This window comes from Saimiri boliviensis, chromosome 17 (genome assembly GCF_048565385.1).
Source record: "Saimiri boliviensis isolate mSaiBol1 chromosome 17, mSaiBol1.pri, whole genome shotgun sequence".
Lineage (NCBI taxonomy): Eukaryota > Metazoa > Chordata > Mammalia > Primates > Cebidae > Saimiri > Saimiri boliviensis.
Window position 1 is genome coordinate 34,903,287 of NC_133465.1, and position 286,952 is coordinate 35,190,238.

Here is a 286,952-nt window from a genome sequence, read left to right on the forward strand (position 1 = left end):
CAAGTGACAGCTGAATATTTTGTAACATTAGATAATTCTTATTATTCTTATATTTCTATGTAATCAGGTATAGAGACAACATTCATGAAACAATATAAATTGGCAACTACATGGACAAATACAATGACAACCAAATTGACAATGCTAGAATTATGAATTTTTATAAAAATTAATATTTCCATAGATTTAAATATGAATTCAGCTTTATTTAAATAATTTTAAAATAATTTAATATGTATTTAAATATTTAATAATTATTTTAAGTTATTTAAAATATTTAATAATTATTTTAAAATAAGTATAATTTATACTTAAGTATATATCAAGATCAAAAGTGGACTGGGCATGGTGGCTCACGCCTGTAATCCAAGCACTTTGGGAGGACGAGGTGGGCAGATCACTTGAGGTCAGGAGTTTGAGACGAACCTGGACAACATGGTGAAACCCCATCTCTACTAATAATTCAAAAACAATTAGCTGGGCATGGTGGTGCATGCCTATAGTCCCAGCTACTCGGCAGACTGAGGCAGGAAATTTGCTTGAACTCAGGTGGCAGAGGTTGCAGTGAGCCAAGATTGCACACTGCACTCCATCCTCGGCAACAGAGTGAAACTGTCTCAAAAAAAAAAAAAAAAGAAAAGAAAAAAAGAAAGAAAGAAAGACAAGAAAAAGAAAACACAGATGTGAAGCTCAGAGAACAAAAAGCCTGAAAGAAGAGAAAATAGAAAGCAGTCTGCCTAAATTTCTAAAAACTGGAAACAATGAAAGTGAACTGACGTCTGCTGAGCATGACTCATATAAAGTTTTCGTACAGGACTTTTACAAATTCCTTACCTAATAAGATTTAATTACTAATTATATGAAAATGAACAAAAAATATCTTCAAACCCATAATTCGAAAAGATCAGATGAAATCCCTACAACTTTATATTCTTCATTAAAAGAATACTGAATTATTGATCAAAGCAAGAACAAGAAAAGAATTCTTTGTAACAAATGTATAACGCAAAAAGCCAAATGCAACTCCAGTGTGTCCATTAGCATAAGAAAATTGCATTTATAAAAGTTGCAATTGAATGTGAAAATCAAAAATCTCTGGGGCTTTATTATGCTTTTTGGATGATGATCCTAAAAAATGGTGATCACATTCTTCTAATAGGATAAAGATGTTTCTAGTAAAATGCAATTCAATTCAAATTAATGAGCCAGACATGGTGGCTCACACCTGTAATTCTGGTACTTTGGGAGGCGAAGGCAGGTGGATCACCTGTGGTCAGGAGTTCGAAACCAGCCTGGCCGTCTCTACTAAAAATACAAAAGTTAGTCAGGCGTGGTGGCACATACCTGTAATCCCAGCTACTTGGGAGGCTGAGGCAGGAGAATCACTTGAACCCGGGAGGCAGAGGTTGCAGCGAGCTGAGATCATGCCATTGCACTCCAGCCTAGGCAACAGAGTGAGACTCCATCTCAAAAACAAACAAACAAAACAACAACAACAACAAAAAACCCACAAATTAATGATTACAACTTTCCATTCCATGAACATGGCAGATAATTATTTAATTTTATACCAAAATTATTTTAGCTGGAGAAAGGAATTGCAGAAATCGCTTTTACTTGTTTTTTTTATATATCCTAAGTACAAAGTATTTTGTTACTATTACGATAGAGTTTTACAACCAATTCTGGGCTACAGAGAAATACCCTCTCTCAATAAACAAATAAAGGCAATTTTGCAACAACAAAAAAAAGCATTTAAAAAATCAAGCATAGGCCGGGCAGCACTTTTGGAGGCCGAGGCAGGCAGATCACTTGAGATCAGGAGTTCAAGACCATCCTAGACAACATGGCAAGACCCATCTCTACTAAAAATACAAAAATTCGCTGGGTGTGGTGGTGCATGCCTGTAATCCCAGCAACTTGGGAGGCTGAGGCAGGAGAACTGCCTGAACTCAGGAGGTGGAGGTTGCAGTGAGCCAAGATCATGCCCCTGCATTCCAGCCTGGGCAACAGAGTAAGACTCCATCTCAAAAAAAAAAAAAAACAACAAAACAAGAAAATACTGATAGTTTAGATACCCTCATGTTTTGAACCACTGTTTATTTCATTATTACAGATTCTTAAAAGTAGCTGTAGGTCAGATGTGGTGGTTCATGCTTGTAATCCCAGCACTTTGGGAGGTAGGAGAATTGCTTGGACCCAGGAGTTCTGGGAAACATAGTGAGACCTCGTCTCTACAAAATAAATACATTAAATGAAATGAAAATAAAAATTAGCTGGGCATGATAGCACACGCCCAGTCCCAGCTACTTGGCAGGCTGAGGTGGGAAGATCATTTGAGCTCACAAAGTCGAGGTTGCAGTGTGTTGTAATCATGCCACTGCACTCTAGCCTGGGTGACCAAGTGAGACCTGTCAAGAAAGAAAGAAAAGAGAGGAAAGGAAAGGAGAGGAAAGGAAGGAAGGGAGGGAGGGAGGTGGCAAGTTGTGTCCACATCTAGAGATAGATCCAATGAAGCTTAGACCGTATCAGGATTTTCCTGAGAGCAGCATTTTTCATCCAAGACAGATCAGGAAAGTGAAAAACCTGAAAACCAGACAAAAAGCAAAAACCAATCAAACAAAAAACACAGTACAATGACCGAACACTTCCAAGAGAGGCTGGTACTTTTTCCATCTCAGGGCATCTGGTCAGTGCAGCTTTGCTAAGTCTTCTGTTTCCAGAAGTACTAACTGTTACTCTTTCTTTTATAATGACATGCTCTCTTATTATTATATAAACAGTGGCTATGTATAAACTATAACTGCGGTGAATGAGCAAAGTAAACTATAGTAAGAAAAAAAATCACCTGTAATTCTACCCATACTCATGTTAAACTTTGGTGTATAACCTTCTAGTCCTGTGTGTATGTGTTTTATTACAAATGAGATCATATTGAAATGACTTTTTCAGAAATCAATGAGAAGAGACTTCCCTTTAATAGTTGATGGGAAATAAGTGTGAAGCTGCCGAAGGCCACTTTTGTTACGACTTGGGGAGACATCCACTGAGAACAAAGGCCAAACAAAGGACAGATGGATGATTGATGACATATTTCAGTACCTGGATCCAACGGTGTCTGAAGCCGGCAACTCCTAGACTTAGGTGAGCCAGTAAATAAATTCCCTTTTCTGCTTAGGCCGGTTTTAATTTAATTTTTGCCATCTGCAACTGAAAGAGACCTATAATATTCACCAGACTCATCACAAATATTCTCTTTTTCTGAACATGCAGTTGGCATGTACTTCCGTGCTCTCTTTGAAGTGAGGTATGGCCATGAGACTTGCTTTGACCAATGACATGTGAGCCGATATGTGAGAAGTCAGCACATCCATGACCAGCCACTTACCTCTCTCCAACCGTTTTTAAATTCTCTCTTTTTTTTTTAATTGAGATGGAGTTTCACTCTTGTTGCCCAGGCTGGAGTGCAATGGTGTGATCTTGGCTCACTGCAACCTCCACCTTCCAGGTTCAAGTGATTCTCCTGCCTCAGCCTCCCAAGTAGCTGGGATTACAGGTGCTCGCCACCACGCCCGACTAATTTTGTATTTTTTAGCAGAGATGGAGTTTCTCCATGTTGGTCAGGCTAGTTTCGAACTCCTGACCCCAAGTGATCCACCTGCCTCGGCCTCACAAAGTGCTGGTATTACAGGCATGAGGCACTGAGCCTGGACTCTATCCCTTTTTTTCTCTCTGCCATAGCAACCAGCAATATTCCAGATAGTATCTTTTCCATCGTCTGGGTCCCAGAGTGAGGATAAGGTGGAATAAAGCCTCCAGCTGACCTGTGATGGACATATATCATAAGCAATAAATAAATGCACAAGTAAGAAACAAACTCCCATTTTTCAAGTTACTAAGGCTTCTTTGGACTTTTCTGTTAGTACAGCAAAACAGCCCATCCTGACCAATAATGTTAATAATACTGATGAGTTTAGAGAGGAAAGGGATTCTTGCTTTCTTAATCTGTGTATTTTTTTTTTTTTTTTAAGGCAGGGTCTCATGTTGTTACCCAGGGTGCAGTGCAGTGGCATGAACACAGCTCCCTGCAGCCTCAACCTCCCGGGCTCAAGAGATCCTCTCACCTCAACTTCCCGAGTAGCAGGGACCACAAGCACACTCCACCATGCCTGTCTAATTTTTCATATATTTTGTAGAGATGGGGTTTCACTATGTTGCCAGGCTGATCTCAGACTTCTGAACTCAAGCCATCCACCCGCCTCAGCCTCCCAAAGTCCTGGGATCACAGGCAGGCACCACCATGCTTGTCCTCTGTGTACCATTTTAAAAATCAGCAGCAGCCGGGTGCAGAGACTGAGGCAGTGGGTCACACCTGTAATCCCTTTGGGAGGCTGAGGTAGATCACCTGAGGTTGGGATTTCGAGATCAGCCTGGCCAAGACGGTGAAACCCATCTCTACCAAAAACACAAAAATTAGTTGGGTGTGGTGGCAGGTGTCTGTAATCCCAGCTACTAGAGAGGCTGAGGCCGGAGAATCGCTTGAACCTGTGAGGCAGAGGTGGCGGTCGCACCACTGCACTCCAGCCTGGGCGACAAGAGCGTAACTCTGTCTCAAAAAAAAAAAAAAAAAAAAAATCAGCAGCGTGCATAACTATGTGAATGTACTTAATGCTGCTGAACTGTACACCTAAACATGGTTTTAAAAGTAATTTTTACTTTATTTATAGTTTACCAAAATAAAACAATTATACCAGCAGTCAATCAGATATTTATTAGGGCACTAGGGCTAATCCCACGTAAATGGCTCTGATAGCCAATAACTGTTCTTTCTTGCAATCATTCACCAAACCTTCACTGAGCACCTATTATGTGCCCATCACTATGCTAGGCACTAGGGGTAAAGAGGCTATACTTCTGACCTTAAAAATCTTCCTACAAGCAGCCGGGCATGGTGGCTCACGCCTATAATCCCAGCACTTTGGGAAGCTGAGGTGGGTGGATCACGAGGTCAAGAGATTGTGACCATCCTGGTCAACAAGGTGAAACCCCATCTCTACTAAAAATACAAAAATTAGCTGGGCGTGGTGGTGCGCGCCTGTAGTCCCAGCTACTTGGGAGGCTGAGGCAGGAGAATTGCTTGAATCCAGGAGCCAGGAGGCGGAGGTTGCAGTGAGCCGAGATCATGCCATTGCACTCCAGTCTGGGTAACAAGAGCGAAACTCCTTCTCAAAAAAAAAAAAGCCTCCTGCAAGCAAAAGAACATTCATCATAGCTGTTTGCCATCCTGGGTCCCTGTTAAAGAAAAAACAGTAGATCCTTTTGTAGTTCATGAGCACGATGATTGGGTGTTCATGCTCATGTGTGAGATGTGCCACCCTCGAACCTTGTTACAAGGACAGCACATTACCCATCTGACATGAAAAGAAAAAGGAAAAAACAGCAGGCCCCAAACAAGGCCAAATTCCATGTTTCCAAACCAAAACCAAAGTTGTTTACTTGTAAGATCTGCTCTTCAAGAAATCAAGAGAGAGATGATAACCAAATCCCATTAAGCCAACAAGATTTCACTTAGATCCTTACAAGGAAAGTAATCTTGAAATGATCAGTCTACCATTTGTTCATTGTTCCTGCTTTCCTCTGTCTCTTTCTGCCTATAAAACGTACCCATTCTGTCTAGTTCATTGAACTCCTTTCTATTTTGTAGATTGGATGCTGCGTGGTTCATGAATGGCTAATAAAAGTGAATCCGATTTTTGAAACTGAATTTATTGATTCTTTGTTCTTTGATGACCACCCCACCCCCAATTTTAGGTTCTTTATCTTTCTTCGTCAATAGACCTATCTATAGTTGTCATTAAGCAGTAACGGCTAAAAGCCATCATAGCCATTTGAGAAGCACTTTCTTTCTCTAATCTTTTTCCCTTGCTCCTCACTAGCACAATATCTAAGAGGACAGATTCTGGAGTCCAGCAAGCCAGACTCAGATCCTAGCTCTACCACATACTAGTTCTGTGACCTGAGCCAGTTAGTTAATTTCTGTATGCCTCCATTTTCTTGTCTCTAGAATGGGGACACAAATAGTACCTGCTTTTTATGATTGTTGTGAAGATTGAATGAGATATTTCACATAAACACTTAGCCCAATGCCTGGTACAGAGTAAGTGCTGAATAAATATCAGCTATCATTTATTAATGCCTTATTAGTGCTTTCTTGTTCTAAGCTTCAGCTTACCCTGTGATGCTGGCATTTCTGGCCCACCAGTGTAAGTTATAGTCAAGAAGTCTGTATCATGAAACAGAACTACTATGCAATCCAGCAATCTCACTTCTGGGTGTACAGTCATCCCTGCTATCTGTGGGAATTGGCTCTGGGACCTTCCATTGATACCAAAATCCACAGATGCTCAACTGCCTAATATGAAATGTTGTAGGCGGGGTGTGGTGGCTCATACCTGTAATCCAAGCACTTTGAAGGCCAAGGCAGGTGGATCACCTGAGGTTGGGAGTTCAAGACCAGCCTGACCAACATGGTGAAACCCCATATTTAAAAAGAAAAAAAATAAAAATGAAAATAGATGTTGTAGTATTTTATCCAGGCTTGGTAGCGTGCACCTGTAGTCCCAGCTGAGGCTGAGATATGAGGATTGCTGGAGCCCAGGAGATCAAGGCTGCAGTAAGCCTTGATGGTGCCACTGTACTCGAGCTTGGGTAATGGAGTGAGACACTGTCTCAAAAAAAAAAAAAAAAAGAAGTTGTAGTATTTGCATATGACCTGTGCACATTCTCCTATATACTGCAAATCATCTCTAGATTACTTATAATACCAAATACAATGTAAATCGTTTTTGTCACCCAGGCTGGAATGCAGTGGCATGATGTTGAATCACTGCAACCTTCACCTCCCAGGTTCAAGCGATACTTCCACCTCAGCCTCCCAAGTAGCTGGGACTACAGGCATACGCCACCATGCCTAGCTAATATATATATATATATACATATACACATATATATTGTATTTTTTAGTGGAGATGGGGTTTCAACATGTTGGCCAGGCTGGTCTTAAACTCCTGATCTCAGGTGATCCTCCCACCTCAGCCTCCCAAAGTGCTGAGATTACAGGCTTGAACCACCATGCCTGGCTAATTGTTCTACTTTTTGTAGAAACAGGGCAACCGTATGTTGCCCAGGTTGGTCTTGAACTTCTGGGCTCAAGTGATCCTCCCATCTTGGCCTGCCAAAGTGCTGGGATTATAGGTATAAGCCACTGCCCATGGCCTAAATAGTTGTTATACTCTATTGTTTGTTAGTTCATTTTGAGACAGAGTTTCGCTCTTGCTCCCCAGGCTGGAGCGCAGCGGCTCACCGCAACTGTCTAATTTACTTGAAATTTGATAAGGGAACAGAATTTAAATGACCTCACCCCACCACACACACACAATTGTAACTATAATGATGACAGATTTTTTTTTTTCAGGTGTGACTCCAGACAGGATCCAAAGAGGAGATTTTCAGTCTCTTCTCTGGGTTTTATGGAGACTTACTTTACCCTTCTCTGTTAGGCTCTTAAAGCACTGGGTCAACCTCAAAAGGGCACAGGAAAGGGCAGATGACAGGTATTTTAATTGATTGTAATGATCATTATACAATGTATATGTATATCAAATCATGTTGTACAATTGAATATATACAATTTTTTTTTTTTTTGAGACAGAGTTTCACTCTTGTTACCCAGGCTGGAGTGCAATGGTGCGATCTCGGCTCACCACAACCTCCTGGGTTCAGGCAATTCTCCTGCCTCAGCCTCCTGAGTAGCTGGGATTACAGGCACGCGCCACCATGCCCAGCTAATTTTTTGTATCTTTAGTAGAGATGGGGTTTCACCATGTTGACCAGGATGGTCTTGATCTCTTGACCTCATGATCCACCCGCCTCAGCCTCCCAAAGTGCTGGGATTACAGGCTTGAGCCGCCGCGCCCGACTGTAAATTAAATTTTTTAATTAAAAAAAAATATTGACTGCTGCAAGCTCAAGAGACTAAAAGGAAAAATAAAACGGATTCTGTGTCTCAGACATCTCCTGGTCCTTCATTTACCTGTAGCTTTACTACACTTCTTGCCTCTTCCTGCAAGGGACCCGTAGCTGGTTCACAGCCACTTGGGAGCACCATCGAGTTAGGGCTGATCCGTTCATCCTCCTGACAGGTGCTTCAGATCCCAGCCAGCAAGGATCACTTTCAGAAACTTTCACTTTCATGTCTAGCCAGAAGTGGAAACTGGGCATGCCCTTCCAAACACTTGGCAGGAAGCTGGTTCCCAACCACAAGAAGCAATAAAGCCAAGACCATTCCCACAGAAGAAGGCTTCTAACAGCACAGGATTCAAGCTCTATGGAGGTAACTTCCAGCCACAGTAGCAGTGTTTGCAAGTGTGGCTGGATCAGTATTTATCAGAGCTCCCCTTCACTCTCATCACATTCCCTAAGGACCTCCTTGCACACCTCACCTTTTGTGACTGAGTCACCTGACTGCACAACTAGAAAACAAAGAAGGTGGGCTGGACATGGTGGTTAACACCTGTAATCCCAGGAATTTGGGAGGCCAAGGTGGGCAGATCACTTGAGGTGGAGAGTTAGAGATCAGCCTGACCAACATGGAGAAACCTTGTCTCTACTAAAAATAAAATAATAATAATAAAAAAAAAAATTAGCCTGGTGTGGAGCGGAACTCCATCTCAAAAAATAAAAAAATAAAAAATAAAACAAAGAAGATGAGTTCAGGACAGTTATATGCAAAAACGCTGCTACGCTGTGCCAAGACAAAGATTGGAAGACACATTTGCAGAGAAATATGATTTTTTTTTTTTTGAGACAGAGTCTTCCTTTGTTGCCCAGGCTAGAGTGTAGTGGCACAATCTCAGCTCACTACAGCCTCCATCTCCCTGGTTCAAGCCATTCTCTTACCTCAGCCTCCTGAGTAGCTGGGATTACAGGCATGCACTACCACACCTGGCTAATTTTTGTATTTTTAGTACAGATAGGTTTTTGCCATGTTGGCCAGGCTGGTCTCAAACTCCTGACCTCAAGTGATCCACCTGCCTCAGCCTCCCAAAGTGCTGGAATTACAGGCAAATACTACAGCGCCCAGCCCTGATTGTGTATTTTTTACCGTCTTTTAAATTTTTTCAGGATCTTTCCATTTTTTTCATTAATCTGTAATGAGAACTTGGAGACATTTGGAGAAAATCTGAACATAGAATCTTTCTAGATAAGAACAGTTTTCTTCTAGTCATTCATAGTCATTTCAACCTAATCCTTATTTCAATGATTTTTTTTTTTAGCAATTATCCCTTTTTGAGAAATTCCAAGACATCTAATATGGATCTTTCTTCTTTTCTTCTTATCTTTAAAAAAATCAACAGACTTTATCTTTTAGAGCAGTGTCAGGTTTATAGAAACATTGAGCAGAAAGTACAGAGTTTCGGCCGGGCGCGGTGGCTCAAGCCTGTAATCCCAGCACTTTGGGAGGCCGAGGCGGGTGGATCACGAGGTCGAGAGATCGAGACCATCCTGGTCAACGTGGTGAAACCCCGTCTCTGCTAAGAATACAAAAAATTAGCTGGGCATGGTGGCGCATGCCTGTAGTCCCAGCTACTCAGGAGGCTGAGGCAGGAGAATTGCTTGAACCCAGGAGGCGGAGGTTGCGGTGAGCCGAGATCGCGCCATTGCACTCCAGCCTGGGTAACAAGAGCAACACTCTGTCTCAAAAAAAAAAAAAGAAAGAAAGTACAGAGTTTCTATATACCTCCTCTTCCCAGGCACACCGTTTCCTCTACTTTTAAAGTCTTGCAGTGTTAGTTACTACTAATTAGTGTGCTACATTTGTTACAATTGATGGATCAATATTGATACATTATTACTAACTCAGGTTCATAGTTTATATTAGGGTTCCTTCTTTGTGTTGCACAGTTCTATGAGCTTTGACAAATGCATAATATCATGTACAGTATCAGAATAGTTTCACTGCTCTAAAAGTTCCCTGTGCTCCATCTATTCATCCCTTCTTCCCTTCTAATCCCTGGCAACCACTGATTGTTTTACTGTCTCTATAGTTTTACCTTTTCCAGATTATTGTCACAGCTTGGTGGTTTATGCCTGTAATCCCAGCACTTTGGGAGGCTAAGGCAGGTGGATCACCTCAGGTCAGGAGTTAGGGACCAGCCTGGCCAACACTGGTGAAACACTGTCTCTACTAAAAACTACCAAAATTAGCTGGGCGTGGTGGTGGCACACACCTGTATTCTCAGCTCCTCGGGAGGCCGAGGCATGAGAATCTCTTGAACCCAAGAGGCGGAGGTTGCATTGAGCCAAGATCACGCCACTGTACTCCAGCCTAGGCTACAGAGCCAGACTCTGTCTCAAAAAATAATAATAATACATAGAATATAGAGAGAGAGTCACACAATATGTATCATTTTTCAGATTGGCTTCTTACATTTAGCAATATGAATTTAAGTTTCCTCCATGTCTTTTTTGTTTTGTTTTTTGATTTTTGAGATGGGGTTTCACTGTTTTTCCCAGGCTAGTTACAAACCTCCATGTTTTTTCCTGGCTTGATGGCTCATTCTCTACCCCCTGCCCCATTTTTTTTATTGTGATAAAATACACACAACATAAAATTTACCATTGGGGCCGGGTGCGGTGGCTCAAGCTTGTAATCCCAGCACTTTGGGAGGCTGAGGCGGGTGGATCACAAGGTCAAGAGATCGAGACCATCCTGGTCAACATGGTGAAACCCTGTCTCTACTATAAATACAAAAAATTAGCTGGGCATGGTGGCACGTGCCTGTAATCCCAGCTACTCAGGAGGCTGAGGCAGGAGAATTGCCTGAACCCAGGAGGCGGAGGTTGCGGTGAGCCGAGATCGCGCCATTGCACTCCAGCCTGGGTAACAAGAGCGAAACTCTGTCTCAAAAAAAAAAAAAAAAAAAAAAAAAAAAAAAAAAAAAAAAATTACCATTGGAAACTTTTGGTGGGGGGTGGGATGGAGTCTTGTTCTGTCACCCAGGTTGGAGTGCAATGCCATGATCTTGGCTCACTGCAACCCCTGCCTCCTGGGTTCAAGCAATTCTCATGCCTTAGCCTCCAGAGTAGCTGGGATTACGGGCACACACCATCACACCCAGCTAATTTTTGTATTTTTAGTAGAGACGTTGGCCATGTTGGCCAGGCTGGTCTCAAACTCTTAACCTCAGGTGATCCATTCGCCTTGGCCTCCCAGAATGCTGGGATTACAGGCATGAGCCACTATGCCCAGCCCACTGTAACTGTTTTTAGGTGTACAGTTTAGTGATACTAAATACATTCATGATGTTCTGGTACCATAACCAGTATTCAGCTCTAGAACCCTTTTCATCCTGTAAAACAGAAACTCTATATCCATTAAGTAATAAAATTCTCCTTCCTTCTTGTTTTTTAGAGATGTGGTCTCACTTTGTCTTCCAGGCTACAGTGCAGTGGCACAATCATAGCTCACTGTAGCCTCGAACTCCTGGTCTCAAGGGATCCTTCTGCTTTAGCCTTCCAAGGAGCTGGGATTACAGGTGCAAGCCGCTGCACCTGGCTTGCTTTTCTGACAGGTTCTTGAAGGGACTCCATTAAAGCCTAATGAATCGGAGGCATCCCATGAGTGAGCATTCCTTCACCCTTTTGTATAAAGCTTCTCTTTGCTTTGTGAAGATCTGAGTGGCTATTGTTACAAAGAGAATCAGGTTTCACTCTTAGGCAGTTCAGAAATAGAAAAAAACACCAACTTGCTCAGACACGCGTATCAAATGGCAAGATGATCTCACCAAGCACTGTCTTCCTCAGAATTTATTTTGGGTGCAACACACATTAAGGACATAGTGGTAAACCAGGCTTTCAAGCCATCTGTGTGAGTGATTTGCCAGAGGCATGAAGACATCGTATCCCCAGTGTCTCTGAAAAGGAGAGCTCTTTGCCTCCACCACAGGCATAGGCAAGTAGCCTGCAAATCGCTTCCCACTCAACACAATAGTTCTTGTTGCTATTTTATTTGTGAGCTACGTCATACATGCAGAGGAGTAATGAAAACATATATGTGTAGTTCAATTGTCAGTATAAATTGAACACCCATATAACCACCACCAGGTCTAGAATACTATTCAGCCGCCTCCCAGCAGCCCCTGTGTGTCCTCCTATTCCATCCGCTTCCCTCCCCCAGAGGTGGCCACTATCCTAACTTATGAAACCATTTTCTTGCTTTTCTCTTCAGTGTTACAACTAAGTTTGTAACACTTAGTTGGTTAGAAGCATCCATTGGTGAATGTCGTATAAATGGAATTAGACCAGGTGTGGAGGTTCACACCTGTAATCTCAGCACTTTGGGAGGCCAAAGCAGGTGGATCACCTGAGGTCAGGAGTTTGAGACCAGCCTGGCCATTATGGTGAAACCCCATCTCTACGAAAAATATAAAAAACTAGCTGGGCGTGGTGGCGGGCACCTGTAATCTCGGTTCCTTTGGAGGCTGAGGCAGGAGAATTGCTTAAACTCAGGAGGTGGAGGTTGCAATGAGCCAAGATTGTGCCACTGCACTCCAGGCTGGGCAACAGAGGGAGGCCCTGTCTCAAAAAAAAAAAAAAAAAAAAAAAGGAATGAAATTGTGACTTGTTTCTTCCTCACAATTGTTCTTGGACAAGGCATGAAAAAGGCCTTTTTGGTGCTTCCTGACGTTTGCTGGGATGGTAGATTCAGCAGTATGCTGTCTTCACAAACATTTCTGGCCTCAAAGTCACACTGAGCAGCTTGGACCTCCTAGCTCAGCCACTTACTAACTGTGTGACCTTTCTTGTCCTCCTTTGTAAAATCAGAACAGATTATTCCTGTAGACATGAGCACTTCACAAGCAGGAAGTGTTCCTCATTTGCCATTCTGTTCTCAAGAACTCGCGTGCCTGGTGCCTGATGAATCCTGAGTGAACACAGGAGACATGGTGAGATCATGTATGTAAGGGCCTGATGCCACCCCCGATTTATAGCAACTGCTCAATACGTGAAAGTCAATCTTATGATTGCCATGGTGTTATTTATTTGAATACGTGCCTGCCTGTGGGAGGCAGCCTCTCAGATGGCCGCCAAGGAGTCTCACCTCCTGGTATTCTTGTATTTGTACATCCCTTGACTGTACGCTGGATATATTCACTCACTCCTAAGAAATAGGATGCAGCAGAAGGGATGGAATGTCACTTCCAAAATTATAAAAGATCATGGCTTTTATTTTGGGTCCTGTTTCTCACTGAGGTCTCTTGGATTGCTCACCCTGGAGGAAGCCAGCTGCCATGTCCTGAGGCAGCCCTGTGGGGAGGCTCAAGTGATGAGGGGACTGAGTCCTGTAGACAACCACGAATGTGAGCTTGGGAGTGGATTCTCCATCCAGCTGAGCCTTTGGATGAGGCTGTGGTCTAGGCTCACAGCTTGACTGCAACCTCAGGAAAGACCTTCAGCCAGAGGCACCCCGCTAAGCCATGCCTGGATTCCTGACCCACAGAAACTGTGAGATAACAAATGTTTGTTGTTTTCCACATCTACATTTTGTGGCAACTAGTTACATAGTAATACAGTAAAAAAGTACCAATGCAGTACCTTTTATTTTTTGAGACGGAGTCTCACTCTGTCACCCAGGTTGGAGAGGTTGGAGTACAGCGGTGCTATCTGGGCTCACTGCAACTTCTGCTTCCCGAGTTCAAGCGATTCTCTTGCCTCTGCCTCCTGAGTAGCTGGGACTACATGCGCGTGCCACCACACCCAGCTAATTTTTTGCATTTTTTAGTAGAGATGGGGTTTCACTGTGTTAGCCAAGATGGTCTTTATCTCCTGACCTCGTGATTCGCTTGCCTCAGTCTCCCAAAGCGCTGGGATTACAGGTGTGAGCCACTGCACCCAGCCAACTAATGCAGTGCCTTTTCTTCGGTGAAAAGAGTGCTGGCAATTTTTAGAGCATGTGGCAGACAAGGAGAGGCACTGTTCAGACCCCCATTTAAGGGTGGACTCATTGCCCGGCTCTGAGGAGTTCAGTTCATTGACAGCCTTCAAGTCCAGCTCAGCTTTCCAGCTCAGATCAAGCTCTTCTTGGGACATTCTCCCTAGCCAATGCCTGGACAAGGGGGTAGAACAAGGGCCTAGCCATCTCTGCTCAATGCTGGACCCCTCCAATGGGTAGTTTTTGCTTAGAGCTTCATGTTTGGCTGGCAGAGACTTTGACAGGTCTCCTTTCATGAATGTTGCTCCCCAATATTTTCCATCCCCATCATAGCTTCTGCTTCCAGAGAATCCATTCTGTAATGAAATATCTACTACACAAAAACAAGCTTTCAGCCAGGTGCAGAAGTTCTCACCTGCAATCCCAGCACTTTGGGAGGCCAACGCGGGAGTTTCACTTGAGCTCAGGAGTTCAAGACCTGCCTGGCCAACATAGTGAGACCCTGTCTGTGCCACACACACACACACACACACACACACACACACACACCAGCCAGGCATGGTGGTGCATGTCTATAGTCCTATCAGGAGACTGAGGCAGGAGAATCATCTGAGCCCAGGAGGTCTAGGCTGCAGCGAGCCATGATCGTACCTCTACTCCAGCCTGGGTCACAGAGTGAGAGCCTGCCGCTAACAAACAGATAAAGGCCCAAGCTTTGTAGCCAGCTCCCACCTGAGTCCAAATACAGACTGCCTCTTTCTAGCAGCTCTGTGACCCTGGGCAAATTACTTAACTTTTCTGAGCCTTGATTTTCTCATGTGTGGAATGGATGACAAAAAATGTAAGAGATGAAATGGGATATTTATAGTGTAAAACAGAGTGCCCAGCTTCTAGTAAGTACTAGTTAAAGGAGAACATTTTTTGTTTGTTTTTTGAGACAGTGTCTCACTCTGTCACCCAGGCTGGAGTGCAGTGGCACAATCTTGGCTCACTGCAACCTCTACCTCCTGGGTTCAAGCGATTCTTGTGCCTCAGCCTCCTAAGTAGCTTGAGATTACAGGTGTGGGCCACCACGCCCGGCTAATTTTTGTATTTTCAGTAGAGATGGTGGGGCGTGGGGGTGTCACCAGGTTGCCCAGGCTGGTCTTGAATTCCTGACCTCAAGTGATCCACCCGCCTCGGCCTCCCAAAGTGTTGGGATTACAGGCATGAGCCACCATTCTGGCCCAGGAGAACTATTATCTATCCACAGACACCAACCAGCCCTTTTACATTTTCTGTAAAATGTTACTGGCAATTAGTTCAATACATTGTCTATTAAATCTATAGTAGACCTTTGACATTTGTGAGGATTATACCCTTTACCTTTATGAAAACTCAAACTACCAAATACCACTGGAGTGCATATTGTCACTTATAAAAAAAAGTACAACTCAAAATTACACAATATTTGTGTGTGTGTGTGTGTGTGTGTGTATTGAGACAGGGTATCACTCTCACTCAGCACCCAGGCTAGAGTACAGTGGCATGATCACAGCTCACTGTGGCCTTGAACTCCTGGGCTCAGACAAATCTCCCACCTCAGCCTCCCAAGTAGCTGGAACAACAGCCACACATCACCACAGCTGGCTAATTTTTATTTATTTATTTATTTTCATAGAGACAGGTCCTCGTTATATTACCCAGGCTGGTCTTGAACTCTTGGGCTCAAGTGATCCTCCTGCCTCAGTGCTAAGTGCTGGGATTACAGGTGTGAGCCACCACGCCCAGCATTCATTACTCTTTTAGGTCCTTAGCAGTTCTGTAAGTAAGGAGCTAAAGCCGTATAAAGCTATTAAAAATAAGTATGGTTTCAGTAATGCCAAAGCAATCTGGAGGATTGTTTCTCTTGTTGGCACTGAACCTTATCACATCAGAGAGCTGAGCCACTGCTGAATGCCACCCTTTTAATAAATCCAGACATCTGAAATGTAACAGGTCAAAACCTGTTTCTTCTACAGTCAGTCACCTCGAGAGATAATTCCTAACCAGAAAACAGGAAGCCATCAGTGATACCTCCCTCTTATCCCTACCACCAATCCAACATCATATCTTGTCTATTCGTTTTCCTTCAAAATGGCCTAAATCCACTCACCCCTTTCTACCGTCACTGGTCCCACCCCCACTCCTTCTCTTTCAAGAGCCTCCTCACTTGCCCTCCTCCTGTTTATTCTCCATGCTGCAGCCAGGCAGCTCTTTTTAAAACACAAACGATTATGAATTTCCACAATTCCCCATGCATTTAGAATAAAGACTATACTCTTCATCAAGATTTCTAAGGCTCTGTGCAAGCTACCCCCAGTCCCTCGCCACAATCCGACCTGCATTCACCAAACATGCCCTTTCACGAGTCAATTTCTCTCTTGTCTTAGATCCAACCCATAGGCATTCTCTGTGTCTGGAGCTCTCTTCTACCCACTCTGCACTGCAGGCTCCTTTTTCTCTGTGAGGTCTGAGCCTAAACATCACCTCCACAGGGAAGCCTTTATTAAGCATCCTCTGAAATAGGTTCCATCGCACACAGCTGCTTCCTGTTATTCACAACCACAGCACCATGCCATTTCTTTCTTTGCATACATCCCAGTTGGTCACCACATGCTTACTGGTTTGTTGGAGGTTTCCCTCCATTTGTTGTAGTTTCTTTGAGTGCAGAAGTCTTACTCCTTTTGTTCATCCAGAGCCAATGCCAGTGCTGACCATAATACAGACTACATAAATACAGTAAATTCAGTAACTCCCCCTTACCCACGCGGCACAGGTTCCAAGACGCCCAGTGGGTGCCTAAAATCGCACATAGTACCAAACCTCTTTTTTCCCTCTCTCTTTTAAGTAGTGGATTTTAAATAGCTTTCAAGATACCCATATTTTTTCCTTTAAACAATGCTGTTGGAGAGATTTTGTTCTTGAATTTTGCTGGTCATCCTCATGGTTCCCAGCCCCTGAACTCTGGGTGGTGGAGATAGCCAAGGGGGAGGCTGGGGGCCCACGTGGCCTGTCCTGGCGGTGCTCGCAGTCTGTGGAGCAGCTGCGCCCCGTCTTGCCACAGATCATGCATGGCTGCCATGTGAGCTAAAACATCCATTTATTTCAAAGCAATAATAATTTAAAATTATAAAAATCTTTCCACCACTGAACGTTTAGAGGGTGAGGTTAGACAAAGGTGGGGGGGTTCGGGGACCCCCCCCCCAGAGGGGACCATGTGGCTCATGCTTTCTGGAGCCAGTGGGCCAGTTGGCCCACAGATATTGTTAAAGCTACTAAAACTGTATAAAGCTATTAAAAATAAGTATGGCTTCAGTCATGCCAAAGCAATTTGGAGGATTGTTTCTCTTGTTGGCACTGAACCTTACACGTCAGAAGGTTGAGCCGCTCACATCCTGGCTAGTGAGTGCTGCAGGCCCCCGCCTGTCCACTGGTCCTGCCTGCCACAAGTGCCGGCCCACGCGGGCTCAGGATTACTTGTGGCGTTCTAGTTGCCTAGTTGCTAGGCTAGCTGGAGGAGAAGGAGGACGACGTGGAGGAGAAGCTCATCCCAGCCAGGCCCTGGGGGTTCGTGGCCGAGTTCTGTCCCGTGAGGCTGTTTTGGCAGACGGGGCAGCTGTCGCGCTGCTCCAGCCAGGGCACGACGCAGCAGCCGTGGAACAGGTGGCTGCAGGGCAGCTGGAGCACGCGCTCGCCCAGCGCGTAGTCGTCCTTGCACACGGGGCACTGGAGCCCGGAGCGCACGTGCTCCTCGGTGATGGGGAGGGTGGGGAGGGCCTAGATTTTCTCTTTATCTGCCGGTGGGTGGGCCCGTGCTTTCAAACTGACGGAGGAGCTGCGTGATGGCGTCCAGGCCGTCGGTTCCCCAGGCGTGGTCCTTAGGGTTTGGGTACAGGACTCCCCCAGGACCCAGGCCGGGGATGGTGGCCAACGTGGTGAGGCCGGCGCGGGGCTGCCCGGCGCAGCGCGGGGCCGCGACTGATGCTCTCCGTCCTGCCGGCTCTCAGGGTCCCGGCCGTCGTCAGCCTGCGCCCCAGGAGGGAACGTGAGGATCTCCATGCCGTCGTCAACGATGCCCAAAGCAAACTGCCCGGAGCCCTGCGGCCGCGTGCACAGGTGCTGGTCCAGGTTCTCCAGCGGAGGCCGGCTTTGGTCCCAGGGGGCTGCGAGGGGGCAGAAGCGTTTTCTGTACTCCTGGTCTCTTCTGGAAGCTCCTCGATAAAACCAAACTCGCATCCCGGGCAGATATAATCCGGCAGGCGCGGGACGATCTCCACGGAGCAGCCGTGGCAGAAGTACCGTCCCGGGCCCCGCGACGCCTCCTCCAAGGTCACCGCCGAGTGCTCCGCGCCGCCCGCCCCCCCGCGCCGCACTAGCCGCTGGCGGTTTGCTGCTCCCTCGCCAGCCGAAGCCCAGACCTTTTATATACTGTGTTTTTTCCTACCTACTTATCTATGATCAAGTTTAATTTACAAAATAGGCTCAGTAAGCGATGAACAAAGATAACGAATAATAAATGGGACAATTGAGTCCAATAAGGGTTATTTGAACACAAGCACTGATCCCATGGATTGGTCTGATAACCAACAGCTGCTGAGAGACTGGTGGACAAGCAGCATCTACAGTGCAGATACTGGACACACGGAGGATTCACAAGCGGAGAGGGATGAAGCAAGACGGCGTGAGATTTCCTCCTGCCACTCAGAATGGCAAGCAATTGAAAACATGAATTATTTATGGAATTTTCCATTTAATTTTTTTGTTGTTTGTTTGTTTTTTAAGACGGAGTCTCGCTCTGTCGCCCGGGCTGGAGTGCAGTGGTGCAATCCAGGCTCACTGCAATTTCCGCCTCCCAGGTTCAAGCGATTCTCCTGTCTGAGCCTCCCGAGTAGCTGGGATTACTGGCACCTGCCACCACGTGCAGCTAATTTTTTGCATTTTTAGTAGAGACAGGGTTTCGCCATCTCGGCCAGGCTAGTCTTGAACTCCTGACCTTGGGATCCACCTGCCTTAGCCTCCCAAAGTGCTAGGATTACAGGCATGAGCCACTGTGCCCAGCCCAATTTAATATTTTTGGACTACTGTTGACCAGGTAACTGAAATCGTGGATAAGAGGGACTACTGAATCTGTAGTTTGAATTTTCTAAGAATATCAGGGTTTTTTGTTTTTTTTTTTTAAGTTTTTTGTTGTTTTGAGACAGAGTTTCACTCTTGTTGCCTAGGCTGGAGTGCAATGGCACAATGTTGCTTCACTGCAACCTCAGCCTCCCAGGTTCAAGAGATTCTCCTGCCTCAGCCTCCTGAGTAGCTGGGATTACAGGCATGCACCAACATTCCCAGCTAATTTTGTATTTTTAGTAGGGATGGAGTTTTTCCATGTTGGTCAGGCTGGTCTCAAACTCCAGATTTCAGGTGATCCACCCTCCTTGGCCTCCCAAAGTGCTGGGATTACAGGTGTGAGCCACTGCGCCTGGACTTTAACTTTTGTTTTGTTTTGTTTTTGAGACAGGATTTCTCTTTGTTGCCCAGGTTGGAGTGCAGTGGCGTCATCCCAGCTTACCTATCTGCCTTCTAGGCTCAAGCAATCATCCCACCTCAGTCTCCCTCATAGCTGGGACTACAGGTGCCTGCAACCATGCCTGGCTAATTTTGTGTTTTTTGTAGAGAAGCATTTCACAATTTCACCATGCTGCCCAGGCTTATCTTGAACCCAACACAGAGAAAATACGCATTGCAATGTTTGGAGCTAGAACTCTGCCACAAAACAAAAGCAGCATCTTCATCTTTCATTCAATAGTTCCTTAAGATAGGTTACAATGTATTAGGCATTGATAATGGTTTGGCTGTGTCCCCACCCAAATCTCATCTGGAATTGTAGCTCCCATAATTCCTAAGTGTTGTGGGAGAAACTCAGTGGGAGGTAATTGAATCATGGGGACGGCTCCCCTGACACTGTTCTTGTGGTAGTGAATAAGTCTCACAACATCTGATGTTTTTATAAGGGATTTCCCCTTTCTCTTGGGTCTCAATTCTCTCTTGTCTGCTGCCATGTGGGATGTGCCTTTCTCCTTCTGCCATGATTGTGGGGCCTCCAAGGCACGTGGCACTGTGAGTTCATTGACCCTCTTTTCCTTCGTAAAATGCCCAGTCTTGGGTATGTCTTTGTCAGCAGTGTGAAAACAGACTAATCCAGGCATTGATTGTTACATGTGCTTTCCAAATATTAACTTAATTTTCCTAGTATCCTATGAGCTTAGGAATTGTTATTATCCCTACATTACAGATGTGAAAATTGAGGCATGAGGATGTTGAGTAATTTACTCAAGGTCATGCAGCTATAACTGGCAGAGATGAGATTCCAGCCTAGGCTGTCTGCTTCTCTGTTTCCTATGTGGCCTCGCCTTGGGAGTGAAATTGAAAAGAATGCAAGCATTTCAAGAATTTCAAAACAGTTGCCCTCCTGAAAGTTTTTATCTATTTTAAACTTCTGTGCAAACAGAACTGTATTCCTTCAATAGTTATTTGTGGAGTGCTTACTACGTGCCAGATCCTGGGGCCACATGGATGAACCAGACATAAGGCTACTATCAAGGAGTTTCTAGAAAAGAGGACAAACACCATTCTTGGCTGGCTGTGCTGTGGTATAGACAAAAGCAGGTGCCCCAGAGCAGTCAGAACCATACTTAGCTTAGTTTTAGGGTTAGAAAAGAGTTCCTGGGCCCAAGTGCAGTGGTTCATGCCTGTAATCTCAGCCTTTTGGATGGCCATGGCGGGAGGACTGCTTGAGTCCAGAAGTTCAAGGCCAGCCTGGGTAACACAGTGAGAGCCTGTCCCTACAAACTTTAAAAATTAGCCAAATACGGTGGTGCACACCTGTGGTCCCAGCTATTTGGGAGGCTGAGGTGAGAGGATTGCTTGACCCTGGGAGGTCAAAGCTGCAACGAACCATCACTGCACTCCAGCCTGGGTGACAGAGACCCTGTCTCAAAAAAAAAAAAAAGAAAAGAAAAAAAAGAAAGAAAGAAAGAAAAGAAAAAGAAAAAGAAAAGACTTCCTGCAGGGCAGGATTTATTAACTAAGAGCTGGACTGATAAGGAAGAGTTAGCCAGGAGAGGGGGTGACTGTGGAAATGTAAATGATAGGGCTACGTTACAGCTTTTCAGGGCATTTTACTTTGATGGCCCCTCCCTCCATTAAACAAATATATTTAAAGGCATATTTTATGGCGGTGTTGGTATAAACACGTAAATTACTATTATATATTAAAACACTTGCTGAGCGAGGTGGCTCACACCTGTAATACCAGCACTTTGGGAGGCTGAGGCAGGCAGATCACGAGGTCAGGAGTTTCGAGAACTGCCTGGCCAACATGGTGAAACCCCGTCTCTACTAAAAATACAAAAATTAGCTGAGCATGGTGGTGGGGACCTGTAAGCCCAGCTACTCAGGAGGCTGAGGCAGGAGAATCACTTGAACCCGGGTGGTGGAGGGTGCAGTGAGCTGAGGCCGCACCACTGCACTCCAGCCTGGCGACAGAGCGAGACTCCATCTCAAAACAAAACAAAACAAAACACTTTTTATGATTTAAAAGTCCATTGCTTTTCTTTCTGATTGTAAAGAAATTAAAACATGTTCATATTTTGGTCCCTAAGTGCTGTGCCTTCAGGAGTCAGCAGAAATTGAGCCTGGAGGTGGCAGGTGCAGGTGAGAAAGACCTTTGTCAGCCAAGAAAAGGGTTTAGATGTGATCCTGAAAGTTCTAGGAGCTACATATGGGTCTTAAGGAGGGCAATGTGAACGAGTTCATTTCAGAAAGATCCTGTAGCTTCAGTGTAGAGCAAGGCTGGGAGGGAAGGCTGGAGGTGGAGTCATGGGCTCTGAGTGTGTCAGAGGATCCAGGGGAGATATAAGGCCACCCACAACCAAGGAAGGAGCCCAGGGAAGGGGGCAGACAAACTAGATTAACGAAGTAAAATCAACAGGACTTGGCAATTGGTCAAATGCAGGGGTGAGGGGAGGGGCATCTGAGGAGAGTCCCAGGTTTGTGACTTGGGTGCCTGAGTAGAGTCATTTGTTACACTGGGGATGAAAAGAAAAGGAACAGATTGGAGGGAACAGTAGGAAAAAATAGTAAAGCTTTTATTTTTTAACAATATTGAGTTTGTGATGCCTTTAATACATCCATCAGAAGAGATTTTTCAGAGGTAATGGATCAAATCGTTCTTTAAAAATTGCAGTGATTTAAAAAGCATCTACTGGGCGTGGTGGCTCACACCTATAATCCCAGCACTCAGAGACTGAGGCAGGCAGATAACAAGGTCAGGAGATCGAGACCATCCTGGCCAACATGGAGTTAGAGACAGAATGCTTGTTCCAAGGTACTACAAGGAAAAATTAGCACTCAGACAAAAAGTTTTCTCAGCAAGGCAATTTTACATTCTGCAGAAAGTGTGCTCCCATTAGCCATCTTGCCACGAGAATACAATGAACAAAGGACAGGCAGGCGTATTTATTCATTATGCATTGGGTCTCTACTGCTGTGTTCAATCTCTGTTGGTTGGAGCCAGACCTCACAATCTAAACTGACCCCAAGGGGCTAACAACTTATAACTTTTCTAAATAGGTAAAGGCAACAGAGAACAAAGGAAAAGAGGAAGTCCAAATAAGGAAGGGAGAGGAAGTTGCTTGGGAAAGGATTTAGAATGTACTATGTGCCTGTGAGCACATCCAGCACAAATACCTTGGTTAAAGTACAAGGACATAGAATGCACTCATTCCCTTATATCTAACAGCTGCGTAGGACAGGGCTTAACAAAGACTTACTAGCAAAATGCAAGAAGGCTTTAAGGAAAGTTCGTCTTTAAAAGAAACTATTATTTCTAACATTTATTATTCTTCTTCTTTAACAAGAAGGGAAACTTTGAAGAGGAACTTTTTACTTTCTACATGTGGTAAAACCCTGTCTCTACTAAAATACAAAAACTTAGCCGAGTGTGGTGGGATACACCTGTAGTCCCAGCTACTTGGGAGGCTGAGGCAGGGGAATCTCTTGAACCTGGGAGACGGAGGTTGCAGTGAGCTGAGATTGTGCTACTGCACTCCAACCTGGTGACAAAGCAAGACTTCGTCTAAACAAAAAAAAGTTTATTCCATGTTAGGCAATTTAAGTTTCCCAGAAGTTCTCAGAGCAACTCCCATTACTGACCTGACACTGTGCAGCTCTAGAGAGGGTTCAGCCAACCTGCATAGCAAGACGCTAAGATGAGGCCAACCGGCTTCCCAGATTACATAGAAGGAACAAATCCCAGAGTTTCATTCCAGCCAACCTTAACCAAATGTAAGAAAAATCTGATGTTCCTACGAGGCCTGAGAGCTGTTGAGAATATGTGTATAGTAAAGTAGACTAGGGCAGGCAAGATCATCTTGTGATCAAGCAAGTGGACAGGACTTCGCCAGGCACTTTTTGTGTTAGTTCACCCTCCCAACAATCCCACTAGCAAAGTGTTATTCACCCGTTTAATAGAAAAGTTAAACAATTTTCCTGCAGTGACCCAGCCAGGAAGTGGGATTGGAGCAGGGTCTGTTTTACTCTAGGACCTAAACTCTTTCTGTGGATCAAAAAGATGGATAGGCCAGGTGCAGTGGCTCACGCTTGTATCCCAACACTGGAAGGCAGAGGTGGGAAAATTGCTTGAGCCCAGGAGTTCAGGACCAGCCTGGGCAACATGGTGAGACTCCACTTCAAAATAAAAATAAAAATAAAAAATTAGCCGGCATGGCGGCACGTGCCTGTGTTCTCAGCTACTTGGGAAGTTGAGGACGGAGGACCACTTGAGCCTAGGAAGTTGAGACTGCAGTGAGCTGTGTTTGCAACACTATGCCCCAGCCTGGGCAACAGAGCAAAACCCTATCTTGAAAGAAAAATTAAAAAGATGGATAGCAGTGCTGAGCTTTGGGGCTGTTCATGGCACTGTTCTGGGTTGTTAGCAAATAATAACAACAATGAACATTTATTGCCCTGTGCTAAGACTCTTAGGTATATAATTTCATTTGCTTCCCCTAGTAACCCTATAAAGAAGGTACTGTTATTGCCTTGCTTTTGCAGATGAGATTAAGGTACAGAGAATCTGAATAATGTGTCCAAGGTCACACACCTCATAAATGGCAGGGCTGGGACTCAAGCCCAGGGAGTCTCCAAAACCCATACATTCATGCTGCGTGCTGTGCTCCTACCAGAAACAGGAACCAGCAGCTCTTGGCACCGACCCTAACCCCAACAGTTCTAAAGCCCTGTTCAGGGCAGGAGGAGGGACACACCTGTTCAAATCACTCCTACATGAGCTCTGAAACCAGGCAGCGCTAAATTCACACAGAGCCAGGTAACGCACCATGAGGACTGCTTCTCAGCTTGGCCTCCAGCCTCCTCTTCTCTAGCTGTCGCTGCCTGCTCCTTTCTGCCGTTTTCCAGGATTGTGTTGTGAATACACAGGGAATCCAGCCCCTTTCTCTCTTGCTTTCTGCCCAACATCAATAGACCATAGTACCCCTAAAGTTTCCCCAGAAAGAGGCTGCTCACTACACTCACAACAGCAGTGAATAACATGAAATTGACTGAAAGTTTCAAGGCAGAGCTGGGGAAGAGGATCTACTGAAAACAATTTGACTTTTATTCTTCCATACTTCTTTTCAGCCTGCCACCCATTTCTTGCCACACACACCCCGCACCACCACCTGGCTTTTCCCCCCACACATCCCCTGCCAGGGTCAGGTGATGACCCAGATGGGACTTCTCTCTTCTTCATGTCTTGCTCTTCCCTGTGGTTTTTCTTGGACCCCTGCTCCAGTTAACCACCGCCTTTTCTCATGCAGCACCCTTGCGCGCCTCCCTCCAGCCCAGGTGGTTTGTTAAAGTGTTTCTTCTGAGTAAGTGCCATTCTCTCCCTGCAAGGGGCTTCCTTGGCCAGTGCCCCTTTGCTGGAAGCTCTTTTTTTTTTTTTTTTTTTTTTTTTTTTTCTTTTTTGAGATGGAGTCTCGCTCTTTTGCCAGGCTGGAGTGCAGTAGCACAATCGTGGCTCACTGCAACCTCTGCCTCCCGGGTTTAAGCAATTCTCCTGCCTCAGCCTCCCAGGTAGCTGGGACTATAGGCACCCGCCACCATGCCTGGCTAATTTTTTCTGTATTTTAGTAGAGACGGGGTTTCACCATGTTGGCCATGATGGTCTCGATTTCCTAACCTCATAATCTGACAGCCTCCGCCTCCCGAAGTGCTGAGATTACAGCCGTGAGCCACCATGCCCGGCCGGGATAACTTTAACAGAAGAGGGAGTTAAAGAAATTTCCCAGAAGGCAGAGCAAAAAGACAAAGAAGACCAGTTCAAAAGGTTCAGAATCTATGAATTTTATCAAACATTTAAGAAAGAAATAATGCTAATTTTACACAAACCCTTTCAGAAAATAAAGAAGGAAAGAACACTTCTCAATTCATTTTGATGAAGACAGCATGATCCTGATAGCAAATCCTGACAAAGACATTACAAGAAAATTTTAGACTACCATCCCTCATGACCACAGATGTGAAGCCCCTTAACAAAATACCAACGAATCAAATCCAGCAATTTTTGTATTTTTAGTAGAGACAGAGTTTCACCATGTTGGCCAGGTTAGTCTTGAACTCCTGACCTCAAGTAATCCACCCACCTCAGCCTCCCAAAGTGCTGGGATTACAGGCATGAGCCACCATGTCCAGCCTGCTGAAGCTCTTTAGTAAAAGAACAACAATAAAAATGTCCATCCCAGCCGGAGCTGCTGTGCTTGTCTCGGGAGAGGAAGCACAGTTGCCTTTGCCCGCGCTGGCCTTTCCCCGACTTCCTCCATTTCCGAAGGTCACTGGTTTCAAAGGTCTCGGCAAGTCTGTCTTGAACTCCTTGTTTCCCATCTGTGGGTTTCTAGCTCTTCCTAACAGCAAGAGGGATTTGTCTCTGAAGGTTGTCAAAGGTAATGGCAAGAACCTCACAGAGAGCAATTACCTTGAAGAGCCCTCCCTGGAGAACAGGCTCTTTCTCTTCCAAATTGGAAAATCCTCACATTGTGCCAATTGGTCCAGAGGGCATTGGAACTTTACCAGCCGAAACACTCACAACTCTTAAAGGGAAAGTGAGCAAGGAACAAAAGCAACCTTCAAGGGGCCATGGCAGGAGCCAGGTGGCTTTTAAAGAAAAAGCACACAGTAAGAACAAGCTGTGACCCTCGTGGAACACAATGGAACACAGTGTTAAATCCGTCTCAGAAACAGCCATCACTGAATAAAGCTAAATTCAGGATTTTTTTTTCTCCCGAGAAACTATATATTTCATTGCCAAGTACTACAGCCAACCCCAGTGCCCTGGAGGTGAAATGTCTATTCTGAAAAAGACATAACATCAGAAACATCCTGATGCCCATAGGTAAAAGGATGATATGAACCACTGAAGGTTACTTATTTATTATAGTAACAGAATAGCCCCAGCCTGGACAACATGGAGAGACCCTGTCTTTCGCAAAAATTTAAAAAGTGGCTAGGTGTGGTAGTGTTTGCCTGTGACCCAGCTACTTGGGAGGTTGGGAGGATGAGGCGGGAGGATCACTTGAGCCCAGGAGGTCAAGGCTGCAATGAGCTGTGATCCTACTCCAGCCTGAGTAACAGAGAAACAGAGCAAGACCCTGTCAAAAAAAAAAAAAAAAAAAAAAAAAAAAAAAGAATGGCTATCCTGGCATGGCACTGTGGCTCACATCTGTAATCCTAGCACTTTGGGAGGTCGAGGCCAGTGGATTGTTTGAGCTCAGAAGTTTGAGATTGGCCTAGACAACATGGTGAAACCTCATTTCTACAAAAATACAAAAAATTAGTTGGATGTGGTGACTCACGCCTGTACTCCCAGCTACTTGGAGGCTGAGGTGGGAGGTTCCCTTGAGAGGCAGAGTTTGAAGTGAGCCAAGATTACGCTACCGTGTGCCAGCCTGGGTGACAGAGTGAGACAAGAATGGCAAACGTGGCTACATGTTTCTTTTTAATCATATTGGCTTTGGGATGCAGTTTAAGATTTGTTTTGACATATACTTGCTGCCTTTCTTATACTTTGCCAAAGACAACAACCATCTTTGTCTGCTGTCCCCAGGTGAACAGAGCTGACTGGAGGAGTCTGAAAGTACACAGGCTGGCAGAAGGAAACATCTTGCCATATGTATCCACAAATTGAATGGCCCCTTTTCAGCTGGGTTGAGAACAAGCTCCTAAAGCTTCAATCTGGGGTCAGTTTGGGAAAAAGAAGAAATCTTACAGAAACTGGCCAGGACACATCACACATAGGTTGGAAGAGGACATCGATGGGGGCAATCTAGTCCAGAGTGAGCTCTGTAGGCCAGAGGACACCAGACCAAGGTATGTCACTAATGATGCTCTTTAATTCCAGGAGTCCGTTGGATGCAGCTCTAGCTTTTTAGTCTGACCCTAATGTTCTCTGCTGACAAATTCCTTTATTTCCTTTTGAGGCAGGGTCCCACTGTCACCCAGGCTGAAGTGCAGCAGTATCATCACGGCTCAGGTGGTCCTCCTACCTCAGCCTCTCAAGTAATTAAGACTACAGGCATGTACCACCATACCTGGCTAATTTTTTTTTTTTTTTTTTTTTTTTTTTTTTTTTTTTTTGTAGAGACAGGGTTTCACCATGTTGCCCAGGCTGGTCTATAACTCCTTGGCTCAAGCGATCCTCCCACCTTAGCCTCCCAAAGGCCTGGGATTACAGGCATGAGCTTCCGTGCCCAGCTCAGCTGACAAATTCTAATGGCAGAAAAGATCAAATACCAGGATTGCTTGTAAACATCACAGCAAAATATTGCAGTTACTTCACTGCCCCCTGAAGTGACCACATTTTTGTTCTATTTTTTTTCTTGAGACAGGGTCTCACTCTGTCACCCAGGTAGGAGTGCAGTGGCATGATCATAGCTCACTGCAGCCTCAACTTCCCGGGCTCAAGTGATCCTTCCACCTCACCCTCTTAAGTAACTAGAACTACAGGCACACACCACCATGACTGGCTTTTTTTTTTTTTTTTTTTTTTTATCTGTAAAGATAGGATCTCACTATATTGCCCAAGCTGGTTTAGAACTCCTGGGCTCAAATGATCATCCTGAGGAAGGAGACCCAGGCATCTGAGATTACCTCCCCTCTTCTATCTTCCACAGTGCATTTCAGTAGCAGAAAGAGCAGGCCAGCTGGCGCCTCCTGAATCTCCTTCCTGTGAATAACACACTTGGTATTGGGGAAACTCTCTGGAAGACACTGTTTTTACTTAAAACAAGATCAAACCCCCACCCCACTCCTCCATCTGGAGACCAAACCTTTTCACATGTGATTCCTAAAACTGTAAACCCGAAACCCTTTCATATGTGATTTCTAAGGCAGTAAACCTAAGATTCTTCCACATGTAATATCTAGAGTATAAGCCTATATAAAGGCAGAACCTCCCTTTATTAGATGAGCTGAGTTTAGACAAATTATTGCTCAGCTCCCAGCTGTAATTATAATAAACCCTTTCCTTCTCCATTCAGGGTTCGAGAGCTCTGTTACTCATGGCTGCTCCTGCTACAGTCCCACCTCAGCCTCCCAAAGTGCTGAGATTACACGTCTGAGTCATTGCACCTAGCCAGTGACCACTTTCGAGGAACAAAAAAACAAATTCCCAATCCTAACATATCATAGATCGGAACGCCAAAGTATCTGTAACTTCACCAGATTTGACTTGCTCTAAGTACATTAAAAAAAAAAAAAAAATCAGCCAGGCGCGGTGGCTCAAGCCTCTAATCCCAGCACTTTGGGAGGTCAAGGCAGGTAGATCACGAGGTCAAGAGATTGAGACCATCCTGGTCAACAAGGTGAAACCCCGTCTCTACTAAAAATACAAAAAATTAGCTGGGCATGGTGGCTCGTGCCTGTAATCCCAGCTACTCAGGAGGCTGAGGCAGGAGAATTGCCTGAACCCAGGAGGCGGAGGTTGCGGTGAGCCGAGATCGTGCCATTGCACTCCAGTCTGGGTAACAAGAGTGAAACTCCGTCTCAAAAAAAAAAAAAAAAAAAACAATAGGCCGGTTGTGGTGGCTCACACCTATAATCCCAGCAGTTTGGGAAACCAAGGTGGGCCGATCACCTGAGGTTGGGAGTTTGAGACCAGCCTGACCAACATGGAGAAATCCTGCCTCTACTAAAAATTAGTCAGGCCTCATGGCATGTGCCTACGATCCCAGCTACTGGGGAGGTTGAGGAAGGAGAATCACTTGAACCTGGGAGGCAGAGGTTGCGGTGAGCCGAGATCGGGCCGTCGCACTCCAGCCTGGGTGACAAGAGTGAAACTCTGTCTCAAAAATAAAATAAAATAAATAGAGAGAGGGCCTCCCTATGTTGCCCGGGCTGGTCTTGAACACCTGCGCTCAAGTGATCCTCCATGTTGGCCTCCCAAAGGGCTGGCATTACAGGTTTGAGCCACTGCATCTGGCTTTAACCAAGTACATTCTAATACAACTTCTTTGGATTTAGGGTTTTGGGGTTTTCTTTTTTTTTTTTTTCTGTGCTTTTTTACATTGGTATATTTCTTTTTAAATATTTTCTCATCAGCTGCTTTTTCCTAATCCAGAGAAAAACAGCGCCTGACTTGGCCTTTAGCAAATTAAAACAGGTTATGCTTCTACGAGCAGAGTTAAATGTGTTCCCAGAGAGTTGCCAGTGCCACTGTATTTTTGGTTATAGTTCTCTCAAGAGGACCTTTTAATAGCTCTGGAAGTAGGGGCAGTAATCCTTGGAAACAAGACAAACCAGTTTTCTTCCCTCTACCCCACAACTCCCTTTTCCCTTTACACTTGAGGCAACTCAATTAGAAGTTGGATATCATGAATCTTACATTTTTACTTGAAATTTCCTGCTGCCGACATTCATGTTTTCTTTTTTGTTAGAATCAAAACACTTAAAAAGTCAAACCTCCTCATGATCTGATCTTAAAGTACCTTTGAATGTTTTTTGTTGTTGTTCTTTTTTTTCCGAGACGGAGTTTTGCTCTTGTTGCCCAAGCTTTGAGTGCAATGGTGCGATCTCGGCTCACTGCAACCTCCGCCTCCCAGGTTCAAGTGATTCTCCTGCCTCAGCCTCCCAATTAGCTGGGATTACAGGCACCTGCTGCCACACTCAGCTAATTTTTGTGTTTTTAGTAGAAGTGGGGTTTCGCCATGTTGGCCAGGCTGGTCTCAAACTCCTGACCTCAGGTGACCTGCCCGCCTTGGCCTCCCAAAGTGCTGGGATTACAGGCATGAGCCACCGCTCTTGGCCTGAACTGCTTTTTTTTTTTTTTTTTTTTTTTTTTTTATCCCAGTGGCAGCAATTTTCAACTACTCTGGGCTTAGAAAGAGGAGTATAACAACGCCTTTCTCATTTTCTAAAACCATACTGTATTTAGTTAGAATTAGGCTTGGCTATAAGTGGTAGAAAACCGAAACCAAAAGTAGCTTAAGGCAGATATTTCTTTCTCTCCCATGTGAAAAGAGAAAAAGAGCGCAAAGTTGGAATGGTGGCTCCGGTCCTCAGAATCCTCAGGGACATCGGCTCCTTCTGGTATATCTCCCTACCATGATCCCAAATGGTTGTATTCACATTCCAGCCAGCAAAGTAAAAGAGGAGGGGAAAGGGAACAAAAGACACGCCAAAGGGGACGGTTTCCAGCTGCGGCCAGAAGAACGCTTCTGTTTATATCCCAGTGGCCAGAACGTAGTCACGTTTTTTTTTTTTTTTTTTTTTTTTTTCTCCATTTAAAATGTAAGTGCAAGGGCATCATTTGGTTTCTCATGTACTCTGAAGAATTTTAAGCGTAAAACAACAGAAATATGATTTCCTAAAACTTAAAGCAGATGATTTTTATCTTTGGAAAACTAACATTTCTGTCTCTATTTCTCACCTGGATGAAACTATGCATTTCTGACATCAGTTGTAACTCATCTTTCCGCTTTCTCAGTCGAAAGCAGAAGAGTTGAAGCTTATCTCCTTTTTCACAGGAGATATTGTGACATTCTCCTTTTCCTACTACATTCATACTCCCTGTTTCATCCAGAATTTCATAGATTGTCACCTTCCTCTTTATATTTTTCTGCAACAAAAAATTAATATCATGTTGGTGAGAACTTAGTAACTATCATACATAAAGGAAAGTCTTTTGTAACAGATTAAAAACAAGAAGCAATACAGCAACTCCTAGTACAGTATCAACATTCAATACATATGCCTTAGTTTAGACCATCTCACAGGGCTCTCCCTTGATACTCTTTTTGTTTAACTCCTTAATATTCTAAGTATTTCTATGACCGTTCTAGAGCAATGGGTTATCTTCTCAATTTCAGCTTCTTTCATTTCTAGGACAGCTATGCTTCCCAAAGCACCTTGATACAAAGGAACCTGAACTCTGGTAGGGTTATTTGGCCTCTGCCCCTATGCAAAAAGAATAAGCATCTGTTACAACTCATCATTCACCATGTTAAGAGGAATCTATAATAAAAAGCAAGCTTCTATTAACTATCTAATTACTTTTTTGACTTTCTCTGTGTACTGAATCTCTTTCAATGTCTGCTTCCATCTGAACTCAGGTCTTTAAGCTCAAATGTTCCAATCTCTTGCTCATCAAGGCTATTACCCGTCATTCTAGATATGTATTTCTTTTTTGTTTTTTAATTGTTTTTTTTTAAAGACGGGGTTTCACCATGTTGGTCAGGCTGGTCTTGAACTCCTGACCTCAGGTGATCAGCCCACCTTGGCCTCCAAAGTGCTTGGATTACAGGCATGAGCCACCACACCCGGCCTAGATATGTATTTCTAAGAATAACTTAAGAGTGTGTACAGAAAGCAATGCTGGTGAAATAAGAGATTGTTCTAGAAAATAAATACAAAGGGTTGTGAGCTATCAGTCATCTAAGAAATTATTGGCATCAATAGCCAGGTATAGATGGTTTTCTGAGTTGGAATCTCTCATGCTAACTAGTTTCATGAATTCTGACAGTAACATATTAGAAAAATTATTCTGCTCTTTTTTTTTTCGGTGACATGACGTGTCTAATATTCAAGTACAGATTACCTGATTTTCCAAGTATCACCCGAATTCTATTTCTCAGTTGTTCAATACTTTTTGCTGAATGAGTTTCATTTGGTCTGAACGTTGTCCTACCTGTTTTCTGCATTTGATTTCCAGGTATGAACAGTCAATTCATTTGTTGCCCTGACTGTCAAAACTGGAACTCAAGCCTCAAAGGACAATACTTCATTCAAAATGAAAGTAATATGATTTTTGCTACAACTGCTGGGAAATGTAGTTATTTTATTTTTCTGGATGGCTGTGTGCCCCAGTTAAAAATTCTACATCTATGCTATACACTCAGGGGCCTATGGTCTTAAAATTTCCCAATGTCTATCAACTTTACCTTGAGAATTTGAAACACGTCTTGAGATCACTAAATAACAATATAAGGTGGCATAAAATCAGTATCAGAAATACCCCCACCCTTTATAATATTCATACATTTTACCAGAATTTTGCTTTTGGGAGTTCATCATCATTAAATAAATCTAAAACCAGAAAAAGCTTTAAACAAAACAATGTGTTGAAAAACGCATGCTTTGAATAAAGAGATTCCCCCAAAAAGGCTTTGTGTGAGCAACATGGCTGCTTATTCACCTGGGTGCAGGTGGGCTAAGGCTGAAAAGGGCGTTAGCAAAGGGCAGTGGGATAAGAGTTGGTTTTATAGGTTTGGGGTGGGCAGTGGAAAGTTACAGAGTAAGATCAGTTACAGTGGTGTCGGTAGGGGCAAGGAGTATACATTACCATAAGTTCAGTTACAGTGGCGGGTGGGATAAGAGTATTATCATAATAACAGTTAAGATGGCAGGGTGGGGTGAGGGGCTTGTCTGGGGAATCTCTGCTGGGTGATTAGGGACAATGGTGAATTCGGAGGGTTGGAGGTTGGGAGATGATCAGCCTAGGCGAGCAGGACTTCAGACTTTCAGGCTCCAGGCTTGCATATGGGGACCTGACACAATGTTCATCACAGTTATTTACAATCAGAAGAAGTGAAATTACACTTTGGGAGGCCCAGGGGGCAATTGCTAGAGCCCAAGAGTTTAAGACCAGCCTGGGCAACATGGTGAAACCCTGTCTCTACAAAACATTCTAAAAAATAAGTTAGGCATGGTGGTGCACACTTGTAATCCCAGCTACTCAGGAAGTTGAGGTGGGAAGATCACATGAGCTGGGGATGTTGAGGTGGCAGTGAGCCAAGATCCCACCACTTCAGTCCAGCTTGGTGAAAGAATGAGACCTCCCAAAGTGCTGGGATTACAGGCTTGAGCCACCGCGCCCGGCCTAAACCCAGTAATTCAATTAAGAAACTGGCAAATAAAAAATCTTATAATTACTGGATCTTTTTCTGTCTGTGCATTTATATGTGTTATGTGTGTAATGTTTCCATATGAAAGAGCTTTGATTGCCGGGCGCGGTGGCTCAAGCCTGTAATCCCAGCACCTTGGGAGGCAGAGGTGGGTGGATCACGAGATCAAGAGATCGAGACCATCGTGGTCAACATGGTGAAACTCCGTCTCTACTAAAAATACAAAAAATTAGCTGGGCATGGTGGCGCGTGCCCGTAATCCCAGCTACTCAGGAGGCTGAGGAAGGAGAATTGCCTGAACCCAGGAGGCGGAGGTAGCCGTGAGCCGAGATCGCGCCATTGCACTCCAACCTGGGTAACAGGCTCAAAAAAAAAAAAAAATATTGGATAGATCTGACTATAAGATTTTATTGAGAATTGGGTTTGACATCAATAATGCACTAATGCAGTGGTAAAATGTGGCTCATTTGGTATAAAAACCATGCAGGATACATTGTCAACTATGAAATGGTGTTTGGCTTTCTTTGGGCTGTATATGTATAAATATGTAATTGGTATGTGTTCAAAAAGTATGCAATTGTAATATAATAGTGTATGTTATTAATAGTTACAATTGTTACGTAAGATTGTTGGATGCCACAGAAGTAACCAAAATTTTCTAGTCAACCGCGGCTCTAATAGTGGCTATCCTAACATGTTTTGTTATCCACAAACAATTATGGTCTAGTTTTGATTCTCTTTAAAAGGTAGTTTATAATCAGCTATAGGACTCTAACAGGTGTTCTCGAATGCAAGTTTTTGATAACTTTGGAGATTGTGACATTAGAATAGAGAAAAAACATTCAGTGTTCATGGAGAGCTGAAATGTTCATGAATATCATGTAGAACAGAAGTTAACTGCATGCACTGAACTAATATAAGACTGAAGTAATCTTTTTTTTGACTTTTTGCTTAAAATGTTGCTGATCCTTTGTTTTTCAGAGTTAAGGAAACTTTTCTTGGGAGCTATTTACAGCTTTTAACAATTGAGTAAAGTATATACCTGTGACCAAAATTTGGAGCATGTTTGTTTCTCTCTACCTGATTTATCCAGAATTTAGAAACTATTTGTTGAGTATTGCTAATTTATGGCAATGTAGTTATTTGCATAAGTGCAATAAGAATTCATTTGTTTTTGTTTTTGTTTTTTGTTTTTTTTTTTTTTTTGAGACAGAGTTTCACTCGTTACCCAGGCTGGAGTGCAATGGTACGATCTCAGCTCACTGCAACCTCCGCCTCCTGGGTTCAGGCAATTCTCCTGCCTCAGCCTCCTGAGTAGCTGGGATTACAGGCACGCGCCACCATGCCCAGCTAATGTTTTGTATTTTTGGTAGAGACAGGGTTTCACCATGTTGACCAGGATGGTCTCGATCTCTTGACCTCATGATCCACCTGCCTCTGCTTCCCAAAGTGCTGGGATTACAGGCATAAGCCACCGCGCCTGGCCCATAAAAGCGATTATTGAACTCAGGCATAGAGTTCTTGAGCCGGGTGTAGAGAACTTGAGCTGGGCATAGCTGCAGCAATTCTCCTGCTTCAGCCGCCTGAGTAACTGGGATTACAGGTGCACATCACCACGCCCAGCCAGTTTTTGTATTTTTAGTACAGACAGGGTTTCACCTTGTTGGCCAGGCTAGTCTTGAACTCCTGACCTCAGGTGGTCCACCCCTCTTCACCTCCCAAAGTGCTGGGATTACAGGCATGAGCCATCATGCCCAGCCAGTTATTTCCTGATTATGTACTAAACAAGGGGTGAATTGTTCATGAGTTTTCTGGGGAAAGAGTGGGGAGCTTCTGAAACTGAGGGTTCCTCCCCCTTTCAGACCATATAGGGTAACTTCTGGACATTGCCCTGGCATTTGTAAATGTCATGGTGCTGGTGGGTGTTTCCATTAGTTTGCCAGTGTGGCACATAATTCGCATATAATGAGCAGCAAGGGTAACCAGAGGTTGCTTCCATTGCCATCTCAGCTTTGGCCAGCTTCTCTACTCCATCGTGATTTATCGCTGGGGTTCTGTGGCCTATGTCTTGGGTAATTAGTCCCAGCAAACTCCTACTGATGGCAGCAGCCACTTTAGATGGCTTGCCACTACCGTCACACAAGCTGCACACTCCATGGAACCAGTGGCAGCCCCACCCTTTAGGGTGGGAGCTCCCTGGGTGCCACTGCAGCCCCCGAAACCATGGCTGTGGATCCAAGCCTCCCTGTATTCTTGGGGGCTGGGTGTAGCTGCAGCTGCCCAAACCACAGCTGCAGACCCAGGCCTCCCGCTCCACAGAACAGGTAGGAGCCCCACTGATCCACTGTGGTGACACTGAACCAAAAATTCAGGCAGCTCCTGTCAGCCACTAAGGGATGTTGTCCAGCAGTCCCATCAACTCTCCAGTCTCCCCCACAGCAGGAGAAAAATATCCCAACATCTCCTGATCCCAGATAAGCCCCCAAAGAGTATGTTACCAACCATGGGTTCTTGGGCTCTCAAAGCAATAGAAATTGACCTGAGGCCAAAAAAGTTTTCCCAGACAAGGCCTCCTTGGAGCTTATGTTCTGAGGTTGGGAAGGAAGAGAGCCAGTAGAGATTGTTGTTATTGTTGTTGAGATGGAGTCTCGCTCTGTTGCCCAGGATGGAGTGCAATGGTGCAATCTCCGCTCACTGCAACCTCCACCTCCCGGGTTCAAGTGATTCTCTTGCCTCACCCTCCCGAGTAGCTGGGACTACAGGTGCACGCCACCATGTCCGCTAATTTTTTGCATTTTTAGTAGAGAAAAAAAAAAAAGCCAGGTACAATGGTGGTGTGCACCTGTAGTTACAGCTGCCTGGGAGGTTGAGGTGGGAGGATCACTTGACCCCAGGAGATTGAAGCTGCAGTGAGCCATGATTACACCACTGCACAGGAGCCTGGGTGACAGAGCAAGACCCTGTCTTTAAAAAGAAAAAAGGCCATGTGCAGTGGCTCGCTCTTGTAATCCCAGCACTTCAGGAGGCCGAGGCAGGCAGATCACGAGGTCAGGAGATTGAGACCATCCTGGCCAACCTGGTGAAACCTTGTTTCTACTAAAAATACAAAAAAAAAATTAGCCGGGCGTGGTGGCACACACCTGTAGTCCCAGCTGCTCAGGAGGCTGAGACAGGAGAATCTCTCGAACCTAGGAGGCAGAGGCTGAAGTGAGCTGAGATTGTGCCCACATTCCAGCCAGAACAGCAGAGCTAGACTGTCTCAAAAAAAAAAAGAAAAAGAAAAAAAGGTTGGATACTATTAGCACATCAGAGATGATAAAGGAATGAGAGATAAAAACAAAAATCTTTGGTTCACTAGGTGCAGCGGTGGCTTACACCTGTAATCCAGCATTTTGGGAGGCAGAGGTGAGCAGATCACTTGAGCCCAGGAGTTTCAGACTAGCCTAGGCAACATGGTAAAACTTCCTCTCTACCAGAAATACGGAAATTACCTGGACACGGTGGTGCATGCCTATCGTCACAGCTACTGGGGAGGCTGAGATGGGAGGATCACTTGAACCTGGTGTGGTCAAGGTTGCAGTGAGCTGTGATTGTGCCACTGCACTTCAGCCCGGGTAACAGAGCAAAATCCTGTTTCAAAAAAATGTTTTTTGTTAATATTTGTTAAAATCAATTCACATCAAAAGAAGAAATACTGCTGGGCACGGTGGCTCAAGCCTGTAATCCCAGCACTTTGGGAGGCCGAGGCAGGTGGATCACGAGGTCAAGAGATCGAACCATCCTGGTCAACATGGTGAAACCCCGTCTCTACTAAAATTACAAAACATTAGCTGGGCATGGTGGCACGTGCCTGTAATCCCAGCTACTCAGGAGGCTGAGGCAGGAGAATTGCCTGAACCCAGGAGGCGGAGGTTGCAGTGAGCCGAGATCGCGCCATTGCGCTCCAGCCTGGGTAACAAGAGTGAAACTCCGTCTCAAAAAAAAAAAAAAAAAAAAAAAAAAAAAATAGAAGAAATACTCCTAACTATTACAGTCCTTGTTTCTACAGTGGGTCACAAGGTCATAGTACTTACAACTGCCCACATCTATGATTTATTCCATGTATCTTTTGCCCTCACCAAGCACTTCAGTTGGTCATGGCTTTTGCCTGATGGAATGATGACTTAAATCTTCTTTTGTGAAGCGTCTGGGCCATTAGCGGTCTTAATTGGGTTGTTGTGGCTCTCCACTGACCTTAATCAGAGGATATGGCCGTACTAGCGCCAAAGGATCTCCTGCATTCTCCCTCCTTACGTCCATCGTGTGTCATTTCCTCTTGATAGGATCCATCACCGCAGACAGCACTTTGCCTCTTAATGCAGTGCCCAAAGAGGCCAGATGGTGGCTTCAAGCTCCAGGTCCATGGATTATCTGCTGTGTCTTCTAGGGAAAACGTTTCTCCCTTTGTGACTAAGACCTCTAGACCAGCAAAACCTGAAGTTGGAGGGATGGGAAGCAAACATTTTACCACTGAATCATTAGGGTTAACAGTGAGAGGAGTCACTTTCATTTTTATCCTTTGATGACTAGACTCATGAATCCTGGGTACGGGAGCAACGAGGATGTTGATGTAGAGCATGTAACCCATACTGGAGGGCAATGCCCCAGCCCTGCAATCCCCACCTCGCTGGCACTGTCACTGAATTTTCAGTCATTCAACCATCTGTCAAGGCAGTCGCTTTAAGATTATAGGGAACATGGTGAGACCAGTGAATTCCACATGTATAAATTCACTGATGCCTTTCATTTGCCATGAATACCATGGTCATGGATAAGGCACTCTATGGGTCCACAGATGCTAGTTTTGGCAGAAGCGTTGTGGGAAAGGAAGGCACATCTATGTCCAGAACAAGTGTTAATTCCATTGAAAGCACAGTGCTGCCTGCCTCATAATAAAAGTGGTCCAACGTAATCAGCCTAACACTAGGTAGCCGGCTGATCTCTTCAGCAGTGATGCCATATTAGGGGCTCAGTGTTGTTTCTTGTGCTGGCAGATGGGGCGCTCAGCAGTGGCTGTGACCAGGTTGGCCTTAGTGAGTCAAAGTCCACGTTGACAAGCCCATGCATAGCCTACATCCCCGCCGCCATGGCCGCTTTGTTCATGAGTCTACAGGAGTGGCTGAAAGAGGCTGACTGTTAACCACAGAATGGGTTATCCACACACCTGATTAAATCCTCCCTTGGCCTAGTTGAGTATTCAGATGGAACACAATGATCTTCATACTCTGCTATTCAGAGATCTAGCCTCACGTCTTCCTCAGAGCTTGTCATCAATTTTCTAATCAAGTTTCTTTTTTTTCTTTTTGAGACAAAGTCTCGCCCTGTCACTCAGGGTGGAGTAAAAATATGGCTCTCTGTAGCCTCAACCCCCAACCTCCTCCCTCAGCCTCCCATGTAGCTGAAACCACAGAGGTGCACCACCATGTTTAGTTAATTTTTTTTTTTTTTTTTTTTTTTTTGTAGATACAGGGTCTTAACAACTTGCTTCAGTTGGTCTTGAACTCCTAGACTCAAGGGATTCTCCCACTTCAGCCTCCCAAAGTGCTGGTATTATAGGCATGAACCACTGTGCCCAACCTTCTAATCAAGTTTCTTCCAAGTCCCTGAATACCCAGCTAAACCATGAACTGGTGCAGACTTCTCTTCTGTTCATTTGCCCTTCCAGGGAAAATGAAGAACCAAGTGTACTGTTCCAAGTTCTGTCCACTGGGAGGATTTCCCTTCACCCCGTGTTTCAGAGCTGTCCTGGAGTGGGGCTGTGGTGCTACAGCCATGCACGTTCAGGTAATGCATGCATACTGTGGAGAACTGTCTGTAAATCAAACCTGAGAGTTGTCTTCCTTTTGTCAGCTGATCACAGGGATTCCCTAGGAAGGTAGGGGTGTGGGTTGAGGGAGAATGTTATACAGCAGGAATAAGAGCCATGGGCAAGCCTAGGAATTTACTACAGGATCTTAGAGCAAGACAGGATTAACCTGCTCAGGTAGCAATGGAAGGGCTGCTGCTTTTTTATTTATTATTATTATTAGAGATGGAGTTTTGCCCTTGTTGCCCAGGCTGGAGTGCAGTGGCACAATCTTGGCTCACTACAACCTCCGCCTCCCAGGTTCAAGCGATTCTCCTGCCTCAGCCTCCCGAGTAACTGGATTACAGGCATGCACCACCATGCCCGGCTAATTTTGTATTTCAAGTAGAGACGGGGTTTCACCATGTTGGACAGGCTGGTTTCAAACTCCTGACCTCAAGTGATCCACCCGCCTCAGCCTCCCAAAGTGCTGGGATTACAGGCATGAGCCACTGTGCCCGGCCAGGGCTGCTTCTAATGGCCAAGAAGGTTTGAGGTGCCCTCACTTAACTGAAATCTGCCCAGGTGACTCATCTCAATGCTCAGAATTACATTTCTTCCCAACCAATGCACTAACTTTTAACAGAAGAGACTCTGTGAGGTTGGGAATTCAACTTGTTTCATAATTCACTGCTTTGTTGGGTGGTTCACCATGACTCACAAGGCTCAGCAGCAGGTTTTACTGATAGCTAACTTTTTTTTAACAAAGGATGCACATCGCGCCGGGCGCGGTGGCTCAAGCCTATAATCCCAGCACTTTGGGAGGCCGAGGCGGGTGGATCACGAGGTCGAGAGATCGAGACCATCCTGGTCAACATGGTGAAACCCCGTCTCTACTAAAAGTGCAAAAAATTAGCTGGGCATGGTGGCATGTGCCTGTAATCCCAGCTACTCAGGAGGCTGAGGCAGGAGAATTGCCTGAGCCCAGGAGGCGGAGGTTGCGGTGAGCCGAGATCGCGCCATTGCACTCCAGCCTGGGTAACAAGGGCGAAACTCCGTCTCAAAAAAAAAAAAAAAAAAAAAAAGGATGTACATCAAAAGTGTCAGGTAAAAAAGATACACATTGGTGACGTCCAGGGGTATCCTGTACAGGCGTGTAAGGTTCTTCCTTTCCATGGGCATACTGGAGTTCTTGCTCACAGTGAACCCCAAGGACATGTGTAGTCTCTGCCCCGGGAGCCTGATTTTAGTCTCAGGGTCTGAAGAGGCTGGTCATGTAGACATAACCTGCCGACAACTCTTTCCTCACAGTCTGCAGGAATAAGCATTGGGTTTCGTTTTTAAATCTCAGCCCTCAGCCAGGCTCAGTGACTCACGCCTGTAATCCCAGCACTTTCGGAGCCCAAGGTAGGTGAATTTCTAGAGCCTGGGAGTTGGAGAGCAGCCTGGGCAACATAGTGGGACCCCAACTCTACAACAAAATTTTAAAAACTAGCTGGGCATGGTGGTGCACATTTGTAGTACCAGCTACTCAGGAGGCTGGGGCAGGAGGATCACTTGAGCAATGATTGTGCCAATGCACTCTAGCCTGGGTCATAGAGTGAGACCCTGTCTCAAATAAGTTAACAAACAAATAATTAACCTTGGCCCTGCAACTACAAGAGGTAGTATTTCTTTCATAGTCCTAGAAGCTATAGGACTGATCTGAGACCCTATACAGATCTTTTCTTTCTTTCTTTCTTTTTTTTTTTTTTTTGAGACAGGGTCTGTCTGTCACCCAGGCTGAATGAGTGGCTTGATCATGGCTCAAGTGATTCTCCTGCTTCAGCCTCCCAAGTAGCTGGGACTACAGGTGTGTGCTACAATGCCCAGCTAATGTTTTAATTTTTTTGTAGAAATGAGGTCTCCCTATGTTGTCCAGGCTGTTCTTGAACTCCTGGGTTCAAGTGATCCTCCCAGCTGGAACTCCCAAAGTGCTAGGTTCACAGGTGTGAGCCCCGGCATTGAGCTTCCTTATGCAGATCTTGAGCTATGAATACAAAGTATAAAGTCCTGAGCTAATTATTTTGATTCTAAGGAAATGTGGTAATCCTCTAACTAAAAAATTACTTTAATGAATTTATTATAAGAAAATACGGAGGTACACAAAAATCTAACTATCAGGATGAATCAACAGAGCACTATGTATAATAGCAACAAACTAGAAATTATTATACTTGTTGGAAACAACTGGGAATTTTGTAAATAAACTATAGTACACCATAAAGTAGAATGCTCCACAGCCATTAAAAATGTTAGAAAAGAACATTTATTGACATGGAAAGGTGTTTAGGATATATTGATGGGTAAAACAAATAGTAAAACAACATAAGGTGATGATTCATTTTTGTAAAAAGTATATACGTATATATATTGCAAAGAAAATCTGCAAGGACGTATGTTAAATTGGTAATAGTGCTTACCCCTGGGAAGGGAGAATACAGGTATTTATTTATTCTTTGTGTACCTGTAATTCCCAGTTTTTCTATAAATCACATCATTTGCTTCTATAATAAGAAAATGTAATAATCTATTATCATCCTTCATTTTGATTAAAACAAATCCCTTTTTTAAAAAAATCTTAGGTTTTTTAAGAAGCAGAAATAATTTTCAAATTGCCTCCAGAAACAATGATTTTATCCTCTGCGGAAGCTGGTCAGAACCTTCATGATCACAGCCCCATTAGATACACAGAAGAATGGCGCTTCCTACAGCTTCAGGGGCCTCAGCTCAGCTCTGTGCCCCAAGGCCAAACCAGCTCATCTCCAGCCCCATCCATCCTATTCTTGCTGCGTTACCAGTCTCATCATCTTCAGAGCCATGTCCCCTTGGTCAGAAGGAACCTAGAGGCAAGCGACATCTGAGTTAGTGCTTCTGGTGCTATTCCTGGGGTTGGGGTCAGAGGCAACATCCTGAAACCTTGTTCCCAGAAGGGAGCCAGCTCTGTGACAGCAACCTGTGCAGACACCTGGGCACATCCCTGAGAGAGAGAATCCTTCCTGGAAATGACTCCTGCACTCCTAGAAGAAAGCTCTTCTAGGCACCGGCTGGGCTGGGTAGCAGGGACCTGGAGAGGTTAGCATTTAGGCAAGAACCTTCTACGCCATTTGAGACTGATCTACTGATTTCTTGGTAAGGCGCATGCTCATGATACAGAGACCTAGGCAGTTTAAGGAAGAAGGAGGATTCTCAACATTTTAAAGGAGTCTGTCTAGCAGGGATCCCAGACTGAAAATGGAGAAATGGCTGAGAAGGAAGCTCACAGGAAAGAGCTACAAACAATACAAACAGGGCCCTTTAAATGGCATCCAATTGTCAAATTGTTATTCAACTTTCTTTTGTCTTCCCTTAGATTTTTAGAGCATGCCCTTTAAAATTTCTTTCCCACACACCATCAAAAGGGGAAGGGCAGAGGCCTCAGTTTTTCCCCTATACAGACAGGAGTGGAGTACATGGTCTCCCCATTCTGCAATTCCCTGGCCCCATGATTCTTTATGCACACCTATCCTTGACTCTTCTGCCAAGAGTCCCCCGGAGGCACAGGCACGGTGGGACATCCTAAAATGACATTTAATCAACGAAAGGGGAAGTGGTTTGGGGACGACTTAATAACAGTCTCTGAGGGCTATTTTAAGCCTGTCCCCAGCTGATTTGTTGTTCTGTATGTGACAAACCAAGAGGAAAGGGGCCTGAACTCTAGCACAGGAGCATGTATGTGGTTGGCTTGTCCCACGCCCTCCTACCAGCCTCAGCAGGAACTTCTCTCTAGTGCAGGCTAAGCATCCCTCATTGGAAAAGCCAAAATGCTCCACAATTCTTTTTTTTTTTTTTTTTTTTTTTTTGGTAAAGTTGGTCTTGGAAGATGGAGGCTGGATGGCCCTCGCTCTGCAATTCCAACCTTTCTGAGTACCCCCATGAGGCCGCAAGTGGAACATTTCACACCTGGCCCCATCAGGGGTTGCATTCAAAATGCAGGCGTACAACACACAGTTTATTTCTGCATCGCCAAGGGGGTTACAGTACAGTACAGTAACCTTTTCATCAAAACACAGCATTATAGGCAGAGACCAAAAGCTGCTGGTGTTTGCTGCTGCTGTTGTCTAGCAGCTGACACGGTGTTCTGGTGACGCTACCGTGCTGCTCAGTTACGCTGAACACACATTTTTCCACTGTATTAGTAGTATGTTGTATTTCTTACTGGAAGTACTTTTGTGTGACTACGTGCGAGAAAATGATTGCTTATTGGCAACATTTAAATTTGGAGTCAGAAATACCATGATGATCAATAACCACAGAGTGGTTGAAGTGGCTATTTTAGCCACCTTTTGCCCTCTAATAATTCAGTGCACACAAACTTTGCTTCACGCACAAAATTATTTAAAATATTGGGCCGGGTGCAGTGGCTCAAGCCTGTAATCCCAGCACTTTGGGAGGCCGAGGCGGGCGGATCACGAGGTCAAGAGATTGAGACCATCCTGGTCAACATGGTGAAACCCCGTCTCTACCAAAAATACAAAAAATTAGCTGGGCATGGTGGCACATGCCTGTAATCCCAGCTACTCAGGAGGCTGAGGCAGGAGAATCGCCTGAACCCAGGAGGCGGAGGTTGCGGTGAGCCGAGATCGCGCCATTGCACTCCAGCTTGGGTAACAAGAGCAAGCGAAACTCCGTCTCAAAAAAAAAAAAAAAAAGAAAATGATTGCTTATCAGCAACATATAAATTTGGAGTCAGAATAATATGATATCCAATAACCACAGAGTGGTTGAAGTGGCTATTTTAGCCACGCTTTGCCCTCTAATAATTCAATGCACACAAACTTTGCTTCATGCATACAATTGTTTAAAATACCGTGCAAAATTACCTTCAGTCTATGTGTATAAGGTGTACAGGAAACATAATAAATGAATTCTTGTCTAGACTTGGGTCCCAGCCACAAGATATCTTATTATGCATATGCAGATTTTCCAAAATCTGAAACACAACTGGTCCCAAACATTTCAGATAAGGGGTGCTCAACCTCTAACAGTGCTTTGCTCTAAGACTTCCTGGTTTGTTTTTTTTTAGCCAATGTTGAAGGTACTCAGATGCTGAGAGATGCCCTCTCCCTCTCTGTGCCCTGCTGCCTTGTTTGTTCTCCCTTTAGAACAAATAGATTAAGTCTATTTATTTATTTATTGAGACGGAGTCTCACTCTGTCATCCAAGCCTGAGTGCAGTGGCACGATCTCAGCTCACTGCAACCTTTGCCTCCCAGGTTTAAGCAATTCTCCTGACTCATCCTCCCGAGTAGCTAGGGTTACAGGCACTTGCCACCACGCACGGCTAATTTTGTATTTTTAGTAGAGACAGAATTTCGCCATGTTAGCCAGGCTGGTCTGGAACTCCTGACCTCGGGTGATCTGCCCACCTCGGCCTCCCAAAGTGCTGGGATTACAGGTGTGAGCCACCGCACCTGGCCTAGATTAAGTATCTTTAAAGAGTGGGATGCTTTATCTGGCTTCTTAAAGGAAGTTGCCGTCTCTTCTCATTACTCATTCATTTTCTCCAGCCTTTCCATTCTGGCTTCTGACCTTGCCATCTCACCGACACAGGTGCCAAGGACATCACGCACATTCCAGCCCTTCCCCTGAGTTCTCACTTGGCACTGTGGGCCCCTCCCTACTTTGGGGATGCCACACATCCTGGTCTCCCTTCTCACTTGTCTGGCTGCTCCTTTCTCAGTTTCATCATCTGTAGGCTCTTCTTCTGCCTTCTGTTCTATATAGGCAATTCAAACTCAGCTTGTGCAAACTGCCTCCATCCCAAACCACAATGCTGGAGCAGAAACCTGGAAGCTACCTTTCAGTTCTTTTCTGCCCCAAATGAATACAAGTCCTGCCTATTTTCCCTTCTTTACACTTTACCAAATCAATACACTTTCCTCCTTTTTGGATTTTCCTGACAGCTTCATTAACTGGTCCTTGGCCCCAGGCTTGCCTCATGCCCTCTACTGCTAGAACATTATTTATTGGACAAATCTATTAATTTCACTCCTTTGCTTAAAACCCCTCCTTGGCCAGGCACGGTGGCTCAAGCCTGTAATCCCAGCACTTTGGGAGGCCGAGGTGGGTGGTTCACGAGGTCAACAGATCGAGACCATCCTGGTCAACAAGGTGAAACCCCGACTCTACTAAAAATACAAAAAGTTAGCTGGGCATGGTGGTGCGTGCCTGTAATCCCAGCTACTCAGGAGGCTGAGGCAGGAGAATTGCCTGAACCCAGGAGGCGGAGGTTGCGGTGAGCCGAGATCCCACCATTGCACTCCAGCCTGGGTAACAAGAGCGAAACTCCATCTCAAAAAAAAACAAAAAAAAACAAAAAAAAAAAACCTCTCCTTGGTGCCCTGCTGTATGAACACCTTAGCGTGGTATGCAAATTCCCCTTCCACAGCCACCTCCCACCAGTATCCTTTCCAAGGCCTCACCATCTGAGGCTCCTCTGGATCTTGTATTCACTGCTCTCCATGCTCCCCACCTCCTCCTCTTTCCCTAACTCACTTCTATGCATCACGTGGGCACCTTCCAGATCTGCAAGCCTGGGCAGGGCACCTCTCCGTGGGCCAAGCCCCCTCTTAGCATTGCTCGTCCCATGCTGTTGACAGTCCCTTGCCTGTCTGTCTCTAGACCATGAGCTCCTTGAGAACAGGGGCTGGGCACCACTCACCCTTGTGTTTGTAGTGTCTAGTACTAATCGCAGAATTTTGTTAGGGAACTCAAAACACTCCCAAGCCCTAAGTATTTCTTTTTTCTTCGAGACAGGGTCTCGCTCTGTCACCCAGGCTGGAGTGTAGTGGTGTGATCTTGGCTCACTATAGCTTCTAACTTTCAGGTTCAATCAATCCTCCCACCTCAGCCTCCTGAGTAGCTGAAACCACAGGCATGCGCCACCACGCCTGGCTAATTTTCGTTTTTTTCTGAGACAGAGTCTCACTCTGTTGCCCAGGATAGAGTGTAGTGGTGCTATCTCATCTCACTGCAACCTTCACCTCCCGGGTTCAAGTGATTCTTGAGCTTCAGCCTCCCAAGTAGCTGGGATTATAGGCGTATGGCCACCACATCTGGCATATTTTTGTATTTTTAGTAGAGATGGGGTTTCACCGTGTTGCCAAGGCTGGTCTTGAACTGTTGAGCTCAAGTGATCCACCCATCTCAGCCTCCCAAAGTGCTGGGATTACAGGCATGAGCCTCTGCATCTGGCCTAGTTTTTATATTTTTTGTAGAGACAAGGTTTCACCATGTGGCCCAGGTAGGTCTCAAACTCCTGGGCTCTACCTTGGCCTCCCAAAGTGCTGGGATTACAGGCATTAGCCACCGCGCCCAGCCCTTGTACTTCTTACAAGACCCGCCTGCGTAGTAGACAGAGGCATAGTAACTGCCTGTGGCTTCCCTCTCAGGATGATTTCAAGTCTGGAACAAAAGCTCTCTCTTACCATGTGACCAGCCTTCAGAATCCAGTAGAAAGCCAGGTTCTTGTAGGACTTGACAAAAGCAGACGTTTCTAAAGATTTAGGGTCACTGTACAGGGCCTTCCACTTCAGCTGATTGAATTTAGGCAGTTCTGGCCACCTCAGCTTCCGAACCCAGGCCTCCTGACCTGGTGAGAAAGGCCCGGCATTAACAGCTGGGTAAAGTAGGAAAACAGTCTAGGTCCAAAATGTGGGTGCTTCCCAAACTCTAATAGGCAGGATCTCACTCAGGATCTTTTTAAAATGCACATTCTGATTCAGAAGATCGGGGGGGGCCTAGGCATCTGCATTTCTGACTCCCAGTGACACCTACGCTGCTGGGAGAACCCTAACAGCTGTAAAGCCTGACTTGTTTTTGCCTCTGCCTCTCCCACTGCCACCTGCTCTTTAAGAAGGGAACTGGGGGGACCTCTGGAGGCGGACAGGCCTGTGACGAGGACTGAGAGATGTCAGGAATGAGACAGGGTCACCCGGGCTGTTCATGGAAAAAATGCAGCAGCCTTCCAAATGGTCCTTGAGGTCCCTTGCTTACCAGTCACAAAAATATTCAATTCTTCTTGTTTCACGAGGCACGTCACATCCGCCAGACCTTGTGCCTCAATTAGCCTGGCAGTTCAGAGAACCTGTCTCGGAGCTTCTACCAGCCCCTATTTAATTTGGAAGTGAGCAAATTAAACACGTGGTAGGTGATAGGGCAGCAGCTGGGAATCCACAAAGACCGTTTCCCCTGGCTCTTCAGGGTTACAGTCATTAGGGTTGAGTTTTAATTCACTTTGCAGTGGTTGACATCAACTGTCATGTCATACAAACATGAAGCTCTCCCTTAATTAAATAGTGCATTTGCCCAGTAGCCAGAAAAACGTCTTTCTAAGTTTTGTGGTAGAGACAGATGTTGTTCTTTTCTTTAATTATACCTAAGGGCCCTATAACTTGGGATAGGCCCAGGCTTCTGAGGGTTCACAGCCCTGTATAGCTCCCCACTCTTTGGAGAATCAAGGTCAGGGGTAGATGGATATAATGGGAAATGGCCTTCCTCCTGGCATTTCAACATTACCCACCTCGAGACTGCCATATCCAAGGCCAGTTCCCTTCCAGCCGAACCCATAAAACCGCCTCTGTGTGTCCCTCAGAGTCGATTCCTACCCATGGTATCTACGATGAGATCAAGCTGTCCATTATACACAGTCACGTTGATCCCTGCCTCCAGCAACTCGTCCACAATGCTAATGACTGGCTTCATGAAGTCCCCCTCCATGTTCATGAAGACATTGTTCGCCTGGCCTGCACATGGGGAAGGAGAGAGAGGAAGTAGCTTGGAATCTGCCAGAACAAGAGGTACCTTTCAGCCCAGAGCACCCGGCGCTTCCGCACCGAACAACGACTGAATGCACCCATGCTTCCCAAACAGGGATGAACCAGCTGAGCAATCTGTGCCCGCTGGTCAGATGTAAGGGACACATAAACAGCACATGTGGTCCATTCTCTTGAGAGCTTGTGATGACAGCAGGCGCCATGTTAAATGAGGAATTGACACCTGGAATAGGCTACTGTCCAAGGAAACAGTGAGGCAGAGGCTGGGGAAATACTCGTTAGGCTGGTACACATGGGGAATGAATGGTGCTTTGGGCCAATGTCAGTTTTCCTGTTTTCTTGAGTAACACCAGGGCCAAGTTTCTAGTCCTGAACAAGTGGGCCTGCCTTCTGATAAGTCAGATCAAACCTAAACCGATTCAGAGCTGGCCCTCAGGAAAGCCAAATGAATAACAAGCCCCAGGCAAGCAGCTAGTAAGCGCGGCACTCCTGCTGGCTCCTGCCCATCAGCATTATCGTGACACTGAACAACAGCAGTAACAGTGCCAGCCAGCATTATCTGCTAGTCACTGCCAAGGTGGCATTTCACAAGCAACATCCCATTTCTTCTTCATTACTACCCTGGGAGATAAGAAGTCTTTTTTTTGAGACAGAGTCTTTTTGACACAGAGTCTCACCCTGTCAGCCAGGCTGGAGTGCAGGGGTACAATCTCAGCTCACTGCAGCCTCTACCTTCCAGGTTTAAGCGATCCTCCAACCTCAGCCTCCCAAGTAGCAGCTGAGACTACAGGTGCACACCGCCACGCCCAGCTCTTTTTTTTTTTTTCAGATGGAGTTACGCTTTTGTTGCCCAGACTGGAGTACCACGGTGCAATCTTGGCTCACCACAACCTCTGCCTCCCAGGTTCAAGCAATTCTGTCTCAGCCTCCCGAGTAGCTAGGATTACAAGCACGCACCACCACACCAGGCTAATTTTGTATTTTTGGTAGAGACAGAGGTTGTCCCGACCTCAAGTGATCCTCCTGCCTCGGCCTCTCAAAGTGCTAAGATTACAGGCACGTGCCACCATGCCAGGCCATGCCCAGCTCTAACTAATTTTGTTCATTTCTAAAATTCTCTCAGCAGTCAGGGGCAGTGAAAAAACCAGGGACAGAATGAGCCCTCGGGTGACTGCAGGTTGGGAAAGGAGGTCCATGTCCCCTGAGAAAGCTCCCAGCAGCCGCAAATCACAGGCCCCCAGCAGCCGCAGGACCACTGACCCCATATCCTTGGGTTATCTTGGACACACATGAAACAAAACCCTCTTCAGCTTGTAGTGTTTTCCCTCCAGAAACCTGGGATCTCTGCTTGCTCAAGGCCTCCCTGCAGGACTAAGTAGGAACTTATCCAAGATTTCTACCTGGCCCTGGTCTCTAAGGATTTCATTATTTCCTCAGCACAGCCTTGAGACTGCTCAGCCACATCCAGCATCAGGATGCCTGGAGAGGCCAGTGAGAGAGCTGGTCAAAATCTGCCCAACCACCTGGGCATGTATGACATCCTGCAAGAAGGATCTTTGGCACAGAATCTCATCTGCAACCAACTGTGGCCTTGGATGTCGCTTTATCTTAATTTTTTATTATGGAAAATTTCAAATGGATACAAACAAGAAGTGTGCAAAGCTCCAATGTACCTATACCAGGCTTCAACAATTCTTAGCTCTCAACCAATTATGCATTATTTCTCTCCCCACCCAGCTCCCTACCAACCCTTTATTTTGAACCAATTGTGACAAATCTTTTTTTTTCCCCCTTTTGAAGAGACAGGGTTTCACGCTGTTGCCCAAGCTGGAGTGCAGTAGCACAACCATAACTCACTGTAGCCTCAAACTCCTGGGTTCAAGCAATCCTCCCTCCTCAGCCTCCCTAGTAGTTAGGATGACATGCCACATGCCACCATGACCAGCCATGTTGCTTAATTGTGGTTCCAAGCAATTTTCTCAGCTCAGTCTCCCATAGTGGTGGGATTATAGGCATGAACCATTGCATCCAGCCCTGACGAGTCATTTACTGTCTTCTGTATCTATTTGCTCACCTACAACATGTGGATAGTAACATTGTTTACCTATAACCTATCATCACCACCAGCAAAACCCATCCTACAAATTCAGATCTCTGAATTTGCACCTTTTTTCTCCCCATAACTCTACAAACAGCACTTAATTAGGTCGCATAAGTACCTCCCCAGGTTTGATCCTCCGGAATGATTTTGAGCTTCTTTCTGATGGGGCCATTCATGAGCTGGCTTAAGGCATCTCGTTGTAGGTGTCTCACGTGGCGCTGACAAAGACGAACTAAAACCAAACTGGTACACGGTGAGTCAAAGGACTGGAAGTTAAGCCCAAGAGGACACCTTTACCAAGCTGCTGGGGACGCTGTACAGCAAGAGGGAAGGTTTCAGATTCAGCTGGAAAAGGAAAAGCATCACCTTGATTCACCCCCAGCGAGGAGAAGGAAGTCAGAAACACAATGAAAGTGGAGAGGCTTTCTTATTAGGTTGGTCCAAAAGTAAATGTGGTTTTTTTGCCATTAAAAGTAATGTCGGGCCGGGCGCGGTGGCTCAAGCCTGTAATCCCAGCACTTTGGGAGGCCGAGGCACGTGGATCACGAGGTCAAGAGATCGAGACCATCCTGGTCAACATGGTGAAACCCCGTCTCTACTAAAAATACAAAAATTAGCTGGGCATGGTGGTGTGTGCCTGTAATCCCAGCTACTCAGGAGGCTGAGGCAGGAGAATTGCCTGAACCCAGGAGGCAGAGGTTGCGGTGAGCCAAGATCGTGCCATTGCACTCCAGCCTGGGTAACAAGAGCGAAACTCCGTCTCAAAAAAAAAAAAAAAAAAAGTAATGTCAAAGCAGGGCACGGTGGCTCACACCTGTAATCCCAGCACTTTGGGAGGCTGAGGTGGGCGGATCACAAGGTCAGAAGATCAAGACCATACTGGCCAACATAGTGAAAGCCCATCTTTCCTAAAATACAAAAAATTAACCACATGTGGTGGTGCACACCTGTAGTCCCAGCTACTGAGGAGGCTGAAGCAGGAGAATCACTTGAATTAGGGAGGTGGAAGTTGCAGTGAGCTGAGATCGCGCCATGGCACTCCAGCCAGGGTGACAGAGCAAGACTCCATCTCAAAAAAAAAAAAAAAAAAGTAACGGCAAAACTTTGAAACTTCAATGGCACTTCAGCCTGGGCAACAGAGTGAAACCCTATCTCTTAAAAAAAAAAGGGTGGGGGGGAAGATTTGTCAAAACTGGTTCAAAATAAGGAGTTGTTAGGGAGCTGGGTAGGAAGGGAAATAATGCATAATTGGCTGTGAGTTAATAAATCTTGAAACCTGGCAAAGACCACAGTTACTTTTGCATCAACATAATAGTACTGACTATACATTCTATAGACTTGGGGTCCACTGGGATTCTCCGGAATGGCCAAAGAGAATCATCTGGGACGTGGAACCTAGGGTATCCTGCAGCCTTTATATGCCTCTTAGTTGGCTGAAAAATGACTAAATTCAGACTTTAATTGATGTTGTAATTTGGTGTACAGAAGCTGGTTTCTAAACTTCAAAAACATCATGCTACGTGACAGAAGCCAGTGCAAAAGACACTATTGTGTGATTGTGGTCATATAAAATGTTCAGAAATGGCAAATCTAAAGGGACAGAGGGCCGAGCGAGGTGGCTCACACCTGTAATCCCAGCACTTTGGGAAGCCGAGGAGGGTGGATCATGAGGTCAAGATTGACACCATCTTGGCCAACCTGGTGAAACCCCGTCTCTACTAAAAATACAAAAATTAGCTGGGTGTGGTAGCATGCGCCTGTAGTCCCAGCTACTCAGGAGCCTGAGGCAGGAGAATCACTTGAATCTGGGAGGCAGAGATGGCAGTGAGCTGAGATGGTGCCACCGCACTCCAGTCTGGTCACAGAGTGAGACTCCGTCTCAAAAAAAAAAAAATAAGAGAAAGCAGATGAGTGGTTGCCAGGGAGAACTGACTGCAAGCAGACAAGCGGGATCTCTTTGGGGTGATGAACATGTTCTAAAATTGGATTGTGACGATGACTGCACAACTCTGGGAATATCCTGAAAACCACTTACAGTGAGTTAATTTTATGGTATGCAAATTATATGTTAATAAAGGTTTTTTTAATAAACAGGTTTCTTTTTGCATGGAGGCTAAGGCAGGATCTAAAAACTTCAAGGTTCACTCACCTAGGTGGCTCTGTGTGAATTCTAGACTGGACTCCATTGTAGGTATGGGAGGGCTTTTAGTTAAGATGTTATAGAAGTTCACCCCATCTGTGTTCTGGAATACAAAAGTTTGTTTGGTTGTTTTGTTTTTCTATCATCAAAACTGCCAAACAGAAAAAACATGGCTCTTTATCTAAGGACAGCTTTCACTTTGTAAATCTGCTTGGATCAGAAAGTAACACAGTTGTGGCTGGGCGTGGTGGCTCACACCTATAATCCCAGCACTTCCGGAGACTGAGGCAGGTGGATCACTTGAGCCCAGGAGTTCAAGACCAGCCTGGTCAACTTGGTGAAACCCCTCTGAACTAAAAACACAAAAATCAGCCAGGCATGGTGGTGCTCACCTGTAGTCCCAACTACTCCGGAGGCTGAGACATGAGAATCACTTGCACCCAGGAGGCAGAGGTTTCAGTGAGCCGAGATTGAGCCACTGCACTACAGCCGGGGCGACAGAGCCAGACTTGGTCTCAAAAAGGAAAGAAAGAAATGCAGCTCTGAAGACTCAGAAACCAGCTGTGTCAGCCCAGCCCACTCCCCCAGGAGTGGTGAGCAGTTCATATAAGCAGTGATCAGGCCGTGCAGGGAAAAAACTAAGGGCCTCAGAAAGAACAGAGCTGCAAAGGGTTCTACACTCCCAGTCCTTGGCCAGTGCATCCTTTGCTTCTGGCTCTCTGGAGTCAGAATGTCGCTTGGCAAGGGCTCCAATAAGGGAATGTGTTGTCTCCAAACTAAACACTCACCTCTGCAAGACAATCTTTTTTTTTTTTTTTTTTAACAGAATCCATACATTTAGTGAAGGACAAGCAAGTCTTGCAGGCCTGGGTGGCTTTCAGTCTTGCAGATTCTGACTGTGTAAGGAGCCATGACATCACTGCTCAGACCTGACAGATTTATTGTCTAGCATGCAATCATTTACAGATACGTGGGAAGGCTCAGGATAGACCCCAAGTTTAACAACACCAACCACAGGCCCTGTACCCACCCGAAAAAGCCAACTAGGCTGGCCCCTGAGTGTGTCCCCTTTTTACCTGTTCAATGATCATTTCTGCTTTCCCCCACAGCACTGTGGCCTCTCTGTAGAGCTCCTTATTTATGGCATTCAGGACTTGCTCTGCAACTTTAGACACCTCTGCCAGACCTTTGTCTTCAAGAAGAGACTGGAACGTAAACCAAGAGCAAAAAGACCCACTTTACTGGGGAACGTCAATCTGATATTGCTGCAGTGAGGGAGGGGGTGGGGAAGGAGGGGAAGGAAGGAGAATGGGAGCTTACATAGGAAAGCATATTGTTACAAGCACATGTTCATCAGAGTAAACACAGCAAATTGTTAACTGAATCTAAGCAGGTATTCATAGTGATCTTTCAATGTTCCTGCATATTTGAAAATTTTTGTAATAAAAATTTAGGGAATTGAAAAAACGTGTTTCTTAGCGGGGCGCAGTGGCTTACACCTGTAATTCCAGCACTTTGGGAAGCTGAGGTGGGTGGATCACCTGAGGTCAGGAGTTCGAGACCAGCCTGCCCAACATGGCAAAACCCTTTCTCTACTAAAAATACAAAATATTAGCTGGGCGCTGTGATAGGCGCCTGCAATCCCTGAGGCAGGAGAATTGCTTGAACCGAGGAGGTGGAGGTTGCAGTGAGCCAAGATCACGCCACTGTACTCCAGCCTAGGTGACAAAAGCGAAACTCCATCTCAAAAAAGAAAAAATGTGTTTCTTATATCTGGAAAAAAGTGATGTGTGCTGATTTTCTTTCAGTTTGTCTGTGGCTAGCTCTTGCTTTGAGTGTCCAACTTCATATGGATAAACAGTCCCTAAAAAGCCGTGCCAAGCACGTAGGCAAACTCATCCAGCATCTCTCTCTTCCTGGGGTCAGAGGCAGAAGAGATCGGCTGGGCGTTTACCCAGAGGGCACAGATGTGCATCTACTCACCATGCTGTACAGGTAAGGTCCCCAGGAGAGCACAGAATCTAAAGGAAACCAATAGGTACAAATCAAGTATGTCACACCTCTGTCTTTCCAAAGACAGATCTAACTGGCATCTCTCCAAAGAAGAAAGAGAGAGAAGCAAGAAACCCGGTGGCTTTGGATTGGAAGGGTCATCAACTCACCTGTACCCATGCAGGAGGCGGGCTGACATCTCAATGGCTAGACGGTGGGATGAGGGTGTGGGGGCTTTTCTGCTGACTCTTAAGACTAATGGCACATTAATTTGGCCTGATACTGGCCCAGCAAGTGAGTCATTGCCAGTGACAGCATCCCCACAGGCAGGCTGTAGGTATGCAGGTGGAGGCTCTTATCTGGGGACCTCTAGGCCTTCTGGCAGCTTAAAATATTTCCTCACCCTCCCATTTCTGCTCTGCGTCTTATTTGCTCCTCCAGTTTGGAGATACTAACTTCTGCCAAGGAGCTAAATAAGGGAGATGACTAATGAGTTTGCAACAACACAGTGGCTACGTTGCCAATTGGCTCATTCCCATCCCACAGACATATTGAGAATTTACTAAGGATCTGGAGGCAGCAAAGTGCATGAGAACATGTAAATGTAAGTAACATAACGCCTATCCTCAAAGAGACCAATAGCTGACCTTGGTTTAGACAAGCTCACAACTATTAAATACTGTATCACTAGATAAGACAAGTGCTATTGAAAGACGTGCCAGGGCCGGGCACGGTGGCTCATGCCAGCAATCCCAGCACTTTGGGAGGCCGAGGCGGGTGGATCACGAGGTCAAGAGATCGAGACCATCCTGGTCAACAGGGTGAAACCCCGTCTCTACTAAAAATACAAAAAATTAGCTGGGCATGGTGGCACGTGCCTGTAATCCCAGCTACTCGGGAGGCTGAGGCAGGAGAATTGCCTGAACCCGGGAGGCGGAGGTTGCGGTGAGCTGAGACTGCACCTTTGCACTCCAGCCTGGGTAACAAGAGCGAAACTCTGTCTCAGAAAAAAAAAAGAAAGACGTGCCAACAAAGAATGAAGGACCTCGACTTACAAAGCACATGTGATGATGTCTCTCCTTAGCTTAAAAGCATTCAATGGCTCCGTAAGGCAAAGTATCTCAAAGCAGGTTTCAAATAATCTTAGTTATCCAGGAACCAACTCCATGTTGTCCAGTCTGGTCTTGAACTTTTTGGGTCAAGCAATCTGCCTGCTTTGGTCTCCCAAAGTGCTGCGCTTACAGGTGTGAGCCACCACGCCCAGCTCGCACTGGTATTCTTTAGAGCACACTCTGAGAAACGCAGGCACACCAGGACTTCTGTGGCCTAGCTGTTAATCACCTCTCCAGCTTAACCTTCAAACTTGTGCCTTAGCTGAAGGCACAGTCCTTGGAACACAGGACTGGTTGCAGTTCTCCAATGCATCCCATTTCCTGCTTGATCTGGGCCAGAGATTGGTAAACTTCCTGTAAAGGGACAGATAGGAAATAATTTGGGCCCTGTAGTCCAGCTTATCTTGGTTGCCGGTACTCAACTCTGTTCTTACAGCCTCCAAACAGCCATAGACAGTATGTAAATGAACAGGCATGGCTGCATTCCAATAAAAAACGTATTTACCAGAGCAGGTGGCAGGGCAGACTTGACCCGTGGGCCCTTGTTTACCAACCTTTGAAGCAGGTCTGCATGGTCCAATAGAACTTTCTGCAGTGATAGAAGTATTCTAGATCTATGCAGTCCAAAATGCTAGCCAATAGCCACATGTGTCTATGGAGCACATGAAGTGTGGAGAGTACCATCGAAAAACTGAAATTGTATTTAAAAATTATACTTAAATGTATATAGTCACATGTGGCAAGTGGTTACCATACTGAGCCGGTCCTATGCGCTTAGTGACAGAGCAGATCAAGACCTTTTTGAAGTCCAGGGGCATATCTGTGTATCTTTGCCTACCACCTAGCCTGGTACCTACTACCTACCAAGCAATTAACAATTGTTCATGGAAATTAACAATACTTCTCCCTCAAAAACCAATGTTTCTGGGATAGAGAGGCAATACTTTAAATGGATCGGGAAGGATGGATTACAATCCAGACAAACAGTTTCATAATGTAAAGTGGGTCATGGCAAGGAGAAAAAGGTAGATTCCAAACAGATGAATAACACTTGCAAAGCCAGGAAGCAAAACTTACTGATCCTGGAGACAGTGTAACAGGGTGGTTAGGTTGCTTGGATTCCAGTACCTGCTGCCTGGATTTGAATCCCAGCTCTACCATTTAGCTGGGTGACTCTAAGAAAGTTGCTTAACGTCTCAGAGTCTCAGTTTCATCATTTACAAAATAAGGATAACAACAGCATCCGTCCCCTGCAGTTGCTGTAAGGATTACATGAAATTAGCACATGCAAACTACTTAGTGCTATTGTGAAACTGAGGAGACCCCACGAGGACGTGAGAGGGCCAGCATTCTGAGTCATAAACAAACTCTTATCTGTGCTCCCAATAAGGATGCTCAGTTATGAAACGGCACACCTCAGGGTTGCAAGACCTAATGGAGACTTTGTCTTGCCATCAACATGAACGAAAGAGCAGTATCTGACAAGGTATTATTGTGCTTCTGATCTAGGCTTCTGCAGTTTTATGATGTCCTACAAGATACATCCAGGAAGGAAAAACAAATCAACAAATAGTAGCCCTCCTCTTCATGCTGACTCGGTTTTATTCTACGTCAGTCCTACCCTGCAGATGGCAAACATGACGGCCAGAAATAACCATTCCAAGTTGTATCAGAATATCCTGAATCCACTGGGAACATGGCTCTGTAACAAGCAAATTCCTACTTTTTAGGGGGAAATATTACCTTTTATAAATGATTATTTTTAAAAAACTGAGCCAGCCGGGTGCGGAGGCTCACGCCTGTAATCCCAGCACTTTGGGAGGCCGAGGCAGGTGGATCACCTGAGGTCAGTTCAGGACCAGCCTAACCAACATGGTAAAACCCCATCTCTACTAAAAATACAAAAATTAGCCAGGCATGCTGGTGGGTGCCTGTAATCCCAGCTACTTGGGAGGCTGGGGCAGGAGAATCACCTGAACCTAGGAAGCAGAGGTTGCAGTGAGCCGAGATCGCGCCACTGCCCTCCAGCCTGGGAGACGAGCAAAACTCCGTCTCAAAAAAAAAAAAAAAAAAAAAAAAAACAACACAAAAAACAAAACACTGAGCCGTAATCACAGATGACAAGTGTACCTTTAGAAGAGTTTTGATAAATGCGTATGCCCATGTAACCACCCCCACCAATCAAGATAAGAGTTCCTTCATGTCCCTTTCCAGCCTGTTTCCTTTGCTTGCCCCTAGGCAACCTCTGTTCTGCTGGGAAAAATCACATTTTGTTAGGTTAGAAAAATGGTTCTCAATCAGGGATGGTTTTGTCCCCCAGGGAGACATTTCTGGTTGTCACGCGGGGTGGTGCTACTAGCATCTCTTGAGTACAGGCCAAGAATGCCACTGATAATATCCTACAGTGTATAGGACAGCCTCCCACAAAAAGAACTATATGACCCATGGTGTCAAATGTGCTGAGAAACCCTATGTTAGAGTGCACGCCACCAGGATGATTGTCTCAGATGTCTGAAGTCACACCCTGGGTGTCTGCAACATAAACAACTCTTATTTATGCTGGCAACACAGGTGCTCAATGACGAAACCGCACACCTCTGAGTTGCAAGACCAGATGATAAAACCTTGTCGTGCCATCAATATGCAAAACAGATGGGCCCCAAACACTCATGTCAGCATCAGGGAAGGAGAGGGGCAGGATGACAAAACAGATTTGCCTTTGTACAGAGCCACAAAGACCTGGATTTGAATCCTGACCAGGCCACTCGTCCTGTGTGGCAGAGGGCACATTTCATGACCTCTCTGAGTCTTCAGAATGCCTCCAATTATAACCTTTGATCCTTTTGTTGTGAGAATCAAATCAAGAAAACTCAGTTCAGCCCTGAGTGGTCCACGGTAGGTACTCTGTCCCTGTAGTTCTTGGATGCAGCAAACACTTCCTCTAAGGGCCCAGAACATTCTGCTGCTTAGCTCTTTGATCTGGACAACACAGCCCCAGGCCCCAGGAAAGGATGAGCAAAAGGGGAATGAAGAGAAATGCCTGCAAATGCCACACTTACCAACAGGGGAGATCCAGGAATCACCCAAAGCAACCCCAGCAAAGTTGCACCTGATGGTCCCTTGCTGAATGGCCTGAAAGAGCAAACAAGAAACAGCGTCACGCCAGGTGTGGTGGCTCCTGCTGTAATCCCAACACTTTGGAAAGCTGAGGCAGGAGGATTGCTTAAGCCCAGGAGTTCAAGACCAGCCTGGGCAATGTAGTGAGGCCCCATCTCTACAAAAAAATTTAAAAATTAGCTGGGCATGGTGGCATGTGTCTCACAGTCCCAGCTACTCAGGATGCTGAGGTCAGAGGATCGCTTGACCCCAGCAGGTCAAGGCTAGCCTGGGCAACATGGCAAAACCCCATCTCTACAAAAAATATAAAAATTACCCAAGCATGGTGGTGCACCCCTGTAGTCCCAGTCACTTGGGAAGCTGAGGCAGGAGGATTGCTTGAGCCCAGGAGACAGAGGCTGCAGTGAGCCAAGATCATTTGTACTCCAGCTGGGGCAACAGAGCAACACCGTGTTTCTCAAAAAAAAAAAAAAAAAAAAAAAAAGTCTGAATATTTGAGATGAAAATTCACAGAAATGGAAAGTTGAGAACTTCTGATTGAAGAAAGTGGGCTGAAGACAGTATGTATAATATGATCTCCCTCAGCTGAACAATTATTTATAAACGTGCACAAAAATAGAATGCTGTAAGGCTGGACATGGTGGCTCATGCTTGCAATCCCAGCACTTTGGGAGGCTGATGTGGGCAGTTCATGAGATCAGGAGATTGAGACCATCCTGGTCAACATGGTAAAACCCCATCTCTACTAAAAATACAAAAATTAGCAGAGCGTAGTGGCACATGCCTGTACTCCCAGCTACTCGGGAGGCTAAAGCAGGAGAATCGCTTGAACCCAGGAGGCGGAGGTTGCAGTAAGCTGAGACTGTGCCACTGCACTCCAGCCTGACGACAGAGCAAGACTCTGTCTCAAAAAAAAAAAAAAAAAAATAGATACTCAGGTGCTAACTATAGTGATCTCCATCAGGTGGGAAGTTGAAGCTTTGTGTTTTTTTTTTGTTTTTTTTTTTGTTTTGTTTTGTTTTTTGAGACAGAGTTTCGCTCTTGTTAGCCAGGCTGGAGTGCAATGGCACGATCTTGGCTCACCACAACCTCCGCCTCCTGGGTTCAGGCAATTCTCCTGCCTCAGCCTCCTGAGTAGCTGGGATTACAGGCATGTGCCACCATGCCCAGCTAATTTTTTGTATTTTTAGTAGAGACGGGGTTTCACCGTATTGACCAGGATGGTTTCGATCTCTTGATCTTGTGATCCACCCGCCTCAGCCTCCCAAAGTGCTGGGATTACAGGCGTGAGCCACTGCACCTGGCCGAAGCTTTCATTTTTAATTTACGCTTGCTATAGTTTCTAATATTCTATAGTATGCATATGCTTTCTTTTTAAAATGAATAAAACTTTCTTTAAAAAAACCCTCATTTAAGCTCACTGATATTCAAACATAGGAGACAGAAGAAAATGTGAACGTCTTTTACTTTGTCTCACCTGTGCCCTCACACTCACCAACTGACTGCAGTTAAGTGTGTCATGTATCCGTCTAACGCTTTTGGTTGCCTTCACAGCATGCATGTGTATCTCCACGTATGGAACTGTTTTTGATTCACAAAGTATCTCATAGTGTTCCATAACTTAATACCCAAAGGCCAACTTTCCACACTCAGTAATACAGCTCTCTGTATTCTTTTTTTCTTTCTCGTAGAGACAGGGGTCTCACTCCGCTGTCCAGGCTGATCTCTTAACTCGTGATCTCAAGCAATCCTCCCACCTCAGCCTCCTTAAGTGCTGGGATCATTCTTTTTTTTTTTTTTTTAGAAAGAGTCTCATTCTAAACATCCTCTGATGTGGGTAACACCCACCATGAGCACCAGGGAAGAACTGTCCAGATCCCAGGCACAATTAGTGCCTGAAGAATATCTTAGTTTATAGTGTTATTACTCAGATATTTCCTTTATATAATCCTTCATATATAATCATATATTCGTTTATAGAATTAGTGCCTGAAGTATAACTTACTGCTTACATATATCTAGCTTATATAATCATACTTAATACTTGTATCTATCATACTTATTTCTATATAATCTTTCCATATAATCACACAGGTATTGTAGTCGGAGCTGTACTGACACATTTAGTGCTGATTTATAGAATCCTTCCATACAACCATATAGTTTAGAGTAGGAAGAATGCCTAGAGCAGTGACAAAACAGAAGCAGTACATGGGAAAGCAGCCAGACCAGTACAAGAACCAAAGACCCAGGCGGTGGCGTCCCTGCCTCAAAGGGCATATGCTGTATGGCAGGCTTGGAGCAAGAGCCTCTCCTCTTGATAAAGGAGTTGTAGCACCTTGCATCCAGTTCCTGTGGAAAGCAGGCCTCAGGTCTGAGATCCTGGAAATAACTGAGGGAGAAGAACCCCTCTGGTGTGACCAGTCACTGCAGCTGTACACCCTGTCAGTCTTTTCTCACTTCTGTGCTAGCTCAAATCATCCTCCCATAAATATCTTAAGAGAAGAGCACAAGTCTGTCAGCTCCCACTGCATTGGCTTACAGTATCCTTCTATTAGAAATCCTTTGGCCGGGTGCGGTGGCTCAAGCCTGTAATCCCAGCACTTTGGGAGGCCGAGGCGCGTGGATCACGAGGTCAAGAGATCGAGACCAACCTGGTCAACATGGTGAAACCCTGTCTCTACTAAAAATACAAAAAATTAGCTGGGCATGGTGGCGCGTGCCTGTAATCCCAGCTACTCAGGAGGCTGAGGCAGGAGATTGCCTGAACCCAGGAGGCGGAGGTTGCGGTGAGCCGAGATCGCGCCATTGCACTCCAGCCTGGGTAACAAGAGCGAAACTCCGTCTCAAAAAAAAAAAAAAAAAAAAAAAAAAAGAAATCCTTTGAAGTTTCCAGCCCCCAGATAAGAAGTGTTGCGCGTGACACCTGTTGCACACAACCCGCCTCCTTGCCTCGATGACCTAATGGAGGTGGATCCCTTTTCTGTACACGACCCTTTACTACAGGCATCCCCAAACTTTTTACACAGGGGGCCAGTTCACTGTCCCTCAGACCGTTGGAGGGCCGCCACATACTGTGCTCCTGTCACTGACCACCAATGAAAGAGGTGCCCCTTCCTGAAGTGCAGCGAGGGGCCGAATAAATGGCCTCAAGGGGCTGCATGCGGCCCGTGGGCCGTAGTTTGGGGACGCCTGCTCTACTACTTCACACAGCACGGCCCCCTACTGTGCTCGGCCCACTTCTTTGCCCAAGTGACATAATGGGGTGGCCCCCTCACTTGCGACTTAACGTGATTATGTATGCCCTATTACTAAGCCTATAGATGATGACTTCACTCACGACCCTGCCCCCTGCTTGTACCTAATAAACACAGATGATTCTGGGCATTTAGGGCCCCCGCTGATCTCCACTGACAGGTGGCGTGGCCCCCGAGTCCAGATGCTCTTCACCAGTTCTTTAGTGTCCGGTCTCTTTACTTCTAAGATCCTGCACCCTCAGCACTGCATAAGGGACACCCCACGACCTTGTGGGGCCTAACAGCCCTACACTCTGACACATACATATACATAAGTATTCCCATAGGACATTGGGTCAAACAGCACATACAGTTAAAATATTGACAGACATTGTCAAATTGCTCTTTTATATTTACCGGTTTGTATTCCCATCAAAAGTGTAGGAGAGCACTTATTTCCCTGACTTCTTACCAAAACAGGGTGCTATCCGTCTTTTAGATATTTACACATCTCATGGACTTGGCTTACTAATAAGAGTGGAAGATTTTTCTCACGTCCAAAGGCTGTTTATATTTCTTCTATAAATTGCTTGTCCAGGCCGGGCGTGGTGGCTCAAGCCCCAGCACTTTGGGAGGCCGAGGCGGGTGGATCACGAGGTCGAAAGATCGAGACCATCCTGGTCAACATGGTGAAACCCTGTCTCTACTAAAAATGCTAAAAATTAGCTGGGCATGGTGGCTCGTGCCTGTAATCCCAGCTACTCAGGAGGCTGAGGCAGGAGAATTGCCTGAACCCAGGAGGCGGAGGTTGCGTTGAGCCGAGATCGTGCCATTGCACTCCAGCCTGGGCAACAAGAGCGAAACTCCATCTCAAAAAAAAAAAAAAAAAATTGCTTGTCCACATTTGTCTTTGTCTATTTTTCTACTAGGACATTGTCTTTCCCAGACTGGAGTACAGTGGCATGATCACAGTTCACTGAAGCTTGAACTTCTTGAGATCAAGCAGTCCTCCTGCTTCATCCTCCCAGGTAGCTGGGATTACAGCCAGGAGTCACTGTGCCCAGCTAATTTCTTTCTCTTTTTCTTTCTTTTTTTTTTTTTCTTAGCAGAAACAGGGTCTCTCTATGTTGCCCAGGCTGGTCTGAAACTCCTGGCCACAAGCAGTCCTCCTCCCTCGGCTTCCCAAAGTGCTGGGATTATAGGCGTGAACCACTGCACCCTGCCCTAATTTTGACTTTTATGTTTAGACTTGAATCTATCCAGAATTAATGTTTCATGCAAGGCAAGAATACAACTTTTCTATTTTCCAAAGTGATAGACGTTTGTCACCATAACATGCATTGATATTCTATCCATGCCCCAATTATTTGAAATGTCATCTTATATTTATGTATGATCATACACACATGATACAAATCTATGATACACACATATGTACATGTGTGTGTTTCTGGATTCTGCATCCTGTTGCAGTTCACCTCTTTGTTGCTATGTCAGCACCACATTCTTTTACTCACTCATGCTTTGTATCTTGTTCCAGATCTAGTAGAGCAATCTTCAGTCTTCTTCTAAAAACTCTCCGGGCCACGCCTGTAATCCCAGCACTTTGGGAGGCCAAGGCGGGTGGATCACGAGGTCAAGAGATCGAGACCATCCTGGTCAAAATGGTGAAACCCCGTCTCTACTAAAAATACAAAACATTAGCTGGGCATGGTGGCGCGTGCCTGTAATCCCAGCTACTCAGGAGGCTGAGGCAGGAGAATTGCCTGAACCCAGGAGGCGGAGGTTGCAGTGAGCCAAGATCGCGCCATTGCACTCCAGCCTGGGTAACAAGAGCGAAACTCCGTCTCAAAAAAAAAACAACAACTTTCCACGGTTACTACCACAGATTTAATCTTACTATGCATGTAACTCATCCTATTCAAAGTATATTTAATATCATGTGAGTATATAAAAGTAACAATTGATTTTCTGTCCAAAACCATAACAACAAAGTTATTTTCCATTACCTTATAAAGTTCCAGACCAATGCCAGCTGCCATTTTTCCTCCATAGGACTCTGAGAAAATGTAGAATGGAACTGTCTAGCAAGAAAAGGAATTTACACAGAGTTAACGATCCTGATTGCTTTTTGTGTCACACAAATTAATTTCAAATTTCTACTGCACATAATGGCCAGAAAAAAACTAATCTGCTTGGTCTTCCTTCCCCGCCACTCCGTATCTGATTATTGCATCTGATTAGAATGCTCACTCCAGGGTCATTCTTTCAAGTTAAATATCAACTTCAGAGATGACAGACAACCCAATATTGGGAATAAAAAGGTTTTCTCTGAAATCAGCTAGGCACTAAACTCCAGAGGAAGTTCATGTTTGTGCTGATAGATGCAAAGTTGCTATTGCCAGCCCTTTACTTGGCTGTTCCTGAGTGTTTGCTTACCTGGAATTCTTTGTGGCAACTGAAGAAGGCCTTCAGGAGAACCATCATGTCTGAAGCCACCATAGCCAGGTCCTTAGCATATGCACCACTACTATTCACGTAACTGAAGCCACTGCCCACGGGATTATCCACAAATAGGAGACTGGCGGCCTGGAGCTGTGTGCCACAGAGGAAAGTGAAATGTTACAATCAGTCGTTTGGTCACCAATTATCTTTGGATCATTTTATATTAGCTCAGCAAAACCACATGTGAGGATACCAGTGAGGTGATAACACCCTTGCTGCTAAAAGAGATTTTTTTTAAATAAGGGACAGGAGGCCGGGCGCGGTGGCTCAAGCCTGTAATCCCAGCACTTTGGGAGGCCGAGGCGCGTGGATCCCGAGGTCAAGAGATCGAGACCATCCTGGTCAATATGGTGAAACCCCGCTTCTACTAAAAATACAAAACATTAGCTGGGCATGGTGGCGCGTGCCTGTAATCTCAGCTACTCAGCAGGTTGAGGCAGGAGAATTGCCTGAACCCAGGAGGCGGAGGTTGCGGTGAGCCGAGATTGCGCCATTGCACTCCAGCCTGGGTAACAAGAGTGAAACTCCGTCTCAAAAAAAAAAAAAAAGGGACAGGAACATAAGGAAAAAAAAAAAAGAAAGGCCAAAAAATAAAAATAAAAAATGGAGAGACAAGAAGGAAAAATTAACACACACAAGGATCAAATAATCTGGGCTATTGCTTTTCACACAATACAAACGTACTGAATGTAATACGCAAGTACAGACAGAAGCATGCAGGGACAGTCTATGCACTAGCTCGAAGAAGCCAGCTACACTCAAAGTCTGAACACGCATCAGAGTTCCTGGAAATGAATCCCATTTCCACATTGGCCTGGCTTCCCTGTACACTGCAAGAACAGAATTTATTCCAACACCTTTTCCAAAGAGGTTGAGAATTATAAAATTTACATATGAGAAGATGAGAAGATCCTTAACAATGACACGATCCAAGCATGTTCCTTGCTGATGAGGAAATTAAAGCCCAGAAAGAGCCCATGATGTGTCCAAGGTCAAAATCAGACAGGCAGTGGCAGCATCAGGACTGGGACTGTGGTCTCCTCAGTCATGCGGCCTCTTTAGTTCTATGCGGTGGGGATAAGCGGGGGACGGGGTGAGGGTGGAGGCAGGGCATTGCAATCACTCCTGGAAGTGAGACTTCTGTTTGGACCTAGTACAGGAAAGGCCCAAACCAGGAGGACAGTGTGTACAAAGACCCTGAGGTGAGAGTAGGAAGCATTTAAGAAAGACCAGAGCCAGGCGCAGTGGCTCACACCTATAATCCCAGCACTTTGGAAGGCTGAGGTGGGTGGATCACCTGAGGTCAGGAGTTCGAGACCAGCCCGGCCAATATGGTGAAAGCCCATCTTTATAAAAGAAAAAGAAAGGGCCGGGTGAGGTGGCTCAAGACTGTAATCCCAGCACTTTGGGAGGCCGAGGCGCGTGGATCACGAGGTCAAGAGATCGAGACCATCCTGGTCAACATGGTGAAACCCCGTCTCTACTAAAAATAAAAAAAATTAGCTGGGCATGGTGGCTCGTGCCTGTAATCCCAGCTACTCAGGAGGCTGAGGCAGGAGAATTGCCTGAATCCAGGAGGCGGAGGTTGCGGTGAGCCGAGATCGCGCCATTGCACTCCAGCCTGGGAAACAAGAGCAAAACTCCGTCTCAAAAAAAAAAAAGAAGGAAAGAAAAAGAAAGGGCCAGGCGCGGTGGCTCAAGACTGTAATCCCAGCACTTTGGGAGGCCGAGGCACGTGGATCACGAGGTCAAGAGATCGAGACCATCCTGGTCAACATGGTGAAACCCCGTCTCTGGAAAGAAAAAGAAAGGGCCAGGCACGGTGGCTCAAGACTGTAATCCCAGCACTTTGGGAGGCCGAGGCACGTGGATCACGAGGTCAAGAGATCGAGACCATCCTGGTCAACATGGTGAAACCCCGTCTCTACTAAAAATACAAAAACATTAGTTGGACATGGTGGCGCGTGCCTGTAATCCCACATACTCAGGAGGCTGAGGCAGGAGAATTGCCTGAACCCAGGAGGCGGAGGTTGCGGTGAGCCGAGATCGCGCCATTGCACTCCAGCTTCGGTAACAAGAGCGAAACTCCGTCTCAAAAAAAAAAAAAAAAAAAAAGAAAAATAAGAAGAAAGAAAGACCAGAAAGCTTAGCTCCTGATGTGAGAGGGAGGCTGGAGGAGGAGCACTGAGGAAGTGGAGAACATTCCTAGCAATAGGTGCAGCCAGGAGAGCCACAGCACAGAGAGAGGAATGGCCGAGAGCCCTGAGCGGGGCCCATGCTGTGCAGCAGCACTAGGGCGGGCACATAGTCCTGCCCATTGGCAGCCTGGGCGTTGGGGCTGAGCAGGTGGACGGTGTAACTGACCCAAGGCTGGGTTTGGCAAGGTTGCAAAGGGAGAGGATAAGGGGGCTGACCACAGCGGGGTGAGGGAAGGAAGAGACACTAAGAATGAGGGGGAGGTGTGGGAAGGAGAGCAAGAGAGACATCGAAAGGGGAAGTCAAGACACAAGTAGGAGGAGAGGGTAGACAGAGAAAAGGACTGGAGGCCTGGCGTCTGAGATGCAGAGATGGCCAGCGTGGGTAACGCAGGTGTCTGCTGTAGTCAGTTTTTAAAGGCAGCTAGAGAGAGGGGTTGCCTTGGAGAAGGCGAGACAGCCTAGTAGGATAAGCTGTTCTGAGAAATGGGAGAAGCAGGGCCAGAAAGGAGGCCTGTGGACAGTGCCCGTGGCCTCAGTATTCACAGGAAGAGGAAAAGGGCGGGGAGGGATTGCTATATTTGGGGCCCCTCCCGGAGTTGGGCAGGGCCTCTGAGAGGTCACGGTCCAAGGTTTAGCTCAGGGCCATCCTCACGGTACCCAGGTGGTTTTCCGCGGTTTGAGATCACTGTCAAGGGGTCCAATTTCCTCAAAGTTTCCAAATCCAGTGCTGGAACCGCCTGGACCACCCTGTGGAAGAGAGAAGAAACAAAAATTTTTGTCAAATCTTCGTCTTTACAATGAATGAGCACATTTGCTATAGACAGTTTATGAGTTAGTGATGGCTGGGTCCATTTGCGCAAATGACACAATTTCTCCAGCGAACCAGGGGCTTCCACATTAACAAAGCTCCCCTAGTAACCGCTGAGGTCTTTCTCTTTGAAAGGAGCAGAGCTGAGCTGAGGTCCTCAATGGAATGCCTGCCTCCTGATTTTTTCTTTTCTTTTTTTAAGACAGGGTCTCACTTTGTCACCCAAGCTGGAGTATAGTGGTGCAATCTCGGCTCACTTGGAGCTTCTACTTCTGGGGTTCAAGTGATCCTCCCGCCTCAGCCCCCACCCCAAGTAGCTGGAACTACAGGCGCATGCCACCACACCCAGCCTGGCTAATTTTTGTGTTTTTTGTAGAGATGGGAGTTTCACCATGCTGCCCAGACTGTTCTTGAACTCCTGGGCTCAAGAAATCCTCCTGCCTCAGCCTCCCAAAGTGCTAGGATTACAGGTGTGAGCCACCACACCCAGCTGCCTCTTGATTTTCTGAGCTGGAGCCTTGCTGACCTGAAGGAGCTCCACCAGGACTACACACTGGGCCTTGTGACTCTCCCCGCATTACCCTCTCCCCAGGAGATGGGAGTCTCTTCAGAGTCCCTGTGGATTGATAAGGGACCCAGACTTAGGAGCAGTTTGATCAAACAGATGCTTTGGATATAATGTAGCAAATTCCAAAGTCCCAGGACAGGGAGGGTTTGATACTATGAGCATCCATGGGAGAGGGAAAGATAGGATTCTGAACTGCAGGTCGCTGCTGGGGGCAGTTCTTTGGGCTCTCTGTGCACTAGCAGGATGCGTAGGAAAGGGGATATGAAAAGACAAAAGGGAGGCAGGGCATAGTGGCTCAGGCCTGTAAATCCGGCACTTCACGAGGCTGAAGCAGAAAGCTGAGGTAGGGGAGTTCATGACCAGTCTGGCCAATATGGCGAAACCCCATCTCTACTAATTAAAAATAGAAAATTAGTCAGGTGTGGTGGCATGTGTCTGTAGTCCCAGCGACTTGGGGGGGGCTGAGGCACAAGAATCACTTGAGCCTTGGCAAAAGGTGGAGGTTGCACTGAGCCAAGATCACACCTCTGCCCTCCAGCCTGGGTGACAGTGCAAGCCCTCATCTCGAAAAAGAAAAAAAGAAAACATAACAGGGAATAGCCTGGGCAAAACAAAAGCCAGGACAATTCATGCAGGGAAATGTAAAGAATAAAAAAAAAAAAGACAAGACCAGATAGAGTCAGGGTTAAAGGGTAACTAGCAACAGCGAGAGGGCCCCAAAAGGCAAAGACGTGACAACACGAACGTTCTGAACCTATACCAACCGAACTCTGACCAAATTAGAAGGCTATCAATCCCCGTGATTGTAGACACTTTGCATCTAAGATTTCCTAACACAGCAGTAAAAAGTTCCCAAACCAGATGAAGATGTTCATCGCAGTCCTATTCATCGTAACACAGAAGTAATGTCCCCAGGAGGGGAACAGGCCAGGCAGCCACAGCACATCTACAGCATGGAATGCTGCACTGCCACTTTGGATCATGAACTATGAAAAATGATGGGGCAACACTGAAAAATACTTATATTAAGGCCGGGCGCAGTGGCTCACACCTGTAATCCCAGCACTTTGGGAGGCTGAGGCGGGCGGATCACAAGGTCAAGAGATCAAGACCATCCTGGCCAACATAGTGAAGCCCTGTCTCTACTAAAAAACACAAAAATTAGCTGGGCATGGTGGCACACACCTGTAGTCCCAGCTACTCGGGAGGCTGAGGCAGGAGAATTGCTTGAACCCGGGAGGTGGAGATTGCAGTGAGCTGAGATCAAGCCACTATACTCCAGCCTGGTGCCTGGCAACAGAGCAAGACTCTGTCTCAAAAAAAAAAAAAAAAAAAGAAAAGAAAGAAAAATACTTATATTGCAATATGCAACAAATTAAAGCCAGCGATCTACCCCCTAATAAAAGCTGGGTTCCCTTTTTCTCATGGACTTACTAGGATGAGGTAGGATCAATGCAAAGGGAAAAAAAGCTGAAAATCTTAGGGGCTGGGTCTTTGTGGGAGAAATCTCACTTCTCCTCTGCTTCTGGTAAGCCATGGAGACAGCAGAAGATGACCGCTCCCTCTCCCCTCTCCTCTTCCTCCTCTCCTCAAAAGGCAGTGAGATGCTGGCTGGAGGAAACCTGTTCTACATTACTGTATCCTATTGTAAAATCTTTTTGGCTAGAGGTTTGGGATAGGGTGCTAGCTTGGCCCAGGGCTATCTGAAACTCTGAGACAATATGTCAGTAGGCCAGCTTCAATGACTTGAAAGTGTCCCTAACATTTGCTAACCCACTCAGAAGACATGGCTTTGATTCTCAAAGATTCCCCCCAGAGAAGTCAGTACAGATGTCCTCAGCAGGCGGCTAAAATAGATCCCCTTTTCCTCTAAATTAATCATTTCTTTTATAAGCATTATCTTTTTTCTTCTCTCTTGGGCCCCCGGGTAAGTGCAGAAGAGCAATCTATTCTTTTCAGTTGATAAACTTCAAATAGCATCTCAGCTCAAAGGGTTAACCCAACCAAAGGTCGCAAACCCCATGGCCTCCAGAAGCTCAGCAGAGGCTGTGGAGCAGAGCAAATGGGAGGGTGGCAGAGGGGCCTCTCCTCCAGCAGCTCCCACCCTCTAGGAAAAGGGGCCACCACCACACAGCTTTGGGGACAGTGAGTTCAGGCCCCAAACTGCTGTATCTCATGACTTTTGGAAAGCGGGAGCAAACGTCTTAATCTTAAAATGGTAGCAACCAATTTAACAATCCCACTCTGCCGGTAACCAAAAGGACAGCGTGCAACTTCTGAAATTGAGTGTTTGTTTCAAACTGCTTTCCTAACAGCCCAGAAAGGATCCCTGGGACAAAGAAAAAGCCCCAGCCTCAGCACTTCTGCTTTTGTCTGCTTTGTCTCCCATACATAAGCTTTCATTTGGGGGTAAAAAAAAAAAATGTTCTGCTGATTAACCAAAAGTTTGAAAACCACCAAAATCCCCCAGATTAGACAGCCAAGGCCCAGAGAAGGAAGTATCTTGCCATGGCTCTGCGTGTCAGGTAGGCACTGAAAACCCAGGACCCCTGACAGCTGGCCTGAGCTTGCCCATGGCCCAACTCTCCCTGCCAACTGTGCCCCACCTTTGTCGCCAGCCACCGGAGGTGAACACGGCTCCCCGGGCTGACACACAGGAGTTCTTCCTCTGCAGCATTATCATATCTGCACCTAGGGCTGAGCCTCAGCTCGAGTCCTCAGAGGTGGCACAAGTGATAATTCCAAAAGAGAAAGACCCCTCCCTGCAAACTGCTCATTTTCACTCTATCTCACCAGAAAGTCTGCATCAACCATCCTGGGAGGCAAAGCCCAGGCACTGGGAGGCTGCTTGTAAATACTGGCATTGTTGGAAGACGCCCCAGTAGCATCCTATGGAGGTGAGCACCAGGGTCCCTATTTACTGAAGAGGAACCCAGAGTTCCAGCTGGACCATGCCCACATTTTCCAGAGACAAGACCGCGTTCCTTAATTCCTCCCTGGAGAGTGGTCTTCCAGGTGGGGGCCATCTCTGGACAGATATTTCAGAAACGCCAGGAAAGAGCCTCTGCCTATCTCTAAAAATCTTTCAACCAGCTCCCTGCCTTCCATTCTACAATCAGAGCTCAAGGTTAAAATGTAAACACACTCAGGGAAAGGGGGAGGGCACAACGGTCACACAAAGGTGCAGAAGGCTGGTAGCAGTCCCTTTAAAAGTTCAGCTTTTGGCCGGTGCAGAGGCTCATGCCAGTAATTCCAGCACTTTGGGAGGTTGAGGCTGGCAGATCACCTGAGGTCAGAAGTTCAAGACCAGCCTGGCCAACATGGTGAAACCCCATCTCTACAAATTACAAAAGAACAACAACAACAATGAAAAGTTAGCTGGGCATGATGGAGGGTGCCTGTAATCCCAGCTATTAGGGAGACTGAGGCAGGATAATCGATTGAACCTGGGAGACAGAGGTTGCAGTGAGCTGAGATCATGCCACTGCACTCCAGCCTGGGCGACAGAGCAAGACTTTGTCCCAAAAAAAAAATCAGCTTTTCTAGGAGCAAGAAGTTAAGGTTCAGGAAAGGATGATTGTGGGGAAAGGAAGGGAGGGTCAGGGAACCTCAGGTCTTTGCTTTGGAGTCTTTCGTAACACTTACTCTTTTTTTGGTTTTGTGAGATAGGGTCTTGCTCTGTCACCTAGGCTGGAGTACAGTGGCACAATCTCAGCTCACTGCTACCTCTGCCTCTCAGGGCCAAATAATTCTTGTGTCTCAACCACCTGGGATTATAGGTATGTGCTACCACACCTGGCTAATTTGTGTACTAAATATTTTTAGTAGAGACAGGGTTTCGCCAGGTTGGCCAGGCTGGTCTCGAACTCCTGGCCTCATGTGATCCACCCACCTCAGCCTCCCAAAGTGCTGGGATTACAGGCGTGAGCCACTGTGCCTGGCCTCACAACACTTTCTATCACTATATAATCAAATGTATCACCAAGAGTTTTCAGTGAGCCTTCCTGCAATCATCTGCAAATATAAAGAAGCTCTGGAAAAAGGATAGAACCCCTTCACCCTCTGATTTAGCCTTCTTGGCTATACCATCACCTCAGCCTGCCTCAGAAGCACCCTGAACCCCCAGGCCACACTGCTGGACCAAATCCACCCTTCACTGCCGAGACGTGAGCCCAAAAAGCAAGCAAAGAGCCACATAGGGGAGACTTGGCCTCTACCTCAGGCCAGGCTGGGAAGCTACTTTACCTGAAGCCACATGACCAGGGGCAGTTCTGAGAAGTTCTTGCAGGGGTTGGTGGCATAATAGAGCCACCAGAACATGTAGGCATCCTTGCGGACAGTCACATAATCCCACACTTCCTTGCCCTCTTCTGTGGGCCTGTCAATGACAGCTCCTAAAACAGAAGCTCAATTTCACTTTCCAAAAGAGTGCCTAATGTACAGGTAAATTCCAAGCCTGGTAGGGACAGCCATGCTATGCTAGAGATGATCTGTTTTATAGTTTGGTAATTTATCCACCCCAATACATTGCAAGAATAAGGGAAAAAAACCTTGGCTATGAAAAAAACAGACTAATTTACTTAATTTATTTTTTTTAAGACGGGGTTTCACCATGTTGGTCAGGCTGGTCTTAAACTCCCGACCTCAGGTGATCCGCCCACCTTGGCCTCCAAAGTGCTTGGATTACAGGTGCGAGCCACCACGCCTGGCCCAAAAACAAACTAATTTAACAGTGGGAGAGGAGGTCAGGGGCTTTCATCTACACCTTTCTGTAATGTTTGGATTTTTAACAATAACCATGAAACACTTTCATAATTCTGTAAAAACAAGAGAGATATTCATATTTTGAGGAAAAAAGTAAAAATCCCAAAATGCAATATACTGGTTTTTATACCGTATTTAATACATGAATAAGAGGCCAGGCTTGGTGGCTCACTCCAGTAATCCTAACACTTTGGGAGGCCAAGACAGGCTGATAGCTTCTGCACAGGAGTTCAAAGCCAATCTAAGCAACATAGCAAAACCCCATCTCTATAAAAAAATACAAAAATTAGCTGGGCATGGTGGCACATGCCTGTAATCCCAGCTACTCGGGAGGCTGAGGCAGGAGAATTGCTTGAACCCAGGAGGCGGACGTTGCGGTGAGCCGAGATCGCGCCATTGCACCCCAGCCTGGGTAACAAGAGCGAAACTCCGTCTCCAAAAAACAAAACAAAACAAAAAAATTAGCTGGGTGTCATGGCATATGCCTGTGGTCCCAACTACTCAGGAGACTGAGGTAGGAGAATCACTTGAGCCTGGTAAGTTGAGGCTGCAGCGAGCTGTGATCACACCACTGCACTCCAGTCTAGGTGACAATGTCTCAAACAAACAAACAAAAAATATCAGTAAAGAACATCACAGGCCAAGCGCGGTGGCTCATGCCTGTAATCCCAGCACTTTGGGAGACCGAGGTGGGTGGATCACAAGGTCAAGAGATCGAGACCATCCTGGTCAACATGGTGAAACCCCGTCTCTACTAAAAATACAAAAAATTAGCTGGGCATGGTGGCACATGCCTGTAATCCCAGCTACTCAGGAGGCTGAGGCAGGAGAATTGCCCAAACCCAGGAGGCAGAGGTTGTGGTGAGCCAAGATCGCGCCATTGCACTCCAGCCTGGGTAACAAGAGCCAAGAGCGAAACTCCGTCTCAAAAAAATAAAAAAAAAGAAAAAAAGAAAAAAAAGAACATCACAAATTAGTGGGGCTGAGACTATTCAATGTATCACCTTTTTGAGAGGAAAAAAAGAGAAATTTAGGTCCTATCAACACTATAAACAAAATAAGTTCCACGTGGATCAAGTATTTACATTTTAAAACTGAAACATTAAAAATAATACAAAACTATAGTTAAATATTTTTCTGATGTCTGGATGATGAAAGAATCTAAGCAAACCGCAGAGACTGTAAAAAAGAAATTTCGATGGCGGTGAGAACAGAACCTGTTAAATTACTACACAGCAAAAATTCTGGACATCAAAAATAAAAGGCAAACAGCAAAGAAAGAGCTACAACAGATAGGAAAACGGGCAATATTCCTAACTCATGCAGATAAATTTTTTAAATTGAAGGCTGTATGTGTATTCAAACACAATAAGCATCCTATAATCCCGCAACTCCAATTTTCTTTAATGTTTCTAGCATCTACAAAATATGTATTAGAAAAGAGTAGGCTAAATCCATTTTCCTTGTCACTTTTTGTTAAAGTAACAATTTCCAAGTTATAGTATCTTTTTTTTTTTCCTCTGGAGGCAGGAGAAAAAAATGTAGGAAAAAAATGTAGGGGAGCCGATGTTAAAAGATGATGGGAGGGATCCCCTCAGTGACTGGAGTTTTCTGCCTTCTACTTCCTCCCTTCTCAAATTTCAAGCCCCACTGGTTTTTATATCGTAAAACCAGTGGCTCTGGGAACACTGGTCCTAACAGCCAAGAGACAGGAGTAGAGAAGAAGACAATGAAACAACGTCTTGTAAGGAAGAAAGAGCCAGGGTGGTGGCCTGTGTCTGCAGTCCCAGCTACTTGGGATGCTGAGGTAGGAAGATCACTTGAGTCAGGAAGTTCCAGACCAGCCTGGGCAACATAGTGAGACCCTGACTCCAGGCAAGAATGGAGATTAAGGCCGGGCGCGGTGGCTCAAGCCTGTAATCCCAGCACTTTAGGAGGCCGAGGCGGGTGGATCACGAGGTCGAGAGATCGAGACCATCCTGGTCAACATGGTGAAACCCCGTCTCTATTAAAAATACAAAAAATTAGCTGGGCATGGTGGCACGTGCCTGTAATCCCAGCTACTCAGGAGGCTGAGGCAGGAGAATTGCCCGAACCCAGGAGGCAGAGGTTGCGGTGAGCTGAGATCGCGCCATTGTACTCCAGCCTGGGTAATAAGAGCGAAACTCCGTCTCAAAAAAAAAAAAAGAATGGAGATTAAGAAAACTATGAAGTATCTCCTGTGAAGACAGATGGCTAAAACATTACAGACTTAGCTATAAGGTTCTGTGTACAAGTAACACACTATTACATTCTCCTTGACAATAGCAGATAAGGCTGGGCTCCCTTGAGAATAACAGATAATAATCGGGAGAGAGAGAGAGAAAAAAAAAAGAGAGAATAACAGATAAGGTGCAAGTAGGTCCCTTTTGACCTCAGCCCAGGCACTTCTCCCTTCCCTGGCAGTGACTGCTGGTAAAAGCGGCAGAGCAACTTATTTTACAACATCTCCCAGACACTCGACAAAGGACCAGATGATCCCCATTTTACAAACGGGAAAACAAAACTGTTCAACAACTTGCCTAAGGTCACAAGGCAAATTCCAATTCTCAGTTCTTGCTTCAGACTAGGAGAGGTTTTGCTGAACGAAAGAAAATCAATTTGCAAGTCATCCTATTAAACGCAAATCTGTTTTTCTGCCAAAAAAGAGATCGCGGTGGGGGAAGATGTTATCTTGTTTGTTTTGATCAAGAGGAGAAGAAAGGGCCTTATCTCAGTGAACTGTCCCATTCGTGGTAGGATTTAAGGGTACTTCTAACCGTAGATTTCAGCTCAAAATAAAAAGACCTTTTAACTTCATTTAGCAGCCAATCGCGGCAGGAAAAGGGAGGAGGCCTTTGAATCGGGGAAACCTCACTGACCAGCAGTTTCCTCAAAGCACGTTTCTGCACACTGCTTCTATCTAGGCGTAGGAGAGAACGCAGGCACTCAGACCACCCAGAGCCAGAAAAGGGTAGAAAAAGCACTTTGACTTTTTTAGAGAAACAAAAAAAGAGATTCAAAAGCAATATAATTACACAAAGTAAGAACCGGGAAAACGGATGTTTTTTTAAAAGCACAAACCCACTAACAAACTCTCATGCCTGGAGTAAAAAGAGGCACGGCAGCTGGCGCGCCTCTTGCTCGAACCTACCCGCGCTCGGGCCCAGCAGCAGCGGCAGCAGCAGCAGCGGCAGCCACCGCGGGACGGGAGAGCTCCGCAGCGCCAGCTCCATGTCGAGTACCGCAGCGCAGCAACAGCAGCAGGCTGGACCCGGCGCCCCGTCACGTGACGGCGGCGGGCGGGGCGGGGCCGGGCCGGGGCGGGGTCTGAACGGCCGGGGGCGGGGCCTGGCGGACCCGGCAGCTCCCTGAGACCCGCACGCTCTCTGCATGGCAAGCCCACCAGGACCCCTGCAAATGCGCTGGGGCCTTTCTGTCCGCTTGGCCAGGTTGTCATTTTAGGGAGAGGATTTCGGGAAGGAAACATTTGATGCAGATGTTGGATTTAGGTTATGTGAACGGATCGAAAGACTAGGGAATAACCACCGCCCTTTCTACCCCTCCCATCTCTTCTTTCTTCCCTCAAGAAAAGGACTGACGTTTTCAAAACTGCTACAACTGCGAAAAATCAGATTCAGCCAGAATCAGCTGGCCGTTGGAAGCAGCGGGGCTTCATTTTCAGATATGTATTTTCAAAATTATTTTTCTCTTAAAATTATGTATGTTATAAACGTTTTGGAAATATGAACGAAAAGGTCATACATAATAACTATTGTTGGCATTTGAGCTTTTTTCCCCATAGTCTTTTACGTCATTTTAAAAACACTAATAAGATTTTGCTTTGGTTTTTTAATTTTTTGATAATTTGCCATTAGCATTACTCTGTGTTGTTACATTATCTTCACAATAGTCATTTTAAAGAGAGAATCGAGGGTCTGGGACCAGAAAAAAAGAAACAGTGGATGGCAGAGATGTTTTCCTGTGTGTGTGTGTGTGTGTGTGTGTCTGTCTGTCCGAAGGTCATTTTTATGTTAGAGGGTACCGGATAACTCACCTCACAGAGCTAGGAGACAAGCTACAGCAGGGGCTGTAGGATAGGCTGCTTCTAAACACTTTCAAAAGTACATGTAACGAAAAACAAACAAACAAAAAAACCCAAAATACATGTGGCCACTTCTCTTTTCCTGCTCCTTTCTTCCTCTCCTCGCCCTTGTCCCCCCATAAATAGAAGTGTTTTTACTCTGCAGCCACTGTCTGTACAGAGCCCTGAACCGTGCCCTGCCGGTGAGGGGCCCCTGTGCTGAAAGCTGGGGAAGAGAAAAATATGCCAGCAGGTTCTGTCATGCTTTAAGCATGGGGTGGTCCCTAATGCATAAAATCCATAATGCCTGGGCAACATATTGAGACCCACTCTCTACAAAAAATGAGAAAAATTAACTGGTGTGGTGACAGGTGCCTGCAGTCCCAGCTCCTCAGGAGGCTGAGGTGGGAGGATCACTTGAGCCCAGGAGTTCCAGGCTGCAGTGATCCATGTTCCATGCCATTAGGAAGATACCTAAAAGTTTCATGCTTAGTTAAAAATAAATAACAATGTAGCAAACACTATCCTAAGCTTTTCCTGTCTGAAGCCTCCAAGTTGGTCTGTATTACTAGGGCTTGAAATATTCTTACCCCTCCACTGCAGTTAGAATTTTAGGGTTTCAATTTTTTTTTGCCAGAAAAATAACACTACAGCCCAGGCACAGTGGCTCACACCTGTAATCCCAGCACTTTCGGAGGCCGAGGCGGGCAGATCACTTGAGGTCAGGAGTTTGAGACCACCCTGGCCAATATAGCAAAACCCCACCTCTGCAAAAATACAAAAATTAGCCGGGTGTGCTGGCACTCGCCTATGGTCTCAGCTACTCAGGAGGCTGAGGCATGAGAATCGCTTGAACCCAGGAGGTGGAGGTTGCAGTGAGATGAGATGGTGCCACTGCACTCCAGCCTAGGTGACAGAGTAAGACCCCATCTCAAAAAAAAAAAAAGTGCATTTCATAATATGCTAAAATGACTTCAAAAGCACAGAATATAAATAAAAGGCCACCTCTAGTTAATGATATTCATATTGAAGTGTTTAGGGGGAGGTGTACCAAGGTACACAGTTTTCTTGGAAATGTATCCAGAGGCTGGCACAGTGACTCATGTCTGTAATCCCAGCTTTTTGGGAGACCAAGGTGGGATGATTGATTGAGCCCAGAAGTTTGAGACCAGCGTGGACAATATAGTGAGGCCATGTCTCTAAAAATGAAAAAAAAAAGTATCCAGAATATAGGATGGATACATGGATAAATACATGATAAAGCAAGTATTACAGTAACATTTTTTATTACAGTTTATAATCAAAAGAACAAAACAAACAAAAACCACATGTAGAAACCAGATTAAAGCTTGTTATCCATACAGGCAATGGCTAAATTCCAGTCTTCAGGATTGGAGTGGTCTTTGTTTAAGAAAAATATGTCCTTGGTTCATTGAAGTTAGAAGTTGGGAGCTGATGGTATAGGAGCTGCAGCAAGGCAACAAAAGATAGTTGCCAAACTATGCTGCCCAGAACTGTAATTGCCAAACTGTGCTGCCCAGGAGAAATTTTGTTTTGCTCCTGGGAGAGGAAAGAAGAGAGAAAGATGAAAAGAAATGAAGGCTGTATAGAGAGAAAGACTAGCCAAAGAGAGTTAAGGCTGGAAGAAGAGCCACTGGGAATTTCTCTGATGAGCCGTGGCTATATAATCCCCAGTGAGTTCTTTTTGCCTGCTGCCCAAGTAGAGCCAGCCAATTTATGAAGGCAGGAGAATTGCAATGGGGAAAGAGTTTAATTCATGCAGAGCTGGCTGAAAAGGAGACAGAGTTTTATAATTACTCAAATCAGTCTCTGAGGATTTGGGGGCTAAGATTTTTCAAAGATCGTTTAGGGGTGGGGTGGCTAGGCAATGGGTGCTTGCTGCTGATTGGTTGGGTTGGAGACGAAATCAGAGGGAGTTGAAGCTGTCCTCTTGCACAGAACTGCTTCTGGGTGGGGCTGCAGGAGCAGTTGGCAGGTCCAGGTGGAGCCAGGTGTCAGATATGCAAAAAAACCCGAAAAGGTATTTCAAAAGGCTGATCTTAGGTTCTACAATAGTGATGGTATCCACAGGAGTAACTGGAGAAGTTGGACATTTTGTGACCTCAGGAATAATGGCTGGCAATCCTTAGCAGAATTCAGCCTCCTCTATTCACTTAGCTTGGTGGTCTCTCATTTAGCGTAAAATCTGGGGAAGATTAGGTTATAGGTTAATTATCACTTAACCTATAACCTAAATGCCTCCTAAAGTTAGCTTGGCCCAAAAGTCCAGGAATAATTAATTAAAGGCAGCTTGAAGGCTAAAGGCAAGAGAGGGGTTGGTGAGATCAGACCTCTCCCACTGACATAATTTTCTCACTGATACAATTTATGCAAAGGCTATCAGCCACAGAACATTTTTTAAAAGTTTATGCTTGTGGTGCAGTTTGAACTGAATTGCATTTCTACGATGTAAACTTGTTCTCTTGGGGCAGCTAAAAAAATATAATAGGGCTATAAGAGAGGCAATAGGACTAGAAGAAAGATACTGGGTACTTAACCTCAAAACTGTTTTTAAAATTATGTTTGGCCAGGTGCGGTGGCTCACTCCTGTAATCCCAGCACTTGGGAGGTAGAGACTAGTGGATCATGAGGTCAGGAGTTCGAGACCAGCTGGACAACATGATGAAACCCTGTCTCTACTAAAAATATAAAAATTAGCCAGGTGTGGTGGCAGGTACCTGTAATCCCAGCTACTCAGGAGGCTGAGGCAGGAGAATTGCTTGAAACCAGAAGGTGGAGGTTGCAGTGAGCTGAGATTACGCCACTGCACTCTAGCCTGGGCAACAGAGCAAGACTCCGTCTCAAAAAAGAAAAACAAATTGTATGTTTATTCTGCTAAGGGTTTGGGGAGGATAATGGAGATTGATTGGGAGCTCCTAAAGGCCCATCCAGCGAACTCTTGGTGCAGATGCTTGTGGTAAGCCTTGTGTTACATGACCATCTTCTCAGGTGTCTTCACATCATCTTTTCTTTGAGCATTATCAGTCTCTGTGCACCTGTGTCAGGCATCCTAGCCAGAGTGACTCCATCTTGAATAAAGGCCAGAAAAAGCCAAACCTGCTGGGTTACATTCGCAGGGGTTTGGACACTCTTGGTCACAAGATGTTTATGGTTGAGGGAACTAGTTAATAATGCTAACTAACAGCCCTTTCCCAAAACAAACCCCCTTCTTGCCTGGAGACTAGACGGCCTTTGCAGGACTAACAGATTAGCCACAGATTAGAAATTATGGTTTAGGAGTCACGCAGCTGGAGGCTGCAAGCTTCTGAGCCTTCCCAAACTGCTCCTGGGGATAACATCACTATAGCAAATCCTAAGATCAGTGCCTGAGATATTTTGCAGACCCTGAACTTGACTGATCAGCTGGTACCACCCAGATCAGTAAACTGGCTTATCTGATCTGGTGGCGGTACCAAGGAACTGACTCGGCACAAGAGGACAGCTTAGATTCCCGATGATTTCATCTCCAGCCTGACCAATCAGCACTCTCGACTCACTGGCACTCCACCCACCAAATTATCCTTAAAAACGCTCATCCTTGAATGCTCAGGAAGACTGATTTGAGTAATAATAAAACTCCTGTCTTCTGAGCAGCCAGCTCTGCATGAATTATTCTTTTGGTATTGCAATTCCCCTGTCTTGATAAATCAGTGCTGTCTAGTCAGTGGGTAAGGTGAACCCATTGGGCAGTTACAGCAGGGGCCACCATATTCAGCCCCAAAATTCTTTTCTTTTAATTTCCATCCATAGGACTCTACTTGATATAGATGCAAACATTCTTAATAAAATATTAGTAAATAGAATTCAGCATTGCATAAAAATAATTAATTCACTATATCCATATAGTATTTATTGTAGGGATACACAGGTGGTTCAGTATTTGACAATGAATCAGTAAGATCCACTACATTAAAAGGATAAAGAAGAAAAATCATATAATCATATAAATCAATGCAGAAAAAACACTTGAAAAAATATTAATATCACAAGTATAACACACAGTTTTTAACTTTCATATTTAAAAAATTCAGAAAATGGGAATTGAGGGAACCTTCTACAACCTGGTAAAGGGCATTTACAGGCACACCACAGTGGCTCACACCTGTAATCCTAGCGTTCCCAGACCATAGTTGGGCTGCTATTTCTCGTGGTCCAATAATGAACTGCAGATGAGCTGGGGAGGAAGACAGTTTTTACTTTTGTAAGCAGTTACAGGGGGAAGGTCTGGAAATTATTGCCGACCAACTCCAAATTACAAAGTTTTCCAGAGCTTCTATACCTTCTAAGCTATATGTCTACTTGTAAGTGTGCATTCATCTAAAGACATAAGTGATTAACTTCTTTTAATGTACAACTAAGGTCTGAGTCCTGAAGACCTTCCTCTGGAGCCTCAGTAAATTGACTTAATCTAAATGGGTCTAGGCGCTGGGGTGATTCCCTTTATCTTGTCTCCTGCTAAATCGTGGAGCTTTAGGGAGTTCCTTCAGACCTCCAATAAACTTGTTTGTGGAGGCCTGGGGAGCTTCTTCAGAACCACAATAAAACTTGTTTAATCTTAAATGGGACTGTTAAGAATTCCTTCATTATTGCTGGGCATGGTGGTACATGCCTGCAGTCCCAGCTACTCAGGAGGCTGAGGTGGGAGGATCACTTGAGCCCAGGAGTTTCTGGGCTGTAGTGCGCTATGCTGATAGGGTGTCCACACTTAAGTTCAGCATCAATATGGTGACCTCCCTGGAGTCGGGGACCACGAGGTTGCTTAAGGAGGGGTGAACTGGCCCATGTCAGAAACGGAGCAGGTCAAAACTCCCATGCTGATCTGCTAGTAGTGGGATCACGCCTGTCAATAGCCATTGCAGTCCAGCCTGAGCAACATAGTGAGATCTCATCTCTAAAGAAAAAAAGAATTCCTTCATTATTTTGTCATGCTTTAAGGCCCAGAAAAAGCCTACACGAAACACTTGGTGGGCTTTTATTACATCCCAGCTTTTGTATAAGGGCACTGGCTTTTAATATTTAAGTTAATCACTCCGTCAGTACTGAAACAGTTGTTACAGAGGCATGCATTAGTGAGATCTGCCTGACAGGATCCCCACTGTCAATTTGCGCATGATATCTATCATGCTTGTATATTTATTAATCATGAGAATTGTAGGGAGATGGGGTGTCATCATCTTTCTGGCTACTTCCTGCTGAGAGAGAGTCTTTGTTATGGGGCACGGAAGGCAGCGCTGGAGTGAAAGAAATTGATTTGTTCCCAGTAGCACTGTGTTTCAGGGCTTAGAGGCAGCACCTGTTAAAACATAATAGTATGCAACAGCAATACATATAAATAGTTTACTGCTGTTTTCTTCTGAAATTATGTTGTTTACTGTTCCATTCACAGGGCTTTAAGAAAGCACAGCTTAAGTTTCAGTGATTTCCAATGAGAAAGAATGAGGAAAAAGGAAAAGAAAGAGGAAAAATTTGAAAACATTATTTTGGAGACCTGTAGCCAGAAAAATTAGAATTTAATCCAAACTTTTTATCTTACCAAGGGGAAAAAAAAGAATTTAATCCAAACTGTAGATAGTAATAAAAACTGAAAAACATCAGGCAAGACTAGAATTTAACAACAGGCGAACCATACTTATTTATTTATTTATTTTTTGAGACGGAGTTTCGCTCTTGTTACCCAGGCTGGAGTGCAATGGCGCTATCTCGGCTCACCGCAACCTCCGCCTCCTGGGTTCAAGCAATTCTCCTGCCTCAGCCTCCTGAGTAGCTGGGATTACAGGCACGCGCCACCATGCCCAGCTAATTTTTTGTATTTTTAGAATAGACGGGGTTTCACCATGTTGACCAGGATGGTCTCAGTCTCTTGACCTCGTGATCCACCCGCCTTGGCCTCCCAAAGTGCTGGGATTACAGGCGTGAGCCAACATGCCTGGCCTCCATACTTTTTTAAACATAACTTTTCTCTCTCCAGTTCCCATTTTTACTAAAGACAATTCATGATAGGACCCATTTGCTTTATTATACTTGCCCAGATTGTTTGTTTGAGATGGAGTCACTCTTTCGACAGGCTGGGGTGCACTGGCGCAATCTTGGCTCACTGCAACCTCCACTTCCTGGGTTCAAGCAATTCTCCTGCCTCAGCCTCCCGAATAGCTGGGATTACAGGCACTCGCCACCACACCCAGATAATTTTTGTATTTTTAGTAGAGACAGAGGTTCACCATGTTGGCCAGGATGGTCTCAAATTCCTGACCTTGTAAACTGTTCACCTCGGCCTCCCAAAGTGCTGGGATTACAGGCTTGAGCCACCGCGCCCGGCCAGAAATGCGGATATTTTTATAGATGAAAACAATAGCCAAGTAAGCACTTAGAAGCCACCCACTGCTTAGGTAACTTTCCATGTTCGGGAGTAGCAGTCTTCAGACTGAGGGTAATTATTTCCTGAAGTATGCTTGAACACTTTCTAAGGGAATAAAAGCATGGATGATTTTAAGAAAAGAAAGTTCCGCCGGGCGCGGTGGCTCACGCCTGTAATTCTAGCACTTTGGGAGGCTGAAGTGGGTGAATCATCTGACATCAGGAGTTCAAGACCAGCCTGGCCATCATGGTGAAACCCCATCTTAAAAAACAAAACAAAACAAAACAAAAGAAAAAAAAAAGAAAATTCCACATCTCCCTCTTCTGGCTGGACTCTTTTCTAAAGCCAAGGGCCTGAGAATGTATGTGTGCACTGTTTGCTGATCTCCCAGAAGAAATGCACTACTCACCACCATCTGCAATGATTCCCTGGCACCTACTTCTCTTCTTTAATAATTTCTACCAGGTATCGTTATATTTAGGTTAACTGTAGGGGAATATGTAATGAATTCTCCTGTAAATGCACATAATAGCGATCATTGAAACATGAAATCTAGTAATATCCTAAACTTGAGAAAGTAGCTTCATTTTATTGGGATTAACTCCTCTTTCTTAGATGTTAATATTCTGTCAAATGCATATTTAGAAACTTAACTGATTTCAACTATGAGATTAATCTGTGACTAAATCTATATATAATAGTTCATAGTCTTTATCTCTGCTATGAATATTCAGGTTTTGGATCATAGCCAGTGGGAAAATCCTAAACTCTATAATCCTCTCTTTTTTTTTCTAGACAGAGTCTCTCTTTCTACCCTAGGCTGGTGTGCAGTGGTACAATCTCAGTTCACTGCAGCCTCTGCCTCCTGGGTTCAAATAATTTTCATGCCTCAGGCTCCCAAGCAGCTGGGATCACAGGCGCCCCCCACCATGCCCAGGTAATTTTTGTATTTTTAATAGAGATGGGGTTTAGCCATGTTGGCCAGGCTGGTCTCAAACTCCTGACCTCGGCCTCGGCCTCCCAAAATGCTGGGATTATAGGCATGAGCCACTGCACCCCAGTGGAAATGTCCAGAAGTTACCCTGTGTGGTCTGAAAGGGGAGGAACCCTTAGTTCTGAGGGAAATCACTGCCCCTTTCCTAGGGATACAGAAAACTCATGAATAATCCATCCTTTGTTTAGCATATAATCAAGTATACTCAGTCAAGCAGCCCATGCTGCTGCTCTGTCTATGGAGTAGCTATTCCTTTATTCCTTTAATTCTTTTTTTTTTTTTTGAGACGGAGTTTCGCTCTTGTTACTCAGGCTGGAGTGCAATGGCGCGATCTCAGCTCACCGCAACCTCCGCCTCCTGGGCTCAGGCAATTCTCCTGCCTCAGCCTCCTGAGTAGCTGGGATTACAGGCACGTGCCACCATGCCCAGCTAATTTTTTGTATCTTTAGTAGAGACGGGGTTTCACCATGTTGACCAGGATGGTCTCGATCTCTCGACCTCGTGATCCACCCGCCTCAGCCTCCCAAAGTGCTGGGATTACAGGCTTGAGCCACCGCGCCCGGCTAATTCTTGAATAAACTTGCTTTTGGCCGGAGGTGATGGCTCACACCTGTAATTCCACCACTTGGGGAGATCAAGGCAGGCAGATTGCTTGAATTCAACAGTTCAAGACCAGCGTGGCCACCATGGAAAAACTCCATCTCTACAAAAAATATAAAATTTAGTTGGGTGTGGTGGCCCACTCGTGTGGTCCCAGCTACTAGGGAGGCTGAGGTGGAAGGTCACTTGAACCTGGGAGGCAGAGATCGTACCACTGCACTCCAGCATGGGTGACAGTGAGACTGTTAAAAAAGAAAACAAAAACAAAACACCTTGCTTTCACTTAAAAAAATTTGTTTTCGGCTCAAGCCTGTAATCCCAGCACTTTGGGAGGCAGAGGCGGGTGGGTCACGAGGTCAAGAGATAGAGACCACCCTGGTCAACACGGTGAAACCCCGTCTCTACTAAAAATACAAAAAATTAGCTGGGCATGGCGGCGTGTGCCTGTAATCCCAGCTACTCAGGAGGCTGAGGCAGGAGAATTGCCTGAACCCAGGAGGCGGAGGTTGCGGTGAGCCGAGATCGCGCCATTGCACTCCAGCCTGGGTAACAAGAGCGAAACTGTCTCAAAAAAAAAAAAAAAAAAAAAAATTTGTTTACAATTCATCTATGGACTCCCGGGTACCTACAACTTAAGTGTCTATTGCCTTTGGGGAAGTTACTTCAGTTTTTTTTTTTGACAGAATCTTGCTCTGTTGACCAGGCTGGAGTGTAGTAGTGCGATCTTGGCTCACTGCAACCTCCACCTCCTGGGTTCAAGGGATTCTACCGCCTCAGTCTCCCGAGTAGCTGGAATTATAGGCTCATGCCACACAGCTAATTTTTATATTTTTAGTGAAGTTAGGGGTTTCACCATTTTGGCCAGGCTGGTCTTGAACTCCTGTCTCAAGTGATCTGCCCACCTTGGCTTCCCAAAGTGCTGGGATTACAGGCGTGAGCCCCCACTCCTGGCCTCTAGTGTTATTTCTTAAACTCTCTGAACCTTGGTTTTCAAAAATCCTCTAAATGAGTATGATAGTTCATAATTCCTAAATTTTGTGAAAATTAAGAGTTAATATATATTATGTGGGAGAAATGTAAATTCTAGCTCAAGAAATAAATAATGTAAAACTTCTTTTTTTTTTTTTTTGAGATGGAGTTTCGCTCTTGTTACCCAGGCTGGAGTGCAATGGCGCGATCTCGGCTCACCGCAACCTCCGCCTCCTGGGTTCAGGCAATTCTCCTGCCTCAGCCTCCTGAGTAGCTGGGATTACAGGTGTGCACCACCATGCCCAGCTAATTTTTTGTATTTTTAGTAGAGACGGGGTTTCACCATGTTGACCAGGTTGGTCTCGATCTCTCGACCTTGTGATCCACCCACCTCGACCTCCCAAAGTGCTGGGATTACAGGCTTGAGCCACCGCGCCCGGCCTAATGTAAAACTTCTTATTTACTTATCTGGTGATAAATACAAGGGCATTTTTGTTTGGTGGTGGATATTAAAAGGCTAATGTATTCATATTCCACCGGAAACATTTGAGTGATTAACAGTTTTATTTCAAAATGTCAACACTGAGAACACACTAGGATTTACATCTTTTTCAACTAATTATGATGAAAACTTTTGTCAGTGACGTGTTATGATTTTATACAAATCTTTTACGTCGATGAGCAAGTATCTTAGGAGACCACTGCTGAGGAGGAATCCAGAGACTCGCCTTAATTAGGGGACCCTACAGAGCGCCCGGTAGAAATGTAATAAAAGCATTTCACTTATTCCCTTGCACAGCCCTGTCGTGAAAATAATTGAATGAAACCAACCACGCTCCGAGTTCTCGCCCTGACGCAGCCTGTAGCAGCCAGGTTCCACCACTAGGTGGCACACGCCAAAAGCTCCGGGGGGCGGGCCGCCCGAGCACGCCACTCGGTAGCCCTGTGGTAGCTCTCGGCTTCCGTTGAGCACCGAGCAAGATGGCAGCCTCCGAGACGGTTAGGCTACGGCTTCAATTTGATTACCCGCCGCCAGCTACCCCGCACTGTACAGCCTTCTGGCTTCTGGTCGACTTGAACAGATGCCGAGTCGTCACAGATCTCATTAGTCTCATCCGCCAGCGCTTCGGCTTCAGTTCTGGTGCCCTCCTAGGCCTCTACCTGGACGGGGGGCTCCTGCCCCCTGCGGAGAGCGCGCGCCTAGTGAGAGACAACGACTGCCTCAGGTGGGCGGTGCGGGGAGCGGGACGGCAGGGTGGGCGGCGGGCGGGGGACGCGCCTGCGCACGCCGGGGCCTGAGCCCGCTGGGGCTGGGTAGGGAGGGGATGGGGGACAGGAAAGGGGACGAGGGCTGGAGCGGGGTGGGACTGTAAGAATGCACGTTCGCGAACCCCGGAGATCTTGATTGGTGTAGTCAACTCTGGCGCTCAGGAGTCAGCATTTTATTATTGTTTTTATTTACTTATTTAATTTTTGAGACGCAGTTTCTCTTGTTGTCCAGGCTGGAGTGCAGCGGCGCAGTCTCGGCTCACCGCAATCTCCACCTCTAGCGATTCTTCTGCCTCAGCCTCCCGGGATGGCAGACATGCGCCACCAGGCCCGGCTAATTTTTTTTTTTTTTTTTTGAGACGGAGTTTCGCTCTTGTTACCCAGGCTGGAGTGCAATGGCGCGATCTCGGCTCACCGCAACCTCCGCCTCCTGGCTTCAGGCAATTCTCCTGCCTCAGCCTCCTGAGTAGCTGGGATTACAGGCTCGCGCCACCATGCCCAGCTAATTTTTTGTATTTTTATTAGAGACGAGGTTTCACCATGTTGACCAGGTTGGTCTCGATCTCTCGACCTCGTGATCCACCCGCCTCGGCCTCCCAAAGTGCTGGGGTTACAGGCTTGAGCCACCTCGCCCAGCCCGCCTGGCTAATTTTTGTAATTTTAGTAGAAATGGGGTTTCTCCGTGTTGGTCAGGCTGTTCTCGAACTACGGACCTCGGGTGATCCGCCCGCCTCGGCCTCCCAAAGTGCTGGGATTACAGGCATGAGCCACTGCGGCCAGCCCTTTTATTTTTGAGACTGAGTCTCACTCTGCCACCCAGGCTGGAGTGCAGTGCTGCAGTCTCACTCACTGCAACCTTCACCTCCCCGGTTCAATCGATTTTCCTACCTCAGCCTCCCGAGTAGCTGGCATTAAAGGTGGGCGCCACCATACCCAGCTAATTTATTTATTTATTTATTTATTTTGTATTTTTAGTAGAGATGGATTTCACCATGTTGGCCAGGCTGGTCTTGAACTACTGACCTCAAGTGATCCTCCTGCAGCAGCCTCCTAAAGTGTTGGGATTACAGGGGTGAGCCACCGTGTCTGGCTGGAATCTGCATTTTAAAGAGCATCCTTCCCGGGTTGCTTCTGATGACAGGAGGATCAAACTTGGAAAAACCCTGATGCCTAAGGGCAGGGCCAGGGTTTCTTTCAGCCTTCATTTAGCACATCGGCTCTAAGCAAGGCACTGTTTTCCGTGCCCATACTGACAGAGGGGAATCGTTGCGTTTTCTTCTTAACATGCTCTTGTCCAACCTTAGTTCTCATGTGCCTGGGTTCACTCAAATAGGTGTCTGAGTCCTTTTGGGCTGTGAATGGGAAAACACAAAATAATCTGAAATAATTTTGGAAATTAAAATGATAATAAGTTGAGTATCCAGGAGCCATTGTAGTATGAATTGCCAAAATGTGGTTGAGTTGCCATGGTAAGATGATGAGATCCTATCATTCCAGTTTGGATTCATATCTTGGACCCATTTATTCAGGCTATTTTTTTCTTTTTTAAATAAAGAGACTGGGTTTCCCATGCCCAGGCTAGAGTGCAGTGGTGCAATCATAGCTTGCTGTAGCCTCCACCTCCTGGGCTCAGGCAATCTTCCTGCCTCAGCCTCCTGAGTAGTTGGGACTTCAGGCCAGGCAACCAGGCATGGATAACTTTTGTATTTTTTGTAGAGACAGAGTTTGGCCTTGTTGCCCAGGCTGGTTGAACTTGTGGTCAAGCTGTCCTCTTGCCTCAGCCTCCCAAAGTACTGGGATTACAGGCGTGGGCCACTGTACCAGCCTTCCTTCCACCCACCCCCTTTAAGCTTCAGCTACAGTGAATCAACTCCAGAGTTGTGAACAGGCTATTTTCTCTTGCTGCCCTTTGTTACTGAATATTCCTTACCCTCGAGCATGTCGGATTCCATAAGATTTCTTCATAATGTCGGGGAATTTAATTTGTAACAATAACTGCTTCTTCAAATCAGGATGTTATGATTTAATAATGTTCAACTGTTTCAAATGACAATTTGAAATAATCCGAATTTCAGAGTTGTTGTTTTTTTTTTCCTTTTTACTGACTGTGAAATAGGTCTCTATTCTCTCTGCAGTTCAAGGACTATTTAAATACTACAATTGTAAGGATTGTGTCCTATCCTATTAAGTGTATTTTTTGAACTGTTTCTTGCCTAATGAGTTAATAACTTGTGCTAGCTAACTATAATTATACTTTAATGAATCGTCTGGGCATTACCTTCTTCATAGTGAAGTTAACAATGACAAAAAAATGAAGGGCCGGGCGTGGTGGCTCACGCCTGTAATCCCAGCACTTTGGGAGGCCGAGGCGGGTGGATCACAAGGTCAAGAGATCGAGACCATCCTGGTCAACATGGTGAAACCCCGTCTCTACTAAAAATCCAAAAAATGAGCTGAGCATGGTGGCGCATGCCTGTAACCCCAGCTACTCAGAGGGTGAGGCAGGAGAATTGCCTGAACCCAGGAGGCGGAGGTTGCGGTGAGCTGAGATCACGCCATTGCACTCCAGCCTGGGTAACAAGAGCGAAACTCCATCTCAAAAAAAAAAAAAAAAGAAAACTGTTATAAGTAATAATTACAACATGATGACAGGCAGATTCTTCCTAAATGCTTCAAATGCACAGCTGCCTGTGGTAAAAAAGACCTCTGCAGTGGCTTCAGTGGCAAATGGGCAGTCTGTAGAAAAAGATGAATCTGGAAAATTCATCTTTGTTTTTGTTGTTTCATGCCCGCAATCATTGTCTTTCCCTGACAAGTTCACTTTTCTTCAGAGCTACCAAAGAAAACAGTCTCTGTTCTCAAAGTACCTAATATTGTTTGACTGGGACCCAAATAATGAGTTTCATGCTTCTGTATATTACCTTCTGTGACACAGGCAATTAGACTGACTGGTTAGACCAAGTTATACTGCTAAGTGCGGAAGTCGGTTGAGAAAGCAGACAGCAGCATGGAACAAAATGGTTAGGGAATTGAGCAGTACTTTGAAGAATGGGTGGGAAATGTTGGTTCGTGAAAGCACAGCTGTAGAGACAAAAGCTGGACGGACTTGGTAAAGAGATGAGTCTGACCAGCCAAAGCATTCTGTTGGGATCATTGGCGGTACTGAGAAGTGTAATGAGGAAAAGTGGAAGCAGGTTGTGGGAATCCTGAGAAACAGCCTTTGAGGCTTTAGGTACATCACACACTTATATTCCACTGCTGTTTCCCCATAGCCCATTCTCTTAAGCCCCAGGAATCTGGCTTCGTCAGCCCCCAGGTTTCTGACACTGAGTTCCTAAAGGTGGTCTCTAACTCTCCTGGGAGGAGGAGGAGATGCTCCTGTTGGAATGGAGCCCCCTGTGTTAGTTTGCCAGGGCTGCTGTAACAAAATAGCACAGACTGGGTGGCTTAAAAAAAATGGAAATTTATTTCTTACTCTTTTGGAGACTAGAAGTCCAAGATCCGGTGTTGGCAGATTTGGATTATTATTTTTAATTAATTAATTAGTTAATTTTTCTAGAGATGGAGTCTCACTCTGTTGCCCAAGCAGGAGTGCCATGGCACAATCTTGGCTCACTGCAACCTCAGACTCCCGGGTTCAAGCGATTCTCCTGCCTCAGCCTTCCAGGTAGCTGGGATTACAGGCACCTGCCACCAGGGCCGGCTAATTTTTTTGTGTTTTTAGTAGAGATGGGTTTCACCATGTTGGCCAGGCTGGTCTCGACCTCGTGACCTCAAGTGATCCACCCGCCTTAGCTTCCCAAAGTGCTGGGATTACAGGGGTGAGCTATCGTGTCTGGCAGTTTTTAATTTTTTTTTAACTAAAAAAAAAAAATTTCTATTGTGCAACCCTCAGAATTAAAGCAGATTCAGAGAGACTCCCTGGTTTGTTTTTTGAGACAGGATCTTCTCACTCCATTGCCCAGGCTGGCATGCAGTGGTGCAGCCTTGGCTCACTACAGCCTCGAACTCCTGAGCTCAAGTGCTCCTCCTGCCTCAGCCTTCTGAGTAGCTAGGACTACAGGTGCAGTTTTTTATTTTTCATAGAGAGGTCTCACTAAGTTGCCCAGGCTAGTCTCAACCTTTTGGCTCAAGCAGTCTTCCTGCCTTTGCCTCCCAGAGTGTTGGGATTACAGGCATGAGCCACTGCACCTGGCCTGAGAATTTCCTTTTGTAGAGTCGTTCTGTAAGGAAACAAAGCACATTCTCTCCTCTCTGACTCTTTTAACTCTGGCAATTAATACTTAAGACCGGGTGCTGTGGCTCACGCCTATAATACCAGCACTTTGGGAGACCGAGGCAGGAGTTCAGGACCAGCTTGGGCAACATGGTGAAACCCCATCTCTATAGAAAAATACAACAAAATTAGTCGGGCATAGTGGTGCATGCCTGTAATCCCAACTGCTCGGAGGGCTGAGGTGGGAGGATCGCTTGAGCCAGGGAAGTAGAGGCTTCAGTGAGCTGAGATGGTGTTACTACACTACAGCCTGGGTGACAGAGCAAGACCCTATCTCAAAAAACAAACCACACAAAAAAAACCTTGATTAAATATTAGAGATGGGCCAGGCATGCTGGCTTATGTACTTTGGGAGGCAGAGGTGGGAGGATCACTTGAGTCCAGGAGTTTGAGACCAGCCTGGGCAACTTAGGGAGATCCTCCTTGCTCTAACAAACAAAACAAATTTAGCTGCACTCAGTGATGCATGCCTGTATTCCCAACTCCATCTCTACTGAAAATACAAAAAAATTAGTCAAGCATGGAGGCTCATGCCTGTAGTGCTAACACTTTGGGAGACCGAGGCGGGTGGATCAACAGAGGTCAGAAGTTTGAGATCAGCCTGACCCATGTGACACAACCCTGTCTCTACTAAAAATACAAAAAGGAAGCCAAGCGTGGTGGCTCACGCTTGTAATCCCAGCACTTTGGGAGGCCGAGGTGGGTGGATCACGAGGTCCGGAGCTCGAGACCAGCCTGGCCAACATGGTAAAACACCATCTCTACTAAAAAGACAAAAATTAGCCAGGCATGGTGGTGGGCACCTCTTATCCCAGCTACTCGGGAGGCTGAGGCAGGAGAATCACTTGAACCTGGGAGGCAGAGGTTGCAGTGAGCTGAGATGGTACCACTGCACTCCAGCCTGGGGAACAGAGCAAGACTCCATCTCAAAAAAAAAAAAAAAAAAAAAAAAAAATTTAGCCAGGCATGGTGGTGGGTACGTGTTATCCTAGCTACTTGGGAGGCTGAGGCAGGAGAATCGCTTGAACCCGGGAGGTGGAGGTTGCAGTGAGCTGAGATGGTACCACTGAACTCCAGCCTGGGGAACAGAGCAAGACTCCATCTCAAAAAAAAAAAAAAAAAAAAGTAGCCAGGCATGGTGGTGGGTACCTGTTATCTCAGCTACTTGGGAGGCTGAGGCAGGAGAATCGCTTGAACCTGGGAGGTGGAGGTTACAATGAGCTGAGATCGTACCACTGGACTCCAGCCTGGGTGACAGAGTGAGACTCCATTTTGGGGAAAAAAATAAAAGAAAAGTAGGGATCTGATTTTAAAGTTTCTTGGAATCAACTCTCTTTTGTCACTAGTGACCTAGGTAGTCACTTCTGCTTGTGAAAGTACAACTGCATGCGCTTTTGTTTGTAAAAGGATGGCCCCATTCTTTGTGATCTAGGTAAAGAAACACAGAATAGTGCCAGGGAAGGTGCACCTGAAAGGAATGGTAAGTAAGCAGACCCAGGAGAACCACATGAAGGCTCACTGTGTTGCCCAGGCTAGTTTTGAACTTCTGGGTTCAAATGATCTTCCCTCAGCCTCCTGAGTAGCTGGGATACAGGCATGTGCCACTGCACCTGGTTTACAATCTTAATATTTTTAAAACTGAAATCATTCTCTTGGGGAACAGTAGGTACTAGGGCTGCAGCAATCACAGGTCACACCTTCAAGCCAAATAGCCATAGATGCATGGTTTTAAGAATAGGTGAGGCCAGGCGCGGTGGCTCAAGCCTGTAATCCCAGCACTTTGGGAGGCCGAGGCGGGTGGATCACAAGGTCAAGAGATCGAGACCATACTGGTCAACATGGTGAAACCCTGTCTCTACTAAAAATACAAAAAATTAGCTGGACATGGTGGCGCATGCCTGTAATCCCAGCTACTCAGGAGGCTGAGGCAGGAGAATTGCCTGAACCCAGGAGGCGGAGGTTGCAGTGAGCCGAGATCGTGCCATTGCACTCGAGCCTGGGTAACAAGAGTGAAACTCCATCTCAAAAAAAAAGAATAGGTGAGACGATGCTAAGAGCTGCTTTAGAGGGTGTGAGGGTGTTGCCAGCTCCCAGAAAAGGAAGGGGTTCTCTCATCACCTGGATGTCACATGTCCTGGTTTCCAGGGCCTTAATAAGCCACGGTGATTGAACAGAGTCTTGCAACCATTTTCAACATTTGACAGAAAGTTTGGTCCTGTTTGGTCATCTCAGAATTGAAGCTTGGATCAAGCACTACAAGTTTTGGATCAAGCAAAACAAATTGATCGGAAATGTCAAGAAAAAATATGATATTGTAATGCTTCTGTAGTAGCTCTTAGATTCACAGGATGCCAAACTGGCTTTTGCCGCATTAAAAATTATTTCCTTGCTATTAGATGCCAAGGTCCCCAGCTGGAAACAGAGGGGAATGTGTTTTTGTCATTTAAAATCCCTGGTCACTCAGTGGTTTATTTCTCTTTATCATACTCCTGATAGCAATAGCTCTTATTTTGTTTTTCTTGATTTGTGTGTCTGTATAGTTATATTTTCTGACAAATAAATGAGGATTTTTTTTTTCAACTATCACATTGTGGTAAATCTAGAGGATTACTATGCCTTGAAAAAGTTAAAGAATGCTTATAACATATGCTCCTATCATTCACCAGTTGTTCTTTATTTTCAAATATCATTGTCTACATCTTTTCCTGGTCACTAAAAAAACTTGAAATATATAGCTGGATATAAATGGCTTGCAAGTCTAATGTGTGTTTTCAGCAGTGGCGCAATTACAGCTCACCGCAGCCTCAACCTCCTGGGCTCCAGAGATCCTCCCACCTCAGCCCCCCAGGTAGCTGGGACCACAGGCATGCACCAACCATGCCTGCCTAATGTTTGTATTTTGTAGAGACAGGGTATCTCTATGTTGCAGGGTCTTCCTGGTCTTAAACTCCTGGGCTTAAGTGATCCTCCCACCTCAGCCTCCCAAAGTGTTGGGATTACAGGCATGAGCCATTGTGCCTGGCCAACAGGCATTTTTGAGTACTCAATATTTGCTTAACATCGAGGACACTCTTGTCAAGACTTCCATCATCATCAGACTGCACATCCTAGGATTAGCTGTTGCCAGTTAATGGAGAAACAAAATTGCTTTCCTGTAGTGAAATTTTGGATGAAGTAGGGTTCTTCAGAGAAACAGAACCAGTAAGACACACACACACACACACACACTCTCTCTCTCTCTCACACACACACACACACACACACACTCTGTCTCTCACACACACACTCTTTCTCACACACACACACAGACATGGGATTTATTGTAAGGACTTGGCTTACATGATTGTGGAGGTTGAGAAGTCCGAAGTTCAGTTGGTAAGCGGGAGACCAAGGAGAGCCAATGGAAATATTTCTAGTTCAAGTTTGAGTCTGAAGGCAGGAGAAGACTGATGTCTCAGCTTGAAGAGTCAGGCAGAGCAAGCAAATTGTCCCTTACTCAGTCTTTTTGTTCTCTTCAGGCCTTCAGCAGGTTGGATGAGGCCCCTCAACATTGAAAATAGCCATGTACTTAGTCTAGCAATTTAAAATGTTAATCTTATCCAGAAACAACCTTACACACACTCCTAGCATTTTTTTTTTCCACTGAGGCAATATATTTGTAAATATGTATCACATCCTTATAAAAAGAATCCCAGGACTTTTCCTCCTATGGGTTTTTGTCCTGCTTCTTCACAGTCTGTGATGTCAGTACAATTAAACCAAACTGGTGGGGTGGGAGCAGATTATTCTGCCACTTTTCTAGGTTTTTGAGTTGCACATCAAATCTGGGACTGATTACTCCATACTTTTTTAGCCTGCCTGTGAGGTTCACATCAATTTTTTTAGCTCTATGATTATCAGTGATTTTAGATTTGTCAGTGTAACCAGGCTTCATCATCATAAGAAGAAACCAGATGATGGTGCTGGGCATGATGGCCCATGTCCGTAATCTCCGCACTTTGGGAGGCCAAGGCGGGTGGATCACTTGAGTGCTTGAGGCCAGGAGTTCAAGATCAGCCTGGCCAACATGGCAAAACTCCATCTCTACTTAAAATACAAGAATTAGCCTGGCATGATGGCAGGCACCTGTAATCTCAGCTAGTTGGGAGGCCGAGGCACAAGAATTGTTTGAACCCAGGAGGTAGAGGTTGCAGTGAGCTGAGATTGCACCACTGCACTTCACCCTGGGTGACAAGAGTGGGACTCTGTCTCAAAAAATAAAATAAAATTTAAAAAAGAAAGTGGACAATGACTTTGGAGCTTGGCCTAATAAGAACCTGGCATTTACCGTGCTCTTCAGCATTGTTGATGCTCTTGAGAACATCAGCCAGGATACCATGTGCACCATTGTGGTAGTGTGGAAAGAGCCAGAGTAATTTTAACCAGGTATCTGGGCACCCAATAACCCAGTCAGGTTGATATATAAAATTAAGCTTCACAGAGTGTCATGGAATTGTACAGATGGCTGTCACTGCTCTAAATAACATAAATTGTTTAGTATTTACTTTAATTAAAACAAGACTAAAATCTTTTTTTTTTTTTTTTTTTTGAGATGGAGTTTCACTCTTGTTACCCAGGCTGGAGTGCAATGGCGCGATCTCGGCTCACCGCAACCTCCACCTCCTGGGTTCAGGCAATTCTCCTGCCTCAGCCTCCTGAGTAGCTGGGATTACAGGCACACGCCACCATGCCCAGCTAATTTTTTTTGTATTTTTAGTAGAGACGGGGTTTCACCATGTTGACCAGGATGGTCTCGATCTCTTGACCTCGTGATCCACCCGCCTCAGCCTCCCAAAGTGCTGGGATTACAGGCTTGAGCCACCGCGCCCGGCCGACTAAAATCTTTTTAAAGACAGCAGCCCATATTCTGAAACAAAATGGATAACCATCATCACCTTTTAGGGTAGGTGACATGCGTATGTCACCTTTCTATGACATGCATGGAAAGATTGAGAGTTTGAAGTTAGACAAACCGAAGTTTGAATTGCCTTTCTGCTACTTATCAGCTCTAGATTTGGGACAGGTAACTTGTCTGAGCTGTAATTTTGTGATCTGTAAAATTCAAAATACCTACTCTGTGTTGGTGTTTAGAGAAAAATATATAAGAAATGTTTGGGATGCAGTAGCTATCGAGTAAATAAAACTAGCCATTTGAAAGTGGACTGTAAATGCTGTATAGGCCATTTTGTCAGAAGAGTCTTTTTAAGTGATGTGGCATTTTTTCATTGACCGATGGTAGTTACATTTTGTAGAGTCATCTTGATACATAACTAAGTCCTGGAGACGTGTTTACAAATTGTTCACTCAAGCTTTCTCTCTTGTTCTTTTGACAGAGTTAAATTAGAAGAGAGAGGAGTTGCTGAGAATTCCGTAGTCATCAGTAATGGTGACAGTACTAATTTATCACTTAGAAAAGCAAAGAAGCGGGCATTTAAGTTAGAGGAGGATGAAGAAACTGAACCAGATTACAAATACTCAAAGAAGCGTTGGAAGAGGCAAGAGAACAGTAACAATGAGAAGGTCTTGGATCTGGAACCAAAAGCTGTCACAGATAAGACTGTCAGCCAAAAAAAAGGGAGAAAAAATAAAGCAACCAGTGGCACAGCGGGTGATGATAACGAAGAGACCAAAAGAAAACCACCAAAGAAAAAGGAGAAACGTGAATATAAAAAAAAGGCTAAGAATCCCAAGTCTCCTAAAGTACAGGCAGTAAAAGACTGGGCCAGTCAGAGATGTAGTTCTCCAAAAGGTTCTGCTGGAAACAGCCTTGCTAAAGCCAAAAGGAAAGGTGGCGTAAACGTTTGCTCAAAAGAGAGTCCTTTCTCCTCAGAGTCTGGGTCTTGTCGTGAATCAATTAGTGATGGTCCCAGCAAAGTCACTTTGGAGGCCAGAAATTCCTCAGAGAAATTACCAACTGAGTTATCAAAGGAAGGACCCTCTACCAGAAATACAACTGCAGACAAACTGGCTACAAAACCTGGCTTTAGCCTTACCCCCAGCAAGGGCAAGACCTCTGGAACATCATCATCTAGTTCAGACTCTAGTTCAGAGTCAGATGACCAGGGCTCATTGAGCACCCCGGAGTGCGCTGCAGGTTTCTTGAAGACAGTAGGCCTTTTTGCAGAAAGAGGTTGTCTAGGCCCAGGGCTGTCATTACAGACTGCGGGTGCTGCTGGATGGAAGCGTTCTGGCTCAGATGGTGGCGGACAGGCTCCTGGTCCTTCTCCCAGCATGTCTTTCCCCACTAGTTTAGGAAGAGGATGGGGTAGAGGAGAGAACCTTTTTTCTTGGAAGGGGGCTAGAGGACGGGGCATGCGGGGGAGAGGTCGGGGACGGGGGCATCCTGTGTCCTGTGTTATGAACAGAAGCACTGACAACCAGAGGCAACAGCAGTTAAATGAAGTGGTAACAAATTCATCTACTATTATCCAGGTAAGTATGATTTTTTATAAGTTACCTCCTCCCTTTCCCCTTAGAGTGTGGAGTTCATGTCATGGGTTCATATTTTCTTACCCGTAATGACGTCACATGACTAACACTGTTTTTCAGAATCCAGTGGACACACACAAGGACTATAGTCTGTTACCACTGTTAGCAGCTGCCCCTCGAGTTGGAGAAAAGATTGCATTTAAGGTATATTTTCAAACAGCAGTTGCAGCAAAAAAGGTTCATTCCCCTTCCAAATAAACTTACTTAGCAAATCAGTTTAAATGTGTTTGTGAAAGCCCTTCCCACTGGAACCCCAGTGTAGTCATGGGTTCACGGTAGGGCTGCCAGACTGGTGGGGTTAGACACCCCAACATTGCACGATGGAGGAGTTGTGGGAATGTGAGAGTATAAGATGGCTTATGGCCGTGCACGGTGGCTCACGCCCGTAATCCCAGCACTTTGGGAGGCCGAGGCGGGCGGATCACGAGGTCAAGATATCAAGAGCATCCTGGCCAACATGATGAAACACTGTCTCTACTAAAAATACAAAAATTAACTGGGTGTGGTGGCAGGTGTCTGTAATCCCAACTACTCAGGAGGCTTGAGACAGGAGAATCGCTTGTACCCAGGAGGCGGAAGTTGCAGTGAGCCGAGATTGCTCCACTGCACTCCAGCCTGGTGACAGAGCAAGACTCCGACTCAAAAAAAAAAAAAAAAAAAAAAAGAGGGCTTACATGTTTGTGGGCTTTTTCTTCTTTTTTAGCTTTTGGAACTGACATCCAGTTACTCTCCTGATGTCTCTGACTACAAGGTAAGGATGTTTATTTAAAAGCAAGTTGTCAGTATATTAATAAAACTACAGTCATATTTAGTACTACTTGTATGGATAATACAGATTTAGTTTTCACTAAATAATGCCAGAAAGTAGAAAATGAAATCATTATATCAAAATGTCAACTTTTTAATAGTACCACTGTGAAGTCTCCCAGTGTTACTTTCCTTGTTCTTGGAAAGAATATAGTAGGAGAATGGTGTGCTTAATTTTTACTTTTTTAAAAAATATTAATTTTTTGTTTTAAATAGAGTTGGGATCTCGCTGTGTTGCCCAGGTTGGTCTCAAACTCCTGGGCTCAACTGATCCCTCCCACCTCAGCTTCCCAAAGTGCTGGGATTACGGGCGTGAGCCACCATGCCCAGCCGGTGAATTTTTTTAGTTACTTTTTTCTAATTAGTTTTAGAGACACAAACTTACTTGAATATTCATTCCTTCATGATTCTAAACTTTGAAAGAAGATAAATAGTTCTCAGCAAGAAGCTTTGATTATTTTCATCATGGGAATCTATTTGACATATTTGTGAATTCTGGTTATTATAATCTAGTATGATTTCCTTTGCATTATCAGTTAACCACAGGTAGTTCATAAATATTACCCATGGAATTTACTTACTTAATGTGTGTATGAGTCTCTATGGTGGCATGTGAGGTTTTTCATAGTTCAGTAAAAGCTTAGTCAGTGAGATCACAGAATTACATGTTTCTTTTTTACCCACAAAAATTTTGTTGAAAATCTTCTTAAAGTGCATACCTTCTTTTTTTGTTGTACTATATGGAATGTAAGACCGTTTTTAAGGTAATAATTGGTAGTGTTAATATAGTAACAAAGATAAAACACAAGGGAATTTGATTTAATCTGGATTGATGTGTTGGAAGACTTTTAACATCTTTGCAAAACCTTTCCTCAAAAGCAGGCTAGAAGAATCGGTTAATGAAGGGATCTGGTGGGTTAGTTCTAGGTCATTGGTGTTCTGGTTTTTATCTTCTTAGGCACTCACTATCTCCTGTGAATGAGGTGATCATATAATTTATCACCTAAGTTAGGATACTTGTGAGTGAAAGGGAGTGCTATTAATAATTATGCTGGAAAGATATATACAGACCTGTCTTGAACACAGTAGAGTGTCTTGTCACCCTACCACAGATAACTAATTTAATTGTGTGATATATGAGAAAATGGAAATGAATATTGTATTGATACATCCCACAACCTCTATAAATTGTCTAGATCCTACTGATTTTTAAAAATTGCATATTAACGGCTAGATGCAGTGGCACACATGTGTAATCCCAGCACTTTGGAAGGTCAGGATGGGCAGATCACTTGAGGTCAGGAGTTCAAGACCAGCCTGGCTAACATAACAAAACCCCATCTCTACTAAAAATACAAAAATTAGCCTGGTGTGGTGGCGTGCACCTGTAGCCCTTGCTACTCGGGAAATTAAGGCACAAGAATTGCTTGAACCCAGTAGGTGGAGGTTGCAGTGAGCTGAGATCACGCCACTGCACTCCAACCTGGGTAAAAGAACAAGACTTGTAGTAAAAAATATGTATTGCATATTAAATTGGTATTAGTCATCATAGTTATTAACACTGAAACGTGATTTGCCAACTTTAGTTCCCACAATTTGTTGAAGATTTTTGAAATTGCTGTCAAAATTGAGAATAAAAATTGGTCCTACTTTTTTGCTTTGACCTTAAACACAGTTATCCAGCTTGATCATCTGCTTTGTTCATTAAGCTTGTCTCTAAAAGTTAAATTAGTTAAATTCTGTCCTCAAAAATGTAGTCTCCCAAGCCCCTGACTCCCTGTTGAGTCTGGTTTTAAAAAAACACTGTTGACTGTGCTCCAAAATTCTAGGTAGAAGCAGGAGGAACTAGTTGGTTGACCTTGGTCTGTACCCCCAGGGGCTACCATGTGTCTCCCCATTGCCCATGGGCAGTACCTCCTCTTGATGTGTTAGAAAATCAGCTCCCACACCTGAAGAAAGGGAATTAGGATCTTATCACTGATGAAGTCCTTTCTAGTTTCTCCTGGGGGGTTGTGATCACTGTTTTAGAGGGGTACTAAAGGCTGGGTGTGGCGGCTCACGCCTGTAATCCAAGCACTTTGGAGGCTAAGGCGGGTGGATCACCTGAGGTTGGGAGTTCAAGACCAGCCTGACCAACATGGTGAAACCCCGTCTTTAAAAAAAAAAAAAAGAAGGGTACTAAAAACATCAGGAACCGAGGCAGCATCATAAGGATTTACCTAGTCTCTCCTGATAAATGCTTTGATGGTCAGTTGACTGCGATAGTCACTTGACTATATCATCCTGGCATGATTTTTCCCCCTCCTCCCTTATTCAGTCACTTTTGGTTCCTTGGTGTAATCTTTACTTTCATTGAGTTATTTAAGTTAGTGTCTGCCATTTATTATTTAATATCTATTTTGCCTCTAAGTATATTTCTGTATATTCACGTAGAGTGTTTATCAGTTCACTTGTTTATATTTTCTCTATATGTGGATTTATTTTTAAACTTTAAAATTGAGATAAAATTCACATAACATAAAATTCAACATTTTAACCATTTTAAAGTCGACAATTCAGTGGTTTTTAGTATATTCACAATGTTTTACATGTTGATTTTTGACTTGGACTTTTATTTTTGAAAGGAAGGAAAAATATTAAGCCACAATCCAGAGACCCAGCAAGTAGATATAGAAATTCTTTCATCCTTACCTGGTGAGTCTTTTAGAAAAGAATTTGAAAATGTAGGCTCTTTCTATCTATACAGTAGTTTCTAAATAGCTTTTATATACAAGAGATGTTCTCTTCCTTGGCCTCCATATAACTGGCAATCCCCACTTCCTCTTTCAGCACTTTGTAGCCCTGGGGTCCCATAAGAGATGTTGGATATATTCCAAAGCTTTTGGGCTAGTTCTTATTACTGTAATTATATAATTTCATAAAAGATTATATGAACTGATAAAAATTGATTGAAAAAAAGGATTATTTCTGGGAAGCCTGAGTTGAATGCTGACTCAGAAAATCCTATGAAATTATGGATGAGTGGGTCAGCTATAAAAGATTTGGAGGAATTTTGTAAAAATCGAGGAAGATTCTGCACTTAGATTGCCTTGCAAATTTTTACAGTCTTGCATTACTTAAAAAAAAAAACCCAGGCAAGGCTCTATGGCTCATGCCTGTAATACCTGCACTTTGGGAGGCCAAGGTGGGTAGATCACTCGAGGTCAGGAGTTCCAGACCAGTCTGGCCAACATGGTGAAACCCTGTCTCTACTAAAAATACAAAAATTAGCTGGGCATCATGGTACACACCTGTAATCCCACCTACTGGGGAGGTTGAGGCAGGAGAATCGCTTGAACCCAGGAGGCAGAGGTTGTAGTGAGCCCAGATCGCATCACCGCCCTCCAGCCTGGGTGACAAAGCGAGACTTGGTCTCAAAAAAAAACTCTAAAACTGTAAATTGTAGAAATTGCAGGCAACACACTGGTATGGTTTATGAAAGAAAGAAAGAGCTCTATTTAGTTAACTTGTAAAACCTACTCAGCTGTATTTCAAAAGATTGGCAAATGAATATACTTTTGTAATAAGTCAAAATGAAAAGTCTAAAGTGTGTGTATACACACTTTCACATATCATTTTAAATGGTTACTGGCTTTGGCCGGGCATAGTGGCTCACGCCTATAATCCAAGCACTTTGGAGGCCAAGGTGGGCGGATCACCTAAGGTCGGGAGTTCAAGACCAGCCTGACAAACATGGTGAAACCCTATCTAAAAAAAAAAAAAAAAATTAAATGGTTACTGGCTTTATCTCTGATTAACCCCACCTATTACTGGTTTTATGCCTGGAATAAGAGGGCTTTTGCAACATGTAGCTTAACTTGGGATATATTGTAGCAGTTCCTGGCCAGAGGGCAGGGGAGATCTCTTTTCCTTTAGCAGATCCTAAAGCAATTGTTTTCTGTTTTTTGTTTGTTTGTTTGTTTGTTTGTTTGTTTTGACAGAGTCTTACTCTATCGCTCAGGCTGGAGTGCAGTGGTGCAATCTCAGCTCACTGCAACCTCCGCCTCCTAGGTTGAAGCGATTCTCACACCTCAGCCCGCTGAGTAGTTGGGACTATAGGCGCGCACCACCATGCTCAGCTAATTTTTGTATTTTTAGCAAAGGCGGGTTTTGCCATGTTGGCCAGGCTGGTCCTGAATTCCTGGCCTCAAGCAGTTCACCTGCCTTGATCTCCCAAAGTGCTGGGACTACAGGCGTGAGCCACTGTGCCCAGCTTGTTTTCTGCTTATTTTTAAATAAGGGATTGAATAAAAGATTCAGCTGACAGAAATCAGTCAAAAGAGTTTTTTCAATAAAGTTCCTTTACAATATTAAATAAATGTTTATATATAACTTACACTGGTTTCCTACCTTTCTTCTGATGAGGTTTCATTTATAGAAGTCCCCTTTGTTAGGAATGGTGGACAGAAGTTTGTCCATTGTCAAATTCTGTGCACACAGCCTAATCAGTGCTTGTCAGGTGACTGACAGTGATAACATCCACTTAGAACTTTTCTACTCTAGGGCATCAAGAAATGGCTTTGGAGGCCAAGGTAGGAGGATCACTTGAGCCCAGAAGTTCAAGACCAGCCCAGGCAGCGTAGTTGAGACCCTGTCTCTCAAAAAAAGTCAAATTAGTGGGGTATGGTGCTGTATGCTTATAGTCCTCGCTACTTGAGAAGCTGAGGTGGGAGGACCGCTTGAGCCCAGGAGACCGAGGCTGCAGTGAGTCATGATTGCATCACTGCACTCCAGCCTGAGTAACTGAGCAGGACCCCATCTCAGAAGTAAAAAAGAAAGAAATGGATTTATCTGTTCTCCAACAGCAATGCCACTTATCCTTGATTTGGTGGTTCTGATGTACATACATTTCAGTTGCCATGGTTTAGTTAAGTAATACCAGTCCCCCAGCAACATTTCGTATGTTAACCGTAAGTGCATAAAGTACTGCTAGCTCTTTGAGTCCACTTATCACTACGCAACGTAAATAACAGATATGCCCCATGATCCGTTACCAGTCTGAATCATTGCTTTCAGAGTCTGTCAGTGACTGGCCACTGTGCATCTGTTATTCAGTTCACATACGGAGCAGAGCATGGAGTTGTGTGCCTCCTTGTCTCTCACTGATAAACCTACATGACATTTTACAAAACGGATAACTGAAGTAGGGAATTGGCCTACAAAGATAAAGGCACAGCAGAGAAACAAAAGTGTTGCTGAAAGTGCCATGGCATGGCATGTCAGGAAAGTCTGTAGAAGAAACAGCTCACTGTGGGGATGCTAACACTGGCAAAAATGAGGAAAGTAGTTGTGGCCAAAAGGATGAAAATGTCCCCAAAGTGACACCAGCAAAAAACTTCACAAAGATTTCCCAAAATGAAAAACAAATTATTTGAGCTATTTCATGACATTAGAAGCTCCAAGGATAAAATGTTGAAAGCAGTTTCAAACTTAGAAATTTCTGAGTACGGCAGTTGTACAGAGCACAGAGCAGATGCCTGCTGTGTATTAGTTACAGGGCAAGAACACAGGTGCTGTTCAAACTACCCTGGATAAGTTTCTTACAAAGAAATAAAACGCGTTAAACAAAGGAAAGAAAGAAAACACATAAATTCTCAGTGTTCCTAAGTAATTACAGTGTACTACGTAAATATACTATATATACTTTACTGTTTTTTAAATTTCCCTATATAGTAAAGATTTTTAATGTTTTGGCAAATTTTTTTAAACTTGTAAGACAATAATCTTTCCTATTTATTAAGATTGTTTTGTGTGATTTCAGCTTGCACAGTCATTTTTCCAATCCCATTCTACCATAGAAAGCAAGGACTGAGGCTGAGCGTGGCAGCTCATGCCTGTAATCCCAGCGCTTTGGGAGGCCGAGGTGGGCAGATCACTTGAGGCCAGGAGTTTGATACCAACCTGGCCAACATGGTGAAACTGTGTCTGTACTAAAATACAAAAATTAGCTGGGCATAGTGGTGCACATCTGTAATGCCAGCTACTCAGGAGGCTGAGGCACGAGAATCAGTTGAACCAAGGAGATAGAGGTAGCAGTGAGCTGAGATTGTGCCACTGCACACTACAGCCTGGGTGATAAAGCAAGACTGTGTCTGGAAAAAAAAAAAAAAAAAAAAAGGACTGCTTGTGTTACTAAGTAGTAGGAAGCATATGTGATTTCTAATGCTAGAGGAACATTTCATGTTACCTTCCCTTATTGAAATACATAAATTAATTTTGGGGAATATCTTGTGGTGCCATATTCAATTCTGGTAGTACTAACGACAGTTCATCAAGCTTATGAAGGAAAGATTTTTTTCTGATGAATGGCTGAGAAGTCCCCCTGGTACAGGGTTTTTCTCAGGATCGCCCTGTATCGAGCACCCCATGCTTTCCTGTACCTACCCAGCCTTCACATTGACAATTTGTTTGTGGCTGTTTTCTTAATAATATAAATTCCCCATAGAGGAACATTTTTAACTATTGAGAAATGACTTACTCTCTTTCCTCCCAATCTTCTGGTTTCAGCCTTGAGAGAACCTGGGAAATTTGATTTGGTTTATCACAATGAAAATGGAACCGAGGTAGTGGAGTATGCTGTGACGCAGGAGAGCAAGGTAGGTGTACTTCTCTTCTTGTGTTGCTTGGCCATACGTTCTCTCTTGACTGATTGCCTGTGGTTTGGAAGGTGACATTGCACTACAGGCCCTGGGGGGAATCTGACCTTCCCATGAAGTGGCAATACCAGTGTCAAGTGCCAAATCAGGGCACCATCTTGGCCCTTATAGAGCCTATGTGACAAGACGCACAAATAACAAACTTTTGTTTAAGAGTGTACAGTTGTGGCCGGGCGCGGTGGCTCAAGCCTGTAATCCCAGCACTTTGGGAGGCCGAGGCGGGTGGATCACAAGGTCAAGAGATCGAGACCATCCTGGTCAACATGGTGAAACCCCGTCTCTACTAAAAATACAAAAAATTAGCTGGGCATGGTGGCTCGTGCCTGTAATCCCAGCTACTCAGGAGGCTGAGACAGGAGAATTGCCTGAACCCAGGAGGCGGAGGTTGCGGTGAGCTGAGATTGTGCCATTGCACTCCAGCCTGGGTAAAAAGAGCGAGACTCTGTCTCAAAAAAAAAAAAAAAAAAAAAAAAAAAAAGGGTGTACAGTTGTTTAAAATTATAGCTATGTAAGGATTCCAGTAGGAAAGGGTAGCATATTTAGAAACTTTATTGGCATATACATTCAGAGAAGCACATGTAATTGTGTGGCTTGAACAGTTTTCACAGTGAACATACCCATGTAACCAGACCCAGATCTCAAAGTAGAACATTAACAGCCGCTCTCAGAAGCCTCTGTTAGGTCCCCTTGCAGTCACTACTATCCCCCAAGTGTTACCACAGTTCCAACTTTTGTTTTTTTGAATCTCACCGTGTTGCCCAGGCTGAAGTACAGTGGTACAATCTTGGCTCACTGCAACCTCCTGCATACCAGGTTCAAGTGATTCTTGTGCCTCAGCCTCTGGAGTAGCTGGAATTAACAGGTGCCTGCCACCTTGCCCAGTTAATTTTTGTAATTTTGTTAGAGACGGAGTTTCACCATGTTGGCCAGGCTGGTCTCAAACCACTGACCTCAAGTGATCTGCTCACCTAGGCCTCCTAAATTACTGGGGGATTACAGGCACGAGCCACCACACCTGGCTTGAGAGTTCCAATTTATGAGAGTTTGAAGAGTGACATAAAATGATGATCCCATCCTCTGACTTTTAAATCCTTAAATTACCACTTTAGGAAGTATCTGGTTTATACCTTTTTAAACAGCCAGACTAGCTCATTAGGTTATGGTGGCATGAAATAGAAGTTAGATTGAAGAAAATGCTCTCTTTTAAGGTGTTTATACTTGAAATGTTATAGATATTATTCTGTAAGTTTCAATATTGCAAACATATTTTTTCTGAAGTGGTAACTTTTAGAAACCCTGGCCAGACTGTATGTTTTACCTTGTCTTTAAGGTAGATAATACTTAGGGATTTATTCCAGGAACACACTTTTCGTGTGTGTGGTAGGATCAGCAGATTTGGCTCGGTCTCCTGTATTTTTTTATTTGCAATAGTTTTTTTTTTTTTTTTTTTGGTTGAAATTGCAAACTGCACTAGAAAATTAGGCCGGGCGCGGTGGCTCAAGCCTGTAATCCCAGCACTTTGGGAGGCCGAGGCGGGTGGATCACGAGGTCGAGAGTTCGAGACTATCCTGGTCGACATGATGAAACCCCGTCTCTACTAAAAATACTAAAAATTAGCTGGGCATGGTGGCTCGTGCCTGTAATCCCAGCTACTCAGGAGGCTGAGGCAGGAGAATTGCCTGAACCCAGGAGGCGGAGGTTGCGGTGAGCCGAGGTCGCGCCATTGCACTCCAGCCTGGGTAACAAGAGCGAAACTCCATCTCAAAAAAAAAAAAAAGAAAATTAAACCTCGGAGGCTTTTCTCACTATGCCCTAAACAGAGGCCTGAAGTAGACTAGAAAGCCTGTAATTAGGTTGGGCACAGTTAATCACAACACTTTGGAAGGCCGAGGCAGGCTGATCCTTTGAGTCCAGGAGTTTCAGACCAGCCTAGGCAACGTGGTGAGGCCCCATATCTACAAAAAATACAAAAATTAGCTCGGAGTGGTGATGCACGCCTATAGTCCCAGTCACCTTTGCAGGTGGTGGGGGCAAAGCAGGAGGATCGCTTGAGCTCAGGAGGTCAAAGCTACTGTAAGTCCTGATTGTGCCACTGCATTCCAGCCTGGACTACAGAAGTGAGACCGTGTCTCAAAAACAAAGAGTCTGTAATTACCTTTTTTGTCACTAGATGGCCCTCATTATTCATTCATAGGACGAAGCCTTAGCGTTTGCTTTCTCTTGGTTGGCTGTGAAATAGTTTTAGGTAGCCTAGGATAAGAACTACAGAGCTTCTCAAAAGGGCATCGGCAGCCCAGTGATACCCATCTGGGCCACAGCTAGTTCTCAAAAGGTCTCCAGGCTGCCTGTCCACAGGGCAAATCAAATGCAGGGGTTGGGGGAGCTGCTCCCTCTCACAAACCCTGTATCTCCTGCTTTCAAAGAAAGGTGATATATGTTTAATGTAAAATTTAGCTTCATTCTAAGTAAATGAGTTCTTTCTTTCTTTTTTGCCCAACATGGAGATTTCACTCTCTCTCCCAGGCTGGAGTGCAGTGGCACGATCTCAGCTTACTGTAACCTCTGCCTCCCGGGTTCAAGCAATTCTCCTGCCCCAGCCTCCCGAGTAGCTGGGACTACAGGCATGTGCCACTACTCCCTGCTAATTTTTGTATTTTTGCAGAGACATGTGTTGGGCAGGCTGGTCTTAAACTCCTGACCTCTGATGATCCACCTGCCTTGGCCTCCCAAAGTGCTAGGATTACAGGCATAAGCCAACATGCCTGGCCTCTTATTTTTTATTTTTATTTTTTTAATTAAAAAATTTAAAAAAATAAAAACGAGTCTCACTAGGTTTCCCAGGCTGGTCTTGAACTCCTGGGCTCAGGTGTTTCTCCCCCTTGGCCTTTTAAAGTGCTAGGATTACAGGTGTAAGCCAATGGTGCCCAGCCTACATGAGTTATTATACCCTAATTAAACTTAGTTTATTGGAACCCAAATTATTCCAGCTCTTAAACCATTCTACACAGATGGAAATTTACTTGGCTGAAAATTTTAACTTACTAAAACCTGTATGACCTCAAAATGAAGTGCCTACACTGTGTATTTTGTCTTTTTTTTCAGATCACTGTATTTTGGAGAGAGTTGATTGATCCCAGACTGATTATTGAATCTCCGAGTAACACATCAAATACAGAACCTGTCTGAGTATGACCTCTCCACCTTACAGTTTATGAATGTCTTGTTTGTGAAAGTGACTATAACCTGAACTTTTTTTTCTAAGAGGATTTGAAAGTTGTTTGGATTTTTCTGTTATCTTCACTTTACTGCATAGGAAACAATCTACCTCATCATTTAAAATGACATGGGTGTCAGTTTTGTAGACCTTTGGTTTTTTTGTCAAGTTTAATTTCAGTTAACATAATGTAAAAGACATTCCCTGCAGACATTGTTGTACACCAATATGTGTGGTTTCTTCTCTTTTTTGAATGTTTTTGACCATCAAGTAGCAGTCGTCAGTAGGAGTTTATAATTCCAAGAATGTGCTGCATATCTTGTCTCAGTAAGTTTTACGTAACATTTAAAAATACTAAAGCATGTTACTTGACCTAATTTTTTACCATTTGAGTTGTTCCATTAAATGGAGCATCTCGTAAACTTCAAGTACTTTATACTTGCAATTGTTAAGAGCAAAAAGGTAGTTGGATTTGTCACAGACAATGAGTTAAGGAATCCTTTCACATTTTTCCCAACTTTAAAATTAAGGATTCTCAGGGCCCTGTGTACAGCAGTGACAGTAAGACGTGTGTGTGTGTGTGTGTGTGTGTGTGTGTGTGTGTGTGTGTGTGTATGTATGTATCTGTGTGCGTGTGTGTGTGTGCGTTCCTGGAGGAGAATCTGTGTTCCACTTGGGTGAGGGGATTGGCTGTGAGCTTCAGACCAGGAAATGTGTCATCTTGCCAGGCACCTGGCTGAGTGCTGGAGTGAGGATCTGGAACAGAAACTTCCTTTACTGTTACTACAAAGCTCAAAAGGCCAAATATATACTGTGAAAATTGATTTAACAAAAGATCAGACCCCCTCCTTCAGCTGTACACATTTTTAAATAAAATCATATTGAACTGAACATCTCTTCTGAGTCATCATGTTTAATTGAGTATTGCAGATTGTTGTCTTATTTCACAATAATGTGAGAGATGAGAGTTTTCTGTAACAAGAAGGTTTGCTTTGACTGATGAGTCTGATGTTGCAGGGTTTGGTCCAGTGGAGCTCGTCTGATCTGGGAGCCACTGTGCCAGTGGAGATGCTGGTCAGTTTTACTTTGCATGACATGGATGTGTATCAAAATGTGCATTTATTGATTTGTAATGAGAAGTATTACTCCTGAAAGGGTGAGAGTAATGTGAATGGTGAGATCTTGGCACAGGGGTTCTGTGTGGCACACTTGCCTTCCAGGGTTTGGAAAACAAATTAAGGTAACTGGTAAACATTGACCAAAGGAAAAATGTTGACCTCAGGGTGTGTTTTCATCAGATTATAATCAGTTTATGAGTCACCCTTTTCCTCTGTTATGTTTGTTCAGGCTATGAATAGAGTCCCCTAGAAGGGTTATGAAATCATTATAGGGGTCATGACCAGTGTTTTAAAAAATAAAATACAATAGGATAGAAAAAAAGTGCATCACGTTTAGTGATGCTTTTTTTTTTTCTGAAACCAAGTCTTGCTTTTTTGCCCAGGCTGGAGTGCAATGGCATGATCTCTCTTAGCTCACTGCAACCTCCACCTCCAGGGTTCAAGCAATTCTCCTGCCTCGGCCTCCCCAGTAGCAGGGTTTACAGGGGTGCACCACCACACCCGGCTAATTTTATATTTTTAATGGAGACAGGGTTTCACCATGTTGGCCAGGCTGGTCTTGGACTCCTGACCTCAGGTGATCCACCCACCTTGGCCTCCCAAAGTGCTGGGATTATAGGTGTGAGCCACCACGCCCAGCCTAATTTGTTTTGTGAAACTTTTGTTTCATTATGTATAACCATGTCTGTACTGGATCATCCTGTAAAGTGTAAGTGTATTTTTCATTGCTCGAAGTCAGGGATATAATTGTCATGTTATACTCAAAACTTGGAAACTCTGAACAATGTCATTTACCCAGGAGTGAGAGAGAAGAGGGGAGGTGAAAATGAAGGTGCCGAGCAAGAAGTGCATGCCAAGGACTAAATCTCTGCCTCACTGTTCCTGGACTAGTGGTCTAGAAGCACCCTCCTAGACGAGGAAAATAGGAAGCACTCAAACAGCAGCTCTTTTTATTATAGGATGATTGTTTGCCAAATACCAGCTAACAGAGAGAGAGCCTCATGTAACGTGAGAGCAGTGTTCTCTTTCCCCAGGATGTTTTGCGGCTGTCACTAAAGTGGCTATGTCCTGGCCTCAAGTGTAAGCAGCAGTCAGGCCCCTGCCTCACATTTCCCACTGTGCTGCCATTATCCTTGGGAGCATGAACCTTCTGACTTAGTGCCTTTCTGCCCCCATGACTCCGTTTTGTCCATCTTCAGATGTCTGTGCAATGTTAAGTTCTAGGCTGCTTTAACTCTGCATAAAAAGACTGACCCCGACTTCATCAGCCCAGTGTCCCATGGGGTTATTTTTCCGTTTTCTTTTCTTTTTTTTTTTTTTTTTTTTTTGAGATGGAGTCTTGCTCTGTTGCCCAGGCTGGAGTGAGTACAGTGGCACTATCCCAGCTCACTGCAACCTCTGCCTCCTGTGTTCAAGTGATTCTTCTGCCTCAGCCTCCTGAGTAGCTGGGACTACAGGTGCCCATCACCATGCCTGGCTAAGTTTTGTATTTTTAGTAGAGACAGGGTTTCACCACGTTGACTAGGCTGGTTTCAAACTCTTGACCTCAGGTGATGCACCCACTTTCACCTCCCAAAGTGCTGGGATTACAGGTGTGAGCCGCCTCACCTGGCCACCATTTTCCCCTTTCCTTGAAGTGCATAAGCTCTCCAACTCCTTCTATATCACTGCTACAGTTGGTCTCTTCTTTGCTGTCCTCCTGTAGGGCACCGGGTGGTAACTTAATTACCTGTTAACTTTTCTTTTTAGCTACTTCCAAACCTGGATTGGTTGTATCATTTTCTACTCCTTTAGCTGTTCGGAAGGGATGACATCACAAAAACTCTTTTCACAGGCAAAAGAACTAGCCCATTCAACACGTGGATACTGTTTGGTTCTAATGTTCAACTTCTTTATACTTAAAAGCAGCTGTTGCAAACTTTTTTCTTAAGCCCATACCCTCTTCCTTCAATGTCAGCTTGACAACTTTCTGCAGTTCACAAATCAAGACAGGAACATGCATTTCTCCTTTGTGCCCTTCCCTTCGTTGTAATGAATGCACTGATCTGTTTTTCTCCCCGCTTGACTGTTCACAGCTCTTGCTTGCAAAACCTGCTATATTAGTGTAGGTCTAATCAGGAGGGGGAACCACATAGTAATCCAAACAGGAAATGTCTGATGTAAAGAATTCCTGATTCTCACTGGGATCCGAGTGATGAGGAACTGGCTAGTAAGAAGTAAAGAGAACTCAAAAAATACAGGAATAGCAGATACAAGGAGCAGCTACTACCCTGGGGCTGAGACAGACACCAAAGGAAGAGCCCCCAGACGCCATCCTCAGGCTGTGATCAGAATTCCTCGGGGAGCCACGTCTCTACCTCACTCAAGGACATGAGGAGTCACCGCAATACTGCACCAGCAGAACTTGCTGGAAACCTGTCATCTTCCAAATGTTGACACATTTAATTAAGCGATATTTTAAAATTGCATTTGTTAACATTGCCACCAAATGGTCTGATCTTATCAGGAAAAACTTAAGTATCGGGAAGTTGTCAGCTCACAATGGTAGATACAAGTTTTCCAAAATTCTAATTTGCGCCTGAAAGCTCAGGTTTTTCATTGGCAACAAATACTGTTTGTTCTTTAATTTAATAGGCTCACTTTATTGTCCAGAAATCGTGGGCCGGGCGCAGTGGCTCACACCTGTAATCCCAGCACTTTGGGAGCCTGAGGCAGGACGGATCACCTGAGGGCAGGAATTTGAGACCAGCCTGGCCAACATGGCGAAACCCCATCTCTATTAAAAAATACAAAAATTAGCTGGGCATGGTGGCACGTGCCTGTGATCCCACCTACTCGGGAGGCTGAGGCAGGAGAATTGCTTGAACCCGAGAGGTGGGGGTTGCAGTGAGCCAAGACCATGCCACTGCATTCCAGCCTGGGCAACAGACCGATACACGGTCTCAAAAAACAAGAAAATGAAAATGTATACCAATCCCCAAGTCAGAATGATCACAAGTTTTCTGTCAGTAATTACTTCAAGTAAAAATGGTATTTTCATGAAAACTGGCTAGTTCAGCTTACAATTCAAATAATTGCTTAAGTGCTTTTCCCTGAGACAAGCACTGTATTATGGAATGCAGAAGTGCTTTATGTATACTTAAGAAAGTGTCTCTAAGGGTCAAGACTTACTAGTGTTAACGATTGTTACTCTATCAAGGATATTAAGCAGAGCTGGCTCTGCCCCCTACTATGAGTGCGTGGCCCACTGGTGCCATTGGCTAGCAGATTTGTGCTGAAGTGCAATGGTTCATTCCTTACTGGTTTTGCACCATCAGAGCAAACATCAATACTGTGAAAAGATAAAACCATTTTAGTAGCTTTGACCTTGCGGATCCCTAAAAGGGTCTTAAGGACAGGAGTCCACAGACGACACTTAGAGAACCACTGACATCATGGAAAGAAAACTGACATCATGGAAAGTCAGATTTGGGTCCACATCTCAGCCAGGTGACATAGGGTGAGTGTCTTCATTTGCAGCATGGGCCTAACCCATGCTCAGACTTACAGTGAAAAGTTAAAATCATGCTAGACTAGACCCTGGCACGCAGCAGATGTGCAGAAAGTGCTGTTCTACTCTCAAGCCTCTAATCAGACTCAAAAGAGGGTGACTAATAAACTTCAACTCAATATTCAGGAAAAAAGTCATGACTGAGTTATTAGCATGGGGTGTTCTTATGGTGGATTCATTTCACTTTGCAAAAGTTACATATGTTTTGAGACAGAGTCTCGCTCTGTCACACAGGCTGGAGTTCGCGGCACGGTCTCAGCTCACTGCAACTTCTGCCTCCCAAGCTCGAGTGATTTTGATGCCTCAGCTTCCCACGTAGCTGAGACTATAGGTGTGTGCCACAGTACCTGGCTAATTTTTTGTATTTGTAGTAGAAACCGGGTTTCACTATGTTGGCCAGGCTGGTCGTGAACTCCTGGCCTAATGTGATGTGCCCACCTCGGCCTCCCAAAGTACTAGGATTACAGGTGTGAGCCACCACATGCAGGCTATAAAAGTTACATTGGGCCGGGCGCGGTGGCTCAAGCCTGTAATCCCAGCACTTTGGGAGGCCGAGGCGGGTGGATCATGAGGTCGAGAGATCGAGACCATCCTGGTCAACATGGTGAAACCCCGTCTCTACTAAAAATACAAAAAATTAGCTGGGCATGGTGGCGCATGCCTGTAATCCCAGCTACTCAGGAGGCTGAGGCAGGAGAATTGCCTGAACCCAGGAGGCAGAGGTTGCGGTGAGCCGAGATCGCGCCATTGCACTCCAGCCTGGGTAACAAGAGCGAAACTCCATCTCAAAAAAAAAAAAAAAAAGTTACATTGATTTAATCAAAAGGGTATTTGCATCCTGCCTCAAATGGTTGTTCACTCTAAAGGTTCACTGCCTAAATATAATAAGAATGCAATCAGCACCCAGCTCGTGAAACAACCAGGTTTACCCATAAGAATGTGACAGCCATGAGAATATCTCTCCTGTGTTCTTTTTTTTAAATTAAATAACTTAATCTACTGCTGGGATCTCCTGTGTTCTGATGGACTCAATAAGGAAATAATGCAGTGCTCTAAACCAGGCGTCCCCAAACTTTTTACACAGGGGGCCAGTTCACTGTCCCTTAGACCGTTGGAGGGCTGCCACATACTGTGCTCCTCTCACTGACCACCAATGAAAGAGATGCCCCTTCCTGAAGTGTGGCGGGGGGCCGGATAAATGGCCTCAGGGGGCCGCATGCGACCCTCGGGCCATAGTTTGGAGACACCTACTCTAAACTGTGAGTCTCAACTGGAATTTAGGCACCGAATCTGTGGCCATTGGAAGGTCTTACAATGTTAAAACCAGAAGCCACCTTCCAAATGATGAAGCCCACCCTCCACTTTACTTCTGAGACAACAGACTCAGAGGAGGTAAGATCACAGAAATGATGAGTGGTTAGAGTGTGGCTGCTATAGTGATGACCCAGGTGCAAATTCCGCTTTGGTCTTTTTAGTCACTTCACCTGAGACAAGTTCCAACCCTTCTAAGCCTCAACTTGCTCATCATAGTACCCACCAATGGTAGTGTGGTGAGGACGGAATGAGATTATGCATGCAAAGCAGTTAACACAGGACCTTGCACATTGTAAGTGCTCATGAGATGTTATTATTTATGTTTCTATTTTGTGAGTTGCCTTAGGTCCTGCTCCAAATTTTCAGCAGAACTTGAATCCCATCCTTTTAAATTTATTTTAATCTGTTACAAACAACGTGCACCACATTTCGTATTAGAGCTGCCATATTTAAACTCTAATTACATCTTTGGGTAGGAGGAAATCAGTTACCTAATTCTCATAAAAGATAAGTTTATGTTGCGGGGCTTGGGAGATTTCTGCTGACTACATTCATCCATTATCTCCTAGCTGTTGTGTCTTCTGATGATGGCATGGTATAGCTTTCTTCCCATGGAAGTGGTATAGATCACTTCCAACAAATGATCCCATTTTCTAAGAGGTTGCATAAGGCTGGGCGCGGTGGCTCAAGCCTGTAATCCCAGCACCTTGGGAGGCCGAGGCAGGTGGATCATGAGGTCAAGAGATCGAGACCATCCTGGTCAACGTGGTGAAACCCCGTCTCTACTAAAAATACAAAAATTATCTGGGCATGGTGGCGCGTGCCTGTAATCCCAGCTACTCAGGAGGCTGAGGCAGGAGAATTGCCTGAACCCAGGAGGCGGAGGTTGCGGTGAGCCAAGATCGCGCCATTGCACTCCAGCCTGGGTAACAAGGGCGAAACTCCATCTCAAAAAAAAAAAAAAAAAAAAAGAGGTTGTATAAAAAAAAAAAAAAACTGCTGGGTTCTATGGCTCAACGCCTGTAATCTTAGCAATTTTGGAGGTCAACGTGGGCAGATCACTTGAGGTCAGGAGTTTGAGGACAACCTGGCCAACATGGTAAAGTCCTATCTCTACTAAAAATGAAAATATTAGGGCCGGGTGTGGTGGCTCATGCCTGTAATCCCAGCACTTTGGGAGGCCGAGGCAGGTGGATCATGAGGGTCAAGAGATCAACATCATCCTGGCCAACACGGTGAAGCCTGTCTCTAGTAAATACAAACGTTAGCAGGGCGTGGTGACACGAGCCTGTAGTCCTTTCCGAAAACAAATCTCACCGCCTGTGGACTAGACTGCCTAAAGCCACAAGATAGAAGTTATGGTAATCTTATTAAATTCAAGATGGAGCTATTTTTATTAAATCATTGTCAATCTCTTATTAAAGATGACATTCACAAAGGTCATTCTGTTTTGGGATGGGTTTATAGTTTTGTAACCCCTACGTCAAATTTTGACACCTTACAGTATTTGGTAGGGATAAGTATGAAACTGATTGGTCAATAAATGCAAACGAAAAAAGTATGCTGGCAATTCTTAAGACATTACTTTACCAATAATTTTAAAGCTAGCTTATTTATTGAAGATTTTACTTATGTAAACTTGAAAAAGCATTTGACTAGTCTTTTTTCCTGATAAAGTATTTGATCTAAGCACTTTCATTTTCTTAAGACTATTAATTAGAGCTCTTTTATATATTTTCGGCAGTGAAACATTGTGTACACAACACACAAATACATAGACGTAGTGGGCATGCAAATAGAAGCACATTTTATAAATCACAAAAACATTTTTTTTCCTATCTTAGACTTTCAGGTTCTTTTTTTTTTTTTTTTTGAGACGGAGTTTCGCTCTTGTTACCCAGGCTGGAGTGCAATGGCGCGATCTCGGCTCACCGCAACCTCCGCCTCCTGGGTTCAGGCAATTCTCCTGCCTCAGCCTCCTGAGTAGCTGGGATTACAAGCACGTGCCACCATGCCCAGCTAATTTTTTTGTATTTTTAGTAGAGACGGGGTTTCACCATGTTGACCAGGATGGTCTCGATCTCTCAACCTCGTGATCCACCCGCCTCAGCCTCCCAAAGTGCTGGGATTACAGGCTTGAGCCACCGCGCCCGGCTACTTTCAGGTTCTTGATAACCTGTTTCATACCCTGGGCAGCTGTCAGCTAAATATCCTTAAATTTGCATATTAAAGGAAACGGTTCAGGTAAAAATCAAATAGCAAAATTTACATCATAAGGTATGGAGAGAAAAAGTCTGGTGCGCTAGAGGGTGATTAAAGATGGATGCCAAATCAGGATTGTGCAAGGAGACCAGTTTTACTTAGATAGGTACTACCTATCTTTTAACTGGATCTCTGGGCAGAGCCCACACTGAATCCTGGGTCTCCAAAAAGGGAGAATTATTATGAGGCTAGACCAGGTGATGTTTTTACAGTGCACTTAAAAAAATGTTTTTTAACAAAGACATTTTAAAGTGTCTAAACTCCATGCTTCTTTAAAAACCCAAGAGTACCCTCTGTTGCAATAACTACTATGTGTCTTCTGATGTTAATAAATCAGGTAACACAATACACAAGCAGGCAGTTTAAGGGTTGAGATGAACTTGTTTGTTTACACTCTTGGGATTCCAAAAGAAAAAACAGGTTTCTCCCCTAACGGAAGTCTGGTGCCTTCTTATTTTCTTTAACGAACCCCAGGCTACCATAAACTATTTTAGGTCCCCCATGTAGCAGAGGATGCAAGAGAAAGGAGAGACAGCAGAAGTAAATGAAGAAGTCAGTCAACTGAGAAGAAAAAACTTTTGTTCACAAAATAGACAAAGTCCTAGGATAAAAACAAAAACAGAAACATGAAGGCCTTTGAAATACAAACACACATATGCACACGTACATACACAAACATTTGGATGTTAGCTTTTTTTTTTTTTTGAGATGGAGTCTTGCTCTGTCGCCCAGGCTGGAATTCAGTGGTGTGATCTTGCCTCACTGCAACCTCCGCCTCTGGGTTCAAGCAATTCTCCTGCCTCAGCCTCCCGAGTAGTTGGGACTACAGGAGCCTGCCACCACACCCAACTAATTTTTGTATTTTTGGTAGAGACAAAAATACAATGTTGGCCAGGATGGTCTTGATCTCTTGACCTCGTGATCCACCCGCCTCGGCCTTCCAAAGTGTTGGGATTACAGGTGTGAGCCACCACATCCAGCTGGGACAACTTTAATAGAAGAGAAAGTTAAGGAAATTTCCTAGAAGGCAGAGCAAAAAGACAAAGAAGACGAGTTCAAGAGGTTCAGAATCCATGAATTCTATCAAACATTTAAGAAGAAATAATACCAATTTTCCACAAGTTTTTTTAGAAAATAAAGAAAAAAAGAACACTTCTCAATTCATTTTGAAGACAGCATGAACCTAATAGCAAATCCTGACAGATACTACAAGACAACTTTAGACTACGATCCCTCATGCACACAGATGCCAACACCCCTAACAAAATACTAACAAATCAAATCCAGCAATTTATAAAACAACAATACATCATGACTGAGGGGTTTTATTTCAGGAATACGTGGTTGGTTTGATGTTTCATTAATTCACCATATTGGCCAAATCAAGAAAAAAAAAAAACTATGATCAGTGTTGTTTAGAAAAGTATTGATGGCCGGGCGTGGTGGCTCAAGCCTGTAATCCCTGCACTTTGGGAGGCCGAGGCGGGCGGATCACGAGGTCAAGAGATTGAGACCATCCTGGTCAACACGGTGAAACCACGTCTCTAGTAAAAAAAAATACAAAAAATTAGCTGGGCATGGCAGCGCGTGCCTGTAATCCCAGCTACACAGGAGGCTGAGGCAGGAGAATTGCCTGAGCCCAGGAGACGGAGGTTGCGGTGAGCCGAGATCGCACCATTGCACTCCAGCCTGGGTAATAACAGCGAAACTCCGTCTCAAAAAAAAAAAAAAAGAAAAGAAAAGAGAAGTATTGATAAGGCCGGGCACTGTGGCTCACGCCTGTAATTCCGGTACTTTGGGAGGCCAAGGCGGGTGGATCACGAGGTCAAGAGATCGAGACCATCCTGGTCAACATGGTGAAACCTCGTCTCTACTAAAAATATAAAAAATCAGCTGGGCATGGTGGTGCATGCATGTAATCCCAGCTACTCAGGAGGCTGAGGCAGGAGAATTGCCTGAACTCAGGAGGCGGAGGTTGCAGTGAGCTGAGATCGTGCCATTGCACTCCAGCCTGGGTGACGAGTGAAACTCCGTCTCAGAAAAAAAAAAAAAAAAAAAAAAAAGAAAAGTATTGATAAAATAAATAGTACCTGAACAACCAAATGATCATAGTTATGATGGAAAAAATAGAAACTTAGACCTCTTTACACTTATTTTATGGCTAAGAATAGATTTTTGTTTGTTTGCTTGCTTGTTTTAAAATTTTATGGTATGGGAGGCATGGGCACCATAGTCTCTTGCATACCTCAGGAATCATGATCCTGGGACTCTAGCCGTTCATATGATTGTAGGTCATTTAGACTTCCCTGGTCATCTTTCAAATGAGAAAAAGAACAGATGTCCTTCATAAGGGGTTGAGGGCTGGAACACTGGGTTAGAACCACACCCACAATTTGACCTTATATTCTATTTTTTTTTTTTTTTTTTTAAGATGGAGTTTCACTCTTGTTGCCCAGGCTGGAGTGCAATGGTGCAATAGAGTTTAGAGATAGAGATAGAGTTTTCACCATGTGGCTCACAGCAACCTCCCACTCCCAGGTTCAAGCAATTCTCCAGCCTCAGCCACCCAAAAGTAGCTGTGATTTTCAGGTGCCTCCCACCATGCCCAGCTAATTTGGATTTTACCATGTTGGCCAGACTGATCTCAAAATCCTGATCTCAGGTGATCCACCTGCCCCGGCCTCCCAAAGTGCTGAGATTACAGGTGTGAGCAACCACGCCGGTCTGTGATCTTAAATTCTATGAAATGTCATTCGTAGATATAATTGGCAGATTATATCTGCAGACAAAGGTTATTACTCCACCGAATTTTCCCAGCCTACAGATAGAGTGAGAATCTAATTAAGATAGCCAGCCATCTGCTGGATTAGGCCATATAGCTCCCTTTTGACTAGCTGGGTCATATGTGACTTGACAATATTGTTTTTCCACTGTGGTTTTTCTACCCACCCTCCAGCCCTGGAGACAGTCCCTGGACCTCCAAAAGCCCATTTAAGGATTAACATTCATGATGTCCCAATCCTGCCTACATTACTGTCATGTATGTGTGTTTAAAAACAAAATAAAACACAAAAGAAATAAGATCAGGCACGGTGGCTCATGCCTGTAATTCCAGCACTTTGAGAGGTAGAGGTGGGGAGATTCTGAGGTCAGGAGTTCAAGCCCATCCTGGCCAACATGATGAAACCCCATCTTTCCTAAAAATACACAAAATTAGCTGGGCATGGTGGTGTATACCAGTAATCCCAGCTAGATGAGATGTTGAGGCAGGAGAATCACTTGAACCCAGGAGGTGGAGGTTGCAGTGAGCCAGGATTGTGCCACAGTACTCCAGCCTGGGCAATACAGCAATACTCCATCTCAAATAAAATAAAAATAAAATAAAATCTTTGTGATTCACGTTTGTTTCTTTTTTCTTTTCTCTTTTCTTTTCTTTTTTTTGGTGGAGTCTTGCTCTGTTCCTCAGTCTGGAGTGCAGTGCCGCGATCTCTACTCACTAGAACCTCTACCTCCTGGGTTCAAGTGATTCTCCTGCTTTCCTGCCTCAGCCTCCCGAGTAGCTGGGATTACAGGTACCTGCCACCATGCCTGGCTAATTTTTGTATTTTTAGTAGAGATAGAGTTTTCACCATGTTGACCAGGCTGGTCTTGAACTCTTGACCTCAAGTGATCCACCTACCTCATTCTCCCAAAGTGCTGGGATTACAGATGTGAGCCACTGTGGCCAGCTCACTTGTTTCATTTTTATTCCACAACATCCCATGAAGAAAGTATTACTGGGATCCTTACCATCCAGATGAGGAATCCATGCCCCTAGCAGGACCTGATCTCTCCCTATTCCTCTTTACTGCTTTATGCTCTTGTCTTCTTCCTGTTTTAGAAGGCAGGCCCATGTTTGACTCACATCTTACTCCTTTAGCACTCCATCTGTTGCATGCCTGTTGCATAGTAGGTCTTAGTAAACATCTATTGCATGGAATTTGATAAACATAAAGTACGGCCCTCCTGTTCATCCTCAGTTGTCCAATAAGCTCTTCTAAACCAAACAGCCTGGAAAGTGAATTGCACATTCTGGCATGAATCACCAGGCCACCTCACCCATGATAAATAGGTCAGAGGGGATTTCATTGTTTCTTTCCTGGAAACTGCTCCACTCCTCCCTTAGGAGGCAGCATTTTTTTTTTTTTTTTTTTTTTTTTTTTTTTTTTTTTTTTTTGAGACGGAGTTTCACTCTTGTTACCCAGGCTGGAGTGCAATGGTGCGATCTTGGCTCACCGCAACCTCCGCCTCCTGGGTTCAAGCAATTCTCCTGCCTCAGCCTCCTGAGTAGCTGGGATTACAGGCATGCGCCACCATGCCCAGCTAATTTTTTGTATTTTTAGTAGAGACGGGGTTTCACCATATTGACCAGGATGGTCTCGATCTCTTCACCTCATGATCCACCCGCCTCGGCCTCCCAAAGTGCTGGGATTACAGGCTTGAGCCACCGAGCCCGGCCAGGAGGCAGCATTTTATGGTAGGAAACTCTTGACTTCTGAAAGCAGATAGGCTGTGTGCCAACGTCCATTCTTAGATAAGTTATTTAGTTTCTCTAAGCCTCAGTTTCCTCATCTGCAACATATATTGTTTTGTGTGAAATGAGATACTATGTATAAGCCTTCATTTCCTATCCCCTCATCCTTCTGTCTTCCCCTCTCTGTAGAACAAGATATGGGCCAGGCGCATGGTGGCTCACGCCTATAATTTCGGCACTTTGGGAGGCTGAGGTGGGAGGATTGGTTGAGGCCAGAAGTTCAAAATCAGCCCAGGCAACATAGAGGGACCTTGTCTCTACAAAAAATTTTTTATGGCTCGGCGCAGTGGCTCAAGCCTGTAATCCCAGCACTTTGGGAGGCCGAGGCGGGTGGATCACGAGATCAAGAGATCAAGACCATCCTGGTCAACATGGTGAAACCCCATCTCTACTAAAAATACAAAAAAAAAAAAAAAAAAAAAAAATTAGCTGGGCATGGTGGCGCGTGCCTGTAATCCCAGCTACTCAGGAGGCTGAGGCAGGAGAATTGCCTGAAGCCAGGAGATGGAGATTTCGATGAGCCGAGATCACGCCATTGCACTCCAGCCTGGGTAACAAGAGCGAAACTCTGTCTCAAAAAAAAAAAAAATTTTTTTTTTAAAACTACCTGGGTGTGGTGGTATGTGCGTGGGAGAATCACTTGAGCCCAGGAGGTCAAGGCTGTAATGAACTATGATAGTGCCACACCCTAGGCAACAGAGCAAAACCTTGTCTCAAAAAGAGAAAGAAAGAGAGAAAGAGGGAGGGAAGGAGGGAGGGAGGGAGAGGAAGGAAGGAAGGAAGGAAGGAGGAAGAAAGGAAGGAAGGAAGGAAGGAAAAATGGTAAAAGTTCTAGGGGAAAAGAAGGCTGCAGGACAAGAATTAGGGGAACTAGGAGTGAGTGACAATGTGGAGGTTAGGGGTCCTGAGCCAGAATCCCAATCCTGCTTGGTATAAATTGAGACTCTCATTCTTTTTTTTTTTTTTTTTTTTTTTTTGAGACGGAATTTCGCTCGTTACCCAGGCTAGAGTTCAATGGCGCGATCTCGGCTCACCGCAACCTCCGCCTCCTGGGTTCAGGCAATTCTCCTGCCTCAGCCTCCTGAGTAGCTGGGATTACAGGCATGCGCCACCATGCCCAGCTAGTTTTTTTTTTTTTTGTATTTTTAGTAGAGATGGGGTTTCACCATGTTGACCAGGATGGTCTCGATCTTTCTTCCTTGTGATCCACCCGCCTCAGCCTCCCAAAGTGCTGGGATTACAGGCTTGAGCCACCGTGCCCAGCCGAGACTCTCATTCTTAAAATGGACTGGCTGTCTTGCAGAGTTTATAAGGATTATAAGAGATAACGATGTGACTCATCTAGCACACAGTAGGTACCCCATAAATAGTAGCTATTTCAAGGTAATCGAACACATTTACCTTCTCCTCATTTTGCTTCCCACTCTGTCCCCAAAGCAAACTCCAACTAACTCCTTCCAAAACACCAACTCCTTCCAAACCGCCCTCCCTTCACCCCACTCTTTTGAACACTTCTACTCTCTCGTCCACCCATAGGTACTGCAGCCAAGCCAGAGGGAAAACAGAGCAAAAGAAAATATTAAAGGAAATCAGTTTAAATCAACAACTTTGAGAAAAATATTTAAGTTCTAATGAGAGAGAGAGAGATTGAGAGAGAGAGATTGAGAGAGAGAAGAGGCCCTTTGTTAAACTGGGTAACTCCAAATCCCAGGAAAGTAGAAATGGGAATTTTTTTTATAACAGTCATAACAATAGCAATATTTTCTGATCTCTCTGGGGGGAATTTTTTTTTTAAAGTATGATATATCAATGAGAACACATGGACACAGGGTGGGGAGCATCACACACTGGGGTCTGTCAGGGGGGAAATAGGGGAGGGACAGCAGGGCGTGGGGAGTTGGGGAGAGATAGCATAGGGAGAAATGCCAGATATAGGTGATGGGGAGGAAGGCAGCAAATCACGCTGCCATGTGTGTACCTATGCAACAATCTTGCATGTTCTTCACATGTGTGCTATAGTTGGCCTAGAGTTAAAACCCGAGCAACGCCATTTTATACAAGACAAAACTGTTTTCCGAAATTAAGTTGTAACGTCTGCCCCATTCTCCCCACAACAACTGCTGGCCTTGGCTTCTGTAAATAAGAACAAAAAGCTGCTTACCTTTGCTTATCAGTAGCTGCTTTCTGTGACCCTAATGTGACAGGCATGCAGTCCTAACCCACGCCATCTTGGCTTCTGCGACTTGTAATAAGTAACTAAGGTCTGTGATTTCCACCCTACCCAGATTTTGTGTAAACTAATGTTTATCTCGACTTCTGTAAACCACTTAAGTAACAATCGGAATGACAAAAGTCCCCTGGCCCTTGGAATGTCCGGAGCCCCCCCCACTCACCCTCGTCTCCGCGAAGGAGGTGATTTACAGAATCCACCAGCCCTCGGAATGTCTGAAGCCCTTCATCCCTGCTCCTCACCCCCACTCCCAAGGTGGCTTTTCGGGTGTAAAATGTCTTGGCACCCTCTTTTCGACGCCACGGGTTGGAGAGACGCGAGTCCTCCGTGGCCGCCGGCAATACAGACCCTGCAATTTGGCATACTTTTGTCTTGGTGTTATTTAATCTCGGACTCAATATTACACATGTATCCCCAAACCTAAAATGTAATTTAAAAAAAGCATGATTTATGTCTGAGTGTGTGACTATGGGCTCCAGTCTTCCCGGACTGTATGTCCCTATGTCCGAGTCAGGGACGAGGGAAGAGGAAGGATTAGGAAAAGAAAAAAGAAAAAGCGGTGTGGTTTAACAGTTCCTACAGGTTTTGTTGTTGTTTTTAAAGTTTGCCCCACAGCATGACCAGCGCTGCTCGCGGGGACGGCGGGGACACCTCTGTTCTCAGATGAGTGCTGGGAAGGAGGGGACTGGCTCCGGGCGCAAGTTCGTGCGGGAGCCCGGCCGGCCCTGGGCTCTGAATCCGCGGGTCCGGGGTTCCGCACCCGGGCGTGGGCTTCCTCACCCGCAGAGCGGCTCCCAGAAGCCTCGGGTGGTCGCGAGGGTGCTCTAAACCCGGGGAATAAGGCCGCGCCCGGCTCCCCTCGCCCAACCCGCGGGAGCCCCGGGGCTCGGAGCGCCGCAGGCCTTCGGCAGCTCCCGGCGGCCACAACCGCGGCGCCCGCAGCCTCCCGGGGGTACCTCGCGCGGCCCGCCCCGTCCTCGCGCCCGCCCCCCGCGCCCCACGTGACTTCCTGGCGGCCGCAGGGACTACCCCTCCCGGGTTCGGTTTCGTTTCCTCGGCGGCCTCCCTCGGAGCGCGGGTGCGGCAGTCGCGTCCCGACCCCTCGGAGCGCCATGGCGGAGCTATACCCCCTGGCCGAGGAGCTGTCGTGCTCCATCTGCCTGGAGCCCTTCAAGGAGCCGGTCACCACTCCGTGCGGCCACAACTTCTGCGGCTCGTGCCTGAACGAGACGTGGGCCGTCCAGGGCTCGCCGTACCTGTGTCCGCAGTGCCGCGCCGCCTACCACGCGCGACCGCAGCTGCACAAGAACACGGTGCTGTGCAACGTGGTGGAGCAGTTCCTGCAGGCCGACCTGGCCCGGGAGACCCCCGCCGCCGACGGCTGGACGCCGCCCGCCCGCGCCTCCGCACCCAGCGCGGGCACCCAGGTGGCCTGCGACCACTGCCTGAAGGAGGCCGCCGTGAAGACGTGCCTGGTGTGCATGGCCTCCTTCTGCCAGAAGCACCTGCAGCCGCACTTCGAGAGCCCCACCTTCCAGGACCACCCGCTGCAGTCGCCCATTCGCGACCTGCTGCGCCGCAAATGTCCCCAGCACAACCGGCTGAGGGAATTCTTCTGCCCTGAGCACAGCGAGTGCATCTGCCACATCTGCCTGGTGGAGCATAAGGCCTGCTCTACCGCGTCCCTCAGCCAGGCCAGCGCCGACCTGGAGGTAGGAAACGGCTGGGAGGGCGCAGAGGGCAGCCTGGGCCTGCCAGGTCGTGCAGAGCGGCCCCATCACGGACATCTCTGCCACACTCTGGATATGCCCTGGGGAGATGGGCCTGAATTCGAGGAATAGCAAAGGGCTGGGAGATCATATAGTCCCCTCCCATCATCCATGAAGACAGGTTAGGTTACTGGCCATAAGCCTGTCATTGTCTGATGGTGTTTATTTATTTTTATTTTTTTTGAGACAGGGTCTTGCTCCTCTCACTCAGACTGGAGTGCAGTGGCAGAATCGCAGCTTACTGCAGCCTTGGCTTCCCGGGTTTAAGGGATCATCCTACCTCAGCCTCAAGAGTAGCTGGGACCGTAGGCTCCCTAATTTTTGTACTTTTTTGTAGAGATGGGGTTTCACCATGTGGCCCAGGCTGATCTCAAATTCCCAAGCTCAAGCGATCTGCCCACCTCAGCCTTCTAAAGTGCTAGGATTAAAGGCGTGTGCCACTGCGCCCCACTATCTGGTGGTCTGATGGTGTTTATTAGAGGGTTTTGAATGTCAATTATGAACCTTGGAGGTTACCTCTGTTCCCTCACTAAATCCTGGTGGCACCAGGAGGTGGATACGATTAGTTTCATTTTACAGTTGAGGATACTGAGATCCAGAGAAATGAACTTAGCCTGACCTAATGCAGTAAATGGCCACGCAGGCATTGCCCCCAGGTTGGTTTGATTTCATAGGCTGCAGGTTGTCCCCATGAACCAGCCTCGTATACAGGTCCATAGAGTTCAGAGCACCAAACAGTCCTGGAAGCTTGAGGTCACGTAAGCAAAAGCCTTTGGTGGGCCGGAGAGTTCCTGTGATCAGGGAGGGTTGTTATTAGAGGACTGAGGAGGGGGGTGGGCAGTGTCCCCGTAGGCAACTGGATCAGAGCCACAGGGAGAGCCAACACTCTTGCACCATAGTGTCCTCTGTCCTGACCATGTGACTTTGAGCACAGGGTTTGTCCGCTGGACCTGGGTCCTCACCAGTATGGTAAGCCAGTGGGACTAGGTGGATTCCTAAGGGCCTTTCAGATCTGCAATGTTTTTAGGTGGTTTGGGGATCATACCTTCTCCTTGTGGACTCAAAGCAGAGGCTGAAATCAAACCACCTTTTGTTACATCAGTCTAAGATCCAAAGCATGGCCTGATTTCATTCCATTCTCACAGCACCTTCTGGGAGAACAAGACCAGTCTTCGTGTTGTCAAAGGAGACAGTAGCCTGAGCAAGGTCAGAGTTGGGGGTCTGTGTCCAGCTTTGTGTAGCATATAAGCTTGGCTTTTTTTTTTCTTTTAGAGACAGGGTCTTGCTGTGTTGCCTAGGCTGTTCTTGAACTTCTGCCCTCAAAGGATCCTCCCATCTCAGCCTCCCGAGTAGCTGGGACTACAGTTGGGCCACCAGGCCTGGCTATAAACTCGGCTTTTTTTTCTTCTTTTAGAGACAGGATCTTACTCTGTCACCCAGGCTGGAGTACAGTGGAGTGATCATAGCTTGCTGTAACCTCAAACTTCTGGGCTCAGGTGATCCTCCCGCCTTAGCCTCCTGAGTGGATAGTACTACAAATATAAGCCACCATACCTGGCTAAGTTTTAAAAAAATTCTTTCGTAAAGATGGGATCTCAGTATATTGCCCAGGCTAGTCTTGAACTCCTGGCCTCGATGCTCCTCCCATCTCAGTCTCTCCAAGTAGCTGGGACTACAGGTGTGCCACCATGCCTGGCTATAAACTCAGATTTATTTTTTTAATCTTTTCTTTTAGAGACAAGTTTTCACTCTGTCACCCAGACTGAAGTACAGCGACATGATCATAGCTCACTATAACCTTAAACCCTATTCGCAGGGGATCCTTCTGCCTCAGCCTCCTGAGCAGCTAGGACTACAAGCCTGCACCACCACACCCAGCTAATATTTTAAAACATTTTTTGTAGAGATGGGATCTCACTATCTTGTCCAGGCTGGTCTTCAACTCCTGGCCTCAAGGGATCCTCCCACCTCAGTCTCCCAAAGTGCTGGGATTACTGGCGTGAGCCAGGAGCCTGGCCTAAATTCTGCTGTTTAATCCCTGCAATAGGCCTTCCTTTCTCAGTGCCTGCCCCTTGCTGTCCTGAATTGTTGAGTCCTATAACAGGTCTGCTTTTCGAGCCCTGCTACTGCTGCTCATCACTGTTGGCAGAGCCAGTCTCAGCTGGGCAGTGCCCTTGGCCTTGGGGGCTGGGTTGTCTTGGCCACTGGTGTGGCCAAGACTTGAGACTCTGGTGCCTCCTGTGTGGAAGACCCAAGTCTCCAGTCTGTGAAGGGATCCTCAGAATTTCAAAAAGTCCTTTACCTTTGATTAGGGGATTATTGCTGCTACCAAAGTTTTTGGGCCACTTTTCTTTGATCTGGAGTCGTGTGGGCACCATTTGTGACGAGGGTACTGCCGCATGTGTTTGATTAATGAGGCATAAAATCTTTCAAAATATAGGGCTTAGGGAGCAGTGCTATGAGCAGCTCTTGGAAGTGAAGCAGTTGGCAGCCTTGTGGTGTTCTGAGGTCTCTTCTGCTCCGAGGCCCACAAGGCCAGATGTACGTAAGCCTGGTCTTTGGCCCACACTTTATCTTGGCCACCGTTAGAGGCCAGGTCGAAGGGCAATATCACAGAGGTCAAGTTTGAAACATCATGAGCAACTTGGGCTTTTCGGGTTGAGTTAGTGTGGCCTTGGTCCCTGCCTCCAACCCCTACATGTGACTGTCACTGGGTTGTTCATACCCAGATTCAAAATCAGGTTCTGCCCAGAATATCTTGGGTGGAGTTGAAGAGTCTGGAAAGTGGAAGAGAGGGCCAGAGTGTGTTGTGCCTGCTAGTTAGGAAAAGGAAATGTTTTGTTTTGTTTTGTTTTTTTTTTTTTCCTAGAAATCTCCAGCATGCTCAGCGTGGGCATGTGTCTATGATTTTAATACCAGGATCTAAGCTGTGCCAGTTACTGGTAGTGTACCTGGGGCAAGTCCCTTAATTGCTGCGTCCCTTAGTGTCCTTGTCTGTAAAGGTTGGATAATTCCTACCTCATAGTGTTGTTCTTAGCTTTGGGTAAGTCAATATATGTAAAGCACTAGAACAGTGCCTGGCATACAGTAAGTGCATAATAAATACTAGCTGCTGTTATTATGGTGGTTGTGGTGATTTTCCTTCCCATTTCTGTGTCCCAGTATTTCATCTAGCAGGGAGGTAGGAAACTCAGATATTGATGATGAAAATTTATAGAAATCAGATGAGGTTGATATTAGCTTCCTTCATATACAGTATGTCTTTGTTTCTGGAGGTGGCTAGGGCGTAGCAACTCTGAATTAGCTTAATTTAGTTTCAGGGACTGGGCATATTTGCAGCTGGGCTTCAGCTCCTGTGAGCCGTTTCTTTTTTTTTTTTTTTTTTTTTTTTTTTGAGACAGGGTTTCACTTTGTCACCCAGGCTGGAATGCAGTGATGCCATCTCAGCTCAATGCAGCCTCAACCTCCCAGGTTCAAGTGATCCTCCTGCCTCAGGCCCCTAAGTAGCTGTTACTACAGGTCTGCACCACCACGCCTGGCAAATTTTTGTATTTTTAGTAGAGACAGTGTTTTGCCATGTTGCCCAAGCTGGTCTTGAACTTCTAAGCCAAAATAATCCACCCGCCTGGGCCTCCTAAAGTGCTAGGATTACAGGCGTGAGCCACTGCACCTGGCTGGCTGCTTCATCTTATTCCCAGTCCTTGCTGGTCCTAGCCTGCAGTGAGCCTTGGACTCTGATTTCTGTCTTCCTGCCCTGTGAGGCTGATAAAGGCTCCCAAGTTTTTTCTTGGATTGACAGATGCCTCTGGAGAGAACATTCTAGATATCAGGCTTATTTCTCTGGGCTCTCTTCCCTCTTCTCCTGGACCTTGGCTTCTTAATCCTCTGCTTGATTGACTCCAGCGTCTTTTAGCGGATCCCCTCCCTGCACCATTATTTGGACTGCTTTCCTGGCTGTTTGCAGTGGGAGGGTTGGTCTGAGTGGCCCCACCTGCCATTACCGAAGCAGCTGTCCCTGCTCATTCTGTTCCTCTGTGAGCTTGGCCACCTTGCTGTTCTCCTTGCCTGAGTTTCATTGGCTGTAAAATGGGTAGAGAAGAAACTCATAAAAATATAAGCTGAAGCTGACATTTAGCATTTTTTTCCTAAGATCCAGGCATTGGGCTGAGTACTTACATTGTTTCCATTAATCCTCCCAATAACCCTATGAGCTGGGGACCGTTGTTTCTATTTTGTATCCAAGAAAATTGAGGTGAAGGACACAGTGGCACAGCTGGGAATTGGGACTGGAACCCTGGTCTGTACTGTCCTCTGAAAAGGATAAATGGAGGTAGTATTAGAATGCCTCAAAAAGCTCCACGCAGGCAGGACTCGCATGACAGAACTTGGGGTGGCAAGATTTGGTGGAGTGGAAGAGGAAGGGATGTATCCCATGGGATAGATCCAGGGATGGCTTCTGGTGGTGGGGCTGGGCTGAGGAGGTGCCTTCTCACCCTCATTTGTTTTTCCTGCAGGCCACCCTGAGGCACAAAGTAACCATTATGTACAGTCAGATCAACGGGGCGTCGAGAGCGCTGGATGATGTGAGGGCCAGGCAGCAGGATATTCGGGTGAGTGGCGGGGCTCCTCGATGCCAGCCCTACCCTGTGGCTCCCTCGGCCTCCAGGCAGGACAGGCGTGGCTCTGACCATGACAAGGCTGGTGTTGGGTGCACTCACAATGTCAGGATGAAACACCAACCTTGCAAAGCATGCAGACAGCTGTGTGTCCAAGAGAGATCCTTTGCAAGCCCAAGCCGAAAATTACCTATAAACCACACTGTGGGGAAATCATTATAAATTTGGGTTAAAAAGTAGTAATTCAGAAAAATGGATATGATATAAAGTGGGAGAAAAAGAGGAAGCAAAACCTCCTAGGGTTGCACCCATTTATAAAAAGGAAGTATATTAGTTTCACAGGGCTCCTGTAACAAATTGCCACAAACTTGGTGGCCTACAACAACAGAAGTGTATTCTGGCAGAGTTCTGGAGGCCAGAAGTCCAAAATCAAGATGTTGGCATGGCCACACTCCCGAAGTCTCTAGGGGAGAAGGCTTCCTTGCCTCTTACAGCTCCTGGTGGCTCAGGCATTCGACTGTATCACTCCAGTCTCTGCCTCTGTCTTCACATTTCTGTCTCTCCCTCCCTTAGTGTCTTTTTATCTCCAATAAGGACCCTTGTCAATGGATTCAGGGACCACCTAATATAATAATCATCAGGTAATCAAAGATGATTGAATCTCAAGATCTTTTTTTTTTTTTTTTTTTTTTTTGAGACGGAGTTTCGCTCTTGTTGCCCAGGCTGGAGTGCAATGGCGCGATCTCGGCTCACCGCAACCTCCGCCTCCTGGGTTCAGGCAATTCTCCTGCCTCAGCCTCCTGAGTAGCTGGGATTACAGGCACGTGCCACCATGCCCAGCGAATTTTTTGTATTTTTAGTAGAGACGGGGTTTCACCATGTTGACCAGGATGGTCTCGATCTCTTGACCTCGTGATCCACCCGCCTCAGCCTCCCAAAGTGCTGGGATTACAGGCTTGAGCCACCGCGCCCGGCTGAATCTCAAGATCTTTAATTGCACCTGCAAAGACCTCTTTCCTATGTAAGATTACATTCACAGGCTCTGGTATACAGACATGACTTTTGGGGCCCAGCATTTAACCCATTACAGAGAGTATAGGAAAAAAAAACCAAAAATTGAAAAGGAATATTATAGAAGGATCTAGTGGAAGTGTTGGAGTGGTAAATTAGGAATGGTTTTGTTCCCTCTGGTTTTCAGATTTCTAGTACATTTAAATTGCCTTTAAATGGAAAGATCAGATTTTTACCCTGTTTCAGAGCTGCAGCATCCAGTTTTACTGCAGCAGTTTTGGTTTAATTACTGCAACAGTTTTGGTTTAATGATGTCTGGGTTAGAATACCAGGTCTGTCACATACTAGCCTATGTCACTTTGGTCTTGTTGCTAGATCTCTGAGCCTTCATTGTCCCATTTGCACAATGGAAACACGACTTCTTTCTGAAGGTGATTGTCAGACAAATGAAAGGACGCACCGAAAGTACCTGTATTGGCTAGAAGGCAGGTTAAACTGCTGTAACAAAGATACACCAAAATTCAGAGGCTTAAGTATGATCAGTTTATTTTGCCAACTGACAGTCCAAACCCACACATGAGTAACCCAGACTAGGGGTTCATGTGATCATTCGGCAATTAAGGGTCCTCTCTTCTTATTGCCCTACTATTCCACAAAGTATTGTCCCAACCTCTTTGGTTGAAGCTGGGTTACCATTACACCTTTGTTCTAGCCTGTGAGAAAAGGGACAAAGAGGAAGTGGAGGACAACAGGCAATTTCCTTTTACACAAGTGACACACTGTTGCACATATCACTCCTGGTCATGTGTCAGTGGAAGGAGCTAATTACGTCGCCTAGCCTAGCTGCAGGGGACACTGGGAAACGTAATCTGGGTAGCCACATGCCCAGAAGAAACTCCAGGAATGTTCTCTTACCAAAAGGAAAAAGGGGAAAATGAACACTGGGGACAGTTGTAGTCACATTAGATGTTGCACAGTAAAAGATTGGAAAAGAAGGCTGGGTGTGGCGGCTCATGCCTGTAATCCCAGCACTTTGGGAGGCCAAGGCGGATGAATCACCTGAGGTCAGGAGTTCAAGACCAGCCTGGCTAACATGATGAAACCTCATCTTTACTAAAAATACAAAAAATTAGCCAGGTGTGGTGGCACACACCTGTTGTTCCAGCTACTTGGGAGGCCGAGGCAGGAGAATCTCTTGAACCCAGGAGGCAGAAGTTGCAGTGAGCCGAGATCATGCCATTGCACTCTAGCTTGGGTAATGAGAGCAAAACTCTGTCTCAAAAAAAAAAAAAAAAAAAAAAAGATTGGTTAAGAAATACTTGAATTCCTTTCTTCCAGTCTGCTGTCCTTCTTGTGTGTTTTTTAATTTGTTATGTTTGATTCTGACCTATCGTCTTAGTCCATTTTCTGCAGCTATAACAGAATTCCACAGACTGGGTATTTGCAAAGAAAAGTTTATTTGGTCATAGTTCTAGAGGCTGAGAGGTCCAAGAGCATGCTTCCAGCATCTGGTGAGGATCATCCATGGTGGAAGGATGGAAGGCAGGAGAGTGAGACAGGAAAGAAGAGCTCAAACCCCTGTGAAAAGAGCATGAGTCCATTCATGAGGGCAGAACCCTCACGACCTAATCACCTCAATGGCATTGAAATCTCAATATGAGCTTTGGAGGAGACATTCAAACCATAGCAGCTATTGAGGCTATCCAAGATGGGAAACAAAATTGCAGCTGCTAAAGCAGTGCTGTCCAGCAGAAATACAGTGGGAGTGGAGATGTAACTTTAAATTAATTTGAATAGTACATTAGGTTTATTTTATTTATTTATCTTTTGGAGATAGGTTGTCTTACTCTGTCATCCAGGCTGGAGTGCAGTGGAACAATCATAGCTCACTGCAGCTTCGAACTCCTGGGCTTAAGTAATCCTCCTGACTCAGCCTACTCTCCCTTTCCACCCCACACCTCCCACTAGCTAGGAATACTAATTTTTTATCGGAATAATAATTTTTATTATTATATTTTTATAATATTATAGGAATAATTTTTTATTTTTATTTGTGTAGAGAAGGGATCTCACTATGTTGCCCAGGCTGGTCTTGAACTCCTGGCCTCAATTGATCCTCCTGCCTTGATCTCCTAAGATGCTGGGATTATGAGCATCAACCACTGCATCTGGAGCTGCATCCTGACTTTTATTTTTAAAAATTGCCCATGAACTGCCTTTATCTTAAGAAATAAAATATCATTGCTGCAGCCCCTCCCGTCTGTTTCTCCCTTATTCTTTTTTTTCGTTTTTGAGACAGAGTCTTGCTTTGTTGCCCAGGCTGCAGTGCAATGGTGTGATCTCAGCTCCCTGCAACCTCTGCCTCCTGAGTTCAAGCAATGCTCCTGCCTCAGCCTCCCAGGTAGCTGGGACAACGGGTGTGCACCACCATGCCCAGCTAATTTTTGTATTTTTAGTAGAGATGGGGTTTCACCATGTTGGCCAGGATGGTCTCAGTCTCTGGACCTTGTGATCTGCCCACCTCAGCCTTCCGACATGCTGGGATTACAGGCATGAGCCACTGTGCCTGGCCCTGTTTCTCCCTTATTCTCTCCCCTTCCTCTCTTCCAGAAGTAACCATTCTCCTGAATTCATTCATTCATTCCTACGCGTTTCTTTGTGCATGTTACCATTCTGCTTGTTTCTAAGCTGTATTGAAAGAGCATCATATGGTCGGTCTCTTTCTGCAAGTTGTTTTTCTCTCATGGAGATTCATCCATGCATAGCTCCAGTTTGTTAATTTTCATAATTCTTTAGTATTCCATCCTCTGAATAGTTCCCAGTCTTTGCATCAAGTCTTCACCAATAGACGTTCAGGTTGATTCCAGGTTTTTGCTACTTCAGACAGTGCTGCCTGTGAACATTCTTGTGCATGTCTCTGGGGCAGGTGGCTGTGAGTTTTTGTAGCATATATTACTAAAACCGGAGTAGCTGAGTCATAGCATATGAGCACGTCCAAATGTACTAGATTTTACCAAGTTGCTCTCCAAAGTGGTTTGTTTTCCCGGAAAGCGCAGGTGAGAGTTCCAGAACTCCACATCTTACCAACGCTTGGGGCTGCAGCCTCAGCATTTTTACCCATTTGACGAGCGCCCTCTTACCTTTGCCCTCTCAGATGACTGCAAACAAAAAGGTGGAGCATCTACGACAAGAATACATGGAAATGAAGGCTCTCCTGGATGCCTCAGAGACCACCTTGACATGGAAGATAAAGGAGGAGGAGAAGAGGGTCAATACCAAGTTGGACAGCATTTATCAGATTCTCGTCAAGAAGAAGAATGAGATCCAGACACTGAAGGAGGAGATTGAACGGGGCCTGACCAAGGAGGATGAGTTCGAGTTTCTGGAGGTGGGTTGCCAGGAGGCATTGTTGAACGTTTTTTTTGCCTGATGTCATGCTCTTGATGATAGGGCCCTCAAGGAGCTGGGCACTGGAAGAGGTCACTGGAAGCATCCCTGAGACAACATGCTGTATTAGTTTTCTGAGCTGGGCAACAACTTACCACAAATGTAGGGGCTTCAAAAAACACATATTTATTCTCTCAGAGTTTCTCTGGCTCAGAAATCTGGACATGGCTTTATGGGTGGCCTGTATAGGGTCTCACCAGGCTAGAGTCTGCAAGGGATGGCCAGGCTGTTTCTTTTGGAGCTCAGGGTTGTCTTCCAGGCTCATCTGGTTGCTGGAAGAATTTAGTTCCTTATGGTTGTAGGACTGAGGCCCCCTCTTTCTTACTGGCTGTCTCGGCTTGATAGCTGACTTCTTCAAGGCCAGCATGAGAATGTCTCCTCTAGAAAGAGGCAATCTCTCTTTTTTTTTCTTTTTTTTGGGGCGGGGGTGTCTTGCATTGGAGCAATCCCCTCTTTAAGGGCTTTTAACCTGATTAAGTCAGGACCACCCCAGATAATTCCCCTTTTGGTGAACTAAAAATCACTTGATTTGAGATGCTAGTTACACCTGCAATATTCCATCCCCTTTGCCATATAACATAACTTAATCACAGGAGTGATTAAGATGACATCCTATTTCATTCAACACGGCCCATGCTCAAGGAGAGGGCATTTACAGGGTGTGTACATCAGTCGGGGTGGGGACTTGAGGGCCATCTTAGAATGTTTCCTGCCACACACAATCTACCTCTTCCTCCCATCCTTTCTTCAGCAGCCCCTGGAAGTGTGTGTTAGTCCCTTTTGCATTGCTATAAAGGAGCAGCTAAGACTGAGTTATTTATTTATTTATATAGAGATGCAATTTTGCTCTTGTCACTCAGGCTGGAGTGCAGTGGCATGATCTTGGCTCATTTCAACCTCCGCCTCCCAGATTCAAGTGATTCTCCTGCCTCAGCCTCCGGAGTAGCTGAGATTTATAGGCGTGAGCCACCACACCCAGCTAATTTTTGTTAGTAGAGACAAGCTTTCACCATGTTGGCCAGGGTAGTCCTGAACTTCTGACCTCAGGTGATCCACCTGCCTTGGCCTCCCAAAGTGCTGAGATTATAGGCGTGAGCCACTGCGCCTGGCCAGACTGAGTAATTTATAAAGAAAAGAGGTTTATTCGGCTCACAGTTCTACAGGTTTTACAAGCATGGCGCCAGCATCTGTTAGACTTTTGGTGAGGCCTTTGGTGAGAAAACTTTAACTCACAGCAGAAGGTGAAGCTGGGAGCAGCCATGCCACGGCATTAGAGAGGGAGCAAGAGACAGAGGAGGAAGGCCAGTCTCCTTTAAACAACCAACTCATGTAAGAACTCACCTGTTACCACGGGCAGGCACCAAGCCATGCATGGGGCATCCGCCCGCATGACCTGAACACCTCCCACCAGGCCCCACCTCCAACACTGGGGATCACATTCCAACATGAGATTTGGAGGGGACGAACATCCAGACTGTATCAAGGTGTCTTTCTAAAGCATGGGCCCCCCGGCTGTTTCTAGCCTCGTGTCCCTTGGCACCGCTCGCAAGGTCTTGGGCCGAGGGACACGAGGGGCCCTGCCTCTGTCAGCAGCCTCATCTCTTAGCATCCATCCCTGGCTCATGCCCTGTGCACTCACTGCTCCCCAGACACAGTAGGTATGGGTGAGGTGCCATGCTGGACATTCTTGCCTCCTGAGTCGTGTCCTTCCAGGGCCTTGGATCCCATTGCCATGCCGTGTCTTTGTTCCCAAGCATGCCACACTGCTGCTACAGTAGCACTGGGTGATGTTTCAGACGTGCTTTTTTTATGGCTGTTTGGCTGTAAGCCCATCTCTTACCACCCCCCTTGATCCTTCTGCCAATCTGACCGGCACATAGCAGAGTGCTTGGCATATAGTGATGTGCCCCATTGATTGAGTGACCTGCAACTATACCTGAAAGGTCCAGATTCCTTCTTCGGATCGGGGGGTGGGGAGACAGTGCAGGAATGAATGGGAACCTTCTCTCTGTGCACTGAGGCCTGATATGTGCCTAGTCTGGATGGCGTTAAGCTTCATCCCGAGTGTTCATTCCTGTCTTTTGGAGCAGCTTCCCCAAGGTCTTGAAGGATCTGGGTGCACATCTGGGCCTCTTGATACTGTAAAACCCTATTTTGCCTCAAAGTTTGGGACTTCTAGGAAGACCCTCCCTTCTCACAAGAGGTTCCTTGGCTGGATTCCACATCCCTCCAGATATCCCTGTCTGTTATCAGAATGTGTGATTAGAGCTGTTTTCCTAGGGTCGGGGTGGTCTTGAGTTTCCTGTGCTTTTCTATCCTCATCTGGACAAGTGGAAAAAGCATCATCCTGGGGACTCAGAAGACCTCGATCCCAGCTGTGTTGTCTGTGACACCAGCCAACAGAGTTCCTGGCAGGCTTCTTGCCATGACTAGACCTCAGTTTCCCTATCAGTAAGATGAGTGACCTCTGGGTTCCCTTCCAGCTTCAGATTACTGTGTCTTCAAGTGGCATTTTAACTTCTGGTGACCTCTGGCCTGTAATTTGAACAGGTCAGTTGGACTTAGCACTCACTGGCATAAGGGAGAGCTTCCTGGGGTTCATGAGGACTGGGCCAAGGCCTTGGTATCACCAGAGCTGCCTGCACTAACTCCCTGGCATGTTCCAGAAAGCATCAAAACTGCGAGGAATCTCAACAAAGCCAGTCTACATCCCCAAGGTGGAACTGAACCACGAGCTGATAAAAGGCATCCACCAGAGCACCTTAGACCTCAAAACCGAGTTGAAGCGGTGCATCAGGCAGCTCCAGGAGCCCACCACCAGCTCAGGTGACCTTAGCAGCCCCCTATGCTGCCCTCTGCAGAGCCCTGCAACCTGGTGGGTCCCCTCAATGTTTTGGGATGGGAGATCGGGGCCTGATCCCGAGCACTGGGGCCTGAGTTTCAGGGCTCCTGAAATACCCGCCCTCTGTCTGGAAGCTGGTGGGGATTCTGCTTCAGTCTGACCTTTAGAATCTTTCCTAAAGCATTTTTGAGGACTTGATGTTAATGCCTGGACATTCTGGACAGATAGACTCTTTTTGCCCGTGATCTTGAGGCCAACTTGGCTGGGTTTTAAATGGTCTTGGGCTTGTTACTGTGTTTGATGGGGGAATGGCTCGTTTGGAGGAAAAATCTGGAATTCCTCTTTGACACCCCCTTTTCATCACCCTATATGCAATCCATTGCCAAATTTCACTTCTTTCAGTCTCCCGACTCAGGCCGCTGATCCAAGCACCACTGCTTGCTGTTACTGCATCTGTTGCCATCAACTGTCACCCCATGACTGTGGCAGCTTCCTAAACCCTCTGCATCTGCCACTGCAGCCAGAGAGAGATTTTCACGATGCAGAGTTCATCTCCTGGGACCTATTTGGCTTTGCCCTCTCACTAGGCTTCCCATTACTCCCAGATGCAGACCAAACCCTTGACCCTGGTCTAGAAGCCAGGTCAGGCCCTGTTGGTCTCTCTCCAGCCCCAAGGTGCCCGGCAACGCCTCCGATGCATCTCTCTGCATTCAATTCCTCAAATATGCAAAACTTCCTGCCACAGGGCCTTTGTGTATGCTCCTCCCCACTCTCCAGAAGGCTTGAACTCCACCATCTTCACTAAGTAACTCCTCTCACCCTTCAGAGATCACCAAAACATTACATTTATAACCAGCCTCCCCTGCCACTGCTCCCACTCCTCAGACTGGGCCTGGGGTCCTGATTATCCTCTTGGAGCTCTTGCATGGGCAGCATCGTACTCTTCCTGAGGATCCCCATAAATCTCCCTCACTAGGTTGTGGTCTCTATCAAGGCAGGGGCTATTTAGAGACAGGATCTTGCTCTGTCAGCCAGGCTGACGTGCAATGATGTGATTATAGTTCACTGTAACCTCAAACTCCTGGGCTTAAGCAGTCCTCCTGCCTCAGCCTGCCGATTAGCTAGGACTATAGATATACACCATCATACCTGGCTAATTACATTTTTTTTTTTTTTTTTTTTTTTTTTTTGAGACAGAGTCTGGCTCTGTTGCCTTGACTGGAGTGCAGTGGTGTGATCGGCAAAGCGATAGGTGGTTGGTGCGTGGGAGGAGGGGAGAGAAAAAGCAGTGGGAAAGGAACAAGTGTTGATCCAGCAACTGCCACACGCCAGGCACCTTGATCTCATTCAGGAGTCACATCAACCATGAGAAAGGTGAAGCCATCTGCATTGTATGCTTGAAGAAGCCAAAGTTTAGAGAAGTTTAAGAGGCCCCAGAACTGGGTGCTGGTGGAAAACAGATGTGACACTCGCTACATTTGAAGTCAGAAAAAAGAGGGAACGCACCAAATTGGTTCTTAGATCAGCTTGTTTGTAGCTCTTGTAGATGATGAGATGGGGAAGGTTGGAGGAAAGCGCTGTCTGTGTAAACCCTCTGCCCGCCCAGCCACCCATGGCAAAGCTGGCTTCTCAGGTTAGTGAGAGGAGCTGCACACACTGAGCCCTTCTTCTCTGACACAGGTGACCCTGGAGAGCATGACTCAGCGTCCACATACAAATCTGCACGCCCTGGGAAGAAGACCCCAAGTAAGTAGCCCCACCTCTGTCACCATGGCAACGGCATGGCTGTGGCCGGCCTGGGCTCTGGCCAAGTCATTTACGGCCCATCCCAAGTTACTGGGGCGCTGGACCTCAGCAAGAGAAAAGTTGGTGGCAGCCCCCACCGTTGGGGGTTGCAGGGCTGTTGCAGGAGCTCCTCTTTCCATCAGCATTGCATGTTTGGGCTGCCTGGAACAGCAAGATTCCTGAAGCTGGCTTGTTTTGAAAAATATGTACTATACCCAAGTCCTTGGATAGAGCCTTGAGCAAGGAGACTGACAGCTGTCCAGGAAGGGCGGAGGCTAAACCTCCTTGGCAGCTCAGCAGTGTTCAGCCTCTGGGTTGTAATGGGCTTCTGCTGTTACCATGTTTCTCAACCTTTTTTTTTTTCTCGCTATTACACTCTTCTGCTTTATCCTCTGAACTGTTTTTTTTTTCCTAATTGTAACCCATGAAATTTTAATACCACATATCAACTGCATTACTGTTTATGTTCTGTGCTTTTACACATAAAAAGAGTAATCGTTTTTTACTTCCCTCCCCCCCAATAATCCATTTTTTCCCTCCTAGTGATGCTATCTCCTTTGTGGGCAGGCATGCACCATCGACATGGGGCCTGGGGGGAAGAGTGGTCCTGTTTCCTTGTCTGCAAATGTGGACAATAGCGATGTCGAGGCCACAGGATGATTGTGAGTGATGAGGGGACACTGATTGTTAGAGCTCTTTATGAGCTGTACACCCCTGAGATGTCCATGTACCACTGAGATGTCGATATACCACTGAGATGTCCATGTGCCACCGAGATGTCCGTGTGCCACTGAGATGTCCATGTGCCACCGAGATGTCCGTGTGCCACCGAGATGTCCGTGTGCCACTGAGATGTCCATTGCCACTGAGAGGTCCATGTGCCACCGAGATGTCCGTGTGCCACTGAGATGTCCGTGTGCCACTGAGATGTCCGTGTGCCACCAAAATGTCTGTGTACCACTGAAATCTTCATATACCACTGAAATGTCAGCTGTCATTGCTTCCCTGAAAAGTTGGCGTGAACCCAGGAGGGCTGGCCGCGCACTGCTGGTGTTGTAGGGAATGAGAGAGCTGGGTTTGCTCTTTGTTGTTGCTTGTGCTTAGTGTTTAGGTCAGCTGTAGCAGGCAGAGTGTGGTATTGGTCCCTGAATGGAACCGATTCAGGGCTGGGATACCTTGTGCAGATAGAGGAAGAAGCCCTTAGCTAGGCAGGAAAACTTCGAAGGGTACTTTGTGTGAAAAGGGAAGTGAAAAAAGTACTGTTGGCCTGTGTCCTTCCCCAGTCACCTTCCTCTGAAACCTCTTCCCTTGGTATGAATGAGCTGGGGATGGCAGCCAGCAGGCAGGTGTGTTCCCCAGTGAGGCAAGGGCCTCCTGCCACAGCAGAATGATACCCTGGAGAATAGAGAGTTAAGTTTGGGAATGAATCAAGGCTCCTCTAGGCTAAAATGGGGAAATAGGGGAGCAGGGGTGGACTAGTCCCAGTGCAGAGAGACAGCTAAGGGTAGGTGATGAGGGAGGGGCCTGTGCCCTAGATTGATGTTACAGCCTGGGCCTCCCAGGATGCTGGTCCACAGGGAGTGGGTGAGAAAGTGGCAGATGGTGAGGAAATGGGGCAGAGAATGAGCAATTGTGAGCAATGTGACTTTGAAATAGAAGTGGTAAGCCAGGGGGCTTCGTGGTGTGGAGGAGGTCTGGTGGGGAGGTAGAGGGTAATAGGAGAGAGCAGGGTTTATCTGTGATGTCAGGTGTCCTGCCAGTGGGCAGGGATATGATTTTTCATTCCAGTGTTGTGGAAGGTGGCAAAGAAGGAACCTGGAATCTTCTAGCCCACTTGAGTGGACTTTGGACTCACCTGGAGGGCTTGTATACCGCAGATTGCTGAGTCTCACCCCTAGACTTTCTGATTCAGCAGCTGTGGCTTGGGGCCCAAGAATTTGCATTTATTTATTATTTTTTAAGAAACAGGGTCTCACTCTTTTGCCCAGGCTGGAGTGTAATGGGGCAAACAGAACTCATTGCAGCCTCGAACTCCTGGGCTCAAGTGATTTTCCCGCCTTCGCCTCTTGAGTGGTTGGGACTATAGGCATGTGCCACCAAGCCAGGCTAATTTAAAAAAAATTTTTTTTTGTAGAGATGGAATATTGATATGTTGTCCAGGCTGATCTTAAACTCCTGGCCTCCAGCAGTCCTCCCCCTCAGCCTCCCAAAGTGCTGGGATTACAGGAGTCAGCTACAGGGCCTGACAAATAATTTGCATTTCTTAGGGATTCTCCAGTGATGTCACTGCAGCTAGCTTGGGCACCAGGCTTTGAGAATCACTATTTTAGCCAAATTCAGTTCTTGTAGGTACACACTCCAGATATTTGCAAAGGACTTGGCAAGCATTTTTTTTTTTTTCTTTTTTGAGACAGGGTCTCATTTTGTCGCCCAGGTCGGAGTGCAGTAGTGAGAACACAGCTCACTGCAGACTCATCCTCCTGGGCTCAAGCAATTCTCCTGCCTCTGCTCCCAAGTAGCTGTGACTACAGGTGTGTGCCACCACACCCGGCTAGTTTTTTGTTGTTGTTGCAGTACTTCTGGTAGACATGGGCTTTCCACATGTTTCCCTTGCTGGTTTTTAACCCGGAGCTCAAGTGATCCCTGCTCCTTGGCCTCCCAAAGTGCTGGGATTCCAGATGTGAGCCACCGTGCGCCCAGCCCTTGCAAGTTTTTTCTTTTTTGTTTTTGTTTTTTGCTGATTCCCTATTTGGTTTTTATTTGTGTTTCTTCCCTTATGGAAATATAGTTTACCTGCAGTAAGTCTTAAATAGTTAGATCTATTTTGACAAATGCATACATGTGTTACCATTATCCAAATCAAGATAATTTCCCTTACTCCAGATTTCCTTCCTGCTCCTTATTCATCAGTCCCTGCCTGCCACATCCACTGATTCTGGTTTCTATCACTATAGATTCATTTTGCCTGCTGACTTCTTCTATTTTTCAAAGTGAAAACATCCTTTTATTTGACTGTGTCAAATTCAAGCACATGAATGTTATTATTTTGAAATGTCATTATGTTGTGCCTTAAAAGATCTTAATTCTGAAAACTTTCTTTTGCAGAGGAGGAAAAGAAATCCAAGAAACCCTGTAAGTTTTGCATTTCTGCAGCTGTTTGTTTCTCGAGACTGCCCGAGCATAGAACTAAATGCTGGTAGCGAGAGTCGATCTTTCACCAGGGTTCTGTGATGGGATCTGTATGATTCCATTCTGTATGGCAGCAGGCCTGAGGCTGGAGGGGAGGACAAGCATAAATGAGTGAGATGAATAAGGTGACTTGAGCTCTGTGTGGTGTCCCCTGTGTTGCCCTGCCGTTCAGGTGTGAGTTTGTAGAAGCCGCTCTTGGCGTGGAAGGGAGTAGAGGCCGACCTGCTGCTCTGTATCATGTTTCTCTTTCCTTACAGCCTCGGGACTGGTAGTGGAATTAGAACGAGACAGCTCAGAGGGTGAGTTATCATGGGTAAGGAGCTTTGGGGTGTCCACTCTGAGTTTGCAAATAATTTGCATTTCTTAGGGATTCTCCAGTGATGTCACTGCAGCTGGCTTGGGCACCAGACTTTGAGAATCACTATTTTAGCCAAATTCAGTTCTTTTTTTTTTTTATTTTTATTTTTTGAGACGGAGTTTCACTTTTGTTACCCAGGCTGGAGTGCAATGGCGCGATCTCGGCTCACCGCAACCTCCGCCTCCTGGGTTCAGGCAATTCTCCTACTTCAGCCTCCTGAGTAGCTGGGATTACAGGCACGCACCACCATGCCCAGCTGATTTTTTCGTATTTTTAGTAGAGACAGGGTTTCATCATGTTGACCGGGATGGTCTCGATCTGTTGACCTCGTGATCCACCTGCCTCGGCCTCCCAAAGTGCTGGGATTACAGGCTTGAGCCACCGCACCCGGCCCAAATTCAGTTCTTGTAGGTACACACTCCAGATATTTGCAAAGGACTTGGCAAGCATTTTTTCTTTTTTTTGAGACAGGGTCTCATTTTGTCGCCCAGGCTGGAGTGCAGTAGTGAGAACACAGCTCACTGCAGCCTCATCCTCCTGGGCTCAAGCAATTCTCCTGCCTCTGCTCCCAAGTAGCTGGGACCACAGGTGTGTGCCACCACGCCCGGCTAGTTTTTTGTTGTTGTTGCTGTACTTTTGGTAGACATGGGCTTTCCCCATGTTTCCCGTGCTGGTTTCTAACCTGGAGCTCAAGTGCTCCCTGCTCCTTGGCCTCCCAAAGTGCTGGGATTCCAGATGTGAGCCACCGTGCGCCCAGCCCTTGGCAAGTCTTTTCTTTATTTTTCTTTCTTTCTTTCTTTCTTTCTTTCTTTCTTTCTTTCTTTCTTTTTTTTTTTTTGCTGATTCCCTATTTGGTTTTTATTTGTGTTTCCTCCCTTATGGAAATATAGTTTACCTGCAGTAAATCTCTTTTTTTCCTGCAGTAAATCTTAAATGTGCAGTGAGGTCTATTTTGACAAATGCATACAAGTGTTACCATTATCCAAATCAAGATAATTTCCCTTACTCCAGATTTCCTTCCTGCTCCTTATTCATCAGTCCCTGCCTGCCACATCCACTGATTCTGGTTTCTATCACTATAGATTCATTTTGCCTGCTGACTCCTTCTATTTTTCAAGTGAAAACATCCTTTTATTTGACTGTGTCAAATTCAAGCACATGAATGTTATTATTTTGAAATGTCATTATGTTGTGCCTTAAAAGATCTTAATTCTGAAAACTTTCTTTTGCAGAGGAGAAAAAGAAATCCAAGAAACCCTGTAAGTTTTGCATTTCTGCAGCTGTTTGTTTCTTGAGACTGCCCGAGCACAGAACTAAATGCTGGTAGCGAGAGTCGATCTCTCACCAGGGTTCTGTGATGGGATCTGTATGATTCCATTCTGTATGGCAGCAGGCCTGAGGCTGGAGGGGAGGACAAGCATAAATGAGTGAGATGAATAAGGTGACTTGAGCTCTGTGTGGTGTCCCCTGTGTTGCCCTGCCGTTCAGGTGTGGGTTTGTAGAAGCTGCTCTTGGCGTGGAAGGGAGTAGAGGCCGACCCGTTGCTCTGTATCATGTTTCTCTTTCCTTACAGCCTCGGGACTGGTAGTGGAATTAGAACAAGACAGCTCAGAGGGTGAGTTATCATGGGTAAGGAGCTTTGGGGTGTCCACTCTGAGTTTGTTCTGCAAATTGCTCTCTGTTTCTGCTCTCAGCTGTAGCCGCTGGAGCCAAAGGAGCCAGCTCACAGCCGAACGCAGCGTCTCTCAAGGCCAAGGTGCTGGAGACCTTCCTGGCCAAGTCCAGACCTGAGCTCCTGGAGTGTGAGTAGCTTCTGTGCTGGTGCGCGGTTCCGCTGGTTCTGTCTCTCCTCAGCCAGTCTGTATGGTTCTGTGTGAGGCCAGCTGGCCGGCTACCTCAGCCATTTCCCTTCACTTGTCCTCTCCTTTGTTGCTCCCGTATTTTCTCCCAGGCATCAGTGCCTTTCTTGACTGCTTTCCTAACCAGCTCAGATTGCACAATGGGTCCTTTGACTCTCCCTCTTGCTGTGCATTCTGGCCTTACTGAGCTCACCTTTGGCGTCTGCATGTCCCCTGCAGAGAAGGCGGGGTGATTGTGGTCACCAGCCTTCACCTGGCTGGTGTCCCCTGTCCCCTCACCACCACTCTCCAGAGCCACTATTCCCAAGACTTCCCACAGCTTTCTCCCTGCCCTGCCCACCTTCTGCTTCACGGAGAAGAGAGACGGTGAAAAAGGGGCTCCCCCTGCTCTGTTAATTGTCATCACACCTGCATCTACTGTGCCCCCTTCCTCGCCTCCTGGCCCTTTCCCAAGGCTGGTCCCTGGCCCTGGGCTCTGGAGTCTGCTCCCCATGTGCTCTCTGGACTCTTCTGCTTTCTCTTAGGCCTTTCCACTCCCATCTCTTCACCCTCAGCCTCTCTACCGAGGCTTGCCTATCTGTAGTGTGTTTATATCTCTCCAAATCACAAAAAGAAACCCAGCAAAACTGTTTTGGCTCCAGGTCTGTTTCCTGCCTCCCTTTCACCCGAATGCTTGTTAAAAATACAAATTCCTAGCTGGGTGTGGTGGCTCATGCCTGTAATCCCAGCACTTTGGGAAGCCAAAGCAGGTGGATTACCTTAGGTCAGGAGTTCGAGACCAGCCTGGCCAACATGGTGAAACCCCATCTCTACTAAAGATACAAAAAAATTAGCCAGGCATGGTGCCACATGCTTGTCATCCCAGCTACCTGGGAGGCTGAGGCACAAAAATCACTTGAACCCAGGAGGTAGACGTTGCAGTGAGCTGAGATTGTGCCACGGCACTCCAGTCTGGCAACAGAGAGTGAGACTCTGTCTCTACAGACAAACAAACAAAACCAAAAAAACCCAAAAAACAAATTCCTGGACCCTGTTCCAGTTCTACAGGATCAGACTCAGGCAAGCACCGAAAGCGTTTATGTTTAGCTCATTTCTTCCATGGTCCTTTTGAGGACGGTCGGGGAAAAGCAGCTCAGCAGATTGTCTGCACCGGTGGCTCTCAACTGTTGGCCACGTGTTAGAATCCTCTGGGGAGCTTTTTAGAATCCCCAATGCCCAGGCTGCCCCCCAGACTGGTTCACTCAGAATCTCGGTGTTTAGCTGTCCAGGGTTGCAGTGTGGGGCCGAGGTGAGAGCCTGAAGTCTAATCCTTTTGCCACTGCAGTCTGAGCTCTCTCCTGCCCTTGACTCAGGCAGCTCTGAGGTCGTCAGTGGCCTCTGTGTCACAAAATCCAAGGGATGCCCTTCAGCTTTTATTTAGCTTCACCTCTCAGTGGTAGTCCTCCTCCTTCTGACACTCTCTCCCCTTGACCCTTGAGCTACACCCCCCTGGCTTTCCACCCACCCTTCTAGTCAGGCTCCTTTGCAAGTTTGTCCAACCTGGAAATGGGTGGAGTTCCTTCATCAAGGCCAGGCCTAGGACCTGGCCACTTTCCCTCTTCTTGTTTCTTCTGCACCCACGTGCAACACTCCACGCGGCACCTGCCAGCGGTAACCACTTCCATGTGGTGGCCAAAACCAATCACTGAAAAATACACCTCAGGCCCTTCATCTGCAGCCGCAGCAGACTTGTGGAGATCCGTGGGTTCCTTAGTTCCTCAGGGCTGGCCTCCTTGTACCTCCCCACTGTCTTTGCCCCTCATGAGAGGCCCAGACCAGCCCCGGGCTGGAGCTAACTCTTGCCCAAGCTGCTGGTGGTGGTGGTGAGCCACGTGTGTCAGGAGCTGCTGTGCACTCGGCGGCAGCTGCATAAGCAGGGAAAGTAAAGTTCTAGCCACTTAGGGCCTTCTTTTTCCACAGCTTATTCGTTTTGCCTAGGGGGAAACTCGGGCTCCAGTGGAAAGTGCCATGCCCCTGAGCCACCTAGCAAGTGAGTAGGGACAAAAGAGACTAGGACGAAAGCCCAGGTCTCTTGGTTTCCAAGTTCCCAAGCTATGATTTGTCCCTGTCTGCCTTGCTGCCCCATGAGCTGTTTCCCGTGGGTCCCCAGGATCTCCTGTGACGGTGGGGGCAGAGGAGATTGAGTATGGGGCTGACACTGAGCGGAGCTTCACCCTCAGATCTGGAACTGCTTGTAAGTGGCAGGAAGGGTAGGGAGGACATGCTAGTGTCACACCAAGGATATAGTCAGGCCACGTCTATGCTTACAGACCTTGCTTGGCTCCCTGCTGCCCTCCAGTTAAAGTCTAGACTTCTGAGTTCTTCCCTTTCTAGCCCCAACATGTTTCCCTTCTCCTGCTGCATCTGTGTTCCAGCCACCCAGCTTCCTCGATCCTGGCACATACCCACCCTTCTCGCACTCCATGGCTTCACCCTCACCGTTCCCTCCGTCTGGAATGGCCTTTCTCTCCTCTGCCCAGCTCTCATCTTCTGTTACTTAGTTCCAGCTCCAGCCTGTCAGTGAAATGTTCCCCAGCTGTAGCATCAGTTGCCTTATCTCTGTGTCCCTACAGTGTGTGCCTATGCTTTTGGCAGAGTGTGAGTCTCCTAGTGTTGTTACTGATGGACTAGCCTTGCTTGTTGGAGTGTGAACTCCATGAGGCAACCGGAATCTGTGTCAGTCGTGTGCCTGGTAAATTATTTTGGACGCATGAATGGGCGGACACATGGATGACTGATAGATGATAGCTGGCTGGCTGGGCAGAATGGATGGATGGATGGATGGATGAGTTGATGGATAATGGATGGGTGCGTAGATGGACAGATGGATAAATGGATAGATGACTAGATGAGTGGATAGATTGAATGAATGAATGAATGGATAAATGGAAAGACAGAAGGATGGATAGATAAGTGAATGGATGAGTGGATAGATGGGTATATGGACACATGGGTAGTTGGCTAGATGGATGGATGAATACATGGATAGACAGACAGATGGATGAATAGACAGACAGATGTATGGATGGACAGACAAATGGGTAGATGGGTGCATGGATGGATAAAACTGGTGAATAAATAGTACCATATTGGGAAAGGTCTGAAAGTGAGAGCACTTTGGGCCCCTTGTAATTAATCCTTGGGGTGATGTTTTCTCAGATTACGTTAAAGTCATCCTGGACTACAACACTGCTCACAAAAAGGTGGCTCTGTCACAGAACTATACGGTGGCTTCTGTGGCTGAGATGCCTCAGAACTACCGGCCGCATCCCCAGAGGTTCACATACTGCTCTCAGGTGCTGGGCCTGCACTGCTACAAGAAGGGGATCCACTACTGGGAGGTGGAGCTGCAGAAGAACAACTTCTGTGGGGTAGGCATCTGCTATGGCAGCATGGACCGGCAGGGCCCCGAGAGCAGGCTCGGCCGCAACAGCGCCTCATGGTGCGTGGAGTGGTTCAACACCAAGATCTCTGCCTGGCACAACAATGTGGAGAAAACCCTGCCCTCTACCAAGGCCACACGGGTGGGCGTGCTGCTCAACTGTGACCATGGCTTTGTCATCTTCTTCGCTGTTGCTGACAAGGTCCACCTGATGTATAAGTTCAAGGTGGACTTTACTGAGGCTTTGTACCCGGCTTTCTGGGTGTTCTCTGCTGGTGCCACGCTTTCCATTTGCTCCCCCAAGTAGGCAGGCCATGGACACTTGGACTGACTGCCTGCAGAGGTCCCAAGACCCTAGTGAAAATCCAGCAGGCAGAACTGTCCTTGGAGAATTCCCCAAGAGGTCCCAAGGATTGGGAGCATGGGAGGGGAGCAGGCAGAAGGGTGGGAGATGGGATTTAGCCAGGGAAAAGGGGTGGGGGTGATTGTGCTGTGGGCAAGGAGGCATTTCCACCCCCTGGTGCCTATCAGGGCAGGGTGACCTGCTTCCCATTGTTCTGGGAAATCTCCAGGCTGCTGGGCAGCTGGGCAGAGCTCTGGGAAGTGAAGTCATGAGCACCCAGTTCCTCTTGGGAAAAATCCATAGCTACTGTAGGTTCTGTCTTGGGCCACTTGGATCTGAAGGCTGCCCCTATGCTCTCTGGGGTAGCCTTCAGATCTTGGTGTTTTGATTACTTACCATAGATATTTTTAAAATTCCAAAGTCACTGAATTTGGTTGAATTACACAGCCTCCGTTACCCGCGTGTTGGAGCTCAGTCTCCTGGTTATTAGCTGTGCTTGAGGAAACACCCACAGCAGTCTCTACCCAGAATAGTTTCCTAAAGAAGCATGCCCTCTTCCTCCACTGGAAAATAGTGCTGTTCCCTTCCTACCCTGCTCACCCATCACTCCCCATTGATGGTTTTCAAACAGGAAACTTTTCAGCTAAAGCTTCAAACCAGGACTGGAATGAGCCTGTGTTGGATTTGTGATTCAAGGTCAGGTGACCCCGGTCCAGTTTGGAGGGGAATCCTTCCCAAGTGTCGTGAGAAGCATCTTGGCAGAGATGCTTTGGTGGCAGCCATGAGCTTTGCTGGAGGCCTTGCTTCCCATAGCCTTGGCTGCAGGGCAAGGAACTCTGCCAGGCAAGGGGGACACTGCCCTGGGTCAACAGAAGCCTGGTGGGTTTGCTCGTGTTGGGAGTGGCCTGCTTTCTTAATGACAACTCTTCTTGGCGATAGCTCCTCTCCCCTGGATTGTAAGATACGGAATAGTGCAGGTACCGCTGAAGCTAGCACAAATAGCCAGCTAAGCTGGATCTCTGAAGCCTGCTATCATGGAGATAGGCTGCTTCAGGGACCACACTAGGCCACTTGCTGTGGTGGCAACCTAGCACCAAAAGGGTCTTTTAGCAAACCTCATGGGGAACAGGAACATTCCTGTTCATCCCCAGCCACAGTCTGCAGACCCAGCACTGGCCCTCGCGTGAGTCAGAGCCCCGGGGCTGGCCCTACCCCCTTCTGTTGCCTTCCTCCTTTGAGCCAGTTCTATAAACTCACATTGATCAGGGAGGGAATGAGTTAAAGAGGGTAACACAAATGGCTATTTTCCCTGCAGTGTTTCCGTGCAGTGAAAATAACCCAGTCCACTAAGGGGCGGAAGTGAATGGATTGCAGGATTTTCCCAAGCTCCTTATAGCCCGATGTCAGGATGTTAAGTGTGAGGAACTTAACCTCTTATAATGAAATGAGTTCAGCTCTGGGCCTTGCTTAGAGGAGAGCTCCCGTCAGGCTTCTTATAATATGAAAAGAGGTCACCAGGGGAAGTATAGACCCCAGACCTTTTCATATGGATATTTGAGAATGTAATGCATCTCAGGCCTCGTGCTGGAATTCTAGGACACTCTAGGCAGGGCAGAGCACTTGATATTCCTGACAGGTACATACCTGACATGCAGGTACATACCTGATCGGTGTCATCTCCCAGCAAGGATTTTCACTTCATTGGGAGAGCAGTAGTCTTTGTAGGGAAGACATCCCTGCAATAGGTAATATGTGGTCCTTAGAAGTTTTCTTCCTTACTACTTGGATGAAAAGTTCTTTGGTGATTCTTCTCTGCTTTTGAAGATGATCAAAAGCATCTTCATTGATTTTCTGAAATGAAAGCCTTGTCTGAAACCAGCCAGGCTTAGAGGAGTAGAATGCCACAGATTAATCCATGGCTCCTACTCTGGCTCTCTTCCGCAGAAATGAGGGCAGTAGGGAGGCTCCTTCCCTGGCAAATGTGCAGCTCAGGATAGGGGAGCATGAGTCCCTCTGTTTTTAAGAGGGTCAAGGAGGTAACCAAAGCCGAGCTCTGTGCAAGGTGCTTTGGAGTTGTAAATTGAGGAGTGCATCTTTGCTGTCTTTAACCATTCTGTTTGCAATGGTAAGACCTTACATAACCTAGCCTTGCAGGGCCGCCACACCACACTGGAGTCCTAGAGTTGGAAGAATCTTTGTGTCCATCTGACTTCTCATTTTGTAGAATATGATGAGAAAGTAGAGGATCACTCTGTTCACCACTCTTTCCGTTCCATTAGGGAGGAGGCTGCTAGCATGTGTGAGGGGAATAGTCTTCTGGTACGCTGGGAAGTATCAGAAATTCCCAGAAACACAAACATAAAATACTATCCTAGACCCAGGTACTGGGGCCTGTCCCAGTCAGTGTGGCATGATAAACAAAAGGTTAGGATCAAGTCTGTATTTTTCAAGATGCGGTCGCTGATTATTCCTGTTTTAAGTACTCTGAAATCGATCTGCGATCAATAATACTAATATGTTATCTTTGACTATATTCTGCCTCTCACTATTGATTTTGATTAATTAGAAGTATTCGAACTCTTATTTCTTGAGCTTAATTTTTTTAGAGTTAACTCTTTAAGGAGATAATCATGGCTGTAGACAAGACCAGGGCTGGCTGACGTGCCTTAGAAGCTTTGAACGCTGTAAAGTGTTTGGCATTCTCTGCCGCATTGCAGCGTGGGTAGAAAGTGCGGTTTGTTGGTCATGCTGTTGTCAACAAATGAGCTGCCCACTACAGATGGCTACTGCCCAGGGACCTGTCGATGCCCCACCCAAGGGTTGAGATTTCAGCAGACCTATAGCCAGCACACTTAGTCTTACCCTGGGTAGAGCTCCTCTTCAGGGAGCTTTTGATAAGGAATTCTCAGACTGATAGGATGTCCGTCTGGGTTTTGCTGCGGGACAATCCGACCGTGGGGGCTAAGGGAAAGGGGGTGGGTATCAATGAAAGAGTAATCCACAAATGGATAATCAGTTACTAGGGATTGAGGTGTGAGGGTTCATTATATTATTCATTCCACTGTTGTATATGTTTGAAAATGTCTATAATAAAAAGTTTCGAAAAAAGAAACAAAAATAGTTCAAGCCAGCAATGGGCCCTGTTTAGATTTTATCCTTGTTTGAATTGGGGTCGGAGGTGCAGGAGGTGTGGATTGGAGGTTGTCTAAAGAATTGGACTGGCCTTTGTCCCTGGTTCCTGGGAGGGAGTCTTTCAGTCCTTGACCTTTCCAGGTGTTGGGTAGAGGGTCCTGGGGTGCCTCAGGACACGGTCAGGCCCCCTGAACCCCCACGCTCCTGGGCCATCTGCCTGCTGGCTGTCCTCTGTAACCCCGTTCTCCCAGGGTAATAGGAGTGTCTTTCCAGGGTAATAGGAGTGTCTTTGTTATTTGTGAGGCCATGGGATCACACCTGAGCTTATGCTAAGAGGTGAGATGACTCAGAGCTGGGGCTGGACACCAGAAAGACTGACCATGTGATTACAGGGTTGAGGCTCTGAGTCAGCCTGACCTATGGGGGTGGAGGACTGGAGGCTGAGTTTAGTCATCTGGCCAGTGCTTTAATCAATACATCATGAAACCCCAAGAAAAACTCTGGACACTAAAGCTCGGCGTAGCTTCCTGGTTGGTGGAGCCGTGGCTGTGCTGGCAGGGAAGTGTGCCCTAATTCCATGAAGGAAGGCCATGAGAGCGCTGTGCTCGAGACCCTCCCAGACCTTTCCCTGTGTCTTATTTGGCTGGTGGGGCTGATTTGTATCCTTCATAATAAAATAATCATAAACACAGTCCTGAGTTCTGTGATTTTTAGAGAATGATTGAACCTGAGGAAGGTCATGGTACCCTCCTGGGTTTTTAGCCAGTTGGTCACAAGTGCCGGTGGCCTGGGATTCTCACGTGGGGCTTGTGTCTGAAGTAAGGGCAGCCCTGTTGGCAACTGTGTCCCCCAGCGGCAGCATCTGATCTAATTCTGGTGGTCGTTGTCAGAATTGTGGTGCAGTACACCAGGTGGTATCAGAACAGAGGCGATGGGATCTGCACACCTTGAGTAAGCCCTTCTCGACCAAGCCTGTTGGAACAAAACATACTACTTTTCATGGGAGGCTCCCTGGTTTCTTCTCACCTGTGTCAAGTCCCCTTGGTTTACTGTCCTGGGTTTTGTTCTCCTTCATCCCTAGCCCCCTTTGCAGGTTTTCCTTCCTGTCACTGTAACCATAAAAATATTCAGTATGTCAGTGACAGACCTGTCCTTCTATTCAAAGATGACTCTTCAACTGTCTGGGGACACTTTTTTTTCCAATAAAAAGTTCAGGATGGTAAGTTGTAACTCCTTACTAAAGGCAAGCTGGGACTGTGTGTGTGTGAGTCTGTGTGTGTGGGCACATGTGTATGGTTTTTAAGTCACTTGTGGTCTGCTGGAGTGACCCATGGGCTAAACTTGGACTTGCTCATCGGTTTTACCTCCGTTTTCTCATCAGTTCCCAGGCAGTCTTAAAATGCCATAGCATCATGAATAACCGATGGATCCCCAACTGTTATTGACCTTGGAGTCACAGTCTACCTGTATTGTAGATCAATTCCAATACGTAAAATACAGGAAGGCTCTAAAAAAGCGAAATAAAGAGTAAAGGGGAAAGGATACATTGAAACAGCCTCGTTTAAAGGGGGCAATTTGGAATGAATACACACACAAAATAGGGTTCTTTTTTTTTTTTTTTTTTTGAGACGGAGTTTCGCTCTTGTTACCCAGGCTGGAGTGCAATGGCGCAATCTCGGCTCACCGCAACCTCCGCCTCCTGGGTTCAGGCAATTCTCCTGCCTCAGCCTCCTGAGTAGCTGGGATTACAGGCATGCGCCACCATGCCCAGCTAATTTTTTGTATTTTTAGTAGAGACGGGGTTTCACCATGTTGACCAGGATGGTCTCGATCTCTTGACCTTGTGATCCACCCGCCTCGGCCTCCCAAAGTGCTGGGATTACAGGCTTGAGCCCCCGCGCCCGACCCAAAATAGGGTTCTTTTGCTGATGCCTCTGCTGCCTTATTGAGCTGTGTGTCCTTAGTCCAGGCACATCTCCTTTCTGAGTTTTTTTTTTTTTTTCCATATAAAATTTTAATTGATAGAGTCACAACCAGAAAATTAAGAAAGAAAAGGAAGAAGACCATTTATAATTTTCTTCCCTAAACCACCTATTCTGGCATTTGGAATTTTTTTTCTGTCAGTGTTTTTTAACTCGGTAGCTTAAAAAAAAATTTATTACATATTACAAATTCTTTCAGCATTTCCTGCTACTTAATATTCAGTGTTTTTCTTAATATACATTTTATTGCGTTTTAGGTTTTGGGGTACATGTGAAGAATATGCAAGATTGTTGCTCCTTTCTGAGTCTTAACTTTGCCTGCATTAAAGGTTCCATGAGGACCAGATGAAAGTTTTGAGGTAAAAATAGGTTAACATTTAAAATATGGTACATGTGATTATCCTAGCTTCTCTGCATACTCACACACACCCCAACATTTTGAGGGGAATCCGGTTGGGGGCTGCCTTGGTAACTAGGACACAGTATTACAGCCAAAGGGCCTTATCTCTCAACTGAGGCTGTTGGCATTGCCACCACTCCTTTCTTGGTCTCCATTCCCCGGAGAGTTCCTGCACCCAAGGGCTGCTGACATTGGGTGAGCCCCACCTACTCCCTCCCCTTGTGTATTTGGACTTTGTTCTTCTCCTTTCTGCCTCATGGTATCTCTTTCTCCCCGCCAGCTTCCTGAGCTTGTTCCGTGAACCACAGATAAGCCATTTGCAGGCGCAGGCTGTGCTGAGCCCTGTTCGCTGTTTTTGGCATCCTGTCCCTGATCTGGGATGGCAAAGCAGGCCGGTGTCCTCAGATGGCTTCTAGGGATCCAGCCACAGGTGCCTCTCCCTGTCTCTCATCCCAAGACTCACTTCTGTTCTATCTACCCCCTGGAGCTTCATCGATTTGTTTGTTTGTTTGTTTGTTTGTTTATTTTCTGAGAACCTCTAGCTCTATTGCCCAGACTGGAGTGTGGTCGTCCAATCTTGGCTCACGGCAACCTCTGCCTCCTGGGTTCAAGCGATTCTCCTGCCTCAGCCTCCCAAGTAGCTACCCAGTATCAAGGGTAGCACCTTGATTACAGGCATGCACCACCATGCCAAGCTATTTTTTGTATTTTTAGAGTACAGATGGAGTTTCACTATGTTGGCCAGGCTGGTCTCAAACTTCTGGCCTCAAGCAATTTGCCCTTTGGCCTCCCAAAGTGTTGGGGTGACAGGCGTGAGCCACTGTGCTCAGTCTTCTTCATTGAATTATTCATTGCCTAGCCATGAATTTGGCATGTGGAAGAAATGTTTTTTCGTTTTTGTTTTTGTTTTTGTTTTTTTTTTGAGACAGAGTTTTCGCTCTTGTTACCCAGGTTGGAGTGCAGTGGCGTGATTTCGGCTCACCTCAACCTCCGCCTCCTGGGTTCAGGCAATTCTCCTGCCTCAGCCTCCTGAGTAGCTGGGATTACAGGCACGCGCCACCATGCCCAGCTAATTTTTTGTATTTTTAGTAGAGACGGGGTTTCACCATGTTGACCAGGATGGTCTCGATCTCTCGACCTCGTGATCTGCCCGCCTCAGCCTCCCAAAGTGCTGGGATTACAGGCTTGAGCCACCACGCCCGGTGGAAGAAATGTTAATACTTTGAGGTAAACAAAGACAGACTAGGCCAGCTAGAGAGCTGGTTGAGTTTCCTGTCAATGGAGGCATAAAGATAGGTTGGACAGATCAGTTGTCCTTTTCTCTTAAATCAATTCATTATTTTTCTAAAAATGATACGCAGTTGATATGAGTAGGTTTGTGTCCCCACCCAAATCTCATCCTGAATTGTAATCCCCATAATCCCTGCTTGTCGAGGGAGAGAGCAGGTGGAGGTAACTGAATCATGGGAGAGGTGTTCCCCATGCTGTTCTCGTGATAGTGAGTTTTCATGAGGTCTGATGGTTTTATAATGGGCTCTTCCCCCTTGGCTCAGCACTTCTTCTTCCTGCTGCCTTGTGAAGACGTTGCCTTGCTTCCCCTTTGACTTCTGGCGTAATTGTAAGTTTCCTGAGGCCTCCCCAGCCATGCTGAACTGTGAGTCAATTAAACCTCTTTCCTTTATAAATTACCCAGTCTCAGGTAGTTCTTTATAGCAGTGTGAAGACGGACTAATACAGTGGTTATTATGAAGGACGAAAGCAGGACAGAAAATTACAAATAAATCATCTCAAATGCTGCTATCTGGAAAGAAATCTGTCTCTTAGTGGATAAATAGATATATGCAAGCATCAATGATGTAGTAAACATGATGGAGAGAGATGGCAGATAAGTAGAATGGTAGATAGTCAGTGGTTTTCAATCTTTCTGGAATCACAGACCTCTTTGGGAATTGTAGCTTGACCTTAGACCTCCCTCCCCAGAACAACACACGCACACACATACACAGAAGGCAACTTTGCACACAGTTTTAGGGGATTCATGAAAAGCTGCTGCCTTAGAATGACTGATGATTTTTCTGTGGCCCCATGAAAAGGTATATTTAATTTCATAATGGAAACAAGAAAACAGTGTTACAGGCATACAATATACTCACAACTAGGAGCAGCTGCCACACTGTCTGCACCAAAGCACGCACACCACACCCTCCCACCCACACTCGAACACATGAACCAAACAAAACCAGCTGCTCTGACCTTTTCCATGAATGTATATTTGCTACTTGTTAATTCTTTCTGTCATCTGCTGGCACTTACTCTCTAGAAATGTGAAAAGTCATGAGCTTATGCTAGGACCTGCCATCCTCCCTGCATTCAGACAGCTCCTACCCACCTGATGCTGACCTGTCTGATGATGATGAATCTCCCAATGCCAGCCTGCTCCCTGACCTGCCACCCCTCACTCTGTCCTAGAGGCACAGTGCCTGTGACCAGTAGCTGCAGGATGCCTTCCACATCAGCCTCCAAAGAGCTGGGGGGGCGGGTGGGCATGCACCCATGCAAAAGGCTGAGCTACTCCCTCTTCCGCAAGCCCGGAGACCGCAGTGCTGGTGCCTTCCCCCATACCGACTCACCTCACAGGAGGGCCAGGTGCCACCTGTATCTCCAGAGGCAAAACTGCCAACCCCTTTCTCCTGTCTTGGGTTGGCTGGCACTGGGGCGGGCACCTAGGATATAGCCTCTGCCCATGGCACAGGGCCTCTACTCTTTTCCACATGTGTGCACCCCCAGCTTGGCAACCCTCAGCCTGGCAGTTGGGCCCAAAGCATCTTCCTCTCTCCTTGGCGCCTCTGGGATTGGGATGAATATCTGGCTTCCCTCTCCTTTTCCCCTTTTGTTGCTATTGGGAGCTGCTAGCTCAGGGCACCCCACCTCCAGTGTCTGGGTTCCACTTCCATGGAAGGGCTCCAGGACCCATCCTGACACCCACCCCACAGCCAGGAGGGCCAAGGCCCCATGCTGGATATTGAAATTTAGAGGCTCGCCTCCAGGGCGCATAGACAAATAAATACTCTTTCAGCATTAAAAAAAAAGAGAGAGAGAAATACAAAAGGTCAAAAAACTTGGTAGAAGAACATTTCCAATTTGAGAGCATTCTGTTGGCTATTTTAAATTATATTCCTGTGAACTGGAGACAGATCAGCACTGTAATATTGGGACAAAGCAGCGTGTTGTGTGAGGAAGACCCAACTTCCCCATTCCTGTGACCTTGGCAAGTTACTGTACTTCATTTCCTCACCAACAGAATGAGTGTAATGACATCTTAGTGTTATGGCACAATGAAATGAGACCCAGCAAGCAGCTGACGCACAGCAAATGCTCCATGCTAGTGGGGCTGTTACAATCATCATAGTCTAGGCAGCTTAAAGACAGTGGTAAATAGAAGTGCCACAGTAATGCTAATTCCCTTAAAAAGCAGTGTCAGCTCAGTGTTCTGTGGGCACACAGTGTAAGAACTGTTGGGCTTTTTGGTAAGTTAATGTAGGATGGGAAGTAGGGCTGTGGCCAGCTTTGAAAAAAATAAAATCTGCCCAACTTCCTCAGTCTTTTCATTCACCTTGAACACTTGTTTTTTCCATTACCATGCCTGGCTAATTTTTGTTGTTGTTGTTGTTACCGAGCCTGGCTAATTTTTTTTTTTTTTTTTTTAGTAGAGATGGGGTGTCATCATGTTGTCCAGGCTGGTTTCAAACTCCTGACTTCAGGTGATCCACCTGCCTCGGCCTCCCAAAGTGCTGGGATTACAGGTGGGAGCCACCATGCCCAGCCTCATTCTCCTTGAACATTTAATGTACTAGTTTCAGATTGGCCAGCATCTATGTTAATTTATGATTGTTCTGTGAATTTAGTATTGCCCTACTCTTGAGGATAGGGGAATGTTCATATATTTTTAAAAAAGTTTGTAATTTTACATCACCCTTCTCTACATAAAAGATTCACAAAGATAGTATTTGACCTCCAGTACCAATATCCATGTATTCATTAATAATATTGGATTATTAATCACTCTTTGATGCTACTGGTACCACCAGATACACAACCCTTGAAATGGCACAAAGAGTTAGTGTCACCTGTATAAGGCACAGAAACTAAGTTCCTTTTTTTTTTTTTTTTTTTGAGATGGAGTTTCGCTCTTGTTACCCAGGCTGGAGTGCAATGGCGCGATCTCGGCTCACCGCAACCTCCGCCTCCTGGGTTCAGGCAATTCTCCTGCCTCAGCCTCCTGAGTAGCTGGGATTACAGGCACGAGCCACCATGCACAGCTAATTTTTTGTATTTTTAGTAGAGACAGGGTTTCACCATGTTGACCAGGATGGTCTCGATCTCTCGACCTCGTGATCCACCCGTCTTGGCCTCCCAAAGTGCTGGGATTACAGGCTTGAGCCACCGCGCCCGGCCAGAAACTAAGTTCTTAAAGTGCCAACCTAAATCAATGGTTCTTTAGTAGAAATGACTTCCTTTAAAAAAAAAAAAAAAAAAAAAGCTCAGAAGCTTATCATTCCCACTTTATAAACTACTCACTAATTATCTCCTTATACAAAGCTAAAAGCAATTTGCGCTGTTTCCTTTTTGAACGGTTATTTTAAAAATCGAAATGAAAATTTACTAATGATTTAGGAAGCACCAACTGTCATTACTTCCCAAATCTAGGCCTGGTTCCAACTACTCGGAGGCCGAGGTGGGACGACTGCTTTGAGACCACAGGTCTGAGTCCAGACCAGAGCAACATAGTGAGACCCAGTCTCTAAAAAGAAAAGAAATGTATGCCAGCAGTGTAATCTTTGTTTGTTTGTTTGAGACAGTCTCACTGTGTTGCCCAGGCTTGAGTGCAGTGGCATGATCTCAGCTCACTGCAACCTCCACCTCCCGGGTTCAAGCAATTCTTTTGCCTCAGCCTCCTAAGTAGCTGGGATTACAGGCATGTGCCACCACACCCAGCTAAGTTTTGTATTTTTTGGTAGAGACATGTTTTCACCATATTGGCCAGGCTGGTCTTGAACTCTTGGCCTCAAGTGATCCACCCACCTCAGCCTCCCAAAGTGCTGGGATTACAGGCGTGAGCCACGGCACCCAGCCCGGCAATGTAATTGTAACAAATTACACGAGGTGTGAATAAAAAAGCTTCCGCATTTATGTATTGGATACAGTTGCTGCACGACTTTCTACTATTTTGTGAGCAGCACTTTGTTCTAGAAGAGGAGCCCTACCTGTTAGGGGGGCAGTTTCTGTTTTGCTTTCTCTTACCTATTCCTAATGACTTATAATGAGACACTACCCTTTATGTCCAACTGTTTAATATGCCTCAAATCAGATTTCTTTAAAACATAATTCTAACAATGGCACACATTGAATTTCATTTGGCCCCTGTCTGGATGGTAGCCAGTAACCAGGAACTGGGTTCAGCAGGACTAGGCACTGCTGTCCACTTTTAGGAATCAGTAGTGTCTGAGACAGGGAAAAGGAGGGGATACTAGAAGCCGTCACGCCTGGCCTTATGGCAAGGTGGAGACTAAAAGAAGGTTAAAACAAGGCCGGGCGCAGTGGCTCATGCCTATAATCCCAGCACTTTGGGAGGTCGGCAGATCATCTGAGGTCAGGAGTTTGAGACCAACCTGGCCAACATGGCAAAACCCCATCTCTACTAAAAATACAATAATTAGCCAGGCGTGGTGGCAGGCGCCTGTAATCCCAGCTACTCGGGAGGCTGGGGCAGGAGAATCACTTGAACCAAGGGCGGCGGTTGCAGTGAGCTGTGACCCCACCACTCTACTCAGCCTGGGCAAAAGAATGAAATACCATCTCAAAAAATAAATAAATAAATAAAAGGAGGTTAAAATGTAAGTGCTGGAATTCTATTCCATAGTTGTCTCTTTTTATATCTTTAATCTCTCGCTTTCCATCAGATAGTTCCTTCTCCCATGCTGCAAATGCTAACCCTGCATTCCTTAACAAGGCAATGATATTCAATGACAACCCTGCCAACTTGCACAATCTGATGTGGTTGAGAGTGACCTCCCTGGCTGCGGGTCATCTGCGGCTGCTCTATTTAGGATGACTGCTCCGCCAGGAAATTTTTCCTTTCCCCTTCTCCTTAAATATGCCTCTGTGGTTCCCCACCCAGAACTCCAGCCATGATCCCCTCTGTCAATACTACTGTTGCCAAACTGACATCAATGAAGGGGTGACTTATTCATTCAGTAAATACTTCTTGAGTGCCTACTGGGTGCTAGGCGTTGTCCCTAGGCTGAGGAGACAGCAGGAAAAAAAGAAACCCAAATTCCTGCCTCTGTGGCGCCTACATTGTAGTAGAGGAAACAGACAACAGACAGATAAACATCAGTCTAGGGAAATGGGCAGTAAAGAAAACAAACCCAGTTCGGGGCATGGCATGATGTATATGTGTGGGGTGTGTGTGTGTGTGTGTGTGTGTGTGTGTGTGTGTGTGTGTGCTGGTCTAGCTAAGGTATTCAGGAAAGACCCTTCTGATGGGATGACATTTGCTCAGTGTCCAGAATGAAGTGGGGAGAGGGTTAGGCTAAGCAAAGCTCTGGGAGAGAGAGAAGGCCCTGAGGCAGCATGTGCCTGGTATTTGAAGAACCCCACGTGTGGTTTTGGGTTCCATTTTAAGCATGGGTGATGTAAGGAAAGGCACAGTTCCTTCATCTTACTCTTTCACTTCTCACTAGAAAGTGAGCTCCATGAGGGCAGGTGTTTCATCTCTTTTGTTCATTGCTGTTTCCTAAATACTCTGAACAATGCCTGGGACACAGGAGACACACGAGATGCTGGTCTGGTGTCAGTGCACATCGAGAACACAAGCCCAGCATGCATTAACAGATGTGCTGTATGTCTAGAGTCAGCCAGAGGAATTTATAACAGAGGAGAAAAAGTAAAATTTAAAACCTGATACTAGGCCCGGTGTGGTGGCTCATGCCTTTAATATCCCAGCACTTTGGGAGGCTGAAGTGGGTGGATCACATGAGACCAGGAGTTCAAGACCAGCCTGGCCAACATGGTGAAATCCTGTCTCTACTAAAAATACAAAAATTAGCTGGGCGTGATGTGCACTTGTAATCCTAGCTACTCAGGAGGCCGAGACACGAGAATTGCTTGAACCTGGGAGGTGGAAGGTTGCAGTAAGCTGAGATCATACCACTGCACTCCAGCCTGGGTGACAGAGCAAGACTCTGTCTCCAAACACACACACACACACACACACACACACACACACAGACACACACAGACACACACACACACACACACACACACACACAAACAACAAAAAACAACTGATGCTAAATAAGACCATTCCCAGAGTCCTAAAGAAAAAATAGGCTAGGCATGGTGGCTCACACCTGTAATCCCAGCAATTTGGGAGGCTGAGGTGGGCGGATCACTTGAGTTCAGCAGTAGCCAGCCTGAGCAACATAGAGAGACCTTGTATAATTGTGTCTGCTGGTCTGGGAACTGCACTTTGAGAATCACTGGTCTAGACAGGCACCTTAAAAGACATCAACTGGTACATAAAGGGAGCCTTTGTGAGCCAAATTTGGTTCCCGTCCAGGTCTCCCCTCAACAGAGGAGGGGAAAGAGTCCCTTCTGTGGCATTTCACATGGTGGAACTATGTGTTACTCTCCCTTGCGTGTTACTCTCATTCCCTTTGCTTGCATTAAACTGCTTCCCTTTTCCTTTACTGATTATTTGTCATTTCATCCTCTCTCCAGTCTCCTCTAAAAGTGAGTGTTCTCCAGGATCTCGGCTATTTTCACCTTAGCGTTCTGCCCTTCAAGAATCCACCCACTTTCATTATTATTGTGGGAAGTAGAAAAGTTCCTCTTTAAAGTTTCCTTTCTTTCTTTTTTTTTGAGACAGAGCCTTACTGTCACCCAGCCTGGAGTGCAGTGGTGCAATCTAGGCTCACTGCAACCTCCACCTCCCCAGTTCAGGGAATTCTCCTGCCTCAGCCTCCCAAGCAGCTGGGACTACAGGCATATGCCACCATGCCCAGCTAATTTTTTGTATTTTTAGTAGAGACAGGATTTCATCAATTTGGCCAGGCTGGTCTTGAACTCCTGACCTCATGATCCACCCGCCTCAGCCTCCCAAAGTGCTGGGATTACAAGCATGAGCCACCAAGCCTGGCCCAAAAGTTTCCTTCCTTGTTAAATAATAAATTATAAATGTGCTAATAACTCTTTGTTAAGCCCTATCCTATGTAGCTGTTAGACATGCCATGCTTTTAGGCACATAGTACATTCTATGTCCTTGTACTTTAACCAAGATATCTGTGCTGGACATGCTCACAGGCATGTCCCAACTCTCCATTGCTTTTACCTGTTTAGAAAAGCTTTAAGTTGTTAGCAAATCAGGTTTTATTTAGATTGTGAGCTCTGGCTCCAGCCAACAGAGATCAGACAGCAGTAGGGATGACAGCAAGTGCATAAGAGATTAATATGTCTATTTTCCTTTGTTCATTGCATTCTCTGGCAAGATGGCTATCAGGAGTACCCTTCCTGCAAGTGCAGGAAGTAAAAATTGTGTTGCTGAAAGATCCTTTGTCTCAGTGCTCAATTTTCTTTGTAACACTGAGCATCTAGTTCCAACAATCATCCTCATTATCATCATCATCATGATGATATAATAGCTGACATTTATTTCAATTTCCTATGCTTCTGGTAATGTACCAGGACTTTACATAAATGTATCAGTTAGGATGCTGATTTTGGTGAAAATGAGCAGAAAACCCAACTGAAAAAAATAAGGGTTGGTTGTGGTGGTGCATTCCTGTAGCCCCAGTTACTTGGGAGGCCGAGGTGGGAGGATCGCTTGAGCCCAAGACTTCAAGGCTGAAGTGAGCTGTGATCATTGCACTCCAACCTGGGTGACAGAGTAAAACCCTGTCTCAAAAAAAAAAAAAAAATTTATGTCACATACTCAGTAGTCCCAAGCTAGGACAGCTGCAGGGTTGGTTGACTCAACATTGTCTCAACTTGTCATCAAGGCCTCTTTCCTTCTTTCTCGGCCTGTTGGCTTTGTCGTCAGTGTTGAGTCCCTCTTGGTCAGGAGATGGCTGCCATGCTGCAGTCGTCTGCCAGGACATTGCCTCTGTCTTTTTAAGAGCCAGGAAGCCTTTCCTGGAGGCACCATGCAGATCTCCCCCTCACATCTCATTGGCTAGAGTTAACTTGGATGTCCACTTCCAATTGCAAAGAGAATGGGATTCACATGTTGGTTACCCCAGAGTTGGGGTGGGTCACCTTCTCTGAGTACTTGGCTGTCATTTGGACAGAGCTGGCAGTCTGCTGCAGGGAAGGAGAAGGGAAGCTGGTATTGAGTGATCAATCAACAGCCGTGCTCTGGTTATCCACTGCTGTGTAACTACCATGACAAACTTGATGAAAACAACATCCCTTATCAGTTCCATGTGAATGTCTGAATGTAACTTTACAGCCTGTGTATTTTAAACCATGTTTATCTCTTGTTTCTCAAAACCAGCTCTCCCCTGTGTGGGGGAACAGCGCTACCACCACATCATAGAGACCTTGCACGTACCCACTTAGGCAGACTCTTGGCAAAATGCCTCATGATCTTCCTGGATATGGGAGGCTGGGAGGCCTGTGTACAGAGCCACTGTAAGGCGATCTTCTGTTTGCCTCCTTCTCTCTCCTGGGAAGCTGCCATGAGACAGTTTCTCATCTCTTAGGGCTTCTGGTGATGCGGAGGCTTTCTGTCCTGGCTTCCTCAAAATAGAGCTTCTAGGATTAGCTCCTCAGCAACGGGGTATTCCACAACTCACACTGCAGTCATGGGGGTCTTTGTTTTGGTGTCATATACTTCTTGGTATGTGGACAAAGATCACAGGAAGCTGGCACCTTTTGGCTTATTCTTTTTGCTGTCTACGTAAGTTAACAAACTGTCTAAATCTCAAAGTGGCTCCTTGTAACTTGACTGGTTGACTCAGAACATGGTTTTGGCCTTGACACCCGGAACCTCCACACTTCTATCATCAGCAGAGTGTACACAATAAATATTCATTGAACACATTCGTTCTTCCAAGGCTGAAAATCTTGAGAGATCTCTTACCCCTTTCCCCTAGGTATCCTACATCTTGTCCCATCAATTCTTCCTGTGTGAATGTTCTCATTTCTGCCTCTACTTCTATCAAATAGCTTTCCCGTTTCTAATCCTTCTGCCTTACAACTCATCTTCCACATGGTTCCTAGAGTAATCTTAAAATGCCATTTTTGTACATGGCACCCTAAAGTTCACAGTTCACAGACTTACGGCATGCTTTAGCTTCTTTCATGAGATGGAGTTTCGCCCGTCACCCAGGCTGGAGTGCAATGGCATGGTCTCAGCTCACTGCAACCTCTGATTCCCAGGTTCAAGTGATTCTCCCGCTTCAGCCTCCCAATTAGCTGGGACTACAGGCGCATGCCACCACACCTGGCTAATTTTTGTATTTTTAGTAGAGATGGGGTTTCACCATGTTGGCCAGGCTGGTTTTGAACTCCTGACCTCGTGATCTGCCCTGCCTCACTAGTGATCAGCCTGCCTGTGCTGGGATTACAGGCGTAAGTCACTGCGCCCAGCCTCCAACTCCAAATTTAAACCATAACCATTCGACCTGGCAATGTGCAAATGCAGATGTGACAAAAAATCACTATGGCATTCTTGTCACCCCCAACTGGTGGAAAATGAGATTCGCTTTGCACCTTTCTCTCAGTAATACTGGATTGTTACTTTGAGATGGAGTTTCACTCTTGTCGCCCAGGCGTGATCTTGGCTCACTGAAACCTCCATCTCCCGAGTTCAAGCGATTCTCCTGCCTCAGCCTCCCAAGTGGCTGGGATTACAGGTGCCTGCCACCACACCTAGCTAATTTTTTTGTATTTTTAGTGGAGATGGGGTTTCACCATGTTGGCCAGGCTGGTCTCAAACTCCTGACCTCAGGTGATCCGCCTGCCTCGGCCTCCCATTGTGCTGGGATTACAGGTGTTAGCCACTGCACCCGGCCGGATTGTTCATCTTGAATGGCAAATATATAAAGGTTTTTTTCCACCTAAATGACTGGAACATTTGGACTATGTCCTACCTAAAATGACCAGATGACTCTTTAAATGTTAATCAAATTCTGAACCTCAGGTCACTTGTACATAAAGTGAGCCCTCAGAAACAAGCCTCCTGAGTGATCTCCCAAACTCAATCATACAAAGGGCTTGCAGATTACATTCTTTCGTAACAGCTTTCTCCTCAGCATGGAGTCTCTGAATTGAAAAAATTACTTATTAATATTTCAGCAACTCTTGAAAAAAATTTTAGTGATATTTATGAATTTTCTTCAAGCAGTACAGTACGAGATAATTTCACCTCAGCAATACCCCAAAATAGAGGAGTTATTGACACTTTAGCTGCTCAGCAGTGAGCCTGTGCTTGAATTGGTGAGAAGTGGTGTTTTTATGTTAATAAAACCTAATAGTGTTTTGTAATATTTGATATTGTTGGCCAAAATTTAAAAGATCCTCAAGAATACAAGGTTTTTATCTCATTAGCACTGCCTCCCTTTGATATTTCAGTTGGTTACATCTTGGCTCCTGGGAATCTTTTCTCGGGGTATTTTTCAATCCTTTGCTATTATTCTCCTTGTAGTTACTGTGTTCACCCATACACAGTGGGTGGCCATACACAATGGCTTACCCAACACAGTGCATTGTATTCTCTCAATGCTTTTTAATTTTTTTTAGCGACAGTGTCTTCCTCTGTCACCAAGGCAGGAATGCAGTGGTGCAATCATAGCTCACTGGACTTGGAACTCCTGAGCTAAAGTGATCCTCCCACCGTGGTCTCCTGAGTAGCTGGGATTACAGGTGTGTGCCACCATTCTCAGCTAATTTTTTTTCCTCCCAACTTAGAAAGTTTATTTTACCAAGATTAAGGACGTGCCATGACATGGCTTCAGGTCTTGATGACATGTACCCAAGGTGACCAGGGTACAACTTGCTTTTATAAGTAAAATATGGACAATTTCACGAATTTGCATGCCATCCCTCTTCAGGGGACATGCTAATCTTCTCTGTATTGTTCTAACTTTAGTGTTATGTGCTGCTGTGGTAAGCACTGCCTAGCTAACTTATATTTTTTTGGGATGGGGTCTCTGTCACCAACGTTGGAGTGCTGTGGCACAATCATGGCTCATTGCAACTTCTGCCTCTCAGGCCCAAGTGATCCTACCTCAGCCTCCTGAGTAGCTGCGACCAGAGGTGTGTGCCACCATGCCTGGCTAATTTTTTGTTGTTTTTGGTAGAGACAGGGTTTCATTATGTTGCTTAGGCTGGTCTGGAACTCCTGAGCTCTAACAACCCATCTGCCTTGGCCTCCCACAGTGCTGGGATTATAGGTGTGAACCTCCATGCCCAGTCCTGCCCAGGTCACTAAACATATGCCTCTTTTTTTGTAGACATGGGGTCTTGTTACATTGTCCACCTGGTCTTGAACTCCTGCTCAAGCAATTCTACTTTGCCCTCCAAAGTTCTGGGATTACAGGTGTTATCCACAGAGCCTGGTCGTTTCAAGGATATTAAATGCTTTCCAGCAGTCACTTGCATGTCAGAAGACTGCCGTAAGGATCAGACAGTTGGAGGAAACCAGCATGGACTGTCACTGATGAGGGTTACTCTGAGCCCTAGTGCAGCTACTGGTAACATCTGACTCTTCCTCCCAGACCGTGTGGATAGTGGTAACTGAGAGTGATGCTACGCCATTTGGTCACATTCTCAGCTTGCTGACAGGGTTGACTAAAAGCAGGGAATTGCCAAAGCAAAATTAAAATGAAAACTAGGCTTCAAACGTTCCCGAGCCAATAAACCAACTAGGCCTTAAAAATAGCCCTAACCTACTGACACTGTAAACGTAAATGAAACTTAACTTGGGACCTTTTTGGTAAATGCTTATGTTAGAAACAAAACTTAACCTCAGCCAATCAGAAGCAGCCAACTAATATGATCATGAGACTGGGGACTTTCCAACAAAGTAAGCCAAAAAAGGGAACCAATGAAATCGCTTCTTCATTTTGCTTCTGTATCCACTCTACGAATACTTGCCTCTGATGTTGTCATCGAAACACCAAATCCTGAGTTTGGTGTTTCCCAATTCAATAATTGCTTCTTACTCAAATACATTCTAAACTTTTATTGTGCCTGCTTTTTTTTTTCTTTTACAATAGTCCATGTGTAATACTTTCAGCTCACCAAGATCTCCAAATTCCTTCCATGAGTAATTTTTTGGTATGTGATGTTTTCTTGCACAGGGAATCCCTCAGAGGGCCGCACTAGCATTCCTAGTGCTCAGAACAATGACACATCTGCCAGTATTTAACACTTTTAAAAATACTGTTGTTGGTGGCTGAGTTCATGATGAAAGGCAGTAGGGAGGATGACCTGGGTTCAATCTGTAGCTCTCAGTTCTCAATGTATAAAATGGGGCCCATAATGTCTCCCTCACACAAATACAGATTATAGCACAGAAAGTAAAAGCATGTAACATTTCAGTGTACAAATAAATGTGCGAAGCTGTTTAAGAAGTCCAAACATGGAATCATTACGGGTAAGACAGCCGCCTTGTGAACTTCAGCAGTTAACATAGCCATATTCTCATGCATGTAAATTAAGGGGCATGACACTTGGCACTGTCTGTTTAAAAGAATGCAGGCTAGTGATCAAATGACTTTTTATTACAAAAAATTTATAAAAATGGACTTCCAGGTAAAGATGACAGAATAAAGCAGGACTACAGAATCATCTTCCTCTAATGCCTAATAAAACGAATAAAAGATGTTACATGCCACAAAAAAATTTTTTTCATATCATTACTGATACATCACAAATCTTTATGCAAACCCAGATGGAAGGAAACACATAGTTCTGCCATGTATATTAAGATGCATTCACTCTCCCACCCTAATAACAATCATGTTACCTTATGGTAGGCAGTAATTAGTTGCCAACCAATACTTAAAAATCAGATTTCATATATTCTAAATTTCTATCTTTTCTAGAAAAATAAATTCTGTTCACACTAGGCCTGCTTCCCAGCAATCATGTGCTCTGGTTCACCAAAGTCTCCACAGCTCTTCCCTTCATCACTTGCCTAGCTCCTGTAAACATATGCAACCCCTAGGTGACCATTAATTCCCACTCTTAAAGAAAATTTGAGGTTCAGGAAGAACAAGTAATTGCCCAGTGTTAAATTACGGTGGTGGAGGCTGGGTCCAATTCAGATGTTTCAAATAAATTCTGCATTTTTCCATATTCTACCAACTGAAAATAAGGTGAATTCAACAACTTAATCCCATTTACTGCTCTGCTCTGCCAGGAGCCAGTTTATATGCGTGAGAATGAATGTTTCTCCTAACATTCATTTGTATTATTCTGTGCTCTTAGGCTACAAAGGCCATGCAATATGAATTTTTTATTCTTTCTGTCCAAAAGTATGTGACTCCACACTGGCTACATAGTATGTTTGCCCGACTGTATACCAAGAACCATTTTCTGGGACATTAAGTCAAAGCCGTTTATTTTATCTCGTGGTGTGTCAAAAAACAACACAGTATCATACTTAAGTGCTGTACTGCTGTACTTTTAATTTTATTAAAAAACACGCAAGTATCTTCAACATATCAAATGCTTTAATTCACATTTGTGCCTTCAGGCACTGACCACAAAAATACAGACCCAACACAACAAAAACAATTGACACAGGGTAATTAAGTGGTAGGTACACAGGACTGTGGTGGGCAGGGGAAAGTACAAGGGGCCAGCTGGCTGCGCAAGTGGAGTTATCGCATGTGCCCTCAGCGCTGTGGGTTTAGGAATCCACTGCAGTCAGTTCACTTCTAAGAGGACTGGGGTTGAGGACTCGAGCTAGGCTGATCTAAACTTATACAGAATTATAAAGGAGAGTGCCAATTTATCTGTAGGGTTCATTAAAGCAGTTCAAATCTGAAAGACTGCTGGCAGAGCCCTGAACTGGATTGAGAGCAAGTGTTTTTAAAAGCCATCATCATCCAACTCCACCAAATGCCTGCCTTACTCTAGGGTTTTTCTCAGCCAAACCTACTCATCTGATCAGGACGTCCTCTTGCCTGGACAATGTCAGAGGAACAAGGAAAACAACTTAGCTTTCCAGCTCTTCCTTTTCAACATTCCGTGTCAGTCACTAAAAAAGTAACACGTAAGGGAAATTCTCTAGATTACAGCTTATTTCCTGTTTAGTGAATTCTGTGTTGATGTTATCCTTTAACGGTGAGGTAGGTAGCTCAGGGCATCCTTAGAGAGACGGAAGTGTGCTTGGTCTGATGTCTGATACAGCAACACATTTTTTTAAAAATTGAGACGGAGTTTTGCTCTGTCGCCCAGGCTGGTGTACAGTGGTGTGATCTCGGCTCACTGCAACCTCTGCCACCAGGGTTAAAGCGATTCTTGTGCCTCAGCCTCCTGAATAGCTGGGACTACAGGCATGGGCCACTGTGCCCAGCTAATCTTTTTTAAAAAAAATTTTTAGTAGAGATGGGGTTTCACCATGTTGGCCAGCCTGGTCTCCAACTCCTAACCTCAGGTGATCCGCCTGCCTCGGCCTCCCCAGGTGCTAGGATTACAGGTGGGAGCCACTGTGCCTGGCCTCAGCAATACATTTCTATTTACAGTTTCTAGGTGATTTATTTTCTGCAGACATTCTCGCAGATGGGTAAGTTCAATCATTTTCATTTAAGTTTTGTAAAAGTCTGTATTAGAGGATGACATTTTAAAATTATTTCCACAGAACCCTGGAATGTACCTTTTTGGTATCTGCAAGCCTCATGCACTGACTACAGAGTCAGGGCAAGGTGGGTAAATAGATATGTATGTATGTGTATGTATATTTACATGTCTAAAATTAACTAAATACACAGATAATATACTTAAATTAGAAACACAAGGAATGAAGGCTAAGTTCAGTGCTTTACTATTCAATAAAATAGCTTTAAAAACTGTGAAATAGGGCCGGGTGCGGTGGCTCAAGCCTGTAATCCCAGCACTTTGGGAGGCAGAGGCGGGTGGATCACGAGGCCGAGAGATCGAGGCCATCCTGGTCAACACGGTGAAACCCCGTCTCTACTAAAAATACAAAAAATTAGCTGGGCATGGTGGCACGTGCCTGTAATCCCAGCTACTCAGGAGGCTGAGGCAGGAGAATTGCCTGAACCCAGGAGGCGGAGGTTGCGGTGAGCCGAGATCGCGCCATTGCACTCCAGCCTGGGTAACAAGAGCAAAACTCCGTCTCAAAACAAAACAAAACAAAACAAAACACAAAACTGTGAAATAGCCAAGTGGCCACATTCTAAGCAGCAACGGAGACCTCCAAAATATTCTGTTCATCAAAAAAAACATGAAGTTTCTGAATATGTAAAAATTAGTAGAAAATCAATTAGGTGACAGTCAGTCACTATAGTAGTGGCTTTCAAACCCTTTTTAAAAAATAGAAGCATTTTAAATGTGGAAACATTTTATCTACTGAGATCTGAAGCAGCAACTCAGTATACACAAGTGTGGCTGCACTGACTGAAGTGAGAAGGCAGGAGCCTCCATGGCTCGCTGCCCCTTGGAGGCGCATTGCACTAGCTCCTGAAGCAACTCCTTGTCCTTCAACACTGCACAGAAAACAAAGAAACAAACAAACACACAAACAAATAACAAATACTGCATGGGTCGCAGTCCAAAAACTGATCCCATGTACAAATCATACCAATTTTTATGTAATAGAGTTCAGACAAATATATCAATTTGGGTATGATACAAACAAGTTTTTCACAGAGTTCTTTTAGAAAAGTGATTTTGGGGACAGTGGAGTAGAAGAAAAACAATTTTAATTCAATTTTTTGGCATGGTATCCCACCTGGCGAAAGCCCTAGGTGAATATATGAGGTTCAGACCAGAAGCTTTCAAATTTCAGTATGCTTAAGAATCGCCTGAGGTGCTTGTGAATGAAAAGAGGTTTCTATGTTGCATCTCCAGAGACAGAGAATCTTTAAGTCAAAGGCTGGGCTCAGGAATCCATGCTTTCAACAGCCTGCCCATGCATTCTGATGCTGCAGAGCATACTCGTGCAGCTCGTATTCCTGCAGAGCATACTTCTGCAAAGCGTACTCCAAGAAACAGGTAGAGAAAGGCTTCAAGGGAAAAATTGAAAAAGGCAAGGGCACACTTTTTAAAAGAAAAATCCAAACCACCTTTTCTGTCTTGTTGCTGAGAATGAATTCAGATAGGGATAAACAACATCAAAAAAATTTTAAATATCTACATATTTTAAATAAATCTATATTCCACTGTCCTCAATCGGGTAGAAATATTTAAAAAATTCTCAATATAAAACGCTGGTTCTTGCTTCAATATTACCATTTTGAAGGAAAACCACACAAACTATTACCCATTCTAATGACCTTTTTGGCCAAACAAATTACATATTTGGGTCCACATTAATCTGTAAATTAGTATAACCTTTAAAGTTTTCAAGTTAGTGCAAATTTAAAATTCAATAAATACATTAAATACAATTTTAGTTTATATTACAAATGCAAATTATTTTTCTTTTGACATGCTGGTAGTACTCATTTTTACAATGCAAATGGACTTTACAATTTCTGAGTCATAGTATACTTTATGACTCTAAGCAAATATATTTAACAAAGCAAACACTATATTTTTGAAACACTCTAAAAAAATAAAAATAAATAATTTTGACTATAAAATTTGTATAAACATTAGCTACATTAGGGGTTTACAGCTGATTTGTTGCAGAAAACCTAAAACACATTTAAATCATGTAATCTTACTAGTAGACAACTTGTATTTTAAAACAAGTCAGTTTGATTTCTATTCAACATGACAAAGCACTGAAAATTATCATCATCTGCCTATGGGATCTGTAAGAGCTGCCAGGTATTCAGTATTTAAGCCACTAAGTTTATAGGAGTTAGGAATGTATTGGGATAGTAAAAAGATGAGAGAAATCTGGAAACAGACATGGAGATATGATTTAGTTCATGTATTTCTTCCTGAGAATGTAGAATTTTTTTTTTTTAAATATCAAGACAATTTAAAATGGAACAGGAAAATCTTATGGCAATTTTTTTGGTAAAGTATAGAATCCCTGGTAATATAAACAATCACTACTCTAATAAGTAACTTGCAAACATGAAGTCTTACAAATTGTACTTATTTAAACAAGGCACATGCCTCTACATTTATTTGAAATGCTGGGTCAATGTGCCCAAAAAAGTAATTTTGCAAAAACAAGATAGTGATATGTTTTATGATATGCTATTCTGAAATAGCTTCCCTAAAAGAAGTCTAAATGAGTGAATAAGCCAGCAGAAAAACTCCATGACAATCAATAGTGATGTAAAAACATCACTAGATTATGATAACCAAAAAATCAATTTGTTTAAATAAATGAGAACATTGTATATAAGCCTGTTCTAAATACGGTGTAATATTATGGCTAATATTAAAATTTTAATTGTAGTTTTAGCAATTAAAAGAAACTATATTATTGTGATTATTTTAATTTCAACATCCTAAATTGATTATTTACTTTGCTTCTACAATTAGCACTATGAATTATATAACAGGTAAACTATAACCTACAGCAAAGTGAATTTCATAGTGTATTTATAAAATGTGGTATCTTTAACAATTGTGAACATAAATGAAAGAATAAAGTTCATAACACTCACAACATGATTGGCTCATTAAAAAAACCCAAAAACTCTGCCATCCCCACTGCCATGGTTACCTACCATGAAAGGTAGGTATAAGTAAGTTCAAAAGAGATCTGCTCACAAAGTTTCTCAAGACTAGAATTTAAGATCACTCACTGAGATCTGGAAGAGGCTAATTTAGCAAAATAAAGTATTTCATAAAACGTACTGACTACTGTATACATTACTGAGTTGCTCTCTGAAAACATGGTCTGGGTCTAAAGTGAGGCCAACTTAGGTATATGGCAATTCACAGATGACAGATTCATAGCAGACCCTCAAAGACAGCTAATGGTGCTTTGGGGGATACATTCCGATCTTTCAGAGATTACTGTCATTAAAGACCACAGCACCTACAAATGGGCCATCTGTCAGAAAAACACAGGCTGGATACCCACTGGGTCTGCCTACCTGTGGGACATGAAGGGATGGACTGGTCAACAGCAGTGAAAGAGCACCCTCTAATGGGAACCATGAAACTAGCCGTTCAGTAAGTTTGTGGCAGTTGAGGGGCCAATGAAACAATGAAACAAAGTTTTCAGTTATCTAAAAGTAGCTCCCTAGTGCTTTTTATGTCCTCCTCCTTTTTGCAAAACAATGAGGAATGAGAATATCTAGGTATCTGTCAGGAGAATTAAATTAGGATTTTTATTACTTAATTGGCTAAATTGCTATCTAATTGTGACTAGCAGAATTTATGTATCAATTTAACTTATTAAATAAAGCTACAGAATGTAAACACTAAACACAGGTATCATACCACAAGGTAAATAATAAATACTTTAAACATATATCTCTCATTTTAAAATAAATACGATATAAACATTTTAGCAGAGATTTCTGTCCACTTACCATCCGAAAGGGAAATTCTGTTAAAAGACTACCGTATTTGAAAATACTACAAGACCAATGAATTTTTAAAACTTATCAGTCAGCCTTGAGCTTTTCCTAAGCAATTAATCTCACTGATAAGTTTCCTTTAAGCACATTTTTTAAAGTGTCGACACTGTTTTTTAATAAAAAGAGAAGTTGATGAACTATTCAGCTCAGAACCTGGAACTTACAATCCAAAGTGTTCTGAATCTTATTTCTTACCAGTTAATTTATCTGTTTCTCTTTTGGCTACACTAAAATAGATCCTGAATTTCAGCTCAAATAGTTACCTACAGAGTTAAACAACATTTAGGTGTCTGAATATCTTCCTAAAATAAAAATTATAATGAAAATTTTAAGTGTTATTTTTGTTTACTGTTTTCCTTTTGGGGGTTCCTAGAAACCAATACACACACTTGGTTTGGGTTGTAGAGAATCGTAAGAGGCATGCTGCAGGAGGATGCCCACAATTAACCATGCTGGTTTGACAGTAATTACTTCTTCTCAAAAAATCAAGTTAATTTTTAAAATGTGATGGTGTCACCATCTTAAAAATGAAGATGGAAATGATCTTTCCATCCACACCTTGTTGGAGACATATGTCCATCCAATGTGTGTCCATCAAATGCATGGTTCAAAACTAAGACAGCACATACTTCAGAGTCAGTCCCACTCTCAAAACAGTCATAAAAAAATTTCACTTTCATGTAACTTTTTATGACTTTTCAAAAGTTAATAATATTCATTTGAAGTATTTTGCTGAAAAAGAATAAACACTTGTAAATAACTGGACTCTGGCTGGTTTGGGGATGCTATTTACAAAAATGTATACCCATTATACTACTAGCGAAATTAAGACTGAATGCTGATAGAGATTCTGGTAATACTTTTGGATGAACATCTATCTACTTTGCTTTGAGGATTCTATGCAGTTTTCACTCCCTCATCCATCTATTCAGTCTCCTTTATGTCTTCTTGATCCGAAGTACTAGAGATGTCATCATCTGTTTGTTCTCCAGAGAAATATAACATCATTGCATGTGTCTTGTGAGTTATGGTGACAGTGCAGGGCCCTTGGGCCCAAGGCTCTCCATCCACCTGCATTGGCATCATGGAGCACTTCAAAATCAGCTGATATTAGGGAACAAATAATGTTTACAAGTCAGTCCTCCAACATTTAGAAAGGTCTTCCTTAATAATACCATCTACAATCCCTTAACCCTTATGCATTTCATTTTTAGAAAATATTAATCTGAATATGTTTTTATTCATTGATTGTTTAAGGAATTGTTTTTCAAGTGAATGTTTTATCTAATGGTTCTTGAGCCATATTTCTGTTTCTTCCTCATCCCACTCAAGTCTCTGGTGTAGACTGACCAGCTGCAACAGCCATAAACCATTGTTTAAAGAGTTATAGCATGTATACTTTACACATCAACAGCTTAGAAACGGACTGGGACAAATTAGCCTGTTACAGCTATATTTTTCACCTACCCTCACTGTATGTGCCTGTCCTATTCGAAAAGGATTCGCCAGTTTCACTTGAATCTGAGCACAGTGGAAAGACCCATATACTCCAACAACTTCCAGCAGACCATCATCATGCCTAAAATTGGAAAAAGAAAATATGGATTATATGATACAATAAAATAAAATCAGTTAAGCTAGAGCAATTGCCTTTTAATGCAGTTGGACCATCAACTTTAAAATATTTATAACTAATGAGATATACAAAAAAGAAAATTTGAGGAAAAACGTTAAAGTATATAAACAAAGAGATTGCTTTAAATAAAATAGTGACATGAAAAAACAGACTACAAATGTACATACCTGGCTAGAGGGTAAGTCTCGTCCCCCATCCCTTCCCATAGTCTGCAGCCACCGCCCCAGTATCCAATGTTCAGAACTATAATACCTTCCAAGTTGGGCAGTGCTACTCGCTCACCATCCAGTTCTAGCTTTAAAGAAATACAAATAGATAGTGACTACAGGGAACACTATTTCCATACATATCTATTTAGAATTCACATCCATTTTCATAAATGTGCTTATGTGAGAGGGATGCACATGTAGAAGACACTCCCTACCTCTCACTCAGGGCCTCTCATTTGGCCTTTTCTATCTCCCCAGTGGAACTGCTTCTATCAACATCAATAACGTCCTTTCTGTTGAGCCCCATGATTTTTTAGGCCTTATCTAACCTGCTGTTTCAGTAGCACCTCACACTTGTTGACTCCCTTCCTCTTTTTCCTAAAATCTTCTTCCCTTTGCTTCATGGAAACCACAGACTCTTGCTTCCCTGGATGTTCATTCTCAGGAAAGTAAACTGGGCCAGATCCATCTCTCCACTGCCTACAAAATGTGTCCACTGACAGGCACCAAAAACTCCTATGTAAAAAACTGATCAAGCAACTTGTTCTGCAATTCGCTCTCTGTTCTCCAACGTACTTTCCAGGAAAGAGTAACAGTCTTCCCCTCCTCCTCTTAGCTAACTCCTACTTACTCTTTCCTGGTAAGTAGGTTACTCACCCCCCCAACCCAACTGTTTAAGCCAGAAACCTGGGAGTTATCTTTGATTTCTTTGAATTTACCCTCCACATTCACTTAACCACTAAAAAACAGCTGATGCTATTTCAGTCTTCTCTCCACAATTTCTTCCCTAAAATGTTCCTATCTGGTCTATCTGCCTCTAGCTTTACTTTCCTATGCATCCCTCACAGAGCAGTCAGATTGACACTTAAAAAATGCAAATATGTCATCCTCTAATTACAATCCTTCAATGGCTTCACTTCAACCCTTCAATGCCCATGATGAAATCCAAGCTCTAATACCAGGCAAATATGACACTGTGATTTGACATCTGTCCATCTCTCTAGCCTCAGCTCTTACCACTTTCCTTCCTGAAAGCTATGCTCCAGCTTGAACTCACTCAAATATACCACGTGTGCCTCTGGGCCTTTTGCACATGCTGTTTTTAGTCTACAGCAATCTTCCCCTCCTCCTCCTCTTAGCTAACTCTTACTTATTTTCAGATTCCAGCTTGTCACTTCTTCCAGAAAGACTTGCTTATACTGCCACTTTCCCTAGTCTCTGTAGCTCCTAGGTTACGTATTGCATTTGTTTATTCCTCTAAGACCATGTGCTTTTATTATCACTTCTCATACTTCACTGCAATGTGGTTTAAATATCTTTTCTGCTTTTTTATTGGAGACAGGGTCTCAATCTGTCACCCAGGCTGGAGTGCAGTGGTATAATCATGTTTTACTGTAGTGTCCACCTGCTGGTTTTAAGTGATACTCCTGCCTCAGCCTCCTGAGCAACTAGGACCACAAGTGCATGCCACTATGCTCAGCTATTTTAATTTTTTTGTAGACATGAGGTCTTGCTATGTTGCCCAGGCTAATCTCTTTGCCTCAAGCAATCCTCTCACCTTGGCCTCCCAAAGTGCTGGGATTAAAGGTGTGAGCCACTCTGCCCAGACTGGTTTAAATATCTCTCTTCACCCTAGACTGTAAATGTAGAGCAAGGAATTTATCACTGTACCTCCAGTATCGAGGAAAGTGACTATTTTTAGGTATATATATAAAATTTTGTTTCTGTATAAGTAAAAATAATTTGTATTTTTGTATAAATAAAATGTCAGACAATAAAATGAAGTTATTTCATATGCTCGTATGCTTTACCAATACTATCAAAGCCCAGGAAAAAGGAAATATGATAAAGTAATGTAACACTCTTTTTTTTTGGAGATGGAGTCTTGCTCTGTCACCCAGGCTGGATGTGCAGTGGCATGATTTTGGCTCACTGTACCCTCCGCCTTCCAGGTTCAAGCAATTCTCTTGCCTCAGCCTCCCAAGTAGCTGGGATTACAAGCATACACCACCATCGTAGGTTAATTTTTTTGTATTTTGGTAGAGACGGGGTTTTACCATGTTGCCTAGGCTGGTCTTGAACTCCTGAGCTCAGGGCGTCTGTCCTGCCTCAGCTTCCCAAAGTGCTAGGATTACAGGTGTGAGTCACCGCACCCGGCTATGATCCTCTTTTTAACAAAAAATCTTGTTCTTTTACGCCATGGCTGCCCAGAGGCTTTGAGCTAAATATTATGCCTAACAGCAACATTTTCCCTTGGCTAATGTATAATCAGGCTCCTTATTCCCTGCTCATTGTCTCTTTTCCCAAGCTGTTTATGTTCTCTTTTTATTTATTTTATTATTTCTAGGTTTCTCTGAATTAATGTTTTTGTTGTTGCTATTACAGATTCTTTTTGGAATCAAGCAAGGAATACATATAAGACTGCCATATCGGCGGGGTGCGGTGGCTCAAGCCTGTAATCCCAGCACTTTGGGAGGCCGAGGCGGGTGGATCACGAGGTCAAGAGATCGAGACCATCCTGGTCAACGTGGCGAAACCCCGTCTCTACTAAAATACAAAAAAATTAGCTGGGCATGGTGGCGCATGCCTGTAATCCCAGCTACTCAGGAGGCTGAGGCAGGAGCATTGCCTGAACCCAGGAGGCGGAGGTTGCGGTGAGCCGAGATCGCGCCATTGCACTCCAGCCTGGGTAACAAGAGCGAAACTCCGTCTCAAAAAAAAAAAAAAGACTGCCATATCATGTCAGAGATGCTGTCACAATAAGCAATCATTAATATTCTTTTTTTTTTTTTTTTTTTTTTTTGAGACGGAGTTTCGCTCTTGTTACCCAGGCTGGAGTGCAATGGCGCGATCTCGGCTCACCGCAACCTCCGCCTCCTGGGTTCAGGCAATTCTCCTGCCTCAGCCTCCTGAGTAGCTGGGATTACAGGCACGCGCCACCATGCCCAGCTAATTTTTTTGTATTTTAGTAGAGACGGGGTTTCGCCACGTTGACCAGGATGGTCTCGATCTCTTGACCTCGTGATCCACCCGCCTCGGCCTCCCAGCTAAGTTTTTGTATTTTTAGTAGAGACGGGGTTTCACCATGTTGACCAGGATGGTCTCGATCTGTTGACATTGTGATCCACCCGCCTCGGCCTCCCAAAGTGCTGGGATTACAGGCGTGAGCCACCGTGCCAGGCCTAATATTCTATTTTTACTACTTACATATTTTTATTTTGGTATGTAAGAGAGATACCCCACAAAAGTAATCTGAATTAAACTTTTCATTTAAACTTCCTCTGCGACTTTATGTTGAATCAGACTCTGTATTAGATAACTGTAAATTATTTATCATGAATGAATGGAGGCAATTCACCCTAATATTTAAACAGACTCTGGATTTACATAAATCTGAGTTCACGTCCTGATTACATGTGCATTTAGGCATTAAATGAGAGAATTTGGGAAAATTCATTTAAAATAGTTTTCTTTTCTGTATAATGTGAATACAATACATGCCTTAATAGAATTATGGTGAGAATTTAGAGGGACAATGTGTATAAAGCATGTAGCAAAGTGCTTGGCACACAAATAATACTCTATATATGCTGACAAAATGTATTAACAGAAAGTTTAGAATTTGTTATAAAAATTTTCATAATTCAGAGACCACCTAAAACTTAAAAAAAGTGTTAATAGCTTACCTCAACTTTTTTATTCAAATCTTTACATTCTTGCACTAAACAATCTTTGGTTCCATAGAATAAGTAAACTGCCTATGAAAAACAGACAGAAAATATGTTATTAAAACAATTTAACCCTTTAAACATTAAGAAAAAAACACTATCAAAGCTCCCTGATAAGAATGCTGAACGAAGCACATTTTCCTTATAGTGGACTAGATGCTGATGAAAAGAAGGGCAACCAAAAGGGATACTTTTGGTGTGCAACCTCTGGTCCTATCCAACACCTCCATTCTAGTAATTTTAAAGGGTAAAATTGGAACCCATGAGGAACAGCAATGGAAATACATAATTGAAAAACAATGTAAAAATGCCTGTAACATATTACAGATACTTTTGGCATCATTTGTCATTTTACATTTTATTCTCTTATGCTATTAATAGTTTAAAAGTTCTAGGTGAACTCTGGTACAGTAGATGAGATGTTACTCATCCTTCTTTTTGGAAGATGACAATATAGGCCATTCCATTTGGGTTTAATTAGCCTCTTTCTCAGGGGAAATGTGGGATAGAAGTGATTTTTTTCTAAATGGTGTTTTCTCCCAATTTATCAAAAATGTTGTATTTCATAAAGAAATATATTTGAATTAGAAAATTCCATTTTTTCTTAGTACTTCAGATTACTTAAGGACAGTAGAAATGCAGATTAATCCAGTAAACATTTTCTAATCACTTTTGAATACAGAAAGGTTGATATGAGCACTGAGATAAGTTAATTATCAACTGACTAAATAGCAATACTTATTACATTAGTAACTGTATTAATAAAAGGGAGTTATTTTAAAATTTGAAATACTTGTAAAACAGAACCAGGAATACAACTGCTTTGTATTTATTTTTGATATCCTGTTGGTCAATCATCAAATGTCATTAAAAAAATTCCTAAGCAAAACTCCATCAAAGGAATCAGCTGTACTGGAAACCAGAGATGACCTTAGTTCAAAGCTGTGGCAAACAAACTGCTCCTTTCTTTACCTCATCTGCCTTTTGCAGGTTTTTCAAACCAATGAAATCTTTTCCATTAATGACTTTATCAAAAATTTATTCTGCCTAAAATTTTCTTCCGATTTTAGCTGCCATTTAAGATAAGCTATCACATATTCCATTTAGTTCCTATCTAAGCAAAATATGCTATAAAACATCCCAAATTTGAATTAAAAAATTTATGTTAGAGTTATAAAATACATTGATAAAGTTTTTTTGTTTTTTGAGATGGAGTTTCATTCTGTTGCCCAGGCTGGAATGCAGTGGTGTGATCTCAGCTCTATGCAACCTTTGCCTCCCAGTTTCAAGGGATTCTCCTGCCTCAGCCTCCCGAGTGGCTGGGATTACAGGTACCTGCCACCACACCTGGCTAATTTTGTATTTTTAGTAAAGACAGGGTTTCACCATGATGGCCAGGCTGGTCTCGAACTCCTGATCTCAAGTGATCCACCTGCCTCTGCCTCCCAAAGTGCTAAAATTACAGGCATGAGCCACTGTGCCCAGCCTGATAAAATACATTTAAAGATCTGATTAATAAAAAAAGATCTGATTTGACAGTCCTACACAAAACAGAGCAGGTAAATATTTCTGTAAGTTAGTTCAATCTGAATCTAAGAGTGCTAAATATAATTGAACTATTGATTTTTACTGTACCTTCGATGATAAGCAGGAAATGTTATTTTATCCAACACACCTTATTAAGAATTCTGCTAGAAAACAGAGATGGTGCCTTCTCACGATGGGCATGAAAATTGAGAGCCATGAGAGCATCAGGTCCAACAGAAAAATAGTTGTTCATTGTGAATTCCTGTGAGAAAGGGTAAGAATAAGCAAGGTTAGGCTTAGGTTCTACCTAAGCCTGAGTCATAATTCAATGTCAATCTTAGTCTTGTGTGGTTATGTTGTACTGTCTGGTGAAGTTACCAGAAATAAAGCTTCCGTTCAAGGCTGATAAATACGGATGTAAATTTCATCTTTCACTTCTGTTTTATATGCTACATCTCACACCTTACCATCTACAATGGCTCTACTTGATGCTTCCAGGCTTTTCACGCCTATGTTCCCATTACATTTGCTTTTCACATTTATCACAACTTCCAAGCTCTCAGCTTCTATTAGTCCTAACCCAGGCTACTGGTCTCCCCTTAATTTATCTTACTTCCCAAAGTGGCCTGGATTCCAAGGTCAATCATTTCAATGACTGTACTCAACACCATCCTTTGCTCCAACACCCTTTTACCTCTTCTCATCTTAGCCTTACTTGTTAATCTTCTCTAAGTCAAACTGTTTTCTCTGTTCTGCTTCCAGGTTGCTGGACACTGTAGGTAAGAATCTTATAATTATGATCCTGTTACAAAGTTATTTCCAGGGATGGCTGGCCACAATCCCTAATAGGGCACAGTAAAGCTATAGATGACTCATTTCCTCTGTTTCCTAGTGGTTTATTTAAAAACTTGCAACTCGCTTCAAATCCCTGATAACCAGCCCCTGCTTGCCTTTGTTATGTTCAGATGATCTTTATGCTTGCCTCAGTGAAAAAAGTGAGATCAGGTAGGAATTCTTATGCTTTCTGCCACCTAAAAATTCTGACTTTCGCTCTTCATCCTTTTAATGTTAAGTCTAAATTTGGTCACCTGCTCTTTTCATCCTTTCCCATTCATCTCTTATGGAACTGTGAGTCACTAAATGTCTGTCTCTTCACTGCCAAAATATAATTTTCAATCCTAGTTGTTTACAAAAAACCCCGTAAACATCTTATTTTAAGTAAAATATGTCAATGTACATTAATTTGTCTTCATTTTTTAACTGAATTTCACCCCCCGCCCCCGTTTCCTAGGGGTCCTTTATTCAGAAACTGAGAGTAGGACAACATAAGCTTCATGAAGGCAAGGCCTTTGTCACTGAAACTCCAGCACCTAGGACAGTGCCTGGAACCAGGTGGGCACAAAATACTTGGAATATATAGAGAAATGAAGTTCCCTCTTGTATTTGATTGTTTGGATGTTCTTCTATAGAGTTAAGGAGACCCTACTTGATTGTAGTATATTTATTTTTAATGACATATCTTATTTAATGATAGCAAATGGCTGAGAATATGTCTTCTTATTTGAATCATCTTGGTGGTGTCAAACTTTGTCCATCTTTCTTCGGAGGAATGATCTCTGATTAACAAATATTTTTAAATACTCAGCTCTGCTTTATTATGGAGTAGTAATACATCCTGGTATGAGTGAGAAATATATCATTTATTTTTTTGCATATCCATCACCTCAAATATTATCATTTATTTGTGGTGAGAACATTTAAAATCCTCTCTTTTAGGCTGAGCATGGTGGTTCATGCTTGTAATCCCAGCACTTTGGGAGGCTGAGGTAGGATGATTGCTTGACCCAAGGAGTATGACATCAGCCTGGGCAACATAGGAAAATCCTGTCTCTACTGAAAATAATAAAAAGAAAATGAGCGGGGTGTGGTGGCATATGCCTTTAGTCCCAGTTACTAGTGAGGCTAAGATTGGAGGATCACTTGAGCCCAAGAGGTATAGGCTGCAGTGAGCTGTGATCATGCCACTGAACTCTAGCTTGGTCAACGGAATGAGAACCTGTCTCAAAAAAAAAAAACGAAAAAAACTTCTCTTTTAGCAATTTGAATATATACATTATTACTGACTATAGTCACCAAGCTGTACAATAGTAGAACTTATTCTTCCTATCTAACTAAAACTCTGTACCTATTAACCAGTGTCTCCCCTTTATCCAACTACTCTCCTACCCTCTACAGCTTCTGGTAACCACAATTCTCCTGAATTTGATTTTTTAGATTCCACATATAAGGGACATCATACAGTATTTGTCTCTCTGTGCCTGGCTTATTTATTTAACATAATGTCCTCTAGGTTCAGCTACATTGCTGAGAATGACAGATTTTCTTTTTTCTTAAAGTCTGACTAGTTTTCCATTGTGTATATATGGCATATTTAAAAAATCATTCATTCACTGATGGGCACTTAGGTTATTTCTGCATCTTGGCTATTGTACATAATGCTGCAATGAACATGGGAACACGGACATCTGTTTGATATAATTATTTCAATTCCTTTGGATATGTATCTATAAATAGGATTGCTGGAACATACGGTAATTCTAGTTTTAGGTTTTTGAGGAACCTCCATATTGTTTCCCAAAACTGTTGTACTAATTAACAATACCAACAGTGTACAAGGATTCTCTCTTCTCCACATCTTTGCCAACACTTGTTATTACTGACCAATGAAATAGGATAGGAAACCCCAAAATACATACACATATCTATGGCCAACTGATTTCTGACAAAGGTGCTGAGAACACACAAGAGGGAAAGGACAGTCTCATCAATAAATGGTACTGAGAAAGCTGGATAGCCACATGTAGAACAATGAAAATCAACCATTATCTCACCCCTTATAAAGAATCAACTCAAAATGGATTAAAGACTTAAATGTACAACCTGAAACTACAAAAGTACTAAAACATAAGGAGAAAGCTTCATGACATTGGCCTGGGCAGTTATTTTTTTGATATGACCCCCAAAACACAGGCAATAAAAGTAAAAATAGACAAAATGGATTGTATCACACTAAAAAGATTCTACACATCAAAGGAAAACAATAGAGCAAAGTGAAGAGGCAACCCACAGCTTAGAAGAAAATATCTGCAAATCATATACTCAATCAGGAATTCAAAAGGTAGAAGGAACTCAAGCTACTCAATAACAACCAATAACCCTATTAAAAAATGGGCAAAGGACTTGAAGAGACATTTCTCAAAACACATAAAAATGGCCAACATATAGAGGTTCAGCATTCCTAAAATGAAAATCTGAAATCTGAAATGTTCCCAAATCTGAAACCTTTTGAGCACTGACATGACACTCAAAGGAAATGCTCATGGGAGCATTTTGGATTTCAGCTTTTCAGATTAGAAATGCTCAATGGGTACATATTCTGCAAATACTCCAAAATAAAAAATCAGAAATCTGAAATACTTCTGGTCCCAACCATTTTTTTTGGATAAGGGATATTCAACCTGTATATGAAAAAATGCTGAACATTTCTAATCATCAGAGAATTGCTAATGAAAACCACAATGAGCTATCACTTCATACCTGTAAGATTGGCTACTATCAAAAAGACTGGCTACTATCAACATCTTTAATGTTGGCATTTCAGGCACTATGATAACTGGCAAATACTTTTGAGCACAGGAACAATTTTAAATGATCTCTTAATACTTTCTCTAATCTATTTTTTTATGTTCAATTTTTTTTTTTTTTTTTTTGAGACAATATCTGTCACCCAGGCTGGAGCACAGTGGTGTGAGGCTCACAGCAACCTCTGCCTCCCAGGTCCAAGCAATTTTCCTGCCTCAGCCTCTTGAGTAGCTGGGATTACATGTGCCCACCACCACGCCAGGCTAATTTGTCTCAAACTCCTGACCTCAGGTGATCCACCCACCTCGGCCTCCCAAAGTTCTGTGATTACAGGCATGACCCATGATGCCTGGCCATTTCTTGATTTTTAAATTTTAAACATTACTTGCTGTATTCTTCTTCTTTTTAGAGATGGAGTTTCATCTGCACTTTCTCACCCAGGCTGGAGTGCAGTGGCATGATGATAGCTCACTACAGCCTTGAACTCTTGGGCTCAAGCAATCTCCTTGCCTCAGCCTCCCAAGTTACTGGGACTACAGGTGTGTGCCTCCACGTCCAGTTCCTTTGGTGTCTTCAACTGTACTTTCCAATCGGATACTGAATTTTAGCTTATAAGAGCCTTTTTTGGGGTGTGTGTTTCTGAATGTTTCTTTTATAGAACACTATTCTATTAATATTTTCATTTTTCTCTGAGAACATTAGTCCTGTTCCCTGAATTGCTGGACTGTGTTTCCTACAGTTCTTTCTTTTGGTTTCTTTGGGGCTCTCTCACAGTAGACGCTTTCCTTAAATGCTTGTTTGTGCCTCCAATCCTTAACTGTGTATGTTCTTGTTTTAAGAATAAGGTATAAAAGGCCAACTGTGAACTTTGCATCCAAAAGCAGGTCTTGCTAGGGGATAAGCTTCATTATAGAACTACAGTGCAAAAATCTGGTCCTTTTGCTAAGGGACACCCAAATATCTTGGGCAAGTTAGCTTCCCCAGAGAGAAATCCTGTCACTATTCTTGAAGTTGAGTGGATGAAAAGGGCCAGTAATCTCACTTTTCATTAAATCTATTTTTGGTATGTCTTTAGCTGGCTAGAGTCTTATAGCTTAAACTTTCAAGAGTAAACCTCCAATCTACTACCTGAGTTGAGGAGGGTAGTAAATGACTACATGAAGCTGGGGAAAGGGGAAGTGATCTAAGGGACAAACAGCTTCTTCAGCTCACTCTTTCTATTTTCAGACACACTTTATACTACTGCTCTCTGAGTGATGTGGTGACCTGAATTCCTAAGCCTTTGCTTGCTTGGTTCTGCTCAATAAACTGGTTTCTTTCTTAGTTTTCTACAGTGTAGGTACTTTTCAGCTTTTTTAAATATGCTAACCTTCTTAGTTTTGGCTTCTTAAAGACTGCTGTGATCTCTTTGTCCTTAGGGTTTTGTGCCTTCTCAAAGATCTATACAAGATCTGTATCACCATTTTAGAGGGATTTTAGTGGTAAGGACACAAAGAAGCAGAGAAACATGCATCAGTGTTCCCCAAATGCTCTTATTTAAAGTCTGCATTATTTTGTTGTTTATCACCCACCTATTGCAGTTCTCTTTCTGTTTTCTCCTTATTTACTTACTACATTCTTTTTTTTTTTTTTTTTTTTTTTTTTGAGATGGAGTTTCGCTCTTGTTACCCAGGCTGGAGTGCAATGGCACGATCTCGGCTCACCGCAACCTCCGCCTCCTGGGTTCAGGCAATTCTCCTGCCTCAGCCTCCTGAGTAGCTGGGATTACAGGCACGTGCCACCATGCCCAGCTAATTTTTTGTATTTTTTTAATAGAGACGGGGTTTCACCATGTTGACCAGGATGGTCTCGATCTCTCGACCTTGTGATCCACCTCCCTCGGCCTCCCAAAGTGCTGGGATTACAGGCTTGAGCCACCGCGCTCGGCCCTTACTACATTCTTTAGTCTCCTTTCATGGCCTCTCAATTTGTATCATCTAAATATATCTATTTTCGAAATGTAGTTCCTATCTGGGCACAGTGGCTCATGCTTGTAATCCCAACATTTTGGAAGGCTGAGGTGGGAGGATTGCCTGGGCCTAGGAGTTCAAGTTCAGTCCGGGCAATATAGGGAGACAAAACAAAAACAAAACTATCTGGACACGGTGGTACATGCTGGTGGTCCCGGCTACTTGGGAGGCTGAGGTAGGAGAACCGCTTGGGCCCAGAGGTCAAGGCTGCAGTGAGCTGTGATCACAACACTGCACTCCACCCTGAGTGACAGAGCGAGACCCTATCTCCAAAAAAAAAATGTAGTTTTTGGCCCTCTTTTCCCCTTTTCCCCTCTCACTCCCTACATTCTCTCATGCATTCTCAGCATTTAAACAATTACCAGAAATAAAGCTTCAGTTCAAAGGCTGATAACTAGGGACTTGACTCTCACAACTTGGGTTACTCCCTTTGTCCCTACCCTGGTTTATTTTACTTCCTAACCCAGTCTGGATTCCTCAATTTGCATCTCTAGCTCTGTCTTTATTCCTGAGCAATAAGCCTGAACTTCCAACTTCTTGTTCAATACTTCAAAGACTTTTAGATTGATACGCCCAATATCTATCTTATTTTCTTCCCAGGCAAACCTGAAACTTGGTACTTTTCTTACAGTCATTTCCATATATCCAGTTATAAAAACTAGAAATTTAGTAGTAATATGTATGTTCTCTCTTCCCTTTATACTAATCAGTTGTCAAGTACTGATGAATTCTATCTCTAAAATGTCCTCATCCTGATTCTCCCTAGTGCAGGCTTTCATGCTATTTTCACATCATCTCCAGAGTATCTTTTAAAAGCATAGATCTGCTAGCTCTGTATTATTTGCTACTTGCTAACCATGCTTTGCACTCTCGCCTCTATTCCCTCTGCCTGGTTAAGTCCTTTGCTTTTTTAAGGACCAACTCCCATATCACTTTCTGTGAATCTTCTCAGCCTGATCAGCTATGACAGAACTAACCACACCTGCACCCTGTTCTCTACCATAACACATTTACAGTCCAGCTTGTGAGGTAAGCTTAGAAGTTTCTGTTCTGCTCTACAGCCAGCTCCACTGAGATAAGCACCAGGTCTCTGTATCTCACCACAGAGTGCCGAATCTTGTGCAGTGAAGCTGAAACTACTTCCAACAGAAGCACTAACAACATACCTTGGGTTTTCTTAAGTTGTAGTATCCTTTATTTGTTACTTGAACTTTCCATCTAAAAAACAGAAAACAAAACAAAACAAAACACCCAGCACTTTTTACAATAAACCTTGTACTCTGGATATTTGGATAAATGAGGGTTTTCTATTAAAATACCATCTAAAAGAGTAACCAAATGTATATAAGCATGCAAATTTAGGGATATGTACTCAGTATAACTTATTACTTTGACTCTTACATAATAAAACAAAACACCAGCATCTATGTGTAAGAACAACTAATAGAGTCTTTCATGTTTAAATTACATGCCACTTTTCATCTGGACAAGTCTTCATTTTAAATCAAACAATTATAACTAAATCTCAAGAAATCTACTTTTTGGAGAAATGTAACTTACCGATCTAGTTTAATTCCATCTGCTTCCATGACATTCCGTAAGACCTGTGCAACTGGAATTTCTCCAGCATAACCTGCACCCCAACCCAATGTATTGGATAGATCGTTGCCTGTTCCCAGAGGCAAGACTGCAACTTGTGGAATGTACTTTTCTTGTCCCTAGAATACGGAAGATATGTTTTAGATTTTTCTCTGCAGACTGTTTACTGGTTAATAACATTTTGTAAAATTAAATAAGATCAAAGCAGTAAAGATACACATATAACAACTGTTGGTTGTTTTGCTAAAGTTTGTGCTAAATGCTTAATCAAAACATCTCATTCTTAACTATTTGAAACTGGCAATGTGTAGTATTCATCTGCATAATAAAAAATATAAAGCAAAAATATTCTATATTAGGTTGGGCATGGTGGTTCATGCCTGTAAACCCAGCACTTTGGGATGCCTAGGTGGGAGGACTGCTTGAGCCCAAGAATTTGAGAGCTACCCAGGCAACATGGTGAAACCCTGTCCCTACAAAAAATACAAAAATTATCCAGGTGTGGTAGCGCACACCTATAGTCCCAGCAACTTTATAGGCTGAGGTGGAAGGATTGCTTGAACCTGAGAGACGGAGGTTGCAGTTAGCTGTGTTTGTGCCACTGCATTCCAGCTTGGGTGACAGTGCAAGACTGTATCTCAAAAATAAATAAATAAATAAAAATAAATAAATAAAATTAAAAAAATATGTGTATGTGTATATGTATATGTATAGTATATTTATCTCAGAAGTCATTCTGTAGTAGTTTTTAAAGACTAATACCTTAATCTTCATGTCATCAACTGCATCCAGGACCCAGCCCACAGTCCCATCCCCTCCACAAACAAGTACTCGAGCTGAATAATATGGAAGAAGAGTACAGAGTTGCAGGGCTTTGATAGGAGGAGTTTTAGTTACATCAAAAATCTAGAAACAAAAGAAAAGTTATTTTTATCCAACATTTTCCTTCATCTCTCAAGATGATTTTCCTCTAGATGAGTAGAGATATAGTTAAATAACACTACTGGCTACTACATATTTATCTTTAACAATAAGCCAGGCACAGTGCCAGACTCTTTCTATTTATTTTCTATTCATTGTAGCTCATCCCCACACTGACTCTATAGAGCAAGAGTTAGCCTCAGTCTGTTGAGCTGGAAACTGAGCTGCACGAAGGTTAAATCACTTGCCTGTGACTCTCCAGGTAATTAAGTGCTGAAATATAAATTCAGGCTGGGCGTGGTAGCTCACGCCTATAATCCTAGCACTTTGGGAGGCAAAGGTGGGTGGATCACTTGAGGTCAGGAGTTTGAGACTAGCCTGGCCAACATGGTGAAATCCTGTCTTTACTAAAAGTACAAAAATAAGCTGGGTATGGTAGTGTGCCCCTGTAATCCCAGCTACTGAGGAGGCTGAGATAGAAGAATCACTTGAACCTGGGAGGCGGAAGTTGCAGTGATCCAAGAGCATGCCACTGCACTCCAGTTTGACAGAGCAAGACTTTGTCTCAAAAAATAAAAAAATAGGCCGGGCGCAGTGGCTCAAGCCTGTAATCCCAGCACTTTGGGAGGCTGAGGCGGGTGGATCACGAGGTCAAGAGATCGAGACCATCCTGGTCAACATGGTGAAACCCCGTCTCTACTAAAAATACAAAAAATTAGCTGGGCATGGTGGCACGTGCCTGTAATCCCAGCTACTCAGGAGGCTGAGGCAGGAGAATTGCCTGAACCCAGGAGGCGGAGGTTGCGGTGAGCCAAGATCGCACCATTGCACTCCAGCCTGGGTAACAAGAGTGAAACTCCGTCTCAAAAAAAAAAAAAAAAAATAATAATAATAAATAAAAAAAAAATAAAATTTATAGTTTATCTATTATACCACATTACCTCCTTCCTGTTCACATAAATCACAATGTGCTAAGTTCACCTTTAACTAGTGTTTCATATCTTATACTGGCTTAAAAAAAATCACCAGTGCAAGTTAGTACAAATTTCTGGAAAGCAATTTTGCAATACACAGAAAATGATGTAAAAATGCGAGTAACTTTGATAATCCATAATTCTGCCAATGATCCTAGAAAAAATATTTTGGAAGACAAAAATGCCCAAAAATATGTATAAAAATATTCACTGTGGCCGCGCGTGGTGACTCAAGCCTGTAATCCCAGCACTTTGGGAGGCCGAGGCGGGTGGATCACGAGGTCAACAGATCGAGACCATCCTGGTCAACATGGTGAAACCCCGTCTCTACTAAAAATACAAAAAAGTAGCTGGGCATGGTGGCGCGTGCCTGTAATCCCAGCTCTACTCAGGAGGCTGAGGCAGGAGAATTGCTTGAACCCGGGAGGCAGAGGTTGCGGTGAGCCGAGATTGCGCCATTGCACTCCAGCCTGGGTAACAAGAGCGAAACTCCATCTCAAAAAAAAAAAAAAAAAAAAAAAATTCACTGTGGCATTACTTATAATACAATCATAGAGACAGTGTTACCCTACAACAATAGGAGACTGGATAAATAATCCATTCGATTATTCTAGTTGTTAAATATGTGATTATGAGGACTATGAAGAAACAAGGAAAAATATTTATGCCATTAAAGTTAAAAAAAATCAGAATGCAAATTTGTATTTAGATTATTGTTACAGTATTGTTAATATGCAAAGTAAATGCACAGATAATTAATGGAAAGAACAAGAAAAGAGAAAACCAATGTATTTGTATGGGGAAATTGCAAATGATTTTTTCCTTTATTTTTTATAATTTTCTTAAACTGTACAATATTGAAAGAGTAAAAAATACAAATTGGAAGGACAAAGTTACTGCATTTCCAATTGTTACACAATGGGTTGTTTAACTTTTCTTTTTTTAAATTAGTGGGGTTTCTTGTATTTTTTTTGTTTTGGGGTTAATTTTTCAAAGTTGCTAGTTGTACATTCAATCTTAACTATCCCTTTTATTTTTAAAACTGAGGTGTAATTTACATATAAGATTCACCCATTTGAAGTGAACAAGTCAATAATTTCTTTTTTTTTTGAGATGGAGTTTCGCTCTTGTTACCCAGGCTGGAGTGCAATGGCGCGATCTCGGCTCACCGCAACCTCCGTCTCCTGGGCTCAGGCAATTCTCCTGCCTCAGCCTCCTGAGTAGCTGGGATTACAGGCACGTGCCACCATGCCCAGCTAATTTTTTTGGATTTTTTAGTAGAGACAGGATTTCACCATGTTGACCAGGATGGTCTCGATCTCTTGACCTCATGATCCACCCGCCTTGGCCTCCCAAAGTGCTGGGATTACAGGCTTGAGCCACCGCGCCCGGCCACAAGTCAATAATTTTTAGTAAGTTCACTGAGTTGCACAACCACCACCATCATCCAGTTTAGAACATTTCTGTTGCTTCAATAAGATCCCTCAATGTCCATTTGCAGTCACTCCCCATTTCCAGCCCTAGCCTCAGGCAACCAATAATCTACGCTCTACCTCTACAGATTTGCCTTTTCTAGACAGGTCACATAAACGGAATCATACAATATAAAGTCTCTTGTATCTGTCTTCTTTCACTTAATATGTTTTTGAGGTTCTTTTATTGTAATATGTATCAATAGCTTGTTCCTTTTTGTCATTTAATAGTATTCCACTGTATCGATACATCACATTTTGTTTATCAACTCACCAACTGATGGACAGCTGGGCTGTTTATGCTTTCTGGCTATCATGAATAATTGCTGCTATGAACATTTTCATGCAAGTTTGTGAGAAATATGTTTCACTTCCCTTGGGTAGATTCCTAGTAGAGGAATTGCTAGGAGATGTAATAAATTTACGTTTAACTTTTTAAGAAACTGCCAAGATGTCTCCCAAAGAGGTTGTACCATTTTATATTCCCACCACAGGAGTTCCTGTTTCTCCACATATTTAATAGCTGATCTTTTTGTAATCATTATTCTTTCCTGTCATCAGGTGATTAGTGACTTAAAGCATTAATAACCACTGCATTTTACGGAAAATGGAAACATTAATTAAAAAAGGAAGTTTTTTTCTTTAGTTACCTGGACTGGATTCAACAAGATCCTAAATTCTCCCAACAGTCCTTCTCCCATGTTAGTTCCACTACGAGAGTTGGCCAGGATTATTAACGGGGTCCACTGCTTTCCAAGCTTAGAGGCTAGCTAAAAAAAAAATGCCATGAGGGAAAAGGGTTTAGTATCTCAGAGATGACGAGCACATTTTCCATGCCTTGATTACAATGGTGCTATAATTTGCTGAAATGAAAACAACTATACCAGTTCTTTCAATTCAATATAAAAATCAAAGAATTCTACGAATGGAAGGGAACCTTAGCAATTAACTAATTTACCTCTCATTCAATGTTTAATTCTCTTCTATATTATTCTAGATAAGTCACTCAGCATATGCTCAGAAACTCACACAAGGAACTTACTAATAATGCAGCCCATTACACTGCTACATCAAATTATTAGAAAGTTTGAACTTAAGCTGAGTTGAAAATACGTCCTTCCATAACTTTCAGCCATTCATAGAATAGACACTGGTTTTCTCTGATCTTTTACCTTGATTTTCCTTTAGTGGATATATTCTAGCATATTTTGCAAGCTTTTCCTTTTTTGAGATGGAGTTTCGTTCTTGTTGTCCAGGCTGGAATGTGATAGCACGATCTTGGGTCACTGCAATCTCTGCCTCCTGGGTTCAAGGGATTCTCCTGCCTCAGCCCCTCGAGTAGCTGGGATTACAGGCATGTGCCACTGTGCCGGCCTTTTTATTTCTTTTTTTAAAATGGAGTACTCAGATTAAAAAAAATCTGGATTTCTAATAGCTTAAAGTCAAATGAAATTACTAATGTTTTTCACAATGTAACCATTTCTTCTTCCCTTCTCCTTGCAGATGTAGCCATTAATGAAGTTATGTTGTGGTTTTACTTAGTGATTCTCCTCTCTTGTGATCTCAGATTAAACTCAGATAAATAAGAGACTTGTACATTTTAAAAAAGTGTCGGCTGGATGTGGTGGCTCATGCCTGTAATCCCAACACTTTGGGAGGCCAAGCTGGGTGGATCACTTGAGGTCTGAAGTTCGAGACCAGCCTGGCCAACATGGTGAAACCCCGTCTTTACTAAAAATACAAACGATAGCAGCGCGTGGTGGTGCATGCCTGTAACCCCAGCTACTCTGGAGGCTAAGGCAGGAGACTTGCTTGCACCCAAGAGGCACAGGTTGCAGTGACCCGTGACAGCACCACTGCACTCCAGCATGTGCAACAAGAGCAAAACTCTGTCTCAAAAAAAAAGTGTCAAAACAATATTAATGTTTGAAAATTTTAAAATGTTCCTTTTCTTGCAGGAATACTGACAAAGGTGACATTTAAGATATAAAATCTTAATTTGAAAATAAAATAGTTCAATTATTTTGGTATATCCAATTAGAAAATAAATCTATAAATTTAAGACTGAGAGATACGGCCGGGCACGGTGGCTCAAGCCTGTAATCCCAGCACTTTGGGAGGCCGAGGCGGGTGGATCATGAGGTCAACAGATCGAGACCATCCTGGTCAACATGGTGAAACCCTGTCTCTACTAAAAATACAAAAAATTAGCTGGGCATGGTGGCACGTGCCTGTAATCCCAGCTACTCAGGAGGCTGAGGCAGGAGAATTGCCTGAAGCCAGGAGGCGGAGGTTGCGGTGAGCCGAGATCGCGCCATTGCACTCCAGCCTGGGTAATAAGAGCGAAACTCTGTCTCAAAAAAAAAAAGACTGAGAGATACAGTAATAGTTACATCAACTATAAACGGTTGTCAACAAGTTCAATGTTCACCATTATTTGTGGGAACATTTATGTGCAAAGTAAACTTTAGGAACCCTGTATAAAGTTCCAAATAGAAAAGTATTTTTAGAATAAGGTGTGAAGACAATCTATTTTCTTTTCACTGACAATAATCATGAATCCCAAACCTGGCTGTTCATCAGAATCACTTGAGGACCTTAAAAAAAAAAAAAAAAAGATGAATTCCTGGACCTACCCTAGACCTACTAAATCAAACATGGCAATGAAAGTACTACTCAGAAATCTGTATTTTTAAAAAGCTCCCTAAATTATTCAGATACAGGCAATGATATAGAAACCACTAATACAACATTTCCAATTTCCTTTTAGACATGAAAGAACTCAAAAGCCCAAATTTTTGACCGATCTTTAGGAACTAGGTAGGGTTTTATGGCTTACCATAATGGCATTTTATTTCCCTCCTTGGTCTTGATATGCTGTTTATTTTACTCCTGGCACCGATTCTTCTTACATAGTCTTAACCATCTCAAACAATGACTTAAGCAGCTTTTTAAAAATCAATCTTATAAGAGAAATAAATTATACTTACCACTTCATAATCTGTTTTTTTGTCTTTACGCATCTGATTAATGGAGGTCAAATAACTTGGTGGAATGATTAGGTTTCTGAATTCTCCAAAATCACACTTTTCATTCCTTAAACTATGTTTCATGCACTCATCATGTACGGTCTTCTGGCACCAAATGCACCTGAGGGAAAGAAGAAATAAACATTAATTAATTTTAAACCATAATCTCATTGATAATCCACAAAACAATCATTTTTGCTAAAAACTAAAACATTAATTTTATCACTACTTACCATAAAATTTGGCAAATAAAGGATATATAACTCTATGTGCACAGTGAAATGGAGCGATAAGGTTTTTTTCTTTTTCTTTTTCTTTATATGCCCCAGGGTATACTAGTCAAGCTTTAGGAGCAATAAGGTTTGAACATATTTGGCAGTTTAATCTAACAGTATTTCCTTTTTTGTTTTTTTGAGACAGGGTCTCACTGTCACCCAGACTGGAGTGCAATGGTGTGATCTCAGCTCACTGCAACCTCCACTTCCCAGGCTCAAGCGATTCTCCTGCCTCAACTCCCGAGTAGCTGGGATTACAGGTATGCACCACTACTGCCCGGCTAATTTTTGTATTCTTGGTAGAGATGGGGTTTCACTATGTTGGCCAGGCTGGTCTTGAATGCCAGACCTCAAATGAGCCACCCACCTCGGCCTCCCAAAGTGCTGGGATTGCAGGTGTGAGCCACTGTGACCAGCCTGACAGCATTTCTTAAAGTGTAGCTTGGGGCCCCAAGATCCATTCAGGACCCCAAGATCTGTGAGGTTAAAATTTTAATACTAGTACTAAAGAGTTACCTCACCCTCATCCTCTCAAAAATGTACAGTGGAGTTTTCCAGAAGCTTTATGACATGTGCTATGACAAAAGAAGCAAATATGATAATCTAGTTGGATTATAAGTGAAAGAAATGTGCAAAAAATTAAAACAATGTAACTCTCCTCACTAAATTTTCATAAAAATAATTTATTTTTAAAAAATATTTAAAAAATTTTTTGGTTTTAATTTATGACATGGTAAATATCAATAGATATAACCTACAGAAACAAAAGCTGATCTAAAACAATAGCTTTATATATATTTGTGCTCTGGCTGAAATGTAGGTTCATAAGGCCTAAAGTCCTTGCTTTTTAAATGTCCCACTGACACGGGCCCTTGAAGAGTTCCTCAGGGTCCAGCTTGAAAATCTCTTAACTTGTAAATATAAGTACAACAGTGTGTTTTGTCAGTTAATACGAAAATAATTCACGTTTGCTTTTGAAATAGACATTAAGAACATTTTCATTTGGATTTGCCTCTATGTTTGGATCCAATTCTTAAAACAAGCTGAGAACAGACCTAGTTAAGGTCCTGGGTTTCTATTATTAATCTGCTAAGTATTTAATCTACTCTCGGATAAGACAGATATGACTGGACAGATAAAGCAGGCCACTAGAAAAGAGTGGTTATAATTAAATAAATAATAATAAAAAAAAGAGGATAAACATTTTTTTCATCCCGAGGTCCTCTCTTGGCCTTCTATTTTAAGCTGTCTCTTCCTTTTGGATGTTCAGATTTGTCAAATACTTAGTACTGTTTACTTGAGTACTATTTCCTGCTAAAAGAAAGAGTTCTCTGCATAAACTGTTACAGAGAAAACAAAAATAATTTGTATAATCACAGTTGTTGATTGTAAACTAAACTTGAGTAAGTGTAATACACTGGTTATGTGGCTAAGGTATCATATCTCTACTTACTGGTCTACCATTAACTTTAAAATAGTATATTACCATCAAAAGCAATCAGAAAGGATACCCACTGAATTATTTCATAATGGTTTCCTCCAAGAAGAAAAATAGGACTGAGGAATGGGAAGGATATTAACTTTTCAGCCTACATATTTTTTTGTATGTATTCCTTGACAGCCTAAAAACCAGAATATATTCATGAACTACTTGTATAAATTTTAAAAATTGTTTTAAATGATACTAGCTTATGCTTGAGATACCTGAGCGAAGAGTGAGACTGTCTCAAACAAACAAAACAAACAAACAAATCCCTGCATTAATCTACCCAGAATTAATCTGATATATTATGAAGAATTAACCTTCCCTCCTTCCCCAAAGAGTACATGTCCTAGCAAAATTCACAAATTAATATTTTCTATCCCCAATAAATTTGTGACAGAACATTTACCATTTACTAAATTCTTATAAATTTCAAAAAAGATTTTTTTTTTTTGAGACAAGAGTTTTGCTCTTGTTGCCCAGGCTGGAGTGCAATGACATGATCTCCGCTCACCACAACCCCTGCCTCCCAGGTTCAAGTGATTCTCCTGCCTCAGCCTCCTGAGTAGCTGGGATTACAGGTATGGGCCACCACACCTGGCTAATTTTGTATTTTTAGCAGAGATAGGGTTTTTCCATGTTGGTCAGGCTAGTCTCGAACTCCTGACCTCAGGTTATCTGCCCGTCTCTGCCTCCCAAAGTGCTGGGATTACAGATGTAAGCCACCACACTCGGCCCAGAAGATTATTTTAACCAAGATAATATCTATTATGAGCCTTTGCTCTATAAAGGTAAAGCTAAAATGCTTACTAGGGCCACCAGGTATGGTGGCTTATGCCTGTAATCCCAGAACTTCGGGAGGCCAAGACAGGATGATCCCTTGAGCCCAGGAGTTTTGAGACCAGCCTGGGCAACATGATGATACTCCCATCTCTACAAAAAAGAAAAAAACTGCCAGGCATGGTGGCACATGTCTGTAGTCCCAGCTACTTGGAAGGCTGAGGTGAAAGGATTGCTTGAACCTGGGAGGCTGACACTGCAGCGAGCCATAATCATGCCACTGCCTTCCAGCCTGGGCAGTATAGAGTAAGACCTTGTCTGAAATAAAATAAAATAAAATAAAATGTTTATTAATTACTCACCATCACATTCTTCTTTAGAAATACCATATTCAAACCTGAAGCCTAGTCTCTTTACATATTTTTTTTTCCCCCAAGATGGAGTCTCGCTCTGCTGCCCAGGCTGGAGTGCAATGGTATGATCTCGGCTCACTGCAATCTCCGCCTCCTGGGGTCAAATCATTCTCCTGCCTCAGCCTCCCGAGTAGCTGGGATTACAGGTGTCTGCCACCATGCCCTGCTAAGTTTTGTATTTTTAGTAGAGATGGGGTTTCACCAGGTTGGCCAGGCTGGTCTTGAACTCCTGGCCTCATGATCTGCCTACCTTGGCCTCCCAGTGCTGGGATTACAGGCGTGAGCCATCATGCCCAGCCACATACATTGTCAGCATTTAATAACCTAGATTTCTTTTTTTTTTTTTTTTTGAGACAGAGTTTCGCTCTTGTTACCCAGGCTGGAGTGCAATGGCACGATCAATAACCTAGATTTCAAACTCACTGGGAAGATAAGACATTACTAAAATATCTAGGTATTTCAGCTTTAGCATCATGTCACTGGGAAATTGCTTATGATCTTTCTATTCTGAAAAATTTCAAACTTTCAGAGAAGTCAAAAGGATAGCAAAACGAATACTCTAAGCCCACCTTCACACTGATTCTTAATTAACATCTTCTCCCACTGTCTTTCAATATAAACTCATGTATTACTGAATCATTTGAAAGTAAACTGCCGACAGCATGAGATCCCACCCTTCAATATTTCAGCAAATATATTCTAAAAGCAATAATAGTTTCCTTGCTTTTTAAAATACTTTACTCAAAAAATATTTTTTACAGGTATGCCTACCATGCACATTCTTCTGTTAACATCTTACTGTAATTGCTTTGTCACGTTTCTATCCATCCATTAACCCATCTTATTTTTAATATGTTTCCAAGTAAACTGAAGATATTAGAATACTTCCTAAACACATCAGCAAATAGGCTTATCACTATCTATAATTTGTAATTTATGTTTTTTCCTTCTGAGTAAAATTTACATACAATGAAATATATAAATATATGTACTTCCTGAATTTTGATAAATGAACGTATGTAACTAAAACCCTTATCAAGACATAGAATATTACTCTAGAAAGTTTCTTCATATGAAAATATGGAATGATTCACAAATTTATATGCCAATCTTATGCAGGAGTATGACTGCTTTATTTAAAAAAAAAAAAAAAAAAGGTTTAACAAGGCTAATTTTCTCTAAAAAATTACCTGTTCACAATAGCTCTCTTCTTTAGTGTGCTGGAGGCAGCTAATTATACATAAAGTTGAGATGGTCATTTATGAGAGTCACACTAGAACAGTGTTCCGCAAACTGCAAACATGCCTGCCATCTGACTTTGTGAATGAAGTTTTACTGGAATACAGGTAAACCCACTCATTTATGTATTGTCCATGGCTGGTTTTGTACTGCAACTAGGGCAGAGTTAAGTAATTATGACAGACAAAATGGTTGGGAAAGCCTAAAATTCTTTTGGCTCTTTATAGTAAGTTTGCCCGCCTTTGCTGTAGAAGATGATTTGGTATCTTTCACTGTTTCAGATAATTAATGAAATGAATAAACACATACCAACAGAATATAGAAACAAAATTCATGATCAAAGCTGAGACTAATTACACTGAGGCCCATCTAACTGCCTTCTGAGAGTCAGCAGCTTTGTTTTACTAAGCACAGTATTTATGTGTGGGGCGTGGGGTGGATGTAATGAATGGAAGGTCCTATAAATTAAAAAACACTTTAAGTTCTTTCTCTCTTAATGAGATAAAACACTACAAGAAACAGAGGTTCATTTGATAAATATAATGATGTAAAAATATAACCTAATTCCTATTTTAGTCAGAAGAGAGGTAAGAAGCAGAAAAGGAAGAACAGGGAAATGAGACAGTAGATGCAGAAATACATTGTAGTGGTTGGGGGTAGAAACAGGAACACACAAAAAGAAAAAATCTACAGGCAAAGTAGACTCTAACATAGTGTCTAGTACAAAAATAGATGCTCAGTAAGTATAATGCCTGAATGAGTAAAAATTAAAGGGCCTTTCTCACTTATTCTGCAGGCTTTAAACTCAGTTATCATCTCTCATTAGTGTCCTTTGAAATGCTAACTTGTCTGCAGAGTTCACTCACTTCCCTAAGAATGTGATGCAGACATGGAAGAAGCCCTCCTCAAAGACAGATAAAATCCAGAGGAGGACTGTCTGGTCTATAGTTAAAGATTTTAAGTAGCTATTTATTTTGTTTTTCCTTCCAAAATATCTCATTCCTATGGAAGGTCACGGGAGACTGTAACCCTGTATAAAATTATTTGCCAACATAAATCAGTTCAGAACATTGTATGTACAACTTCAGGACACTGTGCTCTCTTCTCTTGGGAATAATAAACATCTAAATTACACAGAGACAATTTCTATTACGGGGTAAAGGGTACTTAGGAAAAGAAGACCTATTATCATAAACATTCAGTGTGCTCAATGGGAGGACACAAAATTAAGGACAAAGGTGCATGTTTTTAAAGACACATAAATATAGCAGGGGTTTTCCATCTTTAGGAGGACCTGTAGGGCCTGTTAAAACCAAGACTGCTGATGTCTAGCCCAAGCTTCTGGTTTAGTAAGTTTGGGGTGTGGCTAGGGTTGCCAGGAAAAAAAGAAAAAAAAAGACAATGCCTAGCTAAATCTGAATTTCAGAGAAACAAGAAATATTGCAATATTTTATTTTTATTTGCTAAATCTGGCAACCCTAGAGTTAGCATTTTTAACAGATTTTGGAGATGCTGATGCTGCTGGTCTAGGGACCTTACTTTGAGAACCATTGAGAGACAGGATATTATGTTATCACCAAGAAGGAAAAACTGGGGGATGAGGGAAGGTGAGTAGATCAGGCAAGAGTTCCTGGGGGAAAGGACAAGGACAAGGGGTGAGTCTTTAAGGATGTCTAGAAGCTAGCAAGGATATTAAGAGAGGAAAGCTTTGAGCAAAAGGGCAGAAATGTCAGAAAATGCCTGACATTTAAAGGAAATCACAAGAAGCTTGGTGGTGTTGGTGCATAAAGCTTCATGCAGGTGGTGTTAGGTAAGACTAGAAGGGCAGAGTCCAGAGAGTACTAGGACCTTAGGTACCCTGTTAAGCACTGAGGGGATTTATACTGTAAAACAATCAGCTTACATGATGGGGAGCAATTTAAAGAGTTTTAAGCAGAGCAGGGACTTGATCAGATTTGTATTTTTAGAAAGATCATTTGGGTGGAGGATCAGAAGCACTATGATTATGTGTTCAGGAGTATTTGAAATACAGTTATTTATGGAAACCATTTTTAATCTAATTCTGCACAGACACAGAGACCGCTGGAGGCTGGCTACACCAGAGAAGGGAAGGAAATAGAACAATACTCAATTCATTACGAAATTTATTTAAAGTCCCTGTTAACTTGGTTCTCACTGATGCCAGAAGGACAGCATTTAATTTTTAAAGATGCCAAATAAAAATGCATGGTTACAAAACTCTGTAGTTGTCTAGAATATATTATTTTGAACATTTATTCTTAAGCCTCTTTGATAATGTGTACAATAATTTAAAAGAAGACTTAAAAACAGGTATTGACATAATATAGCACTCATGCTAACGAGTTTCTGCCAAAAAACTAAAAAAAAAAAATTAAAAGCAGCTTCCTATTTACTGCCTATTTCAGCTCGTAAGCATGTATATGGGCCCTTCTACTTGTCAGAAAACTCATTGCAATGATATCTGCACTTACCGCTCAAAGGAAGCTAGGTGTGCTCAAGGGAAGCTAGGTGTTAGTCCGGAGCTGGAAATCCTGGAGACCCGTCCTAGCTTACCAGAGTAGACCTAACGAGCTTTAATTTTCTCAACTGTGAACTGAGTTGAATGGATCATTTGCAAAGCAGCATTCTCCTTTACCAATCTCCAAAATCAGCAAAGGACATCGTCACCTATTTTCAGACAATATTTTTAAGGACGAAAATGTGTTGTCCAATGTGTATATAAAAGACATTAAAATATTGTTGGCTTAAGCCGGGCGCGGTGGCTCACGCCTGTAATCCCAGCACTTTGGGAGGCCGAGGCGGGTGGATCACGAGGTCAAGAGATGGAGACCATCCTGGTCAACATGGTGAAACCCCGTCTCTACTAAAAATACAAAAAAATTAGCTGGGCATGGAGGCGCGTGCCTGTAATCCCAGCTACTCAGGAGGCTGAGGCAGGAGAATTGCCTGAACCCAGGAGGCGGAGGTTGCGGTGAGCCGAGATCGCGCCATTGCACTCCAGCCTGGGTAATAAGAGCGAAACTCCGTCTCAAACAAAAACAAACAAACAAACAAAAAATATTGTTGGCTTAATCAAGGTCACTTATCTAAGATTCTACATGTCCTGAAAGACCAAGCATCAAAAGGAATATTCCTTTCAGTGTTCTTTTTGAGTCTATTTCACTATGGTAGCAACACCTATATTAGCAAAAGATATAAAAGTGCTGCCTTGGAATGACACTTGTTTTCACTGTACATTCATAGTACAAAACCTGTGACACATCAGTTTTGTGGCTGAAGGGAAAAGTTAATTTGTCCATATGTCCTTTTTCCTTATTTAAAATAAGATAATCGATAGGAACAAAAGCTAAAATATACGTGGCCACGAAGCAGGTGCCACTTAGGAACCTCTGCACTGACGTTAGGAGCCAAGTTTTATTACCCAAAAGGGCAGGCTGGCTGAGGAGTGGAGGCCGGACGCATCATCTCAGCAAATGACCACTGCAAAGCTGCCTTGGTTGCAAAAACCCAGGGACGTTTATTTACTAGCTTGTTTCCTTGAAATGCGTTTAGGCCATCTGCAGAGATTAAAGCAGGCCTCGACACCACTCTATGAAATCCTGACTCCCATGGCGCATTCTGGGAGGCCCTACCTGTAATCGCAGAGCTTGGGTTGGCTGCCACACTGCTGCTTGCAAACCATACAGTAACTGCACAGGGGCACGTTGCCCCGGATCCAGTGGTGGGGCATGGCGTCCAGGACCTTGCTGTCATTCTTGAGCATAATCTCCTTGCACTGGAAGCGCTTGTCGGCCTTCTTGAGGCAGTCCTCATCCACACGGAGCCCGCAGCAGTCGCAGAAGGCGCCCTGCAGAATGTGCTGCGCGCACACGCAGCAGTAGGTGGGCTGGCTGAACAGATCCGTGTCGCGCCACCCGTGCTTGCTCTTGCGGAAGATGTCCCTGCGGTGCAGCTGCCGGCGCGACCGCTGGAGGCTACACCAGAAGGTGATGAACACCGGCAGCAGGACCGAGCACAGCGTCCATAGGATCAGGTGCCCGTCCGCAAACAGGCCCTCGGAGGGCGGGCCCGGCGCCGGCCGCCTCTCCGCTTCCATCTTCTCCAAGGACGGTGCCTAACCAGGAAAGAAACAGGCGCCTGCACCCCGTGCTCCCCATCCCTTCCCCGCCCCCTTCCTGCCTTTCCGGGGCCAACGCGGGCGCCCTCAGTCCAGGTGGCTCCGCTCTCCCCAGGACGGGCCAGCGCGTCGTCCCCCGGTCGCCCGGGACCTGCCGCGCCGAGAAGGCGACGTCCCCACTCCCCAACCCGCCCCACGTCGGGAGCGCGTCCGGGAGCCCAAGACTGCGACTGCTGCCGCTGCCGCCGCCGCCTCACCTCGCCGCCCGTCAGACCCACGGAAGGGCGCAACACCCAGGGGCAAGCTGCTCTCCACCGAAAAGCCTGGCGTTCAGGCCACGCGACGCCGGCCGGCGCCCGTAACCGTCGGCCCGGGCCTAGCACTCCCCGCCCGGGCGCCCAGCCGCTCCGGGCCCGGGGCGCGGTCTTTTCCCCGGCCCTGCCCGCCCCCACGCGCGGCCCGGCGCCCTTGCCCCTCTCGGGAGGTCTCCGCAGACCTGCACCGCGCCGGTCCTCGAGCCCCTACCTCGCGCGGGCGGAGGCGCGGCTCCCGGCCAGGCCTCAGCAGCCCTCGCGCAGGAGGAGCGCGACGCTGGGCCGCGGGCGGCGACGAAGCCGGGCGGGGTGAACGCTTGAGGCTTGAGCCGCAAGCACGCCGATGCGGCGCGCGGGCCTATGAGCTGGAGGCGGGGCCTGCGGCGGCGAGCCCAGTGGTTGGGCGGAGCCAGGGCTGACGGGCGGGGCAGAGGTGTGAGGTGGGAGGGGAGACAGACAGCCTTGAGGGGGCGGGGCCGGAGACAGATGGAAGGGGCGGGGCACTGCGGATGAGGGCGGGGCTTGGAGGAAGGGGGCGGAGCAACAGTGGGGCGTTAGAGAGGATGGAGGGTTGAACGCCAAAAATTCGTTATCATAGAAAATTCTGGGGCGGCGACGGTGGGGAGGGCCGCGAGCATCCTCCCGGCCGCACCCGAGCCTCGCGGGGTCCAGGGGTCGCGCCCACGCCCTTCGCACGGCGCGGACACCAGTGCTCCGGGCTTAAGCCGAACCTCTTGCCTAGGCCGCGGCCACCTGAGAAGCCGACGCCGACTGGAAAGCACAGGAAGCGGCGGCCTGCGCGGCGCCGCCCGCCATAGCCGCGGCAGGCTGAAGTAGATGCGGCGGCCGCAGTAGCTCAGACCCTAGCGCTTCTCCGCCGCGGGCAGGCGGGCTGGCGCGGAGGCCGAGGCGGAGCGGGGCCGCAGCCCGCGGGTCTCCGCTGACCCGGAGTCCTGCCGCAGTTTCCGCCCCCTGCCGTGGCGGGCGGTCCTCCCCTCCACGCCTCCGCCGCCCGCGCCCGCCAGCGCCCGGAGCGAGAAAGGGGAGCAGCGGGAGCCAGGGGCCGCCGGAGATGGGAGCATGCCTCGTGCTGCTGTTGTCCCGCCCCCGGCTCCGGAGGCAAGCCCGCTCCCGGACTTAGCCGCGACCACGCGGGCTGCGGGCTACAGCCTGCAACAGGTTAACGACCCGGAGAACGCGGACGGGTAAGCACCGCCGTTCAGCACCCCGAAGAATCACGGAGTCCAGAGGGCACAGGCACCACACCCCAGCACGCACAGCTCCACCCAGCTCCACTCCGCGGCTTCCTTTCTACCACATACACAGGAAGAGGAGCCGGGGACCACTTGATCCTTGAAGACTTCCTCCAGCAGCAAGGATGGAAAGAAAACCCACACCAAAGCAAGGGGCCAAAGAAACAGAAAAGAAATGCATAGATTATAGGAAAACTGCAAAGAAATACCTGATAATGTCTTCCAAAGGATTAGGAAAGACATAGCATTCATTAAGAACACCCATATAGCCGGGCGCGGTGGCTCAAGCCTGTAATCCCAGCACTTTGGGAGGCTGAGGCGGGTGGATCACGAGGTCGAGAGATCGAGACCATCCTGGTCAACATGGTGAAACCCCGTCTCTACTAAAAATACAAAAAACTAGCTGGGCATGGTGGCTCGTGCCTGTAATCCCAGCTACTTAGGAGGCTGAGGCAGGAGAATTGCCTGAGCCCAGGAGGCGGAGGTTGTGGTGAGCCAAGATCACGCCATTGCACTCCAGCCTGGGTAACAAGAGCGAAACTCCGTCTCAAAAAAAAAAAAAAAAAAAAAAAAAAAAGAACACCCATATAGATAGATGTAGATATGTGTGTGTATGTACGTGTTGTTACCTGTGCGTGTATATGCATATGTATGTCGGCATATGGGTATTAACTGTAGAAGGTAAAGCTAGACACTAGTAAAAGTGGTAAGAGCAGATTTTAATAATATACTGTTGGAATAGGGAAGAAGGTACTTCGTGAACGGAATTGAACTTTGTGCAAAAGTGATTGGGTGTTTTCAGAGGGAGAGAGTAGCAGTATGGAGGGGATGAGCAGGCACTCAGTAGCCAGGAAAGTGAAAACTTGCGAAAGTTGGGTCAGTGTAAGTAAGGTTAGGCTACCGCGCCTGTTAGGTGGCTGTTACGGGAGTTAGGGTCCTATCCTCCCACAGGAACTGAGAGATAGACCCTGTGCTTCCTGGTGATTGCATGTTGGAGGAATGACTTTCAGGTTCTTGAGAAGGACACGCCTGGTGTGTAGGAGACATTGCATCCCAAAGAGACAGAGGAAAGATTCACAATTGTTTAGTTTGTTGTTAACTGTGAGAAAGGGACATCAGGGGCTGGTTGTCACGTATTGCCAATAGCTAGCAGCAGCTTTCCCAGGCAGACACTTTAGGAGGTGTGCGGTTATGCAGCTTTGAGTTGTTAGAAACGACGTGTTTAAGTCTTTTAATATAGGGGGAAGGACGGACCCGATCCTTTTTGCTGTAATCAGCAGATTTCGTAGGCCAAGGTGGAGGCCTAGTTGAGAAGGGGGCTCAGGGAAGCCTGTCTAGAGCTTGGTCAAGGAGGGGATCTTCATCAGTCTGTATGTATATACATGGCACGTGGACATGCATACACACGTGAATGGTGGAGGCTGTGTTATGAGGATTCTGCACAACTCAAGTGTCCTAATGGGAACAGACTTGGGGAGCTCACTCTTGAGACATTTTGTGGTATTATGGATACTGGGAGACCCGAGGAGGGTTCTGGCCACTAGCAGACTCATTGCATTCACCCTTTGGAATCTGCCCAGGCCTTGGACTTACTCTGTGTAATAGTAACTTCACTTCCCACTGATCCTCCATGTTCCTTGCTGATGCTGTGATTGCCCCTCCAAGTCCTCCAGCATCCCTGCTGATGCTGTGGTTGTCCATCTGAGCACTTGGTATTTCTTTTCTGGTGTCAGAAGGTCCTGGTCCCAAGTCTCCTCCCATTCATTCCAGTTTATCCAGATGCCCCTCCTTTCCCGTCCCTCTCTGTTCCAGCGAAGTGTACCACCCCTCAGGGAGATGCTCACAGTGGACTCCTCGTCCTCATACTGACTTCCCTTTTCTCTGGCACCCCCGCAGGACCCAGTGAGTCTCTTGGTCTCTGGCTGCAGCACTCCATCCCGCCTCCACTACTTTTTAGGTTCAGCTGTCACCGTTTCTCACTCTTGAATCATTGTCATAGCCTCCCACCTGGTCTCCCTGTTTTACCCTGTTCCCTGCAGGCTGCCTCTGGACTTCTTTACTGAAACTCTTACTGTGGTGAGAACCCTTCCATCCTCAGACCCCTGGTACCCTTTACTCACTTCCCACTGTGGCCATCGTTCACTGAATTCAGGCCACTCTGGCCTCTGTATGGTCCTCACACCTCCAGACTCATGCACCATTCAGGCCTATTACCAGTTCCACTTCCTCTTCCTGTAGAGTTCTTCCCCATGTCCTCACTGCTCAGGTGCTCCCTCCTGACAGAGGCCCTGCTGACCAACCCTGCCAAGACTGTCCCCACTCTCACATGCATTACTCCCACTCCTTCTCGCTTTTTCTCCATAAAACTAGCACCTCCTCACATGCTGTGTCTTCTACTTACATTGTTTAGTATCTGCCTTTCCTCCCCAAAATGAGAGCAATATGAAGACAAGGACATTTGCTGTCTCCAACCAAAGCACTTTTTTTTTTTTTTTTGAGACAGAGTCTTACTCTGTCACCCAGGCTGGAGTGCAATGGCACCATATTGGCTCACTGCAAACTTCACCACCCAGGTTCAAGCAATTCTCCTGTCTCAGCCTCCAGAATAGCTAGGATTACAGGTGCCCGCCACCACACCCAGCTAATTTTTGTATTTTTAGTAGAGATAGGGTTTCACCATTTGCCAGGCTGGTCTTGAACTGCTGATCTCAGGTGATTCACCTGCTTCAGCCTCCCAAAGTGCTGGGATTACAGGTATGAGCCACTGTGCCTGGCCAAACCAAAGCATGTCTGCTACTGCTGTCCCTGTCATTGATCTGTGTGACTTCCCCTCTACTGCAGTTACTCAAAATGTCACTTGCTGCTTCCCTTCCATCAGGATAACACCCATCTGTGCCCACTGACTAATGAGGGGACATGACTGGTGTTTACGTACACTAACTGTGGGAACCTTGGTTTAATTTTGTGAGAGAGAAGTCCCTTACAGCCTCCTCAGCTTTCCACTGAGAAATGTTTTCAGTGATTTTGAGAGGACATGGGGAAAAGTGATGTGGGGCTCCCAAGGGGATTTCTTCCTAGAAATCTCTTCCTATAGTACTCTTGTAGTGAAAGAAAACCATCTTCATGTAACTTGTCAATTTTGTTTTTTGAAAAATGTTTATCCACTATTTGAATCTAAAAAATAATAGAAATTTATGTTTAAACATTCTCTTTTACTTTATCCCAAAATAAATCTCTCTTTGCATAAAATTTTTCAACAAATACATACTCAGGCCAAAAAATGATGCTTTAAATTATGACTTACAACTGTTGGGAATATAACTCTAGAAAAAATATTGCTATTGAGTACTGAAAGTCTTTATTGGTAAACGAAATCTATTTTCAAAGTATAATACAATAATTGTATAGAGGATAAAATAGAAATTGTTCACCTAGGAGATTAATATATAAATATTTACAGAGCATTGTCTTGAGAAATGCAGTTTGATGATGTTTCAGTTTGAGCAAAAGATGAGGCTTTCAAGTATGGCATTTCTTTGACTGGTAATGAGAGAGAATCCACACTTTCTTGGTGTGCTTCAGGTTCTCCTGTATTCTTTAGATTTGGAGGAGTTGACCATGAAGGAGCTGCCCGTAGTGTCAGCAGGCGAAGGTGGAAACTTCAATCCAGGAAGGGGCTCCCCTGGATCCACTGGCGTCAACGTGGGAGAACATAGCCTGGCAGCTCTGGAGGCCTGAGTGGAGGGGAAAGAACAGCGCTGTCCTATGACCCAGGCCCCTCCTGGGGAAGGGAGCAGCAGGGCTGGCTCTTGGCTGCCTGGCAGGTGTGGAAAAGCTCCTTGACATGGGTGACTCCCATGGCCTCTTCCACGGACTCCGGCATTGATAATATTTCTGCCAGCTCTTCTTGTTGCTTGGAGAGTCTGGATCTTTCTTCTGCCTTTTTTCTTTTCTTCTTCTAATTTTTTATTTTTTAAAATCTCTCTCAGTTCTTGAACCAGGGATGTGATTTTCTTTTTTTTCTTTTCCCTTCCCTCCCTTACCTCCCTTCTTCTCCCCTCCCCGCCTCATCTTCCCTCCCTTCCCCGCCCTCGTCTCCCCTCCTCTCGCTTCCTCTCCCTCCCCTTGTCTCCCCTCATGTCCCCTAGTCTCCATTCTTCTTTTCTTTGTTTTTGAGATGGAGTCTTGCTCTTGTCCAGGCTGGAGTGCAATGGCATGATCTCGGCTCACTGCCACCTCCACCTCCCGGGTTCAAGCAATTCTCCTGCCTCAGCCTCTTGAGTAGCTGGAATTACAGGCACCCACCACCATGCCTAGCTAGTTTTTGTATTTTTGGTAGAGACGGGTTTCACCATATTGGCCAGGCTGATCTCGAATTCCTGACCTCAGGTGATCTGCTCACCTCGGCCTCCCAAAGTGCTGAGATTACAGGCGTGAGCCACCGTGCCCTTCTGGATGTGAATTTCTGCATCAGCATTATGCTGGTGCTGTTCACCTTGTAAGCATCTACAAAACTGGGGATGTTTAAAGAGTTTTTTGTATCCTGACCTGACATCCTCTAAAGATGTCTCAATCTCTGCATCTGTTTTTTTTTTTTTTGCATCACTAAGCTTGCCAGTGAGTTGGCGTTTCTCCTCCATGTGTGAATCCAGTGTTTCTGCAAGCTGCTTTTCATATGTTACACAGAGTCGATTCCTAACAGGTTGACTAAGGAAATGAAAGCCACAAAAGTTAGGATAGTAGTTCCCTCTGATGGGGGAGAAAATGTACCAAAGAAGTGGCCACACCAGAGCTCCCAATCCTCAATATGTTAACCTGGGTAGTGGGTACACAGGTGTTTGTTTTGTTATTTTATAAAACTGTATATATATGTTTTATAAACTCTTCTGTATGTGTGATGCGTTTCAAAATATAAACAACATCAAAAAAGTCTGATTAAAGAATTATTTAGGGAACTTGTTAAGAAGGCAGATTCCAAGCTCCGTGTTATATTCTGATGCCAGACACCTGGTCAGGACCACAGAATACACATTTTTAAATGATGCTGATGCAGGTGGTTCAAAAACCACACTCTGAGATGTGTTACATACTCCATGCTTACGTGTCACACAGAGTCCATTCCTAACATATTTACTGAGTCAGAATAAAACTAAGACCCGTCAGTAAGCGCTTGAGGTGTGGACGCACCAGCGTCTTCCCATGGAGGCTGTGGAAAGTGACTTGAGGACTCGGGTCATGGGGCAGTAGCCCCACCATCTCCTCATCCAGCTTTCCTGGCTTCAGTCCAGGGTCCAGCTCCGCAGAATATCGTAACCCCTCCATGACACTGCAGCCAGCACAGGGCTCTGCCTAGTAACCATGGATTCCACAGCTGCAACAGACACTAGAGAACACCCCAACATTCTCCCTGCAGTGGGCATCCTGGATTGGTTAATTTTATGGTCAGTTAGAGGGAGAAATTTGTAAATAAAATCTGCATGTCTCAAAAAAAGAAAAAAAAATTCTAGTATGAATGATTTACAGTACAAGTTAAGCTTATCTATGACCTTTTAGCCTCCCTGCTTTCTAACCATCTGGTGAGAGCTGGCTCAGTTTTGAATGTTGGGATGCAGAAAACTGGCAGTTTTGAGAATGTTATATACTAAAGAAAATTGATCAAGTCAAAAATTGATAAATGATAACCTGCGTTCCTGCTGATTATTTATTAAACACATACTGGCTGAGCACTTAACTATGTGCCGAGCATTGCACAAGGAATCCCAGCTCGTGCAGAGTGCCAAGCCTGTTGAAACATACCCAACAAGAAGTGTTATTTACAGGCATTGTTTACATACTGCACCTGGCCTCCATCTCTGCACTTGCTATGTGCCATATAGGTTTATCCCCGTTTTACAGATGAAAAAAACCTAGGCACAGAGAGGTTGAGAAACATGCTTCATGTCACACAGCCAGTGGTGGGACTGAGATCACTGTTTTAACTTCATCAAGTCAGCTTCAACTAAAACCATCAAAGAGAGACTTTCTGCTATTTCTCTGAGAATCTTGCCCTGGGGATCTTGTTAAAATGCAGATTCTGATTTCCCTTCTTAGGAAAGAGGCCTGATAATCTGGATTTCTAAGAGGTTCCCAGGTGCTGTTGCTAGTTCCAGGACCATGCTTTTAAGTTCAGAGGTAAAAGAATTTGTATTGTGAAGACAGAGGGACAGTGTGATGAAATGGGAGGAGTGTTAGATGGGATTGTGAGGCCTGGAAACAGATCCTGGACCTCACACATCTGTGTCCCCTTGAGCTTGTCAGTTTGCCTCCTTGGGCCTCAAGTTGGATGCGATCTCTAAAGCATAACTTCTGCTTCGATAGCCTGCACAGTATGTGAAAGTGTCATTGTCTTTTATGAATCCTAGCTGATGCAGAACCCTTAAATTAGTTCAGATTTGAAGACATAAATTCTTTTAAAAAGTGACAGGCTGGGCATGGTGGCTCACACCTGTAATCTCAGCACTTTGGGAGACTGAGGCAGGTGGATCCCTTGAGGCCAGGAGTTAGAGACCAGCCTGGCCAACATGGCAAAAACCCATCTCTACTGAAAATAAAAAATTAGCCAGGCATGGTGGCATGTGCCTGCAATCCCAGCTACTCAGGAGGCTGAGGCAGGAGAATTGCTTGAGCCCAGGAGGCAGAGGTTGCAGTGAGCCTAGACTGTGCCACTGCACTCCAGTCTGGGTGACAGAGTGAGACTCCAAAACACACACACACGTTCCCCTGCCCCCATTCCCATTATAGAGTATTTGAAAAAGTGAAAAGAAGAAAAGAATCACCTGTCTCTCACTCCAAAGACAACCTGTGTTGAACATTTTGGTCATTCCATTACTTTCTGTGGAGACTGATGTACTTTTTGTATGCATACTTTTGATGATGTGCTAGATGTAGTCTCTATATGGCTCTTAAATTTTAACAATATGAAATAACTTTTACATGTTATTAAAAAGTCCTATTTAATGGCTACATTATATTTCATTCTATCAGTAAGCTTATAGTGTGTATAACCTTTTGTTGTGGTGATTTGTTTCTAATATTTTGCTATTATAAATAACACCTCTGTTTAGGGTTATTTCCTTAGATTCTCACATTTAGCTAAGGAATTTGAAAAGTTTAATGAGGACATGGGAGAGCAGGGAGCTCATCACCTCCTGGTTCTTGTCTTAATCTGTTTTCTGTTGCTATAGCAGAATACCTGAGACTGGGAAATTTAGAAGTTCATTTGGCTCATAGCTCTGGAGGCTGGGAAGTCTAAGGGCATGGCGGCAGCGTCTGGTGAGGGCTGTTGCTCTGTGTCATAACATGAACAAAAAGCAGAAGGGCAAGCCGGTGTGCGCGAAAGAGACCACAAGAGTGAGTCAAGGTCAATTTTATAACAACCTGTTCTCAGGAGAACTAACTCACTCCTGCAGGAACCAATTCACTCCCAAGAGAACAAACTCACTCCCCAAATAACAGCTTTATCCATTCATGAAGGTGGTGCTCCCCTGACCTAATCACCTCTTAAAGGCCCCAGCTCCCAATATCATCAGTGTCAATAAAATTTCAGTGTGAGTTTTGGCAGGGGCACTCAAATCATAGCAGTCATTAAGATAAAGTACAAATAAGCTTCTGTGTCAGGCTCAACAGGCAGCCTGTCCTTAGGCTGGCTTCTTTCACTGAGTCATATGCATTTAAGTTTCCTCCATGTCTTTTTATGGCCTGATAGGTCATTTTTTTTTAGTGCTGAATAATATTCCACTGTCTGGATGTGCCACGGTTTATTTATGCATTCACCTCCAGAAGGACATCTTGGTTGCTTCCAAGTTTTGGCAACTGTGAATAAAACTATTATAAATGTCTGCGTGCAGGTTCTTGTGCAGACATGAATTTTCAACTCATTTGGGTAAATGTCCTCTCTTTTAAAAATATGTTTTTCTCTCTTGTTTTTTTAAAAACTTGTCTCCTCATTTTTGCTCTGTTTTTCTAAAAGATTTTCTTAGCTTTATTCTTGACTCCACTGAGTTTTAAATTTCTGCTGTTAACAGTTTTTCATTTCTGAGAAGTTTTTTGGTTAATTTGTTTCCTGAATATTCCTTTTTTACAGCATCTTGTTCACCTTCCATGCAAGCAAAACTTTGATCTCTTAGAGGATATTATGTTATTTATTTATTTTCTCCAATTGCATGGTGTCGGATTGCCTTAAGGTGCTCTTTTCTTTATCTTTTTTTGTCTTTACCTGTCATGTCAGAGGCTTTCTAGTCTGTTGAACCTCAGCTGATTCTAATGCACCGTATGGCTTGAGACACACTGCTAGAGAGTCTCCTAACTTCTCTGAAGCTTAATCATCCCAACAGAGATCCCACCAAGAAAAATGACATGGTTCATATTTTTCCTCAGAACTAGAGCTGTTCTCTTCCAATTAAAGGCCTAGCACTTTTTCTGAATGAAATTCCATATGACAGTAGCCTTAGAAGTGGTTTCATAAATTATTTTATGCATGGCACACTCCCCTAGTATGTTTATTCGTACCCATCTTACGTTCTTCTGCCTGTGCCAGTGCTTCTTTGTCCCTGTTTAGGTTGGAGAGAAGCCTGACACTGGCCATCGGGAACACGATGCTGACCTTGGCTGTCCTCACCTGCTGGGCAGACACAGTTGAGGCCAACATCCTGGACCTAGAGCAGAAATTATAGTCCACTTGTGGAGGCATGCAGCAGGCCGGAAAGGCCCCTGCCCAAGGCCAAAACGTCTTACCATTGTACTGCTGCTGCAAACAGGAAGGGGTGGGTGCGTGTAGAAGTGCTGAGGCTATGTAGAGGGAAGCCAGGGTCTGCGGTGTGGACACAGGGGGCAAGTCAACTCACATTAGAAATGAACCGTATTTTCTTTTTAAATAAATATATATATTTTATCTCAGCAATATATGAAATTGTGTATTTTAATATGTGTGATTAATCTATCTTTAGTCATCCAAAACATTTTTTATAAAATAGGGTGGGTATGCAAAGAGATTTAGCATAGAGAAAGAGGAGGAATAATAATAATAATGATTTCCAAGTAGTTGACTTTTACTATCTGTCTTGCACTTCACACATATCTCTTTTAAATCTTAACCTTATGACGTGAGTTTTATTTTAATTCTTAAAGTGAGAAAACAGTGATTTGGAAAGTTAAGAAATTTCTCCAATGTCACCTAGTTCCAATATAACACAGGTGATAAGCTTGAGAATCAGTATTCAGGGCCAGATATGTTGATGACTCTGCTGCTCACAGTCATAACCGTTATACCACACTACCAACACGGGACATTCAGCCACTTTTCAATGAATGTTCTGGCAGGACCTTATTGTTAGTTGCAATAGCACCTGGATTTGGACACACCAACCATCCCATTAGAATCCCCCATGTCAGTTAGCTGTTGTCAGAGTAATGCTATGTAACAAACCACTCCTAGTCTTAGGCTTAAAACAATCTTCATTTATTCTCCGGGATCTGCAGGTGATGTGGCTCTGCTTCAGGCTGTGGTAGCTGGAAGTCAGCTGAACGAAGTTGGGCTGGGTTGAGTGGGTCTCCTTTAAGCTGCAGATGTGCATAGACTTGGCTCCTTTCTTGGCTACTTTGCATGCAGCTAATTCAGACTCAGCTTGAAGGGGCTGTAGCCAAGTGGGGGAAAGTCTTTTTGTAGCAATGACACAAATGCCAGAGGGCACACTTAACTGCACAAAGCATTTCACATCCTTGTTAGTGTCTTGTCTACCACCATCCCACTGCCCAAAACAAGTCATTTGGTTGAGTCCAAAGTCAAGGCACGGGGCTGCAAAGTCATGTGGCAGAGAGCATAAATTTGGGGTGTGGTGAATTGATGGCAATAATTTCATCTATCACTCCTGCCCAAACCTAACATCTGCCTGCACAGTGTGCCTGTAAATACATGTTTACAGGTAAGCAAAATTACAAAGTCTAACATATTTTCTACATCTATTTCATGAGGGTCATCTTTGCTATTCGTGGAGAATGGACTAAAGGAACAGGGAAAGAAGCTGAGACTCCAGTTGGAGCCTGGTGCTGAGTGAGAGTTAACAGTGGCCTAGATGTGGGTAGTGAAAGTAGAGATGGAAGGATCTAGACCCATAAGCATCACACACAGCTTATGGAGTTACTATCATTGCTTTAAAAAATACTGTGAAAATTAGCTTAGGGTAAAACAGGTTCATTCTGGACCATTTGGCTTAAAGTTGCAGTTTCCAAGAATTTATCAGCAATGATGTTGTGAGGACTTACAGTACCGCTTTCCTAGGCCACAACATCTGATGAAGGCCTTCAAGTAGTTTATCAGTTAAAATAAAAATAGGGAAATAGTTTTAGGTGCAGCAGCACCCTTTTGCTGCACCTCTCTCCATCTCCAGGAGATTCACTGGAACTGCTGGCAGCTTCTTAAATAATTAACCTTGGTGGCCTTGAGCTCTTTCCCCTGATCTTAGTTGTCCCTGGTTCCGCTCTCTACTCTGCCACCTTGTGGATTTATTGGGAATTGGGTCTTCTACTGGGAGCTTTGCCGACTCATTTGGTTATCCCGCTGGGGCTTTTCCTGAGAATGGGGATGGGTTTAGGAGAGAATTCTCATCAACCCAGTGACACTCACAATAAGGAACTTTGTTCTTTTAGTCTTTCTCTATTCCTCCCCACTGCTTCTTTTGGAACAGTATCTCCAGAGACCAAACTGAAGGGCATTTGATGGCCTTGCCAGTATCACACCTGAATGGCCCTCCCCACCTGAGACCTTGCAGCAGCCTCCCAGGTTGTGATACAGGCCCTGACTCTCTCCAGTCTCACCACCCCAGTCCACCAGAGGTTTCCTTGTGCTTTAAAAAATTACAGAAATAACACAAGCTTGCTTAGAGCTTACCAGTGAAGGAGACAGATTTTTAAAAAAGTAAACAGATTAATATGCATAAATTATGGTGAGTGCCGTGAGATGGAGAGTAATGGTGGTGCTGTGGGCAGGGAACATCTTATTAAGAAGGCTGGTATGGGCAGGCTTTCCTGAGTAGGAGAAATTTCAAATTGAAACTTGAAGGATGGGATGGATCCAGTCATTAAAAGAGGGAGAAAAAGCTCATGCAAAGGTCCTGAGGCGGGAGTGGGCTTGTTAAGCTGCGAGTGAGTGTGGCCAGATGGCAGTGGGCAGGAGGGGAGTGGCTGGAGTAAGGTTGGAAAGGACAGTAGGCATGTATAACACAGGGGCCGTCGTGCTTGGTAGGGAATCTAATTTTATTCTGATTCTCGTGGGAAGATGATGAAAGATTCTTAAGCAGGGAAGTGATGAGGTCTAACTGATATTTTCTGTCTCATCCTTGCTGCTGCCTGGAGAATGGATTGAAGCAAACAGGGAGGGAAACTAGAATCTCATTTGGGAGCCTGGTGCCAGAAGCTGGGTGAGGGGAGCAGTGGCCTAGACTTGGGTGGTGTCAATAGAGACAGAAGGATCTAGACCCATGTTGTCTAACATGGTAGTACTAGCTACATGTGGCTCCTGAGCACTTGAAATGTGTAAGCGGAAAATCTACACCAGGTCTTGGGAGGCTTAATACAAAAAAAGGATATAACATCTCTTGTTGATAACTAGTTTATATTATGTGTTAAAATAATAACCTTGGTTATTTTAATTATTAATATTTTGGATATTTCATGTTAAAATATATTAAAATATTTAACCTTTTTACTTAAAAAAACTGGCTACTGAAAAAACTTAAATTACATATGTTGTTTGCAGCTGTGGCTCCCATTATGTTTTTACTGGACAATGCTGATATAGCCAAAAGTTGCCAAATTAAAAAAAATACTCTTTTTTGGAGACAGGGTCTTGTTCTGCTGTCCAGACTTGTGGCTAGTGGCATGATCATAGCTCACTGCAAGCTTGAACTCTTGGGCTCAAGTGATCCTCTGGCCTTGGAATTCCAAAGTGTTAAGATTACAAGTGTGAGCCACTATGCCTGGCCACAAAATTTATAGTAAATTTACACTGGACACATTAGAAATTTATAGCTAAGTATAGATTTTTTTTTCTGGTCCACAGCAGATATTTATTTGATGTAATAAAAACAAAATAGTCTTCTATCCAACCACAAAGACTAAAAGGAGTGGAAAATTTGAATATACACATACAAAACTCAAGATGTTTAACGTGACAACTTTTTTTTTTTTTTTTAAATAATGCTACTAGCTGCATGTGTTGGCTCATGCCTGTAATCCAAACACTTTGGGAGGCTGAGGTAGGAGAATCGCTTGAGCTCAAGAGACCAGCCTGGGCAACATGGCAAACTCATTTCTACAAAAAAAATACAAAAATTAGCTGGGCATGGTGGCACATGCCTGTAGTCCCAGCTACTAGGGAGGCTGAGGTCAGAAGATCACTTGAGCCTGGGAGGTAGAGGCTGTAGTGAGCCAAGACTGTGTCACTGTACTCTAGCCTAGGTGACAGAGGGAGACCCTGTCTCAAAAACAAAACAAAATGCTTCTAAAGTTTCTTAGTTATTGAAGATTATGTGAAAACATAAGGATGTTAATAGCAACAGAGTGCATGAAACAAAATACCAATTTTAAGCAAATGGGCCAGGTGCAGTGGCTCCTTCTTGCCTGTAATCCCAGCACTTGAAGCACTCGAAGCAGGAGGATCACTTAAACCTGGGAGTTTGAGAACAGCCTGGCCAAGATAGTGAGCCCCTATCCCTACAAAAAAGAAAAAAACCAGCCGGGCATGGAAGTGCATACCTGTAGTCCCAGCTACGCAGGCGTCTGAGATGGAAGATCTTGAGCTCAGGAGGTTGAGGCTATGGTGAGCTGTGATTGCACCTTTGTACTTCTGCCTGGGCAACAGAATGACACCCTATCTCAAAAAAAAAAAAACAAAAAAAAACAAAAAAAAACAAAAAACATGTGAGGCAACTTTGCTAACATTGCATGATTTTTTTCCTTGTTTAAAATCTGCTCAAAATAGCTTTATGCCAACTGTGTGGGCAGCACATTCAGTTTTAATATCAGTTACACATTAGCATAAATTTGGAGAAATACACATAGGGTATTGTTTTCTTTTGAGCTGGCAAAGTGCCCACAGAAACATCAGATCATCTCTCTCAATAGAGAATTTTATCCAAATAAATGTCACATGCCTTCAAGACTTATTTTAATCACATATTTAATAATTTCTTAGGCTAAGTGTAGTGTCTCATGCCTATAATCCCAGCTCATTGGGAGGCTGAGGCAGCAGGATCACTAGAGCCCAGGAGTTTGAAACCAATCTGGTCAATGTAGTGAGATCCTGTCTCTACAGAATAAAAAAATAAAAAAGTTACATGAGTGTCATGACTACATGCCTGTACTCCCAGCTATGCGGGAGGCTGAGGTGGGAGGATTGCTTGAGGTTGGGAGTTAGAGGCTGCAGTGAGCCTCTGCACTCCAGCCTGGGTGACAGAGTGAGACCCCTATCTCAAAACCAAACCAAACCCAAATGAAAAACTTTCTTCATGTGATATTTATAGATGATTTGAATTTAAAATGACTTTGACTTCTTAGGCTTTTATTGTCTTTATAAAAATACTCTCGAGTTAGGAACATGGCTGGTTCCAGTCTTACGACAGTATGTTGCGTGAGGTCCTGTAAAAGATGAGGAGTTGACCCTGAGGTTATGGGGCTTACTGGGAAGAGCACATGTTCTAGGTTTGAAGACAGAAGACTTAGGCTTTATCTTGGCAGACGTAATGTGTGAACTTGATCTTGATTTCACATCTCCGAATCTCACTTTCCTTATTTGTAAAATGGAAATAGATTATGAGTAGTACTAGCTGTCATGAAGGTCATCGCTTTCTCCTCATCCTTTATCATACCCCACAGGGTAGTTGCTCTTACCTCCTTTTGACAGAGGAGGAAACTGAATTTCAGAAAGGGTATGCCACTTACCTAAGGTTACATTGCTAGAAACAGTTGAAGTGAGGATTTGAACTCAGTTTTTCTGTCTCCAAAGTCAGCTGAAAATTATTTTTTCCCACTCATCATGCCCCTTGTTAATTTCCCTGCCTACCTCTGAGATTATTGGGAAGTTCAAATTAGACTGGTGAATGGGCTTTGGAAAAATGTCATAAAAGACACAAACGCGTAATAGGTCATGAATTCTCAATGAAACAGGAGCATAAACAGAAGCTCCAGAGAAATACAAACTTCTGTCTGGTGCATATTATCTGTCTGTTTAAATGAAGTGAGTATCCCATGTTGTATTTGCAGATCCAAGCTCTCAAAGTCATATTACAGAGGAATGATTTCCTTCCTCCGGATAAAAATTTACAGGAATTTGGAGGAAAATATTTCAGTGGTTATTATTAAAACGCTCAGAGTCAGATACATTCAGCATCATACTGTAAGTCCTGTTAGTCAAAGCATAAACAAGCCTAGGGCCTGGGGTGGCTTCCTTCAAGTAGGCTGACTCAGTCTGGGAGGATTCACTTAGCCAGAAGCAGAGGAACAAAGCAGGATGAAGACATTGCCTGTGCTCGTGCTGGCTCTTACCTTACTGACTGTCTTCTCAGGTGGGCATTGACTCCAAAAACAGCCTATTTCTATGCTGACATGATAAATAATAGTCTATTTGATATTTAATTTTTTAAATTTTAAATAATATATAGTGTATAATATATAGCTATTTCAATGCTTTTTCTTTTTTTTCCCATAAGAGCAGGCTTCCAGAATTGTTATCATTAAAGATATGCTATATTTTCTTAAAAAAAAATCTTTAAATGTATTTGAGCACTAATTCTCAAAAATGCTGATAAATCTTCAGCTTCTGTTAGCTTATTTTAGAGTTTATATGAAATCACCAAAATTTGATATGTTTTTATTATGACAATATCTTTCAAAATTTGCAAGTAATTATCAAAGCAATGTAATTTTATGCCATCTCCTTTGAGGGATTGTGATGATCAGGTTTAACATAATCTTCTTATCACTGGGCATCTTCCAGTAACAACTTTAAACGTGATTTAGCATATTGAGGATTGGGGAAAAAAAAAAGACTTCCATGAAAGCAAACCTAGGAGACACAGACCAGAGAACTGAAAAAAATATGTTTGAAAAAAAACATATCCATTAAATCAATACCCATTTTTAAAGAGATGGACCATTGCAATCAGTAAATATGTTTAGGTTGTGCAGCGTTTGCTCTGAGTTCATCATTGTAGAAACAATTCAAAATTCCTTTCTGAGCCCTCTGGAATGCTGCATCCTTTGGGACAAGTCCCTGGGAAAGAACTTTCATGTTTTAACCAAAACTGAACTTGCAAATCCTTTGCTTTGGACTGTGGAAATAGCTCATGAACTCCTGAGCCTAAGTGTCCTTAAGGCACCTTCCTGAATTTTCCAGAGACCTCCCCGATTTTGACGGAGAAGCAGGCCAAACAGCTCCTAAGATCTCGGCGACAGGATAGACCAAGCAAACCCGGATTCCCTGACGAGCCAATGCGGGTGAGTGCTTGGCTCCGGCAGTTTTAAAGAAAATGTGATCATGTGAATGCCATTCATTATGAAGCTAGGTGTTGGTTCCAGCGTGGGCTGCTAGTTGGGGGTTCAGTTAGTTTCAGGTGTAAGATACATGCAGTCTCAATCTTTTACCTATGCATTTTCTCCTCTGGAGGTGCCAGCCCGACTCACCTGTTGTGAACAGGATAATTTAAAATAGAAATAATGGGGTTGACGGTGGGAGTTCCAGAATCTGGAGAGGGCTGCTGAGTGTCACCCTTGTCCTGCCTGCTGGGAGCTTGTTCTCTTTAGCCAATGCTAACCCCATCTCCTACCTCTTGCCTTGGGCCCCGGGGTGGGCTGGACCAGCGTCCTTGGTCAATGATGGTCTGTCCAGGCAGGGAGAATGTCTGCCCCAGCTGCCTGCCTGAGAGGTTCTGCTCCAATATCATCCCTCTGATTGTGGTCTCTGGCCTTCCTTCTGCCACGTGGGGTCATGGTATCCGCCTGCCTAGTCTTTCTGAACCAGGCTCCGTCTCTGAGTGGATGTTACTAGACACCGCCATGCTGGCCCCAGACCCAGTTTAGGCCTGGCTTGCTTCCTCCTGTTGCTAAAATGATATTGACTTTGGTGGCATTTTAGCCCCACCCAGTGAAGGGAAGTAGCGGTGACCTGGCAAAGTTAGAACGTCTGTCAGGCTGGTCTCCCATCCTGGCCCCTTCATATGGGTGCGATGCTTATCCCCTCTTCTCTGCATCTCCATGTTGAGGCCCAAAAGGAGCTTCAGTAGCATGTACCTTCATTCACTGCAAAATCACATGGATAATTTGATTATTTCATTTGAAAGGCTCTTACTAAGATACGGTGTTGCACAGTGACGAAGAGTGCTGACTCTGGGGTCAGAGTGGGTTTGAATCTCCCTGTTTCCTAACTGGGTAACCTTAGGGACGTTCCCTCACATTTCTGCAGTTCAGTACTCTCATCTATAAAATGCAAATAATAAATACTATTGCTGATATTACTATAATATTATTATAAATAATAATGTAAAATAACCATTTTATGATGATAAAACAAAGTACTTCTTAGGAAAGCACTTAGACAGTGCTCAGCAAATGGTAAGTCCTCCTCTGAGTGTTAAGTACCAGGTACCTGCTAGGTGCTGGGGCTGTAGGTTTCTGCTTAGAATCTGTGGTGGAGAGAGAAGTAAGCAAATGGCTGCTATGCAGTATGATTTAAGAACAAATGACTTCAGGCTGTTACGGATAAACGTGGCTTTTAATTTTTTTTTTCTGTAGAATAAGAGGTAGCTCAGAATATTTAAGTGCAAGGTTGGAGGGGACTGGGAGGTGGGCAGGGCAAGATTGAGACAGGTTTGAATACCTTGGATTTTTATCTTGTGTCTAGTAGAGAACAAATGAAGGATTTTTCAGGTGGGGGAGTACAGATTTGGGTGTTAGAGAGTTTGGGACAATTAGAAGAGAAGAGGCCCGTGATTAAAATCTGGGGTCACCAACACTGGAGGTGGGCAGGGGAAGAGAAACCCTGAAAGGGCTAACAAGGAATGCAGAGAGATAAAGAAGCCAAGAGAGTGGAGGTGGCAGAGCAAGAGGGGAGGCTTAGGAGAGGGTGGCAGGTGAAGGAGGGGCAGCGTATGTGCAGCTGTGACGGGGTAGAGGATGCCTGCAGGGAGGGATCTTGGGGGGTGCTCTGGCTGCCCCCCCGTACTTTTGGCATGATGTCTGGAGCAGCCATTCTGCAGCTCGTCCTCAGGGATGCTGCAGGGACTGGGGGAACTGGTCAAAGGGTCCCCCAAACAGCGGCTCCTTCTCGAGGTGCTCGAGAGGCAGCTCTCATGAATCCTACATCGGCCCCTGACATTTTCTGTGCCAGCATCTGCGCGTGCCTCTTTGAACTCTGACTGTGGAATAACAGGCTTTGTCCTGACTGACGCACCGTAGGTGTGGGTGAACAGGTGGGTTTGAACTGTTGCAGCCCAGCTCTCTGCCCCCCACCCTTCCTGCACCATGTCCATATGCCAGCCTACATGCCAGGCTAGACTCTGGCCCTAAAACCCTGCTTTGTGTGGTCCTTCCCCTGCTCAGAAGCTTCTGAAAGCTCCTCTGTTTGCCTTTTCCCACTTGTGGTCATCACCTCCCTTAATCCTTGACAGCCCTCTGCTTGCTTCCAACTTTGCAATTTTACTGAATATCTGGCTTTTTCTGGTTTGTTTTGCTCATCTTTTATAGGCTTGACCACCACCTGCTCCTCTTAACTGGCTCGAACCTACGCGATTAGTTTCCCTGTAACTCCTTCTTGCCTCAGAACCTATTGCTGAGCCACCATCCCGTCTTCCGTATCCCTCCCTGAGACACTTGATCCATCATCCAGAATCCCCAGGCACTCAGTCCAGTTTGGAAAAGTGGTTGTATGTTTTACAGTTGAAATGTGAAACAAACATGCAGTTGATTACTGGGTGACTAGCCTACACCAGTAGTTCTCATCCAGGGGTGAGTATGCCTCCTCATCCCCAGGGACACTGGACAATATCTGAAGGCATTTTTGGTTGCTACACCTATGTGGGGTGTTGCTTTTGGCCCCCAGTAGAGGTAGAGGCCAGGGATGCTGCTAAACATCCTACCCAGGGCTCAGGTCAGCCTCCACAGCCCGCAATTATCTGGCCCAAAATTTTAGTAGTGCCAAAGGAGAGGAACCCGGTTTCCACACTGCCAAGTCAGCTTTTTCTTGTTTACTCCCTGTCATGCTGCGTGTGTCTCTCTCTGTCTCTCTCCATGTGCGCAATCACTTGAACACATGCAGAATTGGCTGAATCAACAAATGGCGTCTGCTATCATATTTTTCGAGGAATGTGTTTCTTAACTTTGGTTACATTCTGGAACCACCTGGGGAATTTAAATTCTAATGCCTGGGTCCCACTCCCAGAGGGGTGGCCTGGGGTGGGACCTAGATATGGGGGATGGAGCCAAAGCCCCAGTGTTACCAACCTGCAGCTGAGGCTGAGGACCACTGGGCGAGGCCATCTGAGAAATCAGCCACATGCGTACCAGCTCCTTTGGGCTAGTTGGGAACACAAAAGCATTTAGAAAGCTGTTAAATGTTGAACTGAGTGGCATGGAGAGTAAGTATCTTAGTTGTTTAGACAGAGAGAGTGAGAGGGTCAAGTGGTGGGTGCTGATCAAGATGTGCACTTAATTAAATTTTACACTGACTGTGCCCTACTAAGCACCAGGCACTGAGGATGAAAGATAAGCCAGACATTCCTCCTTCATTCGAGGTGCCCATTGTGTGGAGGTGGAGCCAGAGTGCTCCAGCCCGGTGTGGGCCCACTCTCGAGGTTGTCTGGTACAACAGACTGTGGCTCTGCAAGGAGAGAGCCTTGAGCTCTAACTGGAAGGAAGGAGGAGGCTCGGAAGGCTTTCCAGAGGAGGTGCCTGTCCAGCTATGTCTTGAAGGATGATTAGGAGTTGTCATGCAGTGCAGGAGGCAGGGATGAGGTGGGAGGAATATTCCAGCCTGTGCAATTCCAGTCCATAGTCTGCCGCTAACTAGTTGTGGACTTTAGGTAAGTCACTTCCTCTTTTGGAAGCCTAGTTTCTTCATCCGTAAAATGCACAGTTTGGCTGGAATCTGGCCTAGACATTCCAGTTCTCATATTGTAGGTCTCTGGATAGAACCTTGGGGCTGACACAGGTTTCCTGGTGCCAGTCGGCAATGTGGCAGAAGATCCAGAGGCAGAGGCAGCAGGATACCAACCTGGGTGGAGTCAGGCAATTTATTTTGAAGCCCCTGGAGGGGTGTCCCTAGAAACCACAGGCTTCCTCATGATGCCGACCCCACTGCCGGGAGTACTCCACATCTTCGACTGACTATTTGACCCATTCACGCCTCTTGGGTCTCCTTGTTGACTTTTTCTTTTATGATTTACTGAAAGCAAAATTATTAATGCCAGTCACTGGCATGTAAGAAGAGGTAATTTACTGCATTTAACTGTGACTGTCAAAATGATCCTGGCCCTGTACTCCCAGTTGGAGCATGAGAGACAGTGGCCTCAGGTTTGTCCTTGGGTGGTGACAAGCCGATGAGGCTGGATCCCTGGCCAGGGGAGCTCAGAGGCTAGCATTAGAGCTGCCTACGGGCCACATCTTCACAGCCTGGGAATGAGGGAGTTCAGAGGCCAAGGCCTTTGCCTTCTGGGAGCCAGCCCTTCTGGCTCTTTGCCTTTTGTCAAGACCTCCTTACTCTCCCTGTTTCTGAGTGTAGGCCAAGAACAGCTGCGCGCAGATGTCCCTTTGTGCAGAAATAGGGCGGGATGGATGCACCGTACTGTGAATTTGGCTGCAAATATTGTGTGTGTGTGTGTGTGTGTGTGTGTGTGAGGGGTGTGTGTGTGTGAGGGTGTATGTATTCAAATGTGAGAATTGTATGAGGGGTATGTGTGTGAGGAGTATGAGAAGGTGTGTTTGAGGGTGTATGGGGGGTGTGGGTGAGGGATGCATGTGTGTGAGGATGTATGTGAGGGGTGTGTGCAAGAAGTGTGAGGTGAGGGAGTGTGTGTGAGGGTATGAGTGAGGAGTGTGAGGGGTGTGTGAGGGTATGTGAGGGGTTTGCGTGTGAGGGTGTATGTGTAAGGGACTTGTGAGCGTGTGTGGGTGTGTGAGGGGGGTCTGTGTGTGGGGTGTGTGTGTGAGGGGTGTGTGTGAGAGTGTGTGTAAAGGGGTATGTGAGGGTGTATGTGTGAGGGCTGTGTGTGAGGGTGTGTGTGAATGTGTGTGAGGAGTCTGTGTGCGAGGGGTGTGTGTGAGGGTGTGAGGGTCTGTGTGTGAGGTGTGTGTGTGTATGAGGGTATAGTGTATGAGGATGTGTGTGTGAGGGGTCTCTGTGTGAGGGGTGTGTATGTGTGAGGGTCTGTGTGAGGGGTCTGTGTATGAGGGGGTGTGTGTGAGTGTGTGAAGGGTCTGTGTGAGGGGTGTGTTTGTGAGGGGTCTGTGTGTGAGGGTGTTTGTGAGGGTGTTTATGAGGGTGTGTGTGAGGGGTCTGGGTGAGGATGTATATGTGGGTATGTGGGGTGTGTGAGGGTGTGAGGGGTGTATTGGGGTGTGTGAGGGTGTGAGGGGCGTATGTGGGGTGTGTGTGAGGGTGTGTCTGGGTGTGTGTGTGAGGGTGTGTCTGGGTGTGTGTGTGAGGGTGTGTATGCAGGGTGTGTGTGAGGGTGTGTGTGAGGGTCTGTGTGTGAGGGTGTGAGTGGTCTGTGTGTGAGGGGTGTGTGTATGAGGTTGTGTGTTTGTGTGGGGGTCTGTATGTGAGGGTGTGTGTTTGTGAGGGTATGTTTGAGGGGTGTGTGTGAGGGGTCTGTGGGTAAGGATGTATAGGCAGGTATGTGGGGTGTGTGAGGGTATGTATGTGGGGTGTGCGTGTGTGAGGGTGTATGTGTGAGAGTGTGTGTGTGTTTTGAAAAGGCCTTACTGAGTGTTTTTTTCAGAAGGTCTGGGTTCCAGCCCCCTCTTCTGCTTTGACCCTGACTTGAGGACCTGGGCTATGTGGAGTGATGGCAGATGGCATCGGCAGGCTGTTGTAGGCTGGTTGGAAGGTCCTTGGATGCCACAGCAGAGCTGGGTTTCTGTACACAGTAGGGAGCTGTGCAGGGGTTTCAAGCAGGGGAATAATGTGATTAGATCTGGTTTCCAGGGGCCCTTTAGAGGTTCAGGGCACAGCCTCTTAAATGCTTGCCTTTAGATGCTGTCATAGGTGGGAAATAGGAAGTGACTTTTTGGGCCTGCTATTGCACCTTCTTGCCATGGTACCCAGAAGACAAACAGGTGGACTTGAGCAGATGAGTAGAGTTAGTGATTGTTGGAGAATGCATGTGCCCTTGAGAACCGAACCACACGCCTGCACACACACCCCTCCACACTCTAAATTACCGAGAGATGACTGCTTGGGTTATTTTATTTTGCTTCTCCCTGCTAAGAGACTGCGCAAAAGAAAACACTTTCAGACAGGGAAGAGGCCATTGATGCGTGTATACAAATGGGGCTTTAGGGGAGGTATTAAGAATTCAGAATGAAAACAAGTATGAAGATTTGTAGAGGTCTCTCCCCATGAAGATCTATTGAGCCATGTTTATAAACTTAGCACTTGGCTTAAATATTGGCAGAGGTCGGCTTCTGTGGAATTGTAGGCTTTTTGGAGACAGGTTGAGACAGGCTGTGTCCGTGCACACAAGGGTCTAGACTGTTTCACATAGATCCTGCTGATTCACTGCAACAAGCTGTTCTTTTCTGACTTGGTGGTGGGCAGGACAAAGTGCTTTTCAGAAGATTTCTGGGTGACTCTGTTCTGTAGGGAGGCCAGTATTCAACCCAGAGGAGCACGGATGCCTTGCGGGGCCCCTTGATGGAGGAAGGCAAGGCCCAGAGGGATTGGAGAGAGAGATCAGAGGGAGACAGATGGCTCTGGGTAAGAGAGAAGGAGGGATTTTGAGTGTACGGAGGCAGTGTAAGGAGGTAGCATTTGGAGAGGAAGGTGGGAAGGTAGAACCCAAGGAGGGCAAACCACTGACATTCCTAGCAGCAAGAATAGCTGATACATTTGTTTTATGGTAACTGTCGACATTGAGTTTAAAGTTGCATTCTGCTCTGTGCTGTTATTACCCTCTGCTACCCCTAAACCTTAGGACGAGTCCACCACACTCAGAAACTTGGTGTTAGTAGTTCCTTGAGGGAATGGTGGCTGGCAGGGGTGTGTTGTATGGGGTGATGGGGGCTGACAAGAGAGCAAGGGAATTGCTACAATGTGGAAGTTGCAGGGGTAGAGAAATTGGTTATGAGATTAATTCAGAATAAACTTGACACCGTATTTCCAAAGATTTTGGAGAGTAGGGTTTTAGACTTCATAGGACTGGGGTGAACACCCTCTGAGGGCTGGAACTAATTTGCTTGGAGACATCCCTTTTGGAGGCATGTAGGTTTCAGATGAATTGATTTTCTACTTTTTATTTATTTGTTTTTGAGACAGGGTCTCACTGTGTTGCCCAGGCTGGAGTGCAGTGGAGCTATCATGGCTCAATGCAGTCTCCACCTCTTGGGCTCAAGCGATCCTCTTGACTTCTACTTTAGACGAAGTGTCCTAGTCATGGTGGAGAGCTCATGGGTATAATGAAGGCTCAAGATCCTGATGGAGAAAAAAAATCTGCTTGTAGAGAAATTAATGATGATCAGGCTGTGCTAAATGAAGGGCTAGGTTTGTGTTTAGAGGCAAGAGGGTGGAAAAATATTCTGCGGTTCCCTTGAAGGTTTCCTCAGTGATGAATGTTGATTTTCAGGACTGTGGTCTAAACCCTTGCTATTCAAAATATGATCCCCAGGTGGGCTGCATGGGCCTCACCTGGGATCCTATCAGACATGCAGACCCAGGCACCTCTCCACACTTCCTGTAGGCAAATCTGTGCTTCCTCAACCACCAGGTGATCCCTTTTCACATTCGAGTCAAGAAGTGCTGTCCTGGAGAACTGCAAAGGTGGTCATCTCTGCTCCTGGTGTCCTGGGACTGGGAACCAGTGCATGTTAGTTTTTCTGTTTGTTTGTTTTTGTTGAGACAAGGTCTCGCTCTGTTGCCCAGGCTGGAGTGCAGTGGCGCAATCTCAGCTCACTGCAACCTCCGCCTGCCGGGTTCAAGCAATTCTCCTGCCTCAGCCTCCTAAGTAGCTGGGATTACAGGCGACCACCACCGTGCTTGGCTAATTTTTGTATTTTTAGTAGAGACAAGGTTTCACCATGTTGGCCAGGATGGTCTCAATCTCTTGACCTCGTGATCCACTGGCCTTGGCCTCCCAAAGTGCTGGGATTACAGGCGTGAGCCACCACACCCAGCCATTAGTTTTGACACAGTTGATCTCTCTTCCTTCCTCCTGGGCACTCTGCTCACTTGGTTTCCACTTTCCCAGCACACCTCGCTTAGGCTTCTCATTCCACTGGTGGCTCCTGCTGCCGGGTTTCCTTTACTGGATTCTTGGCCTCTGACAGTTGTTTAACTGTTAGAGGGTCCCAGGGCTCTGCCCTCCATGTGGCTTCAAATCTCACCTCTCTGCTGATGCTGCACACTTCTGTCTCCAGCCTGACCTCTCCCCTGTCATTTACATGACTGTCCACTCCACTCCACTGTTTGTATTGGAATACTTAACAGGCATCTCAGATCTAACGGCCCCAAACAAAATTCCCTGTTTTACCTTCCTAACAGCTCCTGCCTTAGCCTACCACATGGGGCTAAGGGGATCACCTCCAGGTTCAGAACCTGACTACGTCTCACCCTCCATCACCACCTCCACCACAATCATCTGTAGAGTGGACTCAGCAATAATCTCGTAATGGTCTCCCTGTTTCCTCTCTTGCTCTCGATGGAGCAGTCAGAGTCATTTCTTAAAGTGTAAACAAGATCCTGACCCTCCCCTGCTCAAAACCTGCCAATGACTTCTTGTCTTACTCTGAATAAAATTCACAGTCTTGGTCAGGTGTGGCGGCATGCACCTGCAGTTCCAGCTATGCAGGAGAGGCTGAGGTGGGAGGATCGATTGAGCTCAGGAGTTCAAGGCTGAAGTGACCTATGATTGCTGTGTTCCAACCTGGGTGACAGAGTAAAACTCTGCCTTCTTAGTATTCATGCCCATAACACAATATACAGTATTACTTAGGTACATTGATATGCATGTAAATTTCTAGAAGAAGATCTGGAGAGGTAATCAGTTGACTTTTAACCATATCATCTCATTTGGGAGACTAGGATTAAAGGTAGTGTTTGATGTTTGAATTGTATACAAGAGTAATTACTTGTATAATTTAAAAAAAAATATATATATTTTTTGAGACAGAGTTTCACTCTTGTTGCCCAGGCCAGAGTACAATGGTGTAATCTTGGCTCACCACAACCTCTGCCTCCTGGGTTCAAGCGACTCTCCTGCCTCAGCCTCCTGAGTAGGTGGAATTACAGGCATGCGCCGCCATGCCTAGCTAATTTTGTATTTTTAGTAGAGATGGGCTTTATCCATGTTGGTCAGGCTGGTCTTGAACTCCCAACTTCAGGTTATCCACCCGTCTCTGCCTCCCAATGTGCTGGGATTACAGGTGTGAGCCGCCGCCCCTGACTTAAAAATATTTAAAACTTTCACATGTACTATCGCAAAATTGGAAACCAAGAAAGAGTCAGAAGAAGAAAAGAAAATCAGCTGTAGTCCTACTCCTCCCCAAAGACGGGCATTTAAAAATGTATTTCTTTTTAGTCTTCATGTATATTAAAAAATGTATCTACAATTTTTTATCCCGTTTTTTCTGAATATTAACATACACATTTTCTCATATTATTATAAGCTATTTGTAACCATAATGTTACTGAATTATCCTCTTTTGTTAGTTGGATCATTTCTAATATTTTTCTGTTGTAAACAACACTTTGAACATTTTTGTGCATAAAGTACATTTAATATTTTAAGTTATTTTCTCTGGGTATATTCCCAGAAAATGGATTACTAGATCTAAGAATCAGAATATTTTTAAAGCTTTTAGTATGTATTATTGAATTGCTTTCCAAAAGACTTAACAATTCATGTCATGTTTAATATTCAACGCCACTGAGAGAGTATTCTAGTAGAGGTTTTAAGGTAAAGATATGATGGGAACATGATTATGGTACCTTGAATTGGAGACCAGTGGGCTGTTGCTGGGGCAGGAGAAGTTGGTGCAGGGAGGGAGGGGTGGGGATGAAAAATGACATGTAGCGTTCTGTAGAGGCAATTTAGTGCCCATCATTGGCATTGGAACTCCATGAGTAGAAGCAATGAATGTGGGACGATGGTATGTTGCAAGTTCTCCTCCCATGGCACCTACTTTTGTAGTTGTGTCTTCTGCTCTTGTTTGCCTGGTTAACTCTTATTCATCCACAGAAACTCACCTTAAATGATGTCCTTCCTGACGCCTCCGCCCAGTGAATCAGAATATCTCCCTAGCGTAGTGCTTGCCACACAAGGTTGCTATTTTTGATTCTTTTATGTCCCTCTACTAGACTGTTCTAAATTACTTGAGGAGATGGACTATTTGTTTGACTTCTGGGTCCCCGCCACCAAGCACAGTATAGTATTGGCATTTACTAAATGATTGTTACTTTTTCCATTCCCTCCTTTGCTTCTCCCCAGAGTAGAAATTTTATGGTATATAGCTCGGCTGTAGAACATGGAGGTTATTCCAAAGAAATCTTTTCTATCTTCTCACTTAAACTCATTAAATTTCTCTTAATCTACTCAAATTTTAGAGAAGAGATTGTTTGCCAATTGCTCGGGTGAACCGTGGAAATTCTTTAAAAAAGATGATATTCAAGCTTAAATTATTTCTTTCGTGATTCTATTTGTAAGCGCTTGTGAAACCTGGGAATACGCTTTCCTAGGAAGCGTTCCATTTTGGCCTGTGATCCTTTAAGGAATGTTCTTATTGGGCAAGTGTAAATAATATTAGCTTTATTGTGAGTAGTCTTTGTAAAATATACTTTCATGTTTAGCTGCTTGACAAATGTATGTGGTAACTCCATTACCCTTTTGTTCCCCATTACCTCAAAGGCCAGTTTAGAGTGACGGAGGTGTAAATTGCTCGCAGCACTGATCTGCCTTCCTTTAGGACTGAGCCTTCAGTGTTCCCTTGCAGTTAAGCTCTGAGCCACCGTTCTACCTGCGGGATTACCTCGCTCATACTGATGAGCAAAATAATTTTTCTAAAAGCTGATGGATCTTTAATTCTGCAAAAATGTCGTGGGAAGGATTTTGCCTTCTTGGAAAAGGATCCTGCCTTGATAGAGTAACAGTCCGCTTTATGATTCTGAGCATGGGTCAAGTTCTGGTGGGTATTTAAGCTCATTATCACACCACTCCAGTGCCATAGTAAAGGACTACTTTCAATTTCTGCTCTAATTGCTGAGAAATAATGTACTTCAATCATTACAGTTGGCATTTGAAATGGAACATAGATACTGGTTTTTGTTGTGCTTTAATTCCCTACCCGCCACCTTGGAGAAAGGAATCTGAAGAAATTAAAACTTATTTTCCATATACCCCTTCTTCCTTGGTCCAGGAACATTTGAGTTTATCATTAATGTTGGGTCATTTCTAACTCAGCCAGTGCAATTGTTGAATTTGTGGTTTTCAGCAGATTTGCTATTTGCCTTTTCATCTTTGACTAATGATTGCTTTTTAGGCCTTTGTGGCATATTCATTTTCCTAACATTTTAAATAAATAGTGAAATGTCATGGAAACCAGTGCTGGTTTCTTTCTCGTTCTCAGTGTGTGTCTGTTTTGGTTGTTTTTCTCCAATGATGATTTCAGTTGGTATTTAGGAGTGTGAAATATACATTACTTTTTGATGCTTTTAATATACATTTGGCCTAGGCTGTTATAATGAGCAGATCATCACAGATGTCAAGAAAATTTCCAAGGAGGATTTAGTAAGGTTATGGGGAAAGAACAGTTCCATTGTTTATTCATTCGCTCCTTTATACATTTTTCCAGTGAGCTTTACTGTGGTCCTACTGTGTGCCAAGCACTAAGTCATAGACCAGATATACTTTGGTCACTACCATAAAAAAAACTGATTGGATATTTGGCCGAGAGGGACAGGGATTAAATGAGTAAGGACGCAAATGAGCATATAATTATAAAAGGCGCTGTGTATCAGTAGTGACATTCATTAATATCACCAATGATCTCATCATAAAAGTCTTTAAGTATTGGGAAGCTGCCAGCCTCCCGTAGCAGATGCAGGTTTTCCAAAATCCAGTTTCCTCTGGGAAGCTTGATTTAATACATACTGTCAATTGTTTTCCTTGAGGTGACAGGCTTACTTTGTTCATTTTCAAGATGTCTGCCCAACATGCACATAAAACACAGCTAGTTCAGCGCCAGCAATTGCACCCATGCTTTTCATTGTGAAAACCCTTGCACTTGGTTGTGCAGCAAAGGTGCTGCCTGCATACGCCCTTTTGGGTCACTCTTTACTGTTTCACCAGGGCATTCTTCCGGGAAACTGGCATTTTAAGAATGTTGTATTTTTATTTTTGTAGCCCTGAGCGTGTGGTGGAGAAGGATATGATGACCGCTAATAGAATTCGGTACTGCTGCCTGGTTTCCTGCTAAGGCGCCAGTCATTTTACCTACTGCTGCCTTGGCACATCAGTGAAAATGCCAATACAACAAGAAGACAAATAATGTCTGAGTGTTATTCTAAAAACAGTTTTCACCTCATGGGCCCCTGAGGGGAATACAGACCACCCTTTGAGGAATGATGCTCTAGTCTTTTCTTTGACAAGTGTTTATGGAAAGTTTCTTGTGTACCAGTTCCTGGGAAAGATGCTCTCCTCCACAACCTTGATGTGTACTCTGGTCTTTCTTATCTAACAGTAAAAATTAACAACTAGCATTTATTGCATTGCTACTATGTGACAGAAATGGCGTGCCAAGCCCCTGTAGCAGTGGGGTCCCAGCAGGAGACTGGGTACTTGAAAAGAGTTTAATTAAGGGACTTTTTTTAAACAAAGGTATGGACAGGATTAAGGTAAACCAACAAGAAATGGTAAAGGATCAGGGTTAACAACCTCTAGACATGAAGGGGTAAGAGAGGCAGATCCCAAGGCTGGAGAGGACAGCTTCCTAGGAGCTGTGGCTTTCAGGAGAGGGATACAGCCAATTGCTGGGGTGAACTGTGGAAATTCTTTAAAAAATGACATCCAAGCTTACATGATTTCTTTTGTGATTATATTTATGCCTGGTGTGGCTGTGACTCCTAGGGGGGGAACTAGGATTGAGTACCGTGGCCTCTCCCTCCTCCTCCCCTCTAATCCCTTCCGGTACTTCCCACTGGTGAAACTCAACCAGAAGCCACAGGCCAAGGGAGTCTATGGTGACAATTCATCTGGGTCCCACGGCCAGGTGAAAAGGGAGAGAGAATGGATTTGGAGGGACAAATGCAGGCTACTTATTTGGTACAAAACTTTATTTGCGTCATTTCATTTAATATCTAACCCAAGGAAGCAAGGTGACTAACGTAAGGAAGCAGGTGCTAGTGCAATCCCCATCCTGCAGATGAACAAATTGGCTGGAGAAGTAAAGCAATAATGACAGGGTCCAGGTGTGGAGGAGACTCAGACCTCTTGGCCTCCCCGCTGTCTGGCAAACAGGCCGGCAAGAAGCAGGCAGCAGGGGTTCCTTCAGTGCGCTGCTTCCGCAGAATAGTTGAACAAGTAAAGTTATGTGCTGGGGACTTGTTGTTCTTTATTTACAAGACTGCACACAGCCTTCCTGTTCCTTCCAATTACTATTCTTCTGGCCAAAGACTCCCTGGATAGGGAAGGAACTCAGCCCCAAATCCACAAACATGTTCAGAAAGCAGCCAGGGAATCATTGTTGGGTCCCACAAGGAGCCCTCTCACCATCTGCCCTCCACCCCAGCTGACCCAGAGACTCCCTGCCAGAACACTGAGTGTATTTTGATGAGTTAAATGAAAACAACAACCATAACCAAAACAAATCTGAACTGCATGGGTCCTGGGGGAAAGAAAAAAATCAGAAAAGTTGGACACTTCATAATTCCTTCCTTTGCACATTCTTTTCTTTTTAAATGACTACATTTGATATAGGTTGCAGAGTTCCTAGATGATGTTCTAGAAACTTAAAAACTTACAGTTCTAAAGTGGACCATTTGTTAAAGCCTTCTTGATGCCATAGGAAGATTTCCATGAGTTAGAGTTTTTATGATATTGATATATACCCAAAACAATATAATTACGTCACAAATATTGACTGAGTATATCTACTCTTTCCTAAGGTGAAATGCTGCTTCTGCTATTTTGGATCACCTAAATTTGTTTGTATGGTATGGACAGGTTCTATGCATACTTTGCAGTGGTTCACATCCTATTAATTACAGCACCAAAATTTCCTTCAGGGCAATATCAACACACACCATCCAAGTTAAACATCATTCCCATCTCTATCCATTCTCTTTTGGAGGGAACATAAAAGAACACCAAGTTTTTTGTTTTTGAGTTTTGTTTAAGCCTCTGTCTATTTCCTGGGCTGGAGTGCAGTGGCACGATCACAGCTCACTAAAGCCTCAAACTCCTGGGCTCAATAATCCTCTTGCCTTAGCCTCTTGAGTAGCAAGGACTACAGGTGTGTACCATCACACCCAGCTGGAACATCAAATTTTGATACCAATATGTGAGCCAACCCACTTGTCACCTCCACTAAACAGTCAAGTGGCAGGCCAATAAAGTTCCCACTCTCAGGGAGAGCTCACTGCCACACGGAATGACCAGGGAGGGCTGTGTTGGGAGAAGTCTATGGAGCTTTGGGGATTTAGAGAAGTGGGGTCACAGGGAATCTGAGACAGCTTCCTAGAGAAAGTAACATCTAAGCTGAGGCCTGAAAAGTCAGATAAGAGTGAGACAGGAAAATGAGAAAGTACAGAGGTGTTCTAGGCAGAGCGAACCACAGGTGTTTTGGAAGCCTTAGAAACAGCAAGCATGGCCCGTTCAGGGAAAGTTAGAGAACAAAGCTCATGTGTGTTGATGGTGAGAGAAGAGGCTCAGGAGATGGGTGTCGCTGGGTCATAGAAAGCCGGTAGCCACGTTAAGGAATCAGAACTTCCTCCTGAGCCCAGTGGGAACCATGCAGGCATTTTAAGTGAGGAAGCAACATGTAAATTTAAATTTAAAAAAATATTTAAATTTAAATATTTAAAAAAATTTAATGAGGTAAATTTAAAAAAATATCACTTTGGAACAGGATACAGAAAAACCAAGAGGGATTTTTCAGTCTCTTCTTTATAACTTTGTTTTTTCACATGACTTTAAGAGAGCAATGTGCATCACTGTTGTGATAAAAATAAAAACCAGTAAAGCTATTTTTGTTTTGTGTATTTTAAAAACCTGTTCTGACAAAAGACTTGAATAGACATCTACTGAAGAAGATATACAGATAACAAGTAAGCATGTGAAACGTCATATATCATTAGAGAAATGCAACTTAGAATGGCCATGAGATGCCACTACACACCTATTAGAATGGCCAGAATCCAGAGCAGGGATAACACCAAATGCTGGTCAGGATGTGAAGTGACAGAACTCTCATTCATGCTGGTGGAAATGCAAAATAGTGCAGCTACTTTGGAAGACAGTCGGGCAGTTTCTTACAAAACCAGACCTACTCTTAACATACGATTCAATAATCACACTCCCTGGTATTTACCCAAAGGAGCTGAAAACTTAACGTCCACACAGGACCTGCACACATATGTTTATAGCAGTTTTAATCATGATTGCTCCAACTTGGAAGCAACCAAGATGTCCTGGTGAATGAATAAATGAACGATGGTACATCCCAGGCAGTGGAATATTATTCAACTCTAAAACAAAATGAGCTATCAAGCCACGGAAAGACATGATGTTAAACTTATGCCTATTACTGAAGAAAAGAAGCCAATCTGACAATTCGATTACATATTCTATGATTCCAGCTACATGACATTCTGGGAAAGGCAAAACTATAGAGACATAAAGATCAGTGGTTGCCAGGGGTTTGATAGATGAACAGGCAGAGCAAAGAGGAATTTTAGGGCAGCGTAATTGTTCCATGTGACATGGCAATGGTAGTGCTGGGATTTGCATGTCGTTTGTTTGGCCCCACCAAGTCTCTGTTGAAGTTTAATCCCCAGTGTTGGAGGTGGAGCCTTGTGGGAGGTATTTGAGTTATGGAGGTGGATCCCTCATGAATGGTGGTAATGAGGGAGTTTTCGCTCTTAGTTCAAATAAGAACAGATTGTTGCAAAGAGGCTGACAACCTCCTCTCTTTCTTGCCTCCTGTCTCGTCATGTGATCTGCATATATTGGCTCCCCTTCACCTTCTGCCATGAGTGGAAGCTTCCTGAGGCCCTCATCAGAAGCAGATGTTGGTGCCATGCTTTAATTTTTAGTTTTTTTTGAGGCAGAGTCTTGCACTGTCGCCCAGCCTGGAGTGCCATGGTGCAATCTCAGCTCACTACAATCTCTACCTCTTGGGCTCAAGAGATCCTCCCACCTCAGCCTCCTGAGTAGCTGGGACTACAGGCATGCACTACCATACCTGGCTAATTTGTGTGTGTGTGTGTGTATTTTTGGTAGAGACAGGGTTTCACCATGTTGCCCAGACTGGTTTCAAACTCCAGAGCTTGAGTGGTCTGCCCACCTCAGCCTCCCAAAGTGCTGGGATTACAGATGTGAGCCACCGTGCCCAACTGTCACGCTTTTGTGTAATACCAAGAGTGAACCCTAATGTCAACTATGGACTGGTGATGATGATGTGTCAATGCAGGTTCATCACCTGTAACAACTATCCCATGCTGGTGGTGGGGGATGTTGGCAGTGGGGGAGGCTGTGCCTGTGTGAAGACAGGGGATACATGGAAACTTTATATTTCTTTTTAATTTTGCTGTGAACCTAAAACCACTCTAAAAAATAAAGCCTATTAAGAAAACAAAACAAAACAATAAAAAACTCCATGAGAGGAAGAAGGTAAGACAAGGGGTAGTAAGAGCCTGCAGAAGTTGTGGCAGGGGTCTAACCCCCGGGCTAGGGCCTGGGCTAGGTCCTGGGCTGGGGCCTGAGTTGGGCAGAGGCAGTAGGCTGGGTAGAAGGGATTCAGAAGCATCCACAGGAGTTAGGCTGCTTGGATGGTGGGAGGGCAAGGAAGAGGAGCACACTGAAGCTTCTTGCTTAACTAGCGATGTGGTGCCACGAACAGAGATATCATGAACCACCTTCAGTGTGACAGGCAGTGCCTGTAGGTCAGAGATTGCACCAGAAGATGGGGAGGGAAGGAAGAGTCCTTATAATGGACTGAGATACGAGAAACCACGTTTCATTCTTTTATTTAAGAAATGCCTGGTTGATTTGTCATTTTTCTGCTTTGTGCATCACTTATAGGACGTAGTGCCATGAGTAACCCATGTACAGAAAATTCGCAGCCTGAACTGGCTTTGTGGAAGACCCAGGCACATTGGGAGGAGAAGTCCAGTCCTCGAGGCTGGAAGTGACATTCCTGTTGATAAAGGGCAGAGCATGAGCACACTGAGAGAGAGGAGATGAAAAGACAAAAACTTCATGCAAAGGATGAGTGTGTTCAGAGGCTGATGAGCTGCAGGTTGTAGAGAGGCCCTATCATGGCCCTCTGCTATTTCTGCTGTCTGCTCCCTTCTCTGGTGGTAGCACTCCTGCCACTCCTCGTCATCCTGGTATGGATGTGAGTTTTCTCTGCCCTGAGCCCAGTCCATCCTTCATCCTGCTGTGCCCCACTCTGTGCTCAAGTAGACTGACTGTAGACCTCATCCCCTGGTTCTCTGGCCAGCTGGCTTCTGATTGGGCCCTGCAGGAGACTGAGGGGAAGAGGAGGGAGAGGATGGGCTGTTTGTTCCCTGTTCCCTCTTTGCCTTGCAAAGGCTGTGCTGTGCCCCCAAGACCGCAGCAGCCCCACCCTGCTGGCCCCAGGCCTAATGGCTCCTCTGAGGACTCTCCAGCCTTGGCCCTGCAAACTTAGGCATGGTCATGGCTTCCCTCTATTGCTAGTCCCTGGGTCTAGAATATTCTTGGATAGTTCCCTTAACCCAACTCACGTGGCTGTCAATGATCCCTTCATTAAAGTTTCTTCAGGCAGGCCGGGCGCGGTGGCTCATGCCTATAATCCCAGCACTTTGGGAGGCTGAGACGGGTGGATCACGAGGTCAAGAGATCGAGACCATCCTGGTCAACATGGTGAAACCCCATCTCTACTAAAAATACAAAAATTAGCTGGGCATGGTGGCACACACCTGTAGTCCCAGCTACTCGGGAGGCTGAGGCAGGAGAATTGCTTGAACCCGGGAGACGCAGGTTGTGGTGAGCCGAGATCGCGCCATTGCACTCCAGCCTGGGTAACAAGAGCGAAACTCCGTCTCAAAAAAAAAAAAAAAAAAAAAAAAGTCTCTTTAGGCAACCATTTCAGGGAGAAATTGCGTTCTTGAGAAGCATAGAGATTAACAAAGGCTGTCATTGACCATTGCGGACCAAGGCGTGAGGGCAGGGCCACACCTGCTGTTGTGCGGAGTGGGGGAAGGTGGGGAATCCTACCCAAAGTCGCACTCATTTGCTGGCTTGCAAGTACATTATCCAGAGCCACAGACAAAACCTATGGGTACAGGCAGCTGCTGCCTCCTGCCTCCTTGCAAGCAGACAGCACTGGTGAAGGCTCCAAAGAGGAAGGTGGCCCTGGTGGGCCCTTTGACGCTTCTAGGTCACTCTGTCAGGGTGGAGCATGGATAGGGGAGGGAGGAGGTATGGGTGGGAGGAATGCAACACAGAAGTGTGGGACAGACAGAGGGGTGAGGAGTCTGCAGCAGCCTTGGTGGACAGGGGTGAAGACGTGACATAGGAAAGTGGCAGAGACAAGGGAGGGCATCTGAGAACTATTGAGGAGATAGACTCAATGTCTCGACGTTCAGTCTTACGTTGAATTTGAGGGTGAGAGAGGCAATGAGAGTTCATGTTCTGGGGTGGGTTCCTGAGTAGGTAGAGATGCTGGCCACAGTGAGGGGCAGGGCTGGTCAGGGCCAGGAGCTGCTTTCTGTTGTGGACACATCAATGTGTAGGGCCGGCCACCTTTCATATGAACAGAATCATACACTGTGTGGTCTTTTGTGACTGGCTTCTGTCACTTAGCACAATGTTCTCAAGGTTCATCCATGCTGTAGCATGAATCAGTGCTTCATTTTAGTTGCCAAATAATAACATTGTATTCTATAGAAGTAGCACATTTCATTTATCCATTCATTTATTGGTGGATGTTTGGGTTGCTTCTGGTTTTTGGCTATGATAAATGATGCTGCTGTGAACACTTGCGTACAAGTTTTTGTGTGGACATCCATCTTTATTTCTCTTGTGTATATACCTACAAGTACAGTTGCTAGCCAGGACTACAAATGGTAACTCTGTGTTTGATATTGTAAGGAACTGCCAGACTGTTTTTACAAAATGCTTCTCTATTTCTAGTAACATCTTTATGTTTTAAAGTCTTTTTGTTTGGTATTAGCATAGCAATCCTAGCTTTCTTCTGCTTATCCCTTGTCTTTTAAAAAAGATGACTTTTTAAAATCATAAATGCATATAGTCTTAAGTAATATATTAGAGGATTTAGTTGTGCATATTTGAACTTCATTGAAATAGTGTCATACTGTAAATGTAGTTTCTTGAACTTTTCACTCAACATGCTATTTCTTTCTTTTCTTTTCTTTTCTTTTTTGTTGAGATGGAGTTTCACTCTTCTTGCCCAGACTGGAGTGCAATGGCGCAATCTTGGCTCACCGCTCCCTCTACCTCTCAGGTTCAAGCAATTCTCCTGCCTCAGCCTCCAAAGTACCCGGGATTACAGGCATATGCCACCATGCCCAGCTAATTTTTGTATTTTTAGTAGAGATGGGATTTCTCCATGTTGGTCAGGCTGGTCTGAACTCCTGACCTCAGGCGATCCGCCTGCCTTGGCCTCCCAAAGTGCTGGGATTACAGGCATGAGCCACTGTGCCTGGCCTCAATATCCTGTTTCTAAGACCCACCTATGTTATTGTATGCAGCTACAGTGTAATTAATTCATGTTCTCTGCTGTATAATATTCCATGGCATGACCCTTCCGTAATTTATTGATCCGTTCTCCTGTCAGTGGCTATTTGGCATGCTTCTAGTGTTTTGCTGTGACAGATTTATTGCTGCTATAAACATTTTTAGACACCTCTCCTGATATAAGAGTTTCTCTTGTTCTCAGAGCAACTAGCAATATAACTATTAGCTAGGAACTTGTTAAAAGTGCAACTTCTCAAGTCCCACCCAAGACCCACTGAGTCAGAAACTGTGGGGTAGGCCCAGCAATCTTTGTTGTAATAAGCCCTCCAGGTGACTCTGACACCTGATAAAGTTTGAGGTCCACTGCTCCAGGGCATAAAGTAGGAGTGAAATTTCTAGATTGCAGGCAATTAGTTGTTTTCTGAAGTGGTCCTTCCATGTTTCCATGGAGACCCACCTGCTCAGCACTGAGTATTGTCAGACTTCTTTATCTTGCCCACTGGGTGAATCAGTCTGACTGGTCTTCCCTACATAGAGGCATGAGTGTGGCTGCCGATTTCTCCTCCCTGCCTGTCCTCCCATCTTGCCCTGTCTAGGGAGCCAGAGCCACACCATGCATGCTGGCCCTTGGCTGTCACTGTGGATGAAGCCTTCTTCAGTGTGGTTTGTTTTGACAGGAGTACATGCATCACCTGCTCGCCCTGGAGCACCGCGCTGAGGAGCAGTTCTTGGAGCACTGGCTGAACCCTCACTGCAAACCCCACTGTGACAGGAACAGGGTTCATCCTGTGTAAGGGGCTTGGGACCAGCTTCGGTATGTCCCCTTCTCCCAGGCCTTCTGTCTGAGGGGTAGTGGGGGATAGCATGTCATGGGCTGGGAGACTTTCTGGACCATGCCTCAGGGGGACCAGCTGGTTAGCTGGTTATGGGTCTGGAGTGGGGGTGGCAAGAGTGAGGCAGGAGACATAGAGGGGAGCCAAGAGACAGAGAGGAGCCGGGGGACGCACAGAGGATCCCAACCTCTATTGAGTCACCAAGTGATCCCAAATGGGGAGGGATGTGACCCTATGTGCCACCTAGAAAAGCCCTCTCTGAACCCAAATCTGGAGAGGTGTGTTTTGTTGAGGCTTGGGTCTCTTCAGGTGGGCTGAGCAGGCGTGGGGTCAACTTGTGACATTTACCGCAATCATCATCACTGTCATCGGGATCAACAACTTCTTTCCCAGGTCTCGCTCCTGTTCCCCACTGCCTTCCTGCAGCCTTCAAGGCTGGCAATCTGCCCAACCCACACTGTGTCTTTCCCCTCCCCCTGACTTTCGTTTTCAGCCCATCAGCAAGGGACTGCCCAGCATTCCCCCCAACACCCTGCATGCCACTGGCTCCGCACCTCTGTGCCTAGGTGAGGCTGTTTGCTTTTCCCTGTCTGTCCTTATCATCTTCCTGCCTTTCCAAATCCTGTTAGATAAGGTAGCAAAATTCCTTCAGAAGGTAAGCCCAGTGAATTTCGTTTCTCCGCTGTAAGTTTTGTGGACCAAACAGGACAAGATATAATCAGTTTAATTTTGTGGTTAGGAGAAATCTTATACCTTTGTTGTTGTTTATTTTGTGCTATGGTGAATGGACACAGGGACACTCTTATTAATCACCCTTTATAATATAACATAAATGGCCTCATATGATCCTCTTAACACCCTGGCGTCATTGCAGGGCATGCACTTTAACCCCATTTTAAAGAGGAGCTAACTGAGCATGATTAAGCCATTAACTCATACTAAGCAGTGGTTGGTATGTCAGGCTTCTGACCACTGTAAATATGCATGCTTTATATGGACTATGTTGCTCAGTCCTGTGTGTAAGTGGGCATGGACTTACTCTGAGGGCGCTTTCACAGATAGAGAATCATCTGCTGGCAGTGGAATGGAAGTTCTGTTTTTGAGGGATAGGAGTGGGCTGACATCCCTCTTCTAATTCTTCCGGCTTCTGGAGCTCATTCTAGGTCAGGGTTCTGGTGTGCCTGAGCCTGGCTTCCAACTCCCAGGCTGCTGGCCTCCCCTGCACCAAGGGCCTTTGTCAAGCAAGCCAAGCTGCTTGGCTTCTTCCAGAAAACAGGACTGTGGAGCAATTAGATGCTCAGGCTCTGGAACTGGCCAGAGCTGAGTTTGACTTTCTGAGTTCCAGCTCTGTGGCCTTGGGCAAGTTGTCTAACTTCTCTGAATCTTTGTTTCTGTCTCTGCAAGTTGGTATAATAATGATGTCTAGAGAGGCTGGTGCATAGCAAGTGACTCCAAAAATAAAAGCACTTATTACTGTTGTGCAGTTGAGGCTAAAGGAGAGACTTCTGGGTTCAGCCCCACAGTAGTGTCCTCCAAGGTGTGACTGAGGCCTCTGATTCTTGGTAGGACATGTGCTGCTGGTGAGCCTGGGTGCCTAGCGCCTGCAAACACAGGGTTCTGCAGAGGCCTCACTCCAGGCAGCTCCCACTTACATAAAGACTAGGAAGCAGTGGCTGGAGAAATGTGTCAACTTGGAACTGGGAGTCAGACAGCAGCTTTCAGATAATGAGTCTTCTAGTCACTGGCTGAATAACCTTAGAAAAAAATGCCTAATCGAACCTTAGAAAAAGATGTCACAATCATCTGTAAAACGAGGATAGTAATGGTCCCTTCCTTATGGTTCTAGGATTAAAAAAGTCTATGCCTGGAAAATAGTTAGTGTTGCCCTGGCACACATAGGAAGTGCTCAGAAAATGATAGCTGGATAGTGTTTGTTCTTCCTTGGTCTACTCATCCTCTTCCTAGTCTCCTCCTTCCCCCCACTTCTTGTTCTTCATCACCATCATAACAATCACCACCACCATCATCACCATCACTACCACCATCACTACCACCACGACCACCACCATCACAACCATCATCACCATCACTACCACCTCACCATTACTGCCATCACCACCACCATCACCATCATTGCCACCATCACCATCACCATCACCACCAACACCACCATCATCACCATCACTACCACCACAATCACCACCATCACCACCACCATCACCATCACGATCACCATCATCACCCTCATGATCACCATCATCACCATCACCACCACCACCATCACCATCACTACCACCATCACCACCACCAACACCACCACCATCATCACCATCCCTACCACCATCACCATCATCACCATCACCACCACCACAATCACCACCATCACCACCACCACCACTGTCACCATCACCACCACCACCATCACCATCATGATCATCATCACCATTACGATCACCATCATCACCATCACCACCACCACCATCATCACCATCACTACCACCATCACCACCACCACCATCACCACCATCATCACCATCACTACCACCATCACCACCACCACCATCACCACCATCATCACCATCACTACCACCATCACCATCATCACCATCACCATCACCACAATCACCACCATCACCACCACCACCACTGTCACCATCACCACCACCACCACCATCACCATCACCATTACCACCATCACCATCACTACCACCACCATCACCATCACCACCACCACCACCATCACCTCACCATTACTACCATTACCACCACCATCTCCACCATCATCACCATCACTACCACCATCCCCATCACCATTATCACCACCATCACCATCACCACCATCGCCATTACCACCACCACTGTCACTACCACCATCATCATCACCACCACCATCATAATCATCACCATCACCATTACCACCATCACTATCATCATTGTCATCACCACCACCAGCATCATAACCGTCATCAGTATCACCACCACCACCATCGTCACTATCATCACTGTTACCACCACCATCACCATCATTACCATCACTGCCACCACCATCATCACCACCATCATTATCATCATTCTAATGTTATTTTCTTGTTCTTTTTCAGCAAGCATTTTCATAGGCAACAAGCTGGATAATGTTGAAACAAGACAAGGCTGCTTCTTTCATTTGTTTTTAAATTGTGGAAATGGATGTCTTCAGACCTTGTGAACTATGGGCATGTCAAAGGTTGTCTTGGAAATGGCAAATATATATATACTGCTTCATTTTGCTAACCTGCATAAATCACTAAAACCAATAGCTGAAAGCATAGACACTTCCCAAAGGTCTTCCCATGAGTTTGTAAGAGTGGGAAGAACCAGAATCTTACCTGGGGCTAATGGAGCTGGAACCCCCAGACCAGAAGTTGGGGCAGGCTGCCTGCCCTAAAGAATTTGGGGAAGCCTTGTTCAGAGTAGTGAAGCATACCACTTGGAGTTGCTGACTTGTTTTATCATCTATTTTTTTCTTCTTCTTTTCTACCCTAATAAACATTGATATTAAATTTAATTTTAGTGGTCTCTTCCTTTCATTCTTTGTTTTTTTTTTTGAGGTGGAGTCTTATTCTGTCACCCAGGCTGGAGTGTAGTGGCATGATCTTGGCTGCCTCAGCCTCCCAAAGTGTTGGGATTATAGGCATGAGCCACTGTGCCCGGCCTCCCCATCTTTACATGGGATAGTCATATTGGTCTCTATGTTGCTGGGAGTATTAAATGAGATAACTGCTAACATTCTGTTGAGTACTTGAAATGTACCAGGCACCATGCAAACTCCTTCGCTGTGTTCATTTAATCTTTGCCATAACTCTGTGAGGTAGGTACAATTATTATCCTCATTTTTACAGATGTGCGCCTTGAGGTTTAGTGATGGACCCAAAGTCATCAAGTCACAAAATTAGGAAGTGATTTGACCCAGAAGCCACAGTGTTAGCTCTGTGCTGCACTTCTTCCTCAGGGCCCACAGAAAGTGTCCATCTCAGAGGCTGGCACGGGTGAGCTGGCCAAAAAACATCACAGTAGCTCCCCCACCTGCGGTTTCAGTTTCTGAAGTTTCAGTTACCCAAGGCCAACCACAGTCTGAAAACATTCATTGGAAAATTCCAGAAATAAACAATTCATCAGTTGTAAATTACGCACCGTCCTGAGTAGTGTGATGAAATCTCATGCCATCCTGCTGCTTCCTGCCTGGGACATGAATCACCTCTCTGTGTGTGCTACCTGCCCTGTTAGTCACTTAGTAACTGGCTCGATTATCAGATCGACTGTCAGGTGGCATTATGGCAGTGCTTGCGTTCAAGGAGCCCTTCTTTTACTTAATGATGCCCCCACACTGCACGAGTAAAGATGCTGGCAATTCAGATATACCAAAGAGAAACTATGACGAGCTGCCTTTAAGTGAAAAGGTGAAGGTTCTTAACTTAGTTAAGAAAGAAAAAAAAAATGTATGCTGACATTGTTAAGATCTATGGCAAGAACAAATCTATCTGAGAAATTGTGAAGAAGGAAAAAGAAATTTCTGCTGGTTTTGCTGCTGCACCTCAAACTACAAAAGTTACGGCTACAGTGAGAAATGCTTAGTTAAGATGGAAAAGGCCTAAAATGTGTGAGTGGAAGATGTGAACAGAAACATGGTTGGCAGTTGGGTTCGGTACCACCCTTGGTTTCAGACGTCACTGGGGGTTTGCTGTTTGCTGGTCAGTAGCTGAGAGGCACAGAAAATTTCTGTGTGCCGTATCTCCATGCCTAGCTCATTGCTCTGTCCATAGGTAGCACTCACTAATATTTATTTGTTGAGTGGTGAATTCTTTCCCTGTCCTGCCCTGCCCCACCCCAGCACTGAATTTCAAACATGGTACTATGATAACTCTTTCTCAGAGGCAGGGGGTTAGGTATGGCCCAAGGCAAGGCATCACTGGAAGCTTACTTAGCAGGAGGGGTAAGACGCAGTCTTCCAGGTGGAAAAGGGGAGGAAAGGCATTTCAGTCCAAAAGAAAAGCTCTGTGCAAAGGTGCACTTTTCTACACCACTTGGACTTTGTTCCAAATCCTTGCTCCTCTCTTCTCTGGTAGCTTTCTGTCATGGACAGCGCTCTGATGCCAGGCACAGGCTGGCCGGCCTTGATTGCTTTTGGCTACTGGATCAGGTTCCTTGGTTTGTTTGTTCTTTGCTTATTTACTCCCTATGTATTAGGCACTGCACGAGGCACTGGAGACTCCTCCTGCAACTCCCACTTAAACAGAGGCCAGTATGGGAGAACACATCGTGTGCTGAGTGTTAGGAAGGAGCGGTCAAGATGACCAGGTGTGCGGGCATTAGCAGGTACCCCATCTGGAGCTGCTTGTCAGGAAAGGCTCTGGGAAGAGGGGTGCCTTCAGTGATTTGTCAAGGAATTAGCTTGACAAAGGAGGTGGAGGTGGGGGTACAAGGTAGGGAAGGGTGGGAGTAGAGTGAGTGGCACAGGATGGAGGTGGAGAGAGTTGTTGCAGGCAGAGGCAGCAGCAAGTGCAAAGGCCCTGAGGTGGGGAAGGAGCAGGTTTGTCCTAGGAACTTCCAGAAGGCCACTGTGGCCTCCCCTAAAGAGTGAGGGGAGAGTGTTTGCAATGAGGCTGGGAGGCAGGCAGAGGCCAGGTTTATGGGCCTCACAGACATCTGCAAGGAATTTGGATGTTATCCCAATGACATAGGGAAACAGATGGGCATGGAGGTAGGAAGCCACAGTGAATTCTGTCATTTCATATCAGAATATGAGTCTACCCCCACGATCCAGCAAGTGTCATACAGCCAAGTTGCTCTCCCCAAAACCTGTAAACTCACCTGACAGCAAACAAGTTCTTGCTCTGGAGGTTCTTCAATTAATTAAAATTGACGGCCGGGCGCGGTGGCTCACGCCTGTAATCCCAGCACTTTGGGAGGCCGAGGCGGGTGGATCACGAGGTCAAGAGATCGAGACCATCCTGGTCAACATGGTGAAACCCCGTCTCTACTAAAAATACAAAAAATTAGCTGGGCATGGTGGCGTGTGCCTGTAATCCCAGCTACTCAGGAGGCTGAGGCAGGAGAATTGCCTGAACCCAGGAGGCGGAGGTTGCGGTGAGCCGAGATCGCGCCATTGCACTCCAGCCTGGGTAACAAGAGTGAAACTCTGTCAAAAAAGAAAAAAAAAATTGACAACTTATTTTTTGTGAGGTTTAGTTTTCAGGTGGTTGAAATCTCTTTCTCTCTCATTACATCCGGGCCCTGCCTTTTCTCCATCTGGTCATGTCAATGTGTCTTGTCTTCTCTTGTCGTTTAATGGGCAGCTACGGACTATGATCTCAAAGTGTGGCCCCCTGGCAAAGTGTTAGACATGTAAACTCTCAGGCCCCACTCAGATCTTGTTACCAGAAAGGGGTCTCCACCCAGACCCCAAGAGTGGGTTCTTGGATCTTGTGCAAGAAAGAATTTACAGCAAGTTGCAAAGTGCAGTGTAGTTAAGATAGTTTATTAGAGGCTACTCTGTTACAGAGTAGAGTGTCCTCCAAATGCAAGAGAAGGAACGCCCCTACCTCAAATACAGTGCTTGCTTGTATAGGATAGTAGAGCTAAAAATAATGGCCTTATGTGCTTTACTACAAAGGCTCATGACAAGCTTGTGACAGGCTGTTAGTATTGTTATTCTCTTGTGTAACTATTGATTTTTGCAGAATTTTGAACATACTATTATCTCTAAAGTGAAACCTATTCTTTTTTTTTTTTTTTTTTTTTTTGAGATGGAGTCTTGCTGTGGCACCAGGCTGGAGTGTAGTGGTGCAATCTCGACTCACTGCAACCTCTGCCTCCTGGGTTCAAGCGATTCTTCTGCCTCAGCCTCCCGAGTAGCTGGGACCACAGGCGCGTGCTACCACACCTGGCTAATTTTTGTATTTTTAGTAGAGATGAGGTTTCACCATGTTGACCAGGATGGTCTCGATCTCTTGACCTCGTGATCCGCCTGCCTCAGCCTCCCAAAGTGCTGGGATTACAGGTGTGAGCCACCGCCCCCGGCACGAAACCGATTCTTAAACTAAGAATGTGTTTTGTTCTTAAGATATTAGGACATCAGGACATTTCCTTAAGTGCTGAGTCCTGGTTGGTTAGTAAGCATCATTAACCTGTTCCCTCAGCCATAGACATCTTGTGACCAGGAGTGCTTAGCCTCCTGGGATTGTAACCTAGCAGGTCTCATTTCCTTCCGTTCTTATTCAAGATGGAGTCACCCTGGTTCAGATGTCTGTGACGCTTTTGAATCAGAAATTCTGGGACTGAGGCTTAGCGATCTGGGTTTTCACAAGCCCTCCTGGTGATTCTGATGCATGCTGGAGTTAGGGAACCACCAGCATAGAGCTTCCTGAAGCTTCATGGGTAGAAAGAACCCGGGGCTGACAAGAAACAACAGATGCTGATGAGGTTGTGGAGAAAGAGGAACACTTTTACACTGAATTAGTTCAACCATGGTGAAAGACAGAGTGGCAGTTTCTCAAAGATTTAGAACCAGAAATACCATTTGACCCAGCAATCCCATTACTGGGTACATACCCCCCAAAATATAAATCATTCTGTTATAAAGATACACCCATGTGTATGTTCATTGCAACACTATTCACAATAGCAAAGACATGGAATCGACCCAAATGCCCATCATTAATAGACTGGATAAAGAAAATGTGGCACATATACACCATGGAATACTATGCAGCCGTAAAAAGGAATGAGATTATGTCCTTTGCAGGAACATGGATCGAGCTGGAAGCCATTATCCTCAGCAAACTAATTCAGGAGCAGGAAACCAAACACCGCATATTCTCACTTATAAGTGGGAGCTAAACAATGAGAACACATGGACACAGGGAGGGGAGCAACACACACTGGGGCCTGTTGGGGGTGGGATGGGGGAGGAAGAGCATTAAGAGAAATAGCTAATGCATGCTGGGCTTAATACCTAGGTGATGGGTTGATAGGTCACCATGGCACATGTTTACCTACGTAACAAACCTGCCCACCCTTTACATGTATCCCGGAACTTAAAAATAAAAATTCAAAAAAAAGGGACCTGAGACTGAGACCTGGGAGACCTGGGTTCTTGTGTCCTTTACTCATTTCTCTAAAAAATATATTCTGAGACCTACTGTGTGCCTTGTACTTCTCCAGGCTCTAGAAGTGCCGTGATGAACAGGACAGACAAGGCTGATTTTTAAAAAAGCTTGTAAAATTCATATAACATAAAATTAACCATTTTAAAGTATACAATTCAGTGATGTCTAGTACATTTGTAATGTTGCACAGCCATTACCACCATTTATCCTAGAACTCTTTTATTTTTTTTTGAGACAGAGTCTAACTCTGTCTCCCAAGCTAGAGTGCAGAGGTGCGATCTCAGCTCACTGCAACATTCGCCTCCTGGGTTTACATGATTCTCCTGCCTCAGCCTCCCAAGTAGAGTAGCTGGGACTACTATGGGCGTGTGCCAGCAGGCCTGGCTAATTTTTGTGTTTTTAGTAGAGATGGGGTTTCACTGTGTTGGTCAGGCTGGTCTTGAACTCCTTAGCTTGGGTGATCCACCCGCCTCAGCCTCCCAAAGTGCTGGAATTACAGGCGTGAGCCACTGGGCCTGGCCTATCCTGGAACATTTTGTTACCCCCAGATGAAATCCCATACTCATTAAGCAGTCACTCCCCGCTCTCTCCCTCCTCCTAGCCCCTGGCAACCACCAATCTACTTTCTATCCTTATGGATTTGCCTATTTGGGATATTTCACATAAGTTGAATTATACAATATGTGGCCTTTTGTATCTGATTTCTTTTACTTAGCATATGTTCTTAAAGGCAGCAATGTTGTAGCCTATATCAGTACTTCATCCCTTTGTAAGACTGAATAATATTCCGTTATGGTCATACCACATTTGGGTTGCTTCCATCTTTTAGTTATTGTGAGCAATGCTGCTATGAACATTCATGTACAGGTTTTTGTCTGAGAACTTGTTTGCAGTTCCTTATGCCTTGGAGTAGAATTGCTGGATCAAATGGTAATTCTCTGTTTAACTTTTGGGGAACCAGCAAACTGTTTTCCACAAACTGCCTGATTTTACATTCCCAACAGCAAGGTACAAGGGTTCCAATTTCTCTGCGTCCTTGTCAACAACTTATTGCCCCCTGCCACCCCTGTTTTTATAAATTAAAAATTAAGCCATTCTAGTGGGTGTGAAGTGGTAGCTTACTGTGGTTTTGATTTGCGTTTCCCTAGCAACTCATAATGTCAGCATCTTTTCATGTGCTTGTTGGCCATTTGCATATTTTCTTTGGAGAAATATCTATTTAAGCCCTTTGTCCATTTACAAATTCTGCTGATGTTTTTGAATTGACTAGAGTACAACTTACTCAAAGTGAAATCTTGGACAAGTTAGTGACCCTTTCCTGCCTCAGTTCCCCCTTCTGTAAAATGAGGGTTAAGGACAGCACCCGCAGTAAAGGGTAGTTGTGGTTTCATGGCTCCCTGTGAGTAAAGCTTTTGGAATTTTGCCTGGGACATTATCACTTTGCACTCTGTAATTGATACTCCTTATTATACATGAGATGAGACTAACAATAGTAACTGAATAAGAAATTACCAGAGATTAATAACCTGCTGGGAAGTAAGTAAGACCATGATGCAACAGAGTGACAGGAAGGCTATTTTAGGTTGGGTGGACAAGGAAGGCTTTTCGGAGGAGGTGACATTTGAGCTGACACCGGAACGACAGGAAGGAGCTGACTATGCGAAGACCCATGTACAGGAAGGGCATTTTAGGCTGAGGGAATGGCTCGGGGAAAGGTCTTAGGCAGGAAGAAGCCAGGCCAGTTCAAGGGGCTGCTTGAGAGAAGGCCAGGGCTGCTTGGGTGGGGGATGGGGAGGCTGGGCTTTCTTCGAGTGGGGTCCTGGCTGACAGCAACAGTGTGAGACGTGCTGAGCCTTCTGGGATTGTAACCCAGCACGTCTCACTTTCTCCAGTTCTTATTCAATAACTTTTTTTTTTTTTTTTTAAATATCCAAGTAAGCGTCGGAGGCAGGAAGCCAGGGTGTGCAGGTGTTTGCTTATTAGTTAGGAAAACCTGAGACACATTACCTAGCCCATTTGGAGGAGGCCTCCATCTTCTCATGTTAAAGTGGAGGCTGGTTAAACCTATGTCATGGGGCTACTATGAAATGCAAATAAGATGAACTAAAGTGAGAACACACATTTTACATGGTATTAATCACACCACTGGAGTAGGGACGTGGGGTAGGGCCTGCTCAGTTGCAGTTAGCTCATCCCCTTGTCCCAGCCAAAAAAGAGAACACGCAGTGTGGGGCTGTCTGAAAATGAGTTTTCATGGGGTGCTAGGGGACCAGTGTTTCTCTACTGCAGTGTCGTGGTTCTTGCAACCCGCTCAGCCTCCCTCTTGCCGCCACACCTTCCTTGGATCTTCCCTGGAGGTCCAGTTCAGCTGTTCTTAAGCACCCACTGTTCCAGGTGTGAACGAGGCTCTGAAGGTGATGACAGTCTGTGTCTTCAGGGAGTTTATCAGACACCTGTTCCACAAGGTTTCTTCCTTTTGTGGCAACCGGAATTATTGCTGCCTCTCCGGCACTGCTGTGGCACTTCATCCTTAGGGAACTAGAATCCTGGTCTCCTTTTAACTAGTATCCATGTATCCATGGCGTACAGACACACACACACACAACACACACACACACACACAGCACCCTGTGCAGTAGCTGACAGCATTCTGAAGCCAGACGGCCAAGATTAAACACTAGACTCATGCTCACTAGTTATTTAACCTCTCTGTGCCTCGGTTTCCTCATCTGGGAAATGGAGGTAATAGTAGTACTTTAGGGTGGTAATGAGGATTCCACACAGGTAATTTTAATATTTAAAAATTTAAAATGTTAATAATTTAATATAGGTAAAGCAGGCTGGGTGCAGTGGCTCATGCCTGTAATCCCAGCACTCTGGGAGGCCAAGGCGGGCAGATCACCTCAGGTTGGGAGTTTGAGACCAGCCTGACCAACATGGAGAAACCCCATGTCTACTAAAAGTACAAAAATTAGCCGGGCGTGGTGGTGTGCGTCTGTAATCCTAGCTATTTGGGAGGCTGAGGCAGCAGAATCGCTTGAACCCGGGAGGCAGAGGTTGTGGTGAGCTAAGATCGTGCCATTGCAGTCCAGCCTGGGCAACAAGAGCGAAACTCTGTCTCTCTCTCTCTCTCTCTCTCTCTCTCTCTCTCTCTCTCTCTCTCCATATATATATATACACACACACACACACACAGTCACACATGTATATATGGTATATGTATATATATATACATATATATATTGAGACATACATATATATATGTAAAGCACTAGAAGAAAGCCTGGCAGACAAGCTCTATATACATATTTGTTTATTAAAATAAACACAAATCAATAAAAAAACATCAGCTTTGTGATCTGGACAAGCCGTGGGACAGCTGGAGCCTCAGTTTCCAAATCTGGGGCTATCATTAGGCTCCAAGGGATAACTGTGTGCAGTGTCTGGTCCTGGGAGCCTCCACAAACGCCACCCCCTTCCTTCGTCTTAGCCGAGTGTCACGCTAGGACCCCGTTTCTTTCCCATCACTCCTCCAGAGCAGAGGCACGTGCCTGAGCCACAGCACAGAGGCACACTGCTTGCTTGAGGTTCTCAGGCAGCTGTGCTCTCCGGAATTGGACAAGGACAGCAGAAATTGCTTCTCTGGTTTGGAAGAGCAGATGGACAAGGGGTGCGCGCGCGCGTGTGCTTGCGTTGGGGCGGGCGGTGGAGACACAGCACCGGCCACACCCACGCCAGCCCACGCAGAGCTGCTCTGTGCAAGGAGCCGCTTGACTGTGACTGGCCGTTCGGAGCGAGGGCGGGCGCGCGGGCGCGAGGTCCCGGCCGGCCACTAGGGGTCAGTGTGTCTCCGCCGCAGGCGCCCTCGCGCCGCTTACCTGATTGGGGCAGGCGCCCACTGTCAGTTCTTGACAGTTTGCAACATTTCCTGCCTGACATTAAAAAAAAAAAAAAAAAATTAATTAATTAATGTATCTTTCTCCGTAGTAAAGAAGGGAGCCCAGACAACCGAAATAACAAGCCGGCTCTCTTTGCAGGAAAATGCAGAAGGCGGTTAAACCGTCCCGTCCTTCGCATTCCTGGGCTGGAGGAATAAGGATCCAATTGTGGTTTCTGCCCTGGTTATCTTGGTGCCACCGAGGGAGCCACCGGGGGAAAATCTGCTGAATTCTTCCTTTTCTATTTTCTGCCTCGGCGAGGAGGAGGGCGTTAATGCCGGTTGGCAGTTACATGAAACTGAGATGGATGGTAATGGGGTGTGTTAGCAAACAAGGGCAGGAAATAAAGTGTCATATTTTCTGGAGGGTGAACCGCTCCCCGGAGACAGAGTTGCACCAGGCGTCTGCAGAGGAGACACTCTGAAGGAAAAAAAAAAAAACCCTGTATAATCTCTCTCTCTCTCTTCACTTTCCTGTGCCTCCTTGGTGAGACATAAATTCAGTTTTATCCGCAGTCTAGCTAACAGGCAAATAACAGGGCACAAAAAGAGAAAAGAAAAACCCACTTGGATTTCCACTTCAATGTTGAGAAGCTGTTCTCTTGTCTCAAGCTGAGTCTGGAGGTGAAGAGAACTTCAGGACTTGGAGGCAGACTTCACAACATCAGAGCTACCTGCCTGTAATCTTGAACTGAGTGTCCCTGGAATCAGCCGTGTGTGGTCACTAAGGCCCATCCCACTCCCACCCAGTTGGCAGATAGGATGCCCTCAGTCTGCCTGCTTGCCAGTGCTTTGTACACGTGGGAAACACCCTCACCCCATTCCTGCATTCTCATCACCCTCCTCCAAAGGCAACCTCTCCGATTCTTTTCTGTAAGGACCCAAGATGCCTACCCTCCTGGCACCTGCCTCCCCGACTGTCTCTTTCTCTGGAGGATGAGCTCTTTGAAAGCTTGGCTGCTGTCTCATTCTTCTTTGTAGCCCTAGCACCTGGTACAGTTCCTGGTGCATTGTTACGAGGTGCTTAATGTATGTTTGTGAGTGAATACATGATATCCCGAACTCCCCTGCTAGAAATGATAAGGGCCAATGCATGCTGAACATATCCCCTGTCTTAAATGCTTTGCATGCTTTCTCTCATTTAATCCTTACACCAGCCTTGTGAGACAGGAGCTAGGGATGATGAACTTTTCTCTCATCATCATCCCATTTTACAGATTGGCAAGTTTGGCCTCAGCAGGGGCAACCGACTTTCCCACAGTCGCAGAAACTGGCAACTGCAGAGCAGGAAGGCAGACCCAGCAGTCAGTGCTTCAGACCTCTTGCTCCTTGGGCAGCATCTACATCCCTTGCATGGCATTTCACACTTACTATTTTATGTTGCCATAAATCACATGTGCTCTTCTTTGATCTCCTTGCAAAAATATAAACTCCTTGAGGCCAGCACTGTGACGTGGTTTCTCTGTGGCCCTGCAGAGAGAAAAGACCAAATCAGGGGCAGGGGTGTGAATCCTCCGGAAGGGGGCCTTTGGGTTTGTCTTTGGTTTGGACTGAATGGATCTCCAACGGGGCCCAGCTACTTCTGAATCGCGGAGTTTGAGTTCCTGGGTGAAAATTCCAACTCTGCCACTTGCTAAACTGGGCTGTCACTTAAATCTCTCTGGGCCTTGGTTTCCTCACTTGCAAAATGTGGGTAGTAGTAGCCCCTACCTCTCAGAGCTGTCGTGAGGATGAAATGAATTAATGTATTTGTTTTGAATGGTGCTTGGCACAAATCTCCACTAAGTGTTAGTGGTTCTCATTTTGAGACAATGGACACAGAATCTACCTTCTTTGCTGCCACTTGTGATCTGGATGTTTGTCTTTATACAGTTCATCAAATGACTGTGAACCTCATAACTCCCTCTTTCTCTTTAAAAAAGTCATCATTCCATGAAAAACAAACAATACACTAAACCAACAACATTACACCTTTGAGAAGACAAACGTTTGACATCCCACCTTAGACATCCACTTCATGTTGCTTGTCAACAGCCTAGAAATCAACAAGGACATCCATATTAGACTTGATACTCGATATATTTGGTATATGGCTGCTTTGAGTGGACACACGCTCACAATGAAGCCAGCCGGCTTCTCCGGATGGATATAAATACTCTAGGAAGAGAAACCCAAGACCAAAGGCTTGGGACACCCCGCGCGGTTGGCACCAGCTCATGCTCTTCCTGTGGGTGACGCAGCGTGACCTGACACTTATTCCTTCCTGAGAGCTGAGTGAACCCATTACGGCCACATTATTGTCAGTGTTCCCAGTGGTGTCGTGAGACACCCTGTTCTCCAAGACCAAAATGCATGCTATTGAGTTTTCTTCAGAAAGTGGATGGAGAGGAACACACAGATCTCTTTGCGTGGGTGGGGACTCAGGATGCTTGGGAGTGATTCTCTGACAGTTATCACTCAGTCTCCAAATATTTAAGGAGCACTTGCTATATCCGTGGACATAGTACTAGGTGTGGGGGCATTGCTGGATCCATCTCCATGGAGCGTGCAGCCCACGGGGAGCAATAATTACTGTTCCACTGAGTGTTGGGTAGGAGAAGGCGAAGGCCAGTGTGCTTAGAGTGCCATGGAGTTTATTTAGGGGTGAGGGGACCCTATTTTGGCCCAGAGATCGGGGAGGGCCTCCATAGGATTGCTGTCTGGAATGAACAGGAGGTAGCAAGGCAAAGAGAGGAGGTGGAGTGTTCCAAGCTCATGCTAGACCCTGAAGTTAGAAACGTGGAAGGTTTGAGAAAACAAAGAAAAGCCCTACAGGACTGGAGTGGAGAGAACAATAGGGCAGGGACAGTTAGTTGAGATGAGCTTGCAGAGGTGGGGCAGGGGTGGGGTGGGCTATTCACAGCCTTGATTGATAGCCACGGTGAGGCTTTGAGGATTCATTACAAGGGTAATAGAATACAGCGGAAGTGTTTTAAGCAAGGAAAAGAAGGTAATGAGATGTACATTAAAAGATGCCTCTTCAGGAGAATTGCCTGAACCCGGAAGGCGGAGGTTGCGGTGAGCCGAGGTTGCGCCATTGCACTCCAGCCTGGGTAACGAGCGAAACTCCACCTCAAAAAAAAAAAAAAAAAAAAAAGATGCCTCTTGCAGCTATCTGCAATATGGGTTGGAGAGGGTTAGAGGGAAGCCAAGGTGGCATGGGAGATTAACTAGGAACCTCTGTAGTAGGCGGTGGGGGCAGATGAGTGTGGCCTGGAGTAGGGTGGGAGGGGTCAGGGTGGAGAAGGAGGATAGATTCTACAAACATTTAGGTGATAGAATTGATAGGACGGGGGAACAAGGGAGAAAGAGGACTCACAGAAGACTTCCAAGTTTTGAGTTTGAACAGAAGAGTGGATGGTGGGAGGGAGTGGGTTTGGGGCAGAGCAGGTCATGTATTCAACTTTGGACATACTGAGATTGAGGACCTAGTGAGATGCCCAAAGGCAGGTGTCCAGTAGGGTCTGGCATGCCGCTGACAGGCTGGGCTGGTGTTGTGGATTGTGAGTCATTGGCTCATAGATGGCACTGAATGCCATGGAGTGGGTGAGGTGGGCCACCCGAGTGAGCAGGGCAGTCCTGGAATGGAGAGAGTGAATGGCGGTCATGGAAATGGAGGGGTTGTATAAGGAAAGACCACACATGGCGGGGGTAGGCCCTCCTACGGGATGATTTGGCATTTGTCTGGGAAACCAATCTTAGGTGGCAAACCATTTGTTATACTTTTATGTTTTGGAAGAAATAGTGGTGACTTTGAAATTTCAGCTACACAGTCCTTCTTAGCGTGCTTTGGGAAGGTGGCAGAACCTTGCTGGGGTCGAAAAACCATAGGTCCCTTTGCCGCTGCTTTGTTTTGCTGAAATTCTTCCCTTGTGATCTTGTTGAACAAGGACCTTTCTTGGGTGCTTCTCTCTGTCCCGTGGCCCATTATAGTACTTCCTAGGTAGCCTTTGGGCAAGGTGAAAATTCCTGAAAAAAGCAAGTTTGTAAGGGCGTCTTCTCTCAATTGCTGGCCTGTCTAACTTGGTCTGTGTGTATACATATATAAAATATATATGTTAGCATATATTATATATACTAATACAAAAAATCTAATATTTATTATATACGACATGTCATATAATATTATATATGTATTAATAGAGACAGGTCTCTTTTGCTCAGATTGAAGTGCAGTGGTAGGATCATAGCTTACTGCAGCCTTGAACTCCAGGGCTCAAGTGACCCTCCTGCCTTAGCCTCCTGAGTAGCCAAGATTACAGGCTCATGCCACCATGGCTGGCTAATTTTTAATTTTTTTTGGTAGCGATGGGGGCTCACTATTTTGCCCCGATTGGTCTTGAACCCTTGGGCTCAAGGGGTCCTCCTGCCTCAGACTCCTGAGTGGCTGAGATCACAGGTGTGAGCCATCTTGCCCTGTCTGGGTTAGGTATTAACTAGTGGGAGGGGCTGCTTTGGAAGGAGGAGTGCCCCTGAATTTAAATGATGACTCAGGCTTCATCCTCTCTCCTTTACACTGTCTCTGATTCCAACTTCCAAAATGTGTGTGAGGTGCTCTGCTGATGGCAGGGAGATAATGGTAAGTGGCAAACAGACATGGTACTAAATCACATTAAATCGATCACCCTGGCCAACAGGGTGAAACCCTGTCTCTACTAAAAATGAAAAATTAGCCAGGTATGGTGGCACGCGCCTGTAGTCTCATCTACTCTGGAGGTTGAGGCAGGAGAATCCCTTGAACCCGGGAGGCAGAGGTTGCAGTGAGCTGAAATCGTGCCACTGCACTCCAGCCTGGGTGACAGAGACTACCCTATCTCTACAAGTGGCAGGATTACAGGTGTGAGCCACTGTGCCTGGCTTAAACTTACTTTATTTTTAATCCTGCCTTGAAAAGGGAAAAATTCCAGGATATTTTTAATGCTTACTTATCTCTCCTTTTAACAAAGAGTGAGAAGCCCCTGGGGCCAGACAGAATCTCGGCCAGCCCTGCTATCTAGTGACAGTTGTTTTATTTTCAGTGATTTTTTTCTTTTTCCTTCTCTTTATGGCAAGTGTTGTGTGTTTGCTTTTACAGTTGTAATGCTGTTCACTGCATATTCCAGCTCTCTACTTGGTGGTGCTAAGTGTTGCCTCAGCTAACCTGGCCTATCCTGACTGTGGCAGTAGTGATGTAATATATTCTTCTGAAGTAAATGTATTTGAGTAATTTTACAGTTCCCTACACAGCTATCGCAAAATATATGATGATGGTAACCTGAGCAGCAAAGTTTGGGAAAGTGATGGACTAAATGATAGAATTTTTTACTTAATTAGGATGATCGACCATCCTGGTTTTTCTGAAATTATGTTCCTGGGATATGAAACTTTCGTTTTAGAGCTAGGAAAGTCCCAGGCAAACCAGGAGGAGTTGGTTAACCTGATCCTGAGTGAGTATCTTCACTAATCAGTCTTTTTTTTTTTTTTTTTTTGAGATGGAGTCTTACTCTGTTGCCCAGGCTGGAGTACAGTGGTGCGATCTCGCCTCACTGCAGCCTCTGCCTCCTGGGTTCAAGCGATTCTCCTGCCTCAGCCTTCCGAGTAGCTGGGACTATAGGCGCATAGCACCACGCCTAACTAATTTTTGTATTTTTAGTAGAGACTGCTTTTACCATGTTGGCCAGGCTGGTCTCAAACTCCTGACATCGTGATCCACCCACCTCAGCCTCCCAAAGTGCTGGGATCACAGGTGTGAGCCACTGTGGCCGGCCCACTAGTCAGTCTTAATTAAAGTGGGGTAGCTGGGTGTACCCCTCGGACTCTCCAGGGGCACTGGGTGATATGAGGGAGTCGGTGGGTCTTTGCGAAGCCTTACCTACCCAATCTGGTTGAATTCTCTCACCTGACAGATGAGGAAACCAAAGCGGAGTAAAGTGGCTGATTTGTTCAAGATTACACAGATGGTAAGTGGCAGAATGAGGAGTAGAACCACATCTCCTTACTGTTAGTTTCAGCTGATTTTCTTCCCCCTGGTGCGGGGAGGTAGTCCTCTTTGCTCAACTCTGTCCTGCCTTCAGAGCCCCTGTTTGCTTTCAGGTGCATCTGTAATAATGTTGAGACAATTAATTATTTGATGACATTAATTAAATTGAGACACTGTCCTATGAGCTTCATGCATATTAACCATTGATCGCCACAGTCATCCTCTGAGGTATTATTATTATTGTTATTTGGGGATGGAGTCTTGCTCTGTTGCCCAGGCTAGAGTGCAGTGGCGTGATCTCGGCTCATTGCAATCTCCGCATCCCAGGTTCAAGCAATTCTCCTGGCTCAGCCTCCCGAGTAGCTGAGGTTACAGGTGCCTGCCACCGTGCCTGGCTAATTTTTGTATTTTTAGTAGAGAGGGGGTTTCACCATCTTAGCTAGGCTAGTCTCCAACTCCTGACCTCGTGATCCACCTGCCTCAGCCTCCCAAAGTACTGGGATAAACTTCTTTTTAGCCAAAAGTAAACTGAGGTATCAAGAGGTTAAGTCACTTGCCCAAGATCATCCAGCTGATGAGTGTCTGAGGCAAGTTTTAGAGCCCAGACCATCTGATTTAAGAGTCCATGTGCTTAATCACCAAGCTTCCCCGCCCTCTGTGCTTGTGGTGTGTTCTATGAATGCTGCTGTTATGTGGCAGCTCCCAGGAGGCCATGTCCACATTTATTTTGTGGGTGGTAGTGGAAAGGCTTCCGGTTTAGGTATCGCAAGACTGGGTTGAATTCTGGCTCCAGCATTCGCTTAATATACCTGGGTCTTACTTTACTTGTGGGTAAACTAGGAAAATAATAATAAACAATACTATATCTATTTTTCTTTTCTTTGCTATGTTTTCATAAGGATGACACGAGTAAGTATATGTGAAGGGACTTTGTGAACAGCCGAGTAACAACAGGTATCAGTTTTTGTAAAACAGACAGTAGTATGACGAGATGCTTGTTAAAGGCCTGATAACGCTGTGTAAAGCCCACTGTGAAGAGGTGATGGATTGGCTAATTGTAGAGGTTCTGATTAAAAGTCTGAATGGCAGAGACATAAATTGAAAGTGCTCAATAACACCGTGGAACGGACAAAGGAATGATAAGAGTTGAAAATAAGAACCATGACCTGATCAAAGAAGACGAAAGTGAAAAAGCAAAAAACAAAAACAAAAAGCCCGTGAAGCCTTGGTGTTATATTGTTATTAGGTCCATTCACTTTGCAGATGAGGAAACTCAGGCATAGAACACCCAAGAGACTTGCACAGACTGTACCTCTGTTCCCAGCTCTGTCCTCACCAGCTGCTGACACTGGGTGTGGCCGTGAGCTCTTTGATCCTCATTTTCCTCCTCTGGCATCCAGGCTAGTAAGGAATGGATGATACATTTCACCTAACACATCAAGTGCTCAGCACAGTGCCTGGGAATAGTCAATAGTAGCTATTATGATTACTGATGGAAGGACCTGGTGAACCAATAGTCGCTACACAGAAGATACTGATTTGCATTTCTCCATCTCTGAGGAGATGCTGAAAAGGGTTGCCACGAGAGGCTGTGAAATCTTCCTCTGTGTTCAAACCCTCTCTGATCCTTCCTGGAGGCAGAAGGATGCCCTGTCAAGACGCCTTGCAGCCTCTCTTTGACTCCAGCCTATCCTCTGGGTCTGAACCTGTCTTTTAGCCAATCCCTTTCCATCATCAAGCTTTAGTAAAGAGGCTACCCAATAAAAAAATTAGCTGCTGCTCCCTTCAGCAATGAAATGCTCGGTGCTAACAAAGTGTCTTTCAGATGACCAGAGGCACAGACCGCCCACAGACTGAGTTTCTGGGGGCCATAGCAGGCTCTCTTGCTCCTCCCCACCTCCAGTCACCCCCAGCATGTTATCTATGGGGACTGGAAAACGTTATCAAAACAGGCCCCATCTGTTCCTGAAGTTGTGGAAGAATACTCGTGTGATACATTTACAGGGTCACTGGAAGACCCTCTAATTTTCTGGGAAATGACAAGGCGTCTGTGGCCACGTTGTGTAAAATTTCCTCTTTTATACCCAAGTTACATGCCATGGACTATTTACTCGGAGTCTGAGGATATATTTACCATTCAGGCAACATCACAAGCTGTCAAAGAAATCTTCTCAGAGTAGGATGTGTTGGGTGTCTCGCCTTTCTAAAAATGACACTCAACCTCCCCCCCCTTTTTTTTTTTAATAAATCTTTTTAGGCGCTATGTTCACAGTGCAAATAGCTCAGAAAGGACACTGGAGTCAAAGATTAAGTCAGGGCAGAAGGGTTGCATGGAAACAGGACTCAATCCAGCGGCTTTGCCAGGACAGGAAGCAGGCTGTATGTTGGATTTCCTCTACGATGTTCGACAAATGTACACAGATGATTGGGGGTGATGATATATCGATCTGCTGAGTAAGCACCTCCCATGTTTGAAGACTCTGTGTGTCATTCAGAGCAAACAATGGACAGCTACATGGTATAGAGAAGTTGCCTCCAAAGTCGATAGCTGAAGGAGTGCTTTGGGGAGAGATTGGAGAACATGTTTTTCCAAATTTAGAACCTGCTCACATTTCGTGGGTTTTGACATTAATATTGAGCTTGAACATCAAGTTCTGGCAAAATAAAATTTCCTGTTTCAAAACAAGGTGCTGTCTAAGGGAGCCTGCGAGGGTGTCTTGAAAGTGCAGGGTCTCTTACAAAACAGCCTGTTTGAGGATTCAGAGGCGAATGAACCAGGACCAGACTGATTCCATTTTCCCTGTCATGCATGTGGCTTTTACAGTTAGCAGCAGTGGGGTGATAGTGGGGGCGTGAAGAGGAGGAAAGGACTCTGCAAAAGGTGGATGTGAGGTTTTGCTGACCAAGGACGTTTGAAAATGAGTATGAATTCTCTGACCAGGTCTCGACAGCCAGTGAGTCTTGCGGACTTAGTTTTGGTCTGACGCATACCCAAGAAAAGTTGTTAGAAAACAGAGTGGGCATTATGCCACCTCCCCAGGAACACAAGGACAGCTACTCTAGGCTCTGACTTCCTGTCTTTATCACAAGACCTTAATCTCCAGGACTGGTCTGGTCCCATACCTACTCCTTGGGAGGGGACAGGACAGTTGCCTTGCAATGATTTTGGCCTTGAGCTTGAGGCTCCCACAGCCTTGAGATTAGGCTTGAGTGACCCCTTATTCTAGTCCCTACAGTCTTTCTAAAATTATCCAATCAAGTCACTTCTAGGCTTAGGAGCCCTCAGTAGCAGTTCTGCTTCTGTAGCTTCGAGTCCAGAGTCCCGAGCTCGGCCTGCCCCACCTTTTACTGGTTAGCCCCTTCCTGCTTCCCTCTCCAGTATTGTCTCCTGCTGCTCCCTAGACTGGATTCTCTAGTCCTATTGAGCCACTTTTGTCCCCCCCAAATTCATATAGTTTATGAAATTGGGGATTCAAAGCACAGTGACCTTTCTGGTGTCTGGGAAGTAGACAATTGTTGGTGGCAAAGCAGCAAGACGATAGAAGGCTGTAGCATGTAGAACATAATCCTTTACAGTAGCTCCTGAGAGCTACAGCCAAATTGCTAAACCCACAACATCACTACTTGATTTGTATTTCTTGTGGAAAAATGGTAAAGGAGCTTAGAACTGTGTCTCAACTGGCTCAAGACCATCCTGGGATGACACTGATTGACATAGGAATGAATACAGGACCAAGAGGAAGAAAGTGGAATTTGCATAAGTTGTGAGGAGGGAGTCTGGATTCATATAGGTTATGAAACTGGGGATTCAAGCTATGGGTGTACTTGTTTGTCTTTCCATTGGACTGTGAGGTCTGTTGGGGGGGAAGAAGTATAGCTTATCCATTGTTGCATCCCCAGTGCTTCACATAGTGTCTGGCATATAGCATATGAGACTAAGTGGATAATCGTTGAACGAATGGAAAGATGGATGGGTGGATAAGTGGAAATATGGATGTATGTATGAAGGGATAGATGGATGGAAGGGTAGATGGATAGGTGAATGAATAGAGGGATGGATGGATAGATAAATGAATGCAGGGAAGAATGGACGAATAGATGGATGAAAGGGTGGATGGATGGGTGGATGAATAGGTGGATGATGGATGAATGGAAGGACAGATGAATGAATAGATGGATGGAAAGGGGATGGATTGATAGATGAAAAGGTAGATGGAAAAATGAATAGGTGAATGGGTGGACGGGCAAATGGATGGATGGAAAGGTAGATGGATGGCAGGATGGATAGCTATTCCAAAGATGCAGAAAAATTAGTCTTGATTTCCCTGTGCCTCAGCTGCCTTTCCTCATCCTGGTGCCTTCCTCAGCTGACTTACTTGAAGTCACCCTTCATAACACAGCATCTGAGGCAGAGAGAGGGTCAGGAGCAAAGGCTTGGAAACCAGAAGGAGCAAGGTCCAGCTGGGAAATGGCAAGAAGGTGTGTGTTGTAAAGCACGTTTTGAAGGGGAGCGGGCAGAGGTGGGCAGCGCAGCTGGAAAATTTTAATCAGGGGTCAGACCATGAAAGGACTCTGAGCATTAGTCTAAGCCTTTAGGCTTTGTCCTAAGAGCAGTGGGAACTCTTGAAAGGTTTCACACAGGGCCGCATCCTGAACATTTACATTCCATTTCTTTGTCTGTATCACCTTTTAAACAGATGCTTCAAACTGCCCTTCCAGGAACACTGCAATTCAGGCAGAAACCAAGGCAGTCCTGTTTCAGCAGGAAGTCAGAAGTCCTGGGTTTATTTTGAGGCCCCACTCATTCAGTGAGCTGAGTGACACTGGCAGAGTCACTCTACCTCGTGCCTTGGTTTTCTTGTCTGTAAAGTGAATGAAATAGAACATACTTAGGGCTGGCTTTATGTATGCGCAACTTGTGCCGCAACATCAGACCCCATGCCCACAGCAATCCTGTGTGTAGTTTAATGCTCTGCTGTCATTATCTTGACATTCTTATTAATTGAACAAAGAGCTCCACATTTCATTTTGAACTTGGCTCCACAAACTATGTAGCCAGTCCTGAATTCACCTCATTTCCACGACATTAACAGGGATATTGCAAGGATAAAATAAGATCCAGTATGTGAAATGTCTTTAAAGATGATAAAACATGAAACAAAAATAAGGCCTTACTGATATTTCCCAAGGTGACATGATCATTCTAAGTTCGCTGATTTCTCCCGCATGTCAGGTGATGAGTCCCAGATGTAATTAAACTCAGTTGTTGTCCTCATAGAATTCTGCTTGTTCAATAAGGGGTATAATTGATGCTTAAACCTGTGTCTTTAATACTCAAGTCCAGTGCTCTTTCTTCTATAGTCAACAGTTGCTAATATATTTGTCTGCTCCACTATTCTGTAAGAGAGACTCTGTGGCTGGGGAATCTTGTCTATCCTCATGTGTCTGGAACAGTGTTTTATACATACAAAGCACCCAGTAAATATTTGTTGAATGAATTAATACATTTGAGAGACTGGCAAAATTATATTCCATGCATCCTGCTTAAGTCTCCTTTAATGCTTCTTACTATGATCAGAATAAAATCCAAACTTCCTATCTTGAGACAAGGATCTTGGTTCAGCTTCTGCCCCGTAATTCACACCCGTCATGTTCCTGTCACCCCAGGGTCTTAAGACATGCTGTTCCTTCTGCCTGGAACACTGTCCTTTGCTCTCATCCATTGCCAGGTTACCCCCAGCTCATCATCTAACATCCCAAGATTTACTTTTTTAGGGAGGCCTGTGCTGATCTCCTGGACCAAGTCACTCAAATCCTGATGGTCTCTCAAAGCGCTGCAAACTTCCCTCTCCTAGTACTTCTTGCAGTGGCGACTTTGCACTTTTTTATGTGGCTGTGTGGATAGTCGCCTGCCTCCTGCATTAGTAGGGCTACATTTGTGTTTATTCTCTGAGGTACTTCCAGTGATCAGCCCAGGTGCCTTTCACAGAATATGCTCAATGGATATTTGGTGAGCGCATGAAGAAGAGTAAAGTGTTTGCAGTGTTTGTGCGTGGATGTTTTCTCCAGCATGATGGCGGAAGTTCCTTTAGGCCTGGGACTGTATAATAATCATATAATAATGATCCTGTAATGGGGCTTTTCATGTACTAAGTCCTCTCAATGTACCATCTCACACCAGCCCTACAGTACATCTATGGGGTGGGACTGTGATTGTCTCACTTTACAGATGGCGAGATTGAAGCTCACAGAGGTTAAATGATGTCTCCAGGGTCATAGATCTAGTAAGGCGCAGTGTGGACTTGAGGTCAGCTCTGGCTAACACTAAAGTCTGGGTTCTTCAATTTTCTCTTTTACCACCTCCTGCTGCTGTTGCTTTTTTTCCAAACCTGACTCCCCTATGAGGGGCCGTGCTGGTCTCCAGGGGGCACTAAATGTGCAGGAGTCTGCTGGAGGGCCTGTGCTGTACACACGTGAGCCTTGACACACGTGACAGGAACAGTGGTACAACACTACACAGGAGCACCCGCAGGCACAGGGACCTGTCCTGGTTCTGCTCCCAATTGCTGGGTCACCCTGAGTGAGGCACACTTTCTCTGTGAGCTTCAGATTTTCCAAGTGTAAATCTGGGGATCGATTCCTGTGATTTCTAAATTCCTAGATGGCATTAATTCTGGGCTAAGTTCCAGTTGGATCTATATGATTCTTTCCAACTCTGCCTCTTCCGTTTGCCCCAGACCCCCTGCCCTTCTTCTGCTCCTTGAACATGCCAGGCTCCTCTCTGCCCCATGGCCTTGGCACCTGGCAGATCCTCTGTTTGGAGCTTCCTCCCCTGGCTTCAGGAGCCAGGCTGGCTCCTGAACATGTAGGTGTCAGCATACGTGTCACAGAGAGGCCTTTCCCACTCACCTGATCTAATAATTGGATCCCACTCCAGTCACTCTCTATTACCTGAGCCTGGTTTGTTCTTTTCATAGCACTCAACACCATTGAAAATTATTTGATACATACATAAATGTAATCATTTTTCTACTGATAATTATAAGCTATCTATCTATCTATCTATCATCCATCTATCTGTCTATATTATATATCATTGTTAATTGTTTATGGGTGTCCTGTCACTGGGATGTGAGGCCCATAGGAGCAGGGCAGTGGGCTGGGCTGTCTTATTCCTTGTTGTATTTTTAGCTCTTGGGAAAAGGCATTGAATAATTGAATGAATGAATGAATGAGTGAATGAATAGTTCTGTGCTCGCCAAAGCACCAAGGATAGGGACATAGCAGGGAGGGAAGGTCAGGTAAGATCAGGGCCACTGGTACCATCATGGGAAGCCCAGCCCCAACCCTGTATCTCACTTCCTGAAGCAATGCAAGGGCCCAATAAATATTCGGTAAATACATGAAGTCCTCTAACCAAGTAGGCTGTGGCATCTGCTCTGTGTGGCAATTGTGCTTACCAGCCCATTTAGAATTATATCCTGGAGGAGGATCACAAACCCCAACAGCCCAGATGAAAGGGCTCTGTCCTACCCAACCCTCCCACCCTTTCTCGCTTCTTCAAACCAGGGAATGTCAGTGTCCAGCTGCTGGAGGCATGGCCTGCTTGCGTCTGATTTGATCCCAAGGGAGTTTGTGTTCAAATTTTGGGAGCATTTCCAAAACCTTCAGACAGTCTTCTGATACAAAATCTATAGCTCTCCAGAACTCGATGGGTTTGGGTCTGATTATTTTTTAGAAATATTCCACAACATAAAGAAAATGCACTGTCTATTCTGCCCTCGCTTGACAACCTCCCAACCTCTCGCCTCCTACCTCCCACCTCCCATCATCCTGACTGACCATTTGATACTTTAGAGCTGCCCAGGGGCTGGAGAGAAAGGGATTTTATTTTACATCCCACAGCTGTTGCAATGCTGGAGAAACCTCACATATTTAAAATATTAAAATGGTTTCCAGGCTGACAATATTTCTTCTTTAGTGTTTGAAGCTTTGGAGCCTGCTACCCAGGTGACCCATCTCTGGAAAGTAAAAGAAAAAAGTAAAACATGAAGGCTTAATCCCACTCCTGTTGCCCCTGAAGATATTAGAGCAATTTAGGCAGAGTTTAATATTTGCTGCCCCTGCTGGTTTTCTGGACCCAATGATCTATGCAGAAAGGGGGAAACCTCAGTTCTTAGGCTGGAAAGTGCCTCCTGGGGTGAGATGGAGTGGCCTGAGAATTCATCAAACCTCTCTGCTGGCCTCTGGGCTGGCCCTCCATCCACTGTCTCCCCTCGCCGCTACCAGAAAGAGAAAAAGAATCTAAAAACTTTGAGAGAGGGCAATTTCACAGTCTCTCTAGGAGTCCGCTTTCATGGTCCAATAAGCCCTTACAGTCAGGAAGTCATTTCTTGGTCTGACCTAAGGCTCTTATGCTGCATTAAACCGTGTTGATCTTAAAGAGTCTGGGTTTCCTGGATGGCACCTATCTTAGGCTTTCCCGGGGCCCGTGAAGGCAAATAAGCTGCCTTTAAAGGCACATTTTAGAGGAAATCTGTCTTCCACTGTCTGATTGCTGGAGCGTTCCTGCTGCTGGAGCCTTTGATGATTTCCTTGCCTGCCGAGGATGCCTGCCCCACAGCAGGGAGGCCGCCCCCGAGTTCCGCAGTGCCCTGGGGTTGGTCTCTTAGACGAGGTGCAGATGAGGCTCGCTGTGCTGTATCCAATCCGTAACCTTCCTTGGGGGCCAGTGCTCAGAGTGCTCTTCATTTTGTTCTTTAATTGTTTTACTAACCCACTGGCTCCATCTCATTCTTCATGCCACTGTTTAGGATACTCCAGCTGGAGAGGGGTCTCTAATGGAGATCTTGCCTCCAGGATACGCCCAACCGCGTCATCTAGACCTAAGGCACTTTGCCTTATCCCAGCCACTCCGACCACCACTGGTTACCCTTTACAGTTCTGAATGAAACTTCCCAACCTGAAAGCCCTCACACTGAAGTGGACAGAAAACAGATATTTGTGAATGGAGAGATTAATGAAAGAATGGAGTAGTGCATGGCCGTGTGCTCGACTAGACACGTTGGCATTTTGGATTTTCAGTCACTTCCCTGTTTAGCAGTGGGTTTTCTGCGTCCTGCTAGCTGAGATCACGAAGCACATTTAGTAGTAGAGACAATGCCAGTAATCGAGGACAGAGGAGAGACCGAGCTGGGAATCTGGGAAAGAGTTTGACCAAATTCTGGCTTTAGCACCAGGCAGAACACAGGCTGAGGGAACAAACTACCTTTTGTATTGGTGACATCAGCTCCAACGGGCTTTTACAACTCAACCTCTTGGATCCAGTAAACTCTTCTGTCTTCCTTTCTCTGATCCCCCACCTCCACCTCAAGCCCAACAGAGCCAAGTTAAGGAGGGTAGTGTCATATTCAAGGTAGCTCTGAACTGAGAGGACAGTTCACTTCCCTGAAATTCCTAACGGGGGATATGCCATAAATATGATGTCTGTATCACCCCATCCTCCTCTGACAAAGCAGGCCCCAGAAATTGAAGCCTGGCTTCTAGAACAAAATGTAATGATATAAACTACTGGACTGGAGGGGTTGACACTGTTTTACAAAGGTCCCGAATAGGCAGTGAGTTTGGAAATGGATTGTCCCAAGAACCAAATCCCATTCCATATGGTGAAAGAAAATGTCAACACAAGAAGCTTCTCTTTTTTTTTTTTTTTTTAAAACATTTTTCTTTCTTTCTTTTTTGTTTTATGGATACTGGATCTCACTCTGTCACCTAGGCTGGAATACAGTGGCACGATCCTGGCTCACTGCAGCTTCAACCTCCTGGGCTCAAGCTATCTTCCTGCCTCAGCCTCCCTAGCAGCTGGGATTAAAGGCATGTACCATAATACTCAGCTAATTTTTAATTTTTTGTACAGATGGCATCTCCCTATGTTACTCAGGCTGGTCTTGAACTCCTGGGCTCAAGAGGTCCTGCCACCTCTGCCTCCCAAAGTGTTGGGATCGCAGATGTGAGCCATGGCCAACTTCTTTCTAACATTTTCTATTACTAGTGTGATAACTCTCCTTTTATGGTGTCCTGCCTCTTCAGGTGGGAGGATGTATTACAGCTTCTTGCTTATGGGCCGGAGTGGTTGACTATTCCCTAAGCCTGATGTGGGAGGACCCAGGATCTTGGCTCCCTAATATACTCAAAAAAACAAATCTCCGCATTAGCCCTCAGCCATCAGACCAAGTAACATCCCCAAGTCATTAGAGTACAAATGATGAAACCCGTACATTAACAAGTCAAGAAACTGAAATAATACATTTTCCTTGCTCTCTAGTTAACTAAGCTAATTTTATGATTCTCCTCAGCTTCCTGTAGACTGAAAAATAAGCTGGGCGTGGTGGCTCAAGCCTGTAATCCCAGCACTTTGGGAGGCCGAGGCGGGTGGATCACGAGGTCAAGAGATCGAGACCATCCTGGTCAACATGGTGAAACCCCCGTCTCTATTAAAAATACAAAAAATTAGCTGGGCATGGTGGCGCGTGCCTGTAATCCCAGCTACTCAGGAGGCTGAGGCAGGAGAATTGCCTGAACCCAGGAGGCAGAGGTTGCGGTGAGCCGAGATCGCACCATTGCACTCCAGCCTGGGTAACAAGAGCGAAACTCCGTCTCAAAAAAAAAAAAAAAAAAAAAAAAACAACCAAAACAAAAACAAAAACAAAAACAAAATACATGTGTGTAAATCTTGAGTTTTTCTCTCCTAGAAGATGCTTTAAATGCCTTCTCTTTTCCCCTCATCCCAAGTTCCAATCCCCCCCAGGAAATAGAATTCTGCCTTTAGGATATAAAACCTTAGCTTGAGGTTCTCATGAACTCTGAAGGGCCCTTCTTTCTAATTTCAAGGTTGTTATTGAGTTCTCAGGGCTGTGGGATGTTGTCTTTACTGTAGGAAGTTTTCTGCATCTGAATTTTATCGCTTACTATACTTGATGGTCCCTGGGAGACAAAGGTGCCTCACTTAACAAACTAGCATATATATTTTAATTGTGGGTCTCATCACGTTTTTCTTTGGCCACCAGGAAACTCAGCAAAACTTTTTGCTCAATTGTACTAGTTTTCCTTAAAGCTTTTTGATTCTGACATCAGTGGAATCATGCGGCTCCTCTGAAGGCACGAGTGTCCAGTGTACCCTTGCAGCTGGACAAAAGAACTCATAGAAAAATTAAGGGTGTGAGTCTAGAGAGAAGGAGAAGCCGGTCTCCAAGACATTATAGATTTTGTGCTTTTGGTGCCTGGAGTGGAATGGAATCAAATGCACAGAAAACCCACACCATTTTTGAGAGCGTTTACTGTCAAAACTACTACCAGACTGGTCTAAAAGAAAACAAAACTGTTGGAGATAAAAACACATTTCTGGGGCCTCACCTTCCTACAGGCAGGAAGCAGACTGACAGTGTTGTCACTGTCATTCTCTGATGTGCTCTTTGGAAGTGATCAAGGCTGAAGGGAAGAGAAAACCTCTCACAGGGCGGAGCCAAGAGCCCAGAGGAGAAAGGACTGGGGAGCTACTCTGAGTGTGGAACAGGGGCCCAAACAAGGAAAATGCTCTATTCCTGCATTAGGAGAACCTGGCCAAAAATTCCCAGCAGAATATCAGAATTGCTGCAGCCCCCCGGGTGCTGAGTTACTCTCTTTCCTTCTCTTTCTAAGTAGGAGTGTTTTCATGATTCTATGCCTGTTCCACTGCACCTGGGTACGTATGGAAAACAACTTTTCCTTTTGATTACTTAGGTCCTTATCAAATCAAGAGAAGCCTCAGTGAGATCTGGCATAGAACATGGATTTCCAGCTCAGTACCAGCGTTGGATAAGATTTTTGGAGCGCCGTAGGGATGGAGTGAGTGTATTTTGTGTGTGGGAAAGGAGTGAATATTTGTGAGCAAAAGGGCAGAGAGTGGGCATTGTCTGTAAATATTCCCTCCCTCCCCTTTTACCTGTCTCCAGGGGATATGCACACTTCCTGCCCTTGACTTTGGGCCTTGCCGTTTTGCTTGTTTTTGCAAACGAGATGTTAACGGAGGTGACATGAGCAGGAGTTGAAATATGCTTGTGCTGTTGAGCTTGCTGCCTTGCACTTCTGTCATTGACATGAGAAAAACATGATACGAGCCCACTAGGATGAGAGGTATTTGGAGCAGAGCCACCCCAGGTGACCTGTAGACCTGTGGCCTGAAGCCAGGCCACCCCATGTGACCCTCAGGCCCATGAGCGAGAAATACCTCCTGTTGAATGCCACTGTGATGCTTGTGGTTGTTTGTGACACAGTACTGGCTAAGACAACCCACAATAGCAATCAGGAGCCCCATGGCTTCCTTAGAGATAGGGCATGCACAAGCAAATGCCAATCAGTTTGGCAGTGGGCCAATGCCAACAGAAAGGAGAAATGATCATAGACTTTGGGATGAACTGAGAAAGTTCTCATGACTGCCTGGAAAACTCAGCCTGCCTAATGGGTCCTGGAAAGGGTCAGAGGCTATAAGTACAGAAGCAAGTGTACCTCAAAGTCTCCCGTGCCAGTCAAAGAAAAGGAATAAAGGGTCGGTTGAGGTTGTGGGTGAGGTGAATGGGTTTATAGACTGAGGTTGCCCAAGAATTCTCAGTGTACGTATACAGTGTACATACTTACTGTTTGATATATTTATTATACAGTAATTTTCTGATAATTAAACTTCTTAATATAACTTTGTGGTAAGAGTGCTTTTCCCACATTCCAGAGATTACCAGGAGTCTGCCTTTAAAAAAAATCTTGTTGTATTGTACGTATTTTTAGAAGGAGGTAGAGTAAAAATAAATAGATTAACTAGGACTGCTGGAAAAGGGGGTTGGGTGGGAAAGAAAAATGCCATTCAGAAATAGACCATAAAACTAATTACCTGGATAAGCCAATTTAAAAATTTGATTGTTTCAGGCAGGGGTCATAAACTCAAATACCTTAGGGGCCCGGCAACTGACACAAACAAGTGAGGTAGGCACAGTGCGGAGTGTGGCGATGTGGGAGTGTGCGCCCTGTCCCAGAAGGGCAGCTATGACTGGGCTCCCTCCAATTGTTGCCAGGTGGGAGTGGTGCCTAGTGTTGCCAGCCCTTCTGAGGAAACAGGGCTGCCATCTTCACTTCTGCAGGTTGTACACTGCACAAGAGTGCTCAGCTGAGAGGGTAGCTGGAGCCTAAATTCAGTACAAGCTCCATGTACCAAGCCCTGGGCCAGGACACAGGACTTGAAGAGCAGAGGTAGGCTGGGTTTCAGCCCCCACACACCCTTTTCAGCTTACCTTTGTGTAATACACAGTCACACAGCATAGCCCAGGATGGAGGATCTTGCTTCCCGTTGTGGAAGGTGAATAAGAAATACCTCCTTATCTTTGCTCCTGACAGCTCAGGCACAGATGCCCTTCCTAGGCTCAGCCAATAGATGCTCCTTTCCAAGGCCTGGAACCTGGTGTGAGTGACAAAAGCACAGAGGTGGGGAGATTCCATGGGGTGGCATTGACTGTGTTTAGGTATGTCTGAATGGTGACACATACAGTACTTCTGAGAACACTGAGATACTGAACAAAACTCTCTGGCCTGCTGATTGACCCAGTGGGTTTCCAGCTAGCCACCTCTGGATTAAGACATTCCAAGTTCAGGAAGGGGGCTATGAGTATACTCAACTGTTCCCAGTAAGCTTTGCTCCCTCCCCTCCCCTTCCTGCCTCTTTCTTTCTCTCTCTTTCTTTTTCTTTCTCTCTCTTTCTTTTTCTTTCTCTCTCTCTTTTTCTTTCTCCTATCTCTCTCTCTCTCTCTCTCTCTCTCTCTCTGTCTGTCTCTCTGTCTCTCTGTCTCACCCCTCCCTTCCTCCCTTCTTTTTTCTTTTTTTGAGACAGGGTCTCTCTTTGTCACCCAGGCTGGAGTGCAGTGGCACTACTGTAGTTCATTGCGGTCTCAACCTCCTGGACCCGAATGACTCTCTCACCTCAGCATCCCAAGTAGCTGGGACCACAGGTGTATACCACCACACCTGGCTTATTTTTTATATTTTTTGTAGAGATGGAGTCTCCCTATTTGCCCAGGCAGCTCTCACATTCCTGGGCTCAAGTGATCCTCCTGCCTTGGCCTCCCTGGTATTACAGGCATGAGCCACCATGCCTGGCACTGAGATATCCTTTCTTGACATCATAGTGCAGGGCAGTGACAAGCTTCCTGTCTCAGAAGGTTTGCATTTAGTTCCAGTTCTGCTAGAGCTTGTTCCCAGAGGTTCCTAGCTCTGTGATTTTGCATCATGCTGACTCTTAATTTCCTTGTCTATAAAATGGAAATTTGAATACTGGTACTCCTTGCCTTCCAGAGATATTGGAAGCTTCAAATCCAATAAGAAAATGCATGAGAAAGCATGTTGCAAGCCTGACACACCATGTCATTGTAAGTTATTATACTGCTGCAGAGTTGTGAGAATTCATGTTGCTGATGCTTGAACCAGAAATGGTGGGAATCTGGCATGGAGCAGGCCCATCTAATTATTTTCAACATGCTGAAAAAGGACTTTCCAATTCATTGCCTCCCCTGGTTACCCACTTGGTCCGTTGCTGTAAACTTTCACTTTCCCATAACAGTAAAAATTTATATTCTGCCTTACCATTATTTTATGTGACTCTCACAACATTCCTATTGGGTAAGGGTTGTTCCCATTTGCTGATGGGGAAACTGAGACTCAGAGAATTCTGGGAGATACAATTCAAGTTGAGATTTGGGTGGGGACACAGCCAAACCATATTATTCTGCCTGCGGATCCTCAAATCTCATGACCTTACATTTCAAAACCAATCAGGGCTTCCCAACAGTCCCCCAAAGTCTTAACTCACTTCAGCATTAATGCAAAAGTCCACAGTCCAAAGTCTCATCTGAGACAAGGCAAGTCCCTTCTGCCTATGAGCTTGTAAAATCAAAATCCAGCTAGTTACTTCCAAGATACAATGCAGGTACAGGGGTTGGGTAAATACGACTGTTCCAAGTGGGAGAAATTGGCCAAAACAAAGGGGTTACAGGGCCCACGCAAGTCTGAAATCCAGTGGGGCAGTAGAATTTTAAAGCTCCAAAATGATCTTCTTTGACTCCAGGTCTCACATCCAGATTATGCTGATGCAAGAGGTAGGTTCCCATGGTCTTGGGCAACTCCACCCCTGTGGCTTTGCAGGGTATGATCTCCATCCTGGCTGCTTTTACAGGCTGATATTGAGTGTCTGTGGCTTTTCTAGGCACATGGTGCAGGTTATCAGTGGATTTGCCATTCTGGGGTCTGGAGGACAGTGGCCATCTTCTCACAACTCCACTAGGCAGTGCCCTAGCAGAAACTTTCTGTAGGAACTCTGACCCCAAATTTCCCTTCCTCACTGCCCTAGCAGAGGTTCTCCATGAGGACCCCATCCCTGAGTCAAACTTCTGCCTGGGTATCCAGGCATTTCCATGTATCTTCTGAAATCTAGGCAGAGGTTTCCAAACCTCAATTCTTGACTTCTGTACACCCACAGGCTCAGCACCACATGGAAGCTGTCAAGGCTTGGGGCTTCCACCCTCTGAAGCCACAGCCTGAGTTGTATGTTAGCCTCTTTCAGCCACAGCTGGACAACTGGGACACGGGGCACCAAGTCCCTAGGCTGAACATAGCATGGGGACCTTGGGCCTGGTCCAAAAAACTACTTTTTCCTCCTGGGCCTCTGGGCCTGTGATGGGAGGGGCTGCTGTGAAGGTCTCTGACATGGCCTGGGGACATTTTCCCCATGGTCTTGGGGATTTACTTAGGCTCCTTGCTACTTGTGCAAATTTCTGCAGCTGGCTTGAATTTCTCCCCAGAAAATGGGCTTTCCTTTTCTACAGCATAGTCAGGCTGCAAAATTTTCAAACTTTTACACTCTGCTTTCCTTATAAAACTGAATGCCTTTAACAGTACCCAAGTCACCTCTTGAATGCTTTGCTGCTTAGAAATTTCTTCTGCCAGATACCCTAAATCATCTCTCTCAAGTTCAAAGTTCCACAAATCTCCAGGGCAGGGGCAAAATGCCACCAGTCCCTTTGCTAAAACATAACAAGAGTCACCTTTGCTCTAGTTCCTGACAAGTTCCTCATTTCCATCTGAGACACCCATAGCCTGGATCTTACTGTCCATATCGCTATCAGGCTTTTAGTCAAAGACAAACAAGTCTCTAGGAAGTTCCAAACTTTCTCACATTTTCCTGTCTTCTTCTGAGCCCTCCAAACTATTCTAACCTTTGCCTGTTAAAAAGTTGCTTCCACACTTTTGGTATCTTTTCAGCAATGCCTTACTCTGTGGGTACCATTTTAACTGTATTAGTCCATTTTGAAGCTGCTGATAAAGACATGCCCGAGACTGGGAAGAAAAAGAGGCTTAATTGAACTTGCAGTTCCACATGGCTGGGGAGGCCTCAGAATCATGGTGTGAGGTGAAAGGCACTTCTTATATGGTAGGAGCAAGAGAAAATGAGGAAGAAGCAAAATGGGAAGCCCCTGATAAACCCATGAGGTCTCATGAGACTTATTCACTATCACAAGACTAACATGGGAAAAATACTGGCCCCCATGATTAAATTACCTCCTCCTGGGTCCCGCCCACAATACATGGGAATTCTGGGAGATACAATTCAAGTTGGGATTTGGGTGGGGACACAGCCAAACCATATCAACTTATATTTACAAATATAATAGTGATATAATTATTTGGGGAGAATAAAGGAGGTGAGAGTGATGTAAAACAACGAAGTTTACTTCCTGATGTCATAAGAAGGAGTCAATAACCATTATATGAAATTAATAAATCAAGAAACAGGTAAATAAAAATATTGAGATTTGAAATCAGCTACCAGAGGAAATGGATAAAAGAGATAAAAAGTCGTTATCTTTGGAGTATGGAACTAAGCGTGGCAAGGGATGAAGCACTTCTATACTACCTTAACTGTGTGCATTCTTAATTTTACTTAAAACCAAAAGGCAAAAGTTGTGGGTTTTAGTCAAGCAATTCATATGTTATTCTAGAGGATTTGAAATCCCTCTTTGACACTTGCTGGTCATGCAGGTGCCTCGCCCAGATGTGGGGGCTAGGGAATGTTAATTTCCTTTCTCACCTTCTGAGAGTTCATTGCTGTTATCACCAGGAATGTACACTTCCTGGGCTGTTTCATTCAGCCCCCAACCTTGTCCCCTGAACAAGACAACTGAGTTGCTGTACTTGTTGAGCTTCCTTATACATATGACTCCAGCTTCAGAAACTTAATAGCATTCAGTGAATATTTGGTAAAACTGAATGAAAATGCCTGTAAGAAACCAAATGCCTCATGATGAGACCAAATGCCTATAGAGACCCAATGCACTCTATCTGTGAACTTCTCTTTTGATGCTGCATAGAAACAGCATCATGCTTATTCCTTCACCGTGTATCTGTGCAGCTCCTACTATGTTCCTGGTAAGCAAGTGAGTCATGGCCTCTGCCTTCACAGAGACAGACATTCAATAAGTCAGTGTGTAATTACACACTGCAATAGATGCTATGAAAGAAAAGAAATGGACTCTTAAGAAAAAAAAAATAACTGTATTGGGAGGTCAGAGGAAGCAACATATGAGCTCAGGACATATGAATCTCAGAGTTCAAGATTTTAAAAAAGGAGTGTTCTAGATGGAGAGAGCTCCGTGTGCAAAGGTCCCGAGGTGGAAAAGCTGAATGTTCAGGAGTGGTGCTTCTCACATTTCACTGAGCACCTGGGGGTCTTATTAAAAGGCAGACTCTGTCTCAGTAGTTCTGGAGTGGGGCAGAACTGAATTTCCAACCAGCTCCCAGGTGATGCCAGTAGCATCATGTTTGAGGAACTGAGAGATTTATGGAGAGCATAGTGAGCAAGGGTGACAGCAAGCAGATGGCACTGGAGGAGGCAGAGACCAGATCATGCAGGGGTCTGGAGTCCACTTCCTAAATGTCAGCAGGAGAGTCACACAGTCTGATGTGGCAGTTGAAAAAATGGCTCTTACATTTTTAAAATGCTCTGTAACGTTGCTGAGAATGGTGGTGGTTGAATTAGACACACTCTGGGGAGTTTACAGTCTTGGGCTTGTTCCTTGATGCTGGATGCTGAGAACCCTAAAGAGCCAAAAGGTTTCTAGAGGTGTTTATACTAGAGGCTGACAGATCGCACAGCCAGAAGTCTACCCTGTCTCTCTCCTTTCGCCTTTCGGGTCCCCGTGGATCTGCTGTTGTGTTCACAAAAGAGACAGTGGGCATGTTGGAAAGACTCATGGTGAAACCTCAGCACACTACTTGCTTCCTATGTATCTTCCTAACCTTGGGCATGCTTTTAATCTGCCTGAGCCTCAGTTTCCATATCTGTAAAATGGGGATGCATAAACCTCTTGGAGATAATGTCGGAAAAGTATGGCCACTCAGTACATATTACGATGGCTTATTCCTGATTTCTATTCCCAAGTGCTTAATTTGGGAAAACCTCACAACACCTTCTGTACAAAGTTTAAGGACTTGAGACTATCAGGACTTTCTTTTTTTTTTTTTTACATTGAGGTGCCATCCCCCAGCAAAGTTCAGGTGAAAAAAATTCCCTGGTCTTAAGTAAACCAGTAGTATCTTGGGTTAGACTGGCAAAATACAGGCCAAAACTAAAAAAAAAAAAAAAAAAAAAAAAGTGATTTTTTTTTCTTTTTGAAAAAGCAAATTCTTCATAGAAAAAATAAAAACCAGCTGAGCTCCACTGCCTGGGTCTCTGCTGACCTCTCCCTCTGCTATCTGTCTGTCTGTCCACTGGCCTGTCATTTCTGCTCAACAACAGGACGCCTTCCTTCTCCCTCCCACTCCTCTCTGCTGCAAACAACCCCGGAGCCACTCTGTCTGCCCTGCACTCTGTTTAAAGGAACAGACACCCATTTCTCACAGAGGAACTGTTAGGTAAACAATAATATATTTTTTTAAACCCAGAAAGTGGCTCAACACACTCAGCATGGACTGACTGTCTCTAGCATTCCCTGGCTAGCTTCAGGACAAAGGTCTCCAGAGGAAGGATGCTTCTTTTCTTTTATTTAAAAGAGTAAAAGGGGACAACAGGAAACCCAGGCGAGAAGGGCCCTCAGGCTTGAGGCCGGCAGACAGGAGCCTGGCTTCAGCCTAAAGAGACTGGGAAGCGGCTCTTGGCAGCCCTGGCCCTAGTGGCAGGAGAGGATGGCTTTCGCTCCCTGAGGGCTTGCCCCCAAATGCATGTCCCAGCACCGTGTGCAGTCTTCCCCAAACTCTCACTTCACTGCATCCTCCTAATGATACCGGGAGTTATACCTTATTACCTCTACTTCACAGATGGGGAAACTGAGGCCCAGAAGGATGAAGAAACTCATCCAAGGTCACATGGAAAAATGTTCATATCAGGACTCACAGTCCAAAGTTCATTTTGGGACTGCCCACAACATGGGCTTCCCAGACTGGATCCCAGACTTTTGGATGACTTGAATTCACCCCATAGGCTTCCAAGAGAGGAAAGGGCCTACTTTCTAGATCTGGAGGATGGGACCTGGGGAAATGGGCAGCTTTGGGTTCCTGGTGGGGCAGGAATAGGGCTGGAGTTCCCAGGGTCCTGACTCAAAACCCAAGGCTGGCCGTTTCAATAAAAGAAAAAAACCAGGCCAGGTACAGTGGCTCACACCTGTAATCCCAGTACTTTGGGAGGCTGAGGCAAGTGGATCACTTGAGGTCAGGAGTTCGAGACCAGTCAGGGCAACATGTTGAAACCCCATCTCTACTAAAAATACAGAAATTCACCAGGCATGGTGGCAGGCGCCTATAATCCCAGCTACTTGGGAGGCTGAGCAGGAGAATCACTTGAACCCAGGAGGTAGAGGTTGCAGTGAGCCGAGATTGTGCCACTGCACTCCAGCCTGGGCGACAGAACCACACTCCATCTCAAAACACACACACACACACACACACACACTCAAAACATCAATTAAAAGAAATCTGAAGAACAGGCTGCCATCAGCCCCTCTGTTTCCTTGCTTGGATGTGCCTCTCTGAAGAAGCAAGTCTTCCCTCCTGCCACCCTATGCTTTTCTGAGCTTCGTCCACAGCTACCATTGCAGAGGCCAATGGCTACACACTCATGTTCCTATCTGTCTGTAACAGCAAAAAAATAATTCCCAGAAAAAGAAAAACACAGAATATGTTCTCAAACCAAGTAGGAAGAAAATGTTTTTGGTTTCTTTGAAACACTGCACCTGTCTTCTGATGGGGATAAGAGACAGTGTGGGGTGCAGAGCGGAATGCCACTGGCTTTGGGCCAAGGCAAACCTGGGTTCAAGAGCAGCTTGCTAGTGTGGGTCTGGGGGAAATCTCTTGTATATTCTGATCTTTGTCTCTTCATCTGTCACCCCTGTGCCAAGAGGTTACAGACGGTCTTCTCTGTGCCAGGCCTTCTCCAACTATCCTCGCAGCAGTTTGCAGGAGGGAAGCAGGCTTATTTTTGCAGGGAGGAAATTGAGGCTAGAGAAGTTTACTAGGTGGCCAAAGGTTGGCCTAGCTCCAAAGTGAATGTCCTTAACTACAAAGCTGAATTGGGTACGAGCATAGAACGTTCAGGGCACGGCATAGAGGCCCAGTCAGTGTTGATTGGTTTCCTTGATTTCTTGACAAATCAGATGGAATCAAGGAATCGATTAGCTTTCCAATTGAATTGACTCCCCAATTGGAGCTAATCTGGGGGATTAGCTCCAGTAGGAGCCAGTGACATCGGCTCCAAGAGCCACCAATCTATTCCTTGATTCCATTAAAGATGGAAGCCCTGATGGTCACATTTTGGTGGGCTGAACAAGAGTTCTAAGTAAGGCTTTGGTGAGGATAAAGGATTTGGTGTTTCAGCTCCCTTTCTCCCTAGCACCCTAAGAAACTGTGAAGTGAGACCAGAGTTGAGATTTGATCATTAGAATGGAGCTGAATGTTGTCATCTTTATTTTTCTTCCCTAAGAAGACAAGGCATTACTGGTGGAGGGTCTTGACTGTGAGTCATCCAGGTTCTTGGGGCATTGAACAAAGAACTGGACAAAATGCACAAACAAAGTAACAGAAGAACGAAGCAACAAAGCACAGATTTATTGATGTGAAAATATATTCCACAGAGTTGGAGTGGGCTCAAGCGAGTAGCTCAGGAGTGCCGGTTGCAAAATCTTCCGGAGTTTAAGTACCTTTTAATTTCCTATTGGTTTCATCCTACTGGAGGCTGAAGTGAAGTTACACCCTATGCAAATGAAGACTTGGCCCATGACCAATTAGCCCTGTGCAAATGAAGAATGGCCTGTGACCAATCAGAGGCTGAAGTGAAGGCTCCCTGTCTCCAGACCCGATTCTCCTGCCATAAAGGGATACCCAAGTTCACTCCCTGGAATGGAGGAAGAGGGGACAGAAGAACAGAGCTGTGGGGAGGGGCAGTTTTCGTGCCAGACAAACAATGCAATTGACAACGATGACAACAGGAACCAGAATGCACTGAGTGCTTACTATGGGCAGGCACTGTGCCAAGCGTTTCACTTAACGGATGTGCTTTGAGAGAGCGTGATGGCTGTTCCCTTCCAGATACATGCTTTACCCTTCCTTCTTTGCAGGAAGACTAGATCCTTATCAACTGGGCTAGCTTGCCCTCTGGCTTCCTGTTGGGGTTGTCCAAGGGGAGATACTAGCAGGACATCAGAGGGCAAGAAGAGAGGTTGGGGTGTTTCCTTTCTGCTTGCTCTGTGCCACAGCTCTGTGTCTCTCACAATGACAGCTCTTCGTGGTGGGTCCCTCCCTGTCACCAGCTGTTACCTAGCCTCTCAGCCTGGGGGAGATAACAGCTTTACCTTGTCTAGTCTCCACATTGCACACTAGGTCCCTTAGCCCTGCTCCCACCTTCATAAATAGTTCCTTCTTGAAGTTCTCTTCAAACCCACCCTACCCTGCATCTTCTGTTTTCCACAACCCACCAAGTGCCTCTTTCTCTGTTTCGCAAAGGAGGAGGCTGAGGCTCAGGGTAACAGATCTTGCCAGGGCTGCAGTGCTTGTGGAGACATAGTGGTCTTTCCAATTTCACCATCCCATACAAGCTGGCAGGCAGGATGGGCTTCCCCAGACCTGCAGGGGAGTGTACACTGGGTGGATGGGATGTACATGGCTTCTGGGTGCCTGACATCAGGGCTGCAGGGAGGCCAGAGGCAGGTGAGGGTAGGTATGTGGGGTGCAGGGTGGGGGTGTTGGGGAGCATGTGGGGCGGGGCTCTGACCGACTGGCCATGTCTCCTCACCGTGACTTGTTCTGAGAACAGATCACATCACTCTGCCTGGCTGATGGAGTCTGCATGAATGTGTCCAGCATCTATTTATTTCCTTCCTGTATGAAGCAGCAGGACGTCTGGGAGCAGGGAAAGTAAACAAACACCAAATTCTGCTGCCCAAAGCTATTACTGGTATTGCTCATGCTATTAAATATTTTAAATGCTGTTTCACACTTACAAAGAGTTTCCCTCTTGCTCCTCTGTCCGCACCCTCTTCATCCTGTGGCCAAGCTGGGAGACAGCTGGGCATTATCCCCTCAACCCACTTGCCAGTTTGGGGCACTGAGGTGCTGATTGAGGCAGAGCTGGTCTGGAGGGCAGGAGGTGACACGATGGGGAGGGGTGTTGCTCCTCTGGGGGATTAGCTCCACTAGGAGCCAGTGACATCTGCTCCAAGAGCCACCAGCAGAGACGAGCAGTGAGCCTGGCAAAGGGAAACCTAAAGCTTTGGCAGGAACAAAAAGGCAGGAAAGAGGGAAGAGTGGAAGAAGCAGCATTTTGGGGAACAAATGTAATAATGCTGTATACAGTCACCTTGCTGTCTCTGCTTGCCCACTTTATATTATTATACCCATTGTTCAGATGAGAAAACAGAGGCTTGAAGGGAAACCAACATATAACAGGTACTCAGTAAATACATGTTGGCAGGCCAGATAAGTAACTTTACCCAAATCGTCAGTAGCGAAGCTGAAGCTGGAACCCCAAAGCCCTGTGCCTGCCGCAATAATGCTGTCTGTGCATGAAAGAAAGAGAGAGAGGGAGAGAGGAGAGGAGAGGAGAAGAGAGGAGAGGAGAGGAGAAGACAGCAGAGGAGAGGAGAGAAGAGGAGGATGAAAGACTGAGACAAGTGAGAGAAAGCCGAGAGCTGTGAGAGCTGTAGGGGACGTGCTCCAGCATTGCAGCTAAGACCATGGGCTCAAGGGACAGGCTGCGTGGGTTCTCATTCCTACTCCAGGAGCAGCTGTTTGATCTCGGGCGGGCTGCTTAGCTTTTCTGTGCTTCTTCAGCTGTAAATGTAGATGAGAAATGTACCTGTGCGGGTCCTGGGCCTATTTGCTTTGATATCCGTTCCATGCCTTTCACCTGCTCTGCATCAAAGTGGCGGTTGGGAGTGGGGGAGGCTGAGCTTTGCAGGCTGTGTTTGCAGGCTCCTGTGACATCTGGTCTCCAGGAGACTTCTGCCAGTAGAAGGCATTGGTAGGGGGTTGGGGGGTAGAGTAAGAGAGAAGACAGAGAGTTTCTTCTCTCTCTCTCTCTCTCTCTCTGCCTTGGGCCTACTTTCTAGAAGCGGTTGCTTCTCCTTCAGGACTCTGGCCTCTGCTGGACAGGGATGCTGTGATTCCAACTTCCTGGTGACCCCAGAGCCAAATGCCCAGCTGTGCCTAGGGGGAGGGGTGGCGGCTTCTTCCTATTGCTTGTCTCTGGGCCCTCTCACTATCCTTGTCTGGCGTCTCTGCTCTTCTGTCACCGAGAAAGCCATTCCCTGCATTATGTTCCCTCCATGTTAAGGACTCAGAGTGGTTTTTATTTCCTAATTGATGCCTCATGGGAGTTTATGTGAGAAATAAGTTGATCAGGTCCTGGGCACTCAACACATGGTGGCCCCTATTCTTGTCATTACTTAGACCCCAGTTTGTCCAGCCCACCTGGCAGGTTCCTGAATCTTCTGCGCCTCTGTGGCCTTTTCCATTGGAGGCGGAATACTCCACATCCATCATAGTTATGAGAGTGATGGCAGCTGCCGTTTGTTCCTCCCTGCTGAAGCACTCATGTCAGCAAATCACTACCATGGTGGCCCCTCAAATGAAGCCTGCAAGTCAGCGAGTGTTATCCCCATTTTACAGATAGGGAAGCAGGCTTGGAGCCCTTGTGTGGCTTGCTTGCGATCAGAGAGCAGGAAGGAGATTAAACCCACGTCCGTGAGATATCAGAGCTGATGTCCTCACTACCAGTCCCCATGTCTGCCAGGCTATGGTGAAGCCACTGTGGTCACATTGCCATAGTCAGTAGGTAAGGGTCTTGTCCCTGGACCTTCTTTCAGGTTTTCTTTGGATGCTGCTGCCACTGGCAGTGGGGTGTGTGTGTGTGTGTGTGTGTGTGTGTGTGTGTGTGTGTTTGCACCTTCCCTGAGTCCTGCTGGAATGGGTGTAATCTTTGCCACCCATCCAAGAAGACAGTAGAGGCAGAGGGTGATGTGCATTAGAGCTGTGAGCGAACCGTGTGGTCACTGGGGAGCAAATGTAAAGGCTGAGTAGACTCAGGAGCCATGATTGTGTATGTGGATGAACTTGAGAGGCCAGGGCCTGCAATGAGGAGCAGTGGGTGGTGGTGGCTGAGGCAGGAAGAATTAAGCAATGCTTAGGAAACAGCAGAGATGGGAGACCATTCAAGTGGAGAGAGTGGGAGAGAGCAAGGGAGAAGGGAGGTGTCTGCTTTCTGCAGTTGCATTCTGAGAGATTTCCTTGAATGCTTAAAATGAGTTTCCTCTTTTACTTGACAGGAAGGAGAGTTGGGAGGGGAAGTGTAAATGGCAAACTCAGCACCCCGCCAACAGGGACTAGTTCAGTAAATGATGGTACGTCTATAAAACAGGATGCTAGTAGCTATCTATAATGATACAGCTCCATATTTGTTGACATGGAAACACACCCACAGCCTGTTGTGTAGTGAGAGATGCAGGTTACAGGATGACCCACCAACTGGGGACCCATCTGTGCAGAGCTCGGCATATGCACACGTCTGTGAATAGACAGAAGCCTGAGAGCAAGTCGGGCAGCATCATGTGAAACCTTGTTCTCTCTGCAGAAGAAATTCTGACTTCAGTTTTTAATTGTTCCTGCATTGTTTGACTCTTTTGAAATAAATAATGAGCATATATCCTTATATTAACAGAAAGAAAAAGTCTTAACATATTTTCACTTTAAAAATCTGTAAGTGGCAAATAAGGAAGAAGTCGCAGATGGGTTCTGACTTTCAGGTGTCTCAGCCAGGAATGTAAGAGGAGAAATAAGTTGCTACTAAGGGCAAGGATCAAGGTCTAGGACTTCCTTTTTTTTCCAGAAGGGAGAGACATGTCTGAGCATATGTGCTGAGAGAAAGTTGCCTGCAGTTGGCACGGAGCTATCAGACACAGATAGATTAGAGGGGGTGGTGCTTCTTGGTGGGACAAGGACTCAGGGGGAAATGGGTGGGGTGGAATCTTGGGCACAGGAGGTAGGATTAGCCCTGGACAGGTGGAGGAGTACCCTTCCCTGCAGCAGGAATGAAGGCAGGAAGGCTGGTGCAAATGTGCACAGCTGTAGGTGGGGTGGCAGGAAGATGAGGGCGTCCTTTCCTGATTGCCTCTATTTTCTCTACCAAGTAGGAGGCGAGGTCATCCTGTGAGAGTGAGATGGTCAGCTTCCCAGGCTGGGGGCTTGAAGTTCCTGGGAGGAGGTTTGGAAAACACAGTGTGAGGGCAGGGTTGGTAGAAGAAAGGCTGGTGGGGACAGGTGGGAGGATGGTCAGTCTCTGTTGGGGACCAGCTGCTGTTGGAGGCCATTCATTTGTGTTGGCATGTGTCCACACAGTTGACTGGCCCTTCTCTAGTGAAATTCTGGTGTCCAGAGCTGGGAATGGAGAAAGTTTGTTGTTGGGTTGACTACAAAGCTTCAAGGCTTGATGCGTTACATGTGACCAAGGGACAAAGTGACGAGGGGTTGACAGTGACAGCAGGAAAGTGATTTAAATGAGTAACAACGACCTACAGGCCAGCAAGGAAGGGAGAGAAATTAGCATGCAGGAAAAAGAGGTCTTAATCAAGACAAAGGCTGGGTATTGCAGGAGTCAGTGAAAAAGAAATGTGAGAGCAGGATGGCTATGTGGCTAGGAGGGAAGTGTTGATGGGGAGACTCCAGCGGTGGCCATTGGAGGGTTGTGACTGTGATCATGGGAGAGGGGCGTTGAAATGGAGGGGATTCAGGGTCATTGACTGAGGCCAGGGGGATGTATGGGTTGATTTGGGATGGAGACAGAAAATGGGAGCAGAAGCCCTCAGTGGATACATGTAGGGGAGGTACCAGGGCATCAGTAGAGCTAAGCAATGAGGAGAAAAGGGGACGGCTCAAGATGGCAAGGGGAGACAGTTTTGTTCAAGAGAAGAAGAGAAAAAACACATGAGACCTGGAAAGTGAATTTACAGGATAAAGAGTAGGTCTGGGGTCCAGACTGTGAGAGGGGACCTGGGCACCATTAAGGACATTTCACAGTGCAGGAAATTGAAGCTGGGAGAAGTGAAGTGAACTGTTCCTGGCCACTAAGCAGCAGAACCTGCATTGCCCTAATGCTGGCCTAGCACATCTTCACTGTGTTGAGGTTGCAGAATCATGAGTCTCAAGTGTGAAAAGTCATCTTAGAAATCATCAACAGGGCCGGGCGCGGTGGCTCAAGCCTGTAATCCCAGCACTTTGGGAGGCCGAGGCGCGTGGATCACGAGGTCAAGAGATCGAGACCATCCTGGTCAACATGGTGAAACCCCGTTTCTACTAAAAATCCAAAAAATGAGCTGGGCATGGTGGCGCATGCCTGTAATCCCAGGTACTCAGGAGGCTGAGGCAGGAGAATTGCCTGAACCCAGGAGGCGGAGGTTGCGGTGAGTCGAGATCGCGCCATTGCACTCCAGCCTGGGTAACAAGAGCGAAACTCTGCCTCAAAAAAAAAAAAAAAGAAATCATCAACAGGCCGATCCTTTCATTTTAAAGCTGAACATGCAGGAATCTAGGAAAATTAAGTAAAATTTAGTATAACTGGGACCCAACTGAGGTTCGTTGATTCCTGGTTGCTGAGCCTCATTGATGGAATATGGAAGGAAGCATGTTAGAAAGGGAACATAGACGCAGAAGGCTAGTGTGTGCACATGCATGCACATTCTCACTCACGTGTCTGTGTCTGTAAGAAAGCCAAACCAGGACAGTGTTCCTTTTTGCAAGGGAAAACACGGGCTGCCTTTGTAAAGGTGATAGTAAATGCTTTAGTTTGCCAGGAGCGAAGATGGAAGAAATGAGTCACCCATTCCACATGTCCTGGGTGAAAAATAGTGAGCGTATGCCCTTATGTTAACAGAAAAAAAAAAAGCCTTAACCTATTTTCACTTTTAAAATCCATAAGTGGCAAATAAGGAAGAAGTCGCAGATGGGTTCTGACTTTCAGGTGTCTCAGCCAGGAAGGTAAGAGGGGAAATAAGTTGCTACTAAGGGCAAGGATGAAGGTCTAGGACTTCCCTTTTTTCCAGAAGGGAGAGACATGTCTGAGCATATGTGCTGAGAGAAAGGTGCCTACGGTTGGAAAAAAAGGACACAGATGGATTAGAGGGGTGGTGCTTCTTGGTGGGACAAGGACTTAGGGAGAAAGGGAGGTGGCATCTTGGGCACAGGAGGTAGGATTAGCCCTGGACAGGTGGAGGCGTACCCTTCCCTGCAGCAGGAGGGGTGGTGCAAATGTGCACACTGAAGAGGAGCCAACCTGTCTTGCAGCACACTGGAGCTACCTGGGCTTGGGCCATACCCTGCTCTAACTAGTAGGCTTGCAGGCCCAGACTCCCCATTACTTGTATTAGTACCAAGATACATACACTGGGCACATTTGTTGAGTCAGTCCTTTGGAAGGTAGACCAAGTTGCTGCTTTTAGATGACTGCTAACAACTCAGTGCTGATATCTGGATCATACGTTTTAGCAGATGATGATTAAGAAGAAGGAGGAGAAAGGAGAGAAGAAGGAAAAGAGGATGAAAAGAAGAGAAAAAATACAGTTTGTCCACTGAAATAAATAGTTTTTGTACCTTGTCTGCATGACTAGAGAGAGCTGAAGTTGGGATGAAAGTTTTTCCTCTTGACGAATAAGGATGAATCAAGCAATGATCCTGTTTTCCTCTCTGAGGTTTTTCTCAATAATACGCTTGGCATCAAAGATACTGCCAAGTCCTTGTAGATTTGGGCTGGCCAGTAACATAGCCATCAGCCACATGTGGCTAGTCTAAAATGACGTGTGCTTAAAGTTAAAAATACCCATCAGATTTCAAATACCTGGGATGAAAATAAAGAATGTAAAATGTCACATTAATGATTTGCGTTGATTACGTGTTGAAATGATGATATTTTGGATATATTGGGTTATATTACATATACTATTAAAATCAATTTTACTTGCTTTTTCATAACCTTAAAAATGTGGCTACTGGAAAATATTAAATGTCATATGTAGCTTGCATTGCCACTCCCTTGGACTGTGGTGTTCAGAGTTCAAGTCAACATGGTGTAAAGCTGGTTTGCAGGGTTTGAATCTTGGCTTTGGCA

The 286,952-nt window shown here is 45.0% G+C and overlaps 5 protein-coding genes, 3 non-coding genes and 1 pseudogene across 14 annotated transcripts; 4 read left to right on the plus strand and 5 right to left on the minus strand.

Moving 5' to 3' along the window:
* Positions 1–5,313: 5,313 nt before the first annotated feature.
* Positions 5,314–5,417, plus strand: LOC120367052 (small nucleolar RNA U13). The gene has a single exon (XR_005581552.1). It is a non-coding gene; the product is annotated as a small nucleolar RNA U13 (small nucleolar RNA).
* Positions 5,418–7,472: 2,055 nt separating this feature from the next.
* LOC120367042 (small nucleolar RNA SNORA26) lies at positions 7,473–7,594 on the minus strand. The gene has a single exon (XR_005581542.1). It is a non-coding gene; the product is annotated as a small nucleolar RNA SNORA26 (small nucleolar RNA).
* A 9,915-nt stretch (positions 7,595–17,509) lies between these two features.
* LOC101051511 (E3 ubiquitin-protein ligase RNF126-like) lies at positions 17,510–31,121 on the minus strand (annotated as a pseudogene).
* Positions 31,122–41,568: 10,447 nt separating this feature from the next.
* SCPEP1 (serine carboxypeptidase 1) lies at positions 41,569–75,971 on the minus strand. Its single transcript, XM_003931336.3, has 13 exons — positions 75,851–75,971; positions 72,160–72,308; positions 67,196–67,285; positions 64,275–64,430; positions 63,845–63,919; positions 58,542–58,614; positions 54,362–54,399; positions 53,455–53,583; positions 52,388–52,481; positions 50,357–50,470; positions 47,970–48,107; positions 46,791–46,954; positions 41,569–42,165 (listed from the first exon to the last, which is right to left on the minus strand). The coding sequence occupies exons 1-13, from the start codon at positions 75,930–75,932 to the stop codon at positions 42,103–42,105; spliced, it is 1,365 nt and encodes a 454-aa protein (XP_003931385.1). The 5' UTR covers positions 75,933–75,971; the 3' UTR covers positions 41,569–42,102.
* Positions 75,972–76,057: 86 nt separating this feature from the next.
* Positions 76,058–109,438, plus strand: COIL (coilin). 4 transcript variants are annotated; one of them, XM_074388545.1, is made up of 9 exons: positions 76,058–76,148; positions 76,287–84,132; positions 86,558–86,984; positions 96,676–97,774; positions 97,892–97,975; positions 98,535–98,582; positions 101,263–101,332; positions 105,185–105,273; positions 108,436–109,438. In XM_074388545.1, the coding sequence occupies exons 3-9, from the start codon at positions 86,740–86,742 to the stop codon at positions 108,517–108,519; spliced, it is 1,719 nt and encodes a 572-aa protein (XP_074244646.1). In that variant the 5' UTR covers positions 76,058–76,148; positions 76,287–84,132; positions 86,558–86,739; the 3' UTR covers positions 108,520–109,438. The 4 variants fall into 4 exon arrangements, with proteins under 4 accessions (XP_074244646.1, XP_074244645.1, XP_039332796.1 ...); XM_074388544.1 differs by having other exon boundaries at positions 76,064–84,132; XM_039476861.2 differs by lacking the exons at positions 76,058–76,148; positions 76,287–84,132 and having other exon boundaries at positions 86,132–86,984.
* A 15,186-nt stretch (positions 109,439–124,624) lies between these two features.
* On the plus strand, positions 124,625–151,352 carry TRIM25 (tripartite motif containing 25). 2 transcript variants are annotated; one of them, XM_039476457.2, is made up of 11 exons: positions 124,625–125,306; positions 129,878–129,973; positions 134,145–134,378; positions 137,104–137,263; positions 138,960–139,025; positions 142,170–142,196; positions 142,511–142,552; positions 143,844–143,870; positions 144,185–144,226; positions 144,306–144,413; positions 147,669–151,352. In XM_039476457.2, the coding sequence occupies exons 1-11, from the start codon at positions 124,707–124,709 to the stop codon at positions 148,196–148,198; spliced, it is 1,932 nt and encodes a 643-aa protein (XP_039332391.1). In that variant the 5' UTR covers positions 124,625–124,706; the 3' UTR covers positions 148,199–151,352. The 2 variants fall into 2 exon arrangements, with proteins under 2 accessions (XP_039332391.1, XP_074244647.1); XM_074388546.1 differs by lacking the exon at positions 144,185–144,226 and having other exon boundaries at positions 124,628–125,306.
* Positions 151,353–165,816: 14,464 nt separating this feature from the next.
* LOC120366980 (U6 spliceosomal RNA) lies at positions 165,817–165,924 on the minus strand. Its single transcript, XR_005581489.1, has one exon. It is a non-coding gene; the product is annotated as a U6 spliceosomal RNA (small nuclear RNA).
* A 2,500-nt stretch (positions 165,925–168,424) lies between these two features.
* DGKE (diacylglycerol kinase epsilon) lies at positions 168,425–203,230 on the minus strand. Of its 3 annotated transcripts, none has more exons than XM_039476922.2 (12): positions 203,099–203,228; positions 202,089–202,570; positions 194,207–194,366; positions 191,867–191,986; positions 188,612–188,755; positions 187,811–187,968; positions 187,417–187,468; positions 180,748–180,861; positions 179,031–179,102; positions 175,303–175,430; positions 174,967–175,078; positions 168,425–174,603 (listed from the first exon to the last, which is right to left on the minus strand). In XM_039476922.2, the coding sequence occupies exons 2-12, from the start codon at positions 202,550–202,552 to the stop codon at positions 174,424–174,426; spliced, it is 1,704 nt and encodes a 567-aa protein (XP_039332856.1). In that variant the 5' UTR covers positions 202,553–202,570; positions 203,099–203,228; the 3' UTR covers positions 168,425–174,423. The 3 variants fall into 3 exon arrangements, with proteins under 3 accessions (XP_039332856.1, XP_003931384.1, XP_074244648.1); XM_003931335.4 differs by lacking the exon at positions 203,099–203,228 and adding an exon at positions 202,831–203,018; XM_074388547.1 differs by lacking the exon at positions 188,612–188,755 and having other exon boundaries at positions 203,099–203,230.
* A 12,845-nt stretch (positions 203,231–216,075) lies between these two features.
* On the plus strand, positions 216,076–243,709 carry C17H17orf67 (chromosome 17 C17orf67 homolog). The gene is made up of 4 exons (XM_003931334.3): positions 216,076–218,737; positions 219,568–219,668; positions 240,010–240,146; positions 243,267–243,709. The coding sequence occupies exons 1-3, from the start codon at positions 218,683–218,685 to the stop codon at positions 240,124–240,126; spliced, it is 273 nt and encodes a 90-aa protein (XP_003931383.1). The 5' UTR covers positions 216,076–218,682; the 3' UTR covers positions 240,127–240,146; positions 243,267–243,709.
* Positions 243,710–286,952: the final 43,243 nt, after the last annotated feature.

What these genes read in the sequence shown, in the direction of transcription:
- SCPEP1 (XM_003931336.3), bottom strand. Translation starts at nt 75,932, where the DNA reads ATGGAGCTGGCGCTGCGGAGCTCTCCCGTCCCGCGGTGGCTGCCGCTG. An exon ending in CAGAAATGATCATTGAACAG is followed by an intron (nt 52,482 to 53,454) that starts GTAAAAAGGGGA and finishes TTTGTATTCCAG; the next exon opens with AACACAGATGGGGTGAACTT. An exon ending in GGAGGATCAAACCTGGGGAG is followed by an intron (nt 48,108 to 50,356) that starts GTACTTATGCGA and finishes CCCCATGTGCAG; the next exon opens with GCCAGGCGAACAATGTCTTC.
- COIL (XM_074388545.1), top strand. Translation starts at nt 86,740, where the DNA reads ATGGCAGCCTCCGAGACGGTTAGGCTACGGCTTCAATTTGATTACCCG. An exon ending in GAGAAAAGATTGCATTTAAG is followed by an intron (nt 97,976 to 98,534) that starts GTATATTTTCAA and finishes CTTCTTTTTTAG; the next exon opens with CTTTTGGAACTGACATCCAG. An exon ending in CTGTGACGCAGGAGAGCAAG is followed by an intron (nt 105,274 to 108,435) that starts GTAGGTGTACTT and finishes CTTTTTTTTCAG; the next exon opens with ATCACTGTATTTTGGAGAGA.
- TRIM25 (XM_039476457.2), top strand. Translation starts at nt 124,707, where the DNA reads ATGGCGGAGCTATACCCCCTGGCCGAGGAGCTGTCGTGCTCCATCTGC. An exon ending in AAAGAAATCCAAGAAACCCT is followed by an intron (nt 142,197 to 142,510) that starts GTAAGTTTTGCA and finishes CTTTCCTTACAG; the next exon opens with CCTCGGGACTGGTAGTGGAA. An exon ending in CAGACCTGAGCTCCTGGAGT is followed by an intron (nt 144,414 to 147,668) that starts GTGAGTAGCTTC and finishes ATGTTTTCTCAG; the next exon opens with ATTACGTTAAAGTCATCCTG.
- DGKE (XM_039476922.2), bottom strand. Translation starts at nt 202,552, where the DNA reads ATGGAAGCGGAGAGGCGGCCGGCGCCGGGCCCGCCCTCCGAGGGCCTG. An exon ending in CCCAAGCTCTGCGATTACAG is followed by an intron (nt 194,367 to 202,088) that starts GTAGGGCCTCCC and finishes TCTTTCCCTCAG; the next exon opens with GTGCATTTGGTGCCAGAAGA. An exon ending in ACAACTTAAGAAAACCCAAG is followed by an intron (nt 180,862 to 187,416) that starts GTATGTTGTTAG and finishes CCTTTCTCACAG; the next exon opens with GAATTCACAATGAACAACTA.
- C17H17orf67 (XM_003931334.3), top strand. Translation starts at nt 218,683, where the DNA reads ATGAAGACATTGCCTGTGCTCGTGCTGGCTCTTACCTTACTGACTGTC. An exon ending in CTTACTGACTGTCTTCTCAG is followed by an intron (nt 218,738 to 219,567) that starts GTGGGCATTGAC and finishes TGAATTTTCCAG; the next exon opens with AGACCTCCCCGATTTTGACG. An exon ending in TCCCTGACGAGCCAATGCGG is followed by an intron (nt 219,669 to 240,009) that starts GTGAGTGCTTGG and finishes TTGTTTTGACAG; the next exon opens with GAGTACATGCATCACCTGCT.